This window comes from Phocoena sinus, chromosome 6 (genome assembly GCF_008692025.1).
Source record: "Phocoena sinus isolate mPhoSin1 chromosome 6, mPhoSin1.pri, whole genome shotgun sequence".
NCBI classification, from domain to species: Eukaryota; Metazoa; Chordata; class Mammalia; order Artiodactyla; family Phocoenidae; genus Phocoena; species Phocoena sinus.
Window position 1 is genome coordinate 68,643,940 of NC_045768.1, and position 250,913 is coordinate 68,894,852.

General features: G+C 41.5%; 4 protein-coding genes and 1 non-coding gene across 8 annotated transcripts; 1 reads left to right on the forward strand and 4 right to left on the reverse strand.

The window, feature by feature from the left end:
• Positions 1–16,186: 16,186 nt before the first annotated feature.
• Positions 16,187–128,812, reverse strand: SAXO1 (stabilizer of axonemal microtubules 1; the record flags this gene model as incomplete). Its single annotated transcript, XM_032633883.1, has 4 exons — positions 16,187–17,281; positions 28,119–28,321; positions 46,915–47,094; positions 128,469–128,812. Coding segments are annotated over 4 exons (1,731 nt in total), but the record flags the coding sequence as incomplete, so codon positions are not given.
• Positions 128,409–130,231, forward strand: RRAGA (Ras related GTP binding A). The gene has a single exon (XM_032634693.1). The coding sequence runs from the start codon at positions 128,858–128,860 to the stop codon at positions 129,797–129,799; it is 942 nt and encodes a 313-aa protein (XP_032490584.1). The 5' UTR covers positions 128,409–128,857; the 3' UTR covers positions 129,800–130,231.
• Positions 130,232–131,841: 1,610 nt separating this feature from the next.
• HAUS6 (HAUS augmin like complex subunit 6) lies at positions 131,842–175,271 on the reverse strand. The gene is given in 18 exon segments (XM_032634691.1): positions 131,842–135,241; positions 137,501–138,547; positions 140,436–140,571; positions 142,302–142,478; positions 142,789–142,855; positions 147,663–147,744; positions 154,221–154,323; positions 156,642–156,768; positions 157,508–157,701; positions 159,118–159,288; positions 163,602–163,650; positions 163,955–164,020; positions 165,530–165,677; positions 168,226–168,358; positions 168,869–168,947; positions 170,261–170,339; positions 170,342–170,355; positions 174,843–175,271. Coding segments are annotated over 18 exon segments (2,895 nt in total). The 5' UTR covers positions 174,971–175,271; the 3' UTR covers positions 131,842–135,146.
• On the reverse strand, positions 142,938–143,071 carry LOC116756184. Its single transcript, XR_004350557.1, has one exon.
• A 5,419-nt stretch (positions 175,272–180,690) lies between the features above and the next one.
• On the reverse strand, positions 180,691–198,412 carry PLIN2 (perilipin 2). Of its 4 annotated transcripts, XM_032635969.1 has the most exons (9): positions 198,326–198,412; positions 197,292–197,342; positions 197,010–197,205; positions 195,288–195,370; positions 193,837–194,122; positions 192,863–193,044; positions 191,820–191,954; positions 190,583–190,873; positions 180,691–181,105 (listed from the first exon to the last, which is right to left on the reverse strand). In XM_032635969.1, exons 2-9 carry the CDS (start codon positions 197,319–197,321, stop codon positions 180,965–180,967), a joined length of 1,344 nt encoding a protein of 447 aa, XP_032491860.1. In that variant the 5' UTR covers positions 197,322–197,342; positions 198,326–198,412; the 3' UTR covers positions 180,691–180,964. The 4 variants fall into 4 exon arrangements, with proteins under 4 accessions (XP_032491860.1, XP_032491857.1, XP_032491859.1 ...); XM_032635966.1 differs by lacking the exon at positions 180,691–181,105 and having other exon boundaries at positions 189,820–190,873; XM_032635968.1 differs by lacking the exon at positions 180,691–181,105 and having other exon boundaries at positions 189,820–190,873; positions 198,322–198,340.
• Between the last annotated feature and the right edge of the window lie 52,501 nt (positions 198,413–250,913).

Sequence of the window (250,913 nt, forward strand, 5' to 3'; positions counted from 1 at the left end):
TGAAAACTGGCGCCAAGAGACCTGCTCAGGGTGGGGTTGCCACAAACCTTCCATTTGTAATACACACAGTATCTGCGATCCACAACAGAGCAAAGCACGATGAAGCGTGGTACACGCCTGTAGGGGGAAGAAGGGAGCCACGGCACCGTCAGGAAGAAGAGCGAGTGCAGGCATCTCGGTGGGGAGGGGGGGTGTGCAGACTCGGAGCAGGAGGGGTCTCACTCCCCGTCAGGCTTCCTACCCCCGAGGGCATGCACCGCGTGCAGTGGCTGCGTGCTGAAACCCTGGGTGTGCGCCCTTGTCGGGGCTCCCATCTATAGATCATTCCTACATTCAATCCTCACATGCACCCTGTGATCATCTCCATTGACATGTGCAGAGACCCAGAGAAGCCCAAGGTCACCCAGAATTCAAACCTGAGCAGCCTGGCATCTCAGCCAGAGCCCTGCTCTTCCCCGCGATGCCGGCCTCAGCTCCTCCGTGCGCAAGCCAGGTGCGGGCACCTTTCTCTCCCACCGCTCAGAGGTTGGGAGAAGACGATGGCGGGACTTTTAACGGAGTTGTTGCTTTCTCACCCCCTAAAATCAATTCTCATGGCACTGTAGGGCTCCTAGCTCCCCCTACTTTTAAAGCATTTAATAAAGCTACTATAGAGAGTGCAGAAACAAAAGCATACTTGTAGGGTTCTTTATAAACAGGCTCTGGTGAAAGGGCAGCGTGTCCCCAGACCCGGAAGATGTCCACACAGGGACCTTTGTGTGAGATACGCTCCAGGGGACCCCAGCCTGAAAGCCCAACTCCAGCCTGTTTCCAGCAACTCACCCCAGCACGTGACACTCCACCGAACAGCATAAAAATATGCCAGAAAGCTCTTCTTGAAATTCTAATTATTTTCTAAGGAGTTGTGGGGTTTGCTTTAAAGAAAAGACCGATGCTAGCGCTATAAATACTCACATACCAGCAACCAAACAATGTTCCACAGAGACCCCCGTGGAGGGTTTTGGCGGGGAAGGAGTCAGAGACGCCACAGCGAAAAGCCAGGAAGGCTCAAAGGGTGGGAAGGGCTCAGACAGCACGTATGGAAAATCTTCCAGCCAAAATCACAAAGCTCAGCAGGCGAAAAAGAGAGATTCTGACCAAGATGCCACCAACCACAGTGTAAAAGTTTGGAATCTTAACCATGAGCCAGTCCTAGGATTGTAACTCCTCCTGCGAGAGTGCCCTGCTTGGCCTCAGGAGTTTCCAGGACTTTGACGAGATGAGCTCAGAAAATCTTTGGGCCCATCGAGACCAGACCGATCAACAATCAGCAGAGCTCACTCATGTCCCAGCTTCCTCACCTTTGAAGAGAGGATACCTCATGGGATAGGGCTGTTGTAAAGAACTGGTTCATTCCTGTCGAGGAAATAGAAGGGGGCCTGGCATGTCACTGAAACATTCACTGAATTGTTAATTGCTATTATCATCATCCAGGCTACCTTAGAGAGATGGGGAGATGACGGGCAGGGCCGGCAGAACGTTTGCTATGTCATGTTACTTCCCATTGTCAGCTTTCAGAGACCCTCGCCTATGTTCCCATTTTCAATTGAGAAACACATCAGTCATTCCTCAGAAGTTCAGTACCAGACAATAGCGTAAACAAGAGAGGTATCAGTGAACCAAGCTCTGTATCTTGGAAGAAAACAGATCCATCCACGTAGCTAACTCAAACATTCACCAAAATACTGACAAACTTCCAGAAATACTTCCCGAGACAGATATTATTTTATAATCCCAAAGTACAACATAGTCTCAATTCAAAATACCCAAATGTACACATAAATCCCTTTTCCTTTGATTTAGTTAAAAAAAAAAGAAGAAGATGGAGAAATAGTCATTCATGAGCAAATACACAAGTAAAGTAAAAGGTAAAATTAAGGATCTCTCACTTACCAAGTGGTACGCTTTCTCATAAACAGCATGGTATTATCCTCTCACCTCATCCTGCAAGTAAACCTAAAGGAAATCACCCAATTTTATTAATGGTTCTCAGCTTAAACGAGACAAGTTAGATCTCAATAATCTATCCGCAGGGCTCCCCAAAATAGGCAAATTCATCCACAAGGAGAAACGGAATCGTGGGGTAGAGAGAAGGATGAAGCTTTTGGGAAATAACCCAATGAAAGCTGACCTGTCTAGCAAGCTAACCCATGGGAGAATAAATTAGGAAACAAAATGAGGTGACACCCCCTTGGTTTTTTCTCTCTCTGTCCCGCATTTTGTTTGATGAACCAACTGTGATTTAAGGACTTCAGGATTCAGACTCAGAATGCACTGAATGTGAGTTAAATGAGGGAAGGTTATCTACCCATGTCACAGACTGCCAATGAGGAAAATATCGGTGTTGATGCAAGCCTTGAAGTGAATAGTAAAGAAGTGAATACCCAATGAATTCTACCAATCCTCTAAGATGAATCTAAAATTATTATCTTCCCCCACCCACCCATCCTGTCCGCTTGGAGATGCTTTCACGGGTCAAATGTGTGTGAGCTGATCAGAGACTGTTATCTTCAACCAAATCTTAGCTTCTTACTCACAGCACCCCAAGGTTTTCAACCGTTTGCTGCTGCCACCCCTAAAATTGGAAGGCAGGTATTGGTAATGAAGCGTCTGCTAATAAGAACTGAGCTGTCACCTTCTCTGTCAACAAGAGGTTTACAGCTTCACTCAGATGGACTCCGTGAAGCACCTGGTCTCCATCAACCACATGTGTCACGCTTCTGATAACACAATATACAGATGTCACTCACCTCTGTTTTCCAAAGGCAAAATCCAACTTCAACCAAGGATTTCCCAGGCTGCTCCTAAAGATATAGTTTATATATGTGTAAACAGACATTAAATGTGCAGTTTTATGTGAGTGAAGAGAAAGCAGACAGTGGGGAATGGTTCTCCTGCCGAACATAAATAATGTTTGCTTAAGCAGAATGCTTAGGAGGACCTGAGAGATTGCACAGTCAGCATCCAGACCAGAAAGCATGCCTGGGAAACCTGCTCCCTCCCTCTCCAAGAGGCCATAAACAGCCTTCCTCCAGGTCTTTGTGATACCAGGGTTGACCTAGTTACAAATCCCGTGAAGGACAGTAGACAAGCTGTGAACAACTTAGTTACCAGGTGAGCAACTCGAGGAAAGGTTTAATGGTCAAGGAAGGGAGTGCGGTGATGAAGTGTGTCATGGGCTTGGTTTCATTCCCCCAATCCCCACCACCATTTTTTAAAAAACAATGAAAGGGCCAGGAAATGACGTAGCTGAGGTCAGCCGAAGGTGGATGAAGTTGTTCGCCAGTCATCCAGGTAGCTCTCTGTCCCACAGCTGGAGCTCAGCAAGTCACAGTGCCAGGGCACAGCGCAGGTGCCAGATTCATGGACCAGCCACTCCTGAGATGGATTTCTTCACCTGCACACCTCCCCGCTGCTGGAGTGGAGACACTCAAGGTAACCACCTGGGAGCAAACCCCCATGACCTAGATCCTCCCCTCCTTTTGCACTTGTGAAGGTCTAGCCTTTGCAACTTGGGCCCAGCTGGGATGGAAAACCACCAGCCTCTTCATCTGGTCCTACTGGACCTCACTCTACTCGCCCCCACCAGGCAGTCCTCTGTCTCTTCTGATCTCATCTCCTTCCCCCTGATTTCTTTTCCCATCACATACCTTTCCTTTCCCTCAGAGTCTCACCAACTCTGACTAAGCACCAGCTCTGTGCCAGGCCCAGGCTGGACCCTGAGGACACAGGGTGAAAGCCTAGTCTCTGCTTTGAGTCCCCAAGGAGCTCAGAGTCCAACCCAGAAAGCAGACACATCCCACCACTAACGCCAACGTGCCCTCCTCTTCCAAGTTTGGGGGAATCTCCAGCCCAGCTTTCTTCCTCATTTGGTCCTTTCCAGTCAGCAAGCCAGGGATTGCTCCTTTTATTCCTAATCCTCTCTCACTGGGGCTTTTGCAAAGGTATCCCGACTGGAGCCCAGTCTCCTCCAATCCACTTCTCACATAGCAGCTAGCACTCTTCTTATACTACCTGCAAATACATCAACGTAAACTGATGCATACGTGTAAAATTAACTTAAACCTACACCCTGGGACTTCCCTGGTGACTCGATGTATAAGACTCCACGCTCCCAATGCAGGGGGACTGCGTTCGATCCCTGGTCAGGGCACTATATCCCACATGCATGCCACAACTCACTAAGGATCCCACGTGCCACAACTAAGGAGCCCAAGAGCCACAACTCAGGAGCCCACGTGCTGCAACTAAGGAGCCGGCAAGCCACAACTAAGGAGCCCACCTGCAGCAACTAAGACCAGCACAACCAAAATATTTTTTTTAAAAGCCCTACACCCGAGGGGGCAGCTAGCTAACAATTTAATTACCTATTCATAAATCTACCCTCCAAAAGTGACCATTGCAAGCATTTCAAATATGGTTATCTAAATCTGCACCAGAGGGTTTGTTAATTACACAAAGTTCATTAATTACACGCCAGTGAAATTAGCTATATTAGAGGACTGGAGAGGGTACACAAGCACCACTGCTCTTGTACAAACCATCTAAGTATCCAGCAAACCCTGCAGCCTAGAGCTACAAGTCCAGAGCTCTCCTTGGTCCTGTGTATCCCCACTCCCCGCACCCAACCCTTGCTTGATCTGACCAGAGAAGTTTCTGGCTGATCTTACCACAAGAACATCCACCGTGGAGTAACCGTCAGAGTGCCCAGGGTTGTAACGATAGGATTTATTCCAGTTCACAGAGCAGGTTACGTGGCAGCACCGGGCCAGTTTGCGAGCATTTATGCCTGTGCCAGAATTTGGTCTGAGATTGCTTCCACTGAAACACACCATCTTAGGGACTGAGGCTGTGTAGGTGGAAACACAGAACTCCAGCCTCTCTTAATGGAGCTCCCATTTTACCGAGATAACCTGGAAATTGTTGGTCAGCCAAAACAGCTTAAATTCATTCACAAAGAAATATTCTCAAAGGACGGTTTGGGTTATACCAGTCCTCTGTTTTTTTAAAGCCTTCTCCACCTTCCTACTTTGTCAGGATAAGGGACAGACTCCTTAAAATGTCCTGAGGCCCCCCTGCAAAAGCCCAGCCTCATCTCTGGCTGATTTCTCTGGGTGACTGGCCTCAGTTCCTTGAAGGCTCCAGGGTCCATCCTCCTTCCCCTTGTCACCTTCCCATGAGCCATGGAACACTGGCCGCCATACCCACCACCGCCTACTCCTCCCTTGGGAGTTTCCCTGGCACCCAGGGTGGGACAAATATGGAGGCTGTAAGATTTATTTACCACACCTCCTCTTGTAAATAGAGTGCTAAAACGATCTGTCGTTTTGCTGAAAAGATGATGATGGGTGGGAATAAAGACGACAATGACCAACGGAAGACTATACTGCATGACGTGACAGAAGGACGAAGAAATCCTAAAGGACAAGATCTGGATAACTGTGGCTGGAGAGGCTGGGGGGAGAGGAGACAGAGGAGGGAAGGGGGAGAGGTGAGGGGAGTCCCACCTCAGCATCATACTGACAATCTCAAGGAAGCCATCACCACCCTTCAAGCTGACTCCCTGCCCTCCCCCTCCCTCAAGGCACCCAACACAATTACAATTACCTGACCCATCCCGGTGCCTGGTAACTCAGAAGATCTTTCCTTCTGTACTTCAGGAAAGACCCCTTTCTCCCTAAAAGCTGTAGTGGAGAAAGGAGAGACAGAAAGAGGAAACACGTCTGGAAATTCTAGGATATTCCAGTCACCCCTTACCAGGGACCACACTGGGACCACAGCGGTAAGTGGAAGTGCCAGGCCTGTCTGGCTGCAGAGCCTCTTCAAAGGCCTCACTGCACCTCGCTTCCCATTTGAATGGCGGTCCTGCATTCAGATGCCCTATCCCAGCCCGCCTCGACCTCAGGGGACAGCAACTCCATCCGTCCAGGCACTCAGCCCAAAGGTTCTGGGGTCATGCTGATTCCCTGGTTAATCTCACTCCACCTCCAATGAGCAACACATTGTAGTCTACTCATTGCCCCCATTTCTACCAGCCAGGTGTGGACCTGCATCATTCTCTATGTCATAAGCCTCCTACCGAGCCCTGCTTCTACCCTTGCCCACTGCCGCCCCTCACAGCAGCCGTCAGGGTGACCACAGTGACAGTTGTAATAGAAACCTGATCTGGGCACTTCTCAGTTGGCTCCCCTTAGAGTAAAAGCCAAATTCCTGGCCATGGTCTCTACAGCCCTCACTGGCCTCCTGACTGCTCCCTGGACACCCCTAGACCAAACTGTGCCCACCCCGGGGCCTTTGCGCTAGCTGCTCCCTGACAGCCTCACCTCTCCCTTTGAGACTCTCAAGAACCCCTTTCTCAGTGAGGTCCACCCGGACCGTTCCCTTCAAGACACCCTGTACCTCCCAGAGCTCCCGGGCCCTCTTTAATCCCGATCACCTTTTCCTTTTCCCATGGCTCTTATCACCTTCTAACTTACAATACACAGGAGGCTTTTTATTTATCACGTGCGTATTACTGCATTTCTATTCTATGCTCCACACTATTAGATACAGCCACGTATGAGTGAACTGCACTGCACACCTATTTATTATTGAGCGTCTGTCTTCCCCACTAGACTGTAAGCCCCACGAAGGGTAGGATCTGCCTCTGCTCTGTTTACTGATATAGCCCGAAGCACCTAATAAATATTTCCTGAAGGAATGAACCAATCTACGTATGTATGTGTGTACAGGTGGCTGGGAGGGGGAGGACGAGGGAGGGTGGTCAGCGCTATGACAGACAGGGCGTGCTGTCCCTCCTGGTGACGGAGCTGAGACAGCAGCTGTGGGACTGTGGGGGGGCAGGGAGGCGTATCTAGGGGGCGGAGGCACATATGATGGGATGTGTGGAGGGAGAAGGGAAGATTTCTGAGAAATCACCCATCAGACAGGGAATTCATTGGATGGAGTGGAGGAAACGAAAGCCCATGGAGACGCAGGAGAACACCTAAGGGCCATCTGGACGGGTCCCATGGAGGTGCCCACAGGGCAAGGGCATGGCGAGAACTATGGCTGACCCAGGAGTCTGGGAAAAGGGCTGCACAGACACTGTGACAGCCTCAAGTCAGACAGACCCCTGGGGCAGCCAGGCAAGCAGAGGTAGGAGATACAGCAATCTTCAGATCTCAGGGACACGGCCTCCCTTTGAGAGCTTATAATAAAACATACACAGCAGATGTGACTGTATGTTACCAAATCACAAGATGAAAATAACTTTTTCCTTGGAAAATCCCAAGGGATCTTTTTCTAAAGTGATTAACTATTTTAGACCAAAAGCTTAAAATGTAAAAATCTCTGCAAATAACCTTCATCTCTGAATGTAATCATTCCTCATTATACATTACACTTGTAAGTAAGTGACTATCATGGAAAGAAGCCCTATTGCAACTTAATCAACATTTTTGTATCTGTGTGTGTGTGTGTCCAGAAGCAATTAGTGACTAGGTCTGAATGCTAACTCAGTACTAGGTACAGTGGCAAATCACTCACACATACAATTACCATTCCCAAAGTTCTTTCAACCTTATTATTTCTGAAGCCACACACCTGCAAACCACAGAGCCTGTTAAAAGCTTTCCAAATTCCATTCTTTTCTCTCAACTTCAAGAGCCTCCTGCCTCTCTCTGGTAGCGCTCCCCTTCCTCCAAATGCATGGCATCATTCAAAAATGTCTTCACTGTTCACAAGGTTTGTTTTACATACATCTTTTCATCCAATGCCCTGAGCAAGCCTGTGAGTAATTCACCAAGTTGCTTAACCTCTCTGAGCCTCAACTCCCCACCTGGACAGGAGAATAACAAACACAGAGAGGTTTGTGTGTGTATAAAGTGAGGTGGTATGTGCTGGTGCTGTGGGAACTCGACAGAGTACGACACAGGAGCTACGCACTTGTGACCACTGTCCCGTGCGTGAACTTTCTCAGGCTCCCTGTGCCCTGCGCTCTGGCTGTGCCATAACTTCCCATTTATCAAGAAGCCAAACAAGCTCAACGGACGGTGAGCAGGACCCTGAGGCACGGCAGGACCCACCGTGTGTCTGCATCATCAAAGAAAGGTCCAACCACATGTTTGCATGCGTATGTGTTTTACTGCATTCTAAACTTCTTTGAGAAAAATGTATGATGAGAGGGAGATGCAAGAGGAAGGAGATATGGGGATATATGTAGAGCTGATTCACTTTGTTATAAAGCAGAAACTAACACACCATTGTAAAGCAATTATACCCCAATAAAGATGTTTAAGAACAAAAAATCTATGATGAGCTCTCGGCAGTATTTCTCCATGTGTGTTCCAATAGGTTTTGCACAATAAAAGGACTCTGTTGTTGGAGTTGGAAATGATTGTTTCTGCCTGCTCGGCATTTATCCCTCCCTTCTCTGGAAACCATATCCCAGTTTTCTTTGGGGCATCCCCCTCACTCCCAGCCCTCCTACAGTTCGTGTAGCTCACATGGGATTGACCCCACACACACACACTGCTCAGTGCAGGGGTGGACCCCGACTCTGGTCTGGACAGTGAGTATTTTCCACCTCCCTGGCCACGGCCATCAGTTCAGGGACCAGCATGAGACACAGCCAGGCAAGACAGACTCAGTTCAGGGATTTTTACTGGAACCACCGGAAAGAAGCCCTTTAGCTAAAAGGATACTGTAAGGTTAGAATTGCTGGAAACTACCACATGGAAAGAGCCTGCCTAAGAGGGCAATGCAGAAGAAAAGAAAGCCAAAAGACGAAGACCAAGCCCCCATCACAGCATTCAAGCCCCTGGATCCAGCTGTGCCTAAAGCCCTAGACTGTTCAACTGCCTGAACCAACAAATTCCCTTTTTCATTTGAACACGTGTAATTTGAGCACTTACAAGAATGCTGAGTCGGGACTTCCCTGGTGGCGCAGCGGTTGGGAATCTGCCTGCCAGTGCAGGGGACACAGGTTCGAGCCCTGGTCCGGGAGGATTCCCACATGCCGCGGAGCAACTGGGCCCGTGCGCCACAACTACCGAGCCTGTGCTCTAGAGCCAGCAAGACACAAAGACTGAGCCCACGTGCCGCAACTACTGAGACCTCGTGCCTAGGTTCCGTGTTCCGCAGCAAGAGAAGCCACCGCAGTGGGAAGCCCGCGCACCGCCAACGAAGGGTGGCCCGCGCTCGCCGCAACTAGAGAAAGCCCACACGCAGCAGCGAAGACCGAACGCAACCAAAAATAAATAAAAGAAAAAGAAATAAAAGAATGCTGAGTCACAGCCTGGGTTATACAAAGTTAAACAAGATGCCTTTACTGTAGTGTTTCACAGAGCTTTCAAAGGATTAATACGCATCATGCATCTCCAACAAGAGGCTCTAATATGCAGCCTTTCCCAAACTTATATGTCCAATGAACGTTTTTGATAACCATATCACAGGGCTGGTATTCCAAAGAAAAGACCTTGGGCTGATACATAGGACCTGTAGGTTAACCTCAAGTTAAAATACTCCAAATCCCCATTCCCTGATTATTCTGGATAAGTGAGATAAACGGGAATTCATTTATCCAAAACTACTGATGCATTTGTCCAGACTTTAAAAATGTCTATGATTTTTTTATTCTTTTTACTAAATTGGGGTCATAAGCACAAACTATGGTATATTTTTTAGACTTAGTATGTATGCACATACGTGTGTGTGTGTGTTATATTGGGATAATTCATGAGCTGCCATACTTTTGAGTTCTGCCCTTTTTAATTGGGTTTATTTTATTTTATTTTATTTTGGCCTCTAGTCCCACTGCCAAGCTATTAGCTGTCACTGCTTTCTGTTCTAAATGTGTCTACTTCTAGCAGCAGAGTCTCTGACTCTTCTCTGGGCTAGTAAACCAGGTAAGAGAAGCTCTTCGGGAACTTTGTGTGTTTAAAAAAAAAAAAAAAAAAAATGTGGAGGACAGGGGCCAACATGCTGAGAGCAAGCGCTGCATGAAGTACCTGAGTTTCCATACGTGAATTGCATGTCAATGATTCTGGCAGCTTAAAAGCTGCTTATTTCCAGGTTCTCGCCTCAATTTCGGACAGCTGAAGTTTCCTAATACCTGACCTCCAAATGTAAGAGATGTTACAATGCTCAACCAAGAAAAGAGCCCCTCCACGTCAATAGTAAGCATCGCGCCCTGCTTAGAAACTTCAAAATGAAAAAGGTTTGTTGTTTTTTTTTATGCCCAGGAGAGCCTATAGTCCAAAAAAATTCCATTTCTTAGTTTATAAGTCATTCACTGGCATAGATGTCAAATTTCAGTCATTTTTCAGGTATTCTGTCTGTCTATAACTCTCAAGTAGCTGCTTGCCTATTTTAAGGAGTATTTGTGGGCTCCCCTGTTTTACGGTCCTATACCATGAAATGGATGGGGTATTGGGGACATCAGGGAAGAAACCAAGCTTCCCCCTTGTCGTTGAAAGAAGAGCCTTGGTCCTGATGAGATGAGGAGTGCAGGCGGGCTGGCTGGTCTTGGGCATTAAAAGCCCAAGAAAATCAGTGTTTTAGATTCAACCACAGGAATGGAAAGTTCCTGAATCCTTTCAGTTAGCATCAAGCTGGGTTTGCTGCCACACTTCGAGGCTTGACCAGGAAAAGCCATCAGTACGTCTCATGTCGGCATCCAACCTTGTGACCCAGAGGTACGGCTTAAAGAGGAGCCCAGCTTAGCACTGCCCTGATGCCTTTTCCAGAATCCAGAGCATATGTTCTGAAAGGCTCCCCCAGTGCACCCCCAATGTGGGGAGGAACCAAGCACCTCCTCAGCCAGCCATGTGGACACTCTGAGCCTGCCCGGCCAAAGTAAACACCCCTGTCTGTCCCCACCCCTGGTGTTTATGCTCAGAAGGGCCTCTGTCCTCCACTTCACTTCAAGGCCTGAGGACCACATGCGGGCCTGGGTGATGGCTGGGCAGGCCTGAGGAGCCAGGGGGCCATTTAACCGGCAATTAGGACCTGTACATACCCCTCACCCGCCCTGCCCACTTCCTCTTGACAACTGCACAGCTGAAGAGCACTTTTGGAGGAAACGGATTGGTCAGCCCATCTTCATGGCCTAAATGACCAGATCCCAAAAAGGTGCAGCCCTCTGGGAAGGTTCTGTTGTGCCGATCCCATTGCCTTGGGGCAGTTTGCTTCACTCCCGCATTAGAGGCAGAAGCATGGAGGGGGGTGGGGAGGACAGCTACTCTAACCGTGTACATTACTGCAAACACTTTCAGGGCCATGTGACTATAACGAAAAGGCGTCTGGACACAGAGCAGGGAGTGCTTGCTCCCCCGCCACCCCCAGCAAGGCCCTGGCCGGGACAGCTGCTCCCGGTGTCAGAACTGGGCTGTGATTTCCGCTTAGTGGAGGGCTCTCTCTGAGCCCCCAGACCCTCTGCCATGAAATCGCTGGTGATGTCTGAAAGGGGCAGGAAGGAGGGTGACTGGGGCCGAGGACGGATGCCGTCTGCACAGCCTTGGGGAGTGGCCTGGGGCTCCGAGGGTAGTGGCCCAAGATCCAGGGCTCCCATCACTGCATACACTGGTTGGCCTGGCACTTATTCTACACCGACTGCCCAGGTTTGCCTTTCGGTCCCATCAGCGGTAAAAGTCACCCTCCAGGTGTGCTTTCCAGTGGAGAAGACCCCACAGAAGTCCATTAGTGCGGCACCACCTTCAACGGGCCCTCTGCCCAGGCAAGTGCCTTCCCGCTACGTCACATATACCATTCAACTCTAATAAAGCAATAATGAAAGTATGAAATACCACAGGCAAGAAGATGGCAGGAGGGTCATCAGTGAACAAGGGTTTTCAAGAAAGTGGAAGAAGATGGGAGGTAGATGGCAGAATGAGCGTAGAGCAAAGCCCAGGATAAAAATGCCGCAGGCATGCTGGGGCTGATAGGGAGCAGGTCTGCCAGGCAGAACCCAGTAGGGGCTCAGGATTTGAAACAGCAGGTACCATAGAAAGCAGAGAGACAAACGGTGCTAAAAATGGGGACTGCTGAAAGAATCACTGACAATGGGCCCCACCTTCCCCAGCCTCTAGACACTGCCTGGCATAAGATCTCAAAGCCAAGCCAAAACAGGGGGGCCCATCTTCAAAGACTTTGACCGCTGTGAAAATGCAACAAGCAGGAAAACGGAGATCCTTCAAGCCATTCTTGGTGCTGTATTCATATCATAATTGGGAAGCCAAGTCGAAAGACGGTTCCTGATCTTCAAAAAATACAAGTGATGTGCCAGGGTCTTTATCCACACAGGTGGCCCCACTGTAAGGTGAACCAGGGGACAAGGGGTTCCCTGGCCACCTAGCCTGCAGACACAGGGCTGCCCCGCACAAATTACGGACAGGAAGACACCATCGTCAGGAGTGGGACATCCCAGCAGATGCCCCCAGGCACCATATGCTAAACCAGCAGACCACATCCACCCCACGCAGGGTCTCCACACCAACTAGTCCCACTATCTCCAGCCAATCAGCCTCACCCTGAGGCCCCGCCTTCCTTAAGCAGGATAGAGTTTGCCATCTTTGGGCTTTAAAAGCTCCACCTGTTTTCTTCTCCAGAGCCTCATCCTCAGAGCATATTGGATTCTGTACTGGAGCAGGTTCCCTGCTTGGCCGTAACTTTTCTTCGTGTTTGATTTCTGGTCTCTAATAATTTTTCTTTTATAACATGCTGAAAGCCTTGAAAACCCTGTGCTTTGGTAGGTGATTAAGCTCCCACATCATTCCCACAAATGAAAAATGCATGAAATAAATTATAAATGTGTATTTCAAGAGAAGGCAACGTGTCTGAAGTCTTCCATCATTGGAGTTTGTTGAATAGGATGCTATGGGGTATTAGAGCAGTGTGTGCACGCTCTAAAACACGCATGTGCATGTGTTTTCACAGCTGCTAAAGAATCTTTCTCCCACAAACTCTTATATGGGAGCCCAGTACACAGAACTGACTACAAGAAGCTGCCATGGCAAAGCAGGGGAGGGGAATCAAGGCCCCATCTGCTCAGATCGCCTTCTCTTTCCCTTCTCGTGGCCCAAGTAACTTCCTAAGATGACATTTCCAGGGAACACAGTTAGCAACCCTGCCTCGGAACAACTAAAAAGTAAACTGAACTATATGAAAAAGAGGAGGTACTTTAACTTTATAAAATATACAAAATTTAAAACATGAGCAGTTATCCTTACCTGCACACTTGTGAACACTGACCAATAAAGTCACAGGGAAATTCAGCCAGGCGTAATTCAGCCATCACCACCACCGTCTTCACCACCACCGTCCTCATCCTCACCTATGTTTAATAAATTAAAGGTGAGCCAGGCCTAAGGGACTGAAGCATACTCAATCATTCAATCCAAACAACCAAACCATGAGACCAGTATTGCTATTATCCACATTTTAAAGAATTTGACCAAGGTCCCATAGCTAGTGGGTGACAAGGGCCCAAGATGCAAGCCCAGGTCTGCTGGATTCTCCTTGCACACTCTTAGTCATGGTGTTCCACTAGTACCCATAATAGCCACTTGTGTCCTTCTTTATGTGTTTTATGAATTTTTTTTACTTGTATTAACCACTTTCATAAGAAGGAAGACAGGTATCAGAGGGAGAGCCAACTCCTTAAGTCCTAAAGAGACAGGTAAGGCAGGGATGCCCTGGGTGGCTCATCTAGCCTGGGATCACCATGGAGGTGACCCCAAATGTACCAAAGGAAGGGCTCAGAGGAAATTTCTCACCCCAAGGGGACTCCTGAATCCCCAGTGCTCCTGAATCAGCCAGGTCTGCACATCCTTCTTCAGCTTCTTCCCTTCCTACTCATCAGACACATTAGAAAAGCTTATTAGTTTTGATATAACCACACACTAGCATATAACTATACTAAGAAGACAGGGGAGAGAAGGAAGGGATGTAGAAGAATTAATATTCCTAATCTACCAAAACAGACAATGTCTAAAATTGATAAGTCAGGGACTTCCCTCATGGTGCAGGGGTTAAGAATCCACCTGCCAATGCAGGAGACAAGGGTTCGATCCCTGGTCTGGGAAGATCCCACATGCCACGGAGCAACTAAGCCCGTGCACCACAACTACTGAGTCTGCACTCTAGAGCCCGTGAGCCACAACTACTGAGCCCATGAGCCACAACTACTGAAGCCTGCACCCTAGACCCCGTGCTCTGCAAAAAGAGATGCCACCCAATGAGAAGCTCACTCACCGCAACTAGAGAAAGCCCACGTGCAGCAGTGAAGACCCAATGCAGCCAAAAAAAATAAATAAAAATTGTGAGAAAATATTTTTTAAACCTTTTTTTCATTAAAAAATAAAATTGATGAATCAACAGACAGCAGTATATTATTTAGAAATTTGAAGGAAAATATTAGCAGAAACAGATCCAATAATTTACAATTGTTCTCTGGGGAAGACACAGTAGAGGCCAAGGGGCAGCTACTTAAGAGACTGCTACACTTTTATAAGCATTTTAGCACCATTTGGTTTTTCAAATCGAGTGCCAATATTTGATTTGTGAAAATGAAACAAAAATAATAAAACCTACCCTCCTAAGTGGTCTCCTTTAGCTTAATGGACTCCAGAAAGGAGTTCAAACAGAGACAGTGTGGTTTGATGTGGTTTGTGGAGCCATGCGATCTGAGCCACTGCAGATGGGGGGTGCCTGGTGTTGGGTGAAGAGCCCTGGATCTTGAAACAGAAGACCTGGGTTCCAATCCTGGCCTTGGTGCTCCAAGCTCTGTGGCTTTCCGCAAGCTGCATAATCTCTCTGAGCTTCTTTACCGCATAAGGGCAGGCAGCCAGACCTGATATAACCAAGAGGATTAAATAATATAGATCCCAACCCAGTGAAGCAAACCTCGTGAGGAGAAAAGGGTGGGGACCTGAATGTCTGGGCCAGGCAGGTGAGAGCCATGGAAAGACAGACTTGGATAAGAGACATAGGTTTCTTGCCTATGAACAGGCACTGAGCTGAAATTTTCCCTCTCCCCTCCACACTGTTCCCCCCTTCCCTGAGACCACGGAGTATATTTTAGGGTTCCACAGACTCAAAAGAGAGGTGGGTATCCCAGGTGTCAATCTGCATCCCTCTGTATGAGGCTCACTCAGACCCTGAATCCATCTGATCCTGGCCGGGGCCCTCTTGAACAAAGTTCCTCCTTGACTCTTCTGAATTAAAAAAAAAAGAAATGTCCAAACTACTTAGCCTTAGGATCAAACCTTAGGCCCCAAAGAGGAACCTCCAGCCCTTTCTCCAGGATAGGATCCAGCTCACCACTGTGTCAAGCCTTGTGAGAGGTCTGATCACAGCTGTCATTTTAGGACAAGCAGGTCCAGGAACCAGCCCAAGCTGAGGCCATTTTTTCCAGGTTCTGAGCATTTAGAAGAGCTCACGGCTCAAGGGCCAGCTGCCGACTGCCTGGTTGCCAAGGGTCCCTTTTTCCCCCTCCTCTCCCTGGACTCAGAGCCTGCACTGGTTTGGGAGTGAGAGAGGTCTGGCAGGTCCATGCTTTCCTGGGACTGCCACAGAACCTCTTCCTACCCCTCCAACTCCCATGACCAGACCCACACCCATTGAGACAACACTGTTTGTGCTCATATGCCATGACGTGAAGAGGTAGAAAGATGCCCTGTGCAACAGCCCTGGGCAGAGAGAACCCAAAACAAGACTCCAGATCAGGCCCAAGGCACTCCCACCAGGATGCGGAGGCAACAAGAGAGTTAGGCTGAAATCTCCCCGAAGGTCGCAAAGAACACAGTCTGCTCTCTGTGTAGACAGCATGTGGGGTGAACACACGGACCTTCAGATTCAATCCCCCCAAAGTAAAGTTTATATTCTTTGGCACTTAATACTTGGCAAGGGTTAATCATAATGTCAATTAATACAATGATTAAATTAATAAAATACATCTGGATGGGAAAAAAACCCTCAGAGACCAGCTTTGATTCCATGAGCACAAGGTAAAGGACCCAAGAGGGGGAGACAGCAGAAGGAGGGTTAAGGGGACTAATTACCCAGTGATTAAATGTCATTTTCCTTGAGTCAAGTGATTCTCATTTTATTCAAGTGTGCTGGAAACGATGGTGAAGATTTCTTTTTTTTCATTTTGGGGAATTTTTTTTTTTTTTTTTTTTTTTTTTTTTGTCCAACGAATAACTCAATCATCTGCTTTTAAAAGTAGTCTGCAATTTCTAAATTACAGTCTTTAAAATTCAAGCTGACACTGTCAACTCCTGCTGGTTAGGATTTTCTGAATCACCTACAGAAAGACGGCTGCTCCGCCGAGAGCCTGTCTGGGAAACTGGCCTATATATTCTGTGCCCCAAAGCATCTGTTTCCTCAAAGATGTAGCCGGGAGGCTCAGGGTATGAAGCCAGGCACCTGCTCATTTCCTTAGGAGTAAAGCTGATGGTATATGTGGTCTGGCCCTCCATAGGGATATTCGCTCGGGGGCCAGACCAGGCGGGCTTACAGCTTTTGGTAGTGACGGGAGGGCAGGGCACATAGTGGGCTCGTGTGGTGGTCAGGTGGTCCAAGGGCTCGGTGGGAAGTTTCAGCTGCGGGATGGGCTTGACTGGCTTGGTCTGCACGCTGGCCCACTGCTTAAAGTCCTCTTTGGTCGTGGTGGAACTTTCAAAGCGGCCACCCTTCTTGACCGAGAGCACCGGTCGGTAGGACCGAGCTGGGGCACCCTTAGGGTACTTGTAGTGGGCCTGCACTGTCGTCAGAAGGTCCATCTTTTCTTCAGGAGCAACATAGGTGGCAGGAGCTTTGGAGAACATCTGGGGCGTTGGCCAAGCTTGGTACTTATCTCGAAATTCGCTGGTGTTAGAGAACGGCATGTCTAGCACACTAGGCCTGGCTGGAGGTTTCAAGCTCTTGGCTGGCTCCCCCATCAGGCCCCGGTATGACTCGTTGTGAGTGGTAAGGCTTTCAAAGGGGATTTCACAGGGTCTGAACTTCTCCGGCTCATACACATAGCGTTTCTCCATGGGGTGGGCCACGTAGCTCATCTTGTAGTCTGTCAGATCCTCCAGGGGGATGTTACAGAGCTTGAGTGCGGCCGGAGGCTTACAGCTCATGGTGTTCACCAGGCCCTTCATGGAGTAGTCATCCTGGTGTGTGGTTCGGCTATCAAACTTCGTTGACGCTGGCCGGTAGCTGTGTGGCAGACGAAGCAGTTCTCGTCTAGGTTGCTTCCAGGGTAAATAATCAGCTGAAAATAAAGCAGAAGTGGTAATCACTCATAAATCCAGTCACTCAACCTGCATGTATTCCAAGAAGCCCCAAAGCCACAAGCCAATCTCCAGTGAGATGTTCCCTGAGACAAAGAACAGAGCAGATCCCTGCTACCACCTCAACCAAGGGCTTGCTGTTCCAACTCTGTGGTATTTGAGGGCTACTGTGCAGAAGAGACAAATTTATAGGTGTCTCATCATACCCACAATGCTGCATGCAGGGATTTTAGAGGGTCCACAGCCATGGGAGGATACAGGGAATCGATTCCAACAGAGAAGTCCAACCACTGGTTTACCCTGATCCAAGAACAGTTCCACCCCTCTAAGGGGAAGGTGGCCTCTGTGAATCAGCAGAGAGTGACTCTGAAGGTGCATGCAGGGCAGTGAGACAGGGGATTCACAACCCACCACTGCTGGGCCACCAGCCAGACCTACCAGGCCTCCCTGGTCATCCGTGGAGTGACAGCCATTAAGTCCCTATAATCTACACAAATCAAATATGGCACTCCAAGGGAATACGGGCACTGTGTTGGCTAGCCAACTCTGAATCCACAGGGAATTCTCTTGCCTACAACTTGACAAAGAAAACAAAAGCAGCTTCCCAGGAGTCTTTGAGGTATATAGCCAACACCAGTGGAATCCACAGGCACACTTTCTTTAAACAGCTTTACTGAGGTATAATTTGTGTGACATAAAATAAAACGTACCATCCTTCATACACAATTCAATAACTTCTACAGAGCTGTGCAACTATCTATAATCAAAATCTAGTTATACTGAGTCACCTTGCTGTACAGCAGAAATTAACACAACATTGTCAATCAACTATACTTCAATAAAAAAATAAATTTAAAAAATCTATTTGTAAAACATTTCCATCAACCGAAAAAATATCAATCAAGCCCATCTGCGATCTTCACTCCCATCCCTGGGCAACCATTTATCAGTTCTTGGTCTCTATAAATGTGCCTTTTTCTGGACATTGCCTATAAATAGAATTGCACAATAGGTAGTGTTTTGCATTGGCTTCATTCACTAAGCACGTAATGGAGGTTTATCCCTGTCATAGCATATATCAGTTCACTCCTTTTTATTGCTGAATAGTACTAGAGTATATGGATATACCAAATTTTGTTTATCCATTCTTCAGTTGATGGGCATTCGAGTTGTTTTCACCTTTTGGCTATTATGAAAATCTCTGCTCTGAACATTGATAGACAAGTATTTGTGTGGCTATATCTTTTCATTTCTCTTACAAAGATACCAAGAAGCAGAATTGATAGGTTATATGTTAATCTATGTTTAACTTTTCAGGATACTGCAAACTCTTCCAAAGTGGGTGTGCCAGTTTACTTTCCTACCAGCAATGTATGAAGGTTCTCATTTCTCCACATCTTCAACACTTGTTATTGTGATTTGTTTTTTAATTATAGACATTCTGTAGTGGGTGTTTAGTGGTATCTCATCGTATTTTAATTTACATTTCCCTGATGACTAAAAATGTTGAGTATCTCTATATGTGCTTATTAGCCATTCATGTGTCTTTTTTGGTAAAATGTCTACTCAAATCTTTTGCCCATTTTTTAAAACAGTTGTTTGTCTTATTTTTGAGTTATAAGAGTTATTTGCATATTCTAGATACAAGTCCAATAGCAGATATGTGATTTGTAAATATTTTTTCCCGGTCTATCACTTATCATTTCATTTTCTTGCTGGTATCTCTTGAAGCACACAGAGGTTTTGAATTTTCATCAAGTTCAGTTTTTTCCCTATGTCTTAGCCTAAAAGATTTAAAATTTTACCTTTTACATTTAGGTCTCTAACACTTTTTGAGTTAATTTTTTAGTATGGCGTGAAGTAAGGTCCACGCTCACTTTTCTGCATGTGGATATCTAATATGTCAGCATCATTTGTCAAAAAGACAAATTTTCAGCTCTTTTGGTTTGATTTTTACATATAAAATTTAGGATCACTTTGCCAATTTCTGCAAGAACAACAACAACAAGCCTGCGGGAATTTTGATAGGAGTAGCATTAAATCTATAAATAAATTTGGGTGGAACTGTATCTTAGCTGTGTTGAATCTTCCAGCCTATGAACATGGACTCTTGCTACCTGTTTCCATATTATTTCTCTCGGCACTATCTTGTACTTTTCAGCGTACAAGTCTTACATTTATTTTTTTTAACTTATTACAAATATTTTATTCATTTTGAGGCTATAATGAAAACTGTCCCTTAATTTTGTTTTCAGATTTTCAATGCTAATATATATTTTTTCAATGCTAATTTTTATATATTGCTCTTCAACACTGACACACTGATGAATTCATTCTAGTAGGGTTTTTTTTGTGGATTCTTTAGGATTATCTTATCTGAGAATAAAGACAGATTTACTTCTTCCTTTCTAATCTAGATGCATTTATTTATTTGTTTTTCTTGCATTACTGCACTGGCTAGAACCTCAACTACAATGTTGAACAAAAGAGGTGAGAACTGCTATCCTAGCCATGTTCCCAATCTTAAGGGGAAAGCATTCAGTCTTTCCACATTAAGTATGATGTTAGCTGTAGGGGGTTTTGTGGAAGCACTTTATCAGGCTGAGGAAGTTTCCTTCTATTCCTAGTTTCTTGAGAGCTTTTATGGGTATCAGATCTTGTCAAATGCTTTATCTGTGGCTTTCAATCATGTAGGTTTGTCTTTTACCTTATTAATATAGTATATTACATTAATTGATTTACTGATGTTAAACCAACCTTGCATTCCTGGAATAAACCTCACAGTTTTATAATTATTGGTTCTGCAATTGTCTTTTAATTTAGAGAAAAGTATATATTTACCTACATAAGCAGTTTTATCAGTGCTCTTTATTCTTTGCATGGATTTGTGTTAACGTTCAGTATTATTTTCTTTTAGCCTGAAGGACTTCCTTTATTATTTCTTGCAAGGCAAGTCAGTGAGCTACAAATAAACTCAGTCTTTGTTTATCTGGGAATATATTTTCCCATCATTTTTTTAACATCTTTATTGGATTATAATTGCTTTACAATGGTGTGTTAGTGTCTGCTGTATAACAAAGTGAATCAGTTATACATATACATATGTCCCCATACCTCTTCCCTCTTGCGTCTCCCTCCCGCCCTCCCTCTCCCACCCTCCCTCTCCCACCCCTCTAGGTGGTCACAAAGCACTGAGCTGATCTCCCTGTGCTATGCAGCTGCTTCCCACTAGCTAGTTATTTTACATTTGGTAGTATATACGTCCATGCCACTTTCTCACCTCGTTTCCCATCATTTTTGAAGCATAATCTTTAATAGTTATAGAATTCTTGGTTGAGAGGATTTTTTTTCCTTTCAGTACTTTGAGTATGGCACACCACTGTTTCTGATGAGAAGTTAGTTATTGTTGTCATTTCCCCGTATGTGATGAGTTGTTTCTCTTTTGCTCTTTTCCAAATCTTTGGCTTTCAACAGTTTGACTGTTATGTGAATAGGGGTGGATCTCTTTGCATTTCTTCTCTATGGATTGTGCTTCTTGGATGGATGTGCAGATTAATATTTTTCATCAAACTTAACAGTTTTGACAATTAAATACTTTTCTGCCCCTTCTTCTTCTGGGCCTCCCATTATCTGTCTGTTGGTACACTTAATGGTATCTCACAAGTCTCTGAGTTCATTTTTCTCCATTTTTTCTCATTCTTCACATTGGATAATCTCTACTAAGATCTCCATTTTCATGGATTCTTTCTTCTGTCAGCTCAAATCCGCTATTAAGCACCTCTAATGAAGTTTTTTATTTTGATTATTGTCCTTCCAATTGCAGAGTTTTCATTCAATTATTTTTAGGATTTCCCTTTACAGTATTCTCTATTTGACTGGAAATTGTTGTTATATTTCCCTTTATTTCTTTAAACATGGTTTCCTGTTGTTCTTCGAACATATTTATAATAGCTACTTTGAAATATTTGTCTGCTAGGTCTAACATCTGGGCCTCTTCAGAGATAGTTTCTACTAACTGCTTTTTTCCTGGATCACACTTCCCTGTTTCTTTTTATGCCTCATCATTTTTTGTTAAAAACTCAACACTTTGGACAATATGCCTCAGCAACCCTGGATTCTGATCTTCCACCGGGAATAGTTTTTGCTGTTTGTTTAGTGACCTGCCTGCAGTAATTCTATAGAGACTTATCTCCCCTGCAATGTGCGGCCACTGATGTTTTTGCTGAGTTTTTTTCTTTTTAATTGATTTTATTTTTAAGCCTAGGTTCCTAAGAGCCACCCTCTATCAGCATAGTTTAGCAATCAGCCTGTGATTTACCAGAAGTTATACTTAATCACCTTAAGCCACTAAGGCTTTCACCATTTGCTAATAGATCCGTGTGTGGGTTGGAGAATATAGTCAAAGATCAGGCAATTAACAAGTCTTCCCCGGCTTTTATTTTCTGCTGGGCTGTCTCTTGTCTCCTCTGCACATGCACGAGGCATCATATTCAGCCAGGAAAGATGAGTAGATAACTAGACCCTTACTCTGATCTCTTGAGCCTGCACACTGCCTTGCCCATATGCATAGTCTTCCAGACCACCAGGAATATGTATGAGCTTATCAAGGCCTACTCTGTGTCTGTCTCATTCTCTGGATCTCTTTGGGAAATTTCTGACTCTTCTACTGGACTGTTGCTTGCTTCAAGTAGTACTGCAACCTCAGACTAACTGCAGAAGTTGTCTTCCCTGGTTACTTTGCCATTAATATCACAATTTTTTTATGGGAATGCCTGCGTACGTACTTTACTCCAATCAGCCCCCACTGGCAGCAGAGCTGCTGGCTTTCACAGCCCAGCCTGCCCAGGCAGAACCTACCACACAGATGGAACTTGGGGGAGGGGTGATGGAAGCAGCCCCAGGATAAAACACCACACACCCCCACTGTTCATAACAAGGTTTAGTAGTTTTTCCTGAATAAATGGTTCTCAATTTGTTGTATGCCTTTGGTTGATTTCCAGAGTCCTAAAATGATTGGTGTTTTACTATTTTGTTACTTTTTTGGGAAGAGAATTTGTCAGGCTCCTCACTCTACCGCTCTGTAAGGCCTGACATACCCCACCCCCCAGGCACACTCGTAAGCTTATTTTAGGCTAATAATACTACCAACTATTTATTTTAAATTGGCTTTATTTTAATTGAAAATCTAATCTTTCTCCAAGAGCCATTAATGGCTCTATCAGCATCTTGAAAGCATTAGGGGGCCTTAGAGGGAACCATCTCGCTGAATATAAGCCACATGTCTCCCCCTCAGACTTTAAGCCTCACTGAAATGGGGGCATCTACTTGTAGATGCCTACACACTGCCTCAAGGTGCATGGGGGTGGGCAGGACAGGGTTTCCTGGCCCTCTTCTGGGATGGATGAAGTGTTACGAAAACAGGTTCCTAACCTGAAAGTTGCCTCGCGATTTCTGATACCCAGCAATACAGCTGAGACCACATTATTACCTAACCTCCTAACTTCCTCCAGCCAGCATATATTACAAAAAACCTCCACAGGACCCTGAAAACCTCAGAATTCCACATGACAAACTATTCACATGCCTGAAAAGCCACCAGTAAAAGCCCTTCAGGGCCAGTGTCATGTGCATAATTGGCAAGAACCTCTTTAAAAGAGATTCCATTCAATAATGTGTCTTTAAAAAAAAAAAAAAAAAAACTTAGCTAAACCTGAAGCTGAGTATCAACTAATTACACTCTCAGTCTTTCCAATTGCACAGCGTTTTGAAAATGTCAAAATTACAACCAAATGCTACTGGAGCATATATTACTGGTGGTTTTCTGGAGCCCGGTAAAGGTGCTGGCCATGAGAGTAGTAAGAGAAAACTTTGAATATTTTTCCTATGGAACCATAGTAAGCAGAGCATACAGACGTAAGATAGATGCACCCATTGAAACACATATATTTAATGACCTTGGTCTTTGATTTCTTTTTTCCCCTCCTTTGTAAGGAGAATCAATGTATGGCCACAAAACTATGAAGGCTGCTACGAAAAAGACTTATGAAAGCAAATTTCCACAAGAGAAACAAGTCATCAAACGAGTGATAAACCAAGAGATAAGGCAAGGATGTGGACCCTCAAAGATGCATGAGGTTGTGCCGGACCAACCAAAGGGCAGAGTAGATGTCATGGGTCTTCTCTAATCTTCACTCCTGCTCTTGGCCTGCACCCACAGAGTAACAGACCTGATGGGGATTTGTGCAAATCTAATGCCAAAAGGTGTCACCTGGAGTCCTTGTAAACGGTGATCCAGAACCCTTCGTTCATTTATTCCCTCGCTAAACACGTCTTTGTTGCTGCGTCTCCTGTGCTAAAAACTGTAAGTGCGTGTTTGGCATTCAAGACCAAATTTTGGAAGCCACTATACCACAGAGGAGTAATGGAAGAAATAAACCACTGAGATTATATGAAATGGCAAGTATTATTCAAAAAACTAGTAAGACACATAGGTTGCAAACTGACACCTATAGGTGAATTCTAATGACAAATACGTTCTCTTTGACTACAAACTAATTTGTCTCTTTTTAAACCTGAATTTCAGAGGAGAACTATGAAATCCACCCTCAAGTACATATGCAGCCAGAATAAAGCCAAAGGGTCGGGACTTCCCTGGTGGTACTGTGGTTAAGAATCTGCCTGCCAATGCAGGGGACACAGGTTCGATCCCTGGTCAGGGAAGATCCCACATGCCACAGAGCAACTAAGCCTGTGTGCCACAACTACTGAGCCTGTGCTCTAGAGCCAGCAAGCCACAACTACTGGAGCCTGTGCACCACAACTACTGAAGCCCACACACCTAGAGCCCGTGTCCCACGACAAGAGAAGCCACCGCAATGAGAAGCCCACACACTGCAACGAAGAGCAGCCCGCACTCACCGCAACTAGAGAAAGCCCATGTGCAGCAACAAAGACCCAACAGCCAAAAATTTAAATGAAAAAAAAAGAATCCGCCTGCCAATGAAGGGGACACGAGTTCAATCCCTGGGCCAGGAAGATCCCACATGCTGCAGAACAACTAAGCCCATGCACCACAACTACTGAGCCTGCGTGCCACAACTACTGAGCCCACATGCTGCAACTACTGAAGCTCGTGTGCCTAGAGCCTGTGCTCCACCACAAGAGAAACCACCGTGATGAGAATCCCGTGCACCCCAGCGAAGAGTAGCCCCCACTCACCGCAACTAGAGAAAGCCCACGCACAGCAACGAAGACCCAACACAGACAAAAGTAAACTAAAAAAAAAAAAAAAAAAAACAAAGGGTCTAAGCCTGCCTGGTTCAGAAGAGTCCTGTTGCTACTCCACTGGTATACATTCATTAAATATGTGTAAGTAGATAGCAGTTAACAGGTGCCAGAAGTTTAAGAAAAATAAAAGAGAAGAAAATAAGGTTTTCTCAGTCTTAACTTTCTCAGTAGGGAAAAGTCAGCCACGATTCAGTTTTAGCAGCGGAATACTGTTCTCTGGTTTGCAGAGGGCAATTTGAGATGTAACTGTTTGGAGAAGGGGAGGAATATGGGAGAGCTGGAGGTAGGAGAGATTAAAACTTAAGTATTAGATTGTTTTGGGTTTTTTTTTTCTGTGTGTTGATTTTGAGAGGTGAGTATTTTGTGGGAGGAAGTGGGGGGACTTTCCTTAAAATAACACCACTAGGCTACTCCATCCTTGCCAACCCCCAAGGAAAGCAAGGAGCATTTCTCACCCCTAGACCTCTCCCTGCATGTAGGGCAAGGCGGGGAAGGAAAACTGAGCTGAGCAGGCAGTTGTTCTGAAGAATCTCTAACTATTCCAAGATGTGTAAATCCAGGCAGCCCACAGGGAGGATGTGGAAAGTAGAAGATGTAGTTGGATGAGCCCGACCAAGTCCCTGCCCCTCCCCCAGTGAAGGAAGTGCTCACTCCAGCTTTGTTTTTTCCTGGTTCTCAGCGTCCATTTTTGGCCCTCCTGTAAACACTGATTGAAAGGGGAGACAAATGAGCCCTGCAGAGGCCTGGGTGCCATCCCACCACATGCCTGGTTGTGTTGACCCCTTGGTAAAACATTTGCTATGGTGCCTGCTTTGTTGAGGGTAACAGGCAAAGAAAAAGATCCCTGCCCTCCAGGAGCTTGCAGTCTAGCCAAGGAGACAATGTTAAACAAAATTACAAAATGAATTACAAAACAAGCGAGTACAAGACACTCTTAGAGCACCTAACAGGGTGTGTTTGGTCTGGCATGAGGGAAGGTCTGGGACTCCCTCTGAAGGTGTGATCCTTCCGCCACTCGCTGAAGGATGATGCTGGACAGGAGACAGGAGGACAGCTCTCTAAAGAGGGAAGAGCAGTGCAAAATGCCCTGAGACAGAAAAGAAACAGAGCAAAGGAACGGAAAGAAGTTCCTGTGGTCGGAGCAGAGGGGCTCAGGAAGAAGGAACCAAATCTGCAAGGAAGCAGAGGAGTTGGTAAAGGTGTGGGATTTTATCCTAAGAACCATAATAATTACTTAAGGAGTTTTAGGCAGAGGTCATGTGAGATTGCCATCTGCAAAAGCCCTCTCTGCTTCCATTCTGTGGATAATGGAGATGAGCTGACAAGGTCGGAGCGATGCTCAGGCACATGTCCAGGTGCAGACATGGAGAAGACAGGGTTCGGTTGCTGCTAGGAGGAAGCAACCACAGGACAGAAGACAGAGGGAGTAAGAGACAGGCTGCAGAGAAATAATGTGGAATAGGCTGTATGATGACAGGCACAGGCGGGGCTGATGCTGAGAAGGAAGGCTGAGGCATCAGTGGGCTGGAGATCCCAGTGAGGCCAAGGACTGTCAAGGTGGGTGTAAATAGGGCAGCAAGCCAGAAGGACCCGATGATGGAGGGCACGAAGGTGGAGCCATGCAGGGGTATGACGATATCCAGAATGTGGCTTGGCAGAAGGCGGCTACAGAAGAGTGGAAGAGGACGACACTGAAGGTAAGAAAGTAAAAGGACACACACACAAAAAAAAAAAAAAAAAGAAAAAGTAAAAGCAGAGAAGCTCAGCCACATGCAGAATCTTCAAGAATAATAGATTTAGAGCTCCTGGAAGGGCTTCAGGAAGATTCCTACAACCCCGCAAGCCTCCCCACCTCCCCTCGGCTACGTGTTTGGCATGGCTAAGTAAAACCCGTTATCATCACAATCACGTAGACACCCACAGACATGTGACAGGAACAGTTTAGCACATACTTTCAAGGCAGCCACGTGCATCGTAAGCAGCAAAGTCAATGGTCACAACGCGGGCCTCCATCCCCATGGTCTCAGCCCTGTGGCTCGTGCTCCACGCTGCCTGCGCTACCACACCCGCCACTCCACACCCTGTCTCTCCTACTAGACTGTAAAGTCAGGGGCAGGTCGTTATGCTTCCTTCACAGTTCCCAATACCATGCCTGGGATGCAGGAGGTGCTCAATGAGGAATGCAATCGTCCCATTAAAATGAAGTTCAAACCTGGCAAAACTCATTTATGAAGTTAAAAGTCAGCATAATGGTTCTATCCTGGGTGGAAATGGTAACTGGAAGGGAGTATCAATGCCATAGGTCTTGATCTGCATCCTGTTTCCAGGTGTATTTACTCAAAATTCACTGGTCTGTATCATTATGTATTTGTGCATTTTTTCTGTATGTTACGTTTTCATAATTTTTTTAATGAACCAATCCATCAGTCAGTGATGGAACTCAACTAAACTTAAACTTGAAATGCTTCCCTCATATAGGATGGGAACGGCAAGCTGAGGCAGGGGTTGGCAGATATTTTCTGTAAGTGGCCAGATATTAAATGTGTTAGCCCTCGCATGCCATACGGTCTCTGTCTCAGCCCCTCAGCTTTGCTGCTGTAGCACAAACGTAGCCATAGATAGCAGAGAAACCAGATGGGTGTGGCTGTGTTCCAGCAAAACATAGCCATGATACTGAACTTTGAATTTCACTTACTATTCACATGTTCTAAAGTAATAGTCTTTTTCTCATTTATTTTTAAGCATTCAAAAATGTAAAAAGCTTTCTTAGCTCTCTAGCTGTACAGAAACAGGCTGCAGGCCAGATTTGGCCACAAAAAGTACTCTGCCCAGCACTATTTGCAATAGCCAGGACATGGAAGCAACCTAAGTGCCCATCGACAGATGAATGGATCAAGAAGATGTGGCACATATATACAATGGAATATTACTCAGCCATAAAAAGAAAGGAAACTGAGTTATTTGTAGTGAGGTGGATGGACCTAGAGTCTGTCATACAGAGTGAAGTAAGTCAGAAAGAGAAAAACAAACACCATATGCTAACATAGGTATATGGAAACTAAAAAAAAAAAAAAAAGACGGTTCTGAAGAACCTAGGGGCAGGACAGGAATAAAGATGCAGACGAAGAGGATGGACTTGAGGACACGTCCTCAAGTATTTTACACTACCAAATGTAAAATAGGTAGCTAGTGGGAAGCAGCCGCATAGCACAGGGAGATCAGCTCGGTGCTTTGCGACCACCTAGAGGGGTGGGAGAGGGAGGGTGGGAGGGAGACGCAAGAGGGAAGAGATATGGGGACATATGTATATGTATAGCTGATTCATTTTGTTATAAAGTAGAAATTAACACACCATTGTAAAGCAATTATACTCCAATAAAGATGTTTTAAAAAAACAAAAAGTACTCTGCCCAACCTCCGCGCTGAGGGGGTGTGTGTATAAAACCCACTCCCCAGCCTAAACCCACTCCCCAGCCAGCGCTCAGGCTCAGCCCATCCTTCCCCCAACCTGTGCCTCAGGCACTCTCCCACCTTTATAAGTAGGCAGACACTCCATCTTGTCCCCGCATGGGTATTTACTGTCCCGAGGTCTGATGGGGTCCACTCGACTGACAGGGTATGGGTTGTAATCTTGTTTATACGTCGTGAGCAGATCCATATTCTCTTCACTTGGGACAAACGGGTCGGGCTGGTGGATCTTCACCGGTAACACTCTGTGAGGCCCAAAATCTCTCCTGTAAGGAAAATAAGCACACACCTTGGGGGCCCTTGCCTTGGAATAAGGCTCATGGTTTCCATTCAACCCAGTTCTACAAATGCTTGCTGAGAAGTCATCCTCTCCTCTTTCCCTTAGCACTCTTCTTCCTGTTTCCCACTTTTGAGAGAGATACCGCCATTCACTCCTCTCTCAAGTCAGACGCCTTCACGGTCCAGTCATTCCCCAAGTGTGCTCGCCTCACAGCTCCTCGGTGTGTCTCTCCCCTTCAGTTCAGACCCTGACCATTTCTCATGTGGGTCATGTGATAACCCTTCCCCCCCGGGCTTCCTGCATCATTCCCGCCATTGCTACTTCCATCCTCACAGCGCGGTCAAAATCAACTCTCTAAAACCCAAATCACACCTTTCACTCCTCAGCTTAAAAATCTTCCAGATAAAACCCAACTTTCCAGCATAGTATGCAAGCCTTCCTGGACCTGCCTCGGCCTCCTCCCCAGCCACAGCTGCCCCCTCTCTCTCCCACTCCCCACGCACATTCTACCTCAGCCACCCTGGACCACTGGGAAGGTCTCCCCTGTGCCTGCTCTCTCCACCTCCCTCCCCCAACCTGTTCACTGTGGAGCTAACTTCTGTTTTTCAGGTCCCACCACCTCCTTCTCTGTGCTCCCAAGAGCTCCTGCTGAGATTTATCTCCTGCCTCTATTTGATCTCACAGAAAACCCAGTAGAAAAGGCCAATAAATGGAGGCAGTGAACCTTTCACTTCTCAGCTCTCTGGCATCAGCACCCCCATTATTTCAGGCTATATGAAAACAATGGGATAGGAAAAGCAAGACACCCTTTACTGAAGAGTTTAGGAAGCGCTCTCTTCCCAAAGCATCCCACAGTTCTAAAAAGGCCAAGATGCTACTGCAACACCACCACGAAGCACCCTGCAGCACCAGGGCTCAGCTTGGGCACCCACTGCCTACCGGGGCAGTCTCAGCCTCCCACTGCCCAGGGCAAACTCTCTTGAGCAAACATTTCCCCCCATCCTCCGAGAACTTCTGCTTTACACAATGGCCTGTTTTTGCCTGAAACCCATTTATCCAACTGGACAAGAGGAAGGTAGGTTTTCCCTGATGGTGCTTGCTAAAACAACCTCACCAAGGGAAGGGGAAGGCTTCCGGACAGGAAGACATCAGGCCCAAACACCAATAAAACCTACTTCCTGGCCAAAATGTGGAGCAGCATTACTGAGCCATGCTTGACTAGCAGAGGTAACACGCTCCACTGTAACCTGTCTTGCATGAATTATACACATGGTTGTCGATAAACCCAAACCGGGGCCTGAAAATGTTTGTTGGGATGGGAGGAGGGAGTTAGGAAGCCGGAGAATTAGTCTCTCTGGGGCTCAAAGGGGGAAATAGGAGATGCTTCAGTTGAACTCCCTGTAATGCCCTCTGGGTAGGTTTAAAAATACATCTCAGCAGCAGTTACTGGACCTGCAGCCTGGGCTGCCTTCTCGGGGGCCCCGTGTTGGCAAACAGCAAGAGGAAGCCCAGTGACCCGAGGCGACTGGAAGCTGACTGTGTAAGTCGGGGTTGATGGAGGGAATGGGCTAAACAAGAACCCAAGAATCAACTCCATGCTCCTACTCTCCTTAGTGTGCAAGCACCTCACGCCGGTGTCTGTTCGGTGCTAAACCAACTGCAGCAGGACTAGAGGCGTCAGGCCCTAGGCTTCCGAGAGAAATGGAAATGCCCAGAAAACCCTGGCTGAAAACTAGCTAACTGCAAAGTGGCTTTGGTCAGAAACTCTCTGTTCTCAGGGAAGGGCTCCAAAGGGGTGGAGTGGGGTTGAAAGCAGCCTGAGACCACACAGCTCCATACAAACTTGTCTTCACTGACGGCTACCCAAGGGTTCAGCCCTCTTTGCTTCCAACAAAGGAGATACCAGGGGATACCAGGGGCAGGCACTGAGAAACAAAGCTGAATGCCCAAGCTGCCCCGTGGAGCCCTCCGAAGCCCAGAGCAGCCAGGAGCGCTTTCCTGTCATCGCCCTGTCGCACCCTGGAACCCTGCACACAGGCCACAACATTCTCTTCTGCTGTTACTTCTACTGAGGGAACCAACTTCCCCTCAGAGATACTGCAAGAACCTTCCTACAAGGCCTGCCAAGCTCTCTGGCAACTAAAATGTGCTTAATGCCCCCATTTCCTGCTGCTACAAGAAAAGAACAGATAAATGCCCACAACCAAACTCACCAATTCATGGACTTTCCTGAAGCTGGTTTCTCAAAAGCAAAATGTGATGCAGCAAAGTCCTTACTGACCATGTTCAGGGAATGAAATTGTTAACTGAATCTCCTCTTCCGACAAAAAATTTAAGTTATTGTAATGAAAGTACATTTATGGGTTGAATTTACGGAGGTAGTGATCTACCTCTGAAGAGAGGAAAGAAGTTTAAAGTTTAATTCATTTCTCTTCCACCCAAAATTATTTACTGTGGCTTAAGGGTGAATTTAATCAGAATTTATGTGTTTTCTCATTATGTTTTCATGTTCAGAACATTCACTGAAACCTATCATTAACCACAACATAACTGCAGGTCCCCAACCTCACATAATCTTACAGCCTTTAAGCTCACGTAAAAGAAAAATATTTTATCCTTCCCAGAAACTGCTCAATTTTAGTAGCTTTCTTTTTGTTTAAGAACACTCCCTTCTCTTCCTGTGGTACATTTCCTAGTCCCTGTGCCCATTCTGACTATGAACCAAGAAAAAAATTGGTCAAAGATGTTAATAAGTTTCTTTTAGGTGCATAGCCATGAAAGTTATCTAGTATGGAAAGCCCCGAGTTAAACTCTGAGTTAAGTAAAGGTTAAAGAGAACTTGCTGGGAAGCCATAACAATTTGACTTCCCATCATTAGGCAAAATTAAAGAAAGGCATTTGACAAGAGTCTGGCAAAAGGAAAGAAACTGTAACGTAACAGCTAACTAGGGTCATGAGCCTGGAAGAGGGAAAAGGATATTTTCATCATGATAAAGAGGATACGCAATACGTTTTTAAATTTATTTTTAATGTTTATCTATGCAAACTTCAGAATTTGTGAGTATGCCCAGAGAGTTCATCATATTAAATGGAATCCATTTTAAGAAGAGCTCCTGGTTGGAAATTAACCCATGCACTTATGATCAATTAATCTACAACAAAGGAGGCCAGGATATACAATAAAGGAAAGACAGTCTCTTCAATAACTGGTGCTGGGAAAACTGGACAGCTACATGTAAAAGAATGAAGTTAGAACATTCTCTAATACCATATACAAAAATAAACTCAAAATGGATTAAAGACCTAAATGTAAGACCAGAAACCATAAAACTCTTAGAAGAAAACACAGGCAGAATACTCTTTGATATAAATCGTAGCAATATTTTTTTTGGATCTGTCTCGTAAAGCAAAGGAAATAAAAACAAAAATAAACACATGAGACCTAATTAAACTTAAAAGCTTTTACACAGCAAAGGAAACCACCAACAAAACAAAAAGATAACCTATGAAATGGGAGAAGATATTTGCAAATGACATGAGCAGTAAGGGGGGTTAATATCCAACATATATAAACAGCTCATATAACATCAAAAAAACCCCAAAAAGCCTGATTTAAAAATGGGCAGGGGCTTCCCTGGTGGTGCAGTGTTTGAGAGTCCGCCTGCCGATGCAGGGGACACGGGCTCGTGCCCCAGTCTGGGAAGATGCCGCGGAGCATCTGGGCCCTTGAGCCATGGCCGCTGAGCCTGCACGTCCAGAGCCTGTGCTCCACAACAGGAGAGGCCACAACAGTGAGAGGCCCGCATACCAAAAAAAAAAAAAAAAAAAAAAAGGGCAGAAGATCTGAATAGACATTTTTCCAAAGAAGACATGCAGATGGCCAACAGGCACACAAAGAGATGCTCAAAACCGCTAATGACCAGGGAAATGCAAATCAAAACCACAGTGAAATATCACATCACACCTGTCAGAACGACTATCATCAAAAAGAACACAAGTAACAAATGTCGGAGAGGATGTGGAAAAAAGGGAACCCTTGTACACTGTTGGTGAGAATGTAAATTGGTGCAGCCACTGTAGAAAACAGTATGTAGGTTTCTCAAAAAACTAAAAATAGAGCTACCATATGACCTAGCAATTCCACTCCTGGGTATATATTTGAAAGAAATAAAGACACGAATTCGAAAAGATACATGCACATCAATGTTCACAGCAGCAGTATTTACAATTGCCAATATATGGAAGCAACTTAAGTATCCATTAACAGATGAATGGATAAAGAAGATGTGATGTGTATGTGTGTATATATATATATATATATACACAATGGACTACTACCCAGACATAAAAAAGAATAAAATTTTTTCATTTTCAACAACATGGATGGATTTGGAGGCTATTATTCTAAGTAAATAAGACAGAGAAAGACAAATACTGTATGATGTCACTTACATGTGGAAGTGGAATCCAAAAATTACAGCAAACTAGTGAATACGACAGAAAAGCAGCAGACTCACAGATATAGAGAACAAACCATCAGTTACCAGTGGGGAGAGGGAAAGAGAGAGGGGCAATACACCGGTAGGGGATTAAGAGGTATAAACTATCAATATTATGCATAAAAAGCTACAAGGATATACAGTAGAAACTCACACAACATTGTAAAACAACTATACTCCAAAAAAAAATTTTTAAGCTACAAGTATATATTGTATAATACAGGGAATACAGCCAATATTTTACAATGACTATAAATGGAGTATAATATTTAAAAATTGTGAATCACTATATTGTACACCTGTAACCTATACAATATTGTACATCAAGTATACTTCAATTAAAAAAAAAAAGAGTTCCTCCTCTTGGCCCAAAGCCAATCCCTTCACCCCTGCCCTAAATCTCCCCAACCTCTTTCTCAAGGACCCCTTCTGTGGAGCCCGTCAGTGGTTTCACCTTTTCCTCCTACTGGCTGCTTTCTGTCAGTTTTGGGCGGGGGGGTGGGGGGGGGGGTTGTTTGTTTTTTGGCCAAGCCATGCAGCTTGTGGGATCTTAGTTCCCTGCCCAGGGAATGAACCCAGGCCCTTGGTAGTAAAAGTGCAGGAATCCCCTCTATCAGTATTTAAACATGCTGCAGTCTTTCCCACTTTTAAAGGAAAACAATAAACAACAACAACCCTCACTGGAGTTCAGTCTCCTCCAGTTCTCTCCCCTCCACTTCTCTCTGCTAGAAAGGGCTGTCTACAGATACAGGCTTGCCTTCCTCACCCCTTACTCATGCGCCATCTATCAAATCTCATTCTACTCACTCCTTGCTTCAGCCAAGGCCTCCAAAGTACCACCTTATTTCCAAATCCAGTCACTGGTCGCCAGGTTTTTACCATTATGCACATCTTCATGGTGTCCATCCTCTCACTCATTTTCGTAATACTTTCTCCCTTGACTTCTGCGATACTCCTCCTTGTCATTTGTCCTCTCAATCTCTTCTATGGGGTTTTGCTCTTTGTCTTTCCATTAATTTCATTTCACTACTTCCACATGTAATTCTGAAACTCCCGGGGTACAGGAACCCTCCAAGGAAACCATCATGTCATTGCAGGCAGGTTGGGCAGGCCATTCCAGCACACTGAGAAAGATCCCTAGGCTGATTCACAGGGCTTGATTCGTGCCGCTTATCCTGGTAAGGACACACTGAGCCCTCCTAATCTTCTCTGTGATAGATGGATTCCAAGAATACGCCTCCAGTATGGACATCCCTCAGTATCCAGTATCTGTGGAGGACTGCTTCCAGGACTCCCCATAGATACCAAAATCTCTGGATACTCAAGTCCCTTACCTAAAATGGTGTAGTATTTGCAGATACCCTGTGCACATCCTGTTGTATACTTTAAATCATCTCTAGATTACTTACAATACCCAGTGCAATGTAAATGTTATGTAAATAGCTGCTAGTGCATGGAAAATTCAACTTGAGCCTTGGGGAACTTTCTGGAATTTTCAAAAATATTCTCAATGCACAGATGTGGAACCCACAGATATGGAGGGATGACTGTACCTGTCTATTCCTCTACTCTCATCTCCTCAAACCCCACTAAAGCTGAGGATAAAATCTGTCATTGCTTCATATAAACTCTGGACAAAATATGAAAACAACTACCTGTGAGCACTAAAGAGCAACAAAGATAGGCAAATTCTGGAGCCGAACCAACAGGTGGAAGAAGGGAATGGTACTGGGTGAGTCTCTGTGTTAAGCTTCCTTTTTTTTTTTTCAGTGCTCCCAGTCTGAAGGCAGGCTCCAGTCTGTGCCAGGCAAGGCAGCTAAAATGTGAATAGAAAACCTTCCATCCTTCTTGACTGAAGAACCAGAGGATGAAGTTTGAGACAACCACAGATGCTGGAAAGTGAGGGAGGAATCCTGAAAAGGAGAGGCCAGAGACAGGAAGGCTCAAATTCTGTTTATAAACTGGGCCCAAATCTCTGGTTGACCTCACTTGCATGGGACAGACTTCAAACAATTGTGCGAAAGATAAAGAACTGAACTGAGATTAGAATTGCACCCAAAACACCAAGTTTCCATTTTGAGTCCAATCAACTTACTATATGCTTTAAAAAAACACACTCTACAGAGGAATGTAAAAAAAATCCAGACTCTACATGCACCCCAATGTTCACTGCAGCACTATTTACAATAGCCAGGACATGGAAGCAACCTAAATGTCCAACAACAGAGGAATGGATGAAGAAGATGTGGTACATATATACAATGGAATATTACTCAGCCATAAAAATGAAATAATGCCATCTGCAGCAACATGGACTTAGGAAATTGTTATAGTGAAGAAAGTCAGAGAGAAAGACAAATATCATATGATATTGCTTAAATGTGGAATCTAAAAAACAGTGGTACAAATGAACTTATTTATAGAACAGAAATAGAGTCACAGACATAGAAAACAATCTATGGTTACCAAGGGGGAACGGGAGGAAGGATACATTGGGAGATTGGGGTTGACATATACACACTACCATATATAAAACAGATAACTAATAAGGACCTACTTTATAGCACTGGGAACTCTATTCAATACTCTGTAATGCCCTCTACAGTAAAAGAATCTAAAAAAGAGTGGATATATGTATAACTGATTCACTTTGCTGCACAGCAGAAACTAACACAACATTGTAAACCAACTATACTCCAATAAAAAAATTTTTTTTTAAATCCAGAGTCTCCACAACATAACAATAACAATGCACAGGGCAGGAGGGACTCTGAAGGGTTGGGCAAGAGGCCTCTGCATTTGGCACCCTATGAGCAAGTGAAACTAGATAATGCACAAAGGAAAAGAAAAAAAAGGTTCTGCTGTTTGCCTTCTGCCACAAGAGTAGCATGTCCCCAAAAGGAGCTTCTCTTTGACTCTGGTACCCCAGAATAAGAAGACCTGTGGAACAGAGTAGCCAACATGTGGCAACTGCCATGCAAGACTTAACAACAAAAACACAGTCTGGGGGGACCTTCAAGATGGCGGAGGACTAACACGTGGAGCTCACCTTCCTCCCCACAAATACATCAAAAATACATCTAGGTGTGAAACAACTCCTACAGAACACCTACTGAATGCTGGCAGAAGACCTCAGACCTCCCAAAAGGCAAGAAACCCCCCCCCCATGAACCTGGGTAGGGCAAAAGAAAAAAGAATAAACAGACAAAAGAATAGGGACGGAACCTGCACCAGTGGGAAGGAGCTGTGAAGGAGGAAAGGTTTCCACACACCAGGAAGGCCCTTCGCGGGCACAGACTGCGGGTGGCGGAGGGGGGGAAGCTTCGGAGCCGCGGAGGAGAGCACAGCAACAGGGGTGCGGAGGGCAAAGCGGAGAGATTCCCGCACAGAGGATCAGTGCCGACCGGCACTCACCAGCCCGAGAGACTTGTCTGCTGACCCGTCGGGGCGGGCAGGGGCTAGGAGCTGAGGCTCGGGCTTCGGTCGGAGCACAGGGAGAGGACTGGGGTTGGCTGCATGAAGACATGTGTGAAGGGGGCTAGTGCACCACGGCTAGCCGGGAGGGAGTCCGGATAAAAGTCTGGACCTGCCTGTTTTGAAGTGCGCAAGGAGAGGGGATTCCTTCCCCGTGTGCCCACAGAAGGCAGAGCACCGCCTAAGCGAGCTCCGGAGATGGTCGTGAGCCACGGCTATCAGCTCAGACCCCAGAGACGGGCATGAAATGCTAACGCTGTTGCTGCTGTGCAGCCCGCCACTGCCAGGGTCCCGGGATCCAGGGACAACTTCCCCATGAGAACACACAGTGCGCCTCAGGTTGCTGCAACGTCACGCCGGCCTCTGCTGCCGCAGTCTCACCCTGCATTCTGTACCCCTCCCTCCCCCCAGCCTGAGACAGCAAGAGAGCCCTAATCAGCTGCTGCTTTAACCCCCTCCTGTCTGGGCGGGGAACAGATGCCTGAGGGCGACCAACACGCAGAGGCGGGGCCAAAACCACAGCTGAACCCCAGGAGCTGTGCAAACAAAGAAGAGAAAGGGAAATCTCTCCCAGCAGCCTCAGGAGCAGCAGATTAAATCTCCACAATCAACTTGATGTACCCTGCATCTGGGGAGTAACTTAATAGACAACGAAATGTCCCAAAATTGAGGCGGTGGACTTTGGGAGCAACTGTAGACTTCGGGTTTGCTGCCTGCGACTGATTTGTTTCTGATTTTTATATTTATCTTAGTTTAGTTTTTAGTGCTTGTTATCATTGGTGGATTTGTTTATTGGTTTGGTTGCTCTCTTCTTTCTATTTTTTTTCCTTTTATTTTTTAAATATTTTTTTAATTTCTTTTTTCTTCTTTTTTCTCTTCTTTTTCTTCTGAGCCATGTGTCTGACAGGGTCTTTGTTTTCCGGCCGGGTGTCAGGCCTGAGCCTCCAATGTGGGAGAGCAGAGTCCAGGACATTGGACCACCAGAGACCTCATGGCCCCACCTAATATCAATTGGCGAGAGCTCTCCCAGAGATCTCCGTCTCAACACTAAGACCCAGCTCCACCCAGCGGTCAGCAAGCTCCAGTGCTGGACTCCCCATGCCAAACAACTACCAAGACAGGAACACAAACCCACCCATTAGCACAGAGGCTGCCTAAAATCATACTAAGTTCACAGACACCCCAAAACACACCACCGGATGTGGTCCCGCCCACCAGAAAGACAAGATCCAGCCCCACTCACCAGAACACAGGTGCCAGTGCCCCCCACCAGGAAGCCTACACAATCCACTGAACCAACCTCACCCACGGGGGACAGTCACCAAAAACAACAGGAATTACGAACTGCAGCCTGAGAAAAGGAGACCCCAAACACAGTAAGGTAAACAAAATGAGAAGACAGAGAAATATGCAGCAGATGAAGGAGCAAGGTAAACACCCACCAGACCAAACAAATGAAGAGGAAATAGGCAGTCTACCTGAAAAAGAACTCAGAATAATGAGAGTAAAGATGTCCAAATCTTGGAAATGGAGAAAATACAAGAAGTGTTTAACAAGGACCTAGAAGAACGAAAGAGCAAACAAACAATTATGCACAACACAATAAATGAAATTAAAAATTCTCTAGAAGGACTCAATAGCAGAATAACTGAGGCAGAAGAACGGATAAGTGACCTGGAAGATAAAACAGTGGAAATAACTACCACAGAGCAGAATAAAGAAAAAAGAATGAAAAGAATTGAGGACAATCTCAGAGACCTCTGGGACAACATTAAATGCACTAACATTCAAATTATAGGGGTCCCAGAAGAAGAAGAGAAAAAGAAAGGGTGTGAGAAAACATTTGAAGAGATTATACTTGAAAACTTGCCTAACATCGGAAAGGAAATAGTCAATCAAGTCCAGTAAGCGCAGAGAATCCCATACAGGATAAATCCAAGGAGAAACGTGCCAAGACATATATTAAAAGACTATCAAAAATTAAATAGAAAGAAAAAATACCAAAAGCAGCAAGGGAAAAGCAACAAATAACATACAAGGGAATCCCCATAAGGTCAACAGATGATTGTTCAGCAGACACTCTGCAAGCCAGAGGGAGAGGCAGGACATACTTAATGTGATGAAAGGGAAAAAGCTACAACCAAGATTACTCTACCCAGCAAGGATCTCATTCAGATTTGACAGAGAAATTAAAACCTTTACAGACAAGCAAAAGTTAAGAGAATTCAGCATCACCAAACCAACTTTACAACACATGCTAAAGGAACTTCTCTAGGCAGGAAAAACAGAGAAGGAAAAGACCTATAAAAACAAACGCAAAACAATTGAGGAAACGGTAACAGGAACATACATATCGATAATTACCTTAAATGTAAATGGATTAAATGCTCCAACGAAAACACACAGGCTCACTGAATAGATACAAAAACAAGACCCATATATATGCTGTCTACAGGAGACCCACTTCAGACCAAGGAACACATACAGACTGAAAATGAGAGGTTGGAAAAAGATATTCCATGCAAACAGAAATCAAAAGAAAGATGGAGTAGCAGTTCTCATATCAGACAAAATAGACTTTTAAAAAAAGACTATGAGAAGAGACAAAGAAGGACACTACATAATGATCGAGGGGTCAATCTAAGAAGAAGATATAACAACTGTAAATATTTATGCACCCAACATAGGAGCACCTCAATACATAGGCGAATGCTAACAGCCATAAAAGGAGAAATCGACAGTAACACAATCATAGTACGGGACTTTAACAACCCACTTTCACCAATGGACAAGTCATCCAAAATGAAAATAAATAAGGAAACACAAGTTTTAAATGACACATTAGACAAGATGGACTTAATTGATACTTATAGGACATTCCATCTAAAACCAACAGAATACACTTTCTTCTCAAGTGCTCATGGAACATTCTCCAGGACAGATCATATCTTGGGTCACAAATAAAACCTCAGTAAATTTAAGCAAATTGAAATCATATCAAGTATCTTTTCTGACCACAACACTATGAGACTAGATATCAGTCACAGGAAAAAACTGTAAAAAATACAAACACATGGAGGCTAAACAATATGCTACTAAATAACCAAGAGATCACTGAAGAAATCAAAGGGGAAATCAAAACATACCTAGAAACAAATGACAATGAAAACACAACGACCCAAAACCTGTGGGATGCAGCAAAAGCAGTTCTAAGAGGGAAGTTTACAGCAATACAATCCTACCTCAAACAAGAAAATCTCAAATAAACAAACTAACCTTACACCTAAAGCAATTAGAGAAAGAAGCACAAAAAAAACCCCAAAGTTAGCAGAAGGAAAGAAATCATAAAGATCAGATCAGAAATAGATGAAAAAGAAATGAAGGAAACGATAGCAAAGATCAATAAAACTAAAAGCTGTTTCTTTGAGAAGATAAACAAAATTGATAAACCATTGGCCAGACTCATGAGGAAAAAAAGGGAGAAGAATCAAATCAACAGAATTAGAAATGAAAAAGGAGAAGTAACAACGGACACTGCACAAATACAAAGGATCATGAGAGATAACTACAAGCAACTATATGCCAATAAAATGGACAACCTGGAAGAAATGGACAAATTCTTCGAAAAGCAAAACCTTCCAAGACTGAACCAGGAAGAAACAGAAAATATAAACAGAGCAATCACAAGCACTGAAATTGAGACAGTGATTAAAAATCTTCCAACAAACAAAAGCCCAGGACCAGATGACTTTACAGGGGAATTCTATCAAACATTTAGAGAAGAGCTAACACCCATCCTTCGCATACTCTTCCAAAATAGAGCAGGGGGAGGAACACTCCCAAACTCATTCTACAAGGCCACCATCACCCTGATACCAAAACCAGACAAAGATGTCACAAAGAAAGAAAACTACAGGCCAATATCACTGATGAACATAGATGCAAAAATCCTCAACAAAATACTAGCAAACAGAATCCAACAGCACATTAAAAGAATTATACACCATGAACAAGTAGGGTTTATCCCAGGAATGCAAGGATTCTTCAATATACACAATCAATGTGATTCACCATATTAACAACTTGAAGGATAAAAACCATATGATCATCTCAATAGATGCAGAAAAAGCTTTTGACAAAATTCAACACCATTTATGATTTAAAAAACTCTCCAAAAAGTAAGAATAGAGGGAACCTACCTCAACAAAATAAAGGCCATATATGACAAACCCACAGCTAACATCGTTCTCAGTAGTGAAAAACTGAAATCATTTCCTCTGAGATCAGGAACAAGACAAGGTTGCCCACTCTCACCACTACTATTCAACATAGTTTTGGAAGTTTTAGCCACAGCAATCAGAGAATAAAAAGAAATAAAAGAAATCCAAATTGGAAAAGAAGAAGTAAAACTGTCACTGTTTGCAGATGACACGATACTATACCTAGAGAATCCTAAAGATGCTACCAGAAAACTACTAGAGCTAATCAAGGAATCTGGTAAAGTAGCAGGATACAAAATTAATGCACAGAAATCTCTTCCATTCCTACACACTAATGACGAAAAATCTTAATGTGAAATTAAGGAAACACTCCCATTTACCACTGCAACAAAAAGAATAAAATACCTAGGAATAAACCTACCTAAGGAGACAAAAGACCTGTATGCAGAAAACTATAAGACCCTGATGAAAGGCATTAAAAGACAATACAAACAGATGGAGAGATATACCATGTTCTTGGATTGGAAGAAACAACATTGTGAAATTGACTCTACTACTCAAAGTAATTGTCAGATTCAATGTGATCCCTATCAAACTACAAATGGCATTTTTTGCAGAACTAGAACAAAAAATTTCACAATTTTTATGGAAACACAAAAGACCCTGAATAGCCAAAGCAATCTTGAGAAAGAGAAACAGAGCTGGAGGAATCAGGCTCCCTGGCTTCAGACTATACTACAAAGTTACAGTCATCGGAACAGTATGGTACTGGCACAAAAAACAGAAATATAGACCAATAGAACAGGATAGAAAGCCCAGAGATAAACCCATGCACATATGGTCACCTTATCTTTGATAAAGGAGGCAGGAATATACAATGGAGAAAAGACAGTCTCTTCAATAAGTGGTGCTGGGAAAACTGGACAGCTACATGTAAAAGAATGAAATTAGAACAATTCCTAACACCATACACAAAAATAAACTCAAAAATGGAATAAAGACCTAAATGTAAGGCCAGACACTATCAAACTCTTAGAGGAAAACATAGGCAGAACACTCTGTGACATAAATCACAGCAAGATCCTTTTTGACCCATCTCCTACAGAAATGGAAATAGAAGCAAAAATAAACAAATGGGATCTAATGAAACTTAAAAGCTTTTGCACAGCAAAGGAAACCATAAACAAGATGAAAAGACAACCCTCAGAATGGGAGAAATATTTGCAAATGAAGCAACTGACAAAGGGTTAAGCTCCAAAATACACAAGCAGCTCATGCAGCTCAGTAACAAACAAACAAACAACCCAATCCAAAAATGGGCAGAAGACCTAAATAGACATTTCTCCAAAGAAGATATAGAGATTGCCAACAAACACATGAAAGGATGCTCAACATCACTAATCATTAGAGAAATGCAAACCAAAAGCACAATGATGTATCACCTCATACCGGTCAGAATGGCCATCATCAAGAACTCTACAAACAACAAATGCTGGAGAGGGTGTGGAGAAAAGGGAACCCTCTTGCACTGTTGGTGGGAATATAAATTGATACAGCCAGTATGGAGAACTGTATGGAGGTTCCTTAAAAAGCTAAAAACAGAACTACCATATGACCCAGCAATCCCACTACTGGGCATATATCCAGAAAAAATCATAATTCAGAAAGAGACACATACCACAATGTTTATCGCAGCACTGTTTACAGTAGCCAGGACATGGAAGCAACCTAAGTGTCCATTAATAGATGAATGGATAAAGACGAGGTGACACAAATATACAATGGAATATTAGTCAGCCATAAAAGGAAATGAAACTGACTTATTTGTAGTGAGGTGGATGGACCTAGAGTCAGTCATACAGAGTGAAGTAAGTCAGAAAGAGAAAAACAAATACCATATGCTAACATACATATCTATCTAACATACCTACATATCTAAAAAACATACATACATATCTAAAAAAAGACATGGTTCTAAATGAACCGAGGGGCAGGAAAGGAATAAAGACGCAGATGTAGAGAATGGACTTAAGGACATGGGGAGGGGGAAGGGTAAGCTGGGACAAAGTGAAAGAGTGGCATGGACATATATATACTACTAAATGTCAAATAGATAGCTAGTGTGAAGCAGCTGCATAGCACAGGGAGATCAGCTCGGTGCTTTGTGACCACCTAGAGGGGTGGGATAATGAGGGAGGGAGGGAGACGCAAGAGGGAGGGGATATGGGGACATATGTATACATACAGCTGATTCACTTTGTTATACAGCAGCAACTAACACAACATTGTAAAGCAATTATATACTCCAATAAAGATGTTTAAAAAAATAAAAAAACACAATCCAAAAAAAAAGCAATGTACAGGATCAATCCAAATTTCTTGACATACACAGAGAAAATGTGACGCATTGTCAAGGGAAAAAAAAGATAATCGTGAAGACCAGCCCCAAGCTGACCCAGATGTTGCAACTAGCAGGCAAGGATTAGACAGCTGCTATTTTCACTATGCTTTGTTGCAAAACGGAAAATAAGGTCACAATGAATTAAAAGGCAGGGAATCACAGAAGAGAAAGAGAAACTATATATGAAAAGAACCACATGTAAATTCTAAAACTGAAAAACACAACATCTAAAATAAAACACTCACTGGATGGGCCTAATAGCGGAATGGAAATAGAGGAAGAAAGAAAGGCTCAGTGAACTTGAAAATGGTTGAATAGAAGCTCTCCAATACGAAGGACAGAGAGAGAAAAAAATTGGGGGAAAGAAATGAACAGAGCCTTGGGCACAGAAAGAATACTTAAAGAAAGAACAGCCAAAATGTCTCCCAAATTAATCAAAGATGCACATCAAAGGCTCTTAAACTACCCAAGCAAGTCTAGTGCCGAGACCTTTTACTGCATGTCTTAATTCTCAGGTCCAATCTATAGAGGTGAGGAAGTATACCCGCACTGGGATAGCTGTGAGTAGAGAAATACGTATTTGAACAGGAAATGTGTAATATTCAATAGGTAGGAAAAGACTCAAGCCTACTACCATCTTGCTTCTTTCCTGGCTTTTCTAAAAGCCCTTTCACTTTTAGCTCTTCCCCCTTACACTCCTATTTACCAAGGAGTCTTGTCAATACAGGAAGGAATCTGTGCCACCAACTCTCTGCCCTCTTCCCTGCAGTCAAACCCATCAGGGGTGAACCCGATTCCATCCTCCCCCTCTGCGCCTCCATTTCACCCTACCCTCGGCCCCTCTCCCTTTAAGAAAAAAGGTCTAACACCATCTTGAAGACTCACCTCTTTTTTCTGAGGCTGTCACTTTGCCCATCTTTAGGGATCTCACTTAGCTAACAAAATAATGTCCCAAAATGGGGCCCAACTGTTTTACATGGTGACATGCCTAAGGGGAAATGGGGCTTGAAGTACAAACCTCTCATTCATAAACTGATCTCAGGTCTACCCGAACTAAAGGCAGATCCTCTGTGAGAGAATTACTCAGGGCGGCAAGAAACAGTTCAACGTTAAGAAGGGCTGAAAAGCACAAGCACTCACCTCGTGAAACCTGCTGTAAATGCCCGAGATTCACAGTCAGTACGAGTTGTGTGCAGCTGTAATCATGCCTCATGCTGGGATGATAACCTCTCCAGAAACCAGGTGTTTTTTGTGTCTGAGCTTAATCGCCAAACCTAGCCAAGCCACGGGCCACATGACTTTTTCATGCAGCAGGTGGCAGCCCCAAACTCAGAAACTAAGCCAGGTCAGCCTTTAGATAGGTAAGTGGGTCGGACATTCTAATAATCAAGAGTTCTAAGGGCAGAAGGATGACAATCCACACAGACACAGAGGTGTGCAGACACAGGGCTGACCCGTCCTTTCCCCAGCATCCTCTGGCAGAGAACCTAGATGACAACAGCTCTACATTTCCCAATGGGGAACAGTTTTACTGTATGTATTCAGATATGGGCCAGAGTCTCTGCTGAGTTTATAAAGTTCAGAAAAGATGGTTGGTACAATCTCGATTTTTGTTAATTTATGTCAATAAAAGCCCACCAAAGCTCAAAAAAAAGGGAGGCATCCTGACAGGGGCATAGGTATTTTTTTTTTTTTTCAGCCTATGAAAATATGCCCAGCAGGGTAGGCACAGGGCTGAGAAATGATGAGACTGAGGGATGGGGGAGAGAAGAGATGCCTTCTGCTCATCCGTCCCTTAGTCCTCTTTCTGGGGAAGGAAATAAAGGAGAGGAGAGAAGCACTTCTGTTCTTTTTTCTTCCCATGGGTAACCATGATCCTGCCACTTTTCTTTTTAAGGCTCTTACAATCATTAATAAGTTGTTTTGGAAATTCTTTCAGTATCTTCATTCTTCCACTTCGGCCATATCTTAACATGAATGATTTTGCTATTCTGGCCTTGGCAGGGACAGAGAGACTTTCCGGGTGATATGTTTATTGTTGTAAGTGACACAAGGCAAAGATAACTTAGGACAGGTCAAAGGGCAAGTTTTTGTTTTGCAAAGCACCATCGGGAAGAGGGAGGGCATGTGGGGCTCCACTGGAGGCCTCAGAGCTAGTGGATGGGACAGGACGCCTGCTCCAGAGAAAGGATTTGTTCTCATTCTCCTGAGCTTGTGGGCAACAAACAGAAAGCATCCCTCAACATCCAACCCTCCAAGTATCCAAATATTTCCGGGACAATATCTGAAGCTGGCCTGTACTCTGTATTCCACAAGGCACTCCTGACTTCCTGCAAATCAGGTACAAAGAGAAGTGAAGACCAGCATCTAGAAACCGAACGTGATGTTTGTAATCCATTCCTCAACATGCTCTTATCCTTTCCTACCAATTGCATGTCTCTTATACATAAGCCTAGTTCCTTTCATGAGCACTGACTGTGGTTTCTTAAAACGAAAAGCAATGCTCCAGAATGATCCACTTCTCTTGTCGTGGTCTTTAGACTCATAGAAACAAAGAACGCTGCTTTCCTGGGAAAATGAAGCCCAAACTTTAAGGTTTCTATTGTTTAGTAAGTCACAGGTTGAAAAACAGGTTGCATAGATTACATTTTTTTTCATGAATCAGGACCCAGAAACCTTGTGCTGACCTCAAATCATTTAATATAACTACTCAGCATAAAGGTGACCTGATTCAAGTCAAGAGTCAGAAAAGACCCTCGAGTCCCTCTCATTCTCAAGCTGCCCCTGTCCAGGGGTTCCCACAAAGCCGAGAAATCCCTGGGCCTCATTCCCCACATTGTGGGTCTTTTGTGATAACCCAGACATGGACTTCTTCCTCTGGATCTAGAAGACAGCAGCTTTTAGGAGGAATACTTCATGCCTCCAACCCACATTCTCAACAGAGGACATTTCCAGGCCTACCCTGGGGGAAACTGAATGAACTGGTGTTCTGCTTAGCCAGGGTCACCTGGGACCTTTACAGAAAAGCACAAAATTGCAAGGCAAAGGCCGAAGCAATAGGAAGAAATTTTACCACGTCTTGCAAACCTGTAATGTGCGGGCATCGCGGTAGAACAATTTCACCTCCACCACACAGCAATCCTGCCCTGTAGGTATGAGGAACTTGGGAGGCAGAGAAGGCACCCAGCTCTCAGGTCTCATGTGGGGACTAAGTTCTACAACCTGAAACACTGCCCAGCTGACTCAAAGATGTTTCTACTCCTCTGGGTCACCAGTCACAGGTCATCACCTGGAGATCACTAACTGAGCTGTCAACAGCAGATTCTGTTAGAGCCCTGCAACATGTGGAACAACCCTGAGACTGATCATGTGTCCCCACCCGCTCAGTACAGATACCTCTGCAGGCCAGACACGCCGAGCCACGGGGTTCAGTCTCCTCGCAGAGCTGGAGCTCAAGAATCAGAGTTGCTAAGTCAAGGGTAATGTAAAAGGAAATATTCTTTGTTCGTATTCCTGAAGAATGTTCAAGGGGACCCCAACTCAAACTCTATAGCATAATTTCAAAAAAGCTCAAGTTCTCTTTCACCACGACCGACATCACTACCACCACCCAAGCTGACCTAGAGCTTCTGTGCAGAAGCCAAAGCTCCTTTTTCTGCAGCAGCCACCCTCTTTCTAGTTATTATTTTCCTTTCCTACTTAACCTCCCACCCTTTTGATGTAGATCAATTTACAATTCCCACCCCACGGCTCCCCCTTCCCCCGCCCCAGCCCCAAGTAAGAATCCTTTCTCTTTAAGAGGGGGCTAGGGAAAACTAAACAGGCTAATAAATGCAGGATTTTCTTTCAGGGATACAGTAAATTAACACTCAAGCATTAATAGCATGCATTGATAGTGCACGTCAATGCAATTTGAACGTTAGGTTAATGCTGTACGTTACTCCATTAGTGGTGTGCATTTATACGTTCACACTGTTGCCCTCACCTAGATGTGGTCAGGCCTTCCATTGGTGCGCACCCTTTCCGGTACTCCAGCTTGGGCTTGAAGGACTCTCTGGGCAGGTAAGAGTGATAGAGAGGGTAGTTCTTGGTATATTCGGAGAAAAGACATGGTTTCTCTGTTTTATCATAGATCCTGGTAGGGAGGTGTGGACAGCGATGCCGCCTAATTTAAAAAAAAGAAGAAAAAAAAAGGAATGTTAGGTTAGTTACCTTCTTGGGAAGAATACATTCAGTTTGCTACCTCCTCAAAATCTGACCCAGAGTATAAAATCATGACTGCCGGCATTGAAAACAGCAGTTTAACCCTTCCTTTTCTCTACTGAACTATGTGAGGCGGCCAGAATTTCTTAAATGATCTGTAACTGCAATTGGTTAATTGTCAGAATTCCTTGAACCATAAAATTATGCACAAGCATGGCTGATGACCAGCCATCACACGCGCCATGCTGCTTGTTTAAATACTGAAATACTTCCATACCATAATAGGTGAATGGTTGTGGCCCCCAAGGCATCTGAGTGCCAACCTAGTCCCTCCCCTGAGGCCCTCCCTCCCCATCACCCAGCAATTAAGGGCTTAACACCTGCCCTAATGGGGGCTCCAAGGCTGTGCTCCAGGGCCAGGCTACTGTCTTTCCTCATTAGTTCCTGGGTCAATTCAGAATATCACCCTCGCACACAAGGGGCATCATACCTAGCAGAACCACCTCAGTTCTGAGTATACTAAACACCATTGACTGTGTGAAACCATTTGTACATTGAAAGTCTGGCTCCTTTATTCTTGTAGGTCTCACTTCACTTAGGCTTCCGCTGATCATCTTTACCTAAAATACACCCCTCCACGCCCTCACCTCTCAAACAGAGTTTCTCTCATCAGGTGGATGCCTTTCCCATCACTTACTCTTATCTGTAATTGGCACATTTGTTGCTGAGTTTATTATCTGTCTCATCTATCAAGCTCAGAACCTTTTCCTATCTTTTTCACTGCTACATCCCTGGTACCTCTCATATCCTGCCTGGCACAGAGTAGGCATTCAATAAACATTTATTAAACGAATACTGAACATATGAATGAATGATTAAATAAACTTTATGCCTCATTATGCAGGGAGATGATAGATAATAATTTGAAGTTATAATTTATAGTGAGTTTTTCCATTTTACATGCATGGTAATAAATGACCTTATTATTCTACTTGCAGGTGAATAAAGGGCAGCTACTCGAGCTGCCCGAAACAAAGTAGTGTATCAATTATTTAAATGCCCACATACAACCCTTGCAAACCAGCTAGGGTACCTCTAATCATCAGACACCAGCACATCAACAAAACTCCACGTTAGTGATCTCCAACTTAGTTATATCCAGAAATGGCATAGAATTTTCAAAACTTTTTTTACACTAAACTGATTCTGATTACAGAAACTAAGATACACAGTATTCTAGGGCAGCACATCAGAGAAAAGAGAAACAGACATACAGAGAACTCATCACTGCTCCAATCAAAAGCTGGTTTCTAGGCAACAGTTAGCGTGCCGCTCCCATTGTTAATAAGTTCAACCCTCCACATAAATATTGCTGCCACCACTGTTATTGCTGTGTGCCTCTCTCCAACCTCCAACCACCGCCCTGTCACCTGTCCCCACCAGGGAAAATGGTCAACACCTGCATGGTTCGTACGGGTAGAGCTGTATATGAACACGTTTACCCCTATTTTCATTTCACGTGTAGATTTGTGTATCAGATTAGGATTCCCACAAACCTCAAATTAAAAGCCAAGAAGTGCTGGTTACTCAAAAATACCTCTGCAGATATATTTTATTCACCCATACTCTGAGAGAGAAATCAAGACTTTATTAAGGGTAAGTTAGATTCAGGCACTTGCAGTAAAGTGGATTCCACAGGCCTAACAGTATTTTCCCTCTCTAGTGCCCTTTTTTTTTTTTTTTTTTTTTTTTTTTTGTGGTACGCGGGCCTCTCACTGTTGTGGCCTCTCCCGTTGCGGAGCACAGGCTCCGGACGCGCAGGCTCAGCGGCCATGGCTCACGGGCCCAGCCGCTCCGCGGCACGTGGGATCCTCCCGGACCGGGACACGTACCCCCCTCCCCTGCATTGGAAGGTGGACTCTCAACCACTGCGCCACCAGGGAAGCCCTCTAGTGCCCTTTTTTAAACCAGTAAAACTTTCCTTTTATATAACCCCCTTTCTATATTGTTACTTTTAAAAAATGTAACATATTGTAAAAGGCTCATTCCAAAAGAAAAATAAATTAAATGGCAAGAAACTACATTGCAACTGGTATTATAAGGGGATTTCAGTATAGCAACACAGTTGCATCCAGACATGGATGTTCCATTAAATGGAATTATATATAATATATATTTATAGGGCAGATTTTATTCATTTGACGTGTTGGTAGTTAACTAAGACCTTGTCTCACTTTGAAACATCAAAAACTCTCAACTGAAAGTCAACTTTTCATCGCCTAGTGTGCTCGTGGCGCCACCCTCTTTTCTCACCTGTGCCCACCCCAGCTTGAATGTCCCTCTCAAGACAGAAAGCACCATGTATTCACCTTGTTGGTGAAGTTTAAAGGTGGAACCCCTTTACCCAGGAGTTCCTCAAGGATAAAGACCAAGTCTTCTACTTCTGTGTTCTGGAAACTAGCCGAATACCTGATATATTTTATTTAATAGCAGATGGACAGTGTATAAGAGGATGAACTGCTGAGAGAAAAGGTATTTACAAAGACATGACTGATTTGTTCTAACATTAGTAGAGCCAAAAGGGAAAATACAGATCAGATTCTCAGTTTTTATGGACCTAGACAGTGTCTAAATAAAGTTTATGGGATCACCGTGCATGGGGTATTCAAAAGCAGTCTTAACAGTCATGAACCAAAGAAAGGAGAGACCTCTTCTCCCAGCTCTCTGATGCTTCTACCATTTTAAAGGAGCTGGTGGGCCACCTTGTTCAGGAGCGCACTGAAACAAGCCAAGATGGGCCAACAGACAGAGAAGAGAAGGAGAGGAAGAAGGTGTCCTTAATCTATCAGAACTCTGAAGTCTTTCCACTCCAAGAATTACTAAAGGACCACAAGTAAGAGGAAATAATCTGGACTTTTTCTGACATTTGGTAAAGGGAGCAGTAGAGACCTTTCAATGGAACCCAGGAAAAGTTAATAGTTGACAACAAGCTAGAATCATAGAATTTTTTAATTGAAAGGGGCCATGGAAAATATCTGATCTAACGTCCCCACTACACAGATGAAGTATCTGAAGCTCAGAGAACCATGTATGTAACCTAGCCATAGAGAGAACCTAGGTCTCCATCACATCTGAATGACCAAGTATGTTTCCTGAGGTGCACCCAGCTCAAAGCCATCTGGGACTCCGATGACCCTAGAATGGATGATAGAACTTTAAGTATATAACAAGTCCCTCCAGAATAGCACCATCCAATAGAAACAGAAGGCGAGCCATGAATGAGAACCACATGTGTCATTTTGTTGTTTTTTGGGGTTTTTTTTTTTTTTTGCGGTACGCGGGCCTCTCACTGTTGTGGCCTCTCCCGTTGCGGAGCACAGGCTCCGGACACGCAGCCTCAGCGGCCATGGCTCACGGGCCCAGCCGCTCCGCGGCATGTAGGGTCTTCCCGGACTGGGGCACGAACCCGTGTCCCCTGCATCGGCAGGAGGACTCTCAACCACTGCGCCACCAGGGAAGCCCCACACATGTCATTTTAAATTTTCTAGTAGCCACATTAAAAAGGTCAAAAGCAGGTGAACTTGATTTTAATATTTTACTTTTAATCCAATCTATCCAAAATACCATTTCAACATGTAATCAATACCCAAAATTGAGATATTTTCCTTTCTTACTATGTCTTCAAAATCCAGTGTGTGTCTCACACTGACAGCACACGTCAGGAGGACCACGTTTCAAGCCATATGTGGCGGTGGACTCCCTACTGGGAAGTGCAGGTACAGACAGGAGAACTGCAAGCACCCGGGTGCTGGAAGCTCCCCTACAGATGGAGGAAAGACAAAGATGCTTAGAAGAATTTTTGTTGACAAATAGGGTATCTGCCTCTTAGACTCTCTGACCTGCCTTCATGTAACACAACCAAAGGCATTAAAAGACATGAAAAATCAGTTGGAGGATTTTTTTCATTATCTCCTCACTCCACAGAGATCAGCTTCAGTGTTATGCACCTGGAACGCACCCTGTAGCTGCTCTCTTTCCTGCCACCTCCACTTTCCCAACATGTTTCCCTTCCTTCGAGGCCCATCTTGAATGCTACTTCCACCACCACCGTCACCGCCATCACCACCACCACAGGAAGCTACTGATGATCCCTCTGTACCCTGTTACTGGCCGTGACTCTCTCTCCTCTGACTGTGCATGGTGTAGTGTCCCTAGCTCTTTCAGGACCCTTTACTGCTCTGCTCTGCCTTGCATGGTCCTCTACTTATAAATTTTCAGGTTAAGAATTTTCATGGTTGCAAACAAAGCCGTTCATTGGGGGAAAGCATGGTAATTCTTCCTGCCACCAAGAGGCAGCATGAACAGTAGCTACTAGAACATAACTTGGAACTTTTCAAACAAATGAACTACCAGTAGTTCTTTAGAACCCAACCTGTTTGTAAGCAGAACAGCTTTCGGTGGATATGGGTGACACGTCTTGCCTCTCTCATGGTCTTTTAGAATCCCCTGCTGAGCCCAGCCTGCTGTGGGCAGTGAGGAGGGCTCTCCATTCCAGGAGGCAGAGGGCATGGCAGAAGGAGACTCTGGCGGCAGGAAGATGTGGTTTCCAATCCTAGCTCTGTCGCTGGCTGCTTGTGTAACGTGGAGAACATTATTTAACTCTTCTGAACTTCGATTTCCTCCTCTGTAATTTGTGGCTAACAACTTCCACCATTTAGTATGATTGTGTGACTTTCTCCTCAGATATCAGAGGAAAAATGCCTAGCGCAGTCTAAGGCAAGCACTCTGATTAAGAGGCCATGTTTATTGAGCAATTACTGTACACCACATGGGCTAGGAGTTCTGTATCTCATCCCATCTAATCCTTACAGCAACGCTACGATGGAAGCACTCTTATTTTCCTCATTTTACAAACATGAAGACCGAGGTTGAAGAGATGTGATCTCATTGAAGGTGACAGAGCCAGATGGTAATGAAGTCAGGACTTAGAACCCCAGGCTTTCTGCCTGGTTCCAAAGCCTGTGCTCTTAATCACAGCCATATACTGTGTGGCTTAATGGGATGCCAGCCTGTACCAAACACCTCTGTTTCCTGGCTGCTCTGATAAACCTAAGGGCAGTCAATTAATAGGCAGTTCTTAGACCTACCCATTCCCCGTCCCCCTAGCTACACTCAGCCTTCCAGGACAGGATGTGCCCCTCTTTCCCGAGGACCCCAAAACCATTCTAATATAAACCAACAAATAGATGCAATTCCAAGTGCTTTTTAAAACACTGATCATTCCACAGAACTTTTTTTACTGTCTAAACAAGAAAGTCTCATTAGATAAAGTCATAACAGTAACAACCAGGAAAACAAAGAACATGGAACGCTGGGTCTCAAAGGACCCTCAAGATCAGCCAACCCTTCAGTTTCAACAGGCAGGTGAGGGCACTGAGATGGAGGGACGCCAGGCTTCCGGCCAAGGTCACACAGCTGGTCAGCGGCAGCGTCCACCCCAGGTCCCACACCACCTGCCACATAATTGACTTCCATTTACAGCCTGACTTAAAACTCCAAGTGCAGACTCTTAAAGGATCTGCAGCCCAGTTTTCCTTTTGTCCGGTAGTTGGGAGCCTGTGACCTGTCACAGCTGCCATGCGACGGAGGAAAACACTTAGAGCGGAAAATGCATTCTTGGTCTAGAAGAGGCGAAGGTGCCAACCATCACCAAACCTCAAGTCAAAAAGTCATCATTCTATGCCGACGGTTTAGAACGATTTCAGGGTGTCTGGAGTAACAAGAACTCTGAGATCCTAGAGGCAGGGTCCTCTCAGAGGAGGACCTACATCTCCGGAACGGTCTTCTCCCTGAACAGCTCACAAAGCCAACCCAATTAGCCTCTGAGGATGGACAAAGCCAGTGCTTTTCCCAACGTGCATGTGTATCTACCTGCGGTGGCTTATGAACTTTAAAAATGTTTACTAAACTTTGTTCTCTCCTATTTAGAATATACCCAGAGGCAAAGGGATAAGTGAGAATGCTTTTATGAACTGCAAAATAAGACCACCGTTGAACATACATAGATATATTTCATACCAATCTTAAGACGACTCACATTCCCCCTACCTTCATCTTCTGCCTAGATCTTTAAAGAAATGTTGCATTGTGAGAACTCTGAATAACTCCAGCTTATGTCCTGCCCACGGTGCTAGGAAATTGGGCAGGGATTATAAACTGAACCTTGGTGGTGACTAATCCTTCAGGGGACCAGATTCTGGGTAACAGAAAGCAGGGCCATCTGGTACCAATATGACAGATAGATGCAACTGATGTACCAACTAGTAGTGGCTGCCTGCGAGCCACACTGAAAACTTCATAGGTCGCAGCCAAGTTTAGTGAGGATGACCGTCTTGATTGATTAGCCATGCCTGTCAAGGGTGCCGGGTTAGGGAAGTGAGGATGGGTGATAAATATATGAATGCAAGGAAAGGGAGGGAAGGAATTCTGGTGGAAATGTCCTACGTGGTGACTTACAGGAATCACACGTTTGGAAGACACCTAGAAACAACAAAGCCATAAGAATATAAAGTTGCCAACATGAGAAAAAAGGAATAAAAACAAGGCCAAAATTTTGAAGAACACCACATTTAGGAAGCAGGATAAAGAAGTCTCAGGAGGAAAAAACTGACAAAAAGGAGAAAATTCGGTGACAGATCAAATAAAAGATTTTAAGTGTTCAACAGTTAGATGCCTCAGAAAAATCTCATATGGTGACTAGAAAGCAGCTTTAGTAGACTGGCTGTGCTGGATCCAAGGAATGGATGCTGCTGAGGAAGTGGAGGAGGGGAGAGAGACCATGCTGAAAAATCTGGTGCCAAAACCATCAAGAAAAGTCCAACGGGAGTTCCAGAAATTACCCGGGACATACACAAGAATTGTTAACTATGTGATTATCATCATGCAGTATTGGGTAAAAGAAGTGAAATCAGATCATCTTTGTAGGTAGAGGAACAGAGTAGCAGACAGGGATTCTTTTTTTTTTTTTTTTTTTTTTTTGCGGTACTGTGGGTCTCTCAATGTTGTGGCCTCTCCCGTTGCGGAGCACAGGGTCCGGACGTGCAGGCCCAGCGGCCATGGCTCATGGGCCCAGCCTCTCCACGGCATGTGGGATCTTCCCGGACCGGGGCACGAACCCGTGTCCCCTGCATCGGCAGGCGGGCTCTCAACCACTGCGCCACCAGGGAAGCCCCGACAGAGACTCTTTGATGAGCAAAAACAATTGCTGGAGCCAGAGCCTGGACTACAAAGGAGATATGATGAAGGCGGGAAGGCGGGCGGGATTCAAGAGACAATTTGAGAGGAGAGATGGGAACCTGAGCAGTACCAGTCTGGTGGCCTTGACGCAGGACACAAAGGCATTGAGAGAAAGAAAGCAGATGAAATGAAGAGGTGCAAGGCACGCACAGGGCACTCCACAGGGAATGTGTTGAAGGGGCAGCTGGAAAAGAGTGCAGACTTGCTTCCAAGGAGTAGTGATGCCAAGGGAGAGGGCCCCAACTAGGACCTTGTGTGGCAATGCTCAGAAGCTCTGAGGGAAGATACTCTGGTTCAGCAGACTGTGAGGCAGAGGGCCTTGTGGGATGGCAGGCACCAATGAGAGGAGCTCTGGTGGGGCGTGCAGCCAACAGGCTGAGTGGGCAGGAGGGCAGTCAGTGAGAGCCAATGGTCCTTTGAAAAGCCAAGAGCCTGGAGAGAGCAGCAGAGAGTATGTTCAGAGCCACAGAAGAGCACCCCAGGGGCTCTCCCTGTCCCTTCTGCCTTAGCAGTCAAAAGAAAGAAAAGTTTCTTCGGTGAAAATAAAACAGATCAGTTGAGGAAACCTCTTCAAGAAGGTGCAACTGCTCAAGGCATCCTGAGGAGACACAGGGCAGGCACTTTAGCAACGGCCCCACTGAGTCTTGGAGAGACACACAGAAGGGACCATGCCAGTCACCAAGGCACCTTCTCTTTCCACCTCTTAGACAACCAACCCTCTGGGGGAAGGCGGGTGCCACCTGGGATGTTCCAACTTGGCACGTCTCCTCCCCACCAGCCCTGACAACACTCTACCCAGACCCCTATTCCTACCTGACCCCCTTTACCTCCTTCAGATTTCAGCTCAAAAATCCCTCCCGCCAGGAGGACTTCCCAGACCCCTCATCAGACGGTGGTCACTCTGCGCAACCCCCCATTCTCACACCACATGCCGGCAGCCAACTGCTCAGTCTGACGTCCTGGCAGGCGGGTCTTGGGTACCACTGCCTTCGTGCCTGGCACATGGTGGGCATTCAATACTAGATTGCTGAACGCAGGCAAGAAGAACAGGGGCAAGTACCATAGGCGGCTAAAGTCGTGTCCACTGTGGCCTGAGCCAGCAGCACACCTACAAACTGTTTAAAAAGCAAACCCAGCAGCTAGACTTATTCGTTTACCGTTGCGGCATGGCGCTTCCTAGGTAAACGCAGCTTAGAGATTGGTTTTAAAAAAACAAATCCTTGACCCAATCGCAAATCACACACGTACATCATTTGAGCTGGATCACAACAAACCTTAATGTGCAGGCTAGAATTATAAAGTTTTCAGGGGAAAACACAGGCAAATACCTTTGTAAGAGCAGAAGGCAAAGACTTCTTAGGTCCCAGAAAGTAAGAAGCATAAAAGAAGGAACTGGTTAAGTTAGACAAAGTCAAAAGCTTCTGCTCATCAAAGATATAGTTAAGAACATAAGCAAGCCACACATTTGGAAATAATATTTGCAAAACAGATATCTAGCAAAGGACTGTTATCCAGGATATAGAAAATAATCTATAACTCAATAATAAAGACACAAAAATCACAAGCAAAAATCTGAACAGACACACAAAGGTATACAAATGGACAATAAACATATACAAAAGGGCTTAACATCACAAGTCATCAGGGAAAGACAAGTTTAAACCACAATGAGATACCACTACACACGTACCAGAACAGCTAAAATTAAAAAGACTAACAAAACCTACTGCTGGCTAAGTAGAGTACCAGCGTTGTCATTCACTGTTGGTAGGGATGTAAAAAGGTCCAAACCAGTTTGGCAAAAGCTAATGCAGTTTCTACACGCTGGCTTGCCTCCCAGCCCAGCAATTCAATTCCTAGGAATTTATCCAAGGAAATAAAAGCCATACATTCACAAAAAGGAGTTGGACAAGAATATCCAAAGAAGCTAATTCATATAACCAAAAAATAGAAGCAGCCCAGGCATCCATCAACGGGAGGACAGATAAATCGTGGTATCATCATTCAATGAAATACGAATCGGCAATAAAGAGAAGCAAACCACTCGCAGCCCCAAAGCAGCAGACACATAGCAGCATGGATGAATCCCACGAACACTTCTGTTGAGTGAACAATATCAAGAATGCCTACTTGACGATTCCATTTATATGAAATTCTGGAACAGTAGGAACTAACCTATAGTAGAAAAAAAAATCAGCTCAGCGGTTACCACAAGGAGAGAGAGATAAGAGAATGATTGGGACGGAGGATGCAGGAACTTTCTGGGGCGCAGGTATGGCTCTCTACATCTTGATAGGGGTTGGAGTTAGGCACATGAATTTGTCAGATTCAGCCAACAACCTCAAGATCTGTGCGTGTCACTATAAATTGATCTCAAAAGAAAAAGGAAACCAATATTAAACTGTTAATGACACGAACGCTTAACTATTTAGGGGAGAAGTTTACTGATGTATGTGATTTACTTTGAAAGACATAAACGAGATGGACTGACAGATGGATGGAGGGATAACGAGAGGACTAGATGGAGAGGTGTGTCGATGTGCATGAAAGCATCTAGGCAGTGGATATACAGCCGTGCACTTTCAAATTCTCAACTTTGTCATATGCTCAAAAGCATTTTTTTTAATTTGTTTTGGCTGTGTTGGGTCTTCTTTGCTGCGCGTGGGCTTTCTCTAGTTGCGGTGAGCGGGGGCTACTCTTTGTTGCAGCACACAGGCTTCTCACTGCAGTGGCTTCTCTTGTTGAGGAGCATGGGCTCTAGGCGCACGGGCTTCAGAAGTTGTGGCGCACAGGCTCAGTAGTAGTGGCTCCCAGGCTCTACAGTGCAGGCTCAGTAGTTGTGGCGCACAGGCTCAGTAGTAGTGGCGCCCAGGCTCTAGAGCGCAGGCTCAGTAGTTGAGGTGCACGGGCTTACTTGCTCGGCGGCATGTGAGATGTTCCCGGACCAGGGCTTGAACTCACCGTGTCCCCTGCATTGGCAGGTGGACTCCTAACCACTGCACCACCAGGGAAGTCTGCTCAAAATTTTTCATAATCAAATGTTGGAGAGGAAAAAGAGCAAGAACAAGTTTCTGAAAGTCCTCTGTAGATGTGATCGTGGCAGTAATATAGTGTCCACACGTTTAGAGAAGCACGGTGAAGTACGTAGGGGTGAAATGACATGACACCTGGAATTGACGGATGAACCAAATGTGACAAAATCTTGATAATTATTGATGCTGGAAGATGATTATTGACGGGAGTTTGTCACTATTCTCATTTTTGCAGATTTAAATTTTTTTAATTAAAGAAATATTAAAACATCCCTAAGAGGCAGGGCCTACATGAAACAAGCATGTATCTGCTTCAGCAAGAGTTTCCCCGAGGCCAACACGGCTTTAATCCAACCACCTGGGACAAAAGAGGATCTTGATTTAAGCTGATGATAAGTGCAGAGCCAGCAACCAAAGGAAGCTTTCCTTCTCACACTCTGAAGTCTGTGTCAGCTGCACCGGGCTTGTTCCCATGTGGCCTTTTAGGGTCCTCCAGCCAAAAAGCAGGAAGCTCACATACTTAACGGGAGTTTCACTCTCTTCTCAAGAAATCGAGTGAGTACCCCGTGCATTTCAGATGAAACCCAACAGCTGTGCTCAGCAAATCTTCCCAAGGCTCTCTTCCAGGCATTGCCAAAAGAAGAAAAAAAAAAAAAAACCCAAAGCCTCTTTAATCCCTATTTTTAAATAATAACTGTCGCTGACCCACCACCTCACCCCTAACCTGAGATTGCGTTGTTGCCGAGCTCACTGTAATTATTCTTATCACAGCATTTATCCCACAATATTACAAAATGCTTGTTTGTTGCCCAGACTGGGCTCCTTGGTATGGGGAGTGGTGGCGGGGGGGTATCTTGTTCACTATTATATAACCAGCTAAGCACAATGCCTGGAACACCTACAAGCTTCCTAGAATAGTTTCTGGTGGCTGGGTGAACCATTTGTAAAACACGCACAGTTTACAGAGCCCTTCCATATGGTCTCCTTCTTCCGGCCACCCTAAGAGCTATGCAGGGCAGAAATTATTCGCTTCCCCGCAATATCCCAGATAAGGAAACAAGGCCAAGGGGGCATTCAAGACGCGCTCCATCTCACAGAACAATCAGTGGTAAAACCTGGGCCAGGGCCAGTTTTGCTAACTCCTTGAGATGTTCTTTTCATCACATTCCTTTCTGAGGAAAATTCAAGTTGATCACTCAGAAGACGAGACACTTCTCTAAGCATGATCAAAACGCTTGGAGTTAGGGATCCTGTGGCCTCTGAACCGACGAACTTTAAGAGTGAACAGGACCCAGTGAGCATGGATCTTCCTCGGAAAGCAGGGAGAGTAAACGGCTGGATAAACGCCACTACCCATAAAAGCCCAGATGTTCGGCTTGATGTTTCAACATATTAAATGTCTCATCTAATTAATTAAGGTAAAAAGACAATAGGGGCGCTGTACACCATGTTAATCTCCACCAGCCAGCTGACATCAGCTGCTCGACACGCATTACTCTGTTGCAAAATTTCTCCCTCCAAACACGCCCCTTCCCTCATTTTGCATAAACAACAACCAAGTGCTGTTTTCATAGCCCCTTTGGAAGGATCAGGGGCTGGCTAGGATTACCCTGAGCTGTCATCTTTGAGGTCAAATTACCCCCAAGCAGTAGTTCACACAAAACTCGTCCTCTTCTCTTAGCTTCAAGTTGGGGGAAAGAACTGGAAGTTCTGGTGAATCTGTAAATAAAACACTGGCCATCGGCTGAGGTGCATGCCCTCCCTGAACCCATCCACGCACACATGAAATGCAGCCCAGGATTCCTGCTTTGAGTTTCAGCAGGTGAACTGGCAACAATTTTCACGGGGCCAAAGGTCCCCAGGCACAGCTGCGCTCCAACTCCTTCAGAAAAGCAACCCAGCATCCTGTCTCTAGAGTACAAGCATGCTTTTTATGTCCTATACGGAGTTACCGACAGGCCTGGGAGCTGTCAAGGGCCTTGTGAAATACTGTGGAATTACCAGGCACTTCGCGGTATTTATTGATATTCCATTGCCTTGGGCTCCAAAACTTGGTGCTGAGGTATCTTAGCCTCCATGCTAGGTTTTCAATGCCAAGGTCTTGCTGTATCAAGATTTCTGGGAACCTTTCCTTCCCTAAATGTGGACCTGTCTCATGCTGTGGGTAGTGAGGAGGAAATGGTTCCCAACACCTATCCCCAGCCCCAGGCCTCCCACCCAATATCATTTCCCACCTAAGCAGCCACAGAAAGGAGTACTTTTGTCCTTCAGAGCAGCAAGTGGCCAAGCAAGACACGCAGACAGAACAGATCTGAATCTAGCAGCCAATGCCCAATTGCAGCTCTGAGGCTTTTCTCCACTGCTTGCTCATAAGCTACTGACTTTACCATCATAAACTGAGTATTCCCCGTGCCCCACTGCTGCTTGCTTCAATTCAAGAAACCTTTGGAATTTCAACTGATACCAAAAATTCAACTACAGTTATATCCTCCATCAAAAAAGATTTACCAATACTAATCTACATTTTTTTTCCCTCTGCCTCTAAGGAGCCTTTCAAAATTTGAGCCAAATCTCCTATAATGTCATTAAAGTGAAAGAAAAATCATTTAAACAATGAGTGGAATGATTTTGGAAAAATAGCCTTATTGAGCTACATGTATTCCTTTGAGTACCAGAAATATTTTTAAACAAGCATTTGATTCTTAGGGACTGAAGTTACTGTTACGAGATCACCACCAGCCCCCCCCCCAAAAAAAGCAGGAGGCTGAATTTCCAGTTTAATTATGACCACAGATGAGCAGCTGGAATGAAATTACTTCACTGTGCTGTGTGTTCCTAATTCATCATATACAAGTGATCTCTGATTTCATTAATGATTTTTCTCTACTTCTCAGATGTTTAGCTTAAAGGGAAATTCTTTAAATTATCTCTTTCCAACTGTACTTTTTCAATATAGTCTTCACTCTGGAAATTCAAATTTACTGATATTAATTTCATACTGATAGTGTAAAACCCACTCCTTCGATAAAACATGATCTTATAAAATGTAAAAGGCAACCCACTCTTATCTCTGAACAAATATCCTGCTTTACATCAACTGCCCAATAACCAATAACAGAAGATTCAAGTTTTGCTTTGTTACCTGACAAACACACAAAGATGTGTGGCATAAAAAACCGAGTTACAGAAATTGTACTTTTTTCTTTTTAGGTTTATATGTTTTGGCTAAAATCAGAACTTGTTAAACCCCTTGGGCTTCTGGAAGAATGCAGAGGATTTAAAGAGCATTTCTTCCTGGACCTCCCAGATGCTGGCAAAGTCCTCGGGAATGAGGAGGTGTTAGGAGAGAACAGGCAGATATACACACACGATGGGTATTAATTCCAGTCTTGATTTCTGGTAGAAGGCAGCCCTTTACCAAAAATATGAGATTCACAAAAATAAAATTCTTGGCTTACTATCATCTCTGCAAAGTGACCTCCCCTTTCCCTTCTCAAACCACTGAAGAAATAAACACCATACGTTTCCATTAACCTGGATGAAAACAGTTCTCCATGGGGCCTTTGGCTTTCCATAAAGGTAGAAAATCCGTACACCGGTAGATTTGTACACCTTCAAAGGTAACAATATGAATACTCAACATTGATGGAGCACTGACTATGTACAAGGCACAGCTCTTAACTCTTTATCTGTATTATCTCAGTCTTTACAACAACCTGCCCTTAGACCAAAAGGCTTACAAAAGACCCATATCCTCAGGCTGTGAGTCACGCTGCACAGAGCCCATGGCTGCAAAGCGCAGTTAGAGGAGCAGCTCGATGCAAAAGGCACACAAGGGCATGAACGAGGGAGTGGACCTGAACCCTAAGAAGCCTGAGGTGCCCAGGGTGGGCCTCCCCCAAGCTTCCGTCAGACTCCATCTCTTTCCTCATCCTCTCCCCTTTGCTCTTCCCCTAGCTCTTTTTCTCCTCTTGGTGCCCATACTACTCTAAACCTTGAGTCCTTCAGGATTGAAGGCAGAGATCATCCCTAACCTAGACCACACTCAGGGAGAGAAAGCCCATTGAGGGAACACAGTGTCAGCGGCCTCAGGCACTCAGGAACCCGACCTTCTGCAACCAGACAAAGGAAAAGTGAAAGCTACTTCCCATAATCCTTTTCACTAACTGGAATCAGGTCATAAGCCACACCCAGCAGCAAGGGGAGCTGCAAAGTCAAGGATCAGGTTTCTTTGGTCACCACAGTGGGCAACAGGCAAGACAGATGGGGATACTTTGAGTGGTCACCCAACAGAATCTGATTCTAATTTTATGTATTGTCATGTAGTACATGCAGGTACCATGTAAGCATTGGTGAAAACTCGAATGGAATGGTAATACGCACATTTGTAAAACTAATACGCACATTTATTTCCAGTTGCACACTACTAGAGAGGATTCTAAAGCACCTTTACGCTAGTAACTGTCTAGCAACTGTCAACATAGCTGCCGTAAAGTTGCACATCCCAATGGAGTTGGACAAAAATGTCATGAAATACTGCAAGCCAAATAGAATTTCAGAAATCACATAGGGGGACAAGAACTGTTTACTCTGGAGTGTTGCCTTATATTAGCTCTAACACACACACACACACACACACACACACACACACACGAATCTCAAACAAAACGAAGCAGCCAAAGCTCAGACTGTGGCTTGCACTTGTTCCCATCATTATATCATTATACCTCCTGGTTAAAGGGTCCCCTGGAGCTGTGCTGGATACAAAGACAAGCTGGTGGCCTCATCTGTCAACTGACTCCAGAGTTTCATTTAGCTTCTCTGGCTGCTTGAGCAGGTATTCCCATATCTGCCCCTTTCCCCTGTAGCCTTCCAAAGCTGCTTACAAGGGTGAAAAGAGACAAAAATCTTCCTGGATAGAGAAGATGCTTTGGTCTTACCTATTCTATTCTCATCCTCTGATAATCCCAACATAACATTCACAAGATAAACAATGCACAATAGTAGTACAAGTTTGTTTACACTTCCATTTGTTCATTGATCCATTTATTCATTCATTCATACAGCATTTATAAAGTTGTACCATGTTGGGTGGGGAAAGGAGAAAGCACATATTCCCTGCCTAAAAGCACATATCCGTTACTTCTTACCTCCACTTCTTAACACTGGTACTCAGCATTCAGAAACGTGGGGAGGCAAAAGAAGAAGCCCTTATGCCTTATGAAGACATTGGTGGCAGCATCCCCAAGGGCCAAGAAAGCAGGCAGTAAGAGGTCGTAGATACGGAGGCGGCAGACAGAAGAGGCAGCCAGATAGTCAGGAAGATCAGTTACACTGAACAAATAAGTAAATATAGTGAGAAAAAAAGGAGTCAGGTTTCTCACTCTGAGAAGGGATTTCTGACCATGGAAAGAAGGCTGGAAAGACCTCTGAGGTGTTGGATTGGAATTAGAAGTATTGGTGTAAAGTGATGGGTTTTTAAATAAAAAACAGACAAAATATTTATTTTTCTGTATTTGTGTGTGCGAATATATACATATTTACATGCACGACTGTGCGCACACAGCAGCAATGAGCACAGTGAGCTATCAAATTCTGGTTTCTGAATATCACCCTCCACTAAAGCGAATCAGAACAATTTGAAGAAAAGTTGATTTCAGAGTTGGGGCAGAGAAAATGCAAGATGATCCTGGGACATCTGTGTCAGAATATAAGGAAGTGCTTAATAAATGATGGGCATCTGTCAAGAGGACAGAGCCAGCTTGCAGAAACAAATCAGGCACAAGTTGAGGATTAAAATGGTAGTTGACAGGTTATAACCCATTGGTTAAAACAGAACCATGAGTCCATACTGAACATACATGTATAATGGAGGAGAAGGGAACCCTCTTTCTTACAGTAGAAAGCCAAGTAATAAATGCAGAAATGGTGGAAATAGATTACTTCTATTCAGCAACCACGGTGGTGGTGCGTGCAGGTGGGAGTCGGCCATGGATGATAAGGTTGATGGGTGATATTTTTGTTTTGTTTTGTTTTTGTTTTACGCGGGCCTCTCACTGTTGTGGCCTCTCCCGTTGCGGAGCACAGGCTCCGGACGCGCAGGCTCAGCGGCCATGGCTCACGGGCCCAGCCGCTCCGCGGCATGCGGGATCCTCCCGGACCGGGGCACGAACCCGTGTCCCCTGCATCGGCAGGCGGACTCTCAACCACTGTGCCACCAGGGAAGCCCAGATGGGTGATGTTTTGATGAGGAGCAGGATATTAGTATAGTACTGTATACCACAGTAATTAAATACAAAGGGAGAACGGCAGCTGTACAGTGGAGACACCTGGCAGACCCCATCGTGACCAGACGATCAAGGTTAACATCACCAGTGATAAGACAGGTCCTCATCATGTGTCTCTTGACGTGATACACCAGGAATATCTCAGTGCACGGCCTGAGTCTAATTAGGAGGAAACAATGGACAGACCAAAGTGAAAGGCTGTCCTACAGAATGAAAGGTCTTTGAAGGGCATGAGACACAGGGAAAAGACGGAGGAATGTTTCCAGGTTAAAGGATATACTGATGTGGTAAGATAACTAAATAGAATGCATGTTCCTAGATAGGATCCTGGACCAGAAAGGAAAAGGGGACATTGTTGGAATGCTCGGATAAGTCTGAATGGGGTCTACAGACTGTACAGTGAGTACTGTTGCATCAGTGCTCATCTCCTGATTGGGATGCTTATACAATGATAATGCAGGAGGAGAGGTCCTTGTTTGGGGCAACATTAGTGGTGATAAGCATGTCAGAAAACAGATGTGTGTCATGTGTGGCCACGTGCATGTGTAGAGAGAAAGAGAGGGTGACTGGAAACGGAAGTGAAATATTAACAACTGGAAAATCTGAGTGAGGTGGAGGAGATACAGAATTCTTTATACTGTTTTTACAGGTTTTTTTTGTACGTCTGAGACCATTGCCATTTTTTATAAAAACACATGATATAAGAAAGAGGCCCTGACGCCACTAGGACCTGAGTTTAAATTCTAACTCAGTAATTTCTTTGATCTATGACCCTAAGGAAATAATCTGAGGTTCAGTTACAGCATTTAAAATTAATTCCTGGGCTTCCCTGGTGGCGCAGTGGTTGGGAGTCCGCCTGCCGAGGCAGGGGACACGGGTTCGTGCCCCGGTCCGGGAAGATCCCGCGTGCCGTGGAGCGGCTGGGCCCGTGAGCCATGGCCGCTGGGCCTGCGCGTCCGGAGCCTGTGCTCCGCGACGGGAGAGGCCACAACAGTGAGAGGCCCGCGTACCGCAAAAAAAATTAAAAAAAATTAATTCCTACTGTGCCTCACAAAATTGAGATTAACGTAGATAACCAATAACATCACCATTTACTGAGGACTTACCATGGTGCACGCACATTTTAGAAATCCTATTGCTAAACCACTCAACAACCTGGCACAGTATTATGATCCCCAATTTACAACATGAATAGCCTAAGACTCAGAGAGACGACATGTCCTCTCCTTAGTCAAAAAGCAGGGGTCAAGCCAGGAAGTCAGCTTCAAAACCCTACCTTCATTCTACTGCACTGAGCTTTTCGGATGGGCAGCTCTTCCCAGTGTATTTAGGACGCTGAAGGAACTCGATCAACATTGATTTTCCTACCAACCACCTAGTAGAAGAGCAGATATATGATTAAATGATTATACTATAACGTGTCAACCATATTATGTCTATGCAAAATGCAATGCGTAACTGAAAAAAGAACAAAGTGATTTTGTGGGGTCTGGCTCTGTGGCAAAAGGGTGAGGAGGGTTCAAAGGCAAGTTATACTTAGTTGATGTTGAAGGGTGAGAAGGCAATGGAGAAGCAAGGGGAGGCAAGAGGCAAGGGATTTCAGGCAGAAGTTCGGCAGATACAAAGCCGTGGCGGCAGGGGTGTTGGGGAAGCAGTGCACAGAGGGAGGAAGCCAGCTGGGGAGGGGTAAGTGGTAGGTGGGCAGAAACCAGATCAGGAAGAGTCTGACATGCCATGTTTAGAAGTTGACACTTTTTTTTTTTTTTTGCGGTACGTGGGCCTCTCACTGCTGTGGCCTCTCCCGTTGCGGAGCACAGGCTCCGGACGCGCAGGCTCAGCGGCCATGGCTCACGGGCCCAGCCGCTCTGCGGCATGTGGGATCCTCCTGGACCGGGGCACGAACCCGCGTCCCCTGCATCGGCAGGCGGACTCCCAACCACTGCGCCACCAGGGAAGCCCTAGAAGTTCACACTTTGGGGCTTCCTGGTGGCGCCGTGGTTAAGAATCCGCCTGCCGATGCAGAGGACATGGGTTCAAGCCATGGTCTGGGAAGATCCCACGTGCCGCCGAACAACTAAGCCCGTGTGCCACAACTACTGAAGCCTGTGCGCCTAGAGCCCACACGCCACAACTACTGAAGCCTGTGCGCCTAGAGCCCATGCTCCACAACAAGAGAAGCCACGGCAATGAGAAGCCCGCGCACTGCAACGAAGAGTAGTCCCCTTTCCCTGCAACTAGAGAAAGTCCACATGCGGCAACGAAGACTCAACGCAGCCAAAAATAAATAAATAAAATAAATAATTTTTTTTTTTAAGTTGACACTTTGCCCTCTTGGCTAGGGAGGACACGGCACATCTGCTATCAGCGCCTCTCCCTACACATCAGACATTACAAATCATGGCACTTTATGACACTTCAGGCAGCCCACACCTCAGACAGCCACTACCAAATAACTGGAATTGACATCTGAAATAAAATCGTTTGCCGCCCCTGCTCTAGGCAACAGGGAAACTTACAGGGTTTTTAACAGGTGGCTGGTAAGATCGGCTCTGTTCTTAATAGAGCACCACCAGCACAGCAGCAAAGATTGGTCGAGAAACAGACTACAGGGCTTCCCTGGTGGCGCAGTGGTTGGGAGTCCACCTGCCGATGCAGGGGACGGGTTCGTGCCCCGGTCCGGGAAGATCCCACATGCTGTGGAGCGTCTGGGCCCGTGGGCCATGGCCGCTGAGCCTGTGCGTCCGGAGCCTGTGCTCTGCGGCGGGAGAGGCCACAGCGGTGAGGGGCCCGCGTACCGCAAAAAAAAAAAAACAAAAAACAAAAAAGAAACAGACTACAGGGAACTTCCCTGGGGGTCCAGTGGTAAAGAATCCGCCTTCCAATGTTGGGGGGGCGCTGGTTCAATCCCTGGTCAGGGAACTAAGATCCTACATGCTACATGGCACAGCCAAAATCAATCAATAAATAAAAAAGAAACAGACTGCAGGCACTGTGACAGGTGAGAAGGTCACTACGATAGTCCCGTGCGATGTATAAAGGAAAGGTGCACATCCAAACAAAGTCAGTATTTGGTCAAACTCCAAGCTTTCATCTAGTCGTTGTCAGAAGGCATATTATGGTGGAGAAAGCATATAAAGTGCTCTTCAAACAACAAAATCCAAGGCAAGCTGAAGGCTGTGCTCAGGGGACAGTAAGACCCAGGAAAACAGACTATACTAGGAGTGAAGCAGGCAGACCAAGAGAGATGTAAGTTTCACTAACCTTGAAATTCCACACAAACATAGTTGCAAACTGACCACAGCAGTACCGTAACACCTGTCAGGTATCAGGTGCTATCAGACTACTAGTCATTCCCTGCAACACTGAGGTGCTCAATTAAAGGATACTATTGAAAGGCCACTAGTCGCAGTTTCTACATCTTGGGAAAAGACACGATATTTAAGCACTTATTTTTTTTTGTTTCTTCTCTAATTAATTTTTATTGGAGTGTGGTTGATTTACAATGTTGTCTTAGTTTCTGCTGTACAGCAAAGTGAATCAGTTATACGTATACATATATCCACTCTTTTTTAGATTCTTTTCCCATATAGGTCATTACAGAGTATTGAGTAGAGTTCCCTGTGCTATACAGTAGGTCCTTATTAGTTATCTATTTTATATATAGTAGTGTGTATATGTCAATCCCAATCTCCCAATTTATCCCTCCCCCGCTTTTTCCCCCTTGGTAACCGTAAGTTTGTTTTCTACATCTGTGACTCTTTATCTGTTTTGTTTTGTTTTGTTTGCAGTACGCGGGCCTCTCACTGTTGTGGCCTCTCCCGTTGCGGAGCACAGGCTCCGGACGCGCAGGCTCAGCGGCCATGGCTCACGGGCCCAGCCGCTCCGCGGCATGTGGGATCTTCCCGGACCGGGGCACGAACCCGTGTCCCCTGCATCAGCAGGCGGACTCTCAACCACTGTGCCACCAGGGAAGCCCTCTTTATCTGTTTTGTAAATAAGTTTAAGCACTTAAATTAAAATGCACACACATACATAAACCCCTGTGTGCGCAGAGACCTAGGACACAATGAGGAAGCATTCCAACCCAGGATGTGGGCGAGAAACTGGTTTCTTGAGTTTTAGGAGCAGTGGAGTGCTGGGTGTAGTCAAGAGTACTGGGTAGAACTGGGTTTCATCTCTTCTCTGGGCCTCGGTTTCCTTGACTGAAAAGTGAGAGAACGATAAGATAATCTCTTCACACATAATAATGCTGCTTCTGAACTTTCCTCTCAGAATGAAAAGAGCAAGGAGGTTTGGGAGAGCGTTCTTGCTACACGCACAAGACCATCAGGCTAAATCCTCCTGAGTGCGAATCTGGTGAGGGTAGCAACTCATGGCACATCCAGAAACTTGGTAATACGATTGAGAAAACTGGAAACACATTGCAAGGGAAAGCCTGGGGAGCATACTACATTCTGCTTAAAGATGCTGACTGTTTTTGAAATAAAACTTTAAAACATGCCATAAAAAGCAACTTTTCCTCTGGGGAAAGAGTGGCCTAAAGTGTCTTTGATTGTAACTATGGGAACGGCTTTCATCTGCGCTCTTTATGAGGTTAATTGTAACTCTCCCCCAAGCTCAGAATCTTTCTGAATCTTGTGGTTGTCATCTTACACTCTGCGTGATAAACCTTCGTGTTCAACAGGCACATTCCAAAATGTTTGAACTCGCGGCTCAGAAAGCAGTCAAATGAGTGAAGGCTGATAAAAAGAAGCTCTGTTTTTGCTAGCCTGCATGCGTGTGTGCACGTACACACACTCACACACACACACACACACAGCCTGCTGACTTCCAGCTACACCCAGCGAGAGTGCTTTATGTTTGACTTCGGCTCTTCTAAGCGATCAAGCTTCGTCAGAAAGGACACTGCAACCCACACAAACGTGAGGCACCTAGCACAATGCCTGGCTCATGGTAACCCCTCAGAAGCTCATAACTGTTACCATTTATCCTTCTTTTTCTTCGTTATTGCTGATGGACTATAACACTGTTTGTATTTAGCTGTCATTGCGAGATTGATTCCCTCCAATGAGGTCATCTGCATGGAGCACATAACCACAGAAACACCCCTATGGAATGCTGTTGTGGTAGCCCTTTTTTACCAATGGGCAGAAGACAGTTATCATAAATGTGTTGTTTATACAGGAAAAAAAAAAAAACCCACCATGTTGTTCTTCACATTCTTTCATATAACAAGGACCTCCACTGAAAACTGTGGTTCATATTCTCCTCCCAGATGCTAATAGGAATTAATCTCCTGCTGTACTTTCATGGCTCCCTTATAACAGGCTCACTAGGAATAATTATGTGTTAACATCTCTTGAGCATTTGCCACATGCCAGGCACTGTGCTAATCGTTTTGTTTATTATTTCATCTTCACTACAACCCCATGAGATGCTGCTGTTATTCTCATCTACATGAGATGTCTGAGGCTTAGAAAGGTTAAGTTATCCAAGATCGTTCATTCAGTGAGACACACAGCTGGCAAGGGGGTGGAACCAAACTCGAACCAGGTGTTTCTGAATCCAGTGTCCGTGTTCAGGTTTTTCACTAGATTGTAATTACTAAATACAGGGTTCTTAACTTAGAATCCTTAAATGAACTTCAAGGGATCCATGAGCCCTTGTATGTAAAATGGTATGTGTATGTACACACTTTCCTTGGAGAAAGTCCAAAACTTTTACCATATTTTCAAGAGTTCAGGACTCAAAAAATATATTTTTTTCCTTAAAAAAGCCCAGACTCAGGTGGGACTATATCTTATCATCTTTATATTCTGCACCATCACTTCCTTCACTGCCCCCAGCACCCAAAAGCAGTGCCTAGTACATGATAAGTACTCAACTACCAGTTATCTAATTGACCCCATTCTCTTCTCTGGTCCTTTCTTAGTCTTTTCCCCCAGGGAGACACAATCAGAGTGATGAATTTTTTACAGTTCTGTTTTTAAGCCACGCACATGTGAGAGCTCCATTAGCATAGTTCCAGGGCCCAGCCTTTCACACTGTTGCCCTTCGCAGCCACACGCTACAAAAGAGCAAACAGGACCCCATCCTGCCTTCTCATCCCAGAAAACCACACATCTGCTTGTTCTGGCCTGAAAAGCTCACCTGCTGGGGAAGAAATGCCCAGCACGGCAGAGCAGCACACCTGGCCCCTCTGCGTGAGCTCGAGCCCCATTTTCAGCGTCAGCTGTCAAGTAATCCTCTGCTTTATGAACAATCTCACATTTTAATAAAAGCCATTGTGCAAGGTGAGCTCTTGAAATACGTAAAGTTGGTTTGCAGTCTGCAGCTGCACTTAACAGATGCCCCAATTTCCAACTGAACCGTGTGTAATGGCTAGGAAAATAATAACCCATTATTGCACTTTGGGCATGCCTGTGTGCCAGGCACTGTCCTAGACGCTTCCATCCATCATCCTGCAATCCTCACAACAGCTTAGGCAGATATTATCAACATTTTGCCAATGGAGAACCTGAAGTCCTATCAGAAAGATTCAGTAACTTCTCAAGAGCCAGGATCTGACCCCATGTGGGGCCAACGCCAAAACCCTTACACACCTCTATCCCTCCATGCCCCCATTTTCTCATGGAGCTAAAATTATTCTGTTTTTTAGAGAAAGTTTACTCAAGTTGGAAAGTAGCAAAGATGTCCAGGCCTCAACATCTTAAGTAGCTGCAAAACTATCACTTCACAGCACTCTATCGATACTAAAATGGGATATAGCATAGAATGTCTTCCACTCCTCCCGAGTGAAGGTAAGAAACAATTAGTATATTTCTTACATCTATTCTAGATGCCTCATTAAAAGTCATTTTTGAATCCCATTATTCAGTTACATTCAACAAACAGAGGAGGTTCAAGGCACTGAGCTAGAGAGTGTGGAGAAACCCGAAAGCGTGAGGTAGCCTTGGCCCCTCCGTGGATCTTCCAATCAGCTGAGCAGACGAATCCCCAAATTGTTTCATACATTCCTAAAGCAAGAGAAGAACAATTTCCTAGCATGCTAATGGACCTCAGAGGAAGGAAATAAGGACAAATTGACTTTCAAGGGGGCGGGGGTGGGGATGGGCGTAGGGAGGAAGGTATGTAATAAATACAGAATTCATGTGGAGATAGCACCCAAGCTGAGAACGAGCGGGCTGTGGCCTGTGAGGGATGAGCGGACAAAGGTGAAGGGCAGTGTCTGAGCAAAGGCTCAGGGAGAAGGCACAAGGCCCTCTGCTGGGAGTGCACGGCCTGGAGGTGGCCGTGAGGCCGGGAATTGCACTGGGAAGGGCTCACCGACCTGCTGCATTCAGTGAGGGCAATGGGAGCTCAGTGAAGGTTGTGGGCTGGAAGTGACCCGATCAACTCTATTTTCCAGCAGGACTGATCTGGTGGAAGTGTACAGAGGGAGAAGAGCCCAGAGCAGGGAGACCAATTACAGTCATCTGGTGGTGAGATCATGAGGCCTAAACTAGAATGTGGAAGCGAGAAAGTAAGGAGTTAAGAAACGGCTGTATCAGGGGAATGCAAGGAAATTCTCCACCAGCGAAACAGTCTGAAACGGGGTAGTTAGAAAGGGAGTTTTGCTAGAGAAAGGGAAGGATTTCAGGTTTTCTAACTGATTGATTCTGACTGATTCAAGTATTTACACGTTAGGATTAACAATTTAGACTAATTTCAAAGTTTAATTGGCACGGAGACCTGGAAACAGGGTCATTCTGGAGTCATTTTCATGCTCTGAGGTTGCTGAGCTCTTTCATAAAGCTGTTTTCTGGCACCTTTTGGCTTAAACTCTCAGAAGCAATAGTAGGAACAGAGGCGCTGTTTGGGAGCGTGTGTTTAAGCAAACAAATCAGAAGTACAGTGGGAGGTGGAACATGGCTGTGGTAGGTTGTATTTGGAATCTGTCGTTCAAAAGGAAGCTTCAGGAGATGAAGAAGGCGAGTTTTAGCAGCTCATTAATCCTCCAGACCCACCGAAACTGGTTATGTGATGCTCACCAAACTCCCCGCTCCGTAAGGCCTGGCCTGCAGGGGAGCCTTGTGGCCACTGGCCCGGCTCCGAGCAGCTGCGGGAGAGGACGGAGGGGGGCCCTTGTGCTGAGCTCAAGGGAAGTCTCCACCTGGGTGGGCCCAGCTTGCCTTTGGGAATTTTCTAGATACACTAGGCCTCTTCAGTATACTGGTAGATCACAAACTTTCAAAATCCCTATTTTTCCAATCTGAAATAGCATTACATTCAATTTGCGTGAGGAGGTGCATATATTTTTTGGATTCCAAACAACAAAACTCGTTCTTGAAAGGTTGCCAAGTACAGAAGAAGGGTAGAAAGAAGAAAAGAAAAACTCACTGAGAACTCAAGTATGAACCATCAGTCAACGTTTTGGTACATTACCTTCCAGTCTTTTCCACCTGCATTTTTAACATGGTCAAGGGATTTTCACCTTTAAAATGTGATTATCCTGTAGAGCGTTATCTAAGAGCTGAGGAATAAATTGACTCATGGACTTGTGCAACTCAGATCTGACCAGCCCCTAGTCCAGCACCTGACAGCAGAACAGGTGTCGAGTGTTAAACCAACTTCAAAGTCTCTCCTCAGAACCTCCGGAAACGGATATGACCACATCGATGCGCAATCACTTTAAGAGAAATGCTTCTCCCCCGTACTCCTAGTTTATTTCCTTGTGGCTATGATGATTAAATAGCTTGCTCATGGAAGGAAGGGAGAGAGAGAGAGGACAAGGCCGCCCCCCACTCACCCCTACTCTCAGTCGTAAGATACCCCGTGGCGTTCTCATAATGACACTTGCACACCTACATTATTTGCTTTTATGTCAACAAACACCTTGGGAGGTGAGTGAGGCTGGCCCTCACGGATTTCCAAAGGAGTCTGGAAACTGAGGCAAATGGAGGGCAAGTGACTCACCACAGGTCATACTGGTGGTTGGGGGGCAAAGGCAGAACTAGAACTCAGGCAATGTGCCCCCTCCACCCTTTCCAGAGGGGCCCCCGAGCAGATCCCTTGGAGAAGGGAGCAGATGGAAGCTCTTCACACAGCGGGGAACCCTCCCTGCGCCGGTGTGATACTAGTCATCACAGCCATCTCACTGGTCCAGCGTGCAAAACCAAGTCACTCTCCCTTTCTGTGCCTCCGCAGACTTCTCGAATGTACTGAAAGAACAGATATGCACAATTGGCAGTAATAACTTTTGCACTCCTGATACGCATCGCATTTCATCTCGCAGCAACCCACAAGGAGCCTGGGCCCTATTTTATAAGTATAAAAAACCAAACAGAAGGGCTCCGCAACTTCTCCAAAGTCCTGCAGCAAGTTCCAGAAACAGGATTCTAAATGCAGCTCTGCATTTTGCCACACTCTTGAAGTTCCGAGGCATTCAGCTCCCGGAAGCTGGGGGAGCTGGACCTTGTCACCCAGGAGGAGGAAAACCCTATCCCAGCAGAAGCTCTCAGACCTCTCACACGTTACCCCGTGTCCCCACCGTGGCCAGGCAGGGCTGCATTCCCGAGGGCGGCCTGCAGGATGGGGCGACAGAGCCCTCACCAACCCACTCGGCCAAAACTGGCCGCAGGCCACAATACTAAGATGCGCAAGCAGTGAAGATACAGTTGTCCCCAAATCTGGAGAAAATACAAGCCCTGTAGTGTGAAACCGAGAAAACGTTTCACTACAAAATGCAGCGTGATGAACTGACATGTCCTGCACCACCCCGAGTCATCGGCAGACTTCAGAAGCGTCACCGTCGCAGTGGGGGGTGACCCTGAGCAGTGCCTTCCTTCAGGTGACTTTGTATGTAACGTAACATAGGAGAGAAAGCAACAAGCACAGACGTGAAAAGGCAGTTCAGCTGATTTTTCTCCAAGATAACTGAGCTCTTTCACCAAAGCCATTCCATTCTAGGTTAACTTGCCGGATTTAGAGATACCCGCCTTTGAAAAGAACGGCGTTTGAAGACTGACCTTGGTAATCTCTCCTTAATTCATTCATGGAACTTTTATATACCCAGTTTGTGATAGTTTATGGAGATATGAATTAAAAGCTATGATCCTTGACCTCAAGGAGCTCCAAGTGCAACGAGTATTTACGCTCCTAGGCAATTGCCTTGATGGCTGTGTTTACATAAAGCCCAAAGGGAGCGCAGAACGCTGAGCACCGAAATCAGGAGAGGAAATCAGGAAGGGCTTCCAAGATGAGGTGGTATGGGGCTAAGGAGAGTTAGCCAGGTCGACCATTCGCAGGGAGGACATCCAAGGAAGAAAGAGCAAAGGTATGAAGTGTGAGAGAGCAAGGTAAATTTCCAAAATCACCATCAGTCCTGTATTCCTGGAGCATAGAATGACAGGTGAGAAAGGTCAGGAGACTAGGCTGGACAAGGCGGCAGAGGCCACACCTTGAAGGGCATGCAGAGAAGTTGAACGACATTCAGAGAAGTTTTCATTATACGCTGGAGGTGACAGGGACCCCAAATGAGTCCCGAGCAGGGAAGAGACGGTCACGTGTCTTTCAAAGATCTCTCTGGTTACAACGCAAAGGGTGGATCGGAGAGCCCAGGGAGGCCTATTCGGAAGCTCCTGCACCAGTTCAAACACGATTCGTGGGATCCTGAAGCAGGCAGGGGTCTCAGCAGTGGAGAGCAGAAATGTGAGGAAGTAGAATCGTCAGGACTTGGAACACTCTTCAGCGTTCTCTGCTGTTAAAGAACCAACGCAGGCCTCGCTCTAGCGAGTATTTTCAGTGGAAACCCGAATGTTGGAAGTTTAATTACATACAGTGTTGTACATACAGTGGGACAACGGGAGCTGGACTGCACAGAGAGGTGAGGTCCATTTTGTTATTTGGTTTGGTAGCTAAACAGAGCAGCCTTGGGCTTAGGTTATGGGGCTCCCCGACTGCACCTCCTGGCATGGCTGCCCAAGGAAAAAGCGGGCTCCTGCAACTCAGAATGGAGCCCAGAGGTCTCCTGCCAGAAGAGGTGAGAGTATTCGGGGCCACCTCTCCGTCTCTGTCTCCCCTGCCCCTTCTGTTCCGGCAGCTGCATTCCAAAGACTAATGAGAACAAGGTGCAAATGGTTTAACAGTTTTGATACATTCCTTAGCAAAACATAATTTCTTTAAAAATACATGGACTGCCTTACAGTGACTCCATCAGGCAAGACACATGTCAGGGAAAAAGCATGAGAAAATTTGGCAGGTACATATAACGTGTCAATAAATTAAACGAAGTTTATTTTCACAAAACCAAATGGTCGGACTTGCGTGCAGTTTCCTACAAAGGATAAGAATTACTCCCTAGAGAGAGTAATCAAAGTGCAATTAGAGCAGTCCTGGAATTTTTTTAAACATACTATCCTTTCTTCACACATGATTGCTCCTGCATTTTTAGCAAGCGTCCTTAACTCAGAGAAATAGTAATGGGCTTTTCTAGGTTTGGGTCCTTCTGTGATAACATACAGTCATAAAACAGGTTTTCTGGGGGTTTTTGGTTTGTTTTGTTTTTTACAAAAGCAATCGGTTTACAGTTAAGACTAAATGTCCTTCACAATGTATCCACTCATTTGTTCATTTAACAAATAATAGCATTGCCTGTTGGGTTGGTCTATTTCAAATGCAGGCAACAAAAACTCTATTTTCCTAATGATGTCAATAATTTTAAGCCCCCGGGGCAAGAATTTTATCACTCTTTGGATATTTCATTAAAACCCTAAGTTATTTGAGTAAAAGGTTTTTTTAATAAAAAGAGACCAGGGTGACTCCATATTTTCAAAATGCAGCAAGTGGTCAAAGAACAGAGAATCCAACAATGGAGGAATTTAAATATAGTTTTCAAACGAATCAGACTAAAGATGGATGATGTATGTCTCAGAAGACGGCAAAGAGACTTCACCTTCCTGTGGCCTAACAGAACTGAAATCATCTTCTTCCAAAAAATAATATCCCACCAGGTTTACAAAGATTTTCAAGATTTTTATCTGGAAATATCTGTAGAATTTCAAAAAGATTCAATAGTAGGAGGCAAGGGGAACAAAGGCTGTTATACACAGTTGTACAGGTTATGTACCGCACAAGGATGACAGGGTGACATCTAAGAGGACACCGTTCATTTTGGAGACATTGTCAATTTATAAATTTAGACAGTTTTTCAGGAGACACTAGTGAAAGGTATTGCTCTGAAACTCAGCATGACAATTTTCTGACAGGTGAAAGTAAAACACATTGAGGAAGGGGTGTCTGTTTCTAATTTGCACAAAGGCTTCATATGGGTCACAGTGGCTCTGGTGGTAAAGCTATGATTTCTGGATGACACAATTCAAGTGATTCTTTGGAATGAACTGCTGCTTTGAGTCAGCTTTCCAACCCAGTGCCTTGCACATAGCACTCCTTAAATGCTTATTAAAACAAGCCACCAACATGAGTGTCAGGTACAATCAGCTCAGGTGATTGACCAGGATGCCACTGAAGACAGCATCATGATGCAATTGCTGGAGAAGCAATCGTCTCAGCACAGAGAAGAGCAGGTGAGCTTGAGACCACACTCCACACCCCTTAGTCCAGGGGCAGCCACGTGTTTCCTCCCCCTCTTTCTCAAACCTGGAAACAAGGAACTCCAAGATGGCTAAGCTGCAGGATGGCTGCAGCCCTGATCCTTTGGTCACTGCACAAAAAGAGCCTCTGACTTTGATAAACCTTTGTCATAACTAATGAGATGACAGGGTTTGTTTCTGCAGCATTGACTAGTATTACTTGACTAATACACTAAGGTAAAGACATAGGGCCCTGCGTCCCCCTTCCATGCACTTGCCTTAGGTTGTCCACCTGCCCAGCCTGCCGTGACCACCTGTATCCAGTAATGCTACGGGGAAGGGGGAGGGAGCAGGGAGAGCAAGGACTCAAGAGTCTCTTACTCTCTGAACCCTCACAGCTGAAGTCTTCTCTGAGAACTCCACGCTTTCAGACACTTTACAGTTCCCTTTGAGAGTGACCCCAAGTTTACACACTGCTCTAGGATGCCTGAAGTCATCCTGATGGCATCTGCTTATCCCAAGGAAAAATGTCAGGTCCTCATGGTGTATTTGAAAGGGCACAGAATGAGGAATCAGGAAGAACAGGTTTTAGTGTGGGATTTACAGCTTCCTAGTGACAGAGTGACTCTGAAAGTGCCACTCATCTCTGATCATCACTGCCCCTTCTTCAAAATCAGGCTAATGGTATCTTCTCGCAAAAGGTGGTTATGAGGCTACAAAACACATGTGAAAAGAACATTTGAAACAAAGCATGTAAGTGTAAGAAATATTACCTGGTTCATGAGTCACCCAAACCCCCAAATGTCCTTCCAAATTCTAAGGAGAAGAAAAATATTCCTAACTAGACATTTAGGAACGTCTTATTGCGCGTGTGTTACGTTAGGCTACATGCACAAGGCTAATAAAATTTCAGCTTACATTTGTATAGCACTCTATTAGTTAAGTTCTTTCATATACATGAAATCATGGGCAGAGCTGTGCATTTTATGTGCTGAGTGTATGTTTTATAAAGCACTTGGGCCTTTGGATAATCTGTGTATATACTATATGCATGCCCATTGTATGTAACTAGGAGTATAATATTATTTAAATTATTACACGATGTATTATCATTGTATCTTTATTTTTATAACATATTAGTGGTAATATATATGATTTATATCATGCTGAGCACATTGTCAGGCATAAAACCTCTAATTAAAGCTAGATTCAGGGACTCCCCCGGTGGCGCAGTGGTTAAGAATCTGCCTGCCGATGCAGGGGACACAGGTTCGATACCTAGTCCAGGAAGATCCCACATGCCGCAGAGCAACTAAGCCCGTGTGCCACTACTGAGCCTGCGCTCTAGAGCCCCAACTACTGAAGCACGTGCCAGAAATCAATCTATCAATCAATCTAGAGTCCTGTGGGAAAATATGATTTGCTTTATGATGATTCATTTTATACTGGCTTCCAGATTATACAGCTACACAAATCAGGGTCCTACCTGAACACAGTTTGTGAAAATAATTAGAAAAAGAGGATATTAAAACTTTTGGAAATTTCCTCTGTTTTTAATTTTCCCCTAATGGAATTTCTAAGTTTTTTATTTTTAAAAGGAAGTAAGATCATTTGACTTTAAGTGCACAAAACGCAGTTACAGAATGTAGTTGTATTGATTATAACAGGCATGAATAATCTCTCTCGCCTATCATCTATCATCACTTTCCTGGAAAATGGCAAATATCCCACCTCCTTTTAACGGAATCATCTGAGAATGGCTTTGAGACTAGAAAATGAATAAAACAAAACGATGTCAAAACCTAACGTTCTATGCCTCTTTCTTTCCCTACTCCATTGCTTTTTAAGTGAAACTAGAGAGTAGACTCCTCATGCAATACCAAAAGACTAATTCAATTAAGCTTAAACAGAAGTCCTGTTTTATATGGATATTAGTACAGTCTGCACTCATGTTTATAAAGAGCTTAGAGATTTTTAGGTTATTGATGTTATCTGAACCCCAAGTGCTCAAATAGCCACAGTTATTAATGCAGATTTATCTCAGAGAACTTCAAAAATATACATTTAATTTCTAGAGATGACCAATTCATAATTAAAGAATACTAGCTATAGGAAATTTACTTTTTCAGCCATCATGCACACACACACCCTTGTCTCATGATACCTCATTCTTCAAATGTTTAGTCCTTTCAGACTTTTTTTTTTAAATAAACAACTCAAAAGTTATATCACCAAAAGAACCATAAGAAGAATATCAACTTCACTGCGTACCATGTTGAAATAAGGTTTTGAATCTGAATTATGTCACTCAAAGGTCCTCAGCATGTAGGTGGTGGGTAGCTTTCTCCGGAGTATAATTTAAGGGGCACAATAAACTCTTAACCTATCCCAAAGCAACCTCCACATCAAGCCCGAAGCGACCGGCACCTGAGCCTCCGACAGTCGAGGAATGGGGAAGAGGGAAGGAGAGGAACTTTTTGTTTGTGAGTAGGATGTGCACCACATAGAAGAGGTGTTTCTTTACCTATGTTATCTTCCTTAAACCTTAAAACAGCCACTTGGGCAGGTAGCCATCACCTTTGTTTTATAGAGAAAGTAGATGCTTAGAAAGTAACTGGCCCAAGGCCACACAGGTACAAGTGTCAGACTGGAGCCCACATCTGATTCCAGAAGCCAAAAGTCTCCCAAAGGCTGAGAAGGATTTTAATTCATAGATTTTAATTTTTCTTCCATCACCAAATAATCCAGGTCCTACTTCCTATAACCTACAGTGACAGGCATTCAAAAGTAAGGAAATCAACAGGTACTTAAAGGTTACTGTATAACCTAACAAAGACTCCCTGTTAAAATGGTTACCAGAGAGGGTCCTCAGCCCATTAACACATACTAACCTATTACGATGGGATGGTTTTGCAGATTATCTGTTTGTCACTGAGCACACTGTCTGGAAATAAAACCCCTAATTAAACTAGATTTCCATAGGAAAATATGATTTGCTTTACATTAAGGTTTCTAGATCTATGGCCACAGAAACCAGACCTGGCTCAACAGCTTCTGAAGAAATGCAAACAAGGGACTGAAAAATGCAAAGTGGCCCAGGGCTGAGGAAGTCTGGGAATCTATGCAATAACAGCAAAGGGACACCATCAATAAAGGTCTTTTCAAAATGCCAGGCACTATTTAATCCTCAGAAGAACCCTATGAGATAGGTGTGATTTGTCACACCATCCCATTCTACAGATAAGGAAATAAGGCTGAAAATTTTAATAAATTTGACTGCTTCACATAATATATTCATTTCCTCCATAACAAAGTACCACACACTGTGTGGCTTAAACAACAGAAATGCATTGTCCCACACTTCTAGAGGTTAGAAATCCAAAATCAAGGTGGTGGCAGGGTAGGTTCCTTCTGAGGGCTGCGAGGCAGAATCTGTGTTTGTTCCACACCTCTCTCCTAGTTTCAGGCAGCCTCAAGCATTCCTTGGCTTCTAGATGTTCTCTCTGTGCCTTCACATCGTCTTCCCTCTGTATGTGTCTGCCTCTGTCCAAATTTCCCCTTTTAATAAGGACACCAGTCGTATTGGATTAGGGCCCACCCTAATGACCTCACGTGACCTTGATTACCTCTGCAAAGGCCTGATTTCCAAAGAAGGTCACATTCTGAGGTACTGGGGGTTAGGACTCTGACATCTTTGGGGGGACACAATTCTACCAATAACACACAGCTATTAAGTAGTCAGGCTGGCTCTGATTAACCACTCATTAATAAGCCTGAGCTCCTTGAGGAGGCCAAGCCCACTCAGGTGACAGAGTAGAGCCTTCCAAGCGAGAGGGCTGGAGAAGGCAGCGGGGACGAGGAAAACAGGGACCACCTCTTGAGCGTGTACTATTCTACTGATTTGTTTCAAAAACCACCCCACAAATCCACTGAGAGCTTATCCGAGATCACACCTGCTGTGTGGGCAGTATGCGTTAACGTCCTGTAGGAAGTGCAGGGCTTGGTCAGCCTCAGCCTCTGTCCTCAGACAGCCTTCATTCAGTGGCTCAGCTGTGGGGAGAGACGGGGGGATACACAGAGAGCTCCTCCATCATCACCACAGTGAAAGACATCACGTCCAAGACCACATGGGAGGGGCGGAAGGTACAGCGCACTATGGAAATACAGAGCAGCACAACTTCATTCCAACTGGGGATGGCTTCAGGAGAGGGCAAGCTTTGCTATGGGCAGGTATCAACGTGAGAAGGTGTAAGACACACATCTAGAAGGCAAAGAAAGCCAATACCTGTCGAGAGCTTTAGATGGAGGGCCTACGATGCGGGGCTCTCATGGAAGCTACCACCCTCAATCCTTAAAATAACTGTAGGCAATGGGTAATTTCCGCAATTTACAGGTGAAGAAGCTGAAGCCTGGAGATTTCCGGGAGGGGAATAAGGCGAGACTCCTAACCTCCAACTCACCTGGAAACCCAAAGGTCTTACACAGCACAGGACTCACAGCTGGCTCTCAAGAGCTACAAAACTACAAACTGAGTAAAGCCAATTCATCATCTTATCATTTCTGACACTAAAAACAAAAGCAAGAGTATGGTTCAGCATGCAACATCAGAAGGATTTTATTTCAAAAATACCAAGTCTGCTCAAATCCACTGCAGTATGAAATAAAATCATTTCCTGTAGCCAAAGTAGAAAAAAAAATTCAGAAAGGTATAAAATTGGTGATTTCTAAAAACAGAAGTGATCATGTAGCAAGCTAGGGTAGCTATGCATATGTGCGTGCGTTTGTGTACGCGTGTTTCTACGTGTACATTTTTTCCTTTAAGCCATTAGAACCTTAGGAAAATTTTATGGCAATAATGTGCCATGTACATAAAAGACAGATGGGTTAAAGCTACTATTTTCTTAAGATCTGTCTGGCGTTTGACAGCCACACACCAGTGCACTATCTGGAAAGATTTAGGACCTCCGCCGTAAAATTATTTATTAGTTGTTATTTATACTACGTGCTCACCAGCAGACCACCCAGTGCTGTAACAACAAAAGGAGTCACGCTGCATCTCTCCAAAACAAGCAAAAGACTACAGGGGCCACCTCTGGGTGTCACCACTGAAAGATGTGGCTTCCGGCAGGGAAGTATGTTCTATGTTCTGAAGGTGCTGCCATCCTAACAGAGACCAAGTAAATGGAAAACGCTGGGCTTCAGCATGAGGGCGCCCTGGCAAAGCCGTCCCTTTGGAGGTCTCAGTTCTGTCATCTGTAAAAGGAAGGGCTGCACCAAAAGCCTCTCAGATCCCTTCCCCTCTGAATCCTGGATTTTTAGAAGACGAATCTGTTAGCAGTTACACACTAACCCTCAGATGTGATCTGGGGCTAATCTCAGTGCCTGGGGGCCTCAGGATCTGACAGGCTGCCAGCATCTTTTTGACATCCCAATTTGGCTTGAGTAAGCTAACAAGGCATATCTGAACATTCTTACAGGCTTCAAAAGAAAAGCTCTCTGTATAATGCTTAATTATGATGAATTAAATATGTCAAGGTTGTGGTTCCACTAGACCATCCAAGAAGAGATCGAGTTTTTCTTTTTAGAATGTAGAAAGTAACTATAGAATGCCACGTTTCTACTGCTTATACTGATTTAAATAAATAAGTATAAAAATAAATGAATAAAGTAAGCTTCTTCCCCCAACCCCCCACCCAAAAAAAAAAAAATCCTTTGGTAATCTGTAGTTTTTCCTTTGAGCTATTTGTCTAAACTTCAATCAACCTAACACACAAACATCTTCTTTGGTTCATGGAATTATTCCACAATAATCCCCTCATTTTTAGCGGTCAACATCTCTCTCTCAGGCTGAAGCTGGCATCAGCCAAAGTTTCATCATGAAATAACTCATTCAGGGAGCTCACCACTGGCATGGTTCAGTCTCCTAATTTTTCTGAGAATGAAGTTACCTGTTCAACCAAAGTCATCTAGGTCTATGGCCTGGACTGGAACTTCTGATTCCAAGTCCTGCTCTCTTCCTATTGAAGCAAGATAGTCTCTAGGCTGGAAGGAGGGAACACAAAGGGATGTTGCCCCCATGCCCTTTCTGAAGTCTTGTTCATATTTAACGATTCCCAAACCTGGCTGCATCGCAAACATTTCTGGGGACTAAATCCCACTCCAGGCCTGATGAATCCGTCCTACAGAATCTACACTTTTCTCAAAGCTCCCTCAAGTCATTCAGGTTTAGAAACTTCACACTCATAATACCCAAGAGATCACAAGAATCAACTTTACCAACTTCTAAAGGCAGGAAGAGCACTTTAAGCAAGAGTGAGACTCTTACAAACAGAAAAAATATAAACAGATACTTTTCCTATCTTGGGAAAAGGCAGAAGTATAATATAGCTGGATGTTGCAAAAGAACACAGGAAACCCTAAAACGAGGAGAAAGTAAAAGTAATCAAAACAATAATGAATTTAAAACAGAAATTTTAATAAATAAAAGCATTCAATAATGTAAAACAATAAAATAAGTACCCTAAAAAAAGTTTAATTTCCAAACATACTCAAAAGTAGAAATAATCATTTAATAAATTCCCAAAGCATCATCCATTCTCCACAATTATCCAGATTTTGCCACACTTCAAATCCCTTTTTTTTTTTACTGAAGTATTTTAAAGTAAATTACCAGAAATTACCCTTGTATACTTTAATATGCATGTCTACAGAAAAGGCTTTACACAAAATTCAACATCCTTTCTTGATTTAAAAAAAAAAAAAAACTAGGAACAGAAGGAAACTTCCACAACATGATAAAGGCCATATATTAAAAACACATAGCTAAGAAGATACTCAATGGTGAAAGACTGAAAGCTTTTGCCCTAAGATCAGGAAAAAGACATGATGTCTACTTTCACCACTTCTATTCAATATAGTATTAGAAGTCCTAGCCAGAGAATTAGTCAAGAAAAAGAAATAAAAGGTACCCAAATTTGAAAAGAAGTAAAATTATTTCTGTTCACAGATGATATAATCTCATATGTAAAAACACTAAAACAACTGTTTTTACTGTTAGATCTAGTAAATTCAGCACAGTTGCAGGGTAAAAAGATAAAATAAAAACACAAAAATCAGTTGAATTTCTGTACACTAACAATGGAAAATCCAAAAAGGAAATTAAGAAACCATTCCCATTTATAATAGCACCAAAATGAGTAAAATACTTAGGAATAAATTTAATTAACAAAGGTGGTGAAAGACTTGTACACTAAAAACTAAACTGTCTGAAAGAAATCAAAGACAACACAAATAAATGGAAAGACATTTCCATTTCCATATTCACTGATTGGAAGATTTTAATATTATTAAGATGGAAATACTACCAAAAGTAATCTGCAGATTCAATGCAATCCCTATCAAATTCCCTGGCATTTTTTGCCGAAATAGAAAAACTCATCCTGAAAATCATATGTAATCTCAAGGGACTCCAAACAGCCAAAATAATCTTGAAAAAGAAGAATAAAATGGGAAGACTCACACTTCCTGATCCTTAAACTTTCTACAAAACTGCAACAGTAATCAAAAGAGTGTGGTACTGGCAATAAGAACACATATATAGACCAAAAGAATAGAGCACTCAGAAATAGACCATCACATCTATAGCCAAATGATTTTCAGAGGGTGTCAGGACTATTGATAGAGTCTTCAACAAATGGCACTGAGAAAACTGGACATCCACATGCAAAAGAACGAAGTTGGACACTTACCTTACATCATATATAAAACTTAACTCAAAAGGGAATAGGGCTTCCCTGGTGGCACAGTGGTTGAGAGTCCGCCTGCCGATGCAGGGGACACGGGTTCGTGCCCCAGTCCAGGAAGATCCCACATGCCGCAGAGCAGCTGAGCCCGTGAGCCATGGCCGCTGAGCCTGCGGGTCCGGAGCCTGTGCTCTGCAACGGGAGAGGCCACAACAGTGAGAGGCCCGCGTACCGCAAAAAAAAAAAAAAAAAGAGGGAAGAGACAACCCACAGAATGAGAGAAAATATTTGCAAATCAAAAATCGGATAAGGTATTAAAATCCAAAATATATAAAAGAACTCCTACAACTCAACTACAACAACAAAGAAAAACACAATTAAAAAATCAGCAAAGGACTTGAACAGGTGTCTCGCAAAGGATTTATACAAATGGTCAATAAGCACATGAAAAGATGCTCAGTATCATCAGTCATTAGGAAATGCAAATCTAAACCACAATGAGATACTACTTCACATGCATTAAGATGGTTATTATAAAAAAAAAATTTTAATAACAAGTATTGGTGAGGATGTGGACAAATTGGAACCTTTGTGCATTACTAATGGGAATGTAAAAAGAATGCAGCCTCTGTGGAAAATAGTATGGAGGTTCCTTAAAAAGGTAAACATAGAATTACCATTTGACCTAGCAATTCCACTTCCAGGCATATACACTAAAGAACTGAAAACAGGAACTCAAACAATACTTGCACACTAATGTTCACAGCAGCGTTATTCACAATAGCCAAGAAGTGCAAACAACCACTTTATCCATCAACAGATGGATAAACAAAACGTGGCATATACATAAAATAGAATATTATTCAGCCTTAAAAAGGAATGAAATTGTGATACATGCTACAACATGGATGAACCTTGAGGACATTATGCTAAGTGAAATAAGCCAGATAAAAAGGACAAATAGTGTATGATTCTACTTATATGGAACCTAGAACAGGCAAATTCTCAGAAACAGAAAATACAATAGAAGTTATAAAGGGCTAAGGAGATGGGATAATAGGGAGTTATTATTTAACAGGTACAGTTTCTGTTTGGGATGATGAAAATTTTCTAGAAATAGATAGTGGTAATGTTTGAATGTACTTAGTGTCATTGAATCGCACATTTAAAAATTGGTTAAGGGCTTCCCTGGTGGTGCAGTGGTTGAGAGTCCGCCTGCCGATGCAGGGGACACGGGTTCGTGCCCTGGTCTGGAAAGATCCCACATCCCGCAGAGAGGCTGGGCCCGTGAGCCATGGCCACTGAGCCTGTGCATCCGGAGCCTGTGCTCCACAACGGGAGAGGCCACAGCAGTGAGAGGCCCACGTACCGCAAAAAAAAAAAAAAAAATTGGTTAAAATGGTAAATTCTGTTATATTTTATCATACTAAAGAATGAAGACAATGCATTTCTTTAAAATATGGTTATTTTCCTAATCTGGTGATCTATTTTTAAGCATTTTAGAATATGTGGCCTCAAAACTTCATCAATTCTTCTAAATATTTTTAGATTCTCCTTCCCTCTGCCCCATTCCTAAATCTCACCCTAGTTGACCAACTTCTATTTAGAATAGCAAAACATTACTTTCTTTTCTTAGAGCTTATTTCTAACAACCATCATCTAAATTAGGAATCAGCAAACTACAGCTCTGGGGCCAAATTTGGCTTACCACCTGTTCCTGTACAGCATGTAAGCTAAGAATGATTTTTACATTTTAAAATAGCTGAATAAATAAAGACAAATATTTCATGACACATGAAAAATACATGTGATTTAAATTTCAGTGTGATAATGAAGTTTCACTGGAACACAGCCATGCTCATTCTTCTATGTACTGTCCACAGCTGCTTTCATACTACAAAGGCAGAACTGAGTAGTTGCAACACAGAGGACATGGCCTGCAAAGCCCCAAATATTTACTATCTGGTCCTTTACAGGAAAACTTCGCCAATACCTGATGTAAACGATCAACTCGAAAAAGGCCAAACTGCAATGTAAAACCACACTGAATTTTCCACTGAGCTAATGCAGCACTTGGTCATTTTTTTTTTAAATAGATGTGACATGGCCATTTCAGACTGAACTGACCTTTACTTTCAAAAATCAAATCAAAATTTCTGAAAGAAGCACAAAGTTATTTTAAAGACCATGGTGAATAAGAAATTTGGGGGGGGGATGGTCACCACTATATTTGAAGAGTTGAGTGATTGTGGCAGAAAATGCTAGTAGCTACCTACCCCATTATCTATATTCCCCTTCTTCTGTGGTAACAGAATCCCCAATTTTTAGCTGCACCAGCTAGAAAGGCTTGTATGACACTTCTGTGAAGTGTACATGATTTGGGGGTTAAGGGAGACTACCCTTTCCTGCTGCCTAGAATATGGATGTAATGGCTGGAGGTTAAACAGCCATATTCGATTATGAGGCAAAGCATTAGAGAGGGCGAGTCATGAAGACAGAAAGATCCTGGGTCCCTGACCTTGTGAGCTGCCCTATTAACCCTGGATTTCTCTTAGGGGAAAGAAAAACAAACTTTTATCTTGTGTAAGCCACTGCCATTTCACATTTTCTAACACATGTGGTCAAACCTTGTCCTAAATACTACAGTGGTATAAAGAAATAAAGGTACGGACTTCCCTGGTGACGCAGTGGTTAAGAATCTGCCTGCCAATGCAGGGCACACGGGTTCAAACTCTGGTCCGGGAAGATCCCACATGCTGCGGAGCGACTAAGCCCATGTGCCACAACTGCTGAGCCCACACGCCACAACTACTGAAGCCCGTGCACCTAGAGCCCGTGCTCTGCAGCAAGAGAAGCCACCGCAATGAGAAGCCCGGGCACCGCAACGAAGAGTAGCCCCGGCTAGCCGCAACTAGAGAAAGCCCACGCACAGCAACAAAGACCCAACACAGCCAAACATAAATAAAATAATTAATTAATTTTTTTTAAAAGTCTTGATTAACAGTAAGGTGAAAAACAATGAAATGAATTAAAAAGACATTTAAAAAAAAGAAATAAAGGTAAAGTTAACCCTAAAACACAATTCTGAATGAGATGAATTTTAAGGACAAATATATGGCCTATTTGGGAATGGCTGAGGGGAAGGAGTCAGGTGACCCATTTGGTCAGGGCCTTACATTAACAGAGGACACCAAATGGGCATATTATGTCTCATATTATTTAAAAAGTAGGCTGCAATTTGTACATATGCTTGTATATTTATAGAAACTCTCAGAAAAGATACATAAGAAACCAAAAACAGTGGTGCCTTAGGCAAAAGGAAATGGGGGACTATTTAAACTTTTTAGTCATGAACCTGTATTCCCTTTAAAATTTTTTTTCTTAAATCTTAAAGTTCTGAAAAATAAATTAATAGTACAAATGCTGCAAACTCAAGCCTAAATTCCCTAGAATGCTTCAAATAATAATGATGAAAGATTTGGGGCAGTCATTTGTATTTTAAGACAGATTAGTATAGTCAGATTGCTTTCCATCAATAGACTAATTATTCATTTATTCATGCAAATACTCACTGAGTGACTACTATGTGCCACTGTCCTTATGGAAATATAACCATAAGTCAGTCATCAAACAAGTGAAATGCAAGTTGCAAATAACAAAGGGGCATTTCAAAGTCAGGAAAGAAAGGAGAAGTAATGGTAGAGCCTGAGACACAGTGGGGCAGGCAGCCCTGGGTCTCACCGGGGGTCTTTGCACAGCCACAGGACACTGAACTCCTGAAGGATGGGGCAGCAGACAGCTAGGAAGGGGATGTGATAGAAGGACCACAGGGACCTGTAAGACATTTTCCCACGTCTCATGTCCGATCTCTCACCCCCTGGCAAGCTGTTACTGTGATGGCACTCAGCCCACCTGTGGTGTCAGAGGGTGAAGAATGGGACAAATGGAGTGGGGGGCATGGAATGTAAACTGGTGCAGTCACTATGGAATACTGCATGGAAGTTCCTCAAAAAGTTCAAAATAGACCTACCATATGATCCAGCAATTTCACTTCTGGTTATACATCCAAAGGAAGTGAAAACAGGAAATCAGAGATATCTGCACGCCCACATTCAATGCAGCACTATTCACAATATCCAAGGCATCGAAACAACCTAAGTGTCCATCAAACAATGAATGGACAAAGAAAATGTGGTATCTATACACAGCCATAGGTATCTCAGCCATGAGAAAGAAGGAAACCCTGCCGTTTGTGACAACATGGATGGACCTTGAAGGCATTATATTCAGGGAATTAAGCCAGGCAGAGAAAGATAAATAGGACGTGATAACACTTATATGTAGAACAACGAAGTCAAACGTCAAACTCATAGAAACAGAGTAGAAAAGTGGTTGCCAGGGATGGAAGGTAGGAAAAATGGGGACAGGTTGGTAAAAGGTACAAACTTACAAACTTCCAGCTGTAAGACGAATAAGGTCTAAGGCGCTCATGTATAACATTATGACTATAGTTGATAACACTATATCGTAAAATTGAAATTTGCTAAGAGTGGAACTTAATGTTCTTACAAAAAAAAGATAAATATGTGAGGTGATGGATACATTAATTAGCTAGATGGGAGGAATCCTTTCACAATGTTTATCAAACCATCATGATGTATGTTTTAAATATCTCAGTTTTATTTGTCAATTATACTTCAATAAAGCTAGGGAAAAAACTGTAAAAAGAAAAAAATCTTTCCAATAATGGTTTAAAAAGGGGAGCTGCGGAGAGGGAAGTGTGCCCTAGCCATTGTGGGGACCTTTCCAAGGACAGGCCAGCTCTCCGGAAGCACTTTTGAGCACGCATGCAACTTAGACCCTCAGCTAGGTGAACGCTGATGACAAGACCCAAAATTCATTAATCCCCAAATCAAAAGCAATTCATCATCCAGCTAATTGATGGATCAGTTTAGTCAAAATGGCCAAATTTCAAACATGCAAACTTATTTCCCAACAAAAATCCGTATTTTACCTTCAAATAAACAAAGGTGCTTCATTTTAATCAGTGCCACACAGCTCCGGCAGACAGAACTGAATCTTATCTTTATTGCCCGTCCTTTTCCTCTCTGTGTTCAGAGAATAAAAGACTGATGCTGACAAGGTTACACTAAAGCTATTTTCTGTATCTGCAGAGGAAAAAATAATCTTTATTTTTTAAAATCTTCCAAATTTAAAAAAAAGAAAAGAAAAAAAAAATCCCAGCAGAGATGAGAAAGGTCAAAAGGGATTTTCAAAAATTAAGTCGCCCCAAACCATCACAGCAGAAAACTCTCCAAGATGATGTTGGTTTTTAAGCAGGGGGAGAGGAGACCCACCACTTCTGAGATTCCAGCTTCAGCTGAAACTAAAAACTCAACTAGGAATACCCAGAGATATAGCGATGATGACATAAACAGCTCACAAAGAACCCCCAGTTCTAAGATGTGGGGGAAACAGCAGATGCTTTTTTGGCTCTCTGCAAACTCCTGAGACCCCAGGTGGAAACTGTGAAGTAAGAGAAGCAATTTGGTATTTAAATCTGTGAGGAGAGGAGTACACAGAACAAAATGGAACGAGTATCAGAGAAAATCAAGATTTCTTGTGGTGTTATTCCCCAAGTGCAAGCACTCTGCCTACTAAAACAGCTGTGAGAAATCCTGACTTTCTTACACTCTTCCATTACCAAAGCCAGTCAGATTTTCCTTTACTCATGCAATTTCCATCACCCTCAAAAGAGAATATTCACTCTTTCAAGAAGCAAAGTCCATTAAAGTTTTTGGGGGTCAGGGGGGTGTTGGTTTACAAATAAACATTATTAACCTAAAAAAAAATCTTATATGAAGTTGAGATGTAGTAAGTTCATTTTCACTCATTCTGCACCTTACTCTTCCCAGGAGGGTCTAAAGTGCCTCAGTAGCTCTGAAGACCTCCTAGGGCAATGAAAGCCGCATTCCGTGGAGAGGCAGCCCTGACAGTATGAGGGCTGCAACCCCTATTTCCTGCCTGCTTATGAATCAGACTTTCCATCATGCTCACCTCGGATGGGAAATAAAGATGATGCAGGGGCTACTCACTGTTTCTTTACACTTCTGGTCCTACTATACAAACACTCCATGTAGCCACATTCCACACTTCTAGAAACCCCAATCTTTCAGAGCACGGCCAAGAAGGTGGGAGCAGTTGGAGTACCCCCAACACTGAAGATCTCCCAGAGCTGACTTATGAGGCCTCCTGCAGGCCCTTTACTTGACTCCTTTGTATACACTGTTTGGTTAGCTGATTCTCCAGAACAGAAGCAGCTTATTAAAAAACAGGGATTAAAAAAACAATTACAGGCACACTGACTTCAAACAAGGCACTTTTTAAGAGAGGATCAATGGGTCCATATTTCTGTCATCACAGAAAAAGTTTATTAAAGAAATAGAAATGGTATATAATAGTATTTTAGGCAATTTTCTTTCAAAGTGATTTACCTGAGCAGTAAACATGGAAAATCCTTCCCTTCTCAATAAAAGGGCATAAAGAAACATTTTATTAGACCCAATTACTATGATTATCTACCAAATATTGAACTTTTAACCACATGCCAGGCTCTAGGCTAAATGCTCTACATACATTATCTCATATAATTTTTACTGTATCAAGGAACTAAGACACAGAAAGGTTAAAAATAAATGCAGGGGGCTTCCCTGGTGGCGCAGTGGTTAAGAATCCGCCTGCCAATGCAGGGGACACGTTTTTGAGCCCTGGTTCGGGAAGATCTCACATGCCACGGAGCAACTAAGCCCGTGCGCCACAACTACTGAGCCTGCGCTCTAGAGCCCATGTGCCACAACTGCTGAGCCCACGCGCCACAACTACTGAAGCCCGTGCACCTAGAGCCCGTGCTCTGCAACAAGAGAAGCCACCGCAATGAGAAGCCTGTGCACCGCAACGAAGAGTAGCCCCCGCTCGCCACAACTAGAGAAAGCTCGCGCACAGCAGCGAAGACCCAACACAGCCAAACATAAATTAATTAATAAATAAATGCAAGTCTAACTCCAGAATCCCTACTCTAGTCACTACTATGCCGTCCTGCATTGCTCTCTCATTGTTTTATGTACATGACGAAACTGCATAAATTTTAAACTCTATAGAAATAGGAATTAAGTCTTCTACTTATCTACATAGTGCCATGAAACTCAAGCAAAGGTCAGAGCATCAAAAGGCATTTAAATACATGCCGACTGGACTTCAGTAGCAAATAACTCATTTTTTAACAGTCCTATTTCTGCAAATCCTCTAGAACTATCCAAGGAGGCATCCAAGCCATGGCCCCCTCTCTGATGAGGGAGGCAGGGATGGGCACAGTCACAGCATCAACATACACGTGTCTCTTCCTCCCTTTACACTGAGAGCCCAAGGACCATGGGTGATTTTAGCAACAAACGGACCCAAGGAGACACACCCTGGAGCCTATGGAGATTCCCCCTCAACTAAACTGAGCACAGGAGTGAAAATGACCAGAAATGTTTCCCAGTCAGCACTCACACCCCTCACCTGTCCAGAACTAAGTCTTGGACTGTAAGACCCGAGGCTGGGTCAACATCCTTTCTGACTGAAGGCAAATTAGTGGAAAATGAAGGCAAAAATAGGATTCATAGGCTAGTATGTATGTATCTTTAATTCAGTATTAACTTTACCTAATGTCATGTGGCTATTTATTTAACCCAAACTGACACAGAAAAAAATTTACAAGTTTAACAGTCAGTTTTTTAAAAATCCAAGACCCAATTATTCCATATATGCTCTTTCTTTTCCCCCACTTTTTCATACTTCCACATTCCTTTTTTTTTTTTCGGTACGCAGGCCTCTCACTGTTGTGGCCTCCCCCGTTGCAGAGCACAGGCTCCGGATGTGCAGGCTCAGCGGCCATGGCTCACGGCATGTGGGATCTTCCCGGACCGGGGCACGAACCCGTGTCCCCTGCATCGGCAGGCGGACTCTCAACCACTGCGCCACCAGGGAAGCCCCACATTCTTATTAAACCACTGCAAATATTACCAGCATTTAGGATGGATAAAAAAGAAATGAGAGGAAACAATGAGGCAAAGATGAGCCACTTTGTTGTTTGAACCAAAGGCAAGCAAAGAGGAGAAAGCCAAAAGAGAAAGTAAGATTTGGAAACTTTGTTTTCACTTAGCTGTACTTAAGTCACCATATGCGGTCTTAAACCTTTGCAGATATCTTCAGGTACACTCAAAGGTGCTAAGGGGCCTCAACCCTAACACCGCCCAAAATACTTAGGCCTAAATTAATAAAATCATTTGTAATACGGGACGTCCCTGGTGGTCCAGTGGTTAAGACTCTGCGCTTCCACTGCCGGGGTTGCAGGTTCAATCCCTGGTCGGGGAACTAAGATCCCACATGGCGCAGGGCGCGGCCAGAAACAAGAAAAAAAATCATCTGTAATAGCTAAGATGTAAACAGGACCTGAAGTAAAAAATGGCACATGCGAATGTAATTTAATAACTTATGGCGTTATCTACTGACTTGTATATCTGGCACAGACTGCAGGGGCAGGGCGCAGACTGAGTCAGAGGCAAACATGGGAAGGCGCCCATAGCACTGCTCCCATAAGGAAGCCTGGCAGAGATGCTCCACGCAGCCAGCCCCTCACTACAGGCAGGGGCGTCAGAACATCCCAATGGGACCTCCAAATGAGCAAATCAGAGCACTCCCCTTGCTCAGAATGCAGACAAGCAACCTGGCAACTGTATTTTGGCTTCTACTCTCAATTTTTCTAAAAGGAAAGTACACTCTGGCCAGCAAAACTGAGTTTCTAGGCCCCCTCGGCAGATACGTCTCATTCTAAATTGAGAAATAGACATTTGGGTTAACGCATCAGTCTCTGTTGGCCTGGTTAGTGTTAAGGCACGCCCAGGGGTGACGGCTCAGCTCTCGGGGTGCTGACAAGCAAGATTCCGTGCCGGTGAGAAGCACTGCCGAAAAATGCTAGGCTGTCTCCACGGGTCAGGCATTTTCCCAGAAACAATCCTGCTTCATCAGCCTCCATCAGACCTCCACGACCTCCACCTAGGCTGAGAGGCAGCTCCCGAAGCTAAATGCAGGCCCTGCTTGCACACGCTTAGCTCAAACCGGCTTTCAGATTAACTGCTTAAGATCTGGAGGGGAAAGGAGTTCGTGCAAGTGTGAAGAGCACACAGCCTGCTGCAAGCCCACTCAGCATACAAAACGCAGGTGGGCGTCCAAATAACTTCACTACGGTGATAGGGCCAGGCTAGCAGCTTCTGCAAGTTTTACTTTTTGAGAGATTATATTGCCCTCTTGTGGGATATGGGAAGGTAAAGTTTCACGGCTCTTCCCCTTCCCTTTATCCAAGGACACTATGGAGAGAACAAGCCCCAGCTTGGGGCAAGAGCAAGACGGTCACCACTTCGGAATGTGGGCAATGGTAACTGTCACATCTTTTACTTTTTCAAGAGAAACAAAGTCCAGACTTCTTAAAAATTGGGAAATATCACATTTTAGCAACCAATTCCCTTTTGGAGGAAAAATATTTGGCAAGCTCCCCATTTGTGAACTGGGTATTGCACGCTAGTCTGTAGAATAGTCTGATGAGCCTGGAAAACAGGGTGATAGAATAGTTAGCATTCCAAGTATAGTTAGTATACAGGGTGTCAGCACAGCTTGGGGAGCCTGGAACACAGGGTGCATGGTAGGGAATAGCGGGAAAGGCAAGGTAGGGTCTTGAATGACGTAGAGTCGGTTCTTTGATCAACGGGCAGCTACCAAAGGCTTTGAACCAAAGCCACGTGATCTGAGTTTTAGAAAAACTGCTGTCAGAAATAGCATTGTGTCTAGTCCCAGCCAGAGCAGAAGTGAAAAGAGAACCAAGGAGCTCAAGTAAGCACCCTGCCCCCCAAACATGGTAGAAAACTGCAAGATGCTGTGTCTGTGGGTGGGATCTTCTTGCTCAGATTTAAGGCTTCCTGAGAGAAGAGCGCAGAGGCTCAGGAGGGCCACAGCTGTGTCGCAGGTATTACCAGATGTCTCCTCCACCCACAGTTAGAATGTGGGACCTCCCACCGTGGAGGCTCCACAGGCAGAATGAAGCCAGTGGTGCTGACTCTGCTCCTGTGGAGGTTAGGGCGTCCGTGAACAAGACCACTAGACAGGCCAGGGAGAACTGGAAAGCATTAAAAACCTCCCTGCGAGGTTTGACTAATACTTATGGGGGGCGGTGGCGGCTGAAGTGAAAGGTCCTTTCCCAAGGGGGATTGAGAGGCAAGTCAGAGCTCCAAACAGAAGACACTTCTCGCTGATGGCGATGGAGAGCGATGAGTGCCCGCATCACATGTCAAGGCTGCTTCCAAACAACCCTTGCCAAAAACTCCTGTAAGAACAGACTACATCTTTACCTTGCTTCTTTTTAATCAACAACTGAAAAGATCTGAAAGCCTCAAAACCATGTCTCTTCTCCTTAAAGAAACACATCCCTTTTATTTTTGAGGCCAATACTCCACGTAGGAGCTATGTGTTTCTTAACGTGTGGCCCGTAGCCCACCTGCATCAGAATCACGAGGGTTCGTTGTTAAAACTTGCAGATCCCTGGACCCTCAGGCCCACAGAATCAAACTACACAGAGGCAGGGCCCAGGAATTCACGTCTTTCAAAGGGCTCTCCAGCGGATTCTTAAGTACACTTAAGTTGAAGAACACTGAAATTTCAGACATTCGCATGTCTGAAGGGCACCTGGTGGGGAAAGCTTTGTCTCTCTCCAAGGACAGTAGTATAAGATCCATTCCTGTGCTACAGTCATCATTGCAAGGCTATCAAATCATAATCCGTGGTTTGAGAATGCCTCTAGCCCAGTGATTCTCAGCCAGGCGGATTTTACCCCCCAGGGAACATGTGGAGATAACTGAAAGCATTTTTTATTGTCACACCTGGGTGGCTGCTACCGACATCTAGCGGCCAGAGGCCAGGAATGCTGCTCAACATCCTACCATGCACGGGACAGACCTCCACGTCAAAAATACCAAAACGTGCCACAGCTGAGAAACCCTGATCCAATTCTATTTTCCTAAGTTGGTACTGAAATGTAAACAAATTAATTTTCAGCAATTTCTTTTTTTAACTGCCTAACATCCGAAACCCTTCCTTTAAGGAACTCCCAACCATGTTCATCTTGTGAGAGGCAGTGCCCACCTCCAGAAACCAAAACATAAAACACCCCTCCCAACACCCAAGTCCACAGTGAGGCCTGAGCACGTGACCGAAGCACAGCAAATCAGAAACACCCACCTGGAAATTTTAATATAGAACAAGTGATGCAAAAATAAATAAATAAATAAAAAGTGGGGTGAGAGTGAAGAATTTGCTCTAGAGGAGTGACATCGGCAGGGCCAGGGTTATGTCCAGGGGCAGTAGCTACACCTGCAGCATCCTCACCAGATGGTCTCTGGAGAATGACTTGGGCTGTGGCTCTGGCCTCCCGGCCTCTTCTATACCTTCCCATCTGCCATCCTCGGCTCTCCACCCTTCCCCATCATTCTGTGCATTACACTACAGCTTTTCATTTGTTTAAACCTGCTTAAGCCAGCCAGTGTCCATTTAAGTTGCTTCAACCAAGAATTCTGAATACTATAACCATCTGAAAAGCTCTCGTTAGTACCAGCATCATCATTAAAAGATAGCCACACCAAGTTCCTACACCTTATGCAGGGACTAGAAGCTTGAGAAGCTAAGGACAGCAAGACAGAGACCCTAAATCCACACACTATAATGACTCAGAGAAGGCACCCAAGTGCGCTATGGGGATGGAAGACTTGGACCTAGTCACCATGTTTTTCTTTCCTATGGTACTGCATTATGTGACGTTATTTAAGATTCCCCAAATTCCTTTTGTGGAAGAAAGCACCTTAATAAAATCCATTTCTAAATAGAGCAGTAGAAGAGAAACAGGAAGCCTTGATTCATGGAAGTGTTAGCATTTCAGGAACTGCCATCATTGGCAGCAAGGAGCAAGGAGGGGCTTTCAAGCCCACAGCCCAGCTTAGAAAAGGCCCCAAGGTGGTGTGCAGTGAATCGTCACAAGGCAAAAGAGGCATGGGTCTCTCCAGCATTGCAACGGAACACGTTTCAAAAGTCCATACACTGCTTGTTGGACTTGAAATACATTTCCCACAAAAGTATTGCTTCATGTGATGGCTAGAGTCCCAGGCTAGCCCACAAAAGCCTCCTAAATATGAACTTCTACATGTAGACATAATCAGGGAAAGTTATGGAAGCAAAAAAATGAAGCTCCTTTATACATTATCCGAAGGTTATCAAAGGGCTCTCAGAAAACAAGGGGCACCAAGTAATGAGGCAGGTTCAAAAGGAGCAGTGCATGGAGACAGGAGGCTCAAGTCTGCACATGTGCTTTACGCATTAAATATAAACGTCTTAAAACCCTCAACGTCCTTGCTTTTTCAGGCACATATGGATCTCAGCTTATTCTTCATATCACATGTACCCATAGTTCTTTCCTCTGCAGTAGTCTTTCAAGTTCAATCATCATATTAAAATAAATGGTATGCTCCCCTTCCAGAAATCTGGGTTTTCAGCGCTGAAAGGGACCCTAGAGATCCTTTCGTCAAAGCTCCTGTCCAAGCAGGAATCCTTTCCACAGCATCCCAACAGGCGCACGCCCAGCTCAAGGGCGAAAGGCAGTCCCCTTCAAGTCCCTACGGTTCTAACTGCTACAAAACTCTTCTTTCTTCGTATTCACCTTGGATAAGCTTGCCTGAAGTGACCGCTCCATGGTCTTAGTTCTACCCTCTGAACAACCCAGAACAAGTACAGACCCTCCTCAGCAGAATACAGCCTCGTTGACTGTCTGTCCATCTACTGACCCTGTCAAGTTCAAGTTCTCTCACTTCCAGAATGCATTCCCCACAACCTGGCCTTCGTGATCACTTGCTGGTATGCTTTTAAAAATACAGTGCCCATGGGCTTCCCTGGTGGCGCAGTGGTTGAGAGTCCGCCTGCCAATGCAGGGGACGCGGGTTCGTGCCCCGGTCCGGGAGGATCCCACGTGCCGCAGAGCGGCTGGGCCCGTGAGCCATGGCCGCTGAGCCTGCGCGTCCGGAGCCTGTGCTCCGCAGCGGGAGAGGCCACAACAGTGAGACGCCCACGTACTGCAAAAAAAAAAAAAAAAAAAAAATACAGTGCCCAAATGGAAAAGCAACCTTCAGTTGTGATCTGATCAAGCCCCAGTCCAACGAAGTAATTACATCTGCTGACTTGGACACCCTACTGTCATTTGGCATGAAACGAAGTTAATGTTTCTTATCAGTCACATCATACCATCAAGATCATATGAAACTTGTGGTTAAGTAAAACCCCCAAGACCTTTTCACAAACTATGGCCAAGACAAACCTTTCTCATTATGAATATGTAGAACTGATTTTTCATCCCAAATGTAGAACTTCATGTTTACTCTTGTTAAGTCTCAGCTTGGTTTTGGGCCCTGCATTCCAGCCGGTCAAGATAAGTTTGAATTTTGACTCTGTTGTCTATCACTTGCTATCTTCTTCTCATTTTGTGTTTTCGGTACATTTGATAAGGATGACTTCTATGTCTTCGTCCAAGTTTTGATAAAAATGTGGAACTGACAGAGCTAACGATGGAGTCCTGTGGCATGGTACTAGTGATATTGTTCCAAGTAGGCAAAAAGCCATCAGTCAACACTCTAATGGGCCTGCTTGTTCAATGAGCTAGGAATCCACCTCATTATACTATCATCCAATCCATCTTTCACCAACTTCATCTTCAAGGATATCTCGGCAAGAGTCTTCAAGAGGCCGTTCATTTCTCCTAATCATTCTTCTTCCTACCCATTCCCTCTTATACAAAACAGGCCCCTCCCCAAACTGCCCAGTTATCATCATGTAACTCCCACAGCTCAGCTGACTGGACCAAGAGGAAGGACCCCGGATGCCAGAGGAACCAGGTCACAGGCTGATCCAACCAGGCCCTCTTCCCCTTGAAATGTGGAAACAGTACACTGAATTCTACTCAGTCTCTTTGGTTACCTGAAATGGTAAGCAGTGTACAGCAAGGGCTGGGCAGCCACACATGGCCGAGGTGCAGAGTGCTGAGAGGAAGCCAGATAAGACATGCCCCCAAGATCACACTAGGCCACCACGAAGCCTGAGAAAGACATTCATTCTCAGCAGCTACTGAGTAATTTTTGGCAAACTCAAGAGAACATCTGTCCATCTTCAGCTCTGTGACACATCTCCACTTTTCCCTCACTTCTCCAAGATCACCAACAGAGGCCCCAGGAGACCTCTGCAGATACCTTCAGAACCCTGAGATGGAAATTCTCTGGGTCTAGAAAAAAAAGCTGTTATGGACAATAGGGGCTACTGCATTGGGACTTCCCTGGTGGCGCAGTGGATACGACTCCGCTCTCCCAATACAGGGGACCCAGGTTCGATCCCTGGTCAGGGAACTAGATCCCACATGCATGCCGCAACTAAGAGTTCTCATGCTGCAACTAAGGAACCCGTCTGCCGCAACTAAGGAGCCCGCCTGCTGCAACTAAAACCCAGTGCAACCAAATAAATACATATTTTTTAAAAAATAGGGGCTACCTCACTGTCTGAAGATCATTAATCTTTTATTTTAGTTTTATTGTGATAAGAGCACTTATCACACTTTAGATCTTTAGATCTATAGAGAACTTTAGATCTATCCTCTAAATACTCAGTGCACAGTACAGCACTGATGACTACAGGTACAATGCTGTACAGCAGATTTCTAAAACTTATTCACCTTATACAACTGAAACTGTATGTGTTGATTAGAAACTCCCCATCTCCCCCTCCCCTCGTCCCTGGCAACCACCATTCCACTTTTTAATTCTATACATTTGACTATTTTAGACAACAGGATGAGGAGAATCACATTTGTCTTTCTGTAACTAGCTTATTTTACTTAGCATAACATTCTTGAGTTTCATCCATGCTGTCACATATTACAGCATTTCCTCGGTTTTTTTAAACTAAAGAGTATTTTATTGTGTATATATACAATATCTTCTTTATCCGTTCATGCATCAGTGGACATTTAGGTTGCTTCCACATCTTGGCTATTGTGAATAGTGCTGCAACAAACATGAGAGTGCTAAGATCTCTTCAAGATCCTGATACCAATCCTTTTGGATAAATACCCAGAACTGGGACTGCTGGATCATATGGTAGCTCTATTCTTGCTTTTTTGAGGAACCCACCATACTGCTTTCCATAATGGCTGCACCACTTTGCATTGCCACCAACAGTGTGAAAAGGCAACCTACGGAATGGGAGAAAATATATATCCAATAAGGGGTAACTTCCAAAATACCTAAGGAACTCATATAACTCAATAGCAAAAAGAATAACTTGATTTCAAAATGGGCCTAGGACTTGAATAGACACAGATATATATATATGGAATATATGTTATTCCATATATGGAAAAAATATATGGAAAAAATGTTCAACATCACAAATCATCAGGCAAATGCAAAGCAAAGTCACAATGAGATACCCCATTATTAAAAAACAAATACTGGGCTTCCCTGGTTGCGCCGTGGTTAAGAATCTGCCTGCCAATGCAGAGGACACGGGTTTGAGCCCTGGTCCTGGAAGATCCCACATGCCGCGGAGCAACTAAGCCCGTGTGCCACAACTACTGAGCCTGAGCTCTAGAGCCCACGAGCCACAACTACTGAAGCCCACGTGCCTAGAGACCGTGCTCCGCAACAAGAGAAGCCACCGCAACGAGAAGCCCGTGCACCACAACGAAGAGTAGCCCCCGCTCGCCACAACTAGAGGAAGCCTGTGCCCAGCAACGAAGACCCAAAGCAGCCAAAAATAAAATTAAATAAATTTATTTTAAAAAAATACTATTTGTTCTTTAACAATACTATTATCAAAAAACAAAACTGATGATCACTGATTTTTAGAAGCCCAGAGATGTTAAAGGACCTGAACAAGTTCACAAACCTTATCATTAATCAAAACCAGGACTAGAATGCAGACATTCCGACTCACTGTCCCAAATTCTTTCCTTAACACCACCCGCTGCCCTCCCATTTGAAGCAGGATACAAAACAAGGGATTCAGTCAATTCTTTGCTTTTCATCGTGAGCTCTTGTTCACAGATTTATGTAGACTTTATTTGGAGAACAGAGTTGAGATATACTTGAAAGAGAAAATGGTAGTTTAAGAGGAAAAGTTTTGATTTTTAAAAATAATCACGTAAATGGTAACGTTTCTAAACTAAGTAACTGACCAGCACAGGCAGAAATTTAACTTGTTCCTTACCTTACAATTCAATTTGTTAACATAAGAAGGAGGGGCTTTTGGATATCCTGGATATCTAAAATACATGGATATATCTGGCTAAGTGGTTAACTTGACAGCCATTTAGAAACACTGTTGTTTCCTTTTAGAGAAACAATCACAGATACTTCAAAGTTATTCTGAATGAGCCCGTAAAGAAAACTCCAGAACAGAATGGCAGAGTATGCTACGCAGTGAGGATGCCTTTAATCCCTGGGTCATTGTATTTAAGACTTGGAAAGCTCTAAACTGAACAGAAACTCAACCTTAATGTTTGTTAATGTCAGTCGGAACTTGAGAAGTATAATCATTGCTGGACTCAAGGGCAGACGGCCCTACAAGGGCAGAGGGCCTCCCAGCTGTGTCAAGAGCAGATCCAATATTTGCAGACCATCCCTATATCCTCCACATTTAATCAAGGTCCCCAAGCACTTCAGCACATCACTCTGCTTTCATTCTCTGCAGAGCATTTCTCACTACCTACCAGTGAATAAACAAAATTAACACTCTCCCCTAGAGTGCAAGCTCTTCATGAGAGCAGAGATCTTGTTCACACCTCCCAGAACCTCATGACCTAGAACACAGACCGGCATCTTATTTATATTTAAATAGTAACACTCATCTATGCCTTCCGATGGACGCCCGGCATTGTTCTGTTTGCTTAATAAGGACCTAAGCCTCACCACAACCCTATGAAGTAGGCTCTGCTGTCATCTGCATTTTACAGATGAGGACCCTGCGGCACACAGGAGACCGTGCTGTAAGATGGGTCAACGAGACACAGCTGGCGAGTGGAAAGGCTGGGATTTGAACCCAGGTGGTCTGGCTTCACGAGCTGTACTAACACCTATACTCAGCTGGCTCTCATAGTGAATTCATCAATAAATTATTTGTTGAATTTTTTTAAATGCCAAGAATAGAGTGGAGATTATACATTTTTTTTTTAAAAAATTAACGAACGACAAATCCATTCAGGAGATCTAACTGAATAACAGGCTTAACGTCGCTCTGATTCAGACACTGGACATCTATTTTAACAGAAAAAAAGAGAAGAGAGAGAGACAGCGAGAGAGGGAAATGTTGCTTCTTTAAGTACTTCTTCTGGGGAGAAGAGTGCGTTATCTGTTATTCGCCTGCTCCAACCCGTCAGCGGCTCTCTTTGCTGTGTGAGCTCACATTCTGAGGCACGGACGGGCCCCGGTGCAACCTGCCTCCATGGAGCTTCTGGTATGATCCCCCGCTTCAGGTCTGAGCCCTCAACGTGGGTGTGATGTCTCCATGTCTCTGCCCCCCAGGCCCCTGCAGCTGGTGGAGACAAGCCCTCACCAACATAACATTTTCCTTCCGAGCTTGCCCCGCCTGCTAAGGTATAGTTATTACCCCTGTTTTCAACTTGCACAAGCTTGCACAGCTACAAAGCGGCAGAGCCAGGATTCAAAACCAGGCAGCCTGACCCTGGAGCTTACTTTCCTGACCACCCCAAGCATATCATTTCCCCTTCCTATAGCTTGCACGGTACCCCCTCCCAGAGTGATCTGTCCCACCTCTGAAATCCTACGTCACTTATTGTATTCATCTCGTTCATTTGTTGCTTAGCTAGGCTTTCCCCCCATGGGACATGTCATCCCCTCAAATGAACTTTATCACCTGAAGGCCAGTCTAAGATATTTTAATATCGATGGAGGGAAGGGTGTTTAAAACCACCCAGGGCAGAATGGAATTGGAGTGGGGTTCTCTTAACTCATCCGCTTAGAAACTCTAAGACTGAGGAGATCATTTTAACGACTAATTTGAATTACTACTAAGCTGTACTCAGCAATTTCCTAATATCTGAAATTTGACTAATTATGTATACTGACTTATACTCATTTTATAAGATTAAGGGTATATACAAACAAATATTAATTCTGATATCACAAAAATACCATTATTTTTGATGAGCATATAACATTCAAGTGCATAAGTTCTACAATAAAAATAATTCAGTGTTAAAGTGAAAGATTTTTTTTTTTTGTCCTGGCTTCTCTATCTGGATTCTGTTAAAGATAAAAAGTCACCAGCAAGCATCTATTAAAAGCTGTTCTTTGTCTTTTTCTCTTAATCAGAATTTATGAAGTCAATTTTATTTAAATTAAAAACAAGAATTCTTCTTGAAACATGTAATATCAAACCAACTCCTCGATTTTTTTTCCTTCCTCTTAATTTATAACAGAGACTCTAAGAAAATAAAATCTAAGGTTAAGGAAATTTCCATCGATGTGAAGAAAATATTTTCCAAAATTAAAATAACAAGTTCCTCCCTGGTTAACATAACTGATTTAAGTTGCAGATACATGGCTGCCCCTGAGATCACCTTCCTCCCCAAGGTCTGTGAAAAGGCCAAATTCACATCCTTTTCAACAATTTGCAAGTCCTCTATGGGACTACCTTTTTTATGAAATGCTGCACATACTACCAATGCTACATAAATATTTCATGATACATTACCCAGTCCTGGAATTTCCTGCAAGATTGCACAAAGTCTTTAAAACAGTGCACTGCAAGCCATAAAATAATCAGATATAAAAGTAAGCTGTATCAATCCCTTGATTAACCACAATTTTTTTTTACAAGAATTTCAGAAAAAGTACTGTTACTACATCTTAATCTCAGGAGAGAGATTTGCTATTTATATTACTTTACTAAAAGGCTTTTAGAATTACACCTCTTTTTTTACATCTGGTAATATTTCTCAAATGGACAGGAGCCTTTCCGTTATAATCTATGCTCAAAAATTACCCAGTGTGACTTGAAAACAGATCATAGACTGAATTGTAACATCTAACAGAGTCTGATACACAATAAAAGATGAAAAAAATTTAATTGTTGACCTAATTGTGCCCAAAGCTTAACAAAATGTGTTCTTGTATATTAAAATTCACCTCAATGCTTCAAATTCCTTATCTGTAAAATAAGAAGAGCTAGAGACTGCTAAGATCCCTTTCAGATTTAAAAAGCTAATTAGCAGGACTTCCCTGGTGGCTCGGTGGTTGAGAATCTGCCTGCCAATGCAGGGGACACGGGTTTGAGCCCTGGTCTGGGAGAATCCCACACGCCGCGGAGCAACTGAGCCCGTGCTCCACAACTACTGAAGCCCGCATGCCTCAACTACTGAGGCCTGCATGCCTGGAGCCCGTGCCCCGCAATGGGAGGGGCCACCGCAATGAGAAGCCCGCGTACACCGCAATGCTCGCTGCAACTAGAGAAAGCCTGTGCACAGCAACGAAGACCCGACACAGCCAAATAAATAAATAAATAAATTTATTTAAAAAACAAAAAAAAAGCTAATTAGCAATTTATTTTATCTACAGCCCTCCCGAGAACCCTCCTCCTCCCCACCCCCAGTTGCAAATTTAGAAATCTGGGACAAGAACAGCTCAGTAAACAGAAAACATCCCCAGGGAAAATGAAGGCTAAGATCAAGGAATCAAATTTCCAAGCTAAGCAATGCTCCCCATGTTGAGGGACCACCCCCCACCCCCGCCAATCCCGAAAGATAATAATGTATAAGAAAGTGCTTTTAAAAATTTCGAAACACTACAGAAATGTAAGGTAGTATAATACTGAAAATTGTGAAAGGTGGCATTTTTTTCAGTAACAAGAAGTACTGGGGACATTGAGATGATCTTATTTTCTCATATACAAAAGTAGGGTGACTACAATCAAACACTCAAATCCCCCAATGTATTCTGTTGTGTCAAGATGATTAAGCGGTAGGATGGTTAGAAACAATTTTTAAACTGTTCCATTACTGTATCTCTACAACTCATGAATATTTTTGCTTACTTGGCTTTGATTGCACTGAAAAGAGATTATAACACTTTATGGTAATAATACCGATCGCCAGATCTTGATTGTCAAGTGGAGTGCTGCTGTGGATGGAAAGCCTTGAGCTTAATTCAGGAAAATGCGCCTGGTTTTTTAAAACCTGCAATGCTCATTAAAAAGTTTTATGAGGGGTTGGAATCTCCAGATTTAGATATTTGCAACACCTTCACTTTGTCATCTGTGATCTACTCTCAAGGTATACCACTTCCTGAGCTCTGCTGGGCCCTAAACTCTAATTGCTCATTCTATAAAACTTAAGGTAGGGCTTCCCTGGTGGCGCAGTGGTTGAGAATCTGCCTGCCGGTGCAGGGGACACGGGTTCGAGCCCTGGTCTGGGAAGATCCCACATGCCGCAGAGCAACTGGACCTGTGAGCCACAATTACTGAGCCTGCGCGTCTGGAGCCTGTGCTCCGCAGCAAGAGAGGCCGCGACAGTGAGAGGCCAGCGCACCGCGATGAAGAGTGGCCCCCGCTTGCCACAACTAGAGAAAGCCCTCACACAGAAACGAAGACCCAACACAGCCATAAATAAATAAATAAAAATATTAAATAAAAAAAAAAAAAAAAAAAAAAACTTAAGGTAAATCTATAAAAAATTACGCTGAAGAAAAACCCAGAACGAGGTGTTGTTTTCCCTTTCGGCTTATCTAGCAGTGAGACTTGGTTGGGAGAAGGCTGCCATCTTGTGGCCAAAAGAAAGAACTGGCTCCAAGAGCGCTGCCCATTCCTCGAGCCTCTGACAGCTGCTCCCACAGAGGACGGCTACCCATCCAGCTATCCGTCTGCATCCTGAGCCTCCCCAGTAACAAGAACAGAGTCTTCCAAAGTTAAAGTTGAGGACTTCCCTGGTGGTGCAGTGGTTAATAATCTGCCTGCCAATGCAGGGGACACGGGTTCTAAGCCCTGGTCTGGGAAGATCCCACATGCCACGGAGCAACTAAGCCCGTGCACCACAACTACTGAGCCTGCGTGCCTCGAGCCCGTGCTCCGCAACAAAAGAAGCCACCGCAACAAGAGAAGCCACAACAACAAGAGAAGCCACAGCAACAAGAAGCCCGCGCACCGCAACGAACAGCAGCCCCCGCTCGCCGCAACTAGAGAAAGCCTGTGTGCAGCAACAAAGACCCAATGCAGCCAAAAATAAATAAATTTTTTTTTAAATTAAACTTGAAAGGACATTAAAGAACTATTTGCTCAAGCAAAGCCTCAGGAGGAAAATGCAGTGGAAGAGGAAGAAAGAGATGTGGGCTTCCTTCCCTCCCTGGCAGTCCCAAGAGCCTCCACAAGTCTGCTGATTTTGAAAACTTGGAGGAACTGAAGCCCTGGGAGATCAAATGACGCACTGAGAAACCCCAGGCTCCCCTCTCCCACTGAAACACTCTCTCCTCTGACCAGTAGTGTTCATCTTCACACATGCTTTTCCTCCAGATTTCTCATCACTTTTTCCCATAATCTCAGGCTGGCAAAGTAAAAAATCTTCGACTTCTAAAGCTTAGAGAACACCTATATAATTCCTCTCATTCCTTCCCAACCCATTTCTAAGCAGATTTAATTGGGGGTGAGGAGGAAGCCTTCCAAATAATGAGACTCTAGGTCAGGGCTGTCCAGTGTAACTCTGCAATGATGGAAATGCTCCCTATTTGCACTGTGCAACAGAGTAGTCACTGCACATGCATAGCTATTGAGTGTTTGGAATGTGGCTACACACGTGACTGAGAGCATTTTATTGAATATCAAACAATTTAGATGAAGTTGCCACATGTTGCTAGTGGCTAACCTATGGGACAGCACAGCTGTAAACGCAGGCTCCCTAATCCATTCTGGTATAACACCTTGACAAACAAAATCCATCTATTTATTCAAAAGGATATGTTTTGACTGCTCTATGGAGAACAGTGTGTTAGTATTATACAGCACACACACACAAAGAGAAAACATGGGCTCTGCTTTCCAAGAGTACACAAAGAGGGGAGAAAGCATGTAGACAGATAACTAGAACCATTAACAGAAAATGGGGTCTCTCTCCAATGGGGAGCTACAGGGCTCGATTAATGAGACATGCAACAGATGCAGGGCCTTAAAAGATCATGCAACAGGAGGAGGGGACACAAGCATTTTAGAAAAGGGGCAGTAAGGGTAGGGGAACAGAGATGGGGAGGGTCACAAGGTCTGTTTAGGGGATGCCAAGAAGCCCAATCCAGTATGAGTGGTTTTATGTAAGGGGGTCATGGAGAGAACTAGAAAGGTACATTAGGACCAGTTTCCAAACATAAAAATTAGAGACCCAAGGGGAGAACAATGAGAATAAAAAGGAAGGAACCAATATAGATTTCAAAAGAGGATGGTTCGAGACCTTGGAGATGATATGAATACTGGGGATGGTGGAGGATAAGAGATGACTCAAATTTTTAAACCCAGGATAAAAAGACAAGGATGTCCACCTAGCCACTTTTATTCAACATAGTTTTGGAAGTCCTAGCCATAGCAATCAGAGAGGAAAAGGAAATGAAAGGAATTCAAATTGGAAAATAAGAAGTAAAACTGTCACTGTTTGCAGATGACATGATAATATACATAGAAAATCCTCAAGATGATACCAGAAAACTACTAGAGCTCATCAATGAATCTGATAAAATTGCAGGATACAAAATTAATACACAGAACTCTCTTGCATTCCTATACACTAACAATGAAAGATAAGAAAGAGAAATTAAATAATCCCATTTATCATCACATCAAAAAGAATAAAATAGCTAGGAATAAACCCACCTAAGGAGGCAAAGACCTGTACTCAGAAAACTATAAGATACTGATGAAAGAAACTGAAGATGACACAAACAGATGGAGAGACAGACCATGTTCTTAGATTGGAAGAATATTGTCAAAATGACTATACTACACAAAGTAACTGACAGATTCAATGCAATCCCTATCAAATTACCAATAGCATTTTAAACAGAATTAGAATAAAAAGTTTACAATTTATATGGAAACAAAAGACTCCAAATAGCCAAAGCAAACTTGAGAAAGAAAAATGGACCTGGAAGAATCAGGCTCCCTGACTTCAGACTATACTACAAAGCTACAGTAATCAAGACAGTATGGTACTGGCACTAAAACAGAAATATAAATCAATGGAACACGATAGAAAGTCCAGAGATAAACTCACGTACCTATGGTAACCGAGTCTATGACAAAGGAGGCAAGAATATACAATGGAGAAAGACAGTCTCTTCAATAAGTGGTGCTGAGAAAACTGGACAGCTACACATAAAAGAACGAAATTAGAACAGTCTCTTACATGATATACAAAAATAAACTCAAAATGAATTAAAGACCTAAATGTAAGACCAGAAACTATAAAACTCTGAGAGGAAAACATAGGCAGAACACACTGTGACATAAATCATGGCAAGATCTTTTTTGATCCACCTCCTAGAGTAATAAAAATAAACAAATGGGACCTAATTAAACTCAAAAGCTTTTGCACAGCAAAGGAAACCATAAAAAAAACCAAAAAGACAACCCACAGAATGAGAAAAAATATTTGCAAATTAATCCTGACAAGGGATTAATCTCCAAAATTTACAAACAGCTCATGCAGTTCAACATAAAAAAAACAAACAACCAGCTGAAAAAAACTGGCAAAAGATCTAGACAGGCATTTCTCCAAAAAACACATACAGATGGCCAAAAAGCACGTGAAAAGATGCTCAACATCAGTAATTATTAGAGAAATGCAAATCAAAACTACAATGAGGGGGACTTCCCTGGTGGCACAGTGGTTAAGAATCCACCTGCCAATGCAGGGGACATGGGTTCAATCCCTCGTCCGGGAAGATCCCACGTGCCGCGGGGCAACTAAGCCCGTGCACCACAACTACTGAGTGTGCGCTCTAGAGCCCGCAAGCCACAACTACTGAAGCCTGCATGCTCTAGGGCCCACATGCCACAACTACTGAGCCCACGGGCTGCAACTACTGAAGCCCATGTGCATAGAGCCTGTGCTCCACAACAAAAGAAGCAACTGCAATGAGAAGCCTGCGCACCGCAACGAAGAGTAGCCTCCACCCGCCACAACGAGAGAAAGCCTGCGCGCAGCAACGAGGACCCAATGCAGCCAAAAAAAAAACTGTTAAAACTACAAGGAGGTGTCACCTCACACCAGTCACAATGGCCATCATCAAAACGTCTACAAACAGTAAATGCTAGCGAAGGTGTGGAAAAAAGGGAACCCTCTTACACTGTTGATGGAAATGTAAATTGGTACAACCACTATGGAGAACAGTATGGAGGTTCCTTAAAAACTAAAAATAGAGCTACCTATGATCCAGCAATCCCAATCCTGGGCATATATCCAGAGAAAACCATAATTCGGAAAGATACGTGCACCCCAGTGTTCACGGCAAAACTATTTAAAAAAACCAGGACGTGGAAGCAACCTAAATGTAAGTAACCATAGACACATGAATGGATAAAGAACATGTGGTACATATATACAATGGAATATTACTCAAGCATAAAAAGGAATGAAACAATGCCATTTGCAGCAACACGGACGGATCTAGAGATTGTCATACTGAGTGAAGTTGGTCAGAAAGACAAATATCACATGATATCACTTATATGTGGAATCTAAAAAAAAAAAAGGTACAAATGAACTTGTTTACAAAACAGAAATAGAGTCACAGATGTAGAAAACAAACTTATGGTTACCAAGGGGGAAAGGGGAGGGGAGGGATAACTTGGGAGATTGGGATTGACATATACACACTACTATACATAAAATAGATAACTAATAAGAACCTACTGTATAGTATAGGGAACTCTACTCAATACTCTGTAATGACGTATATGGGAACAGGACCTAAAAAAGAGTGGATATATGTATGACTGATTCACTTTGCCATATACCTGAAACTAACACACATTGTAAATCAAATATACTCCAATAAAAATTAATTTTAAAATAAATAAATAAATACACCCAGGGTAAATGGACAATAGACAGCACCATTAATGGGGCAGATACTGGAGAAAGGGAACGTGGTGACTATCTGAAGGTTGTTGAAGTTGAGGTTGTTGAGATAACCAGATGGACCAACAAGCACTCTGAGAAGTGAAAGGAGACTGCAATAAGAGAAGAGAGGCTGAGGGGTGTGAGAGTCAAACCAGAGACCCCTGACTGAAATCAGAGTAGAGGGGTAGGTACAGGAGGAGGAGGAAGGAAAGAAGAGACCCATGGACAGACTCTGCATCCAATGGGAAACAGCCCCTTTTCAGGGGTGAAGGAGAAACAGAGAAGGAACGTCCCCTACTACAGGGACAGGACGGAGACTTCTCACTGCATACCCTCTGTACCTCTTCAGGGAGCATTCCTGGCTTCCTAACTGGAATGCATACTGGGCAAAGATGGAGACTGTATCAGATATTTCAATCCCAATGTCCACAAGGGAGCAAATTAAGCCCCAGTCCTACCTGAATAACTCAATACCTCAAGAAGAGACGCGAGGGTATGTAAAGGGCACCAGCAGAGGGTGAGCCGTAGAGGTTTTGCCTCAGCAGTGTGGAAAATTAGCCCTGGATTGAAACACTGCTCTGGATCCCCCTAACCAACCTTAAAAAGCAGGACCCATGCTTCTATGTGATCTAGTTCAGTGGTTCCCAATCCTGGCAAATGGGGAAATCACCAAAAGACTGCTGGTGGGGCCCACCCTCAGAGAGGATGATTTAACAGCCTGGGAAACCAGTATCCCTTTAAAGCTCCCCAGGTGACTCTAGGGGGCAGCCACGGTTGAGAACCACCCACTGATGCCAGAGATGTGTAAGATTTCTCACCCAGTTACTAGAGCTCCCTTTAATTCTCCCCACTACCGATGACATTTTCAATATTGATGTAACAAAGTTAGCAAGTGTTTTTTGCAGCTTTCCAGATGCTAACCTATTTTAAGCACAACCCATTAGCAGGAGTCTCACACACATCATCTCATTGACTACTTAGAGAATCCTGGAGAAGTTCAGTTACCTGCCCAAGACCCCACAATTAACAACAGCCCATGAGGGCTGACCCCAGAGCCGCCCCTCTTTTCTGTTGTTCCTGTGCTGTCCTCAAACACAGCAATTCTTACACGTCCTAAGGAGGAGGTGAAAGAAGCACCTCAGGCATTGAGGGATACAGGAAAGGAGTCGGCGGCAGAACTTTGACTAAAACCCGTGATTTCTCCCTGGAACCACTTGCTTCACCCAAGCATGGTTAATAAAGGCAACGGCCAGGAGAGAAACCTGGCAAGGCCAGGACAAGTGAGCGCAAAAATAATTTCCTGTCCTTATTCTTGTTCAACTCTATACCAGTGTGGACGTGAGTTTTAGAATACCTTACACTCCTAAGTAGTAAGAATTTCTCTGAATGAGAAATTCAGTTACATGAAAGGATTCCTTTTCCCCAAAAGGAGACCAACAAAAGATGCAAGACTTGGCCCAACCTGGCCAGGGGGGTTTCTGTCCTTGTCTGACACTCTCTAGGCTGCAGGGAGGGGAGCACAGACTCTGCGGGTCTGTGGCCATTTTCAATGTCCGCGCAGCTCTCGGCGCGAAGGAAAACGGAGAAGGCCTGAGGACAGCCACGTTCATGGGGGCTGATTCAACGCGGCCCGTTAACTGCTAACAACAGTTAGCAGCAGCCTAAAAGAGGCCACCGACAAGTGGACGCACCCACCGTGGTGCTGCCTGATCTCGAAGCTCAGGGTCAGGGCTCAGCCTAGCTTTCAGAGCCTGAAATGCCAGGTTCCTGGGCCCGAGGCGCGGGCGCGGCCGCCTTACCCGCAGGAGCACAGGTCGCAGATGCACTTCCTCTTCAACGGGGCCATGCGGAGGCCTGGAGGCCGGCGCAGAGCATCCCACGCCGCTGCCTCCTAGACCCTGACCGCCTCGCAGGGGGCGCACCGAGTCTCCTGGATCTTGGAAAATATCCTGAATACTGACTCCAGAGAAAACTTAAGTGGCCCTTTTGCAAACTCCGGTCTTCCGTTTCCTTCCCTGAGCCGGCCTTGCACGGGGGCAGAACAGAGCGTGGACCACGCGGGCCCAGGCGGCCCTCGCCCTGCACGCACCGCCCCGGCCCCTCCACGCACCGGCCCCGCCTCTGCCCGCCCCAGGCCCGCTGGGCCTCTGTGACGTCACCGGGGCCACGGGTGCACCTGTGAGGTCAGGAATCTTGCAGAGGCTTGCCTGGCAGGCCCAGGACCAAGGTCCCCCATTGGGCCTTGTTGAAACCTCGGGAAAAGCGAAGACTGTGACGACTTTGGAAAGCTCGTGGGTGCACAAGTCAGCAAACGCCCTGCTCACTTGGGCAAAAAGGCCGAAAACCCCACCTTCATCACACTGGGTGGCATCTTCTATCTCTAGGATCCATGGTGCCCCTTGGTATAGAAAGGCATCCATTTCCAGATCTTCCTTGTGGAAATCGATGCCTTCGGCTCTTCACACAGACCTCGCACTCTGAGAACAAAGCAGTTTCAGGGCGCCTCGGCCTTGACTGCTCAAAGAGGGCGCTCAATCACTGCCCCAGGTGATAGTAGTGATGCCGGGGAGTGGTCCTCAGGTTTCCGTGTGCATCAGAATCACCTGGCTTGATAAAAGCCAGATTGACACACCCCACCCCCGAGTTTCTGATTCCATGGACCTAGCAAGTTCTGAGCCACTCCGAGGCTGCTAGGCCAGGGGCCACACTTTAAGAAGCACAGTTTGGGAGATTATTTTGCCCTCTCTATAACCAGCCTTCCCCTATTATAGTGTTTCTTCAGCCCACCTGACCCTGAGAACCACTACAGAGCCTACCTAGAAACCACTGGCATCAATAACTCTAATCTGGGACCCTAGTTGCAACAAGAAGCCAGGTGATTTGAATCACAAAGCAAACTCAGGAGACTGCTCTCATGGGTGGTTTGGAATTAAACACGATGACTTCCCCATTGTGGGACATGGGAGCTTCAAGTATTGACAATCCTATGCTTGTTTTTCTTTCCCACACTTCCTCACTCTTCCCATTCGTTTTCGTGAAGGAATGAGTCAGTAAGTCAGAGGCATTTTAGACTGCAGAACACTTAATATTCAGAGTTTTTTGGATATTTTTCTTCCACGTTAGGCTCTAGAATAGAGCTCAGCAAAGTATCGGCGACAGGCCAAATTCAGCCGGCCACCTGTCTTTGTATGGCCAGCAAGCTAACAATGTTCTTTTACATTTTTAAATGGTTGAAAAACGTTAAAAGAATAATACATGACCCATGAAACATATAAAATTCAAGTTTCGGTGCCCACAAAATTTGTAGAAATATTCCTGATTTTGCCTCTTGGCCCACAAAAGCTAAAATATTTACTATATGACTTTTTACAGAGAAAGTTTGCTGACCTCAGCTCTAAAGAGTCAAAGAGGGAGATCCGGAGGGGAGCAAAGCTTACTGATCATTCTTAAGAACAGGGGAGGGTGAAGCTGCTCCTTGCCTTCTCAGTAGGAGGTCAGGGCCCTAACAGCTGAGGATGGAAACCTGAGGGGACAGGATGGAGACAGGAGAGGTATTGGAAGCCGAGGAAAAGCCTGCATGCCATCCCTTGCCATTGACAGGGAACATCACATGGGCCTTACAGAGGAACTACACTGATGAACGCCAGCCTTCTCTTGACAGCTGTCTTAACATTACCTATGAATCTTCCAGAAGAAAAATGTCACACTCATGCCCCCAGACTTGGATGAGAAGCACCCCCCACCTTTCAAACTGCCCTAGTGGAGAGCAGCTTTGTCAACAACCCATGGCACGCCCAACTTCCCCCATCCCTGCTCTCAACAGAGGGTGGAGATCTTGAAAGATGAAGATGGTATGGATAAAATGGCATCAACACTGGTACTTTTGTAGAGCTGATGCTGGACAAGACAACCTCTCCTCCCCCTCCCTGTTACAATTACTGCCCATGTTTTGTTAGTTCCAGACAACACTACCCTAACTCATATAAACAACTCTCTAATCCTCTTCCAAAACGTCCTTGCCTATGAAGAATTTACTGTCACTTGCTATGCCACACTTTTGCATACTTTCCCTTAAGCTCTCTTGTCCATCTCTTAAAACTGGCATAAATCTGTCTTACCCATATTGCAAACAAGAACACTGAAGCTAGGAGGTAAACTCACTCAAGATCACACAGCTAATGAGTACTAGAGCTGAGATTCAGGCCCACTTTGATCTTTCTTTTCAAACTTGTCCTCCCAGGAAAAAGAATGAATGGGTAAGCTGGAGATATTAGGGACCACTGCAAATGGTATTTTATCTTAAATTTTTATATTTACTTCTTAATATGGCCATCTTTAATACTTCCCCAAACTCTTTTTGTAAAATTGACACTCAGTGAAGCTATACAATTTCTTTCCTGTGGCCTTAAAACCCATCCAACCCCAAACTCACTGCTGTATACCGTCGGAAAACCTACTCTTTGTAGACCACTGTTAAAACTCTATAGTTACTCCTCTGAGTACAAAGCACTTTAGCAAACATTGCCTTTTTTACCATCTTTAATTATTTGGAATTGCTAAACTTCACTGGCACCAATAGAAGAGTAGCCCATCATGACACATAAATTGGGCATCTACCATTCACTCCACAAACACTTATTGATCTCCTATGATGAATCAGACACTGTGCTGAATGACGGAGACAAGGAACAGGAACCTCATGGAACCTTAATATAGAAGGAGAAGCAGGTGACCAAAATATTGCCCAAGTGTATCATTATGAACTATGTTAAGTATCAAGAAGGATAAATAGGGGGCCCTGGTGAATTCTATCAAATATTTGAGAAAGAAGTAACACCAATCCTACAAATGATCTTTTAGAAAATTTGGGAACACTTCCCACTTAATTCTACAAGGCCAGTATTACCCGGATTCCAAAGCCAGACAAAATTGTCACACGAAAACTACAGACCACTATCTCTTGTAAATATAAATGTAAAAATCCTTTAAAAATATGAGCAAACTGAACCAGCAATATATATAAAGGATTATATGCCATGACCAAGAGGAGTTTATACCAGAAATACAAGGTGGTTTTAAAACTGGAAAATCAATTAATGTAATATACCACATCAGTAGAATAAAGGACAAAACTACTTGATCTTCTCAATGATTCAGAAAGGCATTTGACAAAATCCAATAACCATCCTTGATTTCTTTTTTTTTTTTTTTTACAAAATCCTCAGGAAATTAGGGAAAGAAGGGAACTTCCTCAACCTGATAAAAGGCCTTTACAAAAAAGCTACAACTACCATCATGCTTGGCAGTAAGACTGAATATTCCCTGCCACTGTGAGGAACAAAACAAGATGTCTGTTCTCACCCTACTATTATAATATAGTATAATATAATATATATAGACATATAATAATGTCTATTCAACACCCTACTAGAGGTTCTTGCTAGTGGAATAAAAAAAAAGAAAAAAGAGTTAAAGGCATCCAGATTGGAAAGGAAAAAATAAAACTGTGTCTACAGATGACATGGTCCTATACGTAGAAAATCCTAAGAACTCTACACACACACACACACACACACACACACACACACACACACACAACTACCAAAAACAAGAAAGTTAAACAAAGCTGCAGGACACAAGATCAATTACAAAATCAATTGAATTTCTACATACTAGCAACAAACAATCCAAAAGTTAAATTAATAAAACAATGCAATTCACAATAGCATGAAAATGAATACAACACCTAGGAATAAATTTACCCCTTAAGTGCAAGACTTTTACAGTGAAAACTACAAAGCATTTCTGAGAGAAATTAAAGAAGATATAAATGAATGGAGAGATATGCCATATGCATGGATCAGAATATTCAGTATTGTTAAGAAGGCAATTCTCCCCTAACTGATTTATAGATTCAGTGCAATCCCTATCAAAATCCCAGCAACGTTTCTGTTACAGAAATTGGTGTGCTGATCCTAAAAATGTATACAAAAGCAAAGGACCTAAAATAGCCAGACAGTTCTGAAAAAGAACAACAAAAAAGATTTAAACCATTCAATTTCAAAACTTAGTATCAAAATTATAGCTAAAGTAATCAAGACAGTATGATATTGGCTACAGATAAACATACAGATCAAGGAAAAGAATGGAGAATCCATAAATAAACTCTTACATGTGTGGTCGATTGATGCCAAAAAAGTGTCATGGCAATTCAGTGAGGAAAGAATGGTCTTTTCAACAAATGACACTGGGATAATTGGACATCCATATACAGGAAATTTTAAAAAAAGAGCTTAAACACTCACACCATCTCACACAAAAATTAACTCACAATACACCTCAAACTTAAATGGAAAACCTAAAACTGTGAAACTTCTAGAAGAAAGCATATAAGTAAATCTTTATAACCTTTGTTAGACAAAGATATCTTAGACATACACCAAAATCATGATCCATAAAAATAAAAAGTTGACATATTGGACTTTATAAAAATAATTTACTCTTCAAAAGACACTATTAAGGGACTTCCCTGGTGGCGCAGTGGTTAAGAATCTGCCTGCCATTGCAGGGGACATGAGTTCGATCCCTCGTCCAGGAAGATCCCGCATGCCACGGAGCAACTAAGCCTGTGTGCCAAAACTACTGAGCCCGCAGGCCACAACTACTGAAGTCTGCGCGCCTAAAGCCCGTCCTCCACAACAAGAGAAGCCACCGCAATGAGAAGCCCATGCACTGCAATGAAGAGTAGCCCCCACTCGCTGCAACTAGAGAAAGCCTGCACAGAGCAAGACCCAATGCAGCCAAAAATTAATTAATTAATATTTAGAAAGACAATTAAGAGAATGAAAGGACAAGTACAAGCAATCCTGAGAAAGAAAATGGAGCTGGAGGACTCAGACTCCCTGACTTCAGACTATACTACAAAGCTACAGAAAGCAAAACAGTATGCTATTGGCACAAAAGCAGAAATATAGATCAATGGAACACGATAGAAAGCCCAGAAAGAAACTCACACACCTATGGTCAATTAATCTATGACAAAGGAGACACAAATAAACAATGGAGAGAAGACAGTGTCTTCAATAAGTGGTGCTGAGAAAACTGGACAGCTATATGGAAAAGAATGAAATCAGAAAAGAATGAAATCAGAACACTCTCTAACACCATACACAGAAATAAACTCGACATGGGTCAAAGACCTAAATGCAAGGCTGGATACTATAAAACTCTTAGAGGAAAACTTAAGCAGAACACTCTTTGACATAAATCACAGCAATATCTTTTTTGATCCACCTCCTAGAGTAATGAAAATAAAATAAATAAATAAACAAATGAGACCTAATTAAACTTAAAACCTTCTGCACAGCAAAGGAAACAATAAACAAAATGAAAAGGCAAACTTCAGAATGGGAAAAAATATTTGCAAATGAAGTGACCAACATAGGATTAATCTCCAAAATATACACACAGCTCATGTTAGCTCTATGTCAAAAAACAACCCAATCAAAAAATGGGCAGAAGACCTAAATAGATATTTCTCCAAAGAAAACATACAGATAGCCAAAACGCACATGAAAAAATGCTCAACATCACTAATTATCAGAAAAATGCACATCAAAACTACAATGAGGTATCACCTCACAACAGTCAGAATGGCCATCATCAAAAAGTCTACAAACAGTAAATGCTGTAAGGGTGTGGAAAAAAGGGAACCCTCTTACACTGTTGGTGGGAATGTAAATTGGTACAACCACTATGGAGAACAGTAGGGAGGTTCCTTAAAAAACTAAAAATAGAGCTACCACACGATCCTGCAATCCCACTCTTCGGCATAATCCTAAACCATGATCCTAAAGGATATATGCACCCTAATATTCACTGCAGCACTATTTACAATAGCCAGAACATGGAAGCAACCTGAATGTCCATCGACAGCAGAATGGACAAGGAAGATGAGGTACATATATACAATGGAATATTACTCAGCCATAAAAAAGAATGAAATAATGCCATTTGCAGCAATATGGATGGACCTAGAGATTATCATACTAAGTCAGACAGAGAAAGACAAATATCATATGATATCACTTGTATGTGGAATCTAATTTTTAAAAAAAGAAAAGAAACCAATGAACTTGTTTACAAAACAGAAACAGACTTACAGATGTTGAAAACAAACTTATGGTTACCAAAGGGGAAACATGGCAGGGGGAGGGGAAGGGAGGGATAAATCAAGAGCTTGGGATGAACACACACCCACTGCTATATATGATAGATAACAAAGGACTTCCCTGGTGGTGCAGTGGTTAAGACTCTGCACTCCCAATGCAGGGGGCTGGGGTTCAATCCCTGGTCAGGGAACTAGATCCCACATGCATGCCGCAACTAAGAGTTTGCATGCCACAACTAAGGAGCTGGCAAGCCGCAACTGAGGAGCCTGCTACAACTAAGGAGCCCACCTGCCACAACTAAGACCCGGCACAGCCAAATAATAAATAAATATTAAAGAAAAAATGATAGTGCCTACTTAAAAAAAGATAGATAACCACCAAGGACCTACTGTATAGCACAGGGAATGTTTGTCATTATTCTATGATAACCTATATGAGAAAAGAATCTAAAAAGGAATAAATATATATACATGTATAACTAAATCACTTTGCTGTACACCTGAAACTAACACAACATTGTAAATAAACTATACTCCAATAAATTTTTATTTGATTTGATTTATTTTAATAAATTTGTTTATTTATTTATTTTTGGCTGTGTTGGGTCTTCACTGCTGCACACAGGCTTTCTCTAGTTGCGGGGAGCAGGGGCTACTCTTCATTGCGGTGCGCGGGCTTCTCATGTGGTAGCTTCTCTTGTTGCAGAGCATGGGCTCTAGGCACACGGGCTTCAGTAGTCGTGGTATGTGGGCTCAGTAGTTGTGGCTCACGAGCTCTAGAGTGCAGGCTCAGTAGTTGTGGCGCACGGGCTTAGTTGCTCTGCGGCATGTGGGATCTTCCCAGACGCGGGATCGAACCCATGTCCCCTGCACTGGCTGGTGGATTCTTAACCACTGCATCACCAGGGAAGTCCCTCCAATAAAATTTTTAAAAAGAAAAAAAAATTGCTACTATGTGAGTGACCACTGAAGCAACTTGGAACTGATGTCAGTGATAAGGCCAACAGAAAGAAAATAATTTAGTGAAAAATTAAATAAAGAATAGTTGATAAAGGAAAATAAAAAAGATAAGTACAGACTGAGAGAAATACTTGCACATCATTTATCTGATAAAGGACCATATCCAGAATATGCAAAGAACTCTTACAACTCTTAATAACACAACCCAATTTTAAAAGAGCAAAAGATTTTAAGAGATACTTCACCTAAGAAAATATATGAATGCTTAATAAGCACATGAAAATATACTTGTGCAGAAAAAAGTTAACAAAGCAAGCCTGAGACTGCTATGCTTAGAAAGTCCTACTTGCAAGGATTGCCCTTGGCTAAGAACTTGGATCTCAGGAGAGTTCCCACCATTCCCTAGTAACAATAACTCACTGTGCCTAAAGTGTAAACACTGTAATTTACACTGAACACCTACTTTCCTTCTAGGAACCTGAAATTTTGGTGCATGGTAGGTAAATGGTGCCTAAATGACTGGCCCACAATAAAAAACCCTGGGCCCTGAGTTCCCAATGAGATTTCACAGTAGACAACATTTCACACGTGTTGTCACAACTCGTTGCTGGAGGAATTAAGTATATTTTGTGTGACTCCACTGGGAAATGACTTTTAGAAGCCTGTGCTTGACTTCCTCCAGACTTTACTCCATGTGTCTTTTCTCTTTGCTACTTTTGTTATGAGTTCTTTTACTGTAATAAATCATAGCCATGAGCATGACAACATGCTAAGTCCTGTGAGTCCTCCTAACAAATCATGGAACCTGGAGGGTGGTCTTCAGGACCCCCAACACAATCTATGACATCAATAATCATTAGAGATATGCAAATTATAACCATAATGAGACTCCACCTCACATCCATTAGAATGGCTATAAACCAACATTGTTCCCAAGGATCTGAAAGAAGTGGAACTCTCATGCATTGCTGGTAGGAGTATAAAATGGGTCAGCCACTTATGAAAAAGTTTGGTAGTTTCTTTAAAAGTTAAACATATACCTACTGTAATTCTACCCGTAGGTATTTACCCAAGAGATATGAAAACATGTGTCCATACAAAAACTTTAATATGAATGTTTATGGTAGCATTATTCATAATGGCATAAAAACTGGAAACAATCCCCATTTCCATCAACTGGTAAATGAACAAAATGTAGTAGTATATATTCATACAATGGAGCACTATTTAGCAATAAAAATAAATGGAATACTGAAACATGTTACAATTTGGATGAACCTCAAAAACCTTATGCTAAGAGAAAGAAGCAAGATACAAAATAACTATATGATTCCACTTACATAAAATTTCTAGAGAAAGCAAATCTATAGAGACAGAAAGCAAAACAGTAGTTGCCTGGGTCTAAGGTTGGGAGTAGAGACTGACTGCAAACAGAAGCAAGAGACTTGGTGGGGGGTGGTGTGATAGAAATATTCTAAAAATGAGCTGTGGTAATGGAAATGTACCTTATATACAATGGAGGAATTATGGTAGGTAGAGTATACCTCAATAAAGTTATTTTTAATATTTCAATTTCATTGGTGTATAGTTGATTTACAATGTGTTAATTTCAGGTGTACAGTCAAGAAAGATTTTTTTAAGAAAAAAATCACTTGCAAAAAGTCCCCTTCAGTGTCATTATCAAATTATTATTTAGTTTTGAATAATTTAGGTAAAGATTTTTCTTATTTCCAAACAAGGTGGTAGATTAAACATACAGATTTATCTTTCTCTCTCCAAAATCCCACTAAAATGAGACTAATGGGAGGATGGGGTATGGACAAAGACAGAATAAGAGATAATAGCATCAAACTTGGGGAAGCAGAAAAGCGCAAGGAAGAATGGTGCCTGACTTAGCTGACCCAAGAAAACTGAATCCTTAGCCAACAGCAGAGAAAGTCGGGAAGAAGAATTATTTTTACCACAGAACCTCCAAAATGTTCAAGATTCAGCAGCATCAGTGACAGTAGAACACTAGAAACAGAAGGACTGATTAAAGACCTGTTTAAGAAGCAGTTAGAGGATATATGGTGCAACACAGGGAATATAGTCAATATTTTAAAATAACTATAAATGGAATATAACCACCTTTAAACATTGTGAATCAATATGTTGTCTAACTGAAACTTATATAATATTATACATCAGTTATCCCTCAGTAATTTAAAAAATGAAGCAATTAGACCCACAGATCCCCTCCCCAATTCCAGATAGCCAAGCAATTGCTCTTCACCCACTAATCCCAAACACTTATCAGTTTTTACTCCCTGAAAAGAGTAAACCAGAGTGTTTATGAATTGGGGGAACACCAAGGACATTGAGGAATGGAGTACCATGTTGAAAACAGGAGGATTAAGTGAAGTCTGCCTATAAACTGAATATTAGGACCCTGGTTTTCTTCTCCTAGAATGACCAGAATGTTACTTATCATCAGGCTTATATTCATCCCAGCCCAGCAGAAGAATCTTGGAAGAATCAAAGCAGCCAAACAGAACAAGTCTAAAGATGCAGGCAGCAGAAGTTTCCTCAAAGAAATGGCTCAGCCAGATGACTTTCCAATGAACCTCATAGTCTGCCAGTGCTACCCACAGGCTTTAAATGAATTTAAATAGGAGCAGACAGCCAAAAATCACTAGACAATTGAGGAAAGTTTCTAACATGAAAAAGACAGACTAAAACAAAACAAGACAACAAAAGAAATTTGGAAGAAATCAAGACTAAACAGAGATGAAAACTTTCCTTAATGTTACCAAGATCCTCAAAGAGGTAAAAGATGTTTTGTCCAAGAAAATAATTTATATTTGTAAAGGAACCATCAGAAAAAGAAATAGCCTATGGAAATTTAAAATATGATATCAAAATGTAAAGCTCCAAAGAAGAGATGGAAGATTAAGATGATGAAAATCTCCTGGAAAACAGAACAAAAAGACAAATAGAAAATAAGAAAGGGAAAATAAAAGCATTAGAGGATAGTTCATGAGATCCAATATCCAGATCACTGGAGTGTGGATAAGAGAGAACAGAGAATACAGAAGAAATGTATCATCAAAAAAGTCCAGAACATTTTCCAGAATTAAAGGACATGAGAAGGCCCAGCACAAAGCAAACTGGGGCTCAAAGTTTCAGAACACCAGAGATAATGAGAAAATCTACGTTTTTAAGAGAGAAAAAATAGATCAATAATAATAATAGTAAATAGATCAAACACAAATTAACAGGCATCAGACTTACTAGAAGCTAAAAGACAATGGAGTAATGCCTCTAAGACTTTGAGGGAATATTGTTTCCAACCAACCAAATGTCAGAGTAAAAATAAAGACAATTTCAGAAAGGCGATGTCTTGAAACTTTTATTGCTCTCATGCTTTTTATCAGGAAGCTACTGGAGAATGTGTTCCACCAAGTGAGTGAATAAGGTAAAAAATGAAGAACGGATAGGATCAAGGAAAAAGGGTACTTAAGAAAGGGGAAGGAAATCCCAGAATGATAGTGAAAGGAGATCAGTTCACCTGTAGAGGTGAACTGAGGATCCCAGAACAGATGTCACCAAAGAGATGAAATTGAGTTTGAATATAATGAGATTTTCCATACACCATTTTGTATTATGACATTTTGCTGTATGTTTTATTTCCATAAACTAGAGCAAGGGAGGATATTTTAACTTCCTGTCTTGCACACATGTTAACATAGTGCCCTACACATACTAGATACTCAAAAAATTTTTTTAATTACAAGGTATTGTTTTATTTTTTTATAACTATTATTTATTTTTAAAATTTTTGGCTGTGTTGGGTCTTTGTCGCTGTGCATGTGCTTTCTCTAGTTGTGGCGAGCAGGGGCTACTCTTCGTTGCAGTGCACGAGCTTCTCATTGCAGTGGCTTCTCTTGTTGTGGAGTACAGGCTCTAGGCACACAGGCTTCAGTAGTTGTGGCTCGCAGGCTCTAGAGCGCAGGCTCAGTAGTTGTGGCACCCGGGCTCAGGTGCTCTGAAGCATGTGGGATCTTCTCGGACCAGGGCTTGAACCCATGTCCGCTGCATTGGTACACGGATTCTTAACCACTGTGCCATCAGGGAAGCCCAATATTCAAATATTTTTTATTTTTTTCTGAAAAGCAGCACTGTTTTTAATCAGTTTTAGTCCAGAATACAAAGCAAGGTGCTAGTTGTTGCCTCAATGATAGTACGATGATAAACAATGGCTTTTTCTTCCCCCATTAAGGCAAGTTACAGATGTGTATCAGATGGACAGGATGAGACATTTGAATAAGTGAATGGAAGAATGGAATACCTATATTTGTAGAGTAGTATAGCACACTAAAAAGGGCTGTATGGTGGATCTGGAGTATCCTAACTTGGGAAGCTTCAGTATCCTGAAAACACTGATAAATTCTGAATGAATGATACTGAATAAAACTAATTCACTCATCTACTTAGAGACCAAGGACAGAACAATGTTATATTTTTACGGGGGCAGTACAGCCTATTATTAGGCAAGTAGACCCTGCAGTTATTCTATATGAGTTCAAATTTCTATTTCAACAACTATAACTAAATTATATTAATGGATACATACTATTAATTGAGGTAAATTATGACATCAAAAGTATAAAATGTAGAGAAGAGGTAAAAATGGAGAGTTCTTATACACAAGTGAAGTTAAGTTTTTATCAGCTTATTTTAAGTCTATTTTAGACTGTTAAAACTATAACATATTTTATGTAGGCCCTTTGTCATCACAAAGTTAATGCCTATAGAAGTTACACAAAAGAAAAAGAGAAAAGAATCGAAACACTACAGAAAAAGAAAACACAAAGGAAGATAACAAGAGAGAAAAGAAGGACAAAAGAACTACAAGACAAAGAGAAAATAGTTAACATAATCGCAACTGTAAATCTTTCACTATCAATAACTACTTTAAATGTAAATAGACTAAACTCCCCAATAAATAGGTACAGAGTAGCTAAAAGAATATGAAAACCAAGATTCAACTATATGCTGCCCATAAGAAACTCCCTTTAGGGGCTTCCCTGGTGGCGTAGTGGTTGAGAGTTCGCCTGCCTATGCAGGGGACATGGGTTTGTGCCCCGGTCCGGGGAGATCCCACATGCCGCGGAGCGGCTGGGCCCATGAGCCATGGCTGCTGAGCCTGCGCGTCTGGAGCCTGTGCTCCACAATGGGAGAAGCCACAACAGTAAGAGGTGCGCGTACCACAAAAAAATATATATATATATTGACAGATCTGAAAGGAGAAATGAACAGCAATACAATAATAATATGAGACTTCAATACCCCACTTGCAATAATAGACAGAACATCCAGACAGAAAATCAATAAACAGTGGATTTAAACAACACTATAAACCAAAGATATATACAGAACTTTTCACCAAACAGCAGAGGAATACACATTCTTCTTAAGTGCATACAGAAACATTCTTCAGGATAAATCACATTAGGTCACAAAACAAGTCTTAAAAAATTTAAGATCAAAATCATACCAAGTATCTTTTCTGATCAGAATGGAAAAACTAGAAATCAATAAAGTAAGAAAACAGGAAAATTCACAAATACATGGAAACTAAACAACACACTCTTGAATAAATCTCTAGGTCAAACAGGAAACCAAAAGGGAATCCAAAAAATGTCTTGAGACAAAAGCAAAAACACAATGTACCAAAACTTATGGGATGCAGCAAAAGCAAGACTAAGAGGACTTAGGACGATGTGATGAAAACCTACCCTTAAAAAGATCTCAAATAAACAACCAGACTTTACACCTCAAGGAACTAGAAAAAAGCAGAATAAACTAAACCCAAAATTAACAGAAGAAAAGAAATAATAAAGATCAGAGAAGAAATCAATCAAATAGAGAATAGAGGAAAAAATCAACAAAACTAAGGGTTGGGTTTTTTGAAAAACTAAAACCAACAAACCCATAGCTCAAGTAAGAAAAATGAGAGAAGACTCAAATAAAATCAGAAATGAAAGAGGAGACATTACAATGGATGTCTCAGAAATAAAAAGGATCAGAAGAGACTATTATGAACAATTATGTGTGTGCAAATTAGATAAACTACAAAAAATGGATAAATTCCAAGAAACATACAACCTACCAAGACTGAATCAAGAAGAAATATTGTAGAAAGCTTGAACAAACCAGTAACATATAAGGAGGCTGAAGTTGTCATCAAAAATCTCCAAACAAAGAAAAATCCAGGAACAGATGACTTCACTGCTGAATTCTACCAAACACTAAAAGAAGAATTAATATCAATCCAATAGAGAAAAGATAGTCTATTCAATAAGTGGTGCTAGGAAAACTGGACAGCTACTTGTAAAAGAATGAAATTAGAACATTCTCTAACACAATATACAAAAATAAACTCAAACTGGACTAAAGACCTACATGCAAGACTGGAAACCATAAAACTCCTAGAAGAAAACATAGGCAGGGGCTTCCCAGGTGGCGCAGTGGTTAAGAATATGCCTGCCAATGCAAGGGACACAGGTTCGAGCCCTGGCCCGAGAAGATTCCACATGCCGCAGAGCAACTAAGCCCATGCACCACAACTACTAAGCCTGAGCTCTACAGCCCGCAAGCCACAACTACTGAGCCCACGTGCCACAACTACTGAAGCCTGTGTGCCTAGAGCCCGTGCTCTGCAACAAGAGAAGCCACGACAATGAGAAGCCCACGCACCACAGCAAAGAGTAGCCCCCACTCACTGCAACTAGAGAAAGCCCGCGCACAGCAACGAAGACCTAACACGGGCATAAATAAATACATAAATTTATTTTTTTTAAAAAAGAGAAAGAAAATATAGGCAGAACACTCTTTGGCATAAACTGCAGCAATATTTTTTGGATCTACCTCCTAAAGCAAAGGAAATAAAAGCAAAAATAAACAAATGGAAACTAATTATACTCAAAAGCTTTTGCACAGCAAAGGAAACCATCAACAAAACAAAAAGACAACCTATTGAATGGGAGAAAACATTTGCAAATGATATGACAGATAAGGGGTTAATATCCAAAATATATAAACAGCTCATACAACTCAACATCAAAAAAACAAACAACCTAGTTTAAAAATGGGCAGAAGACCTGAATAGACATTTTTCCAGCGAAGACATGCAGATGGCCAACAGGCACATGAAAAGATGCTCAACATAGTTAATCATCAGAGAAATGCATAGTAAAACCACAGTAAGATATCACTTCACAATGGCTATCATTAAAAAAAAAAAAAGTAGGGACTTCCCTGGTGGTCCAGTGGTAAAGAATCCGCCTTCCAATGCAGGGGACATGGGTTCAATCCCTGGTCAGGGAACTAAGATCCCACATGCCGTGGGGCAACTAAGCCCACAGGCCACAACTACTGAGCCCGCACGCCTCAACTAGAGAGCCCACATGCTGCAAACTACAGAGCCCACGCACTCTGGAGCCCGAGTGCCACAACTAGAGAGAGAAAACACCTACACGCCACAACTAGAGAAGAGAAAACCCGCACACCACAACCAGAGAAGAGAAAACCAGCACGCCACAATGAAAGAGCCCTCATGTCTCATCAAAGATCCTGCGTGTGCAACTAAGACCCAACACAGCCAAAAAACAAAAAACACAAATAGATGACCTAAATGGGAAGGAAATCCAAAAAAAGAGGGGATATATGTATACATATAGCTGATTCACTTTGCTGTACAGTAGAAACTAATACAACATTGTAAAGCAACTATATATACTCCAATAAAAATTTTAAAAAACCCCCACAAACACCAAATGTTGGTGAGGATGTGGAGAAAAGGGAACACTTGTACACTGTTGATGGGAATGTAGGTGCAGCCATTATGGAAAACAGTATGGCGTTTCCTCAAAAAAATTGAAAATAGAATTGCCATATGACCCAGTGATCCCACTACTAGGTATGTATTCAAAGGAAAGGTCACTATCTCAAAAAGATAGCTGCACCCTCATGTTCATTGCAGGATTCCTTACAATAGCCAAGATGTGGAATCAACCCAAGTGTCCACTGATGGATGAATGGATAAAGAAAATGTGATTGATATTAATATATCAATAAATATCAGAGAGAGAGGAGAGGGAATTCAGCCATAAAAATGAAAGAAATCCTGCCTTTTGCAACGACAAGGATGGACCTTGAAGGCATTATGCTAAGTGAAATAAGTCAGACACAGAAAGACAAATCCTATATGATCTCATCTATATGTGGAATCTAAAAAAACCAAACTCATAGATGCATATTGGTGGTTGCCAGAGGTGGGGTTTGAAGAGGTTGGAAAAATGGGTGAAAGTGGTCAAAAGGTACAAACTTCCAGTCATAAGATAAATAAGTTCTGGACATGTAATGTACAGCACGGTGACTATAGTTAACAATACGGTATTGTATATTTGAAACTTGCTAAGGGAGTAGATCTTAAAAGTTATTAATTATCACAAGAAAAAATTGTAACTACATGAGGGGATGGGTGTTAACTAAGCTTATTGTGGTAATCATTTGGCAATATATACATATCAAATTATTACATTGTACACCTAAAACTAATACAATATCATATGTCAAGTATATCTCAATAACACTGGGGAAAAGGGGGAAAAAATCACCATAATCCAATATAAGTACTAGAAGAATTTAAATAAACTGAATGCTAAAAACCAAAAATGTTCAACTTTTCTAAGAATAGCAGGAATTCTTCTGTTGATATATTTTAGCTAAAATTTATGTCAATATCCACTTGTAGAATATGGTGTTAGAGAACATTCTTACTGGCTCAGAAAACTGAAGATGTGTAAAGTTTTAAACAAAAAAAATCAAAAGAAATCTTTTTACATTAAAAAAAGTAGAAATGGAGGTTTATATATACAATGAAATATTATTCAGCCTTTAAAAGGGGGATCCTACCATTTGCAACAACAAGGATGAAACTGGAAGGCATCAGGCTAAGTGAAATAAGCCAGACACAGAAAGGAAAAACCTTGCATGATCTCACTTATCTGTAGAATATAAAAAAAGTCAAATACATAATAGCAGAGAGAATAGTTATTACCAGGTAGAGGGAAGTGAGGGTAATGGGGAGATAATGGTCAAAGGATAAAAAGTTGCAGTTATGCAGGATAAGTAAGTCTAGGGATCTAACCTACAACATGATGACTATAGTTAACACTGTATTGAATACTGGAAATTTACTGAGAGTAGATTTCAAGTGCTCTCACCACATACACACACAAAACTGGTAACTATACAAGATAGGTTAGCTTGACTGTAATCATTTCACTGTGTATGGACTGTGTATTCACTGTGTATGATGGACACCTTAAATATATACAATTTATATTTTAAAAATAAGTTGCACTTCATTATGTAATAGACGTGTAACTTGGTAGAGTTACCTAACCCCTGTAAGCTTCCATTTACTGACTTGAAAATGAGGTTATTTATTCATAGGGTTATTGTGAGTAGTAAGTAGTGTTCTATATTAGAGTTTCCTCAAGCTTTGGAATTCTGATTATAAATCCCAAAGTCTGAGACTACCGAGAAAGCAGGTGTAAGAAAGGAACTTGCTTCCAAGTGGAAAAAGCACTAACTGGGAGTTAGGATATCTCCCGGGAGGGATTCACCACCATTCAGCTGTGTAGCAATGGGCAATCACTTACTTCTGAACATCTGTACAGTTTTTATCTCCCCTGTCCTTGTACTGAGTAAACCAGGGAATCTGAGGAGGCCTAACTGGGCGGAGTAGCCTTCTTCGGCTTTTCCCTGTCTGCTGCTCAGGCCTAAAACCACGCAACAGCACACCGCGCTCTTAAAGCGCGTAGTGGTGTGCTGGGGTTTTTTCGGCCACGAGATGGCAGCATTCTCCCAACTGCCCACACACGTACAATTTGCAACCGTAGGCCCCGTTTAAATAGAACAGAACACCAGAGTCCTGGGTTCACCTTCCATTTTCTCTTTCGGGTGGGCCCTGCTGCGTTTCGTTAAAAAAGCGGTTTATCAAAGCTCGTTGTGCAGCGAAGGCCGAGACCGCGGGTTCTCGCGAGATCGCCGCCGGAAGTGGGTGGCAGCGGAGACGCAGAGACTCTCCTCTCCGGAAGGCGAGGGTTTCTCCGTAGCGGCTGTGGCGGTTTACCCCACGGCGCTCTGCCCCGAGAAAGAGCTCACCGGTCGCCGCCTTCCCAGCCCCGAGCTCGCACCTTCGGCTTCTCCGGCTGCACAGCTGCACGGCCCGGCCGTCGGAGACCCCGCAAGCCCCGGCCCCTCCCTCCCTCCGACCTCGCTGCAGTTAGGCCGCGCCCTGAGGCCCAGTCCGCGGCAGCTCCGGCGGGTGATGCCAAATACAGCCATGAAGAAAAAGGTGCTGTTGATGGGGAAGAGCGGGTCGGGGAAGACCAGCATGCGGTCCATTATCTTTGCCAATTACATCGCTCGTGACACCCGGCGCCTGGGTGCCACCATTGATGTGGAGCACTCCCACGTCCGATTTCTGGGCAACCTGGTGCTGAATCTGTGGGACTGTGGCGGTCAGGACACCTTCATGGAAAATTACTTCACCAGCCAGCGAGACAACATCTTCCGTAATGTCGAGGTTCTGATTTACGTGTTCGACGTGGAGAGCCGCGAACTGGAAAAGGACATGCATTATTACCAGTCGTGTCTGGAAGCCATCCTCCAGAACTCTCCTGATGCCAAAATCTTCTGCCTGGTGCACAAAATGGATCTGGTTCAGGAGGATCAGCGTGACCTGATTTTCAAAGAGCGAGAGGAAGACCTGAGGCGTTTGTCTCGCCCGCTGGAGTGTGCCTGTTTTCGAACATCCATCTGGGATGAAACGCTCTACAAAGCCTGGTCCAGTATTGTCTATCAGCTGATTCCCAATGTTCAGCAGCTGGAGATGAACCTCAGGAATTTTGCCCAGATTATTGAGGCCGATGAAGTTCTGCTGTTTGAGAGGGCGACGTTCTTGGTCATTTCCCATTACCAGTGCAAAGAGCAGCGTGACGTCCACCGATTCGAGAAGATCAGCAACATTATTAAGCAGTTCAAGCTGAGCTGCAGTAAATTGGCCGCTTCTTTCCAGAGCATGGAGGTTAGGAATTCTAACTTCGCTGCGTTCATCGACATCTTCACATCAAACACGTACGTGATGGTGGTTATGTCAGATCCGTCGATCCCTTCTGCAGCTACTCTGATCAACATTCGCAATGCCAGGAAACACTTTGAGAAGCTGGAGAGAGTGGATGGTCCCAAGCACAGCCTTCTTATGCGTTGAATATTGCCAAAATGCGCTCTCTGAAAATGCTGAATTGCCTTCCCCCTTTTTCTTTTAACATTCATAATGTCGTGTGCTTAAAAGTGGGCTTTGAAATGTGTGCTGCTTACTTCTTCCATCCCTTTCTTCCCTTCTCCCCAGTCTTCAAGCCTTGGACGCTATTTACTCAGCTATCCAGTAGAGCTTCAAGATGGCCTTTCTGAAAAGTTGGTATGGTGTTAACACTAAAGTAGGTGGTGGTGTATGTGTGTATGTGTGTTCTGATTACCTGGTTATAATAGATATACACATCAAAGCCTTTACAATATCTTCCTGTATTCCTTACAAGGTTGCAAAGGTGGAATGTTATTTTATCAGCAAGGTATTAAAATGCATTTATAAATTCTTTTTGGCTTCAACCATGAATAAACATTTGCTGTTAGCAATTTAAAATATGGTCTTATTTGAAATAATTTGAAGGTGGTTAATATTAAAGCTATAGATTCTGATTGCCCACAAGTATTGCTTAACTGGTAAGTTTGATTTTGTGATCTTGGCTCCCATCACCTTAACGATGTTTCATAGCAACTGTAGCAGTGTGGTTAAGAGAACGGTCTCTGGAGCTAGACCACCTGAGCTGAGTTAGTATTCTAGTCCCTTCACTTACTAGCTCTGTGAACTGGGCAAGGTACTTAATTTTACTGTGCTTGTTTCCTCATTTGTAAAATATGGATAAGGATAGCACTACTTTGTTGGATTAAGATTAAATTAAAGCAACATGGAAAACATTTAGAATGGTACCTGGCACATACTCAGTAATGTGTCAGCTGTCAATACCACCCACTGAGCCATTCTTCCTCCTCACTCCCAAATTACTGGATGTGAAGCCTAGCTAAGTATTTACGCCCTTACTAAATCCCAGGTATCCTTAAATACTTGATGTGCATTTTCTTACTTAATCCTCACAACCTGTGAGGTAGATTACTTTTATCTGTTAATAGATGAGAAAACTGGTATGACCTTATTAAGGTTATACAGCTGAACCTAGGCAGTGTAATTGCAGATCCTCTCCTAACCTCTCCTAACTCTTCATCATAAAAATCCTAGCTTTTTAGCTGTACATTATTCCTTCATATAAGTTCCCCAATTTTATAGATTGAGTAAACTGAAGCCAGGAAGTTAAATGACTTCTCTCAAAGAATAGTGTTTTGCTTTGGGCAAGATCACTTTCCCATCTGTATTTGTCTGGAAATTGGATAATTTTGAATCGGATTCTTAGATTACATACTTTTGGGGAAGAATTCTAAGGTTCCTATTTTGAATTGGCAGTGTGGTATAGTGAAATCAAAAAACAGACCTAAAGTGCCCTGTTTCAGCCGCCTCATAGATTGTTTTAAATGAAATCTAAGTATCTTAGAGCCAAAACACCTCTGATCAACTCCTCACCTCATTTTACAAATGAGGCATTATCTCTATTTACAGACATTAAATATAAGTGATAGGGAATTTCCAAACATTTATAAAGTTATTTAACATTTATTAAATCCTTTATAGCAGCACCTGTGGATGACAAGATCCCTACCCATGAAGAGCAAGAAGCTGTTCAGATATGTTATTAAACTAGTCTAATTAGGGCCTTTGGCAATAAGCTAGTATAGACTCCAAATGAACTGAGGGTATATATGTACTTTTAAAAATCATTTTAAAATACATTTAATAAATCTAGAGCTAGGTGGTATAATACTGAACATTTATTCAAGACTAGTATGTAAACATTTACAGATAGTCCCATGGAGGACTCATATTTTAAATTCAGGATGTGGATTTAACATCCACAGTGCATAACGCAAAAGGTATATCAACTATGTATCTGCAACTTAACGTGAAAGAGAGCTTTACTTTAGCAAATACTTTCTTTACATTAAGGAAAATGTCCTTAAACCTATCTTCTTTAATTTTAGTATACTCAGAGTAGGGGAAAAACAGGATTTCCTTTTATACAGGTCTCAAGAACTTAAATAAAATTGACTCCATAGATCATGGTTAAGAAACACATGGTAAAGAATGGTTTCAAAATACTTGTCTTTATTCCACTTGATAACATTTTTCATGTTAAGCAACATTATATGCTTGTTGTCTTTAAACATTTAAAACAATTAGAACATAGGGGCATTATCTAAAGTTTCAAACTGATAGAGAAGTCAGTTTACACACCATCTTATGAATAGTGAATAAAACAAGGTATATTCTGCTGTGAATGTAATGAGAAAAAGTACTCTTACAGCAATAAAGTAGCCCTCCGTCTTTACCACTACTTTAATTCCATCACACAGAGGCAAAGAAAACAATTCCAGTACTTCAGTATCTGCTAAGGATGATCTATGGCCCTTGGAGTATATGTATGTGTGGACACACCCCACACACATATCTACGTAAGTATATGTCTATTTAATCAATACAACTGGAGAAATCACATACAACCATGGAAAAAATACAATAAATGAAAAATACTAAGTGAATAAAACTTAACATAAGCCATAGGAGATTTCAACGAAGGGACAGTCCCATGGATAAGAGATTAAGACTTCAAGGTGAAAGTGAGATTTGTTCTGAACCCTAAAGGACAAACTATAACTGAAAGGCTGGGAGGTGAAGGTAGGATATTCCAGCTTCAGAACTGTGCCTTAAGATTTTTAAAGACACATGCCCACCAAAGCATTTCAGTTAAAAAAAAAAGGTGGGGGGGGAGATCATAGTGGAAGAGGGAAAAGAGGAATCTATGGAGACCTTATATGCCTTTAAATTTGAACTCAATTCTGGAATTAACAATGAACTATTAATGGAATTTTAAACAAAGAAGTGATATGGTCAAAGCAGTCCCTTAAGGTCAAAAGGCAGGTAATGCAGGCAGTATTGGATAAGGAAGAGGAGTCGTAATCAAAATGGTTTAGGAGAAAGTGACAGATTTAATATACTTTTGTTTATACTACTGGCATACAAAGGACAGGGAAGAATGCCAAAAAATCTCAGCCTATCACAAGTGTGACTCAACAACGAGTGGTTTTTGTAAATCTATTAATATCCAAAGATATTTTGGTCTCGTGATTCCCATTAATTCAGGGCCCACACTTATTGGTGAACTTCAGCTTCCTTATCAGAGAGCTCAGATCTCTAAAGCAGAATGTAATAGTGTACCTAGCTTCTTTAAGATACTCCAGGGCTAAATGTGAATCTCTTTCCCCTAGCAGTGGCTCTCAAGCTATTTATTGAGCCTAAGAATTACCAGGGCAGCTATTTAAAATGCAGATTTCTAATCCTCACTTTAGACCTACAGAATATATGTTTTTTAAGATGTATCCCAGGTAATTCCTCAAGTCCATCTTAGACAAGGCATTTAAGCTCCCTAGCTTCGGTATCATTACCTGTAAAATAGGTACAATATCACTATCTTACAGAAGTATAAGAATTAAATGATATGTTAAGTATCCAGGAATAGCTCTGGCCCTTTGTAGATGCTAATACCTTCTCCTTAGCATGTTAATTTTGGATTTACCAATATTAGGTTTCTTAAGACTAGAGGACAGTTTCCCAGTAGACTTAGAGAGTCCCTATTTGTTCTGTTAACTAATAATATGGCACCTTAGAAGCTTTTCTCTTCCTCTTTCTTTTCCACTGCAAAGAAGGCAGTTATTTGTGCTTTTCTTCTGTCTTTTCTCACAAAAAAAAGACTGGCCTTCAAACTCGGATCAAACAAGCAACACAGAAAGTAAGCCAAAATGAGTGAAGAAAGATGAAGTATTAAGCCTATCCACTTCCAGAACTCTTCAACTTTTCTCCTCTTCTTGCCAGTTTCTTGGCAAACTGGACAAGGCTGTGATGGTTAAGAGTTGAGGCTAGACACAGGGGTGCTGTAGGTGCTACCACCCTTCCAGTGTGTGCTTAACCTCCTGGTTCGCAGAGGGCAATGGCATGTATTCATCACTTGGATGCTAAAGACAAGCCGTTTTCTTGGCTAGGGGGTCTAACTACATGAGGCAGGACACTGTACAAGAGGCCTCACATCTGACTCCCATTTAGAGTCCGGAAGGCCCACTCCTGCAGCCATATCCTAAATCCTGGCCTTTTAGTTACTTCTAGGAGGTCTTGTTGGTATATTAAGGAAGGAAAATAAGGTCAAATCCTAGCTTCACCACAGACTTAGCTGTGTAACACTGAACAAGTTATTTAACCGCAAATTCAATTTTCTCAAGTTAATCTGAAGCTATTCTGTCTGTAGGCAGTGGGGAACTGATGGTTTTTGAGGAGGAAAGTAACAATCAAAATTAGCTCCCTTAACCTGCTGTATAGCACAGGGAGCTCAGCTTGGTGCTCTGTGATGGCCTAGTTGGGTGGGATGGGGGGTGAGGGGGAGGGAGGTCCAAGAGGGAGCGGATGTGTGTATGAGTATAGCTGATTCACTTCACTGTGCAGCAGGAACTAACACAACATTGTAAAGCAATTATACTCGAATAAAAAATTTTTTTAAATTGAAAAATTGAAAAAAAATTAGCTCCCTTCCCCAAAAACAGTGCCCCTCCAAAAAAAACCACAGACTAATTTTTTAATTTACATTTTTTCTGTTAAAATAAAAAACTAGAGTTAAATTCTCAAAGTCTAAATTAGACTAAATATAAAACTGCTATACAACCCACTGAATGGATTTATAGTTAGTGTCCCTCAAAAGTATCTAGTCATCTTCTGCCTTTTTCCTTTTTTCTAAATTCATTCTGCTCCAGTCTTCACTATCATCACATGCACTTTATTCCATCAAACATCATTTTTCAGGATCAACCTACCTGAATAATCATTAAGCCTCTTTAGAGCTTTCCCAAACTTAAACTTTGTCATTTTGATTATACACCCCAAAGCATTACTTTCCTCACTTTTTTTGTTTAGTACCAGAATGTTATAAAAAGAAACAATAAAAGTTGTATATTTCCCTAAAAAGAAAGGTCAGTATATCCAATGGCTATTAAGTTAACCACTTAATAAAACACATTAAAAACTACTCATCCTTATGTTAATTAACTGAAATTAGAACATAATGAATTAGTAAACCTAATACTATGCCGTTTCATGCCCACAAGATTATACAAGAAACCAAAATGGCTTCTCATAACTTGTTTGCTTTCCAAATACTTCACATTTCAACCCCATATCCATAGAGAGAGAAAATCCAAACATACTCTCCTTACTTAAAATCAGTAGAGAAGGCTAAAAAGCATTATTTAGGACTTTTTTAGACCCTGAAAAAGTTACACTTCCAATGTGTATTTAAATTACAAATGTTTTTATCCTGTGACATTGCTTCAACTTAAGTTCATCATAGTTAAGTTGACTGGGCTACTACTTCATCTTTCAAGTCGGATGGAGATTCTTTGGCATCAAGGCTCTTATTCAAGATTTCTTCTTCTGCAAAATTGACTTCAAAAAGAGAAAAAAGGATAAGCAAACATTATAAAGAAAAAATAGGACAAATTCCAAGTAGTAGCAAATTTCAGTAAAAAGTTCACATGCAAATATGTAACTGCAATAAAATTACCATTATTCTGGGACTTCCCTGGTGGCACAGTGGTTAAGAATCTGCCTGCCAGTGCAGGGGACATGGGTTCGTGCCCTGGTCCGGGAACATCCCACATGCCACAGAGCAACTAAGCCCATGCGCCACAACTACTGAGCCTGCGCTCTAGAGCCCGCGAGCCACAGCTACTGAAGCCCGCACACATAGAGCCCGTGCTCCGCAACGAGAAGCCACCACAATGAGAAGCCCGTGCACCGCAACAAAAAGTAGCCCCCACTCGCCACAACTAGAGAAAGCCTGCGCGCAACAACAAAGACCCAACTCAGCCAAAAATAATTAAAAAAAAAAAAAAAAAAGTTAAGATGGGAGTAGGATGGGCCCTTAATCTACAGGACTGATGTCCTTATAAGAAGGTACACAGAACACAAGGGGAGAATGCCATGTGAAGATGGAGGCAGAAATGTGTTATGCTGCCACAAGCCAAAGAACACCTGGGGGTTATCAGAAGCTAGAAGAATCAAGAAGGATCATCCTCTAGTGCAGAGGTACCCAACCCCCGGGCCGTGGACCACTACCCATCCGCAGCCTACTAGGAATCAGGCCGCACAGCAGGTGAGTGACAGGCGAGCGAGCAAAGCTTCATCTGTCGCTCCCCATCCCTCGCATTACCACCTGAACCTCCCCACCCCCCACCATGGAAAAATTGCCTTCCACGAAACTGGTCCCTGGTGCCAAAAAGGTTGGGGACCGCTGCTCTAGTGGCTTCAGAGGGAACACGGCCATGCCAACACCTTGATTCTGAATCCTAGCCTCCAGAACTTGTTTTCTCCAGAGACAAAAAATTTCTGTTGTCTTAAGCCACCCAGTTTGTGGTACATCGTTACGGCAGCCCTAGGAAAGTAATACAATGACCTACCTTGTTTTGTCACTGCACCCCCATCAAATTATTTCAAACGAAACCACAGATACTATATTATTTATTTTTTAATTCAAATTTATTTATTTTTTGGCTGTGTTGGGTCTTTGTTGCTGCGCACAGGCTTTTTCTAGTTGCATCGAGCAGGGGCTACTCTTATCGCTATGTGTGGGCTTCTCACTGCCGTGGCTTCTCTTGTTGCAGAGCACGGGCTCTAGGTGCATGGGCTTCAGTAGTTGTGGCACATGGGCTCAGTAGCTGTGGCTCGTGGGCTCTAGAGCACAGGCTCTGTAGTTGTGGTGCATGGGCTTAGTTACTCTGCGGCATGTGGAATATTCCTGGACCAGGGAACGAACCTGTGTCCCCTGCATTGGCAGGCAGATTCTCAACCACTGCGCTACCAGGGAAGTCCCACTATATTATAATGATTTTTTTTTTTTTTTTTTTTTTTGCGGTACGCGGGCCTCTCACTGTTGTGGCCTCTCCCGTTGCGGAGCACAGGCTCCGGATGCACAGGCTCAGCGGCCATGGCTCACGGGCACAGCCGCTCCGCGGCCACGGCATGTGGGATCTTCCCGCACCGGGGCACGAACCCGTGTCCCCTGCATCGGCAGGCGGACTCTCAACCACTGCGCCACCAGGGAAGCCCCTATAATGATATTTAACATAGCGTTTCTCAACTTTAGAACCACCTGCCATTAGCCAAAAAGATTTTGACAAGGTTTACTTTCAGTTGTTTCTATTACAAAAGCAATAGGTTTCAGGTTTTTGGTTTTGTTTTCCACCCCTGTCCCATACCAATTGTAAGCTATATAAAAATCACTAGAAGGGCTTCCCTATTGGCGCAGTGGTTGAGAGTCCGCCTGCCGATGCAGGGGACACGGGTTCATGCCCCGGTCCGGGAAGATCCCACATGCCGCAGAGCGGCTGGGCTCGTGAGCCATGGCCGCTGAGCCTGCGCGCCCGGAGCCTGTGCTCCGCAACGGGAGAGGCCACAGCAGTGAGAGGCCCGCGTACCGCAAAAAAAAAAAAAAAAAAAAAAAAAAAAAAAAAAAAATCACTAGACATTCTGAAAGTACCCATCAAAATGATGGGTTTACTCTTCTCATCCTAGCTGAAGGAATAAGGAGCATATTTTGTCATATTAACAATAAAGATCATGTAACATTCACTGCATGCTATTTTTAGGAGAAGGTGAGAGAAAACTTCAGCAGGTTAATATGCACATTATCTAGTTAAATCTTACCTGTTAAATTAGGTAGACGTTCTCCAAGACTACATGGTATTGTGGTCCTCAATCTTTGTTCCACTGGAGAAAACTTAATTAGTGGTGAAAGAGACCGTTTTCTTTCACCAAGGGACATGCGTGAAGATGGTTTTGTACAGTCAATGTGCATATCATGAGTGCCCCAAAAGTTAAGCGTATCATCAGTTTGCATGTATTGGGAAGTAAGGCTCAATTCTGGTTTGTGTCTTTCAAGTGTTTCAGGATTAGAGAGGCAAATTTCTTCCCTTTGCTTGGGCACAGATTTCTTCAGAGCCTCATATCCACTCCAAGCAGCCTGTAAATTAATATCTGATTCTGGAGTATTCTGTCTTCCTCCCACAGCACCTTCTGGGAAAATGCCACTGTGCATAGGACTATTTGGTTCCAGTTTAAAATTGGCCTCTGTACTACTGGAGCTATTAAGACTTAAGTGACCAACTTCTTCTGGAAGAGTTTCATGTAATATGCCAAAATCACTATCTTTAAAACTGGAACTAATTCCACTTGATATCTGAAAAGAGTTCCATAACATACTTTTATGCATGGAAAGATCTTTGTAAGAAGCTTTCGAGTGGTCTGATATTTTAATATACTCTTCTTCACTGCTACCTATCACATCTCTCCTATTGCCTACAGCAGGGGAGAATGTCTCTATTTGGCTAGTTTCTAAAAACTTGTTCTGTAAAGCTGTACATTCCAAATCTTGCTTACAAATTATGTCCTTATTTAACAAATCTGACACATTCTGTGTTGTTGGTTCACCTATGCAACTGGTTACCACAGGTTTCTGAAGCACACACTTGAGGCAATCTGAAACAACTTTCTCTTCAGGCAAATGAGAATGGCTAGAATCGGACACAGTGGTTGCTGAGAAAAAACTGTCCACATTAAGCTCTTTTTGATTATGCACCACAGGTAAGGATTCTGGCAATACTTCTCTATGTTCAGTATCCATTTGAATTGGTTCTGCACTTCTGTTATCTTCTATTTTAACAGCTTTTCTCCAAGAGCTCCTAATTTCACTTACTGATTAAATGAAGGGGGAAATAACACAAGTTATTAATAAATTCCCAAATAGAACATGCAATTAAACATTTCATTTCTAGTGCTTAAGATAAAACTGCTGACTCAGTACATGTACATAAATATGCCAGTTGGATGACAAGGCTCCACAATACACCAAAGCCCAACAACATCAAAGAATTCCATCTCCAACTGACCACACACAAAAAATGAAAGGGGTTCCTGAAATGTGCATATACTTTCACACAGCACATACAAATCACATGTATTAAAGAGATATTTTCTTAACCATAATTCAAAGAGTCATGTACCACAATGTTCATTGCAGCTCTGTTTACAATAGCCAGGACATGGAAGCAACCTAAGTGTCCATCGACAGATGAATGCATAAAGAAGATGTGGCACATATATACAATGGAATATTACTCAGCCATAAAAAGAAATGAAATTGAGTTATCTGTAGTGAGGTGGATGGACCTAGAGTCTGTCATAAACAGTGAAGTAAGTCAGAAAGAGAAAATCAAATACCGTATGCTAACACACATATATGGAATCTTAAAAAAAAAAAAAAGGTTCTTAAGAACCTAGGGGCAGGACAGGAATAAAGATGCAGACGTAGAGAATGGACTTGAGGACACAAGGGAGGGGGAAGAGTAAGCTGGTACGAAATGAGAGAGTGGCATGGACTTATATATACTATCAAATGTAAAACAGATAGCTAGTGGGAAGCAGCCGCATAGTACAGGGAGATCAGCTCGGTGCTTTGTGACCACCTAGAGGGGTGGGATAGGGAGGGTGGGAGGGAGACACAAGAGGGAGGAAATATGGGGATATATGTATATGTATAGCTGATTCACTTTGTTATATAGCAGAAACTAACACACCACTGTAAAGCAATTATACTCCAATAAAGATGTTATTTATAAATAAACAAACAAATAAATGGAAGAAAAGATATTTTCTTGCCCATCTAGGCCAGGTTTTGGCATGCATATATATATATTTATTTATATACTTATATATATACAGCATACACACACACACACACACACACACACACACACACACACACACACACACACACACACTTTTTCTATAAAGGGCCAGATAGTAATACTTCAGGTTTTGCAGGCCATCTTATCTGTGGTAACTACTCAGCCACTGTAATGTGAAAGTAGCCATAAACGATATGCTGACAAATGAACAAGGTTGTGTTCAATGCAACTTTATGTACAAAAACACATAGGGTGGGCCAGATTTGGTTTGCAAGATGTAGTTTGCCAACCACCAATCTATACAGTGGCTAGGTTCAACCTGAACTGAATCCATTTAACTTTGGATATGTCATTTCTAGTAGCAAAATGGAAATTATATTTAATCACTCACCCAGCATGATGTGCCTACATGAGGACAAGAATCTCCGAACTTTGCCCACACAATACAGGTTGTAAGAAGAAAGTACTGGGGAGTCTGATTAGCTTGGGAGAGGTAGGTAAGATCTCTGTACAGAGTTTTTGGCTGATGCTGCTGGTTGTTGACTGGAAGAATACAGCCTCCATACTCTATAAATGTTGATCACAGATCAGATGTGGAGGCAGAGGATATTTCTGAAGTGATCAACTAAAATATTTTCCAAGTAAAACAAAAAAAACAAAACTGTACAGTTCCAGGGCAAAATAATACTGCTGAAGGACTGCCATATAAGTGACAGTGCCCATAGTTGATATTTCAATAAAAGTCCCCCACATGAAAACAAATAGAGCCAATGCCACTAAATTGAAAGATACAAAAAAAGTTTTAAAGTGAGTTTCCAAAAGATTTGCCAGACCATGGTTCTAATAGTAGTAATGTCTAAGAAAGAAAATAGTGACAAAAAACATTATTAACTTACTCAAGTTTTCTGGAGTTCGGGGAATTTGATTCCTTGTTAAGAATGGGTTGGAAGCTAGAGAGTCAATTAGTTCCTCTAATATTACTTCTTTTCCTTTAGAAGGCTGTGGTGAATCAGATAAAACTGCCCTTGCAACCTAAAACAGAAAAGAAAAAGTAAAGCAAAAATTACCAAGCCCACTGGTAGAATGCAACAAAGGCCCTGATAAGAACAATAAGCACAAAAATAAACTCAACAATGTAGCTCCCAGACACTCCATATAGACTCTCCAGGCACGATCCTATTAAGGTGAAATCAAACCCCAAACCCGTTTCCTCATCTTAAATGGATATCCTGTTACACAGGAGAGAAAAGATAAGAAATCTTTACACTTGAAAAGATTTAGATATAGTTCTGACTGCAGTGATCTGAATTACTATCTGCCACACTTCTGAGCTTCACAATTCCATATCTGCTAAAATGACTGGTTCTAAAGCATGCAGGTTCTTCTTAATTATAATCCACCGCACAGTAACACCTCTACTAATAAACAGAGTACATTCTGACAACAAACTTCTTTGCCAGAAACCTCATCATCAGACATAAATTAGTGAAAACATAGGGATACATTTCTAAAATAGAGAAAAGAAAGTGTACAATATGAAAATAGCACTCTGTATTAACATTTTAATAAAACCGGAAAGCAAAAAACAAGCAAATTAAAATCTCTGCACCCTGAAATCCTGAAAAAAGAAACTGCCTACAACCATAATCAAACTGACTCCTCCTCCATGAAAATAGAGGGCTTCTTAGAATTCTAACGCTAAATATTCCTTGTCATAAACACTATTAAAGAGAATTGATTTCACTTTACTTTCAGAGTTTTATGAGATTTTAGGGCTCTCCTCTTCCATCCTATCTCATTCCACTGCTACTGTAAATTCTTTTAACCAGAAAATGTGCCTTTCCTCCCATATCAGGAAAGAAAAAAAGAATGACTAATCATGTTTTCTTTAGTATAGAGTCAATCAACTAATACAGAGAAACAACAGAACTTTAGAGATTTAAAAATAACTGACAGCCAGCCCTCTTATTTGGACAATATTTATTAACTTTTTTCACGATCAAGATAAAGGAGGGAACTCCAATACCTGAATCAATATGCACTAAACCAAACTTTTCTTTCAGTCTCTCAGGAATGTAAAACAGCTGATTTATTTTCTGCCTGTTTATCCAAATTCAAACAATGGGAAATATGTAATAAAAATAACATTAAAGAATGGCCTGACCATTTCACTTGTATAAACCGAGTTCTGTAATACTCAGCAATAGTCATATTATGTGGTCATTTGCCAGTGAAAAGTAGAAAATTATTAAGGAACAGAGCTGGTTAAGAAAACCAAGATCATAAACAATCATATATTTATTCACTTTTGAAATATTTAAAAAGCAGAAGGACAAAACCTTCACTTGGTGATAATATATTGTATAGTCTTTGTTCTAAAATTCAAAAAAAGAGGAAGCTCAGCTAAGCAACAGATAACATTCGCAGAGTATTTTAATAAGTATAATCATTGGGTGTATTTATCCAACAATTTATGTAATGGTTAATTCCAAAAATATTATACATGTATTATTTTTATACTTTTGGATAGTTATAGAATGGGACATGGGTTCTAAACCACGGATATAATCTTAACTAAATAAGTTTATTTTATACCTGTTTCTACTTTTGGGGAGGACCAATTCTGCTTTAACCATGATTTTTATTGTCTGTGACCTCCTTCCCAAATTACACCTAATCAATAATTAACTGTACTTCACTTATAACCCCAACACCATTTAGAAAATGACATTTCAGTATACTTATTACAATCTCTTTCTAACCTCTTCTACCAGATGATCTTGCTCTTTTTGGAATGGATCATTTTTTTTAGCTGGCAGAGACCCTCCAAATGCACTACTCTTTGCAATATTTGATGATGAAGAGTCTTCCGCTTCAAATTCTGGTGTTTTCTTAGAAACTGTTTCATTTTTCTCTCTAGGAGTCGTCAACTTCGTGTCCTGAATAAGATAGACATGTAATGTTAAAACGTTAATAATTGTACCTGATCTTCATTGTACCTGATCTTCATTAATGTTAATCTATAAAAGGTTAACATTATTGTAAAATTAAATGTTCACTGGCACAGTTTAAAAATTCCAGTATTCCCATTTAGAAGTAATAACTAATGTGTAAACAGGAATGGTAGATAATGTGCACATACTAGGAAATGTGAAAATAGAAATTTAATTGGGATATCAACAAAAGTAAAGAATATTTTATCATATGTGAGTATGGTCAGAATTAATTTTAAATTGTTTTAAAATGTACCTTTTCAAGTAGTGTAACACTGTTTCTATCTGATGGTGAAATGGGCTGCAACAGGAAAGAAGCAGGGCTAAAAGGAAAAAAAATTAATAAATCCAAGTTATGAGTAAGAAAGAATTCCATTCACTTGATGTATTTGAATATTCTAAGGAAACTGTCTGCCCCGTATCTGTCCGTTACGATTTCACTCAATTCGTCCCGGTCATCAAAAGGCAGTTTATTATTCTAGGGAAGTATAGTGACAAATAGAGCAGTACTTCAGCCCAATTTGTGTATCAGCCTCCCAAACTAATGAACATTTTCCTTACCCAGTATGTATTTTAAGTCAACAGCATTTTTTACAAGGGTTGGATGACTTGATGAACACTCAAAAACTTGAGTACAAGGTAAAAACAAATTCAATTAGGGACTTCCCTGGTGGTGCAGTGGTTAAGAATCCGTCTGCCAATGCAGGGGACACGGGTTTGATCCCTGGTTCGGGAAGATCCCACATGCCGCAGAGCAACCAAGCCCGTGTGCCACAACTACTGAGCCTGAGTGCCACAACTACTGAAGCCCCTGCACCTAGAGCCCATGCTCTGCAGCAAGAGAAGCTGCCGCAATAAGCCCGCGCACCGCAACAAAGAGTAGCCCCCGCTCGCCCCAACTAGAGAAAGCCCATGTGCAGCAACGAAGACCCAATGCAGCCAAAAATAAATAAAAATAAATAAATTAAAGAAAAAAATTCAATTAACTAGAATCACATTATTACAATGTCCTCAGGCTTCAGACCACAGAAGCACTGTAGCAGAGACTAAGATTCTTTTGATATTTCAGGTCCCAAATCAATTTCTCTTATGCTGAATTTTCTATAGCAAATACATTACACTTACAGTAAAGTCATGAGGTTATTCAATTTGAATTTGCAGCATTCCACACATAGTGTTCCTTAATCTCTTAGATTCTCTTGCCCCTTTTGGTAAACGTGAAAACCTTATGCATCTTTTCACTATAATTACAAAGTAAGTTATTAAATTTTTTAAGCCTTCAAAGTAATGATAACTTTATCTTCATCTTGAAAGTGCCTTCAAATTCAATCATGGATTGGGTCTGCTCACTGACCAAAAGCTTTTCTACTCTAGGTAAAATGGAGGCAGGATTACCACAGAAACCACCTTCAACATCAAGCATGCCAGTGTTTTTCTTTCCGTTCAGACAGAAAAGTACAAAATTAACAACTTTGCAAATATTTTATATAATAGCAAATATGCCTTTCAAACTTTTTCAAATATGCCCTTCTTGAAATCTACCTTCCAAACATAATTCAAAATCACTGAAATCGCTCAAGTTTCAGCTTCGCCTCGACAGGATATAATCTAGATATCTAAGGCAAAAGATTAGTGATTACTATCGAGTGCGATTTTATCCACATTCTTCCCCAAAATTGACGTTAAAATGATCAGAAAGCCCTCTGAAGCAGGGCCAGCAAGCTATGGACCAATGCCATTAAGATGCCACCAAAAGACTGGTGAGCTCCTTGAGGATGATGACTATGTCTTACCAAAGGCTATTCCCAAGTCCTAACACAGTGCCTGGTGCTTGGTAGTGCCACACGATGGATCAATGAATAAATGTCACTTGAAGATGAGGTTCCATAGATGCCACCAAATTTTTCTATCTGAATCATTCTTGCAGAGTCTCATAATAGAGAAAAATGGAACCACATTCTATACCTCCTCTGTCTCGTTTCTGAATTGGCAACATGCTATTAGCCTTGTTAATATCTCAATTCAAGTCAACTTCAAAGCAGCCCTGGCTCAGTCCTTACTCTCTACCCACTTGCCAGGCCAAAACTGAGGCCCATGAAATCCACATAAAAAGGGTATTGATCCCACTGTGGAAATTAACCCTAAAAGCACTACCAAAAGAAAAAAGACATGCTTTTTATAGCAGCAAAAATTTTGAGGAAAACCTAAAGTCTAAAAATAAATGAAATGTTAAAAAGCTATTTTAAGTGGTAATATAATGTTAAGTAAATATACACACACTTTAAAAAAACTGCATTTATGCTATGTTAATGTTGAGAAAATTTTGTATTTTAGAATACAAGACTTTGGAATTGGAAATAAAGTCTAAAAAAGAACTTGGGAAAGAATCTGACAAGTGATTTATTGGAAATTGGAAATTTTAGCTAATTATTTTTTATTTTCATTTGTTGTTGTTGTTATGTCTACAATTAACAGAGAAATAATAAAAAGAGAAAGGAAATAACAAAATGAGATTAGAATTCAATTTCTAAGACTAAGGATGTTTGTTTGGAATGCATGCAAGATCATACTGCCCTATCTCTGAAATGTAGTAAAGGAGAAACCATAGAGGTTAAAGGTCTAGAATAACCGCATCACCACCACTAGAAATATCATGGAACCCTCCTTTCCAGAAACCACTGCAAAGGTAGTACCCACAGTGTACAGCAAAGGCATCATCAATCACTGAATTCTGATTGTAAGTATGGTGCAGCCTCCATGAGCTCACTCTGATCAAAACCAAGCCAGGAGATCTATGGAGAAGACTACTTATATTTTAGTACTTGTGAATGAAAACCACACGTGAAAGGGCAAACAACACACTTACTCTAAAAACTACATTCATCTCATGCTTTTTAACTGCATAATTATATTAACCATATCCACATATGAATTTCCCAATTAACTACACTGATACTGATGTAAGATGCCACTACAAATAAAATATTTAGTATAATAGCCGAACTACATGCCAAAAACAGGGTATTTCTTTAAGTGCAGTCTATCCACGTTACACATGAAACATTTTATTACAAAATACCTTTTACAGTAAAGAATTCTGAGCAACATGTTTACTTCCATATCCCAGTAACTCAACTCTTTACCTCTCTTCTGTTCTCCTATTAGGCAGTAATAATCTTTCATTTCCCATTAAGCGTTTATCCCTCATTACCAAAAGCCTTCCTCTACCTCCTTTCAATATCCCAACCTATAAGTAAAATAAAGAGTGAAAAGACAGTTAAAAGATCCAAGAGCTTAGAAAAGGATAAATGTGGAAGTCAAAAGTATTTAATACAGGGGCTTCCCTGGTGGTGCAGTGGTTGAGAGTCTGCCTGCCAGTGCAGGGGACACGGGTTCGTGCCCCGGTCCAGGAAGATCCCACATGCCGCGGAGCAGCTGGGCCCATGAGCCATGGCCGCTGAGCCTGCGCGTCCGGAGCCTGTGCCCCGCAACAGGAGAGGCCACAGCAGTGAGAGGCCGCGTACCGCAAAAACAAACAAACAAAAACAAACAAAAAATTATTTAATTCAACTTTTTCCTATATTAGAGAATTCTATTTGAATTAATTCTTAGGGGCTGAGCATCTGGCTCCTGTAGAATTCTGATAGTACATCTTAGTACAAAATTCTACTTCAAGAAAGAATCTTGAGGTTGAATGGAGTTCATAAATAAAATCAGATTTGTGAATTAATCTACTAACTCCATCAATCTTTAGTCCAACAAGAGACCTTAAATCAAATATTTAATCTGTTCTCTCAAGGAAAGACAGACCAAAAACATAACTGAGATCGGGAAGGACCAACTATTTCCCTCTAAGAGGCATGCTTAAGAACAATTGTGATAAGGGGGTAAAATTAGCAAGCCCAATAACTTTATAATTTCTTCACTTTACAAGGTCTTCACTGCAGATTTCATTCTATTTCTTTAGGTACTCAGAAAATCAACATCACACCCAGATCTAAGAACAAAAATAAAATTCTCCCACAAGTAGTCCTGACCTCCTCTGAACCAGAAAATTTGCAGAGGAAACTGCCAATAGCATAATTTCACATGTAAGCTTTGACAATAGTTATGGTATTTCAACTTAATAACTTATTAAGAGTATACAGAATAAAGGGGGGCCTCAAGTCATTTAAAATTTAAAATTTTCTTTTAGAATTATCCTAAATATTTTGTTTCCATATCTGTGCCTCATTAACATGGGGAAGTTGAACTGAAAATCGACTATTTAAATCAAAGGTTAATCAGAAAAAGCAAAATAATAAAGGAATCTATTTAGCCTATCTGTGTTTGACTGCTACTTAATAATGTTTAGTTTCAATAAAGGACAAACACATTCACATTTAGTTTAGAGATTTCTGCTTTTATAATCTGGCATCAGTTTATTTAAGAGATAAACAGGATAACAGAGGAAAAAAAGACAATAAATAAAGTAAGAATACTCCTAGTTACAACAAACTAGCTAGGTTCAGTTTTTTCACATGCTAAATTTTGGGATTAGATTGAATCAGAAGTCTTCCCAAAGAAATTTTTTTTAAGTACAGAACTCTTTTTATCAAATGGCATATAAAGCCTCAATATATAGTACAGATAAAACAGAAGGCTGCTTAGGTTGAAGTGGGAAACGCTGGAACAGTCACAGGTTAAATTTGATTCATCCACAGCACCAGAGGGTGCTGCAGAACACAGACTGAAAACGACCAACTAGACTACCAACTAGATCATCTCAGAAGTCCCTAAACTCTTGGATTTAGTCAACAGCCACAAGTGATTTCAAAGACGTTCACAGACACAAAAAGGCAAAAATTCCCAAACTTGCATTAGATAATTTTCACATATGTCTTTTTCTTCAAAAATTACATAATCCCCATGAGTCCCAACATTTAGATAAGAATAGAGGAAAAAAATGACCTTGCATCAGAAATGTTGAATCTTTTCTGAAAACGTGGATCCGCAGTAGAAAAACACTGTCTGGTTAAGAGAAGAAAGTCATGAGCTATCTCACAGTGGAGAAGCTTGAAAGCTGGCTGAAGATGGGACTAAAATTAATTAAGAGAAAAAAAAATCAATATGAAATCAAATTTCTTTTACCTGTTGGCTAGATCACATTTAGTTTCCAGTATATCACTTGCCCTTCTGCAATCATTTTCCTGGGTATGTTGCTTACATGTATCTAAAGGAATAGAAAAATTAATTACTCTTTAATTATGTTTGTACATTCTAACATTCAGAGATCTCTTGAAGTTCTACAACTTATAAACAGAAGAAAACAGAAAAATAAAATAAATGTTAAAGGACAATTATTCAATTATTAAGTATAAAGTAGTATGCATGACAGTGATGGAGAATATGTACAATAGGCTTTTCTAGAAAGATAGCTCACACAAAGTTTCCCAAAAAGGGACAATCCATAATTCTCAAGTATTATATAGCCATGCTTCATGTTTAAGTACACAGATAATGCAATTACCACATAAACCAGCCAAAAAGTTATACTACTTAGCATATTTTAGCCCAGCATCTATGACATCAGTCAACCTATGTATTTATTCTTCAACATATCATTTAATAACTATGTGTCATTACTGCACTAACAATAGGAAAAAGAAATTAAAAATGGAGACCTGTCTTCAAGGAATCAGTACAGAATTATGGTATATTGCTACAGTATTATGACACAAGTATGCACAGAATGCAAGGAGGCAGAAAGGCACCCGGCCCAGAGTGGGGAACATGAAGAAGCCATGAAAATACTAAGAGAATAAGTTGCATGTTTCGTGTGCCACAGCATAAGGCATATCTAGTAGAAGCATGATAGGCAATGAAATTGATGACAAAAGCCATGGCTATATTTCAAAGGATTTGATATTCCAGGAGCTCCTCTTCTTTCAACATGTTAGCTTCTGAAACACTATTTATACATGTGTCCAAAGTGTTACTGTATAAGAAGCCAATGTGTATACTATGTAGTTTTCCTTTTAATTCATCATAATGCCACCTCATAACATTTTCAATACCCTATGCTTTTGAACCTACTAATTATGATGGAGTTACTGTTATTTATAAAACATTCCAAAAGTAAGCACAAATACAACTATACCACAAGCTTAGTAGACAACCATTAACTAAAATGATAATGATATATTCAACATCTTGTTATAACCTATGATGTTAAAGAATTGAAAAAGAATATATATGTGTATGTGTGTGTATACATATATATATATATGTTCCATTTCAGATCACTGAATCACTTTGCTGTACACCTGAAACATTGTAAATCAACTATACTTTAATTTTTAAATGTTTTAAATTTAAAGATTTTTTAGAAATAAAAATGATGATGCATAACTTTAAACACCATCTGGTGGTGGTAGGCAGAGTTCATGCACATTTGTTCTGGTATGAAAGAAAGTCTGTAAGGTAAAAGCCGCTAAGTGAAAAAGCACCTAGAGCCTTTTTCTCTTTTCCAAAGGTGATAGGTGATAAAAAGCCACTGGTGGGTATTACACCAAGAGATGAAAAGGATCATATTTACATTACAGGAAGATCACTGATAGCCATTTGGAATACAGAACAGATAGACTATTGGAGGCAGAGTAGCTAGTTAGAACACAATCACATGGAAGAAATGATGAAAACTAAACTTAAGATGCAAAGATAGCAAAGGAGGGCAAAGTCATAATAGTGCATTTAGGGGGTTAAAACAAACTAAACTCAACACTACAAAGCAAACGAAACTAAAGCAGACACTGACTCCTACTGTAAAGACACTACAACTACTAAATAAAATGTAAGAAAAAAGGAAAGCCCAGAAGAATAAAAATCATCACATTACAGAACCAAAGACGGAAAGCACAACAAGCAGGGTAAACTTAAACTGAGAAACAAGGGCTCAATGAGGCAGGCTCCAGGGGCTGAACACAGGAGATTTAAATGCCTACATGGTAACAAGAAACATCATCTCAGGCCTCTCAGGCTGGGATCTGAGAGACCACCATAAGACAAGACACTGCAAAGACTGCTCTGCCTCTGAAAAGGGATTATAAAAATTCTGCCAACTGGACAGGGAAAGCCTGCTGTCTACCTGGACTCCTTGGTGAAAAAAAAGTATAGAAGGAAGGAAGGAAAGATATCTAAAACCTAGCCTACTCAAAAGGAAGTGTGAAATCCATAATTATACTGGCTACTTGTTTTAGGAATTCCAAACCAAAGACATTAACTGGTCTAGTTCAAAAGAAATCCCTGGGACTCTTGGCCACTCTGTAGAGACCCTTCTGCAATCCTGGGCCCACATGACTCCTCCAGAGGTGGGGGACCCACTGAAGTTGAGTTTTCATTCAAATATTTTAATATTAATATTTCAATAGAACATCAGCAGGCAGAGCATACAGGAGAAGTACCTGAAATGAAGAGATACTGGGAAAATTGATAAAGATAAAAATCAGTATATTTAAAATGATCAACAAAAATGAAACAACAGGGGCCATAATGAAAGAAGATGACACCATGAAAAAGAATGGGTAGTTTTGAAAAAACAAGCAAACAAAAAATACATTCATGAAAACTAAATACTAAATGGACAGGTCAAAAAGGAGATTAAACATAAATAAAGAGATAATTAGTGAACCATAGCGAGATACAAAGAAAATACCCAGAATACAGGTCCAGAGTTACAAAGAGGTTATAAATATGAATGTGAATCTATGAGATATGGGGGACAGAATCAGAAGTCCCAATAATATGAGGGATAAAAGAAAAGGACCAAAAGAATAGGAGAGGGGGGTAATATTACAAGAGATATTAGTGAATACGTTTCCAGAACTGAAGAAAGATACGAGCCTTCACACTGAATAAGCACACACAAGTTCCAAACAGGCTAAATAAAAACAAATCTACATTTAGACACAGCTCAATGAACCTGCGTAATACAAAAATAAATAAGTCTTAAAAGCAACCAGAGATCAAAAATTGCCTACAAATGAACAACAATCAGAGAGACAGCAAATGTTTCAAAAACAAAAGGCAGAAAGCAATGAGATCATATTATTAAAGTCCCAAGGAAAAATAAGTGTTGATCTTGAATCCAAACTATCATTCATAAGTAAAAACAAAGATATTTTCAAAGGAAGACTAAGAGATCTTACTATTCAGGGTCTGTCACTAAAAGAAGTGAAAGATATACTTCGAGATATACCTCTCAAAAGGAAGGAATAGAACAAAAGTAATATTGACCAAAAAAATCAGTAAATATATTGGTAAATCACACACAATGATTGTTAAAAAGAATTTCTATCAATGTCATTCTTTTTTTAAGGGGTAGGACATTATCCTAGAATAAAAGTAAGAGGACAAAACAACCATATACAGTGAGTGAACCCTCCTTGGATCCTGGTTCAAAAACAAACATTTACAAAGCACATGCTGGGGGATAAGAGAAGTTTTATTTACAAACTTAAGAACAGCAGAACAGTATACGTATGGTTAGATCCAAAGTAAAATTATTTTTATAAACATACATCAGAATAAACTTAAGATTTAGGATAGTGGTTACCTCTGCAAATGCAGAATGAACAGTCAAGACCAAGGGGTTAATATCCAAAATATACAAACAGCTCATACATATGAATATCACAAAAACAAACCCAATCAACGCATGCCACAACTAAAAGTTCACATGCCACAACTAAGGAGCCCGCAAACCATAACTAAGGAGCCCACCAGCCACAACTAAGGAGCACACGTGCCATAACTAAGGAGCCTGCCTGCTGCGACTAAGACCCGGTACAACCAAATAAATAAATAAATTTTTTTTTTAAAAAAGGGGCAGGGCTTCCCTGGTGGCACAGTGGTTGAGAGTCTGCCTGCCAATGCAGGGCACATGGGTTCGTGCCCCTGTCCGGGAAGATCCCACATGCCGTGGAGCGGCTAGGCCTGTGGGCCATGGCCGCTGAGCCTGCGCGTCCGGAGCCTGTGCTCCACAATGGGAGCGGCCACAGCGGTGAGAGGCCCATGTACCACAAAAACAAAAACAAAAAAAGGGCAGAAGATCTAAATAGACATTTCTCCAAAGAAGACATACAGATAGCCAACAGGCACATGAAAAGATGCTCAACATCACTAATTATTAGAGAAATGCAAATCAAAACCACAATGAGGTATCAACCTCACACTTGTTAGAACGGCCCTCATCAAAAAGTCTACAAATAATAAATGCTGGAGAGGATGTGGAGAAAAGGGAACCCTCCTGCACTGTTGGGGGGAATATAAATTGGTGCAGCCACTATGGAGAACAGTATGGAGGTTCCTTAAAAATCTAAAAATATAACTACCATATGATCCAACAATTCCACTCCTGGGTATATGGGCGGGAAAAACGAAAACTCTAATTTGAAAAAGCACATGCACTCCAATGTTCATAGCAGCACTATTTACAATAGTCAAGACATGGAAGCAACGCAAGTGCCATCAACAGATTATTGGCTTAAGAAGATGTGGCATATATATACACACATACACACACAATGGATATTTCTCAGCCATACAAGAGTGAAATATTGCCATTTGCAGCAACATGGATGGACCTAGAGAATATTATGCTTAGTGAAATAAGTCAGAGAAAAACAAACACTATATGATATCACTTATATGCGAAATCTAAAAAATAATACAAATAAATTTATATACGAAACAGAAACAGACTCAGACACAGAAAGCAAATTTACAGTTACCAAAGGGGAGAAGGAAGTGGGGGAAGGGACAAAGGAGTATGAGATTAACAGATACAAACTACTTTAATACATAAAATAGATAAGCAACAGGATTTACTGTATAGCATAGGGAATTATAGCCAATATCATGTAATAGCCTATAATGGAATTAACCTGAAAAAAAAAAAACCAAAATCACTATGCTCTACACACCTGAAACTAAAATATTGTAAATCAACTATACTGCAATTTTAAAAAAAAAGAATACTCAAGGAAGGGTGGATACTCAAGAGTTAACTACACTAGTACTTTTTTAAAAAATCTAAAGCAAATACTGCAAAGATTTGACAAGAGTGTTCAGTGAACAGATATTTATAATATTCCTGTACTTAATAATGCTGAAATATAATTTTTTAAAACTACTGAAAAGAAAAATTACTTCCAGCAAGATGTAATATGTAAGGTATAGGAGGGAAAAAGCTGTTGTACTTTAAGCAAAGTAAAGTGGTTTACTACAAAAAGTATAAAATAATGTTGAGGTTCCCCAGCCCAGACCAAGGCTCTAGAGGAAAAAAAAAAGGAATCCCAAGAGTACAAACTGTGCAATGTGTGAAGGAAAGGGTTACCCCCAAAGATCCTATCAAACACTTTTAAAATGTGGACTTCTAACTAAACTTCATAAACAGACACAAATATTCCCTCACTCTGAAGGCGACACAGAAATCTCCAAATGGACCTGAGGACAATTTCATGGTTTCACAGGGCCTAAACTAAGTATGCCAAGAGTACAAAGGCCCTTTCCATGCTGAAGTGAGAACACAATGGCAACCAAATATGCCAAGAACTATCAAAGTAATTCTATCATCATAAGCAATGTTCTGTATCTGAAGATCTTTTTCATTCATCAGACTATGCAGTCTTTTGTGTCTACTCTTCTGCTGGCGCCTATCCTTGACCCTTGCTCTCTGGTCTATGATCTTTCCCAACTAGTGTCCTCCCCACATACACCTGACTCCCAAACCAATCACCTATCCTAGCTGTGTTCATCCTTTTTCTTCCTAAGTCCTGTGCTAACTGCTGCCATGACCGATGGCCTGCCTAAACTCAACTGTAACCTATACTTATTACCTGCTCCAGATTGGCTACATAATTCATACATTTTTTATTCATTTATCCCTCCACCTATCTACCTTACATTTACTGAACCCAATAAAAATTTCTTGTACACAAATACTAGGCAATTGGTGAAACTGAGTATGAAATTGATATTAGATATTGTAGAGAAATTAATTTTTTAGGTGTGATAATGGTATGATATTTGAGGAAACTGAGATAATTATTAATTTTAGGTATAACATTAGTGTGGTAATTAAAGAGGAAAAAGTCCTTATTTTCATGGGAATGCATGCTGAAACAGAGTGAAGTGTTAAGGTCTCAGACTTACATGGTTTAGCAAACAAACATACACATTTAAAGCAAAAATCTCAACTGCTGAAACAAGCAACAGTTAAGTATTCAGGTAATTACTGTACTAATCTTTCATGTTAAAAAATTGTGGGCTTCTACACAAAACTTGTAAGTGAACATTTATAGCAGCATTACTCATAATAGCCAAATAACCCAAATGTCCATCAAAGGACAAACAGATCAACAAATTCGATTCAATCATACAACAGAATGTATTCAAACAAAGTAATGAAGTATCGATACATGCTACAACTTGGATAAACCTTGAAAACACTGTGCAAAGTAAACAGCTGTGCAACTGAAAGAAAGGAGACACAAAAAGCCTCATGTTAACTGAGGCTCATATGACTGAAATGCTTTGTGCATTTCACCACAGTAAATGGGAAAAAAAACATGAAAGTTTATAAAAGAACTGTTATCATAGTGAGAAATATTAATGAGATTGAAGTTTAAAAGAGAAAAAATAACCAACCTGGAAGTGAAGCAGGGTACTGCAAAAGAATACTCTTCTCATATGCTTCTTCTGAGGCAGGATCAAACGAAAGGGGAGACATAGGTGGTAAAAGATCCACAGCCTTAAAACACAGAATTTGTTATTTTGAAATATACACACTTTACTCAGTACCACAGTAACAATACTAAGTAAACCTAGGAATGGATGATTTTTTTTCCCCTAACGAAGAAAGAATTAGCAAACATACAAATTATCCTGTAACTATTTTTAAACTAAGGAGTATGATATTAGGAACAAGAGGGCTACTTTGCCCTCCAACTATGCCTCAAATGTAATAGTACCTAAAATAAAGAGGAATGTCTCAATTTCTTTTTTTTTTTTTTTTTTAAATTGTAATCCTTACTGTTACTGGCCAAAAACTCTGGACCTAAATCCTGTTGTCTGTTGAAAGATGAACCAACTGCACGGAAAGGTTTGAGATGCACCGGCAACAACGTGAGACTTGCTCTTCACCGAGACCAGAAGTATTAAAAGGGGATTGCACATTGTCCTTGTTTGAGTCACTTATTAAATGCCACTCGCGACTTCTAGCCGGGGTGTGTCCCATGGAGACTCCCCCCCACCCCCACCCCCCGCCATAGCTGTGAAGCTCAGAGCAGTGCTTTGCAACAAACTAAATTCTCAACGTGTTCATAGGGACTGTGGGGCTTGGTCTTTGGTCAAAGGCTCAGCCATTCCGAGGAGTCCTACCATATTTTTGCTTCCTGCTCTAGTAGGTCTAGTGTCCTGGGTTTGGGGTGAGACATGTGGACTAGAGCTGTTAGATTGCACAGGGGACTGAGTGTTCTTCATGTTCTGCATCTTCGGGCATGCACAGACCCCCAGAGGATACGGTCCAGGTCCCGTCGCTCTGACGGGGAACTTTACCATGTCGAACTGCTGTGTTTACCATGTGCGTTTGTTACCTTTTCATCCTCATCTTTCTCATCAGAAACTTGTGGTTTTACTCTTTCAGGTTCTTTTACTTCTGGTCTCCGTTTGCTAGCTAGATGTTTGGGTTCACTTTTGTGCCTCTTTTCATCTTTGTCTTCTCCTTCATTCATTTCAGCCTGAGCTCCTCCGGGCCTCGCATCTCTGTCTGGCTCCTCCTTAGATTTCTGTTTAGGTGTTAGTCCTTCGGTTTGACTTCTGAGTCTCTTTTCTTCCTGGAGGTGACCAGGCTTTACTTTATCATCTCTTTCTTCTTCTTCCACGTGTGTTCCTGGTCGTACTCTTCCCGGTTCTTCTGCAGTGAGCGGTCCAGCAACTTGTTCTCTGGATGTAACTCTACGTCTCTTTTCCTCCTGGTCTTTTTCTTCTTCATCGACAGAATCATCTGATTTTGCTTTTTCAGGGTCTTCCTCAGGCTTCCGTTTGGCAGGGCCCCCTGTGAAATGAGATGTGACGGTGGTCTGCCTGGTAGTTTGCCTTGTAATCCTGGGGCTACATGAGACTTCAGATTTTGTTTCTCCATCAGACTTGCTTCTCCTGGGCATGCAGTTTGGAAACAGGTCTGGGGGACTTGTTCTTCTCTGCTATTTCCACTCTGCGGTCCTCACCACTTGTCTGGCTCCCGTTTTCTAGACATCCATTCACTTCCCGACTGAAAGCATGAGCTCTGTTCTCCAAGGACAAATCTTTATTTAAAAGGGATTTGGGGCTTCCCTGGTGGCGCAGTGGTTGCGAGTCCACCTGCCAATACAGGGAACGCAGGTTTGTGCCCTGGTCCGGGAAGATCCCACATGCCGCGGAGCGGCTGGGCCCGTGAGCCATAGCCGCTGAGCGTGCAGGTCCGGAGCCTGTGCTCTGCAACGGGAGAGGCCACAACAGTGAGAGGCCCGCATACTGCAAAAAAAAAAAAGGGATTTGACTTGTGCCAGCCCTCCTCTGATAATTCTTCTTTATGTAATTTGGTTTCCAAGTCACATAACTGATTCTTTATTTCTGTCTGCAGAAATTCATGCAAGAGATTCCACTTCTCCTTCACGCATTCCTTTTCTACTGAACTATCTCTTTCCAAATCTTTGAGCCGGATGGTCTTGAGGATTTCGTGAGCAACATCGTGGGGTTTGTCGTAGACCGGCAGCGGCCACAGGTAGACAGCAGGCTCAGCCCCCACAGGCGACTTGAGCCTCAGCGCCAGCTTCTCCCCGATCTCATTTTCTTTTTAATACAATCCACTGAATCTAAAAATATTAACTATATCACAACAGCAGCTTAATGAACATTCTAATATGTATTTAGAAAAATCACAGAAACCAAAATATTTGAACTTTAGGCTCAGATGCAAAGATGAAAAGCATACACACATATAGCATTTCCAGGTCATTTGTAACATGATAAATCAAGAGTTTGCAAGAAATTAAACTACTCTCCAAAAGTCAAGTCAATATTACTTACTGGAGTCCAACCTTTTATTAGACTGAAAGGAGACAGGCCGAGAAATTCTTTCCAATTTTTATGCCATTCTTCTTGTTTTTCAACAATAGAATGTTTTATAGTTGAGAGATCTTCTTTTATTTTATACCTGTAACGGCATAAAAAAGAACTTCATTCAAAACATGAATATATAAAAAGAACCACTGAGAAAAAGTGTTGAAGTAAGAATATTATAGCTCGTAGAGAAAGGGCAGAAAGTATAACTGAAAGTTCAACCAATTCAGTACACCTAAATTGCATAAACTCTCCCATTGAGCGTTCAGAATCTAAAATACCTTGTTTCCTTTTAACACCAAATAGCAATCATACATCTGTACTCTATTTATCTTTAAAAATATTGGGTTGGCCAAAAAGTTCATTTGGGTTTTTCCCTAAGATGTTACCCAAACGAACTTTTTGGCCAACCCCATACAATTTTTTCCTGGTTCCGAACTCAAGTTGAAATTCTACTCCTACTCTCTATCCATTTCTAAAGAGAACCCATACCTCCCGGTCACCCTGCTCAATATAAACAAATTTTTTAAAACCTAGTTCTATTAGTAGACCCTACAAAAGAAAAGCTACAGAAAAGTCAGAATTATTTGATAAAGAATTATCACTCAGGGCAAATAATATACTCCAGACAAAAGAAAACTACATTAATTTTCCTTGCTACTTCATGTGTCTCTCTAGAAGTTGGTGACATAAGGTTTTTGAGTACAAGTAAAATTTTCACACCTGTTTGCCAAAGCTACTGAGTTGTTAACTAAACAAGAGTTGTGCTGAGAAATTATCAAAACCACCCTACTCCTACCCCAATGAAATAACAGAAGATCTTTCTAGTGTACCTCATATGCTTCAGATCTGACAATCTTTCTCTCTGAACTTTGGTCTCTTTTTCAAGGAAGTGAAGGTCTATTGTCAGTCTTGCTTGGTTAGCCTGACAATGTTCATATTTCATTACTTTCAAGACTTCATTTAATAACTGAATAACTGTTAAGAGATTCAATTTTCCAGCCTCATAAACATTTCCTATGTGCAGCTGAAAAAAAAAAGTAGTGAACTATAGATTGTTAACATAGTAAAATGCTACAAAAATATGTTTACATTTTTCACTATTATATAAAAAGGTTACCTTAAAAAAGAGTGGAAAAAAAAGAACGGCTGTCTACCCAAAAATAAAACTATGTAAATAATTCTGGCCCAAAGGAAACTACTGTGGAAGAATTAACACACCATGCTACACTTTTATATCATGCAAAAAAGCTGAAACTAGAATAAAAGAAATGTAAATAAATGGAAAGCAAAATAAAGACTGAGGAGAAAGATCAGGTTTGGAGAAAGATCATGAATTCATGTTTTACCAAAAGTTGCAAATTAAAGGACCCCTAAAGGTTGATTCCAAACTTAAGACATGTTTATTTGGCCTGCACAGTTCCAATGTTTTAAAATCATCTGAATTAGTTGTTAATATTTTTTAAAATCACAGATTTCACACAAAATTAGTTCCCCAAAGATCTCATCATTTCCTACTTTACCCCATTGTTACACATAATTAGCATACTTCATCTATATAGCCCCTGTAGGAATCTGAGTTTACAGATCCTGATTTTTATGTACTCTGAATTTGAAGTGCCTGACATGTTACCTATTAAAGTGAACACTCTTCAGGGTCACAACAATATTTTATCTTTATTAAATCCCCTTCACTATAATAATACCTGGCACATAGGAGATGCTCAAAAAAATTTAAGTTTACTAAGAAAAATAAACGTAGGCTATTCAGATGGAAATGTCCCATAAGCAAGTGGAAATAATTTGATGTAGTTTGAGTTGAAGGGGAGAGACTGGAAATACCAATCTGGTAATATTATTGTATAGGAGGCTGATGAAGCCATGGAACTGGGTAAGAAAATACAGATGGATTTATAATGTGAGAAAGAAAAGGGGCCATTAAAGGAACCATGGGGAACATGTTCATTTAAAAGTTAGAGAAAAAGGAACCAGTGGAAAACTGGAGACAGCAGTCTAAAACACCACAGGAAGACAACGACACTGAGGTCACAAAAGCTAAAGGAAGAAAACACTTTAAAACATTTAATAGCATCAAGACGAAAGAAAAACGAGAGAAGAGTTTTTAAAAAGAAATTTAGCATTCAGGAGATCACTGGTGCTCTCTTTGAGAATTTATAAAAAACTAAGTATCACATCATCTTCCTACTAAGTACCTTCTACTCTCTACACTATATGATGTAGCACCGTACAACATACGGACAATGAATAAAGGTCAATAGATGTGAATATAAACACCTTTAACAGTACCCCTCTTATCAGATATATTCACAAAGGTAAATTCTGAAAACAGTAGAAAAACACTGTGAGAAAAGCAATATACAATATATAAAAAGATTCTGTGAAGGGAGTTTTCTCAAAGCTCCCTTAATTATCAAATGCTTACCTGACACATTTGTTTCTCAATTTTGTCAAGTAAGAGCCTTGGAATATTGATAGCAACATTAGTTCCATCTAAAGTATACTGGTTAACAACACTAAGGACTGAACTAACAACTTCTCTCTCTTTTTCCAAAACCATGAGTGTTTCATTCACTGAAGCCCACAAAGACCGAACCTTCAAAAACAGAGACAAAGAAATTATTAAAGTCTATACATAATCTATACATAAAGATATGTAAAATACAAATATATGTTCATTCCTAGGAACAAATTAGGTATTCCTGGAATGGCTTCTGGTAAGAAAACTAACTATTTTAACAGTCTAAAAGCACTGATATTACTTTCAAGGGCACTTTAAAACTGAAGAATTTCTCAGGAGAATCTAGCCCACTATGATTTGCAAAACATATCTAAGAAACCTTATACTACGGAGATGCAATTAGCATTTCCTGTATTCTGAGATGCCATCAGGGAAAATAAAAGATTTTCAGGAGAAAATAAAAACACTACACATCAATTTTAAGAGTCATTCAAGTTTCAAAAAGTTAAAATGTTGAAAACCATACATTAACCTATGTTTATTAAATCACATATAAGAATGTTCACAGCACTCCTATTTGTAATACTCAAAAACTACAATCAACCCGAAGAACTACCTTGAATAAAAAGTATACTTTCCTTTAATCATAAAATAGAACATTATACAGCAATGAGAATGAACACATACAACAGCATGGATAAAACAGCATGAGTGAAAGAAGTCGAACACAAAAGAATATATTCTATACACTCCCCATTTACACAAAGTTCAAGAACGGGCAAAATTAATCTTTAGCATAGGAAGTGAGGATAGAGCTTCCCTGGTGGTGCAGTGGTTAAGAATCCGCCTGCCAATGCAGGGGACACAGGTTCGATCCCTGGTCCAGGAAGATCCCACATGCCGCGGAGCAACTAAGCCCGTGTGCCACAACTACTGAGCCTGCACTCTGGAGGCTGCGAGCCACAACTACTGAGCCCACATGCCACAACTACTGAAGCCTGTGTGCCTAGAGCCCATGCTCTGCAACTAGAGAAGCCATCGCAATAAGAAGCCCACGCCCACGCATCAGAACAAAGAGTAGCCCCCACTCGCCACAACTAGAGAAAGCCTGCATGCAGCAATGAGGACCCAATACAGCCAAAAATAAATAAAATAAAATTAATTAATTAAAACAAACAAAAAAAGAAGTGAGGATAGTGTTTACTCTTGGAAGGAAATGGTCATGAAAGAAAGGGGGCTCAAGGCTCCTGGGGTGACAGTAACATTCTGTTTCTTTAACTGGATGCTGGTTACACGGACGTGTCCACTTTGTGAATTTTGTCAAGCTTCACACTTACGATTTTTGCACGTTTTTATATGTATGTTATGCCTCAAAAGAATTTACGTAAGTGGGAAAGAGGAGGGGAAATACACTAATTATATTTGTGTTAGTGTCTGTGTCTTCTCACAGTACAAAGTAAAGTTGTTTCCCCAAAGGAAGACTCATTGGCTGGCCATCTAAAGATCTCATAGGATGGCATTTCCTTGGTGAACATACAAAGATCCAAGATCTGGTTCTCAGATTTTTCAAATCTAGAAAGTTTACCTTCTCAATGGCTCAAAGTTGACTGGACTCAGGGAAAACTGAACATTACCCAAACTCAAGAGAGACTGCTATGAAAACTCTTAACGGGTTTCATACCAACCTAACCTATTAAGCCTACAATCAAAGATACTACATTCAGCGATAGGAATATTCATATTCACCAAACTGGAAGCTCCATAAAGGAAGTGACTCTGCCTGTTTTCTTCAGTGCTCTAGTCCATAATATCTAGAAGAATGCCTAGCAAATGGCAGGTGATCAATAAATATTCACTGAATTAATGAATAATTACTACCTGAGGAGGGCACTCACCTTTTCCAGTGACAAAGTGCCTAAAAAGCCAAATTAATACCCCAAGGCAGCTTGGTGACCATGGAATCAAAAGAGCTTGAGAGACATTTCATCCAAACACAAAGATATAAGAAAACACTCCTACCCACATTTGTTAAAGCCAACCTCTGAAAGCCTCAGATCATTTATATCTGCCAGATTCCTCTCTACTGCCATGTCAGCCTCAACATGACTTCTCACCGTTCTTCCATACTTACCATCTGCCTTCACGTAATGTATTTTATTAGATAAATATTACTGATTAAGTTAGAATCAAGCTGAATTTTCCCTGCTGGCATGAAAGATTTTAAATTAACCAAATTTAAACTGGTTAATTTAAAACTGCTTTTGTATATATTTAGTCTGATAGATTATAAGCTAATTTTTCCATTATGTTCAAGTGTTCTAAAGGCACCCTGTTAATACTTTTATACATATGTCACTTCTAATGAGTAAAAAACAGAAAAACAAACAAAAACACTGCTACAAAGAGAGATATACGAGTTCAATTAAGTAAACACTGCATAACACAAAAGAAAGATTAAATTCCTCCCTTCAAAAGTTGTCCTGGGGCTTCCCTGGTGGCGCAGTGGTTGAGAGTCTGCCTGTGGATGCAGGGGACACGGGTTCGTTCCCCAGTCCAGGAAGATCCCACATGCCACGGAGCGGCTGGGCCTATGAGCCGTGGCCGCTGAGCCTGCGTTTCCAGAGCCTGTGCTCCACAGCGGGAGAGGTCACAACAGTGAGAGGCCCACGTGCCGCAAAAAAAAAAAGTCTCTCAGAAAGAGAAATTAAGGAAACAATCCCATTCACCACTGCAACAAAAAGAATAAAATACCTAGGAACAAACCTACCTAAGAAGGTAGAAGACCTGTACTCAGAGAACTATAAGACACTGATGAAAGAAATCAAAGATGACACAAACAGATGAAGAGATATACCATGTTCTTGGATTGGAAGAATCAACATTGTGAAAATGACTATACTGCCCAAAGTAATTGACAGATTCAATGCAATCCCTATCAAATTACCAATAGCACTTCTCACAGAATTAGAACAAAAGTTTATAATCTGTATGGAAACACAAAAGACTCCGAATAGCCAAAGCAAACTTGAAAAAGAAAAATGGACCTGGAGGAATCAGGCTCCGTGACTTCAGACTATACTACAAAGCTATAGTAATCAAGACAATATGGTAGTGGCACAAAAAGAGAAATATCGATCAATGGAACAGGATAGAAAGCCCACAGATAAACCCACTCACCTACGGTCAGATAATCTATGCCAAAGGAAGCAAGGATATATAATGGAGAAAAGACAGTCTCTTCAATAAACGGTGCTGGGAAAACTGGACATGTAAAAGAATGAAATTAGAACACTGCCTAACACCATACACAAAAATAAACTCAAAATGGATTAAAGACCAGACACTATAAAACTCTTAAACAGGAAGAACACTCTGACATAAACCACAGCAAGATCTTTTTTGACCCACCTCCTAGAGTAATGGAAATAAAAACAAAAATAAACAAATGGGACCTAATGAAACTTGAAAGCTCTTGCACAGCAAAGGAAACTACAAACAAGGCGAAAAGACGACCCTCAGAATGGGAGAAAATATTTAGAAACGAATTAATGGACAAAGGAATAATCTCCAAAATATATATACAGCTCATGCAGCTCAATATTAAAAAAACAAACAACCCAATCCAAAAATGGGCAGAAGACCTAAATAGACATCTCTCCAAAGAAGACATACAGATGGCCAAGAGGCACATGAAAAGCTGCTTAACACCACTAATTATTAGAGAAATGTAAATCAAAACTACAATGAAGTATCACTTCACACCGGTCAGAATGGGCATCATCAGAAAATCTATAAACAATAAGTGCTGGAGAGGGTGTGGAGAAAAGGGAACCCTCTTGCACTGTCGGTGGGAATGTAAAATGATACAGCCACTATGGAGAACAGTATGGAGGTTCCTTAAAAAACTAAAAACAGAATTACCATATGACCCAGCAATCCCACTACTGGGCATATACTCAGAGAAAACCATAATTCAAAAAGACACATGCACCCCAATGTTCACTGCAGTACTGTTTACAATAGCCAGGTCATGGAAGCAACCTAAACACCTCTCAACAGATGAATGGATAAAGAAGATGTGGTACATATATACAGTGAATTATTACTCAGCCATAAAAAGGAACAAAACTGGGTCATTTGTAGAGACGTGGAAGGACCTAGAGACTGTCTTATACAGAGTGAAGTAAGCCAGAAAGAGAAAAACAAATATACATTAACACATATATGTGGAATCTAGAAAAATGGTACAGATGAACCAGTATGCAAGGCAGAAATAGAGACACAGATGTAGAGAACAAACATACGGACACCAAGGGGGGAATGGGGGGTGGGGTGCGATGAATTGGGAGATTGGGATTGACATATATACACTATATGTATAAAATACATAACTATAAGAACCTGTTGTATAAAAAATAAATAAAATAAAATTCAAAAAAAAGTCTCACCTTTTGAATTTTCTCTTGTATATTACTTTGGTCATCATAGGGTTCCATTCTAGTTAAAAATTAAATAATCTCATTAGTCAATAAAAAATCCATATGGTAATTTACCATCCAAAGAGCTAATTAATCTGCAAACCCACCTGCTAACAACCACCTATTAAAAGCAAAAATAAAATTCAAGCTCAAAGCTATCATAATTTATTAGAAGAACTGGACTAGGAATCAGAATTATGTTCTCATCCTATTATCAACTAGCTATTGATATGTTATTTTAACTAGTCTCAGTTTCCTTACCGGTAACGTGCAGGAAGCTAAACTAGTATCTCAAGGAACTTTCAACTCTAAAAGTCACTTACTTTTTTATCTCGTTTTGCTGTCCTATACATTCTGATCTCAAATTCTGTATTTGTTTAACTGATAATCTGGAAGAAAACATACAAAATGACAACTGTAAATCTATTACAACTAACTAGTATAGCCCGCTTTGATATTTTCCCTCATTTCATATCTTTGCTCAAGGCCTCTGAGGACTACTCTTCCAATTATACCCAGCAGCCAATCATAAAGGGACTCCAGACTCCCTTTAAGAGTTACAGGCTATTGAAATGGACCAGGACTTCTTGGCTCATATACTCTCTGACTTCAAGTAAAAATGTTGGAAGTCAGCTAAGACTACTCTGCTCTCTTATCCTTATCTCACATACCATGGGGATAATTTTAAATGTTACCTACAACAGGCAACATTGTAGTTTTAAGGAGATGTCAAAGGATTCTGTAGCTTTGGGAATAGATAACAGCATTTAAAAAGTTATCTTACTATAGTTGTTTATAATTGTAAAAAATTGGACACAATTTATATCTAGAGAGTAAGAACCTTGCTTGTCTTGTTTAATGCTGTAGGACTAGTATATAACCAATATCCAGCACACAGAAGTAACTCAAGAAAGAAAAGGGCTGAATAGATGAATGTAAATATAAGACAGTATAAAATGGATAAAGAAACTATGGAATACCTCTTCAACTAAGACACTAAGTAGAAATTAAAAGTAATACATTATGGCAATATGGAAAAATTTATAGAATGAAATATTAAGAGAAAAAAGGATACAAAATAGGATGAGCACTATAATTACAGCTTAAAAATTTATTTCCATGTTTAAAAGAAAAAGCACCTAAAGAAATTGAGTTTTTGAACTAAAATGATATCTTCCTTTTCTCTAAATTTTCATTTACAGTATGCCTAAAGTTATAAAACATTTTATTCATAAGTTATCAGGCTTTAAAATGGAAAGATAGGGGCTTCCCTGGCGGCACAGTGGTTGAGAGTCTGCCTACCAATGCAGGGGACTCGGGTTCGTGCCATGGTCTGGGAAGATCCCACATGCCGCGGAGCAGCTGGGCCCGTGAGCCATGGCTGCTGAGCCTACGCATCCAGAGCCTGTGCTCTGCAACGGGTTTTGAGGTAGACATGAATTATTGCCATTGAAAGAATACTGATGAGGGACTTCCCTGGTGGCGCAATGGTTAAGAATCTGCCTGCCAGTGGAGGGGACATGGGTTTGAGCCCTGGTCCGGGATGATCCCACATGCCGCAGAGCAACTAAGCCCATGTGCCACAACTACTGAGCCCACATGCCACAACTACTGAAGCCCGCGCACCTAGAACCCGTGCTCCACAACAAGAGAAGCCACCGCAATGAGAAGCCCGTGCACCACAATGAAGAGTAGCCCCCACTCACCGCAACTACAGAAAGCCCGTGCACAGCAACGAAGACCCAACGAACGCAGTCAAAAATAAATTAAATAAATAAATAAATATTGGTAGAATTAAAAGTAAAGTGCATACACCAATGGGTTAAAAAAAGGATACTGATGACATTTGTTCGTAAAGAAAGGAATTTACATTTTCTAACTATCAAAGTATTACTTACTGTGCATTTTCCTGGTATTTTCGGGTAACATAATCTTCTCTTTGCAAAATTTGTAAAAATCTGTTACGTGCTACATGGCATCTGGCAATGCACTTGTGCAAATCTTGTGGCTTTATGTTAAATGTCTCTGTAAAATGTACAGAAGAATCTACACAGAACACAAATAAAATATACAATACTTAGACGTACAAGCTAATAGATATAAAAGTGTGAGATTACTGAGAGATTAACAACCTCATTTAACTAACAACTCCTTAAGAGCTGGCATGCCACATACACAAAAAGATACAACTAATTTCAGCAAAAGCAAGGATGACCTATTTTTAAATGAGGCAATAAAAAAGGATATCTGAAGTTGAGTTATTTTACATAATTAAAAATTCTCAGAGTCCATGTGCCCCAAGTAATTCTTATTATCACAGCGTGATACATCCATGAACAAATACATCATCACACATAAGCAACTTCTCAACTGATCTTTTAACAACAAAGGAAGAAAATCAATTAAAAGAGATGAGGTGAGATCACATCACCTTCATTGCTGCCATCAGCGTACTTTTCTTCCTAGTAAGATCAACAGGACAAGACAACCAAATAAAACCAATCTCTATTTCTCAAGTAATTCTTGGCTATGTTACTAATGATCAAAGCAGACCCTGACAACAATCCATCTAAACATTTGAGAGTCCAGGTTTTCACCTGTAATAAAATGTAATAAATCCTACTTTAAGATGGCTCAATACAATAAAGATGGATATTCTGGAAAATAGTGACCCCACACCATACTTAACATTGTAAATCCAGGTCCTAGATTACCCACAAAGAAATAACCAAAACTCCTAAATATTTAACAGGGGATGAGTTCGCTGGATGTAGAAGTCACCTAGAGACTGAATATGTTGAATGAAACTGCTTTAAATGAGACATATGACAACCCATGCTTAAAAGCCTTATGTACAATAAACTCTTGCCAAATCCAAACACACATAATTCATATAAAATAGTCTGGGTTACACGTAACTGGAATAAATCTAACAGAAAAGCTGGTAAAATGCTTATGTTACATTAAATTTAAAATATGTAGGGCTTCCCTGGTGGCGCAGTGGTTGAGAGTCCACCTGCCGATGTGGGAGACACAGGTTCGTGCCCCGGTCCGGGAAGATCCCACATGCCACAGAGTGGCTGGGCCCATGAGCCATGGCTGCTGAGCCTGCGCTTCTGGAGCCTGTGCTCCACAACGGGAGAGGCCACAACAGTGAGAGGCCCGCGTACCACAAAAAATAAATAAATAAATAAAATTTTAAAAATAAAATAAAAATAAATAAATAAAATATGTAAATGCTTATAAAGCAAGATCACATGTACATGTTTTTAAAAATCACGCACAGAAGATAAACTGGAAAAACGGTATGTGTTTGAGTCCATATATACATATATATATACACACACACACATACAATATATACTTGAACATACACAAAATGATATATGTATAAAGTTTGTCACTGTAGCATTATTTTTATAGCAAAAGATTAGGAAAAAAGCCAACTGTCTGTCAGCAGAACTGATTTCAGAACAAATGTGTGATTAAATACACTATGACACATCCATTCAAATATGCAGTTCTTAAGAGAGAGACAGAGTAAGGAAGATCTATGAACTGACATGGGATGATCTCCAATAAGACACTGTTGCATAAAAAACACAAGATTCAAACCCAGATGTATGTCACCATTTAGGATTTAAAAAACAGAATATATACACATTTGCTAGTATTATTCATTACAATGGTTGCTTCTGGAAAGGGAAACTAGGTAGTTAGAGATGGAAGACAGACTTTTCACTTCCTGATTTTTGAATCATGAGAATCTATCATTTATTCAAAATAATTAAAACATATAATATGTGCGTTAAAAAAAAACAAACAACAACAAAAACACCTAAAAGAAAACAAACCAAAATGTAAGCAATGGTTGTCTCTAGAAATTGGAAGATGGGCTATTATTGCATCAACTTTTCCAGCTTTTACCTCCCATGTTTTATGAGCATAACTCAATTAAACTGAGCAGCATACTTAGTAAGCTACAAATAGCATTCTTTTAAGTCTTCGGTGAAAAATCCAATATTTTGTTTCTATAATTTAGCAAATAGATCAAATCCCTTTAAAACAGCAATTGTGTACCAAAATATTCCAACACATTGCCAGTAGCCAAAATAAATCTCTAACAAATTCAACACAACATTTAATACAATGAATTATAGGCAAACTATAACCTGCAGGTCTAACCTGGCCCACTGGCTGTTTTTCTGAGGTCAGAAAGCTAGAACTGCTTTCTACATTTTAAGGGGTTATATTACAACAACTAAAAATTAAACAAACCTCACAAACAGGTATATGTGACAGACACTCTTATGTGGTTCACAAAGTATAAAATATTTACTGTCAGGCCTTACACAGAAAATGTTTCCCAACCCCTGTATTAGAACATAAGAAAATAAACTGTATTGCTACCTATGTTCATTACAAGAGGATTTCAAACTACAGTTCCAATAAAATATTAACCATTTGCCTTTTGAGGTAAAGTAATATTTTTCTTTATTTTATTAAAATCTCTTAATGATTTACAAATTATAAAAAATAATAAAAACTTAAGAATCAAAACAAAAAAAAAACTCCTACTGTAAGCTTAACTTACTTTTAGAATGGGTTTTTATATAATTTATTGCAACAAATCTTGCAAAGTGATACATCAGATGAATAAACTTAGGACCACCAGGAGAAAGAAATAGTGAACCAACAACTTGAGGGAAGCTACTTCCACATTCAGCCTATGGAAAAAAGAAACAAGATGATTTGAAGACCTTAACAACAACAACCTTTATATTTACATCACACTGTTTTGAAGCATAACAGGGTTTACCAGAATTATTCCATTTGAACCACAAGTTGAATTTTTGAATCCTTCTAAACTCTTGGTGGACTCAGTCACAAAAAGCAATTAAAATTTAAAGCCACAATTATTGATACTATTTGGGGACATAAGCTAAAATAATCTATGGTAAAAAAAAATTTTCTTTAAACAAAAACTGTGATATAAATTCCCAGGAACTCAAAAATCTATTTCTAATGCACTTAGCCAACAATGCTGGCTTCCCAGAAATATAGAATCCCAACCAAAAACCACCAGAAAGTATTATTCTGATTAGTATTTCTTGCTTATACTGTTAACATAAAAGCACTAAAAAGATTTCACCTCTAAAAAAATTAATGTACCTCAATAAAGCCTGAAAAAAAATTACCTCTTAAACGTTTGCATCTTTCAGAAAGAAAATACTTACAGAAATCTTTTTTAACCATTCACAGCAATGTTTTCGGAATTCAGTATCACTTTTTTGGTCAAATGGAGGCCAACAAAGTCTTTAAAATAAAAATTAGAATTATGAATAAAAAAGCAAACTCAGCAAAATTTTAAAACATCAAAATTATCTCCTATACTAGAAATATTAATGCTAAATCAAGGCTAACATTCATAAATTTCAACTAAAGAGAAACACCAACCTGTAAGAAATTAGGTCTTTTTCTTTATGAATATCTATAGGGTTGAATTCAGTTTAGTGCAAATTGTCAATGAATATATAAGTTAAATATAGGGATGAATCACTATTAAAATTACTGAAAATCAGCTAAAGAAGACAACACTCTCAATGAATTCACTGGACTAATGCATAAAGATGGTATAAATAAATTAGGATAATAATTAATGCCTGGGGAAAAAGAGAAAAACACATGGTTACACATGAAAAGCACAGAAAGAATGGCATAAGAGATCATGACCCCTAGAGATAACCTATATTACAGTCAGGGGTGCTACTGTTTTGTGGACAAACAAGATATGAAATTATTAAAAATTCAGTTTTAGTCAAAAATAATGAACTTTAAAATTTGTCTATTGCTTTCTCCTTATAATGTTTTGTCTAAATTTTTATTCTGAGGCAATTATTTGATTAGGGCCCCATTTTTTTTTTTTATTTCTATAGCATAACTTACATGCTATATTCATAGAAAAAAATTAAGTATGCAAAGAAAAAAAGACTAAAAAGCTGGAATGTCAATAGTGATATTCTCTAGTTGGGTTTAGGAATAATTTTTACTTCCTACTTTAACTTTTTCTGTATTTGCTGAACTGGTTAAAGTAAGCTGTATTTTGTTTATAATCTAGAAAAAAATCAAAAAATCTATTTTTATTTGAGCAGAGGAAGCCCTATACCTTAATGATAGGGATTTCGAAAATATGTTTCAAATACACTTGTTCTCCTGGTCACTCATAACTTTAACTGAAGGCAAAATATTAAAAATAAATTATCACAAATAAAAACAATGCCCTAAACAATGGACTCACTATGTAAGAGGATGAGGGCACAATATAAATATTAAAACAAATTTGAACGCTTTTTCTTATAGATGAAATGCAAATCACATGCAAAATAACTTAGAACCAAGGCTAGTGAATATTCACATTTTATATTTTTATTTTAATTTATAATTAATTTTACAAAAAAAATCACTCAGATTTATAAAGGTTAAGTACTAAATTTGTAAGACTCAAGCCTAATTTTTATAATATCCATTCAAATAATAGTTGAGTCCAAGTTGAAATTCTGGCTTATATAAAGTCTTAATCTCCTTTTTAAATCCCCTACAAAAAAGAAAATGAAATAACTTTTACTCACTTGAAAACTTCTTTAGTGAGAGACTGGTCAAGCGTTTGAAACAAAAAATAAGAAACTATCTGAAAGGCATCACGGTTCACTTGTCAAACATGTTCCTATGGTTTAAAAAGAAATAGAAGTAGGAAAAAAAAAAAAGAAAAAAGGTTAATAAAACTAAGCATCAATCAAAAGCTGTTTAAGAGTCTGACCTATTAATATTTTTCATTCTGTTCAAGAGGTCAAGGCAAATTAATTTTTCTAATTCATGTATATATTTATAAACAATTAAACACATACAAGTTTTTGTTTTCATTTTGAAAATATAGATCGATTAGAAGAAACTAGTAGAACTTGGCTTTACCTGCAATGAAAACATTCTACAAAAGAAAAGGAAAGCCTAATTAGGTAGAGAGAAAACCATGGTCCTAACATATGGTGAAAATGATGATACCCACCAACATTTTCTGACAATAAAACAACAGCTAAATATTTATTGAGTTTTATTATTTATCAGATATTATTTAATTAAGCCTTTTACAAGCAGCAATTCATCTAATCTTCACTGCAATCATATGAAGTTAATAGCTGTGCTTGCAGCTTTAACATGAAGTATTTTATCTAATCCCAACAACATTAGAAAGCAGTTTGATTATCTTCATAATACAGATGACATGACAAATAGATCTGAGTACTCCCGTGAACACATAAAGCTATTTTCCTGAAATAAGCTTTGAGTTGGAAAAAAGTTAACATTAAAATTCCCATGCTTATCCTTTTGTCAAACAACTCTTTTTATCCTTGGAATGTTTCTATTCTTCAACAAATTACAAATGAAGTTCCTACCTCCTTATCATCTCTCAAACCTGCTATTTTTTTCATATAGTATCCTGTTCTCTTCAACACTTCTAATTTTTAAAAAGATATTTGTTAAAGGTTTGCTCACCCACTGGACTGAAATTTTATAAGGGGAAAAGTTTACGTTTGCTCTGTTCACCAACTGTATACCCAGGTCCAATACTGTGTTCAATTAATATCTGTTGAATAAACAAATGAATGCGGGGCTGAGAGTGCCTTCTGCTTTGCTTCGGGCACTGAAGGCCTAGTAGAGCCTGGGCTGATTCCATGGAGGGGGCTGCCTATGACCTTAAGGGTCAGTGTGCTAGAGAGAACTGCAAGTACCTTCACCCTCCTCCACATTTAAAAATGCAGCTGGAAATTAATGGACGGAACAATCCGATTCAACAAAAGACTGCTGCAGCCATGTTCACCCAGCAGATGCAGTTTATGCTCCAAAATGCTCAAATGTCATCACTTACTTCTTTTCCCTGTGACTCCATCCCTGGAAGCTAATCCTGCCATGGCTTTCAATCCCTACTTACCTCATCCTGGGATGGGCCTGGTCCCGGCCAACTGTTACCAAATGTACCTGTTGCTGATTTCCGGAAACCCACCTCTCCCAATGCCAGGAGCTGCTGGTCCAAAACCGATGCATTCAGATAAACTGGAGGTATTTGTGCAGAAATATATAAATCTCTATAGGGCAGATATTAACCTTATGCATAAACATTCTTAGAACCCAATGTTTTGAATGCTTTAAATATTACATCTGAATTTTAAGCTTATGGAATATAACCTCAGAAAAATGTTAGACAATTTACTACTGCAATTTTTACCCTGTTATGAAGTGCACAGTTTGTACAGTAACGTCTAACAATGTCTTAGTGTACCCAGCCACAGACTCTGCATCTCCTTTGCTATGGCACAGAAAGTCTGGTGGGAATGCTCCTTTTAGCCAGCCTCCAGCTTTGCAGAGTGGGATTACTGTGTTCGTTGATGAGTCTCTACTTTCTAGAATAATCAAAGAAGTCAGCTCTATTGGCAGCCCCTTAAATGCCTTGTCATGTATTGAACTGGAATCTGTACATGTCCTTTAGTCATGGTCCACAAGTCTGCTTGTAAAAAGCACATTGCGGGACTTCCCTGGTGGCACAGTGGTTAAGAATCTGCCTGCCAATGCAGGGGACATGGGTTCGAGCCCTGGTCCAGGAAGATCCCACATCACGGAGTAACTAAGCCCGTGCATCACAACTACTGAGCCTGCGCTCTAGAGCCCACGAGCCACAACTACTGAGCCCATGCGCCACAAATACTGAAGCCCGCGTGCCTAGAGCCCAGGCTTTGCAACGAGAGGTCGCTGCAATGAGATACCCGCACACCGCAACGAAGAATAGCCCCCGCTCGCCGCAACTAGAGAAAGCCTGTGCGCAGCAACAAAAGGCCCAATGCAGCCAAAATAAATAAATAAATAAACAAACAAAACACATTGCTGTGTGATAAAGACACATCTTGGACCCTAACAAAATAACCCCCTCTTGCAAACTTAGCTAATTACACTTCAGGCTGTGTGTCAAGTGGAGGGATTTAAAAACTGGCTTTCAGCAATACTTGCATTTCAATGTAAGGAAAGCAGACAAAGTTTTCCTTTGGGAAAACTGGATTTTTTTTCTTCCTTGGAATAGAAATTTGTTTATGCTTATATCTCATAGTAATATGGCTCGACATTATCCTTCAGCTTTCAAAATTTTTCCTAAATAGATGACAAAAGAATGTATATGTTGCTCTTACACATTCACTTGGCAAAATAAATAAAAGCGAATCACCTTCCAAGCAAAAAAAAAAAAAAACCTACAAATGAAAGAATCCACCTTTCTTTCCATTCCCACTGACTCCTTAGTTAGGTCTACCTAACTGCAAAGCCCTGATTCCCCCTCTAATCCATTCTCTGTAATGCAACCAGAATGATTTTTCCAAAATGCAAATCTTTTGGGCAAATGCCTAGGAATGGAATTGCTGGATCATATGTTAAATGTACATTTAACTTTATAAGAAAGTGGCTACACAATTACATGCTCACAGAAACTAGAAACACATAGAACTGCACACCAAAAAGAATGAATTCTAACATATGTAACATAAGTGAATCAAAAAAATGTTTTAATTTGAAGTAAATTTGATGCCACATTCTTGCTTAAAGCATTTAAAGGGGACATCTGTTTTAGTATATCCCTCCCACTAACCAACTGAGACAACTCTAAAGACATGGGGGGGTGCAGTGAATCTATAACAATGTTTTAAAAAAAAAACTATCATCACTGAACCAGAACTTGACAGATTTTATTTAATTTTCAAAGGCAGAAAGAAGACTGCAATTGAATAGCCAGAGCAGAGAAAACTAAGATTGCCAAAACAATAGAGAGGATGCAGCGGCAATGGGAACCATCCTCAGTGGAGGCCTGGGAGAAGCTTTAAGTTTTCTGCCATATGGTGGGGCATCAAATCATGTGAGATAGGTGGCACATTTATTAATACATAATCATAACCTGAAAAATGCTACCCACTGGTTGTCAATTTTTAGACTAGACTTCTAGACAAAACCTTTCTACATATAAATAGTAGTAACTTCCAAACAGTTACCAAACAAAACTTAATTACAGCTCTAAACCTTGACAGTAAAACAGTTCTAATACAGCTGAAAAAAGTCAAGAGGGAGAAGGCAGAGGGTAGGTAAGTGTAGGTGCGCTAATTATCGTATAAATAGCAGCCTTCACCGTGAAATTACATCATGGGGAATCCAGAGATACTTTTGAGATTGATACATCAAGAAACAGAGGTCTAAGCACATTATTTAAATACTGCAACAAGAAAAACGGAAATACCGTAATTACAAAAGTCAAGAAGATTGAGAACAGGAGATAGCCTATGTATCCCAAATTTTCCTTGGCCTATAGTGGGCAAGATATAGAGACTGTCTAAAGTTTTTAAGTTAAGACATAGAAATATAAACAAAGCATTAAGTTTTTTGGGTTTTTTGCGGTACGCGGGCCTCTCACTGTTGTGGCCTCTCCCGTTGCAGAGCACAGGCTCCGGACGCGCAGGCTCAGCGGCCATGGCTCACGGGCCCAGCCACTCCGCAGCATATGGGATCTTCCCGGACCGGGGCACGAACCCACGGCCCCTGCATCGGCAGGCGGACGCTCAACCACTGCGCCACCAGGGAAGCCCAAGTATTAAGTTTTATGATGAGATCTGTAACATCTGTAGCAAAGCAGGAAGGGGCTTTTTTTCACTTTTCATCTTAATACCACTCTCTACTAGTTTTTTGCTAACTGTGGCAGGCTTCAGCCTGCTATTTCAGTTAGTGAAAATTATAAACTAAAGATCAACTACCTTGAAAGTCTCCCTCGAGTCCTAAAGGCGTTTGCACCTAACGGAAGGCGTTCCCAAGTCCCTCCGTTACCAAACCGCCACCTCTCCTCGACTTCACAGACCACCCAGCTTCACTACCAAGCAGGAATAAGCCGCCCCTTCAGTTTCGCCCCAACTGCAGACTCTACTCCCCTACAAGGCGCTCCCGGCAAGGTCCCGTAACAGACAGTCTCCTGCCACCAGGCCGGCTGCCACTGGAAGCAGGAACTCTGCAGCCAGTGCCGGGCCCCAGTAACCGACTACTTAATTCATCAACCTACGAGGTCCTCAACAAGGCGGGTCACGCCAGCACGGCCAGGCTCAGACTCGCCCGCCCCGTCGGCCCCGGCCTCCTTACACTCCGAGGTGCGTGTGCGACACGATCTTTCCACCGGCTACGGTCGCCGAGCCCGGCTCGAAGCCGAGCGCCTGCAGATACATCCAGAGATGCTCCTTCTCGAAAGAAAGGACCCAGGCCGAACTCATCTTCGCAGTAGGCAGGGCCCAAAGGAAGAAAGCGCAGGCTCCAACGACTGCGAGGGCCCCTCAAGCTTTTTCCCTACGGGCAGCCTGAGATGGCGGCGGCCCCTCCATTGCCACCGCCTGATCCTCTCTCGTCCGGAACCATTTCGCCTCAAAAGGCCTCAAATGCCTCAAATGGCCTGAGGCTCTAAAGTTTCAGGGAAACAGAGCCTCTACCGGTTGTACGGCACAGCGGCCTAAGCGAAGTCACCACAAAACAAGCGTCCCGCGCCTCCAGAAGAACGGTTTGCGCCGGCGCTGCCCGGCTTCCGGAGGAGGAGGGGCTTCTTTAGAGGCGGTAGACACTCCCGCCATGCAATGCACCCTTGCCTCGGTCTTTTCCGGTTAAGACCAGCCGAGAGCATACAACACCCACAAGGCAATGCGGGACTGGCGAAGTTCCTTGTGATTGCAGGGTTTTGCTGGCGTTTTGCGGCTTCGCGTTTTCTGATCCTTTTTTTCTTATCTTTGTAGTCCCTTTTCTCGTATATGCCTATTACGTCAGATAAAAACCATAAGCTGTTCACTGTAGTAGAAAAGCATTGGATTTCCTCAGCTGTTCTCACTACATGTGTAACCCTGAGCAAGTCGCGTAACTTCTGAGCCTGGGATCTACTATTAGTAAAATCTTGTTTGCCCTCAAGTGATGAATGTTCCTTTCATCTCCTTGCTCTAAGAAATCTGGCTCTCCCCTACGCATATACCTTTCCCCTGCAGCCCTGTCAATTGATGACTGCTTTCTCCTGCACATGCCATATACAGCAGAACCTGGAAATGGGGTGGATAGCCTACTTATTTCTCATTAACACTTTACGCAATTATTGCCACACTAAAACCACCAGCTCATTTGATAAGTATGCTATCACCCACAAGTCTTCCTTGTGGAGGTCAAGTGTAAGATCTCCAGGTTGCTGGACCTCATTCTGAGATTTAGCCCTTAACTCTCCGTCTCTCCCAACATTACTCCTGGAATAATTTTTGATGATTTCAATATCCATGTAGGTAATCTTTCCAATGCCCTGGCCTCTCAGTTCCTCGAACTCTTCTCAGCACCCTGGCCGCTTTCTGTCTTTGCCAGATTTATCTGGCAGAATCCAAATGGCTATTATATCAATTCTCTGCCTACTCCGTACCTGCAGCTTAGCAGCTAAATGCAATTATGATGCCTGGCATTACCCAAAATTCATGACAACTGAAGTAGACTCTTAGGCCTGCCCTCTCCACCCTACTATTTCCCCCCAATCTCACTCTCCATACAATTACATGTATATTCTTCCCTCCTTTAAACTTCCAATACCCACTTCTTCCTCCTCACTCTCAACGATGTCCTTTGTTCTTAATTGATAGATGCTTCCAAAAAAGAACCTCCACCAACAGTTTACCAACCTGCCTATATCTTTGCCCATATAGTCTTCCTTGTCTTTCGTTAATCGGGGTGAATCAGGGTGTGCCTACCTAAGACCAGTCCTCTCACACATTCGATGGACTGTATTCCCTTTCTCACACACAAGGAGTTTGCTCCAGCATTTGTCCTCTACTCTCTCCTGCAGCATCATCAGTTCTTCCCATCAGTATATAAACATGAGGTAATATCTTCCATCATTAAAAAAAAAATCCTTTGACCCCAATGCCTTTCTAGCTATCAGTCCATTTCTCTTCATAGCAAAACTTCTCCAAAAAGTTATCTATATCCACCTTACTGCTAGTGATAACTTTCCAAAGCCACTTGAATCAATTAGCATTCTTTGGTTGCAAGCAGCAAAACTGACTCTGAAGGAGTTTTATCGGATGGTCCTGAATAGCATCAATAAAGAACGGAAAGGCCAGATAATAAGGCTCAGGAAACAGCAGGCCCATGTGCCACTCCACTCAAGATTTATACCCCAGGCACTCCAATTTACTTTTTAAAAATAGCTTAATGTATAAGTGAACATCATCATAACTATCACCCAGAACAAGAAATAAAAGTTCTCCATCCATTCCAGAAACCTCTCTTTTCCCGAAAGATAACCACCATCCTCACTTTTATAATATTAACTTCCGGGACTTCCCTGGTGGCACAGTGGTTAAGAATCTGCCTGTCAATGAAGGGGACACGGGTTTGATCCCTGGTCCAGGAAGATCCCACATGCCGCAAAGCAACGAAGCCCGTGCGCCACAACTACTGAGCCTGAGCTCTAGAGCCTGCAAGCCACAACTACTGAGCCCACGCGCCACAACTACTGAAGCCTGCACGTCACAACTACTGAAGCCCATGCACCTAGAGCTCATGCTCGGCAACAAATGAAGTCACCGCAATGAGAAGCCCGCACGCTGCAATGAAGAGTAGCCCTTACTCACTGCAGCTAGAGAAAGCCCATGCACAGCAATGAAGACCCAACACAGCCAAAAATAAATAAATAAATAAATTTATATTTAAAAGATAATAATAACAACTTCCTTGCATTGTCTTGTAGTTCGACCACCCAAGTATACTTCCCTAGACACTATAGTTTAGTCTTGCTTTTGCTTTTTTTTTTTTTTTGGTCTTGCCTCTTTTTTTTTTTTTTTAGTCTTTCCTGGGTTGGTTGGTTTGTTTTAAGTTTTTATTGGAGTATAGTTGATTTACAATGTTGTGATAGTTTCAGGTGTACAGCAAAGTGATTCCATTATACACATACATGTAGCCATTTTTTTTAAAATTCTTCTCTCATTTAGGCCATTACAGAGTATTGATTAGGGTTCCCTGTGCTGTACAACAGGTTCTTATTAGTTATCTATTTTATATATAGTAGTGTCTATATGTCAATCCCAATCCCCCAATTTAGCCCTCCCCACAACCCCTGGTAACCATAAGTTTTCTACATCCGTGATTCTACTTCTGTTTTGTAAATAAGTGCATTTGTACCCTTCTTTTTAGATACCACATATAAGCGATATCATATGATATTTGTCTTTCTGTGTCTGACTTACTTCACTCAGTATGACAATCTCTAGGTCCATCCATGTTGCTGCAAAAGGCATTATTTTGTTCTTTTTTATGGCTGAGTAATATTCCATTGTATATATGTACCATATCTTTTTTTTTTAATTTTATTTATTTATTTATTTATTTTTGGTTACGTTGGGTCCCAATTGCTGCACATGGTCTATTCTTTAGCTGTGATGAGCGGGGGCTACTCTCTGTTACAGTGTGCGGGCTCCTCACTGCAGTGGCTTCTCCCATTGTGGAGCACAGGCTCCAGGTGCATGGGCCTCAGCAGTTGGGGCACGCGGGCTCTAGAGCACAGGCTCAGTAGACGTGGCACATAGGCCCAGCCGCTCCGCGGCATGTGGGATCCTCCCAGACCAGGGCTCGAACCCGTGTCCCCTGCATTGGCAGGCGGACTCCCAACCACTGCACCACCAGGGAAGCCCCAAGTACCATATTTTCTTTATCCATTCCTCTGTTGATGGACATTTAGGTTGCTTCCATGTCCTGGCTACTGTAAATAGTGTTGCAATAAACATTGGAGTGCATGTATCTTTTTGTTTGTTTTTAATAATATAATTTAATTACACATTTTTCTCATTCCCCCTCCCCTTTTTCTTACAATTAATCTGTTGAAGAACCAGGGCTATTTGACCTGAATAATATCCCCTAGTCTGGGTTTCACTGATTGCATCCTCATGGTACAGTTCAACATGTTCCACTGTCCCTGTCCTCTGTACTTTGTTCAAATTGGCACCTGGATCCAGAGGATTGATTGGACTCATGTATGATCACTTTGGCAAGATTAGATGATGGTTGGTATATGCTTTTTCATCAGGAAATATGTAATATCTCTGTTTATGCCATTGACAAGCAATAATGCTAAGTGCTTAGATCCATTATTCACAGGTGATTGCAAAATGTTGAAATTCTCATTTGTCATTTGTTATGGGCTGAATGTTTGTGTCCCCCCCGCCAAATTCATATGTTGAAACCCTATTGCTCAATGTGATGGTATTAGAAGGTTGGGTCTTTGGGAGGTAATTAGGATTAGATGCAGTCATAAGGGTGAAGCCCTCATGCATAGAACTGTAAGAGTCACAAGAGGGTTTGCTTCCTCTCTCTGCTCTTTTCACCATGTGATGATACAAAGAGAAGTCAACTCTCTGCAACCCAGAAGGGGGCCCTCACCAAAACCTGACTCTGCCGGCACCCTGATCTCAGACTTCCAGCCTCCAGAACTGTGAGAAATAAATGTTTGTTGTTTAAACCACTCAGTCTAAGGTAATTGGTTATAGCAGTCCTAACTGACTAAGATATCATGTCTTTTTCATTTGTCAGAAGGAATACTTTTATGAGAGAGGTTTTCCCTCATTTACTATTTGTTTACCTAGTGATGAAGACATAAAGAAGGATAAATTCTTTTTTAATTTTTTTTGCCACACCATGTGCGGCTTGCAGGATCCTAGTTCCTGGAACCTGCACCCCCTGCAGTGGAAGTACAGAGTCCTAACCACTGGACCGCCAGGGAATTCCCAAGAAGGATAAATTCTTGATTCTTTCATTTTATTTTTTTTTTAAACTGTACCTCCAGCCCTAATCTTTTCTTTTTTTATATATTTATTTATTTATTTGGTTGCATCAGGTCTTAGTTGCAGCAGGTGGACTCCTTAGTTGCAGCTCGAGGGCCCCTTAGTTGTGGCATGCAAACCCTTAGTTGCAGCATGCAAACTCTTAGTTGTGGCATGTATGTGGGATCTAGTTCCCGGAGCAAGGAATGAACACGGGCCCCCTGCATTGGGAGTGTGGAGTCTTAACCACTGTACCACCAGGGAAGTCCCGATTCTTTCATTTTATTTACCAGTTTTCAAGATAATAATTGGTTTGCTATCATCCCCTGAAAGTGACCAATTAGGTTGTTTATATAGATAGATAGATAGAGATATATTTAGATTTTGATGGGGTTCATATTTGATGGGGTTCAATCTATTGCAATTATTATCCTTATTGAAGTTCAGACTGTCCCATCTTTAGTTAATTGGAACCTCTTCCAATTAATGGAACCAATTAATGGAAACTCTCCCAATAAATCAGCTTCTTTTCTATATGAAATAGCAAGAAGTTCAAGGCTCATTTTGTACATTTCCTGCCTCACACCTGGAATCAGCCATTTCTCCAAGAAGCACTGATTTCTTTTAGTGGGAAAAGGTATTACAATACCTCTTTCTGACAAATGAAAAAGAATTACAATCTGGACACTGGGGTGCTCCTCAATACTGGTTTGGCCATTGTTTCTACAATTTATTTAACTAATACTTATTTAATGTTGTTCTGTGCCAGGCATTGCTCTAAGATTTTATAAATGTTTATTTATTCTTCATAACAAACCTACTATTATCCTTATTTTACAGATGAGGAAATTGAGGTACAGAGAAACTAAGTTATTTGTTTAAAGTAACATAACTAGAAAGTAGAAGAGCCAAGATTGGAATCCAGAGTCTGAGCCTTTACCCATCATGATATGCTTTCTCCCAAGTGACCTGTTTTTTAGTCATATGCCTACCCCCTATGCCAGGGGAAAGCAAAAAGACCTTGACTAGCAGATGCACTGAGACCACACCCCCCAAAAAAACATAAAGGTGCTGTTACCAGAAGAAACGGGAACGAATCCTGGGAGGAAAAAAGAAGTCCACTATATCAGTGTTTAAAAAAAACACTCTGATTCAAGATTATAAGCCCATTTTTATTATAGGCATTTCAAAGATTAAACTTTGAAGAATTATATAAAATAATATATGATGCAGAACAAGACTATTTTACAGAAGTTTGGGTCAATCAGAGTTTCATTACAATTAAGACCAGTAATGTCTTAATTGTCTTAGCAAGTAGCCAGAAAAGAGATTAACTCACAATAGATTAATCCCCAAAGCCACAGGAATAAACACATGAGCAAACATGAAATTTAATGTGACACAAACTGTGTATTCAGCAAAAGGAGATTTTTCTTATTAGTTATTCAACATTTTGCCCTGAGAAGGCTGAGGGCCATTGGCATGTGAATGACTTGGTCCATCTTCCTCTTCCAAAGCTATAATATCTGGAATTTCATCAGCCTCAGATGTCAAGTCTGTGACACTGAAATCTAGTACCTGTAAAAGAAGAATCTTGGATATTAAAACAAACACTAATGAAGTGAGTTGTCAAGTCCAGGTGAGCTCTTAGAAACATAAATTACTTCATGTGCATGAACCTTACTTTGTCCATAACTACGCTGTCTTCGATATGTTTATAGTCTTATTTCCACAATTCACTCATATTATAAAAGCACTAAGGAAACTTCTCTTTAAAAGGAAACCAACTAGTGGTAGAACGAATTAAATGAAAGCTTTTGAAAATACAAGCTATAAAGCATTTCTGGTTATTCATCTGTCTATTTATCTATTATTCTCTTAAAACCAATAATACTCCTCTTTTCCATAAGTTTGATTTTCCAATCCTATAAACCCTTTGGGAAGTGTCTAGGAACTAAGGAAGCAAAAAGGTCTTTGAATAGTTGAAAGAGCCATCACAAAGCCCTAGCTCTTCTCTGCATAGGAAAGGCTTTTAGGGATAAGAAGTTCTATTAACTGTTACTTCGCATACCATTTTGATAAGCCAAGTAATATTTCTTAACCAACAGAAGATTAGAAGCAGAAAATTAGTAAGGTATAACAAGTTACTAAAGGCTAAATCTTGATAGCAGAGGAAAAAATTAGCTGATTACCTGGCAGGGGCAAAAAAACTAACAGTAACAACAACAAAAATATCCATCAAAAAATAGACAGAAGGGAAAATGAGGAATTATTGTCTAATGGGTTTATGCTTGGGATGATAATAAAGTTCTGGAAATGGATAGTGGTGATGGCTGCACACTATAAATGTATGCTTAAGAATATGGCTGAAATGGTACCCTGGATGCTATGTATATTTGACCACAATTTTTAAGAACAGTTAAAAAACAAAACAAAACAAAACACGAAGCGAGAATCTTGCTTTTTCTTGGGCCCCTTACCTGGCTGTTTGTGGCCGTTACTGCACTTTTCCGTAAGAACTCAGGTGCTCAGAGGACTGTCTGGTCTGAGGTAAACACTTCCACTATTTATTCCTGAGCTTTCTATTTGGGGAGATCAAACTACATTCTAGATCTTCATGAATGTTCACTTTTCAAAGATTATACCCAGTCTGACATCCACAAAAACCAACACTGCTTATATAAATTGATTCAGGGCATTACCCAGGCAAGTCAACTTTCGCAATTTTAGCCTTTTTAAGTTAAAAGATGTACCTTGCTTAGCTCTCTGTTCTGATCTATTTCTATTAAATGTATATTTTAACATCCATTATCACTCTGTTTTTAATAAATGTAAAATAGAACAGGAAGCTATAACACAAGAAGATATAGAGAGAGGGATTTTCTGGACCCCAAATAAGGAAGCAAGCAGCAGTTCTCTCCTATCAGTGGCTAGATTGCTAGAATGGAAAAAATAAGCACTTTGACATCAGTAAGACATTGGACTAAATCCCCACTCTTCTACTTACCTCTTTTCAACCTCAGTTTCCTCACCTGTCAAGTGAGGAAAATACCAAATTGATTGCATTGCAAATGAGGAGGAAAGATAGTATACGCCTAGCTTGTAAAAGGTGCTCAATAAATTTCATTCTCTTCAGTTTCTTAAGTACCACCCTCTTACACACACAAACCTCCAAAGTCGCCTGTAGATCAGGTAACTACTGGCCTTAAGTAGAGTTCTTTGCAGAAGATTGGAGATTCCACACTTAGGATTTAGGAAAAAAAGCCTCACCACCATCAAAAAAGTAGCTCTAGGGCTTCCCTGGTGGCGCAGTGGTTGAGAGTCTGCCTGCCGATGCAGGGGACATGGGTTTGTGCCCCGGTCCGGGAAGATCCCACATGCCGCAGAGCGGCTGGGCCCGTGAACCATGGCCACTGAGCCTGCGCATCCGGAGCCTGTGCTCTGCAATGGGAGAGGCCACAACAGTGAGAGGCCCATATACCACAAAAAAAAAAAAAAAAAAAAAAAAAAGTAGCTCTAGTCCTTGAGATGATTTAGGAGAGCCATATAAATAATTCATCTTCCATATATCCAGAATGAATCAGAGTATATAATTTTCATTATTCAGGACCATCACCAAATCCTATTTGGGGGGCTGGGAAGGAAATAGGGGAGGGTGGAGCAGCTAAGAAATAGCCACAGTCTATCAAGTTTCCATGGCGAGTTTAATTTAAAATGTAGTGGTTGAGCCTGACCATCTTCATAGGGTTTTTAGAAATGTGGCACAAGAGAAATCACTTCACAGATTTATAAGATAAATTCCTTTTCCATTGACATGAACAACAATAGTTTGGACCATCAAAGAAAGAGTGTAAGGAGTCTCTTGCTGAGAATGCCCATCAGGCATTCTGAGGCCAAACTCAGAATCACATGCTTGCTGAAATAACCATAGTCCCTCCCTGCAAGGACATTCTTTTCAAGAAAACCAAGTGACCATGCCAGGGTTCCAGGGAGTTGCATAATTTTTGCAGGTTGTTCACCATACAACCATAAGGGGGCACCACTCATTCATAAACTTCACTGATTCCTGTATTTATTATGACAATTTTCCAGAAGGTGGCACTACAAGTGTTGAGGATAAGGTGCCATTTTCTAATTTGCATAAAACTCCCAGAAGAAAACATAGGCAATACACACTCCTTGACATTAGTCTCAGTAATATATATATTTTTTATCTGTCTCCTCAGGCAAGGACAACAAAAGCAAAAATAAACAAATGGGACCAAATCAAACTAAAAAGCTTCTGCACAGTGAAGGAAACCTTCAACAAAATGAAAAGGCAACCTGCTGAATGGGAGAAGATACTTACAAATGATATGTACCATAAGGGGTTAATATCCAAAATACAGGAAAAACTCATACAGTAACTCAATATCAAAAACCAAAAATCCAATTAAGAAATGGGCAGAGGCCCTGAATTGGCATTTTCCCAAAGACATATAGATGGCCAACAGGTATAGGAAAAAGTGCTCAACATCATTAACCATCAGAGAAATGCAAATCAAAACCACAATGAGAGAGCTTCTCTGCTGGCACAGTGGTTAAGAATCTGCCTGTCAATGCAGGGGACACGGCTTCGAGCCCTGGTCTGGGAAGATCCCACATGCCACAGAGCAACTAAGCCCGTGCGCCACAACTACTGAGCCTGTGCTCTAGAGTCCACGAGCCACAACTACTGAGCCAGTGTGCCACAACTACTGAAGCCCACATGCCTAGAGCCTGTGCTCTGCAACAGAGAAGCCACCAAAATGAGAAGCCTGCGCACTGCAAGGGGAAGAGTAGCCCCTGCTCACTGCAATTAGAGAAAGCCCGCTGGCAGCAACGAAGGCCCAGTGCAGCCAAAAATAAAATAAATTAAAAAGAAATAAATTTATTTAAAAAAAAACCACAATGAGGTATTACCTCACACCTGTCAGAATAGTTATCATCAAAAAGACAAAAAATAACAAGTGTTGGCAAGGATGTGAAGAAAAGGGACCCTTCATGCCCTGTTGAGGAGAATGTAAACTGGTGCAGCCACTATGGAGAACAGTATGGAGATTACTCAAAAAATTAACAATTAGGGACTCTCCTCATGGTCCAGTGGTTAAGACTCCTTGCTCCCAAAGCAGGGGCCTGGGTTCGATCCCTAGTCAGGGAACTAGATCCTACATGCCACAACTAAAAAGATCCCACATGCTGCAAGGAAGATCCCGCCTGCCGCAACTAAGACCCAACATGGCCAAATAAATAAATAAATATATATTTTTTTAAATTAACAATTGAACTATCATACATCCTGAAATTCCACCTCTGGGTATTTATCTGAATAAAATGAAAATATATATGCATCCCAATGTTCATAGCAGCATTATTTACAATAGCCAAGATATGGAAGCGACCTAAGTGCCCATCAACAGATGAATGGATAGACACACACACACACACACAATGGAATATTAGCCATAAAAAAAAAGTATGAAATCTTGCCATCTGCAACAACATGGATAGACCTGGAGGGTATTATGCTAAGTGAAGTAAGTCAGACAGAGAAAGACAAATACTGCATGATATCACTTATATGTAGAATCTATAAAATAAATGAACAAATGTAACAAAACAGAAACAGACTCACAGATAAAGAGAACAAACTAGGGGTTGCCAGAGGGGAGAGGGATGAAGGGGATTAAGAGGTACAAACTAGCAGTTATAAAATAAATAAGTCACAGGGATATAATGTACATCACAGGGAATATAGTCAATGTTTTATAATAACTTTGTATGGTGTGTAATGTACAAAAACTTCGAATCACTATGTTGTACACCTGAAACTAATATTGTAAACTATACTTCAATACAAAATTTTTTAAATTAAGCTAAATTAGAGTAGGTCTTTCTAAAATGACATTTTATGGAGTCTACACCAAGGGTCTTGTTAAATTGTTTTTATTATTATTTTTTTTTGACCACATTGCGTGGCTTGTGGGATCTTAGCTCCCCGACCAGGCTCAGCAGTGAAAGTGCAGAGTCCTAACCACTGGACCACCAGGGAATTCCCAAGGGTCTTGTTAACTCAAGTAAATTAAGAGTAGCTCTTTTTTTTTAATTTACTAATTAATTTATTTATTTTGGTTGCATCAGGTCTTAGTTGTGGCAGGCAGGCTCCTTAGTTGCAGCATGTGGGCTCCTTAGTTGCAGCAAGTGGGATCCTTAGTTGCGGCATGCAAGTTGCGCCATGCATGTGGGATCTAGTTCCCTGGCCAGGGATCAAACCCAGGCCCCCTGCCTTGGGAGTGCAGAGTCTTAACCACTGTGCCACCAGGGAAGTCGTGCAGCTCTTTTTAAAGCAAGACATTTTATGGAGCCCACACCAGATTTCTTGTTTGGAAAGAGTAGGACTGTTGGTAACCCTAGTCCTATCTTTGTTTCAGATTAAAATCATTTGTTTCCTGTTTCCTTCATTTCTGAAAGTATGATCGTTGGACCACCTGCATTAGAATCACCTAAGATGTCTTTTTTTTTTTTTTTTTTTAAGCAATGCTCTTTTAAAGTGCAGACGCCTGGTACTACCTCCAGACCTACCAACCAGATTCTGTAGGGGTGGAACCCAGGAATCTGCATTTCATCAGTGTCCCCAGTTGATAATCCCTGGCATAGACAAAGAGGGCAGAGGAAGGCTCACTGACAGACGGCATGGTTTTATCCATGCTGAGAGCTCACTAGGGCCATTTCATACAAGGGAGTCAGTCTGATAGATACATTAGCTACCTCCTTACTGAGTTGTCCTGTGCTCTAACCTGAGTAGACAACGAAAAGGGACAAGTGCTTGATTCATACTATTCAACATCTACTCCTATTAATGCTAAGTTATAATTTAAATGGGTGGCTAGAAAAAAATAAAGAAAAAAAATGGTCGGCTAGAATCAAAAAGTCAGATAACAGGTGTAGGCGAGGATATGGAGAAATCAAAACCCTCATGTACTACTGGTGGGAAAGTAAGATGGTGCAGCCACTTCGGAAAACAGTCTGGCAGTTCCTCAAACAATTAAACATAGAGTGACCATATGACCCACTAGTAATTCTACTCCTAGGTATATACCCAAGAGAAATGAAAAGATAATTTACATGGTAACTATTTCTTCATCACTGACATTTACACAAAAGCACCACTTAAACTATTCATTACTCTTGTAAAATATCAATTAACAACACTATCTACTACCTTCCTCACTTTCTTAAATTCTAGAAAACATTTTTTTCAGTGTTAGCCAAAAGACACAGATATTATGATATGGCTCTCATATCGTTAATATGGCTCTCTCAAACAGCACTTTCATAAAATCTGTACCAAACTAAACAACCTAGGTCTATTCTACAAGACGAGGCTCCTCTGTTGAGACTTAAAACCTTTCATTATATTATATCCCATTTCTCTCTAATCTGTAGGCCCAGTTTAAGCAAGCTAAGCATGGAGGAGAAAGCCCAGGCAATTGTCTCCCCTCCCCCAAACACTGTGCTTTCACACTGCCACCCTATCATTTCACTTAGCCATCTTCCTGACAATCTTAACAACTAAAGATGCCTTGTGTTAATCGGCAATCTCACCTGTCAAATTCAACAGGGCCATGGGCTGCCTGCCTCTTACTACCTTATCATCAATTGGGGATGTGATATTCCTAGTCTGCCTTTTCCACTTGAGCACCCGGCCTCTGCTCAGCAACCCCTGGATAGTGAACAAGAAGGCCTCAACCCCAACCAGCCCTAAAAATATGACCTGAACCTATCCCAGTAAGGGTCCAGTTGACACAATTTCTTCTAGCAATCGGTAACTTCTCAAACATGAGGGAATGGCATCAGAATCTCAAAAGGTAAGCAAGGGGAACAGGAAAGATACCATAAAACATCTTCCTTTGGCCTAAGTTGACCTCAAGCGTGATATGACTTCTTATTCTTCTTCTCTGCGAATAGTCCGATACTATTTCCTTTCCAGTTTCTCCATCGTTCAGATGAAGTAGGCTGCTACAGGATAGCCTGGGAACTTAGACATCCAACAGTGGAATTATCCAGCATCTTTTCCTTACTAAATAGCAACTGTGAAAATATGATAGGATATCCTACATTATAGGATATCTTTGGGGAAGGTGGACACTTAGAGCATGAAGGTATTGCCCTTTGAGATACAAGCAACAAATACCTTGGTTTATAAGGCAGGGACATCTCACAAGACCATCACCCATGCAGGCCTCTGTGCTACGTCACTCCTGGAGCTGGATCAGGACTGAGGCCCAGCTGGCCCAGTCTCAAGTCCACGCGAGCCCAGGAAGGTCAGGCTGGCAAGAGCCCTCCTTTCCATCCCCCACCTGCTCCCCCAGGCATCATTTAGATGCCATTTATTAGATTTGTGCACAAATATCTCTCCTTCTCCTTATTCCTCCTTCCCTCACCAGTCATCTCCATGAGCTAAATGATACTCTAAAAGGGATATCTCAGGTAAACCAAATTTTAGTTTTTCCTGTTTCACTTCATTATTCTTTCAATATCTATCATGCCTTATCAAAGTGGATATATTTTCCCAATCATGATCTGATACTATATACTCACTACTCACTCTGGAACTGGCCAGTTAAAGACACTATGTGTCACTGTCCCACAGAAGGTATCCTCATGACTAGTGCAAAACAGAAAGACACCCCATCCTCAAACACTTCACTTCCATCTGTTGAAAAACATCACTAATTTTACTTTACAGATGATAAAACTAAGGCTAAGACATTATTGGCTAATATACCATGTTCTTTTTTTTGCCCAGAACTAATTAGGAAGTTCACATTATAATTACATGCAAAGGAAAGAAGTAGGCTTGAACACTCAGGCACACTATGACAGGCTTCACGTAGCCAAATATTCAAGAACCTGCTGTAATTATAGACTGTGCTAGGCTTAGTCAGCATTTTTCCCCTCAAAGTAATTGTCCTCTTCGGGAAAAAGTTTGTTAAACTAAAACTGTCAGTTTATGCAACAATAAAACGAGGACACCACAAATTCTGAGACATGTTGACAACAAAATGAAATGCATGTAGGCACAAACTTGAGACACAAAGTCAGACAGACAAAACCAAGGGCAGTGGTATTCTTCTAGAAACTAAGGTCTCTTTATATTCTGTCTTGCTCATGAAGAACAGCTTTGAGAACAGTCTCTTTTTCATAAGCAATTCAGTAGGTACTATAACTCTTATGAAGGGGAAACACAAAGGTTTATGTTCAGTATAAGAAAGTCTGTGTACAGCTGTAGTATATAAATTTTCCAACCATTTAGAATCAACCACAAAATACCAGCCTTGAAGTTTTGAGGCAAATGACAGCAGGATCACATCCAATTTGGACTAATAAAAAAAAATTTTTTTTAAGAGGTAGAGTCTCTAGAAAAACCAGTCACTAGGGATGGGCAGGCCAGTGCATGGACTGGTTCCACCCTGGAAGCCCATAAATCATTGACAGTCCACCGTCCCAGAAACCAGAGGTTCCTTAGCTTCAAGTATCTCAGGGAGTCCCTCCACCTGAGCTCACATGTTTACTGATTCCTGGAGCTACCTCAAGGGGAAAAAATTTACTTCTCTAACTTAGTAAGCTTTGATAAGTTTATTCACACAAGTCCATGTAAAGTTATACGCTGCTTCCTTGTTTTCATGGGGAGACAAGGGTGAAGCAGGGTAGAAAGAGGAGACAAATTTGACTGAGACTTCAGTTCTGCTGAAGGGCAGGACAGGTAGAAGCATGTAGCTCTATTTCACGAGTTCTAAGACTGGCTTTTTTGAAAAGGTTTGGCATACTGCAGCTTTGTCATGAGGAGATCCATGTTTCCTAAATAATTAACCCACATTAAGGGGATTAGAAGTCTGGACACCCTAGGTAGGAGGTAGGAAGAACCCTTTTCTACAGGGGGTCCAAAGTCTTTTTTTTCTAATTATTCTCATGTGGTCTTCTAAAGGCATCTCACCCACAACTGAGGTTAGTGATCTCTCCCAACGTGACAACATGGTACCTTAAGTCCAGCTGAGACTGGACACTGAACAATCTCATTCCTTACACGTTAGATGGCCCCTTGGCAAGAAATACTGCTATCTTTACGTGAGACTGCTGCAAAGAGTCACTGCTTCCTCTCAGCTCTGATTTCTTCTCAGCAAGGCAAAGTGGCTCCTTCTGCTAGTTTAAAAACCTGTTCTCAGGGGTCCAGTAAATGGGCAAATGAAAGGAACCACCACCACCTAATAAAATTCTTATAGGAACATTAGCTTTTAATTTGTTTAAAACCTGTTATCAAACATTCCATTTTTAACATTAGTCTTCCAATGTTATTACAAATTCCCCAACAGCCCATTTGAATTCATGTGTATTAATAACCCTGTCATGCAGGCAAAGCAGTTCCAAGAAAGCCACACTAAAAGCACATGTAACACACAGCATAAAAGTGATCTATTCTGCAGTGAATTTTATTGAATTCAAAGGGGGCATTCCTTTATGAAAAATAAAAAACTCAGGGTGCACAAGCATGCATTGTGAGACAAACCAGTGCTGAGGCCTGCTCGGACCAAACCAGAGCAGACACCAGTTCATACAACAGCCCACGTGAAGGTGTTCTTATTCAATACAAACAGACAGCAACAGTGGCAACAGAATGAGGCCATAAATGCACTGGGACATTTTGTGAGTTCTGGATAGGCTCTGAACAGTCTATCATTCTTTTCTTTCCAGCCAAGTAAACAACAGAACTCATCCGTTAAAGTAGAAACTTTAAAGCTCTTAATCCAGTTGGCAATGACTACAATAGAGGACCTTTTTTTCTCGATAGCTGCTTCCCCACTTCAGAGTTGTCTAGCAGGTTTCAACGTAAGAGGAGGTGTCATCTGGCTGGCTGCCCTGTGCGTTGCCGACAGGGACAGGTTTAACGTGTTTTGCGCTCAGGCTGCCGGGCTTCCTGGCTGTACCTTGGGCCTGAGCCGGCTGAGACTCAGCCACCTGAGGATAAAAGGGACCTACCAGCCAGTTGAGGGGTGTGTTGTTAACAAGATAATCCATCACATCATCTAAAGACTCCTTCATTTTCTGCAGCTGCCCCTTGCTGGAAGCGAGGAGGCCGTCAGACACTTCCTTAAAGGAGGCAACGTTGCGAAACACTGAGTAGATGTCACCAGCCATGACCCCCAAGTGGTTGGCCTGATCTTGGATGTTCTGTGGTAACCCTTGGATGTTGGACAGGAGGGTGTGGCATGTGGTCTGGAGCTGCTGAGTCAGGTTTCGGGCAATAGCAAGAGTACGTGACTCTATGTGCTGCAAATAAGACAAGTTTAAGAATTAGCAGTGGATCCAACAGTCCTACGTACGAATTAGTTCACTTCCAGTCAGCTGGTTGTACATCCACCGCACATGTGGATTCTTTAACTTTTTAAAATCCTCATAATAACCCTGAGTGAAGCAGTATTATTTCACATTTCATAAACATGAACATAAGCTTAGAGTTGAAATAACATGCCCCAGTTAACAGCTGGAGTGTGGATTTGAACTAGTGCCTGAGTCTTCAAAGTTCATGGTCTTAAGCTGAAGAAACCTAACAGGGGAGACTGGACAGAAGGAAAATACACTCCATATTAGTAGGGCAACTTAGATATTCTCTCCTCAACTGAGATATGATATGAACAAACAGTTAATATTGATTTCAAGGGCAAATGCATACTAGCTTTTGGAATGCAAAAGACCACATTCTAGGGCTACAATATGCTATTTCTTCTGTCTGGAACATTCGTCCCCTTATTGCCTTTTCACCTAGTTTATTCACCCCTTAGGTCTCAGCTTACCACTCATCTCTTCCAGCAAACCATCTGACTCACCCATCCTCACTCCAAGGTTGAGTTAGTACCCTTCCTATGTAGCGTTCTCATAGCAACTATATTTATGCTATCAAAAAACCACTATGACAGTAAAGATGCCTATATTCACTTAGTCTATAGCCTACATGTAAGGGCAATGCTCGTGTTTCTCAATTAGTTGTATCCTGATAGGGACAATATGCCTATCTGTAAACTGTTAGATAAAGTTGCACATTTTTGCTTTTCGGTCACATAACAGGCAACCTATGTATACTGTATTGTTCAAACTTTTGATAAGAGTATTCTAAGAGGAATAATAAGAAACTTATTAGTAAGTTTCTAATAAGAAGTTTTAATAGTAAGAACTTCTTCAGAAGCTGTAGTGGATGACTCTGTCCCAGTTGTCTCACCTCAGCACAGTGGGATTCATCTGTATCATCATAGCCGATGCTTCTCTTCCACTCCAGCCAGGACAGGTAGAGCTTATCCTGAGCACCCTGAATTTTCTGGTTGGCATTATGCACATTCTTCCTGGCAAATTCAATCTAGAACACGTTGAAAGAAGACAAAGGAACAAACTAGTCAGACATTCTTGTTAGCCTGTTCTCAGATCCATGATGTAAATCAGCCAACATCAACTCTTACAGAAATTCTTGGTTTTTAAGGAGACAGATCCCTGATAGCATTGTTATTTGTTATCAATATGTGTAAGTCAACCAAGCAGTCATAGTACTTATTGCCTCTTGTTTAATTATTAAACCACTGTCTCCAATTTACGTCCAGTTTAACACAGGCATGGCAACTGAAATTTAATACGTGTAATATATAAAATTACAAAAGAGAAAGGAACTCGAACTTCCTCTTCCCTGTTGCCAGCCACCTACTTCCCCTTCCAAGAATAAACCGGTTTCTAAGGGCCATACAATACATACCGTTCTGTAACTTGGCAATCCTTAATGGCTACACAGTAGTCTTTTGTGATGTATCAATGTAATCAGTCCCCTATTAGTTGATGTGCATTGTTTATACTCTTTTGCAATTCTGAACAAACATACTTATCTGTAAGATAGGTTTCTAGAAGGAAAGCTGCTCCAGGCATAGGTGTGTCTGTAACTTTCCTACAAGAGCCCCTTGAATCCTCTGGAAGTACAAAAACACAAGTACTCCTCTTTCTCTACACCATCGCCCACAGCATCTAACTTTGCCAGTGCCATTGGACAGAACCGGAATCAGTAATTTGACCCCTCAGAGTAAGATTAACGCCACTTCATATATTGATATTTCAGCTATTTATACTGTTTTTTCTGCGAGTTTTCTGTATACTCTTTGCCCATTTTTCTATTGGATTGTTCATATGGTAAGATTAAAATTCTTGCATTTCATGATATGTCTACTCCCAATCCTCGAGATAAATGAACTCACTTCAGATACCTTTAAAGGTAGTTGTACTCACCAGGTTGACAGTGGAATGGAGCTGAGAAATGGTCTCCTGGCTTTTCTGCTTAGCTTCTTTAACCCTGCTGAGGGCCTGCTGGTAGGCCCATGAGCGGAGCTTGGTGGACAGGGATCCCAGTCTGATATAATAACTTGGCTTCTGAACAGGATCAAATCCTTCCACTTTTTTGGCTTCTTTTTCTGAAGTTACATAGAAGTGACCAAAAAAAAAAAGAAGTCCAGGATCACAGCTCTAAGTGACAAGGCCTGAACTCTAACCTGGATCTTGACTTTGTTGATTCCACTCACCCATCTAGCAATCACGCACCCCTCTTCCCAAGATGCCTCATGTCTGCTGCTGGGCTTAGCAGCCCAGAACACATCCCTATATGTGACACATGTCACCTACACAGGTCTCTTCCCACTAGAGCTTCTTACCTGGCACACAGTGAGCACTAAATCTTTAATGATTCTATACAGCAGCCCATTAAGGACAATCCATTTATAGAAAGTATTTCTCTAGGCTAATTTCTCCCGAAGTTTCAAGACTTACTACGTACAACTCAGTGTGAAACTTAAGAGTGCCTTAAGAAGGAAAACTATAGGGACAGAAAGATTAGTGGTTGCTCAGACAGTGGGGGTGGTGGGGGGATGGAGACTGACTGCCAACAGGCATGAAGGATCTTTTATCTTTGGGGGTGAGAGAAATTGTATAACTGGATTATGATGGTTATGTAACTGTAAATTTAGAATGAAAAAAGGTGAATTTTTTTGGTATATAAAAGTATATCTCAATAAAGCTGTTTAGAAAGACTGCTTTAAGATATAAAACATTGGGAGTTCCCTGGTGGCCTAGTGGTTACGATTCTAGGCTTCCACTGCCATGGCCCGGGCTCAATCCCTGGTCGGGGAACTGAGATCCCACAAGCTGCATGGCACAGACAAAAAAAAAAAAAAATGTAAAACATTATTTCAAGAAAGAAATCCAATTACCTAGTTCATCCTTGGTGAGAGGGAGGTACTGGTCTACCAGCAGCTCTGATTTGGTGAGCGCATTTTCTACTCCACTGCTCACCAGCTGCATCATCCGACTTCCTAGGACTATGTTAATGCCTCCACTGACCACAGATTTGGTCTTCTCCACACTGCCAGTCACTGTTCCTTTGGTCTTGTCCACCACCCCAGTGATTGTGTTGGTCACAGAATCCTTGGCCCCAGTCATAGTAGTCGTCACAGCATCTTTTGCCCCAGTCATAGCACCTTTGGCATTGGCCACAACCTACAGGGAAAAAGGTAGATCATTTGGCTGGTGAGAAGCATAAAAACCTAGTTAAGTTCTTAACTAAGGTAGCATAGTTGAAGAGTTAAAAAATGAATCTGGCCCTTTTACTTTCTAGTCGTAGGTCTTAGACAAGTCACTGAGAGTTGATGAACCTCAATTTCCTTATCAGGTATAAGTACCCTACTTGCCACCACTCAAGGGTTGTTGGAGGACCAAATGAGGGAAACAGATAAAAAATCTGTCAATTTGCCAAGTTTTTTTTCTTAATTTATTTATTTATTTTTAAAATTTATTTTATTTTTGGCTGCGTTGGGTCTTCGTTGCTGCACGCGGGCTTTCTCTAGTTGCGGCAAACGGGGGCTACTCTTCGTTGCAGTGCACGGGGTTCTCACTGCGGTGGCTTCTCTTGTTGCAGAGCACGGGCTCTAGCCACATGGGCTTCAGTAGTTGTGGCGCACGAGCTCAGTAGTTGTGGCGCACGGGCTTAGTTGGTCGACAGCATGTGGAATCTTCCAGGACGAGGCCTTGAACCCATGTCCCCTGCATTGGCAGGTGGATTCTTAACCACTGTGCCACCAGGAAAGCCCAAGGTTTTTTTGGTTTTTGTTTTACACTAGATGAACCTATAGTAATTAAGGCACAAGGAGTACTCTAGAGAAAATGGCATTTTCCACACTGACATGCTTATACTGAGCCCCTCATGCATGCCTATAAGTATAGATATAGGTATCATGCACACCTGGCCCTATGCACACAGCCCCAAGCCAAAACACAGGTAGAGGTGTCAGTTCCCCATCCTACTAGATGTGCTCTCAGGTACCAAGTGAGAAAAGGCTCTATTTACCACCTCTGCATTTATCCAGTACCACATGGGAATCAGTGATTTGAGAAAGCAATTTCACCTACAGAGATGAAGCCATAAATTTAATAGAGATCAGACTAAAGGTATTCTAGCCCAAAGGTGGATAGTTCATCTCTGCTTCTTAAGACAACCTGACAACAGTTCAGGAGGTAACGGAGTGATCATTACTCTTTCAAAAATATATCCAAGGTTGAGGGGACAAACAAGTATTACCTGTTTATGGTCTGCACAGCCTGTGTTAAACAGATAAAACTTAAAAATGTCAGGTGGCAAGCCTCAGCACTCTTGTCCCAAGCTCACCTGGTTTGTCGGCTGATTCAGAATAGGCAGTTTCTCCTCAATCCTGTCTAGCCCCTTACAGGCATAGGTATTGGCAACGGCAACTAGAAGAATCACAAATGATGAAAATGTTAACAGTCTGGGTAAGAGTGAATATATATCTTGAGCCTTCATTCTTACTGTAAAAAAACAGCAAAAATGTTCATTTTAATTTACCATGCAATACTTTGCCTGGTTTCTCTAGTTCAGAAAGAAGATTCTTGCCAGGTTTCTGGCAACTTTCTTCTACTGACAGGGAAATAAGGATATGGGTGTGGGAAGGGTGGGGGGAGCAGCAAGCAGAGGCAGTGACAGGCCAAGTAGGATGCTGGCCAAGAAGCCTCCTATTCATCAACTGTCCCCTAAGGTTAATGCCAGGAGAAGCCAGGCTTCACCTGAACCCTCATTCAGGGAACGAGGTATATGAAAACTCTCAAAATTAGCATCTCCATGCTAGTTTAATCCTCACCTACACTTAATTCAGTAGGTGGCAGTGTACTTTGGGTTATCACCAGGAAACAGTATGCTAACAGCACCCTGGATCTCCCTAAAAAGACCCGGATTTTAGTCCAAGCTCCCCCCACCCTCCAGCAATGATCAAGCCTAGAACTACTACTATACTCATTTGGGAAGTAGCAGAGTTGGAAAACTGATCTCTAAAAGGTTTCTAATAATCCTAAAAGTCTACGACATAACCACTTGGGGGAATGATTTAAACCCTTATTCAAAAGTAGTTCATAATGTGGAGAAATTGAAGATTCCACTCCTAGGTATATACCCGAGAGAATTCAGAACATATGTGCACACAAAAACTTGGGCACAAGCGTTCACAGTAGCATTCATTATTCATCATAGGCATAAAGTAGAAGCAACCCAAACATCAGCTGATGAATAAAATATGATATATCCATGCAATAGAATATTAAATTATTCCACATTAAAAAGGAATGAAACACTGATATGACGCTACAATTTGGATGAACCTTGGAAACATTATGCTAAGTGAAAACTAGCCAGTCACAAAAGACCACGTATTTTATGATTCAATTTACATTACACGTCCAGGATGTGCAAATCTATGAAGACAGAAAGTAGATTACTAGTTGCCTACAGTGGGGGGAGGGGGACGGGGAGTGACTGTGAGTGAGTATAAGTGTACAATTCACAGGCATTCACAATACAATATTGAGCAACCATTACCACGATCATTTTCAGGACTTTTTCATCACCCCAAACAGAAAGTGGTATGAGGTTTCTTTCCGGGGTGATGAAAATGTTCTAAAATTGATTATGGTGATGCCTGCACAACTCTGTGAGTATACTAAAAGCCACTGAATTGTATGCTGATGTTATTTATTTATTTTTAAAGCAGTTCACATATACCGTGTAGTCCCAAGGAAGTCAGCTATTTCAGTTCACTCACTCTTTCCCCATATGACCTCACTTGCCAACACAGAAGCATCTCCAGGGGATTTTTTTTTTGTAATAGCATAACATCTGCCATTGTTATGAAGCAGGCCTTCTATAACAATGAGGGTCACCTGGCAGTTTCTCGGGAAAGGCAGCATGTGTCTCAGGAAAGGCTGAGGATTCCTGATGCGTGCTTAAGGCATAACACTGGCATTCACCATATTCAAGCCAGCTCTCGGGCTCGCTCCTGATGAGTACATAGGACTAAATTTTGAGGGGGAAATCAAAACTCACTTTGTGGCTCTAGCTTTTGGATGATTGGCAGAGCACTCGTCACGGCCACCGAAGTGATGGTCTTCACGCCCTTCTCTGCCATCTCACACACAGACTTCAAGTAGGGATACTGACCCTTCGTATTGATGTAAGCCGAGGAGACGAGGTCATATGTGGAGCTCACCAAGGGTAGGTTGGCCACCCTTGTCACCACACTCTGCAACCAAGGAGGAGGGAGAGCTTAACTTCCAAAACACACTGGGGAGGGAAAGGAATCAAGAAACTGCTATTTATAAATCATACCGGCTGTGGTTCAACTGCAACAGATGCCATTCTTCTTCTGGAGAAAGAAATCTGCAGAAGAGAAACTTGGTTCAGGACACTGTAATGAGACTCCCAGATTCATTCTCCAACCGAAGCAAATGCTAATTTCAAGTAGAGCAAAATTCAAGTTTGGTCTGCATTTCTTCCCACCCTCTGGCTCTCAGAGCTCTCCTCTGGGCAAACTGAAAGAAGGTTTTTAAAGCTCACGTGTACAAGTCACCCACTTAAAATGTTCAATTCAATGTTTTCCCCACCAGAACATTAGAGATGCCTTTTGAAGATAAATATCTGTCCACAAAAATGCTAACCAACTTAAAACCCATGGTAAAACTAAAGAGATATTCCAAGTAGAAGACATGTTGTACAGTCAGGACGATCAAGACGGAGCACTTTGGTCGGGGGCGGTGGTTACTCCTTCTTTGTCAAAGAACTGAAACTAGTTCAGGGGACACTAAACACACGAGAAGGGAGGTGCTCCAAGTAAATGAGAAACTTTTCCGGACGCTTTAAAATGTCAATTTAGTGTCCCCAACGACCCACAGCCACACAAAACAGCCTCACTGCTAAGAAGCAGAGCTGGAAAGTTAAGAATCCACCACTTCGGAGCCAATCAGTTCACCCTCCGGCCAAGGGTCCCACTGTTACAAGAAATGAGAACCACGCTAAAGGCGGAAATCAGACGCCAGCATCAATAGCCCGTCTGTCACTGCGCACCCCACAAAATTCTGCTTCAAGACGATTTTCTCACGCGTTTCCTTTTAAATAACGTCCTTTCGGGACGACTGGAAACTGTTACCCGCAACCAAGCCAAGAAGCTACAACCGCACTAAGGCAGCGGGCAGAAAAGCAGCCTGAATCAAGGAACAAAAGCGAGGTTGCAAAGCGCAGGCCCAGGAGACAGCCCCTTCCCAGCCGGGGCCCGGAAACCGCCACGAGGCCGCCAGCGTCCAGCCTGGAGCCCGCTGGGGGCCGAGCCGCAATGGACCGGGACCTTAGAGGTGACGCGTACCCACCGGCTGGCAGCAGCCCAGAGTCCAGGATCCAGCGGGTCCGCGTGGCGTTCACAAGGCCCGGCCCGCGGGCGCCGGGCTATATATCCCGCCCCCCCCGCCCCCGCCCCCGCGCCCGCGCCCGCCCCCGCGCCACGTGACTGGCGGCTCCCTGACACCCGACCCCCAGAAGCCGGGCCGAGTCCCGCCACCTCCCCCAACTGCAGGGCCGCCTCCAGGGGTGGGGGTCCCTTTCGGGGTGGGCGTGGCGGGGGGGGCCCCTGACTGGGTCAGGGGTGCTGGGGTTCCCCCGACAAAAATGCGGCCGGCGCCCACGCTGGATTTGTAGTTTTGCAAAAGGCAGTGGAGGAGTCGCGCGGACAGACGAACAGTAACTAACCTGTTGATTTCCACCAGTCCTCAGAATAGAATTGTCTTTAAAAATGGAAGCAGTGACGTATGGACTGTTATTTGTAACAACTTCTTAAGTTTTGTGAAATTCTAAATGATGACGGACGTGTAGAGATGGCTGTTTTGCTGCTCTTTTGACTTTAAAGTCAGTTCCTCAAACATCCGTCTGATTTAAAGTTGAATCGGAATTTCCAAAACAGGGAATTTTTTTTGAGAATACCGTTTGTTGGTTTGTTTCAGCGAGACTTAAACCCAAATCACTCCGGGATGATAGCTGCGTATGATTACTATGCAAGATGGCATTTTTTTTTTTTAAGAAACAAATCAACGTCTGAGTCCCAGTTTCTTCTTGTGTAAAATTCAGGATTTGAACCAGATTATGTGAGCAAACAAATTGTGCAACTGCCCCACCCCGGGTAGGAGCTCTGTGGACCGCTCCCTGAGTGAGTGGCCTGGGATCTGATGACATCGCCGAGGGCCTCGGCCTCCCTGCTCCCTCTCAGGGCAGGTAAACAAGAAAGCACAGGTGGGAGGTGCGAGGGGGAACTGGCGCCGGGTCCTCGGCCTCCGGCATTGGGAGCAAGCGGAGGCAGGGAGGACGCAGGAGCCTGGCGGCGGGCTTTGTCAAGATACAGAGTTTGAACTGTGGGAAACCCTCAAAGGCATTTACCTTAATTACGTAACTAGTGTTGCATATTTAAAGCTCCAAACCGACCCATTAAAAAATGTATCCTTTATACACGACGGAAGGCATCTGGAGGCCCCCAGCAAGAAAAACCAAATATTGTGTCTTTCCGCCCCGCCTACACACACCAGGTCATTCAAGACAAAATGCAGTACTACCATAAAATAACTGTTAGGAAGTCCAAAAATTCATGGGTTTTTTTCTCCCATGTTGACGTCTTCAATGCTTTAAGCAATCAAATTATTTTTTGCTCTTCTCTTTGCTCTTCTGTCTTTGTTGGTGCTCTAAGCAGATGTTTAGTGTGCCTATTAATGTCACCACCCTAATCTAAAACGACAGGAATCTGAGTGATGATGGTGAGGGGTTTTGTTTTTTTTTTAAAACTTCTCACTGTTCTGGCCTCTTATTTTGCAACAGAAGGCTCTTGCCCTTTCACCTGTAAATGCCTCCATGCTTTTACTTGTTTTAAACCTGTGAGTCACTTGCCCTCTTTAAGGATAAGCAAGCTTCCTTCTGTTTTTCTATACCTGAGAAGGAGAGGGCTCCAGAGACTAATGTTGGGGTCTAGACTTTCCAAGTCCCCAGAGGATAAAGCACACCATATTCTGCACCTGCTTTTCTTTCATCTTCATGAGTCTGGGACAACATGGAGCTAGTGGCAATAATAACACCCAAGTCCTCCAGGTGATTCTGTTGGTCTCTAACGTTTGAGAACCTATGATTTGAGAACTATGATTTTTCATAGTTGGTCTCGGGACTAGTGCATCAGAATCACCTAGGGTGCTTGTTAAACATTCTGTCTCCTACCCAAGCCCTACTGAGTTAGGAGCTACAGGGGGTAAGGCCCAGGAGCCTATATTTTTAAAAATACTTTCTTTAGTAACACCACTTTACTCTTCACAAAGCACTTTCATATGTTCCTCATTGTTTGAGCCTCCCAACAATCTGGGAGCTCAGTGCAATAGGGATTATCACTCCCATTTTAATAATGAGAAACAGAGACATTAGGTGATTTTGCCCACAGTCATGACTGACTAAGTAGCAAGCTAGGCGAGACTAGATCCCGGGGACATAACCTGAGCTAATTACCTAGTTGCCCTTTGCCTTAGTTCCTTCATTTAAAAACTGGAAATAATAACAGTCCTTTATGTTCTAGGTAAAGGGTATATGGTTATTCATTGTATGTACTAGTTTTTCAACTTTTCTGGGGCTTTAAATGTTTCATAATAAAAGGTTGATGATACTACCCAACAATGAGAGAGAATGAACAGACCTATAACTACGTGCCATGTAAGTGAAAGAAGCTGCATACAAATAATACTGTACAAAACAAGCAAACTAAGCTCTGTTGTCAGAAGTAAGGCTTGGTAGTTGCTTTTGAGGGAGGGGAGGGCTAGTAACTGGTTGAGGCCACAAGGGGCCTTCTGTGTGCGAGTAATTTTCTTGTTCTGGGTGCTAGTTACATGCGTCTGCTCTTCTTGTGAAAGTTCATTAAACTGTACACTTTATTTTTTATATGCATGCTATACTTCGCTTTTGAAAAGTTTTGAAAAGTTGAGAAGAGAAAAAAATAGTGGTGCTTACTTCATGAGGTTTTTGTGAGGAGTAAATGAATCAATACATTCAACAGAATAATGCCAGGCACATGGAAATGGTACCTATTATTTGTGTTTTTTTTGAACTTTATTTTATTTTTTTTTATACAGCAGGTCCTTATTAGTCATCAATTTTATACACATCAGTGTATACATGTCAATCCCAATCTCCCAATTCATCCCACCACCACCACCACCTCCCCGCCACTTTCCCCCAGTGGTGTCCAAACGTTTGTTCTCTACATCTGTGTCTCTATTTCTGCCCTGCAAACCAGTTCATCTGTACCATTTTTCTAGGTTCCACATATATGCGTTAATAAACGATATTTGTTTTTCTCTTTCTGACTTACTTCACTCTGTGTGACAGTCTCTAGGTCCATCCACGTCTCTACAAATGACTCAAGGAAATGGTAGCTATTATTAATGTTTTCTAACCACACCCAGAGCCTTTTTGCCCAAGAGAGCCTTGCTCACAGGGGAAGCAGAAGCGGCACCAGGGAACGGGCCATATCCCAGGTCCCACCTGATCTTCCTTCCTGGACTACAAAGTATGAGAGACTCTGTTGACAGAGACACATTTCTTAGAGTTCGTAGCAACTCAACCTGGGTGTATTATTGCTACAAAGTAATAGTAAAATAGCAAGAAAAAGAAAATCTGACTTGAAGTTTCCTCTTCCAGAGGTAGGGCAACTGCCTCCTTCCCCAGCCCTTATCCTTTTTTCTTCCCTTCCACAAAAGCACCATACGCACCAGCTACATCCTCCTGTATCCCTGCCTCCATGCAGTGCTCACTCCCTCACAGACCTCTCTCTCTGGACAAACCCTTGTTGCCTCTGCCTGGAGTGCCTGCCCAACTGGCAAACTCTTCTCACTCTGTACGACTCAGCTCTCCACTTCTGTGGGGCCCTCGGCTCCCAGATCACTAGTGAGTAGTAGGACTGGGCCTGCAACCAGGTATGTATGACTCTAGAGTCTACTACACTGTTTATTATTACTTGGTGTGTGCTCTTAGGCAGTAAATACACTTGACCCTCAGTGCCTGTAAGATGAAGGAGTTAGATGGTATCTAGGGTTCCTTCCAGCTGTATTATGTTAACCCAAAAAAATAACAATACCTTACCTTGTGTATAGCTTTACAATGTCCTTTTTTTTTTTTTAATTTATTTTTGGCTGCGTTGGGTCTTTGTTGCTCTGCGCAGGCTTTCTCTAGTTGCAGCAGGCGGGGTCTACTCTTCATTGTGGTGTGCAGGCTTCTCATTGTGGTGGCTTCACTTGTTACGAAGCATGGGCTCTAGGCAGGTGGGCTTCAGTAGCTGTGGCGCACAGGCTCAGTAGTTGTGGCTCGAGGGCTCTAGAGCACAGGCTCAGTAGTTGTGGAGCGTGGGCTTAGTTGTTCCGTGGCATGTGGGATCTTCCTGGACCAGGGCTCGAACCCGTGTCCCCTGCATTGGCAGGTGGATTCTTAACCACTGCGCCACCAGGGAAGCCCAGGAATCTTAATCTGGTTAGTCGTATCCCTTGAGGAGGAGCTAGGACTCTGTTTTATGGCCAAACTACTGTCATTACTTTTCTTGCTTAGCTGCTTTTTCTTTGTTTCTGTATTCTCTCATTTCCGTAACTAGCAACTGCTTTGCCTGCTCTCTGGAACTCAGGGAAGGCCTAGGAGACTGAAGCCTTTTTTTTGTTACCAACAAGAAACGGGGGAAAGGGAGGGACTTTTTTACCTGGGAGGGCCCCACAGGGTCCTGCTCCATTTCAATCCCCCCTCTTCTTTGATACTCCTCAATCCTGAGGGGAACAGAGGCAGGACAAGGAAGGGAATGGAATACAGTTTTGGATAGAGAGTTTCATCATAAACTCGGGAGGGGAACTCGGTTTCATACCCAGAGATTCTGATTCACCTCATTTAGGAAATAGTCCAGAAATGTTTAAAAAGTAGCCTGGGTCATTCTGATGTGGGTAATCCAAGAACTATACTTTAAGAAAACTGCATTTGGGACTTCCTTGGTGGTCCAGTGGTTAAGACTCTGTGCTTCCACTGCAGGGGCATGGGTTTGACCCCTGGTCGGGGAACTAAGATCCTGCATGCCTCTCAGTACGGCCAAAAAAAAAAAAGAGAAAGAAAAAGAAAACTGCATTCAACTACAGTATTATATATAGAAGGGATAAACAATAAGATCCTACTGTATAGCACAGGGAGCTGTATTCAGTATCCTGTGATAAACCATAATGGAAAAGAATATGAAAAAGACTATATATATATATATATATATATATATATATATATATATATATGAATCACTTTGAAGTACAATAAAAATGAACACAACATTGTACATCAGCTATACTTCAATAAAATAAATTTTTTAAAAAAGAAAACTGCATTCAAACCACACTCTTCTGAGAGACCAAGAGGCTGGGGGATCTGCCTAAGGCACCGCAGCGGGCAGAATCGAAACTAGAATGTGAGGTGTCTGACTCCATAACCTTTCCGCCATGTACACAAAAATACAAGTCAACAATAAGTCCGTTTTATGAAATCATCTTGGCATGAAGAATTTCCCTTTATAACATATGTTTATTGATTTAAACTCTAAATCGAGCTTACTGGCCAGCCCCAACACTAAAAAGAAAGCCTGTTCCCAACCTCACGGCCTAATAGCCCCGAGAACATATGATTTGGGGGTTGCTGGAGCATATGGCACTTCGCTTTGCAGGATGAGTGGTCTTTGTCCCTGGTAACCTAAGCAGCTCTGCTTGGAGGCCAGGTCCACTGTGTATCCAGATCGCAAACAGTCAGGGCCTGACCGTGCGGAAATAAAAGCAGGCAAAGTATTTTCTGAGGGCCCCTCACCTACTCTTTCAGCCCCTTTTCTCCTCCTTTGAGAATCCTCCTTTCCCTAGGTGCTTTGAGTCTCCCTACTGCAGTATCCTCTCCCCAACACACTCCAATCCTAACAAGCCTGTGCTCTCAACTAAAAAATCAGATGCATTTCATAAATGAATTCAAACCCAAATGCTAAAGACTAGTTTATTAAGTGCCCTCCCCTAGGGGCATTTACAAGTTAATAAAAATCTTTTTTTTTAAATATATGATCCAATTTTTTAAATTTTTTAAATAAATAATTTATTTTAAATTTAAATTTAAAATAATAATTTATTTTAAAATAAATAAATTTATTTATTTATTTATTTATTTTATGGCTGTGTTGGGTCTTCGTTTCTGTGCGTGGGCTTTCTCTAGTTGCGGTGAGCGGGAGCCATTCTTCATCGCGGTGCGCGGACCTCTCACTGTCACGGCCTCTCTTATTGCGGAGCACAGGCTCCAGATGCACAGGCTCAGTAGTTGTGGCTCATGGGCCTGGTTGCTCTGAGGCATGTGGGATCTTCCCAGACCAGGGCTCGAACCCGTGTCCCCTGCATTGGCAGGCAGATTCTCAACCACTGTGCCACCAGGGAAGCCCCTAAAAATCTATTTTTTTAACAATTTATGAAATATATTCACATGTGAGGTAGGAAGGATATGCTATGCCTATTCTGTGCTCTGACTCAAAGTCACTTGTCCAAACCACTTATTAGGTTTGTAAGCGGTAAAGTTAAGTCAAAGATCCTGTCTACAACCTTTCAGCTATATCATGCTATCTCTGAAGAATAAACGTCAAAGGTCCCCAGTAAGTGTTTGTTGAATGAATATTCAAATAAAGAGCAAGAGGGAATGAGGTAGTAAGAAAGGAAGAGGATAAAAAAAAAAGATCAGGGGCATTTCCTCAGGGGACTAGAAAGGAATTGTTCTTGGTAGATGGGGAAGAAGGCTTTGTGAAATTACGAAAGCCTGCCCCAAACAGACACACAGGTGCACACTGCCTTCCATATACTACCTATGTGTCATTCCCCAGGCTTGATCAGTTCCCAAAAGACATCAGGCCTGTGGATAAAATGTTTATCTCTTTTTTGTTCTTTCTCAGGAATTAAGTATCATAGGTCATTTTAACTTTGGGCCACCAAGCCCAGATGATAACCCTAGAATTTTAGAGCAGGAAGAGATTCTACCCATTATCTAATCCAGTGGGTCTTTATGTTCATCTTCGTGGATGAAAATTGTCTGGGGCACAGATCTTCAAACAAGCACCTTCTCCTGGGATGGCTTCTTCAGCAGTTTTCTTGGAGGAAAAAGCTGTGGGCCAGCTACCCTTGGAAAGTGGTCCTTTGGGCCTGGCTTCATCTTTGAAAAGATGCCTGATCCCTCCATTTCTCTGAGCTCTCTATTGGTCGAGGGCAAGGTGAGAAGTAGGGGTAGGAGAGGAGTGATTTTTGTTTCTTTCTTAAGTATGTTAATTTTGGAAAGATGACTGAGCCAAAACTTTTGGGAATGACAGCTATTATATTCACTGTCAACCTCCACATTCTAGCTCTGGAATTAGATTTGACAAAGATGCTTTTTCTAGGTTGGCTTCTGACAGAGCCAATACTAGCAGTGCTTAATGACTCAACAAAAAACTGAGGAGGAAATTGTGGGCAACATGACTTTACCCACAAAGGTCACTGCCATTTCGAGAATCCTCCCACTCTCTGAGCTGCAGAATGAAACCCTCAAGGTCAGGATACATTTTGTCATCCAAGTATGAGTCATTCCTTTTTTCTGAGCCTATTAACCAAAGTGCCACATTTGATTTAATATTTCATTAAAGAAAAATCCAAAAAGCTTCACTAAGTAAAGACAGGGTTATATCAGGATCCAAAGTTCAGCAGACATGCACAGCCACACTATTATAAACGTTACAAAGTTCATCAAGAATTCAGAATTGATCTTCTAAAATTTAAGACCATACTGATAGGAGTAGTCCTGATATTACTTTAACAGATCTGTATTTTTTCTATGTAGGTATATTTATCTAACTTTCATTTTCATAAAAGTGGGTTTATATTACTAATATTATTCTGTAGCTTACTTTTTTCACTAAATATATCACGAACATTAAATATTCTGCAAGTGGGGACTTCCCTGGCAGTCCAGTGGTTAAGACTCTTCTGTGCTTCTACTGCAGGGGCATGGGTTCGATCCCTTGTCAGGGAACTAAGATCCCACATACTGCGTGGCCTAAAATAAATAAATAGATATTCTACAACTGTGTGTACAGGGTGGCTGTTTACCCAGTCACCCACATGATTCCAATCTAAGCAACATGACTTAGATTGGATATATCTCTGAAGACAAAATACTTACAAACACTCAAGGAGGAAATACAGAAACAACTTGGTTTGAAATTCGGAGGCTAGAAATGTCATAGCCCATTTGAGGATCAAACTAAAGCAGCTCTAATCAAGGTCCAAGGACTTTGCTCTGTGGATCAATATAAAGGTCTTTTTAAAAACCAAATTTCCTCAAAAAACGTAAGTAAAAAAGAATGCCATTTGACAGAATGTGTATTTAAATAAGCAAAGCAAACTAATTTATTATCTCCTTCACGATCTGTACTAACAGAATGTATTTTCATACCTTCATAAAGAAACATCACAGCTCTATGTGTCTTTATACAGAAGATAAGGATTACAGATATCTAAGACCCTCAAGCTTGCCACCAGGATTGCATAAAAATAATTCATGGTCAAATGTTTTTGAAAAATACAGATGATAAAGCATTTCTGTGAAGAGAAAAGAAAAACATAGTTATCCCTAAGTTGAAATAAAAGGAGAAAGGGAAATTTTCTCATACAACTATATAACATCTATTTATTGAAAGCTTATTAAAGCAAGAAGATTTTAGAAGAAAATATGCCAAAATGTTGTAGCTATCATTGGTAGGAGGATTACTGCTCATTTTTTTTTTTAGTGTTTACCTCTATTCTCTAAAATGAATATCTATTATTTGTGGCAGAAAAGGTCTTTTCATAAATAAGTTTTTTATTAGGTTATACTTAATGCTCAAAAACAAAATGATTAGCCAGAAGAGTCACCAATGATTGCTAAATTTTACCTAGCAACTTGATTACAGAAAGCCAGTAACTGAGTACGGCTTACTTGTTCCAGAAAATCCAACTGTGAGCATTTACACACATAGCTGAGTCAGGAACTCCCACAGCTCCTTGGAGATGGCCAGTTAGGGAGTTTCAAAATTACAAGTCTAATTCATAAACCAAGACATATTCTCTCAAATGTTCTAGAAAAGTGTGGGTGTGGACGTGGGAGCATAGACTGAGAAGAGGCAGCCACAGTATCACAGGACCCATTCCTAGAGGACACTTAGGCCTCTACACCTACCTTTTCCAAGCAACATATATCCCCAACTGTCCAGCACCAATCTCTGGAACTGCTTGGTGGGTGGTGCATCCCTAAAGGCCCATGGTTTCATGTCCATGAGGGTGTCTTAGTTAAAACTGTGGGTTCCCGGGCTTCCCTGGTGGCACAGTGGTTGAGAGTCTGCCTGCCGATGCAGGGGACATGGGTTCATGCCCCGGTCTGGGAAGATCCCACATGCCGCGGAGCGGCTGGGCCCGTGAGCCATGGCCGCTGAGCCTGCGCGCCCGGAGCCTGTGCTCCGCAACAGGAGAGGCCACAACAGTGAGAGGCCCGCGTACCGCAAAAAAAAAAAACAAAAAACAAAAAGCAAAAAACTGTGGGTTCCCAAACAACCATTTACAAAAGGACTTCTCAAGCCATCACTCCAGGATATCCTTGCTAGGGATCTAAGACATGGCCCCTTCCCTCACATGCTCATAAGAACTTCAGGGATCCTTGGGTGGAAATCACATCTAGGCCACCAGGTTCTTGACAGCTCTCCAACAGGTGAGCACATATGTGGCTCATAGCTCATAACCATTCCATTTATTCATTGGGTTAATTCTGATTAGGGCATTCTGTGACTGAACTAAATTTTAACATATTCACGTTAAATAAATGATGTGGCTACCTAATTCATAACACAGTTTCCTATAAAAGATAAAAATCAGGAGCATTTCCCAGAAATGGAGGAGGGGCAAGTTCATCACATTCTGGCTGGCTGTCTCTCTCTTTTACATACATACACACAGCCTGGTTATGTATACCCCAAACTGTCAAGGAATGTCAGTTTGAAGTGGGTACAATTTTTTTTTTTTTTTGGTTAGAGATACTGTATATTAAGACACAATCTTTCAGAGAAAGATAAATTCTGTATGGTATCACTTATATGTGGAACCTAAAAAATACAACAAACTAATGAATGTAAGAAAAAAGAAACAGACTCACAGATATAGAGAACAAATTAGTGATTACTAGTGGGGAGAGAGAAGAGGGGAGAAGCAATATAGGGGTAGGGGATTAAGAGGTACAAACTATATTATGAATAAAATAAACTCTAAGGGTATACTGTACAACACAAGGAATATAGTCAATATTTTATAATAACTATAAGTGGTGTATAACCTTTAAAAATTGTGAATCACTATGTTGTACACCTGTAACTTATATAATATTGTACATCAACTATACTTCAATAAAAAAATGAAAAATGAATTATTGAATGAAAAAGAAAAAAAGAACTGTTACAGAAACTAGAACATAGAAAAAGAAAACATAAAAGACACGATCTACTTCAAAATCACAAAATATATCCTCTTGAGAGAGACATATCAAATAATTGGCAATGGCAATTTGGGGTAGGCATGCAGAGATTGTAAAAAACTTCTATTTTCATATATATTTACTACAACATTTGAAAATGTTTAATGAGCTGTAGTTCCAACTTTGTAAGCAGAAAGCATAAGAGACAATTTAAAAACAAAAAGCATCATACGTAGTGTGAGAAACTTGAGCTTTCCCACTAAGATCAGGTACAAGACAAAGATGTCCCCTCTCACCAATCCTTCTCAACATTGTATTGGAAGTTTAAACCAATGCAGTAAAATGATAAAAGGTATACAGATTGGGAAGGAAGAAATAAAACCATCTCTCTCACAGATGACATGATAGTCTTTGTAGAAAATCTAAAAGAATTCCTGGAACGAATAAGTGATTATAGCTAAGATTATTGCAAGATACAAGGCTAATATACAAAAAGCAGCATGCACATCCCTTAGTGATGGATCACACATTACCATCACTAGCTTCATGCTTTCTTGTGACAGTCCTGCCTATCACTGAGAAGCCCTAATATAATCTCCAAGCAGCTGTGGGAGTCCGTGAGAAGATCTGGCAGCTTCTTACCAATCATCTGATTAGGTAGGAAATGGTGCAGATATAAATCTTGGAAAGAGTAGAAGCCCCCTGGGCTTCCTCTTCCTGTGACTCCTTCTCTTGAGTCTGCAGGCACTGTCTTCACCTGTCAGAACGGGCAGTTTCCCTTTAGATCCTCGCACCCCACTCTTCATCCCCCACCTTTTGTTTACATTTGATTCCCCAGGCTACTCAGAAAATGGCTAATGGTCATAGGGGTTTAATCTAAATGGACTCTTGGCAACAACAAACTTCATGCTTAGTCAAAGACATGCGTTAGAACTGGACTGTTAGGTAGAGCTCTCAAAATGTGTGGGTGAAGAATGCTGGAAGTGAGGTGAGGAACTTTCGTGCTCTTGTGCTAAGAGCTCTGGGTGCTCTTAGCAGTGCATACTGCCAGGAAGCCAAGAACCCATTTTCCATGATGCCCAAAGTACAATACGCTGAATTCAAGGAGGCCCTGCCATATAACAGACGCAACAGAAGGAAAATTTGTGCCTCCTACTCTCGAAGAGACCTAAATATAGTTAATACCTGAGGATTCTGACTATTGGAAAGAGGCAAGGTAACGTCGTTCCTTCTCTCTCATTCTCCCTCTCTGTGCACGCACTTGCACACGTAAGGTACTGATTCCTGCTAATCACCAGTCTGCTCACATACATACACAGTTCCTTAACAACATTCTTCATTTCTTCACCAAATCAAGTACTGCTGCTCGAGTTCTCACTTTCTTTTGGCCTTTCTGGCTTTGGTTCTCCTCCGACTCTCCAGCCACCCTTCCTGTCTCCATAGGGCCACGTGAGCAGGTGAGCGTTACAATGCTCCAGTCTGCTGCCTCTGGGGGTTTCTTCCACAAGACTCTATTCTTTCGAGTTGTTTCAAAATCCTCTCCACCATCCTTACTTTGTAGCCCTTCTACTATGCATCACTCCAGGGTCAACCACCCCCAGAATATTAGCCACTAAGGGGTTCCTGCTTTCTTTCCCAGTCAAGCACACACTGAAGGAAGCCCTGATTATTCTGACAAAACTTTCTGTGCATTCAGAATAAACTCTTGATGGCGTCCTGGAAACCTGTGCGAGCAGCCAGCCAGATTGCTGCCAGCCAAGTCCAGGAAGAACCAAGTAAGCGCCTGCTGGTTCCTCTGCCTCCTCACCCACCCCCCATGTTAAATGGGCTCCTGCTCACAGCTTACAATGTCGCCATTCTCCTGGTGACACCATTTCCACAGACTTAAACAGCTTCCCCTTTAGACTAGCATCTGTGGTTTTATTATATTCCCTGCCAAACCATAAGGGCATCCTGCAAATGGTAGATAGTTCTTCTGGCCTGTGTAAATTCCGAGAATCTCTAGGCTGGCCAGTGTAAAATAAACCACAGAGTGTTAATAAGGGCAATGAATAGTGAAGATGGAGAATGGTAGAAGACAAATCATCTTTTTTTTCTAAGATTTAAGTGTATTTATTTTAGGCTGTGTTGGGTCTTCGTTGCTGTGCGCAGGCTTTCTCTAGTTGTGGCGAGTGTGGGGGCTACTCTTCGTTGCAGTGCCCGGGCTTCTCATCGCGGTGGCTTCTCTTGTTGCGGAGCACGGGCTCTAGGCATGGGAGCTTCAGTAGTTGTGGCACGTGGGCTCCGTAGTTGTGGTTCACGGGCTCTAGAGCGCAGGCTCAGTAGTTGTGGCGCACGGGCTTAGTTGCTCTGCGGCATGTGGGATCTTCCCAGACCAGGGCTTGAACCCGTGTCCCCTGCATTGGCAGGCGGATTCGTAACTGTGCCACCAGGGAAGTCCCTGGAACTTTAATCTTATGTGACCTCTAAGAGTAAAGGAGAAAAGAGAGCTTTTAGGTAAACTCTATAGAAATAAATTATGTTTGGGGAATGTCTATGTAAAATACTCTCTCCAGATTTTGGTAACTTGAAACTAAACAAAGTTAAATGAGAATTTGACTATCTGGGTCAATTCAAATAGGATAAAATACTGGAAAATTAATTGCTGGGTGGGTCTGAGTTTACCTACCCTCGCCTTCTTAGGAGAGGAAGACTAAAGCATACGTTTCCAATTAGGAAATGCACAGTTACTTGCTCCTTGGTTTTTGCCAGAGATTAAGGTTTTGAAGGGCTATGATTATTATGTCATAATTCTAGTTATTGTAACCAAGTTTCTTTATTGATTACATTGTAATCAGGTGCTTAACCGTGCCTTTTAAGTCTTGTCATCTATAGACAGTTATTGTTGTACTCTGATGCTTTTGCAGAAGTGCTTCATCTTCAAGAAGATCCATAGGAAGAACCTTTTGACAATAACACGTCCCTGATAAATGTCAGATTATACTGCTGAACAGGGTAAGAAATTAAAGAATCCTAACGGAAAATCTTATGGCTTCATAAAGAGATAACAAAAGGATTAGTTATTGAGTGAACTGGTAAATATGGTTATAATTTTTATGGGTTTTGTCTGGAATGTTACTGGTTTTTATCTGTGTTTTCCAGATAGAGGGAAGCCCTTCCCCTCAAGTTGGTTATGATTTACAGCAATTTTGGTAAACTACACCTGTGGGTAGAATTAAAACGTTTTTCTTTTCTCTTTGCCTGGTCCCTCCAGAAATTGGGAACTCCAGTTCTGAGCAGCCTAATCAGGTGAATGGGAAGGACTGGCATGTCTTGCTGGCATGTGCAAGAATCTCAATATTTGGGGGACTGAGAAATCCACTGAGGCAGAGCCTGATGGCAGGCCTTGGGCTTGACTTTCCTGGCCTTGAGAAGCCTGTTGGGAATTCAGTCTGAGACTCCTGGGGAGTTCTACCTCAGCCAGTTTGGAGGAGCCTATAATGATCAACTGACCAGACTTGTTTTGCAAACAAGTTAGTCTTGATTTGGCTCTACTTGGTGGAGATGAGGGTAATTTTAGAGAGAACGATATTATGTTTCAGTGGATGCTAAATTCTAGTTCTGTTCATTGAGGTGTGTATTTATGAAAGTTATTATGTTATCCATACTTTTGCCCTGATGCTCCGGATGGAAAAAAAATTATCTAGTGAAATTGTCACAGAATATAACTACTCATGAACTGTGACACTGCTTGTTTTAAGTCTGCTGCTAAAAGCACATGTACAATGCTTGCATCACAATGAGGTATAAGTGATAAAATGTATAGCCCATAAAGTGTTTCCCCATAAAGTGTTTCCCATAAAGTGTTTCCCATAAAGTGTTTCTGAGCCTGTTCATGAGATCTGGTTAGTCTTCCCCCAAAGTGAATGACTAGGCGAATATAAAGGAGGCCTAGCATGGAGGGGCATGATCTGAACCGAGGGTAGGAATCAGCACCCCAGCGCGGAGGGATGGATATTTTGATCATCAATGCTTTCTATTGAAAGATTTGCAGTCAAAAGGGGAAATGAGGGCTTCCCTGGTGGCACAGTGGTTGAGAGTCCGCCTGCCGATGCAGGGGACGCGGGTTCGTGCCCCGGTCCGGGAAGATCCCACATGCCGCGGAGCGGCTGGGCCCGTGAGCCATGGCCGCTGAGCCTGCGCGTCCGGAGCCTGTGCTCCGCAACGGGAGAGGCCACAGCGGTGAGAGGCCCGCGTACCGCAATGGGTCCACCCCTAATGGCACTCCACATTACATGGGGTGACAGATCTGTACTGTGACCAACACAGTCTGTCTGGTGGCTAGGCCACCAGAATATTTCTTTTAAAGCCAGGCCTTCCCCTCCTCATGGGGGTGGATCTGGGTTTGTGAGAAACAGAGGTGGCCTTACCTTCCTTATAAGTGGACAGGGCACTGCTGCTGTTGACTCCCGTTCCATTGACTCAGTAAGCTCCAAAATTTGCCCATATCCGGGCAAATGACTGTCCTGAACATACTAGGTATCTTATTCTTGATACTCTGCTGCTGTCTGTACTGAATTTGTAGTATCTGGTTGCAGTGCCCCCTGCATACCTGACCCCGCAGAAGAGGGGAGGAGCAAGATGTAAGCGTTGTGCAGGGTATGTAGGGGTAGAGTGTGTGGTCAAGATGGCTGCTCTCTTGCTCCCTGTACGTCGCCTGCCTGACCAGTGCCCGCTTCACCCACACCTACTCACCGGACCCACCTTCCTACGTACTTGTCCCTGGCCCCAGCTGGTGATAGCTTATCAGAGGGTCGGTGAGGGGCGTGCCTCTCTACTGGTTTCCTTGGTAACTAATGAGCTCACCTGACGTCAATTCCCCTGTAACTGGTAATTCCCCATCCCCCACCCCCAGCAAAGACCATGCCACCATGTCCTGCCTGCCCAGCGCCTCCCACGGTGGGGTGTCACTCCAGGACCTTGTTTCAGACGTGTAAGCTCCCTCATCCATTAAACCACTGATGTCTCTGTTGCTGACTCCCAGCTCTTTCTTCAGTCTTGAAGCTGGGCAAGCACAGGCCTTGTAGGCCTGTGGGGTGCAGCCCAACAGTCATTAAATTGGGTTACTGTGTTGTAACAGCTGGTTCTCCAACTCAGCTTTGCCAGTGTTTGGCTAAGACAGTGGAGGGTAGGGATGGTGATAAGTAGGACAGAAAGACGAGAAGGGCAGGTAGGAAATGGCAGTAGCAGTAAGATACGGTAAGTCCCCTACATAGGAACGAGTTCCGTTCCTAGAGCGCATTCTTAAGTCCAATTTGTTCATAAATCCAACAAAGTTAGCCTAGGTACCCAACTAACACAGTCGGCTATATAGTACTGTACTGTAATAGGCTTATAATACTTTGCACACAAATCATACATAAAAAACAAACAAGAACTAAAGAAAATATTTTAAACTTACAGTACAGTGCCTTGAAAAGTACAGTACTACGGTACAACAGCTGGCATACAGGGGCACATCGAGTGAACAGGCAAGAAGAGTTGCTGACTGGAGGAGGGAGAGGAGGTGGGAGATGGTAGACCTGAAGGATCGTCAGCAATAGGAGATGGAGGGCAGGCTGCAATTTCACTCACGCCTGACGTTGATGGAACGCACGTTCGCATCTTTCAAAGCTCACAACTTGAATGTTCATATGTAGGGGACTTACTGTAGATGGAGGGCTTTGTGTCCTAACAAGTTCATGGCATAGTGGTTAACGGTATGGGCTCCAAAGCCAGGCTGCAGGAGGTCTAAATCCGAGTTTCCCTATTAAACAGCCCTCCAGTATTAGCTTAAGCAAATTACTTAACCTCTCCGTGCTTCAGTTTTCTTGCTTTTATAAAATGGAGATAATCATAATAGAACCCACCTCTTGTGAGTAACCCTAAAGGGCTGACAATAATACCTAACATGTAGTAAGGGTTAAATACATATTAATTATCATTATTACCACAGGATGAAAAAGATAGGCAAGTGCTGTTTTCGATGGCTGAGATGGAAGAGCGGTTTTAACTTTAAATGTATGTGCTAATATTTCTGATGTATTTAGAGATCTCAAATATCAACATATTAAAAATTCATTAGGCTCACTGCAATACTATTAATAATTTCAGGGAATCACATATCTAGGTGAAAGTTCACAGAAGAATATGTGTTATTGCAACACAAACTAGGCCAAAGTTCAGAGCTAGATAGAGTTGCTAAGGTTTTCATTCATCTTATGCTACCAGTGAACCTTTTAGCACCACAAAGTGGACGCTCAACAGGAAATTATTCAAATCTAGAGCAAAGTTCATCCTGTACCCAATGAAAAGTTGTGCAAGGCAAAAATGATGAGTGTTAAGTGTCACGCAGGATGTGCTGATACACCGCTCAAGATACTCTATGCAATCAGTCTTTGCAAGAGTCAGATCATCCTCTCACTTTAGAAAAGCTTTCCATTTGCCCTAGACACTTTTACCTTCTGGGTTACTTCCCAAAGTACATTTACCTTAAACCAACAAGCAAAGAAAAAAAATGTGTCAAGTTCTCTGAGTTTATTATTCCCTTTTTCTAGAGTCTGTAATCAGGGTCATATGAGTATAGATGAGATTCTCTGAGAAGATCCCCTGAGGAGATTGAGTGTTTATGAACTTAAGAGGTTGAGTGGCTACACCTGGAGCTGTGAGCCAGGAGTCACAGGGGCAAAGGCCTAAAGTAGTCTCATAAAATTGAGAGGGCTTAATGAGAATCATCTTCTTAAATCAATGACATGGGGAGGCAGATCAATGTAGAAGTAGTTTTAAAGTCAGACAGACCTCAGTTATAGTGCCAATTTCTTCCTCTGCAAATGGCATATGAACCTGGCAATTCATTTCAGCACTGTTTATAACAACAAATGACTAGAAATATACTAAGTGTCCACTAGTGGGAGACTAATTCAATAAATTATGGTAATAACCATGTAGAAAGTTATCCAAATGGAAAAATATATAAATTTTAGCAGCGTATAAAGTATGTACCCTTTGTGAAAAAACTAAAAGAAGGAAAATACTTCCTACTTTATATCTGTTTGTTTATGAAGTAAAATGTCTCTGGAAGAATGTTCAAGAAAGTAATAAGACTGATTGCCTATGGGAGGGGAAGTGGATGGCTGAGAAAAAGGTCGAAAGAGAAACTTGTTCTTTCAATTGTAAACTATGTGATTCTGTCACATGTTCAAAAATTAAAACAATGGTTTGTATACAAAAAGTAAGGCACTATATATATTTGGAGAAAACTTACAAAAAGGGAAAAAAAGAATCCCAGTTTTCCTTTTTACTAGTTATACAACCTTGAACAAGTTATTTAACTTCTGTAGAGCTCAATGTCCCTGTGTATAAGTGGGGATAACAATAGATCCTATCACCTAGATTTGTATAAGGATTAAATGGTTAACTATAAATGTACATCAAATGATTAAATTTACATTTAGTGGTACCATGCCTGGCACTTAAGTACTAGGTATATATTAGCTATTAACATTATATTTGTTGGGACTCTGCTTATGAAGTTACTATTGAGAGATGGCAAAGAAACAGAAGACTCTGGCTGTGCCTGTAAGGAGCTCAAAAAAAAAATATATATATATATATACATATTCCCTGCCCCCAGTAACTCCATTTTTCCAACAGTTCAGGCCAAAAGTCTTACAGTCATCCTTTTTTTTTTTAATATTTATTTATTTATTTAGCTGTGCTTGGTCTTAGTTGTGGCACAAGGGATCTTCATTGCCGCATGTGGGATCTTTTAGCTGCAGCATGTGGGCTCCTAGTTGCAGCATGTGGGACCTAGTTCCCTGACCAGGGATCACATCTTGGCTCCCTGCATTGGGAGCGTGGAGTCTTAACCACTGGACCATCAGGGAAGTCCCCTTGGAGTCATCCTTGTATCCTCTCTTTTTCTCACAATCCACACTTAAACTATTAAAATCTGTTGGCATTATCTTCAAAATATTTCCAGAATCCAGACCCTTGTCACCTTTCTTCCATCCTACCCTGGTCCAAGCCATCAGCTTATCTTGCCCGGCCTTCTACAATAGTCTCTTAACCTGTCCCTTATGGAAGCCCCATCTCCATACCCTCCTAGGCTATTCTCATTACAGCATCAATGTGATCCTCTGCTCACAACCCATCAAAGACTCAACTCACTTATAATAAAATCCCAAGACTTTAAGACATGATCTGGCCCCGCTGCTTCTTTGATCTTAACGCCTACTCTTCTTACTGTTTGAACCACACACTGGCCTTCTTGCCATCCCACAAGAGTATGAAATTTGTACAACAAAAAACACTTATTCAAATGATTGATATAGAACTCTGCAACCAACAATGAGAGAAAAATTATATTTTTTAAACACAGGAGGATCATTTAATAAAACTGACAATGTACTAAGCCAAAGACAGTGTCCAAAAATAAAAAATCAATACAGTAAGTCCCCTACATATGAGCCTTCAAGTTTAGAGCTTTCGAAGATGCGAACATGTGTTTGCATGTCCAATAATGTAAGTTGCTTCACATGTCTGGCGTACATTGTCACCTGCGTGCATCCTCTACAAATGGTTGTGCTTTTGTGTACTTTACTGTACAGTACTGTATAAAGTACAGGAGTACAGTATCTTTATTTCAAGCCCAGGATGTCCAGAAGCAAGCATAAAAGCAGTGGTGATGTAGCTGGTACTACTGTACTTTTCAAGGTACTGTACTGTAAGATTAAAATGTTTTCTATATTTTTTGTGTTTGTTTTTAATGTATTGTTTGTGTGAAAAGTATTATAAACCTATTACAGTTCAGTACTATATAGCCAATTGTGTTAGGTGGATACCTAGGCTAACTTTGTTGGACTTACGAATGCACTCTCAGAATGGAACTTTTTCATATGTAGGGGACTTACTATATTATATAAACCAGATCCTCAAATCACAATATAAGGGCTTCCCCGGTGGTGCAGTGGTTAAGAATCCACCTGCCAATGCAGGGGACATGGGTCCAAGCCCTGGTCTGGAAAGATCCCACATGCCGCGGAGCAACTAAGCCTGTGCACCACAACTACTGAGCCTGCACTTTAGAGCCCGAGAGCCACAACTACTGAGCCTGCGTGCCACAACTACTGAAGCTTGCATGCCTAGAGCCCGTGCTCTGCAACAAGAGAAGCCACCGCAATGAGAAGCCTGCGCACCACAACGAAGAGTAGCCCCGCTCGCCGCAACTAGAGAAAGCCCACACAGCAACGAAAACCCAATGCAACCAAAAATAAATAAAATAAAATAAATTAATTTTAAAAAATCACAATATGATAAAATGAAAAATCAATAACAAAAAGATAACTTAAAAATACAAGTCACCCATCCTTATATGGCCTTTGATTTTCAAGAAAGGCACCAAAGCAATCCAAGAAGTAAAGTTATTTCAATATATTATGCTGAAATAACTGAATATTCATAAGGAAAAAAATGAATCCTAACCCTTAGGTCGCAGCATACGCAAAACTTAAGATGGATCACAAGCCTAAATGTAAAAGCTAAAATCATAAAGCTTTTAGAGGAAAACATGAAAATGTCTTCATGACTTGGGATTAGGCAAAATTTCTTAGATTAAACACAAAAAGCAATGACCACAAAAGAAAAACTTACAAAGTAGACTTCATCAATATTAAAAACTTCTGGTCATCAAACGTCACCCTTAAGGAAATGAAGAGGTAAGCCACACACTGGGGGAAAATATTAACAAAATATATATCAGATAAAGGTCAGGTATCTAGGGTATATAAGGAATTCCTACAACGGAATAATAACAACAACAAAAACCCAACTCTTTGAAAAATAATGGGCAAAAGAGTTGAATGGACACTTCACCAAAGAAGGTAAGTGAGTGGCCAGTAGCACAGGAAAAGATGCTCAACGTCATTAGTGATCAGGGAAATACAACCTCAAACCAGATGTTATACCACCACATACCTACCAGAACAGCTAATGGTGAGGATGTGAAGCACCAAAAATCCATACATTGTTAGTGGTAATTAGAACTTTAAAGTATTTTAAGGAAACCTATTTGTGTGTTCCCACTGAATGTTCTTCACATTGCCCAACATATATGAAAGACAGGCAAAAAGGAAAGAGATCGGAGTGCCACAGAAAAAAATAGCAGGTTTTCCAAGGACAGAGTGTGACAACAGAGAGAAGAAGAATGGCAGCAAAGTAAATAATAGAGAAAAGGCAAAACATGGGCTACAAGAAGGAAAAAGGCAGTCAGGAGGAGGGGAATCCGAGTGGGAAGCCACTTAAATGAACGCTTAAATGAGGTGATGTGTAAGTGCCTACAACAGTGCCTGGCGCAAAGGGTGCATAGGATCCAAATATATTTATTAACTATAAATCAAGAGGAAAATTAAAGGAGGGAATTCCCTGGAGGTCTGTGCTTCCGCTGCAGGAAGCATGGCTTCGATCCCTGGTGGTCAGGGAACTAAGATCCCGCAAGCCTCCAGGGGTGGCCAAAAAAAAGGAAAGGCCAGGTATTCAATAACTGTTTCTTAAATAAACGTCTAGCCGGTCTGGCAATGTATACAAATAAATTGGTTATAAGTATTCTGTGCTAAATTCACATAGCATTCTTTCCATAATTCTATTTTTATTTTAGCATGCTATTGTTTTAGGTCTATTGTTGAGTCAGCAAGGAATTTCAGGATGTAATTGAGTTTCTCATTTTCCGGCAATGACCATGTGAGAGGCAAATGAGAGCCTTTTACCAAAGGGCTTTTTTAATGTGTAAAAATGAGAACAAATATTAAGTGGGTCAAGTAATCCACCTGTGGCTAAATAAAATTCAGTCTTCATCTGATGAAACCAAAGTTCACTATGAAACCAGAATTACACTCAACGTTCTATACTGAACTGTGGTGCTAAGCCAGAACACTTACGGCGTGGGAAAGTCTCTTAACTGTGCCTCAGTTCCCCTGCGCAGGTTGTGAAATACACAACCAATGAAGAGTGATTTTAAAGCACTTCTTGGGAATTCCCTGGCGGTCTGGTGGTTAGGACTCCGCAGCTTTCACTGCCGGGGCCAGGTTCAATCCCTAGTGGGGAACTAAGATCCCCGAAACCTGCGCTACGAAGCCAAAAAAGAAAATAAAGCACTTCTCAAGAAAGATGGGAACAGGGGCTGGTGAATGCCGGGACTTTTTTTTCCCAAGGGGAGAAAGAAATATGACAGAGGATGCCTATATAATGCTCAAGAAGTCATCTGCTGTGCGGTTTGGGGGGAAACACCCATGCGTCTGGGGCAGTGTAAGTGGGCCTTTGATCACCTACCTGCCAGCTGTCATACTCAGCTCCACCCCTCCTCCCTCAGGCCAACGTTCCCTTCCCCTTCTCAAGTTAGCCCAAAATGCATCATATGCCACTGTTACTCGGCCTCATCCCAAGCCTTATCAGTTTATTAACCCACGACCTATTAATCATTGGCCAGGCATGAACTTTTCTTCTCCTGGGTATCAGGGTGTGTGTTCTACTCTACCCCTAGTAGAGCTTTCACTGGAGTTTTCTGGAAAGCCCATCTTTAGCTGTTGTATGTCAATAAAACAGAGACCGCAATTGTTAGTGATGAACTTAACTCATTTCTGAAAGTGTTTTATGTGAAAATTGCTAACTTCTCAGAGTTATGGAATATCAGCTCTTTTGCACGATGACGTCACAAAGATGCTTTCGCGGAGAAGTGATATGATGAAGGAGGGAGGAATGAAAATGTCCGGAACATAAAAATGAAATATATTTAAATAATTTCGTTGGCCACTCTTTTAGCAAGAAATAGATACAGCTGACAAATCTACAATGTATTAAGGTCATATGAGGCCAGAAAGCTTTTCATATTATTATAAGGAAACAGAATACACTCAAAGATTATATCAGGTCATAGCTAATCTGTCAACTGAAGTATACATATTAAGGATTTTTGGTAAAAACTATATATATATATATTTTTTTTTTTTTTTTTTTTTTTTTTTTTTTGGTTGTGTCACGTAGGTCGTGGGATCTCAGTTCCCTGACCGGGGATTGAATCCAGGCCACAGCAGTGAAACGCCAGAATCCTAACCACTAGGCTGCTAGGGAACTCCCAAAAACTATGTTTTGTTTTTGCTAAATTAACCAGTCTCATATGTCATCTTTTAGAGAGAGAATTTTTAGCACAATATAGAACTGTGTCAACCTGAGATCTGTTCTCCTGAGACCTGTGTCATAAGACACAATGCTCCCTTGTGAGATTCATTTTATAAATTTATTTATTTTTGGCTATGTTGGCTCTATTGTTGCTGTGCGCACTTTCTTTAGTTGCGGCATGCAGGGGCTACTCTTCGTTGTGGTGCCCGGGCTTCTCATTGCGGTGGCTTCTCTTGTTGCAGAGCACGGGCTGTAGGAGCGCAGGCTTCAGTAGTTGTGGCTCACGGGCTCTAGAGCACAGACTCAGTAGTTTTGGCGCACGGGCTTAGTTGCTCTGCGGCATGTGGGATCTTCCCAGACCAGGGCTCGAACCCATATCTCCTGCATTGGCAGGCGGATTCTTAACCACTGCACCACCGGGGAAGCCCTGAGATACTTTTTAAAGTAACAATTGCTATTGTTAAAAAAAAATTCAAATGGAACAAGAGGGTTTAGAAAGTGGTTCTTAATGCCAACTTCACATTAGAATCACCTGGGAAGCTTTGAAAACAATGCCAGTGACAGCGCCCTTTTTCCAGTTTCTCACTTAATTGACCTAAAGTGGGCACAGGGAACAGTAGTTTTAAAAGTTCTCCAGGTGATTTTAATATGCAACCAAGGCTGAGAACCACTTGTGTAGAATGGGAAAAAACTCTCCCTTCCACTCTTGATCCATTGGCCCTCAGTTCTCCTGCGGGATGCAGTCACAACAGGCTGTTGTGAATCCATGTGGCGCATACACACACCCTGCCTTTAGAAAACATGGCACCTATATATATCCCCTGCACATAAATGTGGTACACTGATTAAGAGCAAGGGCCCTGAAATCCAGGCTACTGGGGTTTAAGTAACAATTCTTCCAAGCAATAGCCAGAATTTGGACACATGATTTAACTTCGCTCTGTTTCCTCATCTATAACGTGGTGATAAGTTCCAACCTCTGAGTGTTTCTATGAAGATTAAATGAGAAACTCCATTTTAAAGTGCTCAACAGGGATTTCCTTGGTGGTCCAGTGGTTAAGACTCTGCACTCCCAGTGTAGGGGGCATGGGTTTGATCCCTGGTCAGGGAACTAAGATCCTGCATGCTGCATGGCCAAATAAAAATCAAATAGATAAAGTGCTCGATAAACGTTAACTGTTACAACTTCTTCACTTTTCCCCACCTAGCAATTTTCTAATAATATATCTTGCAGATGATTTTGTATCAGTTCCTATAAACATACTCCCTTCTTTTAACAGCTGCTTGGTAATTCACTGTAAGATGTACAATTTAACCAGTGCCTGTTGATGGACATTTAGGTCACCTCTAGTCTTTTGCTACCACAAACAGTTGTGCAGTGAATATCTCCTTACACTGATATTTGTGCATGTGTGCAAGTACTATATACCTTTAGTACAAACGTCTAGAAAAAGAATTGCTGTGTTTAAAATTTTGACAGATTGCCAAATTGTCTTCCAGAAAGTATAAACAAGTGTACACTTCCACTAAGAATGTATGGGGTTGCCTGTTACCCTAAACCAAATATATTATCAAATTTGTGGATATCTGCCAATCTCCTACGTGAAAATGGCTTTTTCTTTGTAGTTTTAGTGTGCATTTCTTTTATTAAGAAGGAGATTTGGAATCTTTTCTAGAATTTGGGGAGACATTTGTAAACAAACACAATACAAAAGTATCATAACAGAGATTTTCCTGCAGTGCTCTGGGTTAAGGAAGAGGGTCAGATAAGGCTCCACAGAGGAGGTGGCATTCGAGGAGGACCTTGAAAGATGAGTGGGAATTCTGTCATGGAGTGCTTTCATCCTGGTATGTCATAAACCAAAGGCTCAACTACTGTATGCTGACCTAATCGGCAAAATTAGAACATTTGCAGAACACATTTTCTGGATGGTTGAGAGGATTTCTGGCTATATACAGCAAGACAACTGACGCACAGATACCAGTACGTGACTAAGCAAACGGCAGATTCAGACAGTGAGACGGGACAGGCCCTGGAGGACCAAGCAGGAACTTAATAATGCACAGCTGGTTTCTTACATTTCATGGATATTGAGCGACATCTAATGGTCAAATAGAAAAAAGCAGTCTGCATTTTCAGTATTTTATTTTCGAGTGTACCACGCACTATTCTTAGCATTTAACACTATTAAGTTCTTTAATCCTCACAGCAATCCTATAATACAAGTTCTTTATCCTCATTTTATAGATGAGAAAATTGAGAAACAGAGAGTTTTTTTTAACTTGCCCAAGGTTACATAGACAGATAAGTGTATCCTTGGCTGTGTATCCTTGGACAAAAAGAGAATGTCATGGAGATTTAACCTAGTCAGGAGACTTAGGGTGTATGTAAAGAGTAATTACTATCCATTGCATATATGTCCAGTCAGAACTCTCTGCTGAGCTCCAGATCCATAAATGCCTACAGACCAACTCCATCTGGATGTCCAATAGGTACCTCAAAATCAATACATCCAACATCAAAGTCTTCCCTTCCCCTTAGGCTATTCTTCCTATGTTTTCTATCAGTAAATTCACTAGGTTACCTAGGCCATCAGTTTTACCCAACATTGATTTTGGACACTGGGTGCAAAAGTCAACACAGGAAAAAGGCAGACAAAATCTCTGTATTATTATAAAAACATTTTTGGTCTTTCAAACTTCCTGAAAATTCTCAGAGACTCCATGGGTCCGAGACCACACTTTGAAAACTGCTGTTCTAGCTATGAAATCTCCTGTGGACACTGCAAATGTCTTTCTTTTCCCGTCTATTTTTGCTCCAGGAAATTAAACAAGGGATATCCTAATGTGCCCCCAGATCAATTTGCATTAGAATCATTTTAGGTGCTTTAGTAAATGCAGGTTCCCAGACCCCACACCTTATGTACTCAATTAGAATAGGGAGAAGGGGAGGTTCGCTTTTTTTTTCTTTTGCAGTACGCGGGCCTCTCACTGTTGTGGCCTCTCCCGTTGCGGAGCACGGGCTCCAGACGCGCAGGCTCAGCGGCCATGGCTCACGGGCCCAGCCGCTCCGCGGCATGTGGGATCTTCCCAGACCAGGGCACGAACCCGTGTCCCCTGCATCGGCAGGCGGACTCCCAACCACTGCGCCACCAGGGAAGCCCAGATGTGCATTTTTTAACAGGCTTTGTGGACGATTCTTAAGCATTCTGGTCCTTTGCTTTCTAAAATTAGTCCTTTTAGAAATGCCTATTTTTAAGGAATTTGTGAAATCATCCATTTTCTTTGACTGGACTAAGGGGCTTTATTAGAGAACACCAGGATTACAAAGGACTTGAATTGGCATTGGAGCCCTTCTTCTTGCCAAAGGTGGGCACAACATAGACAAAGTGCTGGATGTACTGCCTGTCTTCTTTTTCTCCTATTTGGCCACCTTGGGAGTCTGACCTCTCACATTCCCAGCACAGGCTAGGGAACTGTGGACAGGGAATGTTTTCTGCCATTCCAGTAAACACAAAATGTTGCTTACCATCCCAGTTCTACAAGGATCAAGCCATCAGCCACTTCAGCCACCTACCAAGGACAGTGCACCCTGAGGGGAATTCAGGATAGAGAAAAACAGGAAGCATTCTGTGCTTTGGATACTGGACTTAGTTAAGATGCATATCTAAGAAATAATTTCAATGAACCCAGATCCTTGCATCTTCCCATACATAGATTCATAGAAAAGCACTAAAATCATTAACTTGAGATGTCTGTTCTTTGTGATTAGCAGTAAGCTTTTGATGTTCAACTACATGGTTATTTTTTTCCAGCAAAAAAACCTCCTAAATATCCAGGCTCGTCTCTTACCACTTCAGAGCAGTTCCTGAGAGCTATCTGAGAGGTCGTCTCCCAGGCTATAGTCCTCAGTAAGGTCCTGGAATAAAACTTAACTCACAACTTTTAGATTATGAGGTTTTTCTTAAGTCGACAGAAATATTCCTACACCAGCACAATCGAGTGAGAATACTGCTGGTTCCTTAGCTCTTCTTTCCTCTATTTCCTTCTATAGTGACCATGTAATATTATCAGAAATGGCATTTTGGCAGGGATAGGGGGAAATAGAGAGGTAAGAACAGAGGAGGTATTAACAACCCTCTTCCCCAGGACTGTCTCATTTGATGTTACCAGTGAAGGCTTGTGAACTCTGATTTAGCTGAGTTAATTTCATGCATAAAAATGAGTTGCAGTGCTTGTTAAAAAATCATAGATTACTGGATCCATCTCTAGCGATAATGATTCCTTAACCTTCGTGATTCTAATGTAGGTGGCCCTCAGGCCACACTTTGGGAAACAATGACTTAAACCTGGCCAAGAAAAACTGCAAAAAACTATCAGGACATGTGGTCTCTTTTGAAATCAAGAGGTTGGCTACTGAATATGGACAGCTTTGTTTTCCCGATTAGTGAAAATTATCCCTGCTGGAAGGAATTGATTCATTTTGGAAAGAGTGTGTTCAGTAATCTTTAAAGCACGGAAACATTTTTTCCATTCTTTGTGTGCAAACAGATTGTCGGCCTTCTTCAGGGATGCAGGCCCAGACAACATCTCAGCAGTCCCTTTCGGACAGAATTTTTCCACAGATGAAACTAGGTCAAGGAGAAAATTCAGAGCTGTTTGAGACAGGAAAAAAAAAATCCAGAAATGCAACATAAAGCTGAGGGGCAGGGGAGGGGGGCGGGGGATGGGGTAGACGACACCCACCTGCTTTGTTGGCCAATGGTTTGTCACATGAATCTCAGGCCTTCCTGTTCTCTGCAGCTGCCTTCTGAGTCACTGCGGGTGGCCAGGGAGGACCCTCTAACTGTCAGGGAACAGAAGACCAACCGACAGACTGACTGACCCTATGACTTTTAGGTGAGGCCACTGTGCCAGGCCAATTTCAAAATTAAAGAGCAACTGCATCCTTGCCTATTCTCATTTATCTTAAGAAGTTCTTTAGTCTAGTTTTGCCTATGACCACAAATCAGCAGAAGGCACAAAAAACAAGCTGGTAAGTGGAATTTGCATCTGGTAAATGAGAACTGGTTCCAGTCCTATTAGTCACTAAGATCATTTAAGGGTGGAGTGCGCTAGCAGGATAAACATTAAACCAAAAGCAACACTTCCTTGTAACAGTTGGGGTTTCCTAAGAGATCTTTAAAATGAAAACCCAGATGCCTAGGCAGGCAAATACTATAGTTAGAAAAGCCAACGTTTACTTTTCTCTTTCCTCTGGCCTCAGCTCTTGCAGAATAGTGCTGGGTATATTATACTCATGAATTAAGATTTCTCTATTAATCATGCTTACATTGTATGAAAACCTGCCCCAAATTTTAAAACGTTCAGTCTTTTGCACTGAAGCATTCAAGAATCACTCCAAGTAATAGAAACAGCATCGAGGCATTTGAACGTGGCATTCTATCTCTATCCCTCAGCCCAGTGCCTGGATTCAAGAGGTGCTTAATAAAGACCTGACTATGTGATCAAATTATTAGCTGTAGAACAGAGTTGTAATAATTGATTTACTTCTCTAAGCCTGCATTTTCATTTCTGTGATCGGGAAGAAAACCTCTTCTGTCTACCTTACAGAATTTTTGTAAGGATCAAATAAAATAATGTGTATTGAAGTTTTGCTTTCTTATAGCAGAAAAATGCATTAAATATCTCTGAAAGGATAGATAAGAAACTGGGACTAGTTGTCATCTCTGGGTAGGGGAACCCAGAGACAGGAGTCAGGGCTAGGCAAAAGATTTCCTTTTCATTGTATATATAGTACTTTCCATCATGTGAAAATAATGCATATGTAAGAATATTGGTATGAAATTTAGGCTTTAATAAAATCTTCATGAAAATTCAGAAGCATGTTATTTCATTTACATTCAGATCTGTTGTGTTGACTGCAATGCCTTGTAACAGAGTCTGAACTCGGTGTGTTCTACATGAGAATTAAAATTACACAGTAGAGGGCTTCCCTGGTGGCACAGTGGTTGAGAGTCCGCCTGCCGATGCAGGGCATGCGGGTTCGTGCCCCGGTCCAGGAAGATACCACATGCTGTGGAGAGGCTAGGCCCATGAGCCATGGCCGCTGAGCCTGTGCGTCCGGAGCCTGTGCTCCGCAACAGGAGAGGCCACAACAGTGAGAGGCCCGCATAGCGCAAAAAAAGAATTACACAGTAGAGGAACTTCCCTGGTGGTTCAGTGTTTGAGACTCCACACTTCTAATGCAGAGAATGCGGGTTTGATCCCTGGTCGGGGAACTCAGATCCCCGCATGCCACGCAGTGCGGCCAAAAAATAATAAATAAATAAATAATAAATTTAAAAAAAATTACACAGTAGAAAACTGCATATCTTTTAGAGTTACATTTCTTTCTCTCTCTCTTTTTTTTTTTCAATTGAAGTATAGTTGATTTACAGTATTGTGTTAGATTCACGTATACAGCAAAGTGATTCAGTTATACATTTTTTCAGATTTTTTTCCATTAAACGTTATTCCAAGATATTGAATATAGTTCCCTGTGCTATACAGTAGGTCCTATTGTTTATATATTTTATATATAGTGATATGTATCTGTTAATCCCATACTCCTAATTTATCTGCCCCCCTCCCCTTTGGTAACCATAAATTTGTTTTCTGCGTCTGTGGGTCTGTTTCCGTTTGTTTTTCTTCTTTAATTTATTTAATTTTTTAATTTTTGGCTGCATTGGGTCTTTGTTGCTGCACGCAGGCTTTCTCTAGTTGCGGTGAGCAGGGGCTACTCTTTGTTGCCGTGCGTGGGCTTCTCATTGCGGTGGCTTCTCTTGTTGCGGAGCATGGGCTCTAGGCGCCCGGGCTTCAGGAGTTGTGGTTCGCAGGATCTGGAGTTCAGGCTCAGTAGTTGTGACTTAGTTGCTCCGCGGCATGTGGGATCTTCCCGGACCATGGCTCGAACCCATATCCCCTGCATTAGCAGGCGGATTCTTAACCACTACGCCGCCAGGGAAGCCCCTGTTTCTGTTTTGTAAATAAATTCATTTGTATTATTTTTTAGATTCCACATTTAAGTGATATCATATAATATTTATCTTTCTCTGTCTGACTTATTTCACTAAGCATAATATTCTCTAGGTCCATGTTGCTGTACATGGCAATATTTCACTCTTTTATGACTAATATTCCATTTTATATATATATATATATATATATATATACACACACCACATCTTCTTAAGCCAATAATCTGTTGATGGGCAATTGGGTTGATGGGCACTCAATTATTGTAAATAGTGCTGTTATGAACATTGAGGTGGAGTTACATTTCTCATCTGATGAAAATCAATGCCCTTGAACTTTTTTATACAATGGAAACATTAGTTCAAAGACACTTGGAAAGGCAAAATAGAATGAGCAGTATGGAATTTTTATATTGGAATCTGATACAGTCAGTACATGTAAATCTAAACACTTTTTATCCGGAGAAAGTCTGAAAACAAGACTATTGTAATAGTTAATCCAATAGAAAATATATCATAAGCTTATTGTACACCAACAAATTTCATTTATTTAATATTTTGATACACCTACAACCTCTTTTTTGCTTAGACCTTTGAAATTGGGGTGAGGGTCTTTGAAAGTTAGAACTCTATCAGAGAATTGCATCTGAAATGTATAAATCCTCACCTGGATGTTTCAATAGTACAGCAATAACTACTCAATAAGCTTTAAAAAAAATAAATCTGAATAGAAGCGATGGTGAATACACACCACTATATGTAAAATAGATAACTAATAAGAACATACTGTATAGCACAGGGAACTCTACTCAATACTCTGTAATGGCCTGTATGGGAAAAGAATCTAAAAAAGAGTGGATATATGTATATGTATAACAGATTCACTTTGCTGTACACCTGAAACTAACATAACATTGTAAATCAACTATACCCCAATAAAAATTTAAAATAAAAAAAGTGATAGTGAAATCTCTCCTTAAGTTTCTCTTTTTCAGTAAAGTTTTTATTTTAATTTTTTAAAATTTATTTTATTTATTTTTGGCTGCGTTGGGTCTTCATTGCTGCACGCCGGCTTTCTGTAGTTGCGGCGCGCGAGCTTCTTATTGCAGTGGCTTCTCTTGTTGCAGAGCACAGGCTCTAGGGGCTCGAGCTTCAGTAGTTGTGGCATGTGGGCTCAGAAGTTGTGGCACACGGGCTCAGTAGTTGTGGCACACAGGCTCTAGAGGCAGGCTCAGCAGTTGTGGTGCACGGGTTTAGTTGCTCCCGTGGCATGTGGGATCTTCCCGGACCAGGGCTCAAACCCCTGTCCCTTGCATTGGCAGGTGGATTTTTAACCACTGTGCCACCAGGGAAGCCCTTCAGTAAAGTTTAATTCAGCAAACTTGAATCTTTAGTTGTCCAGAAAAGGATTGGGTAATAAATGTGGTAATCATAGAGTAGATAGTCATCAGCACTGTTCAAAAGAATATGTATCCCTTGAACAATTCAAGAAGAAACTAAGAAGGAAAAATGAAGAATTTGTTTCCCCATAAGCAAGATACAAGAATGTCCATAACCATTACTGAGCATTAATCATTTGAGTATCTCCTTCGCATTAACCTCAAGAGATTATCATGTCTCTTCCTTACTGTCAGGAAACCTAGAGTTCTGTCCTGGCTCTGTGCTATAGTCATATGTTGATCTTATCCTCAAAACTTTAAAACCCTTGTCTTTATCTTGAAACCAGAATGACAGGGGAACACAATGAGATTGTTGCCAAATCATAGAATCTTGGGCTGAAAGAACCTTAAAGATGATCTCATTAAGTAGTTATTAATTTTTTTTAAGCAGAACTCTTTTATTAAAACAAAAATATAAGAAGTAAGGTGAAAGCTAAACAGTTTTGGTTGAAGAAGGGTGAGTGTTGAATGTCTGCCAGCTGGTCTTCCATCCTCTCGCCTGCAGTCCTTCAGGAAAACCCTAGCAGTCCTCTACAGCACAACTTGAACACTGACTTAGTCTAACCTCATTTCACAGATGGGGAAAACTCAGGAACTTTCTGAGCTCATTGCAAATTAATAGCAGATTCAGGACCCCTTGTTCATTGTTTTATCCATAATCATAACAACACTTATTGAATGTTATATTTGGGCTAAGCACTGCTTTAAATTCTTCACTTGCATTGTTTCATTTATTCCCTATAACAAACCTCTGCGGTATAGGTACTGCTAAGATCTACTTATTTATTTATTTATTTTAATTGAAGTATAGTTGATTCACCATGTTTCAGGTATACACACACACACACACACACACACATATTCTTTTTCAGACTCTTTTCCATTATAGGTTATTATAAGATATTGAATATAATTCCCTGTGCTATACAGTAAATCCTTGTGGTTTATCTTTTATACATAGTGGTGTGTATCTGTTAATCCCATACTTTTAATTTATCCTCTCCCCCTTTCCCTTTGGTAACTGTAATTTGTTTCCTATGTCTGTGAGTCTATTTCTGTTTTGTAAAGAAGTTCATTTGTATCATTTTTTTAGATTCCACATATAAGTGCTATCATATATTTGTCTTCCTCTGTCTGACTTCACTCAGTATCATAATCTCTAAGTTCATCCATGTTGCTACAAATGACATTATTTCATTCCTTTTAATGGCTGAGTAATACTCCATTGTATATGTATATACCACATCTCCTTTATCCATTCATCTGGGGTTTTTTTAAGATTTTTTTTTGATGTGGACCATTTTTAAAGTCTTTTATTGAATTTGTTACAATATTGCTTCTTTTTTATGCTTTGGGTTTTTTGGCTGCCAGGCATGTGGGATCTTTGCTCTCTGACCAGGGATCGAACCTGCAAGCCCTGCATTGGAAGTCGGAGTCTTAACCACTGAACCACCAGGGAAGTCCTCTATTGATCTGTTGATGGACATTTAGGTTGCTTCCATGTCTTGGCTATTGTAAATAGTGCTGCTATGAACATTGGGGTACATGTATCTTTTCAAATTAGAGTTTTTGTCTTTTCCAGATATATACCCAGTGGTGGGATTGCTGGATCACATGGCAACTCTATTTTTGTTTTTTTAAGGAACCTCCATGCTGTTCTCCATAGTGTCTGTATCAATTAATATTTCCACCAAAAGTGTAGGAGGGTTCCCTTTTCTCCACACTCTAAGATCAATTTAATAGATAAGAAAAGTAAGGCAAGAGAAAATAAGTAAATTGCCCAAGGTCACACAGTTACTATGCTGTCTTACTAGGCTTCAATTACTTCATCTGTAAGGAGGTGGATAATTTCTGAAATGCAGGCTCGTGTGCACCTTAAAATTCTATAGTCTTAGGATTCCAAGTTGTGAGACAGGTTTTTCCACCATAAATTATTCCTTCAGAACCAGTTGCATTCCTCTGAGACTTAAATATTTGAGGTCTACAGAGGGAGATTTTAAGATGCAATTGTTTCAATTCACCAGTCAGGTGAGTCTGATTACCTTCCACCTGTGATCAAGGACTGACATTGACCCAGTGTCTGTTGATGCAATAAGTGGTGTGGTGGTGGATGAGTGCTTTTTTTTCTTTTATAGAGCTTTTTTTCTCTTTTAATTAATTAATTACTTTATTTATTTGTTGGCTGTGTTGGGTCTTCACTGCCCCACTCGGGCTTTTGGCTATTTGCAGTGAGTGGGGACTACTCTTCATTGCGGTGCCCAGGCTTCTCATTGCGGTGGCTTCTCTTGCTGCAGAGCATGGGCTCTAGGCTTTCAGGCTTCAGTAGTTGTGGCGCACGGGCTTAGTTGCTCTGCAGCATGTGAGATCTTCCCGGACTAGGGATCGAACCCGTGTCCCGTGCATTGGCAGGTGGATTCTTAACCACTGTACCACCAGGGAAGCCCCAGGGAAGCCCCTGGGTGAGTGCTCTGTAGTTAGAGAACAATAAGGTGGTGGGAAGAGGTGAGACAAAAAACGTTGAGAAGATTATTTAGTAGTAGAAGTAGCAAAAAGATGTTGATTTTGCCTGTTAAACTCCTATAAGAGGAGTTTAAAAACAGGCCAGTGACAGCAACAGTGTAGTATGATTGAGTCAATATGATAATGGTAAATTTGGAGCAATTTTTATTATGCAAATAGCATAAATCTATTAACAATAGGCAAATTTTTGTTTTACAATCAACTTGGTTAAAAGCATAATTTTTTGCATTAGAAACAAAACATTAGCCAAATAATTCTAGAACTGTTGAGAAGACTTTGTAAACAGAAGAGCAATATCTTTATAAAGATAACCATTTCTTGAACTTTGACCAATGTATCATACATAGAGATGATTGTATCTGACATCAAAGTACCGTGACTCATGAATCTTCCTTACTTTATTGTTTCAAATAACATTTAAATTCAAGGGTAGTTCACTACTTTCCTTGGTTTGAATTTCCTACACAGGGTTAGGTTTTCTTATTTCTCTGTGTACACATGCCAACCTAAAGAACCTGTTTTTCACTCAAAGAGTAAAATTACTGTGATTTTTTAAAATATGAATTATAATTTTGTTCTGCCTCTGACATTTTCCTCCCTTTCAGCCTCATCCTCTCCTCCATTCACAGTGTATCCTTTGCTCCAATAATTCCCAATTTCTTAAAGTTCTCCAATACCAAACCCGTCACATCTTTATACCTTGGTACATGCTGTTTCCCCTAAATGGGACACCTTGTCTTCTTTCTATTCTTGGCCCAAAGGACCTGGTTAATTCATATTCACCTTTTAATGTTCAACTCACATATCTCTTCTTCTCGGAGTACCTTACTTTTATAAAACTGCAACGAATATCCTTGTATATATCTTTTTTTTCTTTGCACACATTTGTGATTGTATCCTCAGTGGAAATTATTAGAAGTGGAATTACTGTGACAAAGATTATTTCCTTGAGAGTTCTCTGGTGGTCTAGTGGTTAGGATTCTGGGTTTTCACTGCCGTGGCCCGGGTTCGATCCCTAGTCGGGAACTGAGATCCTGCAAGCTGCGTTGTGTGGCCAAAAAAAAAAAAGATTATTCACTTGTACAAGGATCTTAATATACACAAAAACTAGTCAGGTATGATAAAATAGTCAGGTATGATAAAATGTTTATGAAGTCAATCAGTTCCTGACTTGCAAATGACAGCACAAACAACTGGCCCCTTTTGTTTCACCCTTCTTGCCCCTGAGCTCTCCTGGTGCTGATACTGCTTCCTTTTCATAAATGGCCCTGTTCCTGTTTCAGGGAGAGCCTGTAAAGATCTGGCCCAGCTTCTTTTGTTGTTCTAGAAAGCTCCTCTTCTACCCCTTTGTTGCCCTGGAGCTGTCCACCTGCCTTACCCATCTCCTATCCCTCCTGCCAGGTGGAGGCTCCAGGCTGCAGAATATAAGTTTAACAGGAGCCAAATGATCAGATTTCAGGGACTTCAAGAGGCCCTGGAGCTATGATTTACGACATAAGTGGCTTTCAAAGTAATGCCCTAGGATTTTTCGGAGATGCTCTAAGGGCCTCTAAAGGGAAAGAGGGAAGGGAAAAAAAGGCCAAAGCCAAAGCTCTAGGTGCCCTGTCCTGCACGTCAACCAGGGCCCAGTTTGTTTTATATGTACTGTGCTCAAGTAAGTTTTCATATAAAGAAAAACAAACAAACCAAAAAACTCCAATGCTTAAAAAAAGTTTTAACTTGATTTATGAGTTTGCCAAGCTTTGGTGGACTGGCCTAAGTAACCTCACTCTACCATTACGTTTCAACTTTGGTCTCTTTTGAAAAATGCATTCATTCATTTATTCCTAATGTGACCCATTTGCCCTGGTTTCCCTGAGATTTTCTTGGTTTTAGCGCTGAAAGTTCTATGTCCTGGAAACCCCACTGATCCCAGGCAATGTTACCATATTCCATTCATTCTTTCCACCCATTTTTAAAAAAAAAAAAAATCACTGAGCAGTTATCATGTGCTGGGCGCTGTACGGAGCACCGGAGAATAAAGAAATACTTTGACAAAGTCCCAGACCCTGAGGAATTCACACAGTATTACGTTCAGAAGGACACTAATACTCAACAAAAAAACTTGGTAAATGATATCTCAGAGCAGTCCTCAAATGTTATTATGTCTTCCATCATAGAAAAGAAAATTGAATATACAACCCAATATATTACATCTATCAATTACACTCATGTTCATAATAATAAAGAACTAAAACTATATGACACTGCTAAGTGCCAAGCATTATTCTAAGCACTTTACAAACATTAACTCAATTAATCCTCATAACAACCTTGAAGTAGGCACTATTATTATATTCACGATGGATTTAAAATGGCTGCAAATTCTTTGACATACTTCCCATCGGGAGATCTAATTCCTCGTCCTTTGAAGCTGACCTGACCTTAGTCACTTACTTGGTTAATATAATGAAGCAGAAGTAATGTTCTGGGACTTCTGATGTTCTATTATTAAATGCTGTGTTCTGGGGGAAGCCAGAGAAGAAGCCCAAGTTAGACACGTGGAGAGAGAAATACCAGAGGAGCCCCAGCTATTACAGCCTTCTTAGCCCAGATGTGAGATTCAAGACTGAAGAAGCCTACAGATAATTCCATTCCCAGTCACCATATGACTACAAGCATATGACAGAGTCCCAAATGAGAACCACCCAGTGAGTTCAGTCATCGCCCTAGATTTTGGAAGATAATAATGAAGAGGTGTTTTAAGTTACCAACCTTTAGAGTGGTTGGTAATGCAGCAATCAATGATTGGAACGATATTCACTTTACAGATGAGAAAACTGAGACACAGAATTTTTCTGGGGGGGGGCCACGTCTCGCAGCATGCGGGATCTTAGTTCCCCGACCAGGGATCTAATCTGCACTGCCTGCAGTGGAAGTGTGAAATCTTAACCACTGGACCGCCAGGGAAGTCCCCAAGACACAGAATGGTTAAGTAATTTGTCCAAATCGAAGACAGCTATCAAGTAGTAGAATCAGGATTTAAGCCCAGGCAGTTTAGCTGCAGAACCTGTTTTCTTAACCACTGAACTGCCCTGCCTTTGCATTTAAAAACTTACACACACACACACACACACACACACACACACAGATATATTTTAAAATTTCTAATTTTTTCTTTCTGTACCTATCAGGGATCACACTGGTCATTCTGCAGGCACGGTTATAGTTACAAAGGAATAAGTTAGTAAGTCAGTGAGGACCATTGGGGGCAACATCACAGAGAAGGACGTCTAAGCTGGTTCTTGAAGAATGTCAGAGATTATTATGCAAGAAGTGGGGACAAAGAAGTCAGTAGTAGTGAAAGACTGTGGGGTACAAGGAGAAAGGTGTCATGAGCTGATGTTGGGAAAGTGCGCTAGAGTCAGGGAGTGAAGGGTATTTACACCAAACAAAGGAGTCTGGATTTCATCTTATGACCACAGAGAGCAATTAAAGGTTTTTCAACAAAGATATAATGTGATAGATAAGAGATAATATTGGTGGCAGCGTGGAGACAGCTACAGAGAAAAAATAGAGAACAAATAGATAAACTGATATAGACCAGGTACAAGAGGATGAATACCTTAAGAAGTGGGGAAATTGGAGGAGATGGGCTTGAGAGATATTCCTGAAGTGTGACTGACAAGATTGGGCAACCAATTAGATAACAGGGATATGAGAGAGGCCATCCTCTTAGATGACTTCAATGACTCTATAGTTTGGCTGACTGGGTGAAACTTCACCTGCAACTCAGTAATGCTTCAAGAGTCAGTGTATTACCTCCTCTCTGAAGACAAACAGGTTTTCAAAGCAAACTGATTATTCAGAACAGAGGTACAGATCAAAGGGGTCAGAGAACCAAATTACTATAGTTTCTAAAAACACAGATGCCAAGGACAAACCCTCCTCAGTCAGAATTCCTTGGATAGCACTTGGGAATTTGTATTTTTATGAAGTTCCCCAGATAACTCTGCTTGGCCAAGCTGAGGCACTACCACTCTAAGGGTTCTTCTTAGCTTCTCAGTTCATTGAAGGTTAATATTTCCCAAAAGGTCTATCCCCAATTGTCTTCTCATCCTATGCACTCTGTCTAGACTATCTCATTAGTTTCAACAACTTCAACTATCATCTGAATACTAAGGACTTCCAAATGAAATCCAGGTCTTTCTTCTGAGCTTTATCTTATTATTTCTACCCTCAGCCTGAACATCTCTACTGGGATATGCATTGGCTTTACAGAAAGAGCTAAAACCCCAAATAACATCATACTTAATGGTAAACGACTGCTTTTCCCCTAACACAGGGAGCAAGACAAGAATCTCCACTTTTGCCCCTGCTATTCTTTCATGATGTGCAGCTTGCAGGCTCTTAGTTCCCTGACCAGGGATTGAACCCAGGCCCTTAGCAGTGAAAGCGGGGAGTCCTAACTACTGGACCACCAGGGAATGCCCTTGCCACTGCTATTCAACATTGAATTGGAGGTTCCAGCAAGGGCAACTAGGCGATAAAAAGAAAAAAATGAACACAATTTCTGTTTGCAGATGACATGATCTTGCATATAGAAAATCCTAAGAAATCCACAAAACTATTAGAACTAATAAATAAGTTCTTCAAGGTTGTAGGGGACAAAATAAATTTTAAAAATCATATTTCTATACACTAGTAAAGAATAAGCCAAAAATGAAATCAAGAAAACAATTGCATTGATCATAGCATCAAAAAATAAAATAGTTAGGAATACATTTAACAAAAGAAATGCAAATTGTGTACTCTGAAAACTACAAACATTGTTGAAAGAAATGTTAAAAGACCCAAATAAATGGAAAGACATCCCATGTTCATAGATTGGAAGACTTAATATTGTCAAGATGGCAATACTCCCCAAACTGATCTACACATTCAACACAACTCCTATCAAAATCCCAGCTGTCTTCTTTGTAGAAATCAAAAAGATGATCCTAAAAATAATATGGAAATGCATAGGATCCAGAATAGCCAAAATAATCTGGAAAAAGAAGAAAAATTTGGATGACTCATACATCCTGATTTCAAAACTTAGTACAAAGCTATAATAATCCAGACAGTGGGGTACTGGCACAAGGATAGACACATAAATCAATGAAATAAAATTGAGAGTCTAGAAACCCTGACATTTACAGTGAACCGATTTTCAACAAGGATACCAGACAATTCAATGGCAACAGAAAAGTCTTTTCAACAAGTGATGTTGGGACAAATGGATGTCACAGGCAAAAGAGTAAAGTTGGACCCCTACTTTACAACATTTACAATAATTAACTCAAAATGGATCATAGACCTAAACGTAAGAGCTAAATAAAACTCTTAGAAGAAAACATAGGTGTAAATTTTCAGGACCTTGGATTAGGCTATGGTTTTTAGATATGACACCAAAAGCACAAACAACTAAAGAAAAAATAGATATATTGGGTATTACAAAATGTATAACTTTTTGCTTCAAAAGACACCTTCAAAAAAGTGAAAAGACATAGATAAGCAACAAGGATTATACTGTATAGCACAGGGAATTATAGCCATTATCTTGTAATAACCAATAGTGGAGTATAATCTGCAAAAATACTGAATCACTATGCTGTACACCTGAAACTAATATAATATTGTAAATTGACTATACTTCAATTTAAAAAAAGAAAGAAAGAAAGTGAAAAGACAAACCATAGAAAGAAAGAAAATATTTGCAAAGCTTATTATCTGATAAGGGCATTCTTCGTATATTCTAGATATATGGCAAGAATGTAGAAAAACTGGAAATCTTGTATACTGTTACTGGGAATGTAAAATGGTGCGGCCACTATGGAAAACAGTTTGGTAGTTCCTTCAAAAGTTAAACATAGAATTATCATATGACCTAGCAATTCTACTCCTGGGTATATACCCAAGAGAATTGAAAACTAGTACTCACACAAATACTTATATGCCATTGTTCATAGCAGTAGTATTCACATTAGCTAAAAGGTGGAAACAACTCAAATGTCCATCAACAGATGAAGAGATATATAAAATGTGGTATAGCCATACAACAGAATACTATTCAGCCACCAAAAGGACTGAAACACTGATAAATGCTACAACATGGATGAACCTTGTAAACATGCTAAGTGAAAGAAGCCAGACACAAAAGGCCACATATTGTATGATTCCACTTATATAAAATATCCAAAATAGGCAATCCACAGAGACAGGAAGTAGATCTGTAGTTTCCAGGGGTTGGGGGAAAGGGGCATGGAGAATACAGCATTTCTTTTTGGGGTGATGAAAATGTTCTGAAATTACATAGTGATGATGGTTGCACAGTTCTGTGAATACACTAAAAGGCGTGAGTTGTATACTTTGAATCGGTGAATTATATGGTGTATTAATCAGGATTTTCCAGAGAAACAGAATAGGATATATATGAAGATATACATAAGAGGCAATTTATTATAGGAATTGGCTCACAAGGGCTGAGAAGTCCCATAATCTGCTGTCTGCAAGCTGGGGAAACAGGAAAGCCAGTGGTGTAATTCAGTCTGAGTCTGAAGGCCTGACAATCAGGGGAGTCAATGGTGTAGGTCCTAGTCTGGACATCCCAGCTCAAGACAAAGGGAATTCACCCTTTTCTCCTTAATGTGGTTTATTCTGGCCCTCAACGGTTTGGGCGATGCCCACCCACGTTCCTCATTCTACTGAATCAATGCTAATCTCTTCCAGAAACACCCTGACAGACACACCCAGAAATGTTTTGCCAGCTATCTAGGCATCCTTTATCCCAGTCAAGTTGATGCATAAGTTTAACCATATGGTGAATGAATTATAGCTCAATAAAGCTGTTAAATTTAACAAGATTCAAGAGAAAATCAGTCAACGGCTATGTATAATTTCCAGTGTAAGGGTTGGAAAAGTATCATGAAAATATAATGGAGATTGAATGGGTAATGCAAGTTCTGTCTTTCTAAGTGTAAATTTTATAGTTTCATAGCATGAGTTGATGACTAACATAAAATTCCACTACTAAGGAGTATTTAATATTATATTTAAATGTTCTAAGTGTCAGACTTCCTTTCCTTAGCTTTTCTACAGATGTAGAATTTTAGATCTGGCTCACACTCTACAATTAAATGAAAATAGAAAGATATGACTGTGAAATAAGATAAATTTGCAGGTAGCACGGTGAAATAAAATGGTTTAAAATTTTTTTATATATAAAACTCATTCTTCAAATAAGATATCAGCTGGAAGTCTAGCATGTGGAACAGATGAAAGTATCATAAATAGAGCTCCTTCAGTTAAGGTATGGAGGGAAGAAAGCCTTTGCCTCCACTGCTCCAAACAAAAGCAACTCAGCACAGCCACATCTAAGTACCATGGAGCACAATTTAAATGGTGTGGGAGGGGGCTTCCCTGGTGGCGCAGTGGTTGAGAGTCCACCTGCCGATGCAGGGGACACGGGTTCGTGCCCTGGTCCAGGAAGATCCCACATGCCGCGGAGCGGCTGGGCCCGTGACCCATGGCCGCTGAGCCTGCGCGTCTGGAGCCTGTGCTCCACAGCGGGAGAGGCCACAACCATAAGAGGCCCACATACCGCAAAAAAAAAAAAATAATAATGGTGTGGGGATTCAGCATCCCAGTCTTTGCTAAGGTACAGAAACTCCATGGGCTTCTGTTTCCTATCTGTCACGTGAAGGGGTTGAAGTAAAACTTGAAAGCGCCTTCCTATTCTCAAAGTTTATGTGACCCTAAAACAGCTAACACAAAGTCTAGTAGCTATTGGCTTCTGAAATGTTTACCAATCACTCAAGAGCTTAAGGATTTCCAACCGAGATCAAAACAAGGCTTGAGCTATACCCACCTTTCCCAAACCTATAAAATAAACAGCAAACTTTGGATGAAAATAGAGAGCAGGGGAAAGGCTTCTATCAAAGTCAGTGAAATATAGTCTGAACAAAGGGCAGCTGGTTTCCATTGCTCTTTCTTATCTCTTAGGTAAAGGTAGTTAATGGGCCATAAATACAAACAGAGGATCTGCGTCTCCCAGGAAGAAGGAAGGAAAGGAGGGAGGCAGTACAGTCCTCTCTTCCAGGTGGCAGCACCTCAAGGAAAAGCAGAACAAAGGGGTTCCTACTGAGACTAGGAACTGGCCTCTAGTCAGACAGCTGTGGGACAGGTAAGTACTTGATGTCCTAAGAACAAGAAACCAGTTGAGGAGTTGGCAGGGGCGGGGTCGGGGTGGTAGTTGGAGCAGGGATTGTGTGGCTAAGGTGCTGCCAAGATGGGGAGAGACTGTGTTGAACGAGGAACATGGCAGCCCTCAAACAGAAACACCCGAGGAAGAGGCTCAGCAGATCTAGCCCTAGAAATGTGGTCTAAGTCCTTGGTACTCAAAGTGGGGTCCACGGACCAGCAGTGTGGGCAGCACCAGTGCACTTACTAGAAATGCAGAATCTCAGGTCCAACCCACAGCTACTGAATCACAATCTAAGTTTTAATAAGATCCCTGGTGACTGTGCCTTAAAGCTTGGGTATAGCTGGAGTACTAGCTTCACAAAGACATCAACCATACTGGCTATACCTAGTGACAGGGAAAGCTGTGGAGCACTCAAACTATTGGATCTGAGTTCCATCAATCTTAAGAAAGAAAAGGCTAAAAGTTAAAAAAAACAAAGACAAAAACAGAACTTCATGCTAAAAATGACGATAATCATCCATCAATTCTGGGGAAAGTCAGTATAAGCATAGATTAATTCTAATTAATCCTGGTATGTGATAGGTAAAGATGATATAAGATTAACCAATCCTAAGAGTTCTCATCATAAGGAAAAACTTCTTTTTTTCTTTTTTCTTTCTCCTTTTATTGTATCTACAAGAGATGATAGATGCTAACTAAACTTACTGCGGTTATCATTTCACAGTATATGTAAGTCAAATCATTATGCCGTACCTTAAATTGATGCAGTGATTTATGTCAGTATCTCAGTAAAACTGGGGGGTAAAAGATTAATCACTGTAAATAAAGAAGTGGAATTCTAGCATTCTTACTATCTAGTAAATCTTCCCTGTAAGACTCTTGAGGGTTGGGTCTATATCTATTTCACTTATCTAACACACTGCCTTACATGTAACTAGCACTAAATAAATAGTTGAATAAATGAATGAAGACACAATCAGGGTTTAAAGATAAATTTTATGAAATGTGAATTATACCTCAAAACCCCCCACAAAAAACCCAAGATACAATTGGTAAGAGTGGCATGCCAGAAACACCAGACTATAAACTCCGTGAGGTTAGGGCCCACGTCTGGTTTATTCACCACAATATCCCTAGCACAAATTTAGCATATGCCTAGCACACTGTGGGAAATACATGAGTAAATGAATGGATGAATAAGTAAATGGAAGGCAAATAAATTTTCCATGAATATATGTGAAAATGCAATAGACAATTAGCTACCCTTGGAGGAAACTACCCCTTCTTTTTTTTTTTTTTTTTTTTTTTTTTTGCGGTACGCGGGCCTTTCACTGCTGTGGCCTTTCCCGTTGCGGAGCACAGGCTCCGGACGCACAGGCTCAGCGGCCATGGCTCACGGGCCCAGCCGCTGCGCAGCATATGGGATCTTCCCGGACCGGGGCACGAACCCGTGTCCCCTGCATCGGCAGGCAGACTCCCAACCACTGCGCCACCAGGGAAGCCCTAGCACTTCTTTAATCCTTGGATTCCCATGAAATCAAGGATCAATTTACCTGACATTGAAAAGGAGCATTAATCTGATGTGAGTAAATATCATATGATGCTTATCATCACAACTTTAAGTTGAATTTTAGTTGTTTAAACTTTACCATAAAATGGGGTAAACTTTAGCCTAATATGGGTCTGTCTTACACATTCTAAAGTATTTTTATAAATGCTACTTATATAGCAGCATTATCTATAAAGAAGTCCATCTGCACGAATCCTGCCATGGCAGTCCTAGGCAATACTGGGAAAATAAGTTTATATTTGACCCTTTCAGAATTGTTTTCTTCTTTTTTTTTGCGGTAGGCGGGCCTCTCACTGTTGTGGCCTCTCCCGTTGCAGAGCACAGGCTCCGGACGCGCAGGATCAGCGGCCATGGCTCACGGGCCCAGCCGCTCCGCGGCATGTGGGGTCTTCCCGGACCGGGGCACGAACCCGTGTCCCCTGCATCGGCAGGCGGACTCTCAACCACTGCGCCACCAGGGAAGCCCTCAGAATTATTTTTAACTTAAAAAATATTTTAGTGTGACATTTGATACATACCAAAGAATGTGTTATAAGAATATGTGTTCCGCTTAAAAACAAGAACATTATCAAGATTTACTTCCTTTGCGATCTTATACCAATTTCTGAAGGAGTCTGGTTTCTAGCTACCTGGCACTGATGTAGAAGGTTTGAGAAATACATATTCAATTAGGTGCTACCTGCTGAGAGTAGCTTTAGATTTTTACCATCCTTGGATGTATAAACATTTTCATAGCTTTTTTTTTTCTGATAGTAAAAGTGTACATATTCAATATAGAAATTTTTGAAAATAGGGAAACATATGATGAAAATAAAAATAACCAATATTAATCCTACTGTCTCCAGATAATTGTTAACATTTTGAAATACACAGGCGTGCACACACACATACACACACAAATACATTTTATTAGGTGTCTTGAGTTCCTTTCAAAGACTTAAAGAAATGAGTCCCTCCAGTGGAATTTCATGCCTTGTGACAGGCTGGTGGGAAACTTAAGGCCTTAAGGTTTTCTCAAATTGTACCAAAGAAAATATTTACATTTACAATATGATAGCATTATAGTGATACTCTCAGATATTCAGTTATTAAGTAACCCAAACACCTCTAGGCCCATGTTATGGGTGTTAATAATTTAACATTATAATTCAAACAAATTGACATTAAATTCATTTACTCACAATAAGCTAAGAGTGATTCAGCCAAATTCATGCCAAGTAACCATGTACCTGATGCTTTATTATTCACGTGTTCACAGATATAAATTTCTCTGGAGTGATGGGTGGTGATAAAATCAGAAGACTTTTAACAGTGAAATGACACCAGAACAGAGCCAAGGTACAAGGAAACCTTAGTTCCTTCGAATAAACGGAGAACCAGACAAGCTGTGCGGGCCAGTGTGTCTGTATCGGTAGAGTAAATGAGGAGATGAACGCTGAACGAACGACAGACAGGTTTCAAGTGTGTGTCGTGAACGTCTTTTCTAATTGAGCGATGGCAACTAGTCTAGCAGGTTCTTCTTGTCTCCCTGGGGGATAAGCCTGGACAAACAGATAATTCTTGCACAATGTGTTTTTGGATTAACAAATTTTGGTTTTTATGTGAGGACCCTCCACCTAAGAAGAGATCCTATCTAGAGACTAAGACATATGCTTTTCTAGCTGAGCTAATATTTCCCCTGTGGTTTTAGTCTCTAGGACTTAGGAAATAATATCTCAGTTTAAGAGGTGTGTCGGTGGAGCTTGTGGAGTGTGTCAAGTTCAGAAATTTGAATTAAGATACCAGGTCAGGAAGGAACAAAAATGAAAAAGTATGACAAAGGTAGGATCCAAAATAAACTAAAATCAGAACCCAAAGCTAAAGTTATAAATCACAGTGCCAAGGCTAAAAATGCAACAGTAAGATTCAGACTACAAAGAAAGTACAGGAAGACTGGTGTCAAATAGTAAGCTTCTGTATATTTTTCTAAAGAGAGTTAAAAATGTAAACAATTGCCTGTGTGAGTGGATCTGGCAAGTTTAGAGGGAGATGAGGTCACTTCATCTCTCATGAAGCCAAAGTTTCCTATCTGGCAGCCAACCTTGACATCTGACTATGTTATGGATATTATGGATTACATCAGCCATTATAGGTATTTAGCAAACAGTGTTAAGCAAATGAATTAGTAGACCTTACATTTGTTTACATTATTATATTAAGGAGGAAGTCCTGGGAATTAATTTTCATTTGTGATGTCTGTAGGTAGAACACACTGCGTGACGCACTTGAAAGAGGTCATCACTTGTAGATTTATCAAATAGAGAATTACCATTTGTATGCTATAACAAGCTATAGCCAAAAATCTAAACATAACAGCCCAACTTGCAAAAGGCACTTGCCCGTTAGTCATGTATGTGCTTAATAGTTTTGCTGGGTTTGATGTAGCTTTAGGTTTCAAATTCAGCATTCTGGTCATTGTTCCTTTGCTTCATGGCTATAAATAATGTTTGGTGTTATGTTGATTAGGGCCACACAATCCAAAAACTGGACTTCAGGAGAAGGGATGATTAACCAAGAGGTAGATTAACACATTTTTACATCCCTCTTCTCTCTAATATGAAACATAGAGGGGCTATTGTTAAATACTCTGTTTAGATAATACCCCTATCAGGCAAGATTTTACTGAAAGCATACATATAAGCTAAATATAATACTTTCACCACATTTCAAAATATATCATATTTTGGTTTATGCCCAGACCAAGTGGGAAGGCTTCTTTCTAATTGACCCTGAATATAAGTCTTATAAAAGGTCTCCTGCCAAGATGGTCCCCACACATCAGGCCAAACTAGTCTCAAAATTCCTCTGGTAACAAGAGCTCAGTGAGGTTTTTCTCCAGCTTAATGAAGTCCATACTATTCTCCTGCTACACAAAATTACTTCAAGAGTTAATTGAGGTTTAATTTTCTTATTACCCCTTACCCTCCAGATCAGTGAAAGGCCCTTACCAGTTTCTTCCTATTGCTTTGTTCTCTTTTCACTTGGTTTGAGAATAAAGAATAAAAGAGATGATAATCTCAAAAAGAATAAAGAGATAATAGTCACAAAAACACATCCTTGTATGGCAGGGAGTCATTTGCTGTTCTCTTAAAAAGTAAGCAAACCTCTCTTACCAATAGCAATCCTGCTGTTCTTGTTTGCTTTTGTTTCCTTCACAGTCTACTTCTGATAGACTGTCTTATATTTTAACATAGCCTTCATTTAAACATTTTAAGCTTTCGTTAGATGATTATAATATGTGTTCGTTGAAAATACAGTTAAGCAAATGGAAGAAAATAAATTCTCCGTGACCTCACCAATCTCAGTGGCAGTGTTTTTCTATGCTTATGTGTATGCATATGGATATTCCCACTAATGTAAGAAGCAATCATCTGTGCATACTATTTTTAGCCTGCACTTTTCCATATAAAAATATATTTTCAACATGATTCTTAATATGATTCATAGGAGCCCATCTCATAGACGTTTTACAATTAAGTTGTTGAATATTTACTATTTTAAATTATTTTTAAACTATTGGATTTAAACTATCCTGTAATTACCTTAACTAAAAACTAAGATGTAGCCTTACTTTCTTCGTTAAAATTTCTGCAAATAGACTCATTGGATAAAAGTTATGCATAGTTTTAAGCCATTTAATAAACACTGCCAAATTGCCCTGCTAAAAGTACCACGAATTAACACTTCTCTTTTAGTTTATAAAAGTGCCTTTTTCCCAACACCACTACTTTCTCTTTTTTTATTCCTTTTCCCCCCCCTCCTCTTTGCTGATCTACTGGATGAAAGGCAATATCTCACTGTTTTAATTTGTGTTTTTCCCTATTACCGGTAAATGCAAATATTTATTTGCCATATATTTGTATATATTTATTTGCTGTTTGTATTCATCTGAATTGTCCTGCATTGTTTTTGTCCATTTTTCCCATATAAATATCATATTTCTTATGTAAATGTGCTGCTTATATTTTTATTATTGATTTGAAAAAACTGGTTATATTAATAATAGTATACCTTCATATATTTATTACAACCTTTTGTGTAAGGAAGTTTCCCAAGCTAGAAAAATCCAAAATATACATTAGTAAGTGGTTGATTACATACATTATCGTTCATTCATATAATGGAATATACAAGGCAGATGTTAAAAACAGTAAAGTAGCTCTATATATGCTGACAAAGAAAGATGTCCATGATATAGTGCTCAGGGAGAAAGACTAGATGCAAAATATTACTAAGAATGATTCTTGTTTTGAAAAAGTTATGTATTTATGTACACACACTATATGTGTATATATGTATTGATAAAGGTCTGGAAATACATAATCCACATTATTAAAAATAGTTACCTATGAAGTAAGGGATTGAAGAAAAGAAGGAGACCCTATTTATTTTATACAACTCTGTATTGCTTGATGTTTTTATGTTTTACAATGAATTCACAATGAATATATACTACTTTCACAACTGAAAAATGTTAAACAAGAAAAATGGAACACATTTTAATGTAATCTTATCTTTTCCTATATGGTTTTTACCTTTTGCATCAGGCCTAGAAAGATCTTTCTTGTGCTAGGATTATAAAGTTATTTTATTTTTCATTTTAGCATTTTTATGGCTTTACTTTTTGACATTTACACCTTTAATCTATTGCAATTTATTTTGCTATGGTATGAGTCACAAAGCAACACTAATAAAAATTCATCCTTTTTCAACTTTATCTTAATGTAAATTATTTTCTATCCTTAAATCTGTCTCTTGAGTTAAATATTCTGTTTCACTGATCCGTCTTCCTAGTTGAACCCTGATACCACACTTGTTTTAATCTTCATAACTTTAAATAGATTTTAAAGTCTGATAGGTAAACAAAAGATAATCTATGGTCTGAAGTGAAAATATTTACAACACATATAATGAAAAGGTGGTAAAGATCCCTAACATGTCAAGAATTCCTTTAAGATGCTTTAGCTGCAAGTATCAGAAACTTATCTCAAAAGACCTTAAAAAGAAGGAATTTTACTGACTCACACAAATGGAAGTCCAGAGGTGGATAGGGCTCTAGGTTCAGTTCAATCACACTCTGGCTCCATTTCCTTGTGAATTTCTCTCTTTTTCCCCCACGTAATTTGGCTCTGTCACCAGACACTGGCTTCCCTCATTATCACCAGATGGCTTCTAGCAGACACTAGGGCATGTTTCCTCCCAAACCCTTCCCTGCAGTCCACTTGTACCAATTTTGGTAATCTGCCAGCCTTGGGCCAAAACCCGTGTCCAGGGTTGATGCTTTGTGCTGATTATTTGTACATGAATTATTCCCTGGCCCTTCAGTCCACATCCCTATTTACTTCCCTACAGAATTCTTATATCTTAGACACTTAAGACACAGCTCTTCTTTCATGCAATACTTTTGTGAGAATTCTCTTCCATGCGGAAATAATCTCTCATTGTGACTTACTTGATTTGGAACTCTATAGAAAAACCAAACATGGCTCAGTTTCATGATAGAGCTGCTTTATTTTACTGTACTATTTTTATAACACTTGTTTCTATGGCTAAATTATACTAATGTGATCTACTGACCTCAAGAAAGCAGATATATTAATTGACAATTTCCTTTTGTATACTGTAGTCAATGTTTAAAAGCATGTCTTTATTTAAAGGCCCAAGTTGAGGGAACATAAATTAATGCTGGCCAACATACTATAATTTTGAATCATGAGTGACTATTCAATGAAATCTATTCAGCATATTACTTGAAATTTAATTGGGGGTAAAAAAACACTTCTTAGACTAATTGAAACTAACAGTGAAAATTTTTAAATTATAAGATATCTCATGCAATGTTAGAATTTTTCTCTGTGTTCAGTAACCTGGAAATAACAAATTGCTATTTAATAATGATTTGCAAGAGAAAAGATAAGTACCTTTATATATAAAAACACTAAGTGATACAGAAATCCAAATGAAATAGATTGGAATATTGTTATCAAAAGTGCTTTAGGCATAATATTCTTGGACCATATTGTAAAGGCAAAAAGCCATGTTACAATAAAGTTGAGTTTTAGTTTTTTGATAGCATTTTGCGTGTACTATTTGAATAGGCTTGTAATGAATGATCTTCTGAGATCAGAAGAACATACTGAGGATTCTCTTGCAAATAAAAACACAAATGTCTGGATTAATGGGTATTCATTTGTTACATAAATTACAACAAATAATATTTTAAATTTAAGTAAGAACTGGCAGCTCCAGGTGTACAAACTTTGGGATAGGTGGGACTCACTTGAGGTAATCTACTCAAGATCCCTGCTTTCACACAAAATGCACCAAACTCTCCCCAAATCTCTTGTCAATTTCTTCTGCCAGTGTTTAGCCACCTCATATGAGAACGTTCTTCCCTAGGGAAGCAATACTGATAATGAGCCAGTCAGAGTCAGATAAACCTGGGATCAAATTTAGGCTCAAGGACTTGAGCAAGTTATTTAATCTCTCTGAATTCCAGATTCCTTATCTATAAAATGGAGGAAATAACAGTACCTACTTCATGGGGTGCTTGTAAGTCTTAACTGAGTTAATGTATAAAGCGCACTTATCAAACTGCCTGGCAGCTATTATAATTAATTATCATTATTTACCAAGTTCTTATTCATGTATAATGCCGTGGTCAAAAAGCAAAAAAATACAGTTTCCCTAAACTGATCTTAAATAAATATTCTAGTTTTCTAAAGCTATTCAAATTTTAATCAAAATTGATATTAACTTATGCAAATTAATCTTTTCTACGCTTAAAAATCCACTTTGATGTAAATTATAAATATACGCAAAGAATTTGATACATGCTCCTAATGAAAAACATTCCTGGAGACCAAAGAGTCATGTAACTCAGTCATAACATCCATATTCTGTTTAATTCATACACAAAACCCAGTTTAATCATCTTAGCCATGAATATTTACTTCCTGAAACAAAAAGGGAAGCTATATTTCATCTAGGTTTATGTAATTAATGACTTGAATTGATTAAAAAGAAGAAGAATCACGGTGCTTTAGAGTTTCTCAGCTGAGGACCTGATTCCGGTTGCCTAGGTAGGTAGTGGCATGCCTGGTACCCAAAACTCAAAACTCTTGACTCATTTCCTTCTAGGACTCTGTGCTATATCTCAAATGGAAAGAAATTCTAGGGTGGATTCAGTGATCAGTTTACCTGCAATAGCAAAAGCTATGGGAATTTAGCTCTTACATGGCTTCCATTTCTAGAACTCATCAGAATTTATATTTTTTAAAAAATGCATCAGGCTCAAAATGTAAGCCAAAATAGTTCTAACACTTCCCCCCCCTTTTCACTTTAATTGGGTAAATTAAAAGCAAGTGGCAGGGAGAAGTGGTAGTGGAGGTGAAGAAGATAGGGGAGGATGGGGATGAAATAATGTTCTGCCTATGCATAAGGTCTTAAGTAATCAGAAAAATTGGGCAAGTTACCACCAGTTCCAATTCCTGCCTCTTGGAACCCTCTTCAAGCTTCCAGCTAAGTGTCTTATAAGCCCCAAAGCATTTTACTTTTTTTTAAAAAAATTATTTATTTATGGATGTGTTGGGTCTTCGTTGCTGTGCACGGGCTTTCTCTAGTTGCAGTTGCAGGGGTTATGCTCCTTTGTGGTACGCAGGCTTCTCATTGCAGTGGCTTCTCTTGTTGCGGAGCATGGGCTCTAGGCGCGTGGGCTTCAGTAGTTGTGGTATGCGGGCTCAGTAGTTGTGGCGCACAGGCTTTGTTGCTCTGAGGCACGTGGGATCTTCCCGGACCAGGGCTCGAACCCGTGTCCCCTGCATTGGCAGGCGGATTCTTAACCACTGTGCCACCGGGGAAGCCACACCCCCCCCAGAGCATTTTATATTAGAGTGTTCAAAGCTGACTGACATCCCTGTTAACAATTGTAAATACCCTATCCGCAACAGCCCCCTTTCCCCTTTCCAGCATAATTTTTTTTCTAACATTTACCGCCCTCTACCATATTATTTATTTTCCTATATACCTTGTTTATTGTCTATCTTCCCCCACTAGAATATGCAGGAATTTTTGTGAGTTTTGTCTTGCTGTATCCTCAGTGCTCAGAACAGTGCAGGCATACAGTAGATATTCAATAAATACTTACTGAATGAGTGAAAAATTACTAGCCCTTTGCCTTTTCTTTACTTAATATGAATGGTAATTTAGACAGGTTTTCTGGCTGAATTATATACATAATTGTGGGCCTTTCTCTATAAGTAAACCCCTTTTCTAACATTTCGGCTCAAAAACCTTATTTTCAGCACACCAGAACAACATTACTAATAGTGCTGTGATTTAGGTGCCTTCTGAGCAAACCAGTCTATAAGTCCAGTTCTAAAATAACTTTCATATGTTTAAAAAATTAAAGAGCTGAAGAATATTAGTATCAAAGTGAAAAAGAATATAAGCTGTCATTGAACTTAATCTAAATAGGTAAAGTTAAAAATGCTTCTGAGTTTTGCCCCCAAATAGGATGGAATCTTCAGAAGTGTTACCCTAAGATATTGACTCTATCAATATGAAACAAGTTTGAACTCTGCCTAAAAATTCTGGAGATGCCATGACTGGCAAAATGCACAGTAAAGAAAAGCTTGTAAACCCTGAATGATAAAAAGAAACCTAGTACAGATGAGAGTACATATTAATGAGTTAGAACTCCCCTGAAACAACACTGCAGGTGGTTCCTTGTTTATTTTTTACACTTTCCAGAAATCATTAGCTATCCTTTTACATGACTTCTCTGAAATTAAAAAAAGCATTTTAAAAGATGGTTCTATTTTAAAAAAAAAAAAGAAAAAACAGCAAGAGCATACCAAAAAGCAAGATTAAGAACTTCTGACAGTATGGTTTCACTTTCTCTTTTCTTTTTAACCACTTAAATATTTCAAATTACCTTTCTATAAGCTGATGTTCTGATTGCCGTAATTCCAACAGGTTAAAGAATGAAAACGACTTGATTGGTAAACACTGCTGACTACCTATAGTTAAAGGACTAATGTTGTAAGGCTTGTTCACTTCTGGCCTACAAAGTTTACAGATCAGACCATCATCTTCGACAGGCTACCGATTCTCCTACAACCTGAGCTTCCACCCAAGCTAAAGCAAGTGTATAATAAGAATCCTTTAGAAAATCATGAAGCCAGATGATACCACCATGTTTATCATTCCTGTCATCATCTTCAGTCACTTTTCAAAATATAAGTCCTTTCTGTAATGGTTTTTTGTGCTGCCCACACTTTTGCTTCCCTTTCCCACTCCCAACCTCCCAATAGTGGAGAGGTTGAGAGTGCCTATGGGATGTTAGGGAACAGCTTCAGATTTCCTAGGATCTCCTTCAGTTAC

Bases quoted from the DNA above. Each gene is read 5' to 3' on its own strand.
- RRAGA (XM_032634693.1), top strand. From the start codon at position 128,858: ATGCCAAATACAGCCATGAAGAAAAAGGTGCTGTTGATGGGGAAGAGC.
- PLIN2 (XM_032635966.1), bottom strand. From the start codon at position 197,321: ATGGCATCTGTTGCAGTTGAACCACAGCCG. The intron at 197,206-197,291 runs GTATGATTTATA...CCTTGGTTGCAG, and splicing joins TTGCAGTTGAACCACAGCCG to AGTGTGGTGACAAGGGTGGC. The intron at 195,371-197,009 runs GTGAGTTTTGAT...TGATTCTTCTAG, and splicing joins CCAAAAGCTAGAGCCACAAA to TTGCCGTTGCCAATACCTAT.